The 243,812-nt window shown below is 42.5% G+C and overlaps 3 protein-coding genes and 1 pseudogene across 4 annotated transcripts; 1 reads left to right on the top strand and 3 right to left on the bottom strand.

The window, feature by feature from the left end:
* Positions 1-30,429: 30,429 nt before the first annotated feature.
* Positions 30,430-39,642, top strand: LOC134583018 (CD81 protein-like; annotated as a pseudogene).
* Positions 39,643-45,753: 6,111 nt separating this feature from the next.
* MIPEP (mitochondrial intermediate peptidase) lies at positions 45,754-154,301 on the bottom strand. The gene is made up of 19 exons (XM_063444891.1): positions 154,109-154,301; positions 151,384-151,557; positions 150,854-150,942; positions 150,650-150,736; positions 148,232-148,295; positions 146,839-147,021; positions 145,981-146,137; positions 142,562-142,610; positions 137,687-137,747; positions 134,279-134,331; positions 109,194-109,347; positions 107,329-107,406; positions 103,586-103,790; positions 98,221-98,330; positions 94,661-94,735; positions 93,688-93,807; positions 75,401-75,522; positions 61,799-61,872; positions 45,754-46,157 (listed from the first exon to the last, which is right to left on the bottom strand). Exons 1-19 carry the CDS (start codon positions 154,244-154,246, stop codon positions 46,060-46,062), a joined length of 2,091 nt encoding a protein of 696 aa, XP_063300961.1. The 5' UTR covers positions 154,247-154,301; the 3' UTR covers positions 45,754-46,059.
* A 43,976-nt stretch (positions 154,302-198,277) lies between these two features.
* On the bottom strand, positions 198,278-207,829 carry LOC134582943 (homeodomain-interacting protein kinase 2-like). Its single transcript, XM_063439696.1, has 8 exons — positions 207,795-207,829; positions 205,281-205,829; positions 204,892-205,015; positions 202,279-202,398; positions 201,849-201,935; positions 200,219-200,403; positions 199,443-199,485; positions 198,278-198,691 (listed from the first exon to the last, which is right to left on the bottom strand). The coding sequence occupies exons 1-8, from the start codon at positions 207,827-207,829 to the stop codon at positions 198,305-198,307; spliced, it is 1,530 nt and encodes a 509-aa protein (XP_063295766.1). The 3' UTR covers positions 198,278-198,304.
* Positions 207,830-215,410: 7,581 nt separating this feature from the next.
* Positions 215,411-221,209, bottom strand: LOC134598352 (complement C1q and tumor necrosis factor-related protein 9-like). Of its 2 annotated transcripts, none has more exons than XM_063444889.1 (3): positions 221,133-221,209; positions 217,046-217,244; positions 215,411-216,053 (listed from the first exon to the last, which is right to left on the bottom strand). In XM_063444889.1, the coding sequence occupies exons 2-3, from the start codon at positions 217,242-217,244 to the stop codon at positions 215,566-215,568; spliced, it is 687 nt and encodes a 228-aa protein (XP_063300959.1). In that variant the 5' UTR covers positions 221,133-221,209; the 3' UTR covers positions 215,411-215,565. The 2 variants fall into 2 exon arrangements, with proteins under 2 accessions (XP_063300959.1, XP_063300960.1); XM_063444890.1 differs by having other exon boundaries at positions 221,128-221,203.
* Between the last annotated feature and the right edge of the window lie 22,603 nt (positions 221,210-243,812).

The following is a 243,812-nucleotide window of genomic DNA, read 5'->3' as shown; positions in this document are numbered from 1 at the left end:
AGAAAATAAGCAACACAGGTTAGCTACGCCAATTCCTTTACCTTACTAAAACTCTTTCCTTCTTACCAGCAATCTCACGTTGCAGAAAAATCAACGCTTTTGTCAATAAAGTTCTGCAGTTAGGAGATCCAACAGCAGCATCTTTGTAAATTTTGAAATAAAAATTTGGTGGTGAAGAGCTCTCCAAGAAAAGGAGACCAAGTGTCTTTCATATATAAAATAATTAGCTTTTCTTGTTTATTGCTGGTAAAACTGTAAACTGAGAATTTTTCCTAAAACACAATGATTATTTTTTTCCCCTCAAAATGATATGCCATCGAGATACTGCCTATAAAATTTTATACCACTTAGTTCGGACTTTGTCATGACCAAAAAAAAAAATTAACTTGTGTTACATCACGGGTAACTTGAGACAGATGCCTTATCAGCTTTTGCCCTTCGGATTGTATTAGTGTGATTTTTATGTAGACAAATACTACTATTTACTGTGCAGGGAGCCGGTGTTTAAGACAAGATGCCTAGCGTGTCCGAACAAAATTGTCAATGGATAAAACTACTGTACATGATATTTTTTTTGTCTTGTGCATACAATGTTTCATATCTTCTGTTACAAAGGGCAATACGACATATTTATTTTTATTTGTTTAAGTTTTGAAAAAAACAAGTATTTTACAATCTTGCTCATTTCCAACGTTTACAGCTATTTGGGTTTAGTCTCGTATATCTTAAGTGGTATAGGCTATTACAGAACTATACAATGCATTTCAAACTGCCTATTTGGGTAAAAGTCATAGTGTTCAAATACTGAGAATTTTTATTTTATTTTTTTTGTCCCTCGTGACGAGTTTACAGTTTCTCCATGAATTAACTAAAGTTAACCTCTTAATTGGACAACTAAGGACATACTTGAGTTAATCTACAAGAATTTGTGCTGCAGGTTACTCGAGACATGATTTATGTTGCTTTTGAAAAAAATAAATAAAATTAAATTCTTTAATTATGGATATGGAGATACTACATCCTGTATGTAATTTACAAAGTGCCTTTTGTCAGCTTAGTTTTTTCGAGAAATATATGGATGTCCTATGGAAAAAAAAAACACAGCTCAAAAAGAAATGTAATTGAATAATTTTTTTTTCCTCCCATTTATATTCTACGTCTGTTATAGAAATTGTTGCGTTGAAATAATGCAAAAAGAAACTAAACTTCAATAAAGCACAATCCATTCAATAGCAGTTTTCTAGCAAAGCAAATGGTCTGTATGATATTAAATGATTAATGTCCTCTAGAAGCTAATGTGTTATTCTAGTGGCTGACAGGATGATGGTAGTTCTACCGGTAGTCCTAGTTGCATTTAGGACTAAGTCACCGTTTGGTTTGGATTTTGTAACCAGATCTTGAGATATTCAATCTTGACTTCAATGATGTCTTAAGTGATGGTTATTTTCTGACATATACATAATAACATACAGAGTCCTATGCAATTTCTTTATATAGAATTTTATGTGTTCTGTAAATTCATGTAAAGTGCTAACAAATATTGGCCTGCATGCATTGTAAATAAAAACACTTTTCATTTTTTTTTTATACATTTCAGTGTATATGTAAATAAATTTTTAAATAACCATATTCATGTGTTGTGCATGCTTTTTTCCCCTTTAATATATTTTGTTGAAACCTGCTACATAAAATAGCCGAATAATGTGGAAATATAATATTTCTGTACGACACAGTAGATTTAAACTGGGTAATGGAAATGAAGTAATCCATTGTGGGTTTTGTTTTGAGGCCATCTAATAGGATTCACGTTATCTCAGAGAAGAAGTACACATGATTTTTGTAATAGTCCGCTCTAGTCACCATTTACCTAGAAGTCAGAATATGCATTTCTATGAGAAAAAAAATGCTGTAATGCAACCTCTCTTTCCTCGGAATTATATCTTTCCTCTGAAGAACCTTGAGGCCATCAGGCTATTTGTCAACAATGCATGAGTTTGGATATGTCTCTATAGAGCAATATGTCTGTATACTCCTAGGTACTCTTATACTAGAATAGCTGATTATAACATGACTGCTGTACGTGGAATTAGTGAACTCTAAGGGCTAACAAGTGAGTCTTGGCAGGCATCTAGAGGAGGAACATGCTTATGTATTGAGGGGTAGGTTAATTGGAGAGTAGTTATTTTAAGGGTTTTTTTTTGGCGGGGGTGGGGGGGTTGAGTTGTGTTACAATTCCAAACCTTGCCACCAAACGATCCAGAATTACCCCATTCTATCCTATTTTCTTTATGGATAATATGTGCACCATTTGTGAATCTCGGTGGACTACCTTACTAACTCCGTATACATGACCTCAAAAATTGCCAGTCACAAACAACGTGCTAAAAAAAATCTAAATCCTTCTAATCCACAAAGTGCTCTACGAAAAAGGATTCATAAATCTTTTCTATTTAATTATTTGTTTTATTAGTAGGTCATTCAAGAAGCAAATTCATTAAATAGCGCACTGGTTACTATTTTATTAGATTAAAATAATATTACTGCAAAAGCTTGTTAAATTAAGTCACAAACCCATTTATGCTGTTTCTCAACTCTTATTGAAAACTTTAGGATTTTTAATAGAATTGGTTATGTTTTGTTTTTTTGTTGTTTTTTGAGTCATTGCAGAAATAACATGTGAGGTGCATATGAACTAAAATAGCTTAACATACATCACATAGCAGAACAGACTCAATTTAATATTTTTGTTAGCTAAGGGACGCAGGCTCTCCTACAGTATCTTGTATCTGGGGAGTCGTGGGCATCATGCTTTATGCACCTTGTGGCTGATTAGCTAGTCGCCATTAAACTTAGGCTCAAGTACCTATATAAGCTGTGCGGTCTTCAAAACCTTTGAAGTAGTGTTGGTAAGGACAAGTTCATACGGCCTTTGTCATGGGCCGAACATGCGTTAGCTGGCTGACAATTAAGAGTGGTGCTTATGTGGGGATACAGGTATATGCCTAACTAGGGCTTCATCGTAAGCCTCCGGAGCCAGGTCACGTGCGTTAATAGTATGTTAATGCAACAAATCGAACTAAAATTGTTTAACATATAATAAAGTTGAGGACATATGTAGCCGCAGAATTCAGATAAGTTGGGTGGGTGTCTAGCCCTCCAAATCTGGGTACAAATGGGGTGATTACCGCAACAGTCCAGGCTGGACGATCCGGCAGCACGGCCTTCTATGCAGGGATGCCTAGTGACTGCAGGAAAGTTGGTGCTTCTGTGAGGTGCAACATTGTACATGCCTTGCCTGCTTTGTCGGCTATTTTTCGTTGGGGGCCCCATTTATAGAGGATGACATTGTACCAAAGAAGTTTGGTAACTGGCTTGAGGGACCTCCGCCACATCAGGGTGTGCCTAGAAATGTCCCGGTAAAAGTCCAGCTGTGCCCCTTCGAAAGAAATCGTGGGAGAGCCCCTGACTGCCCCCATAATTACCCCACGGTCAGAGTCTCATACAAGTTTCAGCAGGATGTCTCTTGGGCTGAGTTAGTAGCTTTAGTGAGCCTGTAGCAGGAGTCCACTACTAGTTGTTTCACCTGCTAAGGCATTAGTAGAGTGACAAGTAATCTCCGGTAGTAGTAGGGTAGTTCGGTTCCCGAGGAAGTCTCCGGCACTCCCCATATTCTCAAATTATTTGCCCTGGTCCGGTCTTCCATGCTAGCTATCTGTGCTTGTTGGTCAGCGCTTTGTTTCTGCAGTGCTCCTATAGCAGCATCAGTAGCGGACTGTGCGAGATTCAAGCCCTCCATGCGCTCCTCCACAGCCTGCATGCGGGTCGTGAGCGTGGAAAATGCTTTGCGGACTGGGGCCATGTCCACATTGAACATGCCCTTGATCTTTCATTAGAGCCTTGATGTCGGCTTTTGTGGAGGGAGCAGTGTCCCCTGACTGATCGTGTTTGGGACACTGTACGCCGCCTGGTGAGAGGTATTCTGTAATGCTGTCTTCGTCCTAGGACAGTGAGGTATAGGCCTCAATGGGCGCCAACTTAGCTGGTTCAGGCCGCGGGGCAGAAAAGTCCCAACATCTCCGGAACCCGAGCCCGGGTCTGGTCGCTGTTTTTTATTTTTCTTCTTCATTACAACGGGAATCCGGCTGCTGCTTTCCGGGCCCACTGGTGGGGCCGGTGTCTGTAAATAAGCCAGTTTATCGGGTCTGGCGTGCAGAGCTGCCTCGCTATGCATCTAACTTGAGCAGGCGCTGGCTCTGCCCCCCTTGTTACGTATTTTAACCCTCCTAGTGCCAAATTAGGATAAATCTAGTGACTTGTAAATGTACAAGGAAAGACATCCAAGCTGAATAGTGTAATACATTTAATGCATGTTTTATAGGCCGTTAGGTGCTGTAAATTTTGTTCTGTATTCAATCGACCTGTGCTGCTATGTAATGTTTCATTTTATGAGGTTAACTGCTCTTTGCACTTCACCAATTTATAAACATTGTTAAAGATGGAGATCACATCCTTTCAATTGCTTAAGAAAACAGTGGATTACTCAAGGTATTTGTAACATAACAGAGCAACAAGCACTTGAAATATATCCTAAACACTTGATCCCATCCAGAGTGATTTATAAAATGTTAGGCTTTCGTTTAGCTTGGTTTGCCTTAAAAGGAAAAATCCAGCGGCTGAGCCAGCATTAGGAAGATGGGATAAAGACGATGCTTATATATAATCCTCGTGACTTTATATACAACACTGATGGCTTATCCACTAAACCAGGACTTGTGGAGAATTGACAAAGGGACTTGTACATTTTAAAGTAAAATTGGACAAATTCCCCAAGTCTGTGCTTTTTGGTGTAAAATTTGCAATCACCTTTTCTATTCATCGTGGATCCTGTTAGCGAATAAACCCTAATGGCTTTAATATTGTAGATCCCTGCAGAATATGTTGATGCTAGCATAACTCTTTTTGTAGAGAATTAATACCTAACATTTGCGATTCCACATGATGCTACCGCACAATTCCTTTTTTTTTTTTTTTAGTAAATAAGCCCCTATATTTTAAAGGGAAAATGTAGGGACCATAACCACTTTAATTCATCAATGGTATGTGGTTTGCTCACCGTTTAGCATCCAGGGAGGGCACGCTAAGATGACAAAGATGGAGGTATGCTGCCCCAAACATCATGCCAATTCATACCAGGGATTGGGCCAGTGGTGCTCTATCACTGCCCACCGATCCTGACCTGGCATGAGGCAGGGAGTAACTCCATAATCCTCATCTGGGGCTGAATTGTAGGCTGCGGGCTGCTGGGGACTAAGCATCTCTGCTAAACACTCAGCAAACTGTTTAACACTGATGCAGAACCCACTGACCACAGATTCTTAGGCACCATCACTATTTCAGTGCATTGAAGTTGTTATGGTACTTACAGATTAATAACCTCTTCGTTATCCTTTGCAGAGCCCCTTATTATTTGTTTCCCTACCACACTGCAGGCAATATGGTTGCTATCTATTTTGAAATCAAATAATGCATTTTTACAATTACTCTACGTTTCATTCCAGAATAGTTCGTTAATCGTAGCTCAAGGGAAAAGCACAAAAATCTCATCGTTCCATTTTTACTTAAAAGATAAAAGAAAAAGGGATTCATGAAAACCCATGTACGAACTTCACAGGTGCGCGGTCTGCGCTGGGCCTTGCTTCCAGCAGTTCTCTGTGTCAGTTGAAGAAGCGATACATTTTATCTTTGTTGTGGTCTCTTTGAGACAAATTTAGTTTTGAATTCCTAAGAAGTACCTCCGAGCAACAACCTCTATGCATTAAATTAAAGGTCTTCTTCATCTCCCCCTCCGTCAGCCCTTGTGACTGAAGTCTAGATTAATACCTGCAGCACATTCCTGTTCATACACTGGCTCATTTTTTAGACAAAGGGCATAGTGTCTGCTTCTTTCTTTACTGATTGAGAGCACGGCTTGTGTGCTCCACAACAAAAGATTACAAAGCATTCTTTGTGCTGGCAGGGTACAATCTAATCCATATTTGGTTTAAGCATGAGTGTTGGCAAAACCCACTTGGCCTTCGTACTGAATCGGATCCATTTTGATCATGTCCCATGATGCACTGCATTTATGGGGACAAAAACAACGGCAAGTGGATTTGCCAGCAGTCATGCTGGTTTTCACATAAGGGAGTGAATGAAGGATTAGAGGAAACGTTTTCTGATTGAGCGAGAGTGTTTTATTGGGCCTCTTCAAGGATCAAAATAAACGACGCGTGAGAAACCATTTCATTTCTCATCAGTTGCTGAATAAATCTGAATTTAGGTTCAAACGTATCAGTGTGATTTCTTAGATTTCTTAGAGGATAAAGACATAAAAAAAAAATATATTACATATCCCAATGTTATTTAAACACAAGACTCCTATATGTCTTTTTTAAGATGGCTGCATATAAACATTACTTACTAACTCATCATTATTACACTCAAAAATAAATCCTTGCTTATGTTACCAGCTATAATGAATTACTAGCAATAATGAATTACTTAGCAATCTGCCGTTGCTAAGGCCAGTAAGGTTTTGTCATGTATAAATAGGGGCATAAATTCTCGAGATGATAATATAATTTTGCCTCTTTATAAATCGCTGGTAAGACCACACCTTGAATATGCTGTGCAATTTTGGGCGCCTGTTCTAAAGAAGGATATCATGGCACTAGAAAAAGTGCAGAGACGAGCTACAAAATTTATAAAAGGAATGGAGCATTTTAGTTATGAAGAAAGGTTAAAAAATTTAAATCTCTTCAGTTTGGAAAAACGGCGCTTTTCTAGAGGGGATATGATAACATTATACAAATATATTCGGGGGCAGTATAAACCATTATCTGGAAATCTATTCATAAACAGGGCTATACATAGGACACGAGGTCACACATTTAGGCTTGAAGAAAGGAGATTTCATCTAAGGCAAAGAAAAGGTTTTTTTACAGTAAGAGCAATAAGGATATGGAATTCATTGCCGGAAGAGGGTTTTGTCAGAGTCTATACAGATGTTTAAGTTGCAATTGGATAAATACTTGCAAAAACATAACATACAGGGATTCAATTTCTAATTAGTGGGGTAATAGCTGCTTGATCCAAGGAGACATCTGACTGCTATTTTGGGGTCAAAAAGGAATTTTTTCCTAGTTTGTTGCAAAATTGGAAGCGCTTCAGACTGGGTTTTTTGCCTTCTTTTGGATCAACAGCAAAAGCATATGTGAGGAAGGCTGAACTTGATGGACGCAACTCTCTTTTCAGCTATGTAACTATGTAACTATGTAACTAGCAAAACAAAATTAATCAAACATATATATTATATTTTTTCATTTCTTTTTTCTGTCAGAAGATTGTTTTTAGTAAACAGATAAAAGAATCTCTGATTTTATGTATGTTTATTTTACTTATGTGGCATTCTTTCCCAAAGTTAAATCTAATTTTAACTCTCAAGAGAAGCTGTATACCACATTATCTGTCTGTATGGGTAAAAAGAACAAAATAATTTGTGTCTTACTATAGGACCTCTGAGTTTTTATCTTCTTTTCAACTTACATTGTATATCTCTTGACAGGTCAGATAGATAAGATTATCTATGTCTATCTATCGCATATTTTACCATACACTTTCATAAAAAAAAAAAAACCTCTTACTATAAATATACTTTACATGTGTACACGTGCTTCCCAGCTCTAACTTGGCTCACACTTGGCCGTTTTTCCAGTGGGTGCTTTTTTTTTTTTTTTCCCCTCACTCTGTTGATACACTTATTGTATCTCTCCACTTCAAAAGGTTTCCCATGCGGAGATCAAAAACCCCATGTTTACTCTATTGTTTTACGCTCATTGTACTTCCATAGATAATCCCATCAATGGATCTGAGGACAGTGTCCATGATATCAAAGAAGAAAACAGTTCACCCAAGCTATTCAACAAAACAAATCCGACTCAAGTGGATCTACTTTGTTGAACTCAACAAAGAGAGATAAACAGATGATTTCCTAGGACAGGGAACAGGTGCTTGTGGAATAAGTAACCCAAACATATGGAGTTATGGAGTTTCTAAAACCTCTTCCAACCAACTACCAGATTTATTAATACAACAACATCAGAGGGGATATGATAGTCCTACACAAATATATACAGCTCTCTGCTAACCTGTTCAATGAGAGGACTGTACACAGGACAAGAGGTCATCCATTGAGACTTCAAGAAAGGAGATTTTGCCTAAAGCCTTTACTACCATGTAATAACACATTAACTGCCAAAATATTACACAGTGCTATACAACGTGAGTAAGAAATAGTTTGCAAATACAATAAAACACATGTAAACTTACTGATCACGTAATAGTTGGAGTGGGAATCATTTTTTAAACTTTTACTCGAAAGTCTCTTTTGGACTATTTAGATTTCAGCCACCCCCCCCCCCCCCCCCCTTATCAGTTAAAAAAAATATATATTAAATTAACCTTTTACTGCAATCCATCACTGAGACAGCCTCTTCTCTGTAACATGTTTCACCTCCAGTGAAGTCATCAAGACTGATGATCACTTTGTCCAATCAAATGCGTGAGGATGTCAAAAGTCAAGAACGGAGTCAGACTCTGTTATGGAAGCACCACCTAGTGGCTGTAAGGGTGACAGCAACTGGAGGTGTGTTTAGCCCCGCAATGAAAATAGCAATATTTTAGATAGCTGGAGTGAAAAGGCAGGTCCACTGCACCAAGACTACTTCATTGAGATGAAGTGGTCTGAGTGCTTATAGTGCCCTTTGATAAAGAGATTTTAAATCTTTAAAAATAATAGTAAAAATGGGTTTTACAATGAAAAATCATTACTGATCGAAAAATGAAGGTTTGTGGCAGGGCCTTTTTTGCCCCTATAACCAAACTAATGTTTTTTTTCCCTCAATCCCTCAATCGTTCCCCTAGTTTTAACTTTTCTCCCAGTAATTTGTTAGTGCATAAATCTCCTATGTGACAGTTTTGCTATATAAGGACAGTTTCAGCTCCAAACTCACTTCATCTTATTAAAGTGATTTTAGGGGACACGAGGCCCCTCCAGCCTTTGAAATGAAAACAGCACATTTTCTGAGAAATGCATTGTTTAAACGTTTCACTTTCCACGACTACTTGATGACTGCTGTTTAGAGAGCCACTAGAGACTCCAGACCATAAAAGGTTTGATTGAACCTAATGACATTCAGTGTCTACGCCTTCACTCACTGCTTCTGATTGGATACACACAGACTGTTAATCTAGGTTGTTGTTTTTTGTCAATCAAGTTTTTATTGAGGTGATAGCATACCAGTGTATGACAAAGAATTTTGGCAAATAATACATATTATACGGTATAGCTCAAGCTGATAGATGAAAACATCTAATTTTATAATAGGTAATATGTTGACATATTAAAAGCAAACATAAAGACCTGTGCAGAGGCACAAGGTGTGAGAATATAAAAATAAAAACAAATAGGCAGCCATAGTATGGGCCCAAAAGCCCTTCCATGGAAAGAGTCACCCTATGCCAAGACTGGGTAATGTTGGGGAGAAGGCACACATATTACTACCAATCCTTGGATGCAGAAAGAGGGCCTGTTGTGGCACACAAGGATAAAGGTTGCGTTCAATTCTGTGCAAGACTAGCGAGGGTACTCAAACAGCATTCTGCAAGTTCTTGCACTGGTATCAGAGCCCCAAAACTACACCATGCCAGCCCCAGGAGCATAGAGAGAACCACCACATATTATTATTCGCCACAGACCTGACCATACTTAATGTCCAAGTCATTTTTCCAAAAGAGCGAAGCCCTCTCTAGGAAGGCATAGCCGTGAAGGAATAATGGCAGGTCTGGCAGCTTTGCCTGGCATGTCACCCCAAGTCTGCTAAGTATGAGATGCTGTCATAGATGCAATCGGGCCAATAATCTCTCACCCAGACGGTCATATTGGAGTAAGACATCCTCCGATTGCGAACATGATTCCATGCCACGTACCCTCTCGGCCATCTTGTGATATACGGCTGGCATTTAAATGTGAGGAAACAGTCCACAACTGAAATTAGCAGCAGCCTCTGCAATGGGGACCAGGAAAGCCAGAGACTCAAAGAGAAACTCCGCATACGGGTAAGTTAAGCATGAAGTGAGGGATCGGCAACTCACCACCAAGGGAACAGATGACAACACCAGTTGTAGACTCAATATGAACCAACTCATCTAGCCTCTACGCTGTAATAAATTATTTCAAGCTTGTCACAGTAGATTGGCATAGATAGTTGTCCGAAATGTAGAAGGATTCCATCACATCTCTGTAAATCTTGGAGGAGCTCACAATCTGTGAGACAGTCTCACGAGACAGTCAATCTCAGCCCTCTCAAGTAAGGTTTTTATTTAAAAAAAAAAGAAGAGGGGACCAGTAAACTATCTATCTATCTATCGATCTATCTATCTTTTTCATTATAGTGTTCCTTTAAGTATGTGTTATTCTTTGAATTGCCATTGGATTAATTGACAGCAAGTGATCAGATCTGGAATAAAATTAAACTAGTTACCGAGAGCTACTTTAGGAGTTCACCGAAAGGTCTCTGAAGAGAAAGCCACATAGAAAACGCTCTACACCACAAAGTATTCTTCCTTTTTAAGGTCCATAGAGATCTTTGCCAGGGTCAGAGATGTTTTTGGAACCTGAAGACAGTGGAAAGCTCGGAATTTTACATTCAGAGGTTAAACCATCCCTTTATTTGCAAGTACCTCGTCCTCAACCCATGAACTCAATCACCCCAGGAAAGACTGCAGTCTGTATTTTATCCCTATTGCTATGTTCTTGGTTCACTGCAATGATAGTTTGAATACAATTATTACAGTGTAAGGGCAGAGTCTAACGATATCATTAAACCTGTTTCCTACAAGTTTTAATATTATAAACTGTTTTAATATGATTCATATATATACACATAGAGAGAGAGAGAGAGAGAGAGAGCAACTGTTTTCTATCAACAAAAAACTAATTTGACCAATCAGAACTGAATATTTTTTAAATTGTCACTAAATACTATAAACTATTTCCTTTTGCTTTGCTAGAAACATCAAAAGTATGATTTCAAGGCGCCAAAGAAGACATATTGGTCTAGTTCTTCCTATAATTTAGGTCTGGGTACACCCCTGTCTTAACCACACAAACCTCTCTCAAAGTTCCTTATAATTATGATTCCTGCAAGAAACTGGCCGCTCTTCATACACTCTATGACAACTTGATTAGAGCTGATTAAGTGAAAGGCAAACTGTGTTATTTAGTTATGAGATCACAGCTGAGCATTTAACCGATCGATAGTCATCAGCAATCTATTCTCGGAACTCTCGAACACTTTATCTCTGAAACAACATATCATTTAACACATTTAAAAGAAATGCAATGAACCTTGAATGAATATTACTTGCCCTTTTTCATCTTTATACAAAACTGTTTAAAGGCAGTAAAGTATTTCATAAATGAACAGAGAACATAATATACAAATATTCTATATGCAAGATTGATTAATCTCGTCTCACTCTACCCTCTGTATACACAAGCTAAGTTTGCATTATAAAGCAATTTAAAAAAATATCCCATTAACCCCTTAAGGACCAAACTTCTGGAATAAAAGGGAATCATGACGTGTCACACACGTCATGTGTCCTTAAGGGGTTAAATTCCAACTAAGCTCCTCTTTGCTCCTGTACTTGTCTTCAGCTGGCAGAGAAAAAAAAAAACAGACTGGCGCAAAGGGACTGGAAGTTGAAAGTGCTCCAATTTATTAAACTGTAAATTGTCAAATTATAGCAATCATAACATAACATCATTAAATTTTGGTCTAAGATTTGAAATGATCTGGTCTCTTCCTAGTTTAGTGAATAAACCAGTACATCTTTATCTATAGTTTGTCAGAGTTAGTCGGTAATGTGTGATTCTTTTCTGAGCAAGCATCTGTGAATTAGACACTTTTACTATGTTTGTTCCATTGTAATTTGTCTCTTTGCCATTGGGTGCTTCCATATATATTATTTTTACTTCTTATGCCCTATTTAAAAATAGAAGAGTATTAAATGTGAATAAAATATGAGAAAATTGGAAACAAGGGAAGAAACAAAACAAAAACATTTATTGGGACTGTAAGTGTAATAGTTGTAACTAAATCCATAATACCGTACAAAAATATATTGAAAGAAATTGGATCCCTAAAAGTATTTAACTACGAGCATTTTTTATTTAACCATTTTATCTGTCAAAACGGCTGGTTATATTGAATTCTTTGGCCAGTCATTTTAGAAGCCAGTCATTTTAGAAGCCATATTAAGCAATGATTATATCGCCTACATATATATTTAATGGCAAATTTTAAAAGCCTTGTAGGTCCTACTACTTCAAGTACACTGGGTTTATATTCGTCTCTAACTCCCAAATAAAGCAGTACCCCACATGTACGCCTTTGCCAGGTTTTTGGGCAACTTGCAGAGTAAAACTAGAGACATGCCAGGGATGCTATCTGTATCACCATACTAACTAGCCATTGCTACCATCAGAAATTTTTGAGCCCTTACCATACCATCCAACATTATGTCCTGAGAAGTGGCACACTCTGTGTGTGGTAGGGGGTGAGGGGTGCCAATGGCTATGGCCAAAGGGGGTGGATCTGACAGAAAGGGGATAGGTAAGTCCAGATTACTGACAGGTCAGTCTGGTGTGAATGTCCACTGAGAACAGGACATGCATGGGACATGATTTCAGTAGAGTAGCATAAGAGTATCAAATGAAGCGCTCGTACTATGTTTTTTGAGTTTGCAGTCAGTTAATACATGTCATCCCTGAAATTGGCTTTCAAGGCAATCAGTCTGAGAGCCAATCAATCCTTATGACTGGGCTGCTTCACTTGTGATATTATTATTATTATTTTATTGTTTATATAGCGCCATCACATTCCGTAGCGCTGCACAATGGGTGGACTAACAGACATGTAATTTTATGGCTTGTGATAGCCCATACTGATCGTGGTGTATACCTGTATCAGAGACTGCTACGTGGGCTGAGGCAATGGAACACTTTGATAAATATGTTAATGCTATTTTTGATATAGAATTTGCATGTGAGAACTATGGATTATAAAGCAGACACTGAATGAGATGTCATAATCTGAAAGCAAATTTTATTGGAATTTTGGCGAGATTTGCTGTAAGGAGATATAGCAGGTGTATGGTCAGTTATAACTTGGTTATTTTAACCACATTTTCCTGATCCAGACCAAATTTGGTCCTTCGTGAATTACCCTAAAGGGACATGCAACACTTGGAAATGTGATTTTTAAACCAGCAAGCAAATACTTTTAAACAAATATACAATCCAAAAAAAGCAATAAAACCTTTGAAAAGTATGTAATAAACATTTATAACTTACTATAAACTTGGTCAGATTGCATTATTGTGCACGCCTTTCGGTTGGTGACGTTTCTTCAGCCTACCCTTTTACTCACCCATCTCATTTTCAGACGAGTCCACTATTGACAGAAACAGGGCATCATTGTGCAGCAACAGGAGAGAGAAACCCGACACCGGAGCCTGCTCTGCATGATCACACTGAGCAGACTCCCTCTCTTCTCCCCCTGTCAAGATGTTGCAAAGTGAACTGCGTAAATCTTTCCAAATGTGTAAATCTGTTAGGCATGTCCAAAGCACATTTTCAGCATTCTTCGGGATAGGACACTGATTGGTTAGAAAAGAAGAAGCAGATAAATATGCAAAAACAAATCCACAAAGGCTACAGTTATCTCAAAGTGATACATAATGCCCGCGGCCCACAGTGCTCGGCTATTGGCAGGCGGCTTCTACTCGGTCTCCGGGGCCTCTCACCTCGCAGGTCTACGGGCCATATAGTCTATCCAGGGTGTCCACAATCTGTCGCAGTTTACTGCAGTGTCCTTTAGGTCCGCTGTTAGGTTTTCCATGCCATATATTTCTTCTACTTTCTCTATCCAGTCTGACATGGTTGGGGCTGATTGTGACTTCCACCTAGTAGGGATCAGGCTCTTAGCGGCGTTCAGGAGGTGTTTCGTTAGGGAGCTCTTATACCTCCCGATGGGCATCTTGGTGTGGTGGAGCTGCATTGGGAGGGGTCTCAGAGGTATATCTGAGTCCAGGATCTCTTTCAGTTTCCCATGTATTTCCCAGAAGTTTGCGATAACTGGGCACGACCACCAGATGTGCAGGTCTGTACCCTCGGCCGCGTCGCATCTCTAGCAGCAGGCCATGGGGGAGAGACCCATGCGGAACAGTCACGCCGGCGTCCTGTACCAGCATGTCATAAGTTTATAGTTGAGTTCCTGGATTTTGGAGCTGATCGTCCCTTGGTGCGTTAGGATATGGATCTTCTCCCACTCGGCGTCTGATAGTTCGATGCCTGTGGCAAGTGAGTATCATTGCATAGAGCATCGAGATTCCCCGCGGTAGATGAAAAAAAAAAAAAATTAACTGATTCATGGATGACGTTAATTTCATCTTCAGAGCCTCTGAGCTTTTAGCATTTATAAGAGGATTACAGAAAGTTAAGAACAGAGTTACAAGGTAAAAGCACGTAACAATATTGAAGCACTAAGTACTAAAACGTATACTCCTTTACAAATTAGCTTCTTTTATTTTTTCAATTAAACATTATTGGTTAACACATTTATGTTAAGGTCCAGTAACAGTATAAGTGTGATCCCTCTGTTCAAAGTATTAAAATAGAATAAAAAATATTAAAAAAAAAGAGAGAGAGAAACAGCTTCCTAAACTTTGTGTGCACTGGTTGCAATAAGAAAAAAAAAAAGATAATAAGGCATAATAAAAGTAAAAACATGCTGGAACAAACATGCTGAGATCTAGAGCACTAGGTGATTTTCAAGTTAGTTATAAACCATTGGATCTAAATATTTAAACATCTATAGAATTGCAAGTAGGGTGCTGTGTGTAGCCATGTGAGCAGGTAAGTTACTCTTTGTAGACATATCTGTAACGTAGAGTGTCTTGGAACAAAACAGTTCATTTTAAAATGAAAATTAAAACCTGGCTTGGGTTTGGGTCAAATTGGTACCTGATAAGCCTCTTATAATCGCCATCCACTGCTCAAAGGACCTATGGTGGGTTCAGTCTTTGAGGCCTATGTTGCTCCATCTCCGCTCCAGACCCCTGCTTCTGGTCCGGGGACATGCCAGCACCTGTCAGGGCTATGTCCCTGCCCGACGCAATGGGCCGTGCAAGTGGTAGCTGCAGGGCTGCCAAAAATGTTGCTGGGAACTCTGCCGCATAGTGAGCACCGAGTCTCCGCAGAGTACTACCAGGGTCCCCAAGGCACCCCATCTATATTGGATGCCCTTGTCTCTCAGCTGCTTAGTGACCGGCTGGAGGCCTCGTCTCTCCAATAGGACCGAGAATGGTAGGTCATCGAAGACTCAGATCTGGTAACTTTAGGTTGATTTCTGGAGCGGGCCAGAATAACCATCTTCATCAAGATGTCTTGAGTAACAGCAATGATGTCCCTGGGAGCATCCTGAATGCACATGTAATAGGTAAGGCTCCACTATCTCCCTTCACCTCTGACACCACAGACCTTCACCACTTTAATTGCAAAATTCAGTAGGGCCTCTGAGACCACAGACTCAGAAGCACCATGGATCCTTACATTTATCCTGCGGTGCTGCGACTCAAGAGTAACCACTGAGCGGGTAAGTCGTTGCACTTGTTAGGATAGAGACTCTACTTGGGAATCGGGTTTCAGTGAACTGGCCATCCGTTACCTCCTCTCGGGTCTCGACCTCCCCGATGAGCTTGGAGAGGCCTCCCATCTCAGCTTGCACTCGGGCCAAGTCAGTCTTCCAGACCTCCCTTAGATCAAGCAGTAGTTTTGTAATGTCACCTTTAGTGGAGGGTGAGGCATCGGTATCAGAATCGACCTGTAGGTACACCTCACCCAGGGCCTGCGGCACCATGGGCCTCTCCTCTGACTCACTTGATCCACGTGGCTTCCCAAGCACCATCTTAAGTTGGGCCTGTTGTTGCTGCCTGTCAAAGGACTTGCGTATGTCAGGTAGTTGGGTGCCCTCTAAGTGCAGGATTTTTTGATGTTTGTGCCCCATCTCTCTGTTGGAGGGGGTTCAGAGACGTAGTGAGGAGCTTTGTGTGAAAAAAATTGCCTATTGCATGGCAATTTAGTAGTTTTAAAGTGTTGTGAAGTCGGAGTTCTTCACCAACACGTCTAGGCAGTTGAACATCTAGCCCCCCTCCCCCCGTCCCCGCAGCTTCCTCTGTTAAACTGTTTTACTGTTTACAAAAAAGCAGCAAAAACTGAATGAACCCATATTATTCCTTGTGTACATGTCTTGAAAATGCTTAATATGCATCTATTCCAAAAATGGTCATTTGAGTTCAAATAACTTTGAAAATAACTTTTTTTCCCCACACTTGTTTTCTCCAAAGTCAAGCCCCAACCTCATTTTTTTGAGCAATGTTCCGCAATAACAAATGATACCAGGTTTCACCACTCAATTTTGGCAAATGCAAGGTACATTTTAGGCATTGATAGTGTCTCCGTGACTAATAACGCAGTTAAATAAAATTATCAAGCAAGTCATTTGCAAGAAAAATATTATGTGAAAACATTAACTATTAATTAAATCTTTCTTTAATTTTCCAAGTATAATGTAAATATGATCCACTTTGTACTCTGATATATTGTTCCTGTAATTGTCTGATTTATTATTAAATTTCCTTCTTTATAATACTGGCAAGTGCTGCCAAATAAGTTGGCGCAATATAAATCCCAATAATAATAATGTTTAAATTGAGTCCCTGACAAAAGAACATACATGAAACATTTTTCATAATTCTGGAAATGTTTCTGGTATTGCTAAATCCCTGCCAGCATTAGATGACCCAAACGTCTCAACACCTATTTTGAGTATCTTGTCTTTCCGTTCCCTTTTGAGCTCATTGGTAAGTACTCAAAATGTAAGATTTTATTTAAATGTTATTTTTTTTAAAAATTCTTTATTTTTGTACTCGTCAGCGAAGGCAAGGTTAACATAGTCATAGGGCTTGCGCAGAAGCCAGATTCAATAGAAATCAGATTAAGAAATACCAGCAATAAACATTGGTCTGAATAATACATCTGCTCTCAGCTTTGTAAGGAATCTACCCGAAATCGATGATCCCGGGCTATCAATTGTCAGATGTGTACATCGCGCAGTGTATATGTATCCTGGCCAATGTTGCATATGCAAGGATTATCTCAATGCATGCGGTCATTGTATATTTGAAACTTAGGCTAATCTGGCATAATGGCAAACCCCTCCTCTACCCGATCCCGGGTCTCTCATGGGTCGCCCCGCTATCGAGGAAGATTTTCTTTTTATATAAGCCCAATATCAGGGTCGTCAGAGCCCCTTGACAGCTAATTTAAGTTAGCCAAATGGCTCCGCTGCACCTTCCGGCCCGTCAATCAGACTAGGGAGGAAAAGGGAAAAAGACGATACAGAAGGATAATAGAAATTGAGAAAAAGGGAGAGAGAGAGAGGAGAGTAAGTGGGAAGGGGGGGGGGAGAACCCCTCACCCGGGCAGAAAAAAGAGAAGGACGGATCGAGTTCTAGCTACTAGGAATGCATAGAGGGAGTAAAAAGGGGATGGAGGGGAGGAGGAGGAGGGAAAGAAAAGGGGGAGCCCACCGTACAACAAGCCATACTCCGTCTCCATCTCCGCCCGCACCGGGCTACAGGTCAGGGGCCTATCCATCCCCATCTCTATTTGAACCTAGGACGCAATTGTCCCAGGGTTCCCAGAGTTTCGTGAACTTCTCCACAGAGCCTTTCACCCTGGCCGTCAGGTCATCCATCAATCTGCAGTCTTTTATTTTCGGGATCACTGTTTGTATATCTGGGCCCTCTGGTATCAACCATGCTGTAGCAATTGCTCTGCGAGCACTTAGGGTCACTTTGTGTATTAACGTCTGTTCTCTTCTGGTCCATCCCTCAGCAGATCGGTTAAGTAAATATGTCCAAGGATCTAGGGGCAACGGTCTGCCGAAGACCTGTAGCAGTATGTCTTTGACTGCTGTCCAAAGGGTTTGGACCTTCGGGCATTCCCACCACATATGTAGATATGTGCCACGCTCACCACAGCCTCTCCAGCAGTCGTCTGTTTCCGTTTTGTGCATGTGGTAAAGTTGTATGGGCGTAGTGTACCAGCGCAGCATGGTCTTCCACGACTGTTCCTGAAAAGTGGTGCAAATGGAGGCTTTGTGTTTGCTTCCCAGATTTCTTGCCACTCGTCCCCTTCTAGAACCTCACTCAGATCAGATTCCCATTTATCCGTATACGGCAAGTTTCCCCATTCCTTGTTCTTCTCGCTTAAGTTGGCGTATAACAGCGTGATCGATCCTTTGGGAGTTACTCCGTTCAGGCACATCGTCTCGTAGAACGTCATCCGTTTCATAGCTGCAGCTTTGACGTGAGCCCGTCTGGCATAATCCCGAATTTGAAGGTATCGAAAGTAATCAGCGGGGGTCAAGTGGACTCCTTGCTGAAGGTCTGCGAACTGAATTATGTTTCCATTCGGATACAACTGGTGGATCCTTTGTAGTCCTGCCCTCTCTATGTGTTTAAAATCCCTCGGCGCCATTCCTGGGGGAAAATCACGGTTCCGCAATATTGGAGTGAGAGGGGACGGCGTGGATGCGAGATCATATCTGGATCTACTACGGTCCCAGATGTGGATGGAGTTCAGAACAGCCGGGGACGTCGTCCGTATTATGGGTCTGCAGTCAGCGGAGGCCCACATAGTGAATTGGGGGACATCTGAACCAACCATCAGAGATTCAATGTCCACCCACCTCCTCTCAGTGGGTGGTGAGTGCCACATTGCAATCTGCGTCAGCTGTGCAGCCAGGTAATAAAAGTATAGATTCGGGAGGCCGAGTCCGCCTCTATCTTTGCGCCTGTAAAGCACCTGTCTGGATATTCTGTGCCTCTTATTATGCCAGATGAAATCTCCAATTGATTTTTGTAAGGGAGCTAGCTGAGATTTAGCAACCTGGATTGGTAGGGCCTGGAATAGGAAAAGGATACGCGGAAGGATGTTCATTTTTACCGCGTTTATTCTGCCTATCCAAGATATTGGTTTGTCGTCCCACCTCTCCAGGTCGCCGATCAATGATCGGATCAAGGGGGTATAATTGGCAGTGTATAGCCGTCCAACGTCCGCTGTCAGATGGATCCCTAAGTAGGTCAGTGACCCATTTTCGATCCGGATTTCATGAGTGTCCCGTATCCTTTTCACCGTGTCCTCTTATATACCTATTGGTAAGGCACTAGACTTCTGCATATTGGCCTTATAGCCCGAATAATTCCCATAATCCGACAACACGTTCCTTAAGGTTGATATCGAGTCCTCCGAGTTCGTTAGCGTCAAGAGGATATCGTCTGCATATGCTGAGACGGTGAATTCCTCGCCGCCTACTTTCACCCCTTGGATCCCCGGATTGCGGCGAATGGCCTGCAGCAGAGGCTCCAGAGCTAGCGTAAACAGTAGGGGAGATAAAGGACACCCCTGCCTCGTCCCGTTGAATAATCGGAACGGAGACAGTGGGGCTCCTGATATCTGTATCTGGGCTCTCACGTTGTGATACATCGCTTTCGTCATTGCTGTATACTCGTTAGGGATTCCCAAGTGTTTCATAACCGTAAATAAGAATTGCCATCGAACTCTATCAAAGGCTTTCTCCGCGTCAATAGATACTACTAACGTCGGGGTAGTTACAGCGGCCTGTTTCCATATTAAGTCGATGTTCCTCCTGGTGTTTTCAAACAGCTGCCTGCCCCGTATGAAGCCTACCTGGTCTGCATGTATAAGTGAGGTTAGGAGTGGGTGTAACCTGTCAGCTTGAACTCTAGCTAAAATTTTCAGGTCGTGGTTGATCAGTGATATGGGTCTAAAATTTTCAGGACAGATGGGGTCTTTGTTCGGTTTGGGCAATAGAACTATCGTGGCCAAGGTCATGTCAGAGGTTATGTGTCCCCCGTCCCGCAGATCTGCGAATAGGCGAACCAAATATGGGGTCAATTCCTCCCGAAAGGCTTTGTAGTAGGTCCCATCAAAGCCATCCGGTCCCGGTGCCTTGTTGATTTTCAGGCTGGAAATGGCCTTGTTTACCTCTTCCTCTGTAATCTCTGCGGCTAGTCCACACGTCGCTTCCCTGCTCAGCCTGGTCATCCCCAAGCCGTTAAGGTAAGTAAGGATGTTCCGTTCCTCCTCAGCCTCTGACGAGTCATTCTCAGGTGTGTGGTTGTAAAGTCGTTTGTAGAAGTCCTCGAAGACTCTGGCTATTTCGCTGGGTTTAGATGTTGTCTCCCCATCTGGACGTCTAATTTTCGCTATATGTGGCCTGTGGGTCCTAGGCCGTAGCGTTCTGGCCAGGAACGTGTCCATCTTGTTCGCGCTTTCAAAATATGTGCGTCTGGTCCAGGTCATGGATTTGGCCATATCGTCCAGCAATAACGTTCGGATAGATCTTCGTACCGAGGTGAGCCGTGCGAGTGAGTCTCCGTCAGGTGCGGACTGGGGTCTCAGTTCTAACGTGCGTAGTCGGTTCAACAGGGTTTCCAACTGTTGGTGTTTTAGCCGTTTCTTCCTTGTGGCCAGTTTGATAAGGATACCTCGTATCACCGCTTTATGTGCAGCCCATACTGTGCTGGGACTCACTCCTGGGGTGTCGTTTGTGACAAAATATGCCTTAAGCTCATTCCTTATCTGTTCCGCGATTAGGGGGTCTTGCAGGAGGGATGCGTTCAGTTTCCACATCCACGGCGAGGCTATACACAGGTTCCCCAGACTTATAGATACGTCGGCGTGGTCAGACCACGAAATATCCCCCACTGTTGACCCAATGACGCGTGCCATTCCGTTCCCATTGGTCAGAAAGAGATCTATCCGGGAATAAGTACCATGAGGAGCGGAGTAAAACGAGTAGCCCTGAGTATCTGGGTGGTGGGCACGCCATACATCTATCAGGCTGGTATCATCCATGAATTGTTTAAGAAGGCGGTCCTGCCCGCCGCTTCCTTGTGAACGTGGTCCTCCGGCTCTCGAGCTCCTGTCAGCAGCTGGGCAAGGAGTAGCGTTAAAGTCACCCCCCACGTAAATCATGCCATGCGGCAAACCCAGTATCTTATCTCGTAGTACTGTACAACATATCGGCCCTCCGGATCGACGTCATGGGCTGTAACGTGATAGGGGCAGCTGCGTCTGATCAATATGGCAACACCATTAAGTTTTCTTTGGGTTCGGGCTTCATATATGCCAAAGTACGTTTGGTCCCGCAGTTGAAATCGCGCCTGTTTGGGAAGGTGGGTCTCTTGGATGAAAGCAATGTCCGCTTTCATCCTTTTCAATTCCTTAAACAGGAGGCGGCGTTTCTTAGGGGCGTTAAGGCCATTGGCATTTAGAGAAATTATCTTAATTCCCATCGCGAAAGGTAATAGCTATGCGTGTTCCGAAAATGGAGACAGAGATGGAATTTGGGAGATGCGTCCGGTACCCCTTCCTCCGCACTCCCAAAGCCGCAGTGGGACCCCTATTCCATCCCCCCGTCCCCTCAGAGTGAGGTAAAGAAAAAGAGAAGTACAGGGGAAGAGAAGTAGAAGAAAAAGAGTGGGAATGAAAATTAGTAAAAAGTGGCATCTGGACATAGTCCATTGCCATAGGATTCTGGACTTACCGCCTGCCAGAACATGGTGGGGGCTACGAGCCCACTTCCCAGCCACGGTCAACGTCGGAAGGTACAGTGGGACCCAGGCTCCTACACCCAAATGCCCAAAGAACTATCTATTGGACCATATATCTTCGGGTTAGATCACAGTGCTAAGTCGGTAATACCGGAGGCTATCTGGCCTCTTATCAATATCGAAGAACTAAAAAGTGTAGACCCAATAACGGAACTTAAATAACGGGATGCGAATAACGGAACCTCCCTCATGAGTTAGAAACATAATAGGGGATCTCACCCTCTGTTGCGCATACTTAATATTAGAATGTACTTTTTGGCAAGAGAGAGCTGTTGTTGTGTTTTTTTTTTTTTGTTTTTTTTTCCGTTGTTTTTCGGGGGGGGGAGGCTGCAGGGAGGCCCCCGAGGGCCATCCTCAGCTCCGAGCACAGGCCTCTGTAATCTGATGACCCCTCTCTGAACCCCCGGCAGCCCAGATCCCCCCCTCCCCAACCCCCCATGTATGCATGGGACCAAGATATATATATCAAACATTGCAATCTGAGATATTTAACCTAATGTATTAATACTCCGTGTTACAGTGAACTACGCTTATACTATGTCAGTGCTACTGAGTCATCAATCAACATGGCCCATATCTGGTTGCATGAGTTAGGTTCAGTAGCTGTGAGTGTCAAGTTTGGGGAGGAGGAGTGGGCAATCCCCAAAATCAGGCAGTACTCTGACAGCTCTATAAAACCAAAAAGCCGCAGTGGCCATTCATAAAGTAGGGATGTGCCATCCCTCCTCCCCCCCCCCTCAGGGAAACTTAGTGAGGCGGTGAAGGTCCCTATCAATGTGGATACCACCCCAACTTCGCGCTAAGTGAATCCCCTTAACCCTGGTCTAGTCTGGTGGGGGGTGATCCGTGGGGCACGAGATCCCCCTTCCCCGGGGGCCAGAGTGGTGATATCTAGGAGTGAATGGCATCGAGGGAATGAAGGGTATCACAATGGCTTCAGTATCTTAATTACAGTCATTCCAAGCTGTATTTATTTAAATTTTAGATGAGTTATGAATGACATCGTGCACTAAATAGCAGCTTGAATCAACAGAACTCTAAAATCCATTGCCAGGTCTGTATAAATTGCCCCAAATCGCTAGCTCGGCCAGTATTATGTAAACATGGAAGACAAACATACGTTACAGCATTTATCTAGCTCAATGAAGTGCTAAATCACAAACGGCAGAAGGTCTCTTGCAGTAAACATAAAAATGCTCCGACTGCGACCTCCGAGCCCTACCGTGGATCACCCCAGAAGCGAGCCGACGCACCACGCACGCGAACCCATTTGTGAAAGCCACCCTCCGCATTTGGCACCAAAACGGCCCCAAATACTACCTCACAACACACCCGAGCCCTCTACTCCCACTCAGGAGAAACCCAGAGTTCCCAGCGGGAGACATGGGGCCCACCCTGAGACCGCGGACCGACACCACAATACCCCGAATGATGGACGTACTCACGCCCCCTTGCTCTATAAAACCACTTGCGGACCTGTTCCCGGACCAAAGGCATACCTTCCTCCACACTATAGCAAGGGAACAACTGCAGAGATATGCACGCTCGATCCCCCAACGACCGAGCCTCACGCGGGATTGTACAGAGTTTGAGTCCATGTGCCTGTTGGAGGCACCCCCCCTGAGAGCGATCTCCCAGATCTACACCACACTGACGACTGGACGATACCTACTGGCGCCACCGTGCATTAGGCGTTGGGAAGAAGACCTAGACGTAACGCTCACGGACGCAGACTGGGATAAGATCATAACACTCACCCAGAAGACCCCAGGGTCAGCGAGGCTCCAAGAAAATTCGTATAAAGTCTTCACGAGATGGTACATCACCCCAACGAATCTACATGCTAGAGACAGCACGAAACCAAACACATGCTGGCGATGCGGAAAGGAGCCGGGATCGTTCCTCCACCTATGGTGGGACTGCTCCCTCATCCGTCCGTTCTGGGAAGCGGTGGGCCGAGTACTTCACGAAACCACAGACGAAAACATCCCAGTGGCACCGGCACCATTTCTACTACACCATACCACAACACCCACACCGGCATACAAACGATCAGTGATACCAAGGCTCCTCAATGCAGCGAAAGCAACAGTCCCAATCTTCTGGAGACAACCATGCACCCCCTCACTCAAGCGCTGGGTGGAGGAGGTGGAAGACACCCGGAGATTCGAGGACCTAAAGGCAACAACTACAAACGCCAAAGAAAAATACCGTACAAGATGGTTCTACTGGCTAAGACACATCGCCTCGGATGACTTTGTGACGCTCTTGAATACATCTGAACACTGAGAGGAACACATGGGCAACAGGTGGGGGGTGGCCATCTGGGGCACCGGCGGAGTGGAGATGCCCAGAACAGAGATGGGAGACACACAGAGACCGGCTGACTAAGATACCCGCTTGCCGCCAAGCCGCCCCTCCCCCCCCCCCTTTTTTTTTTTTTTTTTTTTTTTTTTCTCTTCTTCTTCTTCTTCCTCTCTCCTCCTCTTCCCCTCGTCCTCTTCCCCACCCTCCCGTCCTCCCCACACACATACCGGACTCACACCAAACACGACCACAACCCCTAGAGGGAGGCACACAGACATACAAACATAAACCAGATCCCAACTAACAACATAACCTACAATTTTAACCAAAGCACAACCCCATGCACTGCCTACGAGCATACCAAGACTCAGAACAGACGCTACGGACTGAGCCACAAACACGCCCCCACTATCCCAAGCTATATAGAACGGTTGAAACCGCTAACACCGGAACAACAGTCAGCATAGACCGCCTAGACACAAGAAACGATATACTAACATACTGGCCGCACCTGCTGACTAGCCGGGTACAATTTCAAACCAGATACACAACGTGCGATACCTCTGGCAGGCGCCAAACCACTGAAGGCGACATATAGGCCGGGACCACGTAGGGGACAAGCACACATAATCACAACAAACTAACCAACCCAAGATTACTACAAGTATCGTCTAGCACTAAGCCGCTCCGCTAGCTAGCTACCACAAGGCACCCACCCAAACCAGCTAACATGAGGCGATTATCCAAACCAGAGGACAAAAAAAAAAAAAAAAACGATATACACAAACCAGTTAACACAAGACAACTGCGCAAACCAACTAACACAAAACAACTACGCAAACCAATTAAAACAGGACAACCACACAGACAAATATTACTTTGGGCTATACCCACCTAGTTAATGTATCTTGAAGTGCGCACCTACTTAATTAAACTAAATACGCATGTTCAATATTCTTGTTTCAAAGTTACCGCCTCTGCGTAGGCGACCGTATGCTTTTACAATACTGCGTTTGAATTCCACAAACAGAATGTGATGACAATAAAACCGATTTAAAACAAAGCCACGTACCGTGAACGAAAATGTTAAGCTAAACTGTCCTCTGCGCAGGCAACCAAATGTCTACACTGTTTTAAACCAATGCTTAAGCCCCTGCGTGGGCAATCACTTGCTTCTCTATTTTAAAAGTCAGTTTGATACATGCATTTATATCGTGAAAACAATAAAAACATTTAAAACAAAAAAAAAAACAAAAAAAAAAAAACAAAAAAAAAAAAAAAAAAAAAATGTTATAATTTTGGCAAAAACACTAGCCGCTTGATGAATTAGTCCCATTCATTTGCATGTTGCGGTCCCCTTGATCTACAGCATAACTAAATTTAAACTCGAAAGGGCCACAGAGGCAGTTTGCAAAACTGTCTGTAATTTCAACCACTCTGATGAGAGCGACCACAGTGACATGATCCTTGCTTTTCTCACAACAACCTCGTACGGGATGATTCACGGGGAAAATAAAACAGGGCTTTAAAAAGTAAAACCACAGAAATCCGAGGTCAATGAAAGTTTAAAGATCCAATTTGGACACTGAAATCACTAGTTACCAGCAAAGAAAAGATGGGATGATCATTAGTAAAGATTACAGATCTTGTTCAAACACGATATCTAACAGGGCACTAAAAATACAATAAAAAACATCCTGCTGAATTCTATAACGAGAGTTCTGGTGGGTTGTGGTTGGGATATTAAAGATTTACGCAGTTCAAATACGATCCCTCCTTCAAACCTGGGTCAAATCTCTTGCTCTAGATACGAGATTCAAAGACACTTCATATTCATTTCACATCGCTTTTATAACTATCTTGTGCCATTTAAAAGCTGAATCACAGGTAATGAAACAACTATATGGTTACTACTTTTTACATATTTGACTAGTTTTATTAAAAACACCTAATCTAGGCAAAATATAATGGGGGTTTAGTTACATTATATGATCATACATTGCATAAGCCTGCCACAACGTCAATGTACCCCATCTTTGGCAGGTCCTACTCTGTCTGCTAAATGAGCTACTCACTTGGGGAAATCCTTCCATCTCGAGTTCTCTGCAGTACAAGGCTTAAATAGGGTCCTGAGATGAGGCACCTGTGACAGGGGGCGGTGCAAAACCAAGGAGCTGGCTAGACTCCTAAATATATATGGGAAAACATGGGGCTGGCTGCACTCACCTAAACATGCTTAAATGGGGTGCTGCTGGGGGCCAAATGGTACAGTAAAAATAGTAATCCAGCACACTCCCTTATCTACTAAACAGCTACTTTGATGCTGACAGATTTGACTAGTTTTATTAAAAACACCTAATCTAGGCAAAAAATAATGGGGGTTTAGTAGATAAGGGAGTGCGCTGGATTTCTATTTTTACTGTACCATTTGGCCCCCAGCAGCACCCCATTTAAGCATGTTTAGGTGAGTGCAGCCAGCCACTTGTTTTTACTACTTTTTACATGACATATTGTTCAAGGCAAAATAGAATATGACATTATATGAGCAATGATTCTAGGAAACAAGTGAATATTTTTTTGCCTAGCTAAATATGAACCATTGGTTTTATCCACTAAAAGTTGTGTTTTTATTCGAAAACTTAGTTTTCCTGGCTAATCGTGGCAGCATCACTTATGGGTAGATCCACCCCCAGCCGGATCAGGACAGGAAACAATTATACAGTTTACTAGACTATAGGCATAAAAGGGTCCCTCCTTCTTCTATACCTCAGTCTTTTTTCTGTCCTCATTTGGACAACAGGAGTTTTTTGTTCTATTATTTACATTTTTTTGGCCACCCCCCATGTCTACCATGGGTATACCAGATGAAGTTCAGCCTATCTTCATCTGAAGAGCTCAGTAATCAGCCAGCGCGGGCAGGACTAACTGGGTTTTGGGGTTTAGTTTATATACTGTACCACCTAAAGAGGAAATCTTATTATATATATATATATATATATATATATATATATATATATATATATATATATAAAGTTGGCAAGTATGGAAGGGGTTAAAGTTCCTTATACATTCCCCATTATTAAATGCCACTTATAAAGATTAATATGGATATGGGGTTGGTTATCCTTAAAAACACCTTTATATGGTTCACCATGGAAGATTTGACTTTTGGCTAAGTTTTTCAAAAATAAGGCAGTGTATTTTGGAGAAGCCTTCTTATCTTGTTCAATCTTGTTCATTTTGTAGGAGAGTTGTGTTCTCTCTAGATTTACTGACTTAATTGTATTTTGGTGTCTAATGAGTGAGTAGAGTAAGGGTTGTCCTACCTGTAGCTGTTGGCCTTCTTGAATTGTGGACAACTTCTGTGCTGCAGGAGGACTGTTTTGTCCTAATCTCTGTGCTCTTCCAGTGTTTTGCGCTTTCCGATATAAAGGACAACACCCAAGTTGCGGAGTAGTGACACGCTATTACTGCATGTGCAGTAAGGTAAAATTGGTACTTCAAGTTTTTTATCGGATCAGCTTTAGCAGGCACGTTCTTTATTGGCTGGTAAGAAAAAAATTAAAGTGCAAGAGCGCAGATTTTTTAGATGCCACTGTTTAGTTGTCGTTTGTCTCTGCTGAATGAATAAAAAAAGTCTTAATTTGGAGTATGCTGCCCTAAGAGGTCTATCTTTGTCATTAAGGTAAGAAAAATAGTATTTTATGTTTTGGTACAAGTTTTTCAAAGTGTTTATAGTTTAAGAAAGCTTCTCTGGATACATAATAGAATTAAACTATTCCGTTTTTAGTATGGCTTCTCCCTCTGCCTCCAGACATTCAGAAAATAGAAGACATAGGTGAGCCAAAAATTCTTTATGGGGGAACTAAAAGAGTGCCAAATGGGCCAGTAATATATTTATATGTGGCCTAAATATTTTGCAGCCACAGCAGAAATTGTGACTCATCTCCAAGAAAACATAAAGTAAAATCAAATAGATGCATGAACTGCGATGTGACCGCTATGGAAGGCAGAAAATTGTGTAGAAACTGTTTATTGGAAGTTGCTGGAGAAAGTAGTAAAAGAAGTTCTCGTCAGGAAGATTCAAAGAAATGGATCACAGAGGCGATTGCAGACGGATTCAAATATTCTACAGAGAAATTTAATCTGATTGAACGTCTCAGACATGAATCTCTGGCTTCTGAAGCCGAAGATAATTTGGATGTTTTTCTTGTTTCCGAAGAAGAGGATGATGAATTAGACCACTCTTCTACATCGTTGGATTCTAGATCTATTGACATGTTAATTTCCCTGATAAGAGATATGCTGAATATTCCAGAAGAAAAGTCAGATGTTCAAGAATCAGATATTTTGAAGACCTAAAATCTGCTATAAAAGAGGTTATTGCTCAAGAGTGGAGTAGACCAGAATAGAGTTTACCCATATTCTCCGGTTGACTCAAAATCATGGATGTCCATACCTAAAATAGATGCTGCAGTCATCGGTATGGCAATGAAAACTACGCTTCCAGTGGATTCAATGGCATATCTGAGGGAACCCATGAAAAATGTCTGGATGCTGATTTAATTAAGTCATACCTAGCTCTGGGGTCAGCTCTTCGCCCAGCAGTTGCCTTGACTACCCTTTCAATGGCATTTAAAGTTTGGCTGGAGAATTTTGAAGAGGGTATTGCTGCTGGGGTTTGCAGAGAGCATCTGATTGATAGTCGCAAAGAATTTAATTTAGCTACTAAATTTAGTTCCGAAGCTTCTCTGGATATAACAAGAATGGTAGCCAAAAATATTGCCCTTTCAGTAGCCTCCAGACGTGCTTTATGGCTTCATTCTCGGGGTGCGGATTACGCATCAAAGTCCTTTTTTTTTTTTTGTGCTCTTTCGTTTCAAGGAGATTTGCTTTTTTTATAGAGTTTTAGATAAAGCGATCCAAAAGGCTGCTGATGGCAAAAGAGCATTTCTTCCTCAAGACAAAGGAGACCCTTTTCTAACCAATGGAAAAACAAAAAATTCAGACATTGTTAATTAATTTCGAGACAGTAGAATATTTCAGAAATACTACTTGGAGATCAAATCAGCCCTCCAATTCTTCCAAGACCTTCTAAAGGTGTGTAGGTCCAGCCAGGAGTGATTGAGGGGTGACTTCACAGATTCTATTCGGTCTGGACCAAAAACGTTACAGACTCCTGGGTCTTGTCAATAATAAGAGAGGGATACAGAATAGAAGTCTTGCATTTCCCTTCACAACCCGCGTTCAAGCGTTCAAGAGCCGCAAGAGGCGTAAAAGAAACCGCCACGAGGAATTGTATCTCGATTCTCGAATCTAGTTAAAAAAAACTAGGAGTAATCAAAGAAGTTCCAATAGAGGAAAGGTTCAGAGGTTTCTATTCCACAGTGTTTTTGGCTCCAAAACGTGAAGAAAAATGGAGACTTATTCTAGATCTGAAAGTGTTAAACAACAATCTGAAGATTATTCAAGATGGAATCCATTTTGAACATAAAGGAAGGAGATTGGATGACTTCCATAGACCTAAAGGATGCACATTATCAGATCCCCAGGCACCAAAACCATGTAAAGTTTCTGCGGTTTTGAATTTGGGGAAAATATTTTTAGTTTATGGGTTTTCCTTTTGGGTTATGCCTGGCTCTGAGAACCTTCTCGAAGATCCTTGTTTCCCTGGTTGCCTTCCTAAGAACAAAAAAAGATCAAAATAGTCCATTATTTAGACGGCATCTTAATAGTGGGATCCTCTCAACAAGAAGTGACTCTTCATACCTGAGTGACTATAGATTGCCTTCAAGAACATAGATGGGTCCTGAACATGTAAAAGAGTTTTCTGATACCTTCACAATAGATACAATTTCTAGGTGCAGTTATAGACACTCTTCTCTCAATAGTGACTCTGTCACCAGACAGATTGGTCAAGATTTGGTAGAAAATTTGGAAGGTTCAGGTAAAGAAATTCATATCTGCAAAAAAATATATATGAGCCTCTTGGGATCCCTTACACCTACAATAGGGCTTGTAAGATGGGTCCATTGGAAAACTCGACCAATTCAGATGGAATTTCTGAGACAGTTCGTCAAGGACAGATCCAACTAGGATCAAAAGATTTATCTTCTCCAGGATACGAAAGATCGTCTAATATGGTGGACAATACGGAGGAACCTTTGCTATGGTTACCCTTTAGAAGATACGAACTGGCTAGTAGTCACAACAGACATGAGTTTGCAAGGATGGGGGAGCCCATTTTGGTTCGATATGGAAGCAGGGGAAGTGGTCCGCCAGAGAAAGAAAATTACACTCCAACCTGAAAGAACTGAGAGCAATCTTCAAGGCCCTTCAAGCATTGCTCCTTTATCTAAAAGATTCTTGGATTATAATTCAAATGCACAACAGAGCCGTGGCTTCTTATGTGAATCACCAAGAGGGTATCAGAAGCAGACTTCTCCTGAAAGAATTGGCTCCCCTGATGTAGTTTGCTCAGAAGCAGCTTCAAGGTCTGAAGGCGGTGTATCTACCAGGTCCTCAGAATGTACTGCCCGATTACCTAAGGAGATCAGAGATTTTGCCAGGAGAGGGGAAACTTCACTCGGAGATCTTCAGAGAGAACTCTTCGGTGGGGCATTCCCCAGATCAATTTGATGGTATCGACTTAAAATTCACAAATTACTTTTTTTTTTTTCTCTTCACCAAGACCACCGGTCAGTGGGACAGGATGTGCTGTCGCAGATATGGGAATTCGATCTGGGGTACGTGTTCCCTCCCCTACCCATCATTCACCGCCTGTTGAAGAAAATTTTGAAAGAAGGAAAATGTGTAATAGCCATCATTCTGGTATGGCCAAGGAGACCCTGGTTTTCTATGCTCTGCAAGATGAGTCTGGAACCTCACTGGATGCTACCAAACAGAATAGACCTGCCCTGTGTTCCATCTCAATCCCGAACAACTGAGATTGGGGGCCCTTTTGAAAGGGAAAGGCTCCTGCAATTAGGATTATCTGAGGCAGTAACTGATACTCTTCTGCAGTCAAGAAAACTATCTATTTTTAATTGCTATCACCGTATATGGGAGGCATTCAAGACCTGGGCGAAGGTCATGGGAATGAACTTCTTATATCCTGATCAGAACCATATACTAGAATTTTTACAAGTTGGCATGGAAGAATTGTTGAGTCTGAGTACACTAAAAGTACAATGTTTGGCTCTGTCTGCCCTCTGCAATGTTTATTGGGCCTCTAATCCCTTAATTGTGAGGTTTTTAAGGCTACTCTAGGATCAGGCCTCCAAAAGGCAACTTTACGCCTCTTTGGGATCTTCCCCTAGTCCTGGATGTCCTGTCTGAAGCATCTTTCTCTCCTCTAGAAGAGATGGATTTCTCCTCCTTGATATATAAGACTCTCTTCTTAGTGGCCATTACTTTGGCTAGAAGATTATCAGAGATTAGAGCCTTTTCCTTGTGATGAGACCTATACTCAAGTTTTTCATGACAGTGATTTTACGACGTAAACTGGACTTTCTACCTAAGGTGGTCACCACTTTTATCTCATACAGGATGTTGTTCTACCTTCCTTTTTCCGGCTCCTTCTTCTGATTTGGATGTTAAACTTCATCGTTTAGATGTGAGGGACTGTCTGCTTAGATACCTGGAGGTTTCAGGATTTTGTCAGAAGACTGATCATCTATTCATTATTCCTTCAGGCTCCAGGATATGTGAAGCTGCATCCACTTTAAGAAGATGGATTTCTAATGTCAATTAAATCTTATTAATTGAAGGGTATACCTCCACCACTTAATGGGCTAATTGGGCAGAGGTTTCTACTGATGACATCTGCAGGGCAGCTACATGGTCTTCTCCAATGACCTTCATCAAACATTACAAATTGGATGTGACCTCTTCTTCCACTAAGTTTGGCAGAAGCATTTTGACTTTAGTTACTTCTGTGTAATAAATGTTGTGTGTTTTGCAGTAATTTGAGTGGAATATAACCCCCCCCCCCTTTTTCTTATTAGCTTGGGTATTATCCATAAGTGATGCTGCTATGATTAGCCAGGAATACTGCAATTGTATTTCATACTTACCAGTAAATTTATTTTCCTGGCTATCTATCATGGCAGCATCAGGTTTCCGCCCTGGATTTTAACTGAGCTTTTCAATTGAACTGAGGTATGGAAGGAGGAGGGACCTTTTATGCCTATAGTCTAGTTAATTGTTTAATTTATTCCTGTCCTGATCTGGCTGGGGGTGGAGCTACCCATAAGTGATGCTGCCATGATAAATAGCCAGGAAAATAAATTTACTGGTAAGTATGAAATAAAAGTTTGGTATTATTCTAAAATCCTTAAATGGTTACTCCATCCATCATGACCACAGTAGAAGGCAGGTTTACGACATCTGGCTTATGTAGAGCTGCAGAAGTCAAATGCCGATCGTGCTGCTCATTCGGCTGACCGCATCAGCTTACCACTCTCAGCCAATGAATGACTGTCGCATAGAAATATGCACACAATTTCCATTAGTCAGCTCGGAACTCTTGGTACGCAGTCGGAGGTAGGGTTACACTTCTAGCAGCAAAGCGGTTAAACGGCGTATGTGCAACGTTTCATATTAAAACGCAGCACATTCGAATTCCAGGCACGATGACCACTCAAATCACTGAAGTTGTCATGGTGCTTGGACTAATCCTTTAATGAAAATTCATAATTCATACTACTTATTTTAACATAAAAATACACAGGTTTATTTTTTTCCACTAAACAGTGAATTGTGAATTTCTAAGGCCGAATTACAAAATTCAGGCCCATATAGATGGAAAGTTGTTATAATTACAGCATTACTAATGTAGCTTTCATTTTACAATTTGGATTTTTATTCTGCTCAAAAAATAAACCATAAGATGAAGATAAATTGGCTGTCCTATTGGAACCTGTGGAAGGGGGAGGACGGCAAAGGCACATCCAAGGGTGGAAGCCTTGGCATCTGTGTGGCACCGAATGGGCACAAGGTTCTTTTAATAAACACTTCCAGTCCTCTACTTACCCTATTGGATAATAATCCCACATTCCCTGCAGGCACTAGGGGTTTGATAAAACTGCATTTTCCAGAGACGGCTCGACCCTGAGTAAGACATATGGTCTCGTAGGATGGGAGCATGTCCCAATACCCTGTCTCGAACCCACATTGCTACAATGTCTGACAATTCACCCGGTGTCTCACTATATCTCCTCCATCCGACAGAGACTGAGCTCACGGTAGACCTCACCAACGTTGTGGGACTATGCTATGAACAAGTTCCCCCACCCAGAGTGGTGTCCCTGTTAAATAGCTCACTAATTCAAAATAGATATTGCCTCCCCCCTCCTTTATTGTGAAATGGAAGGAGGCCCTTGGAAAGCAGTTCATTGAGAGGGAATGGGACTTTCGTACAAACTCCTGATGCACTGGTACTAATTTGCAAAAACAGTTCCCTTTTGGCTACCTGTTGGGGATGCATTCATAAGGGGGCTAGTCTGGTCCACGCATAGTAGCTTTGCTTTGTTTAGTTATACTGATTTTCTGGTGAGCGATTTATGATGTGTTGATACTTATTGCCAATCACCTTCCCCGGTTCAAAACAGAATTTCTTCCCCTAAGGAGCTGTCCATACAAGCTTACAAAATGTCCATTCTCTCTTGCCCTTTGAGCTCAGTAAAAGCACTGATACCACTTCTTTAGAAGCAACAGCCTATCCTCCTTTGTGGTTGATGAGGCAAGACAAATGGACATATTGAGTGCAGACAGCCCTATGGTGGTTTAATTGGCTGGAGTTTCTATCCTCGACAGACTTCACTAATGGTGCACAGATGGAGGCTACTGGAGTTAACAGTGTGGGTTGAGACAAGGCTGATGGATGTAGGGGGAGTTTCTGGGCAGGCACCCTTTGGGTGTTGGATGAAGTAGAGACCCGCTCCCCCTTTCCATCCATTTTATGGCTTTACGACTTTAAATTGAGAGGAGTTTTCTGGATATTGAACATTGCGGTATAGGCTGCATCTATAGTTTAGACCCATATGGGTAGGTTTGGGACTTTGTGGAGGGGTGAGACATGGGACAGTTCCTGTAGATAGCTATGTGATGGTTCATATTTTGGCCATACTTACCATCTAACTTGCCAGTATTGTATGATGCCTATAATTCTTTTTCTTGTATTGCTATTGTATCTTTTTTTTTTTTGCTATTGTATCCAATTATTTTCTGCATTTGATATTCTTCTGATATAATAATTTAATAAACTAAAGTGAGAATTTCATGAGTTCATATTATGACCAAATTGGCATAACTGGCTATGCCCTTGTGAGTATCTCTCATTAATATTGAACTGGTTAGGACATGCAAGACCTCGCATCACGTGTCAATCAAACCACACGTTATGCAGTATTTGGACTAAACGAGCATTGAGCCTAGCTCTACCCCTAGCCAAAATGTAAAAAAATAAATACATTTAATATAAAAGAAAAATAATGCAGAGACATGTATTTGTGGGAAATAGTGCCAGTTTTGGTGTCCAGAATACATTAATAAATAGTTCATGTGGTTTATTATGATTTCTCCAAAACCCATCAATGGATTTATATTCCCACAATACACACTTGACGTATCCTCTGTCTCCCTCTCTCTAAATATTTACACACACAGACTTATAAAGAGATTCACACAGTCTTTTATATTTATTTTGGTTTTAAGTAAACTGGGAGATTCAGGCCATAGCATATTTATAGTTTTTTTATTTTTTTATTTAGCGCATACATTTAGTGTATGTCAATATGTTTTGCATACATTTTGCACTAGAAAATGCAGTTTTCCTCGATAGCTAGAATTAATCTTATGTTATTGCAAGCTATATTGTTTATTAGCCTGTTTAATGACCTATTGAACAAAGCCTGCTTAAAATATAAAAATGTGCCTGTTAAACATATGTCCCGCATGTTACGCGAGGAAAAGCCTGAGGTGCTTTTGTGGCACATCAGACATGCTTGTATCATTCACTATGCACCGCAAAAATAAAAAATATATATAAAAAAAGAAAATGCAGTTTTCAAAGGAACGGGTTAACGTGCTGCTTAACTTCATATAATCTGGTGACACTTGTCTGAATTGTCACTTGAAAGGTGCACTGTGATCTGTTTCTTGTTTTTCTTTTCATTTACATAAGCCCCTTACTGTCTCATTATGCGTCGTAAATGTCCGGAAAGATTTATTGAGGAAGACTGTATAAATAAATACAGTAAACACAACACCCCACACATGATTTCCACTTGATTCTAAGGCAAACAAACCATTCTAAACAAACTAGCTCCCACATTAAATGATTCTAAATCCAAACATGCACAAACCGCTGCGTGGTAAGTACAATGAAATTCCTTTTATATATTGAAGTTTCACCAAAGAAAAAAAAAAAATACCTCCGATGAAAAACGCATAATCAAATGCACGCATGTTTTAATTAGAGTATATTTTTTATTTTAAAGGGACACTCCAGGCACCCAGACCACTTCTGCCCATTGGAGTGGTCTGGGTGCCAACTCCCACTACCCTTAACCCTGCAATGTAATTATTGCAGTTTTCATAAACTGCAATATTTACATTGCAGGGTTAACTCCTCCTCGAGTGGCTGTCTACTAGACAGCCACTAGAGGCAGGGCCGGTGCAAGGATTTTTGGGTACATAGGCGAAGATGAATTTTTCCGCCCCCCCCCTCTAAAATTAACATCTTCACCTATGTGCCTCCTAACCAGCCCCTCCCTCTTCCCCGTCCCTTAGTGTTCCTCTCCCCTCCCCCCTCCTTTCCCTGTCCCTTGGTTTTTCTCTCCCCTCCCCTCTCTGTCCCTTGGTGCACCCCCCACCCTCTTAGCGGTCACACTCCCCTTCCTGGTGTGCCTCCTACCTCTCTTGTAGCGTTGCGGAGCAGACCCTCTACAGGAGCTTCAGTTTTCTGTACCTGGCTGGACTGACAGGAAGTGCTCTCTCAGTGAGCACCTCCTCTCAGTCTGGCCGGGTACAGGAAACAGAAGCTCCTGTACTGCGCTCCGCTCAGCCACGCTACACTCAGTGGTGTATACACACTAACAGCCACACACACTCAATGACAAACACACAGACGTCACTGACAGACACAGACTCACTGATCTTACACACACTCATTCATTGACAGACACACACTCAATCACAAACATAATCTCACTGATTTGACAGACACTCACAAACACACACTCATACACTGACAGACACACACATTCATACAATCATTCACAGACACACACAGACACATACACACAGACACACACATACACACTCACAGACAAACACATACACACACACAGACAAACACATACACACACACTCACAGACAAACACATATAGACACACAAAGACAAACACATACACACACACTGACAAACACACACACACTGACAAACACATACACACACACTGACAGACATACACACACACACTCACAGACACACACTCACACTCACAGACAAACACATACACACAGACAAACACACACTCACACATACACTTTCAGACACACACTCACAGACACATACACACACACTTACACTCACAGACAAACACATACACAGACACACACTCACAAACACACACTCACAAACACACACTCACACATACACTTTCAGACACACACTCACAGACACACACACTCACAGACACACACACTCACAGACAAACACAGACACACACAGTCACAGACACACACACTCACAGACAAACACACACTCACACATACACTTTCAGACACACACACACACACACACACACTCACACATACACTTTCAGACACACACACTTTCAGACACACACAAATTAATAATAATAATATCCACCCAGCCTCCCTACCTGGAGAGCTGGTGTGGATGTGTCCCTGGGGTCCAGTGGGGCTTCAGTGCGGCGGGCGGCAGCGTTCTAATGAGAGGCGGCGAGGGAGCTCTAACCTGTCTGCTCTGCTCCCTCGCGGGCTGTCTGCTGATGCCGGGAGCCGGAATATGACGTCATATTCCGGCTCCCGCAGAATCAGCACACGGCGCGCGAGGGAGCAGAGCAGACAGGTTAGAGCTCTCTCGCCGCCTCTCATTAGAACGCTGCCGCAGGCGCTTCCCTCCTGCCGGTCACTGAAATCTGGCGCCCCCAGAGCCGGTGCGCCCTAAGGCGGCCGCCTGTGCCGCCTTATGGACGCGCCGGCCCTGACTAGAGGGCACTTCCGGGATCATAGCACAGATTATGGACGTCCTCACGCTGTGTGAGGACCTCCAGCGTCGCTAAAATCCCCATAGGAAAGCATTGAAAAGTATTAGGTCTCCCCCGCCGGCTGACATAATGAAGGGGAGGAGCGGCGGCGGAGGAAGGTCACTCTGGTAAGTGACTGAAGGGGTTTTCACCCCTTCAGCAACCGGGGATGGGAGGTGGAAGGTGGGAGGGGACCTGCAGTGCCAGGAAAACAGATTGTTTTCCTGGCACTGGAGAGTCCCTTTAATCTACAGCTCAAACATTTATTTTCTGACTCTCCATCCAACACATTTCTCATGTGTTTACGCACTGGATTATTGAGCAAACCTTTATCTGTAAAATGTATGGTTTATTTACTAAATCAAAACTTGTGGAGATTTAACAAGGGGATTGTAGACTTTAAGCCCAATTGGCCAAAGAGTATAAACTATTGAAGCAGCTATTTTTCAAGCTAAGCAATTTGGTCTAACATTTCTCACCATTTTCTCAATAGTTTATAAATCCATGTATGTACCAGTAATTCTCGTTTTAGGCATCCAAGCTCTCAAACTGCAAAGTCTGTCTTTATATTAATACATACATTTATTAATGTTTGAAACCTCCTAAGCTGAAAACTATGCATATGTTATTAGTAGTATCATAAATAAAGAGATGGTCCAGAACTCCTTCCTGTAATGTTGAAACGGCTTTGTCACCTTACCAACAATTGAGTATTTCATAAAGATATTTTTAAAATTTCTACATGATATATTTTACTTGTCCAACTGCCCACCCACTAAGGTTCTATGCTTAGATTCTTTAATTATCCTTCTGTTTTGAGTTGCTGTGGACCTTTCTCACTTGAGGCCTCACGTGTAGCGCATGTTACCTACCTTATGGATGAGTTGTACGCAAGTCCAAAACACTTAGGGCACATTCCAAAACCCATGGGAACCTTGGTACAGGAGTAAGTAGAGGGAAGGACGAAGGTGTTCTGGGAGACGATGGAGCATGTAGTCCCCTCCACTCACTTATTTTACCTTGTTATTCTAATTATTTTAAATACATGTGAACATTTTGTAGAACGGCAGTATCGAAAGACAACACTACCCATCACTGTCACTAATGGAGGGGTATGCCCCGCATGCCAACATGGAGTTAAAAGAACACTATATGTTTTATTAACGTCTATTATGACACCGTACTGCCATCAGAAATGTACAGATTCAAGCAAAAAACAGGTTACAGCGACTTGCTGCTTTGTATATTGTAATGTATACTGCTGAGCTACTTGTTATTCTAACACTGTACTGCTGGTCAATAAATAAAGAAAAAAAGATCATTGCAGTCCTGTTATTTCAAACTCTCTCTGATTTAAATATTTGAATGCGTTAGTTGGAAAAAATACGGCAGTCCAATATTTGCATGGCCAAGGCAGTAGCAGAAATATAATTTGTTTCTTGTATGCTGCAATGAATGTCCTTGAATATAAGGTGGTGAATCTCTTCTATATGAGAATGGGCTACAAATGAGCACCCACCTGTGAATTAATTAAGAATTAAGAACATGCTCTTTGCAGATTGAATAGTGGAACATCTTCCAGCCGCTGGGAGTAGAAGGTGTTTAATACATGCTCTTTGTCTTCAATATCATATTCTGGCTGGGGGAGTCATCCTTGGAGTTGCCATGTGGTTTCGACATGAACCCAAACCATCCAATCGTTTGATTCAGCAGATCTGAGACAAACAAGCTCCTGGGACATTTTACATTGGTATTTACATAGTGATAGCTGCCACCATGATGTTTGTTGGCTTCCTTGATTGTAACGTGGCTATTCAAGAATCACAGTGTATCATTGGAACGTTCTTTGCCTGCCTGGTAATCCTGTTTCCCTGTGAAGTGGCCCCTGGGATCTGAGGCTTTGTGAACAGGTGTCTAAAAAGATAAAGCAGTTTTACCATGAGACCTATTCTCAGACACAGACTGGGTCCAAGGAAATTAGAGAAATAGCTCCAGACATATTTGCAGAATACAGCAATATGCAAAGATACAACTGAGCAGTTTTCAAAGAACAGTCACCAAAAGATTGACAAACTCTACAGAGCTTTACTTGGTTGGTATGGCTGCCGTCATAGTAGCTGTGATCCTGAATTTAACATGATATTCCGCATTGTTCTTTGCTGTAGAATCCGCATCTACTCCATGCAATGAAGACCCAAGCTCTTTCCTGTGTAAATAACTCCGAACATTGTTTCTCTCCTTCCAACCCTGTACAAGGTAATTCGACACAAAGTTCCCGCTCTCTACTTTCCCAAGTGGATCTAATTTTCTCACTAACAAGGTGCCAATAATACAGCAAGGCACTCAGGAGTATAACTTACATAATGAAAATGTAACCCAATTTCATGTGTTTAGACAACTGACTCCTAACTAGCTCTTTATAAAGAATATTATATCACCATGATGCTGTCCTTTAATGGGGCAGGTGTCCAATAGTTACCCTCCCACTGTTGTTAAACTTCAACTTTCTCAGTTCACTGCCAGCCCCTGTTGGATTCCAACTCTTCCAATTTGTGACTCATCAACAGCTGGAAGAACAGGGTTGGACACCCAGGCAGTAGGTTAAAATGTTTAAATAGAGATCGACTTATCTTCTGGGTGGAAATTTTCGACTAATCTGTAAAATGTTTAACATTGTTGGTTCTACACATGTGGCATCAATAGCACCTAATGAAGATTTCACCACTTCTTTTAATGTCTGCCTGAGCTGTATGGATAACCCCTCCCTTCTTTTTTTTAATAATGCTTTGCCTTCATTGGTGAATTGTGTAGTATTATTTCCTTCCAATGTCCAACTGCATGCTTCATGTCCAATCAAATTCATAGTGCAATAGGTGCCTCAAAGGAACACAAGAGTGTCTCAGGAACAGAAACATGTATTCCTTGCCTCCCTAAATATAGTAATGTTTTACTTGTATTTAAGTCTGCAGCTGCTGTATATGCCCCTGTCTATGGACATCATCAAAAGTATTGGTCTGAGCCAATCACAATGCTTTCCCATAGGATGGGCTGAGGCAAAAAGCCTGAAGGGAATGATTATATTCACCAGAACAAATGCAATAAGCTGTAGTTGTTCTGGTGACTAGACTGGTGTCAGGATCCCGAAACATGTATTCGTCGCACTATAATGATAAACCCACTATTTAGGTCCTTGACCCTCCTGTAAAAGCAGTGAAAAGGAGTTTAAATGCACCTTTTCTCCCATGCTATGCCAGTGTTGCCGCGACTGGCTCCGCCTCCATGCTTGATGATCTCATCCAATCTAATGCTTTCCCATAGGAAAACATTGGGAGGTTATTGTGCATGCGTGGCATAATGCTGCACTGCGCCATTCAGCATCTACTCATAGAGATGCATTGATTCAATGCGTCTCTATGGGGAACGTTCAGTGCCTCCATGCAGATTTTGGGTGGAATCCTCCATTCCATATATTACATACATTTCAATCAGCAGTTGCTAAGGCCAGTGATGTATTGTCATGTATAAAAAGGGTATTAATTATCGGGGTAAAAATATGTTACCGCATTATAAATCACTGGTAAGACCACACCTTGAATACGCTGTGAAATTTTGGGCACCTGTTCTAAAGAAGGATATTATGACACTAGAGAACACTAGAGTGCAGAGGTGGGCTATAAAATTAATACAAGAAATTGAACATATTAGTTATGATGAAAGTCATGAAGAAAGGTTAACAGTTTCAAATTTGGAAAAACAACACGTCAGAGGGGATATGATAGCATTAAACAATGCTCGGGGCCAATATAAACCATTTCAGGGTTATACACAGGCCAATACAAACCATCACATAAAAATCTATTCATAAACAGGACTATACACCCTGTTCCAAATTATTATGCAAATTCGATTTTTCTCATTTACCTAAATAATTGATGTAAATAACAGTCAGCATAATTCTCATGTTATCAACTATTAAGGGTACAATTCACATTTTATTTTTACTGAAATCAAAGGCTATTTCAATCGGGGACGGGGCCTGGCAGCCAAGATGGGCGGACGCACTTCACACGAGCTCCCACAAAGATGAGCAAAATTAAGCGAATACCGTGTGACCTACCAGAGCTGGCAGCACACAGGGGTCGGGGACCGACTCAGTAGACCGTTAGCAACAAATCGACACCGGTCCGGCACCTGTGCGCGGCGGAAAACTGCCGGCCACGCGGCGGCCTAAAATCGAGCGAGGCCTGAGGGCAGAAGGAAGTGTCCGACAGCCCGACACGGTACATGCCCACAAACGTGATACCACAGCAGCCCTGCTACCCCCCTCCCCCCCCGGACCGTCGGGGGATATCCAGGTCCTCGCGGGGGACGAATACCCCTGCACCACAGTTTAACCAAACATAAGGCAACTCGGACCCGCCAACGCCAGATCAAGATGGCGCGCCAGGCAAAACTCACAACACAGAGCACACTCATCAAACCTCCCAAACACACAAGGAAGTTCTATGATCAGCTCTGCGACAACCTATGGACAAAGATGAAAGTCCGGGGGAAGCTCTACAGGCTGGCAGTGAGAAAGATAACGGCATGGATCCGCCCGGTAACTCGGTGCCAACTAGATGGGAACCCCCCTGTACATCCAATATGGCCCCCAATCGGAACCGGAGGCGAAACGCAGCACAGCTGGAACACGAACCGCGCTTCGCAGGAGCCAGAATTTACGCTCCCACACTGCAGAGCAAGACCAACAGGAGCTCCCGACCCACTTGTCTCTCAGCAACCCCAACATTCCTCACCCAGCAAAGCACAAGAACCCACGGGGCCAGCCGCGACGCCAGCGAAGAGGCAGCGGATCGGCTTGCCGGAGGAAGCAGCGGACAGGGTACCCCTCTGCGGCACACAGGCGGGGAAACCTCCACCCTCCACCAACATCCACCCGGCTCTTTCGCCACGCCACACAGATAAGAGACATACACCTGCCAGTGGCATAGGTTGAAGGACTTACTACCCTCTCAGTGCACCTACTATATAATGTGGCACACTAACTCTCAGAAATATGTTGTTTCTATATATGTCATGTTTTGCTTCCTATTGTATATGCAGTATGTTCCACACTAATTAACTGTTAAACGCTTAGCAGGCACAGATGCATTAACCAAGTGGCGTTACTAGCGTGTTAAAAATGCATTATTTTTAAGCTGGTTATATGAGCCTACTATTAGATAACTGATTAGTTACTCTCCCAACTCATACTACAGCTAAGTTTATATGTACTAATTTTCATAAAAGGTACGATAATTTAGCATGTATTACCGAAACGACTGATAATTTAGCATGTATTAGCGAGGCGACTCATAATTTAGCATGTATTACCAAAGCAACCGATAAATCAGCATGTATTACCGAAACGACTGATAATTTAGCATGGTTTACAGTGAACACACATAGATCTATATGTACCTAACGTTAGAAGCTACCAAAAAAAACACCTCAAGCTAGCCACCCTACTTTAGCTTAAACCAAACTGTTCATAGCTAGTATACGTTATCGTTACCAATTTAATTTAAAAATGTATGCATACCCAACATGCCACACTTCTCTACTAATATGACAATGAAAACCGAGCCTGCCAACGCTATTGTGGCGATATAGGCACTGTTGTAACTACCTGTGTACCAAAAATAAAGAATTAAAAAAAAAAAGTCCAGTCCAACAGCTGGCAGGTTAAAGTGTAACAGACAAAACAAAAACAAAAAAACAAACAAAAAAAAACGCTATTTCAATCAAACTTACATAACAACATTTTAACTTTTTAAACATTTTAACAGGTCACGTTACATTTTAACATAGGACCCCTTATTTGATAGCAGCTTCACAAGTCTTGCATCCATTGAACTTGTGAGTTTTTGGACAGTTTCTGCTTGAATTTTTTGCAAGATGTCAGAATAGCCTCCTAGAGCTGCTGTTTGGATGTAAACTGCCTCCCACCCTCATAGATCTTTTGCTTGAGGATGCTCCAAAGGTTCTCAATAGGATTGAAGTCAGGGGAGGATGGAGGCCACACCATGACTTTCTCTCCTTGTATTCCCATAGCAGCCATTGATGCAGAGGTATTCTTTGCAGCATGAGATGGTGCATTGTCATGCATGAAAATTATTTTATTACGGAAATCATAGTTCTTCCTTCTGTACCAGGAAAGAAAGTGGTCAGTCAGAAACTCCACATAGTTTGCAGAGGTCATCTTTACACCTTCGGGGACCCAAAAGGGGCCGACCAGCTCTCTTCCCATGATTCTGGCCCAAAACATGACTCCACCACCGCCTTGTTGGAACAGGGTGGCCGTCCACCAACCATCCACTACTCCATCTGGACCATCCAGGGTTGCATGGCACTCCTCAGTGAACAGGACTGTTTAAAAATTAGTCTTCATGTATTTTTCTGCCCAATGCAGCTGTTTCTGCTTGTGAGTGGCCAAATAGAAGGTTTATGCACAGTTGCAAGAGTCTGGAGGACTCTACACCTTGATGTCAGTGGGACTCCAGAGGCACCAGCAGCTTCAAATATCTGTTTGCTGCTATGTAATGGTATTTTAGCAGCTGCTCTCTTGATCCCATGCATGGTTCTGGCAGAAATCTTCCTCAATGTGCCTTTATCTGCACGAACCCATGTGTGCTCTGAATCAGCCTCAAATCTCTTAATAGAGCGATGATCACGCTTAAGTTTTCGTGAAATATCTAATGCTTTCATACCTCGTCCAAGGCATTGAACCATTTCACTCTTTTCGGCAGCAGAGAGATCCTTTTTCTTCCCCATATTGCCTGAAAATGGTGCTCTGCTTAATAACGTGGAACACCCTCTTTTAATAGTTTTTCCTTAAATTGGGTTCACCTGGCAATCTAATTATCACAGGTGTCCGAGATTGTTTTCACTGATCAAAAGAGCCCTGAGACACAATGCCACCCATGAGTTAAACTGAAAAACAAAATATTTAATCTTTGTGACACTTAAATAGAATTTGCATAATAATTTGGAACAGGGTGTACATAGAACATGAGGTCACGCATTTAGACGCGAAGAAAGGAAATTTAGTCTAAGGTAAAGGAAAGGGTTTTTTACCATAAGAAAAGTAAGAATGTGGAATTCTCTGCAAGAGGTGGTTTCATCAGAGTCTGTGCATATGTTTAAACAGCAATTGGATGAATACTTTCAAAAACATTACAAGGGATATAATTTGTAATTTGTGGGGTGATAGCAACTTGATCCAAGGAGAGATACGATTCCATTTTGGGGTTCAGAATGAATTTTCTTTGTGGAAAAACTAGAAACTAGGAAGAGCAAAAACAGATGTGAGAAAGGCTAAACTTGATGGATGACAGCCTCTTTTCAGCTATGTAACAGGCATATACACACACGAACTATACATATATATTTAGATATTATTATTAAGATCCTTGGATGGGACCTTTTTTTCTAAATATTGCTAGATTGATCGCTGCTGGATTTATGAACACCCTGGTCCTTGGTGGGGACAAATAACCACCTACACCTATTAAATGGAGCAATCTGTATTTGCTCCATCAAATGTGAGTACGTTCTCATCATATTATTTGTATTTTAGCCCCACAGTTATACACTATTGGGATTTTTTCCTTTTTCTTCTATGTCCATATATGGAGAGGCCCAAGCAACACACATATCCTAGAGTGGGGATCATACCACTCCAAGCCATATCCAGGGAGCCGATGTTCCGGCTCCATACTATGTGAGCGCAATATTTTACTTTATTTTTATCCCTTCTTTGGTTTGACATACTACACTATATTGTTTTTTTGTATACTTCTTTTATATGTGAACACTGCTGTAGAGGAAGACCACCTGCTGACCTGTAAACCACAGTATATACCTAGGCGGGCGCTCCCACAAAGTGTAAGTGGTTTACCAATTTTTTTTTAAATTATTTTTACCTCTATAACCTGCATACTACACAATAAAATGTCTTCTTTTGTTTCTTCCACATATATTTAAAGACATTGTTGGCGCTACACCACCCCACTGCGTCTTCAAATAAAATAAAAATTGAGAACATTGGGAAGCCATTTAAAAACCCATGAGCATTGAGGAACACTGTGGTTTAACATTTCAGTTGAAGTGTAAAAAAAAAAAAAAAAAAAAAAAAGGCAATTACTGTAGATATTTAATTGTTTTAATAATTTTAAACCTGCTATGTTTTATACAATTCTGAATCACACAAAAATATACATTATGAGAAACAAAAAATACTTTTCAGGGCATGTAAAAAGTTCCAGGTAAGGAAAAATGCTAAAAAACAAACAAAAAAACACAAATACACATCCACTCAATTAAAGTGCTAACAATCCTCAGGACTAAGACAGTATGAATAAATGTTTATTTTTCAAATTAAGTTTAAGGATGCTGGATACGTATCTGTGGCATATCCAAACACTAGGAAAATATAGATTTTAAAAACATTTGAACAGGTTTTAATACTTTTTTTTATTTATTTATTTTTAAACTAAGGCACAAATTAAAGTACAGGTTGTCAAGTGTTTGTGCCAAAAGTAATTAATTCTGTACGGATTGATCCAGCTACTCAGAGTCCATCAGGAATGTTTCAAAATCCGGATCCAAATCTGAAACAAGTGCGTCCACAAAATCGTCCACCGAGGGGCACTTCTGAAGCATGCCTGGGGTAAAGATAAACATATTAGCAAATTATAAACTTAGAGAGAGAAAAGCATGTTAAGCAATTTAGAGAGATTTTTGGAAGTTATAGATATACCACTGAACTGAACCGTCCAGTGCATATGGAATAATAAAAGAATGAGAAAAAACATCTCACGGAAATAGCGGCCGTAAGCCAGCATTTGATAAGCTATAACGTATAATTTGAAGTCCGATACTACTAGCCAGGTATAACAATGACAAATTATTAGTAAATTGTAAAGATTTGATATAATCAAAACACTTCGTAATAAGACTGTTATATGTATTTTCCCTAAAGGATGCGTTTACCTGTCAAGATAGCGACACAAGCTGAGGAAACACTGAAAAATATAGTATGCAAAATGCGGACAACTGGCTGACAAATGTGGAGGTTCTAATAACAATTTGGAAGCACTCAAGTTCAGCTATAGAATCCTAGAGAGTTCTAAATGAGATGTCGGACGAAACCTTTAGAGCTGGTGACAGCATATAACAAAAGAGTTGCTTTGTGTTCACATAACACCTTGGGGTAGGGTTGGGGATTTCTCTTCAAAAGTCAGAGAAAACCAAAAAACAGCCAACTGTAGAAATAATCGCACTCTCCTGATTTAATGGCATTCGCTACAGTGGTACTGTTAAAGGGACACTCCAGATCCCTAAAGCATTTTCGCTTGCTGAAAAGCTGTGTGTGTGAAGAGTACATTCTCATTTATTTTTTTTATTCTACAAAAAGTGCAGATTTCAATAGAAACTGACACTTTCCCAAATTAACCTGGTTACACCCCCTGGCTTTCAAGAAGACAACAGGTCCTGTTACTTCCTGGTTTGTTTAGCTCAGTGGAGCGAAACTTAAGAGGCAGCAATTGCTCAGAGCACCCGACTTGTAAAGACTTCTCATTGAGCTGCATTGGGATGTCTATGATTGGACAGCCACAGAAAGGATAGGGTTTCCAAAGGCAAGAGATCTGCTGCTTTTGCAAGCTGGCTTTGGCTATATCCCCAATGAAAATAATTAAATGCATGCAAGTTTTCATTTGCTATATATATATACTAAACTGTGCTTTTTATTTATTTTTTATTTGGCCAGCAGAAGGTCCCTTTAAATAAAGTTCATGGTCCATTTCATGTACACTTGTCATAAATAAAAAAAAATGTTGGTTTGTTTTTTCACACTAAGGATATCACAAACACAACCTAAACAACATACATCACTAGACAACATATTTGAGATATAAGCATTACAATGAATAAGCACATACAATTAAATTACGTTGCCATAGCTAATTATAGGCGACCCTAAATGAACCTCTGTGCCAACACAAAATCCCATCCATTTTGGGTAGTTACCAGCTAATCACTAGTTACTCAACTCCACTTGCTCGGTTTAAAAATAAATAATTAAATAAGCTATAAATAAAATATAAAAATGTAAGTGCATGTGTTTAAATGTTTCAGGAAGATCCTTAATGGTCTGTCTTCGTCCTATAACAAATGTACCTGCACCACACTGCCTTTCCCCTCCTATATACTATATATTTTATTTTGTTCTGGTCCTTAGCCTTGTGTTGAAGTTCGTGCAAACAAAAACACAGGCAAGATCTGTGAAACTACGATTCTATACCACATTTTAATAAAAAAAACTAAAAAAATAAAAAAACAATACATTTGCCTATAGGTGATCTGTGTATGTTTTAAGACAGGCAACATGCGTACAAGCAGGACTATTTGGCGCATGCATTAGTCGGGCAGCCATAACCTGCAAAAAATAAAATTAAAAATACATATCGTTTGTCCAGGTTTACATTCACACACTAAACATATTGTAAGATTATTAGCAACATGGTGTTCAATGCTTTGGTAGAAAGAAGAAGATTAAAACAATTCTCCTCCCTCCAGCCTGGCATTAACGTACTAAGCACTGTACGTAGGGCCATGCTACTGCTTTGAAGTGGGTTTGTATAAAAAGGTTCACTTGCCAAGATAAATATGACCTTTTTTTCTGACACACCTTGGGTACATCTTGCAAAATAAACTGCTTTCAACAATTCCGCGTCTTTCTGCATAATTACAGGCTGCATATATTAAAAATACAAACTTTAGCCTATATCCTTGAACAAACACAGTCAGAGCTTTTTGTCTTTGGTAAGGGTTGTCTCCTGAATACAACATCTGACAACAGCAACAGTTACTTATAATGAGGGCCTCTGGCCAAATAGAGAAGATACAGAAATGGTTTCTTTAGGATGCATACTCCATACAAGTGTGAACATGAAAATAACAATATGCTGTTGAATGCCAGTATTAAAATATTGCTCGAGACTGAACAGACATGTAAATATCCATATAAATCTCAGGACAGTTAATTACATTTAGTTTCTTTGGATTAGTCCGTGCGAGTAAAATCTCCCCTTTCTGGCCTGCACTTGGATCCATACCTGATTGAGTGTCACAGAGGTGGCCCGTCACTGTACATCCATGTGACAAGAATTCATAGGTAACTAACTAGAAAATGTGCTGTATTCCACAACAGCTGGAATGTCGGGGCCCAGATCACGTTTGGTATTACAACTGCTGCGGAACTAAACTTCAATAAATTTCTTTAAAAATTTACTTTTCATTAAGGTTTTACAAAACCGTTACAGAAAGGATAAGCATGATTTGTAAACTATAAAATAAACATGAATAGAGTGCCAAAAGCTTAGAATGGCAATGCTGAACGATGGGTAGAACATTAAAATTAAAAAGGATCACTTTTGTGTTTTCTTTACTTCTCATTAGGAATTACTTATCTGCCATTAACCAAAGGGTTGGGAGTCCATTAAAAGTACTACAAATGGGTGGTTAAGAAAAAAAAAACAAAAACCAGAAGCAGTTGAGTGAGAGTGCGCAGACAATTCAGACTGCTCGGCAATACAGACGCATAGTGCAAATTTCACCTTTTATGGAAACCTGGTCAGTTTATAGAATACAGAATAGCCGTTTAGCAACGTAATATAACGACCAGAGTTCAGCTGGTATCAGACTAACAGAATTATTAACTAAAGTGAGAATTGCTGGAAACTTACTGTGAATTTCAAATTTAAGGCCAAAAAGAGGAAAACTATAATTCTAATTCAGCTATTTTGGCCTAAATTTTGAAATGCACCTTGAATTCACAGCAATTTTAATTTTAGGGAATAACCCTGAGACTGTTAAGAAGGTTGAATGCTGCTCTCCAGAAGGGAACAATCTCGCTGCACTGCCTTCACATATGGAAACGGGAGCGGAGGCATCTACAGCAAGGAAAACAAACATGTTTCAGGAGAATGTGAGGAGATGAAGTGTAGATGCATGGTGTCTAAATAAAACGGTTTCAAGACCTTGGCTAGATGGAAATTAATGTATACAGAGCTTCTAATTTCGGCAGTATATACACTAATTGTATCCCATTCCCAATGGAGGAGAAGAGAGTGTGATATTCCTCATCACCATGGGAATATAGGTAGGTGATGTCTTAGACATCTATAAGAACAGGATTATTATCTCTATGCATTGCCCCAAAAGAACGAATGAGATCTTGTACTCCACTGCCACTTACATCATGGGTCCAATTACTGAACCCAGTCAATTTGAGAGAAACCTATCAAAGATAAACGCGGCATTTCAGTAGCAGTAAAGACACGCTTTTAAGTTCGGGCAGGTGTCCCATTTTCAAATTAAAGTGCAGATTTACCCTTGTCATACACAGTGGGCATGACTGGCAGCATTGCTAGGGTTTTCCAGGGTTAACTTGCATTGCTTTTTTTTTTTTTTGAGTTTAGAATCTTTGTTTGTCGTGGCAGGATTCTGCAATAAAATTACTAAAAGATGACGATCGTACAGGAACTCCATCTTTGAATCAAAGGAGATGGGTCCACATTAGCAATCTATATGAACCAGTTATCATAAACTGGGCGTGTGTTTAGGGGGTAACTGAGATATGTTACTGAGCACAAGGCTACAACAAATGTAACTTCTTTTGGACTCTATTTGATAAACATCAGACTCACCTAGAAACTCCTCCACTGACCTACTCTTAGATTCTCAGCTATATTTGCACTAGTGTACGTTCTGGGTTTCAAGTCCTATTGTATTTCAAGAACCTCAATAACCTATTTTTGCATTTGTTTAGTATTTCATTTTGCTTTCTGTAATTCTGGCACTGTGTAACATGTCTTTTTGTTATTGAAATATGAATAATCTAATTCTGTCTTAGGGCTCTAATATCTGGTTTTAAGAAAACCTGTAAAGACAAGGTTTTAATCCACGTTACCAGACTGGTTATTGTGTAAGAAATTGATTTATAGTACTGCGTTTAAGTATAACTGGAACATAAATGTGGTACCCCAGGATTCCCTTATCAAAAGTCCTTGGGAAGTGGCAGCCGAGTTAATCCTGTGTGGTATAGGTAGGAATTGGGAGGTCATTTTGTGTCACTTTATGTAATTGAAGAGGCAGATGGATAAGGTAACCACAAGTTCGGTGCTATCAACCCCTTCGCAGACACCCTCCCCTCTGTCACAGCTTGGCAGATAGCCCCCCTCGTTATAACCCTAACTCTCAGCGTGCACCCGCAAAGTAGGAATTGTTGGATGGCAATCATGTCACTTATAGGTGGATCTGTTGTCAGGTGGAAGAAGAACATGAACAACGACAAATCTTCTAAAAGACATAAGACCTGTTTATTTTAACCCTAGAAATGAAGAGAAAACAGCCTACATGGTACACTGGAATAAGGGGGGTAACCCCCAGTGAAAACAGAATTAGGGCTAGAGTTAGTGTACCAAAAGTAGTTACTAGGATGAAAAACGAATCCAAGTTATTAGAACTCAAATATAAAAGACCTTCCAGTCAAAAAATAACAAATATCTATTGATTGTAATAGGATAAAAAAAAAAATGCTGCTAGCAATAACCCAATGTGCTAAACATACATAAGAAAGTGGAGATCAAAATAATAAAAATAAATCTATATATACGTGAATAGATAGACTCTGGTGTCAGATATGTAAAATCAACAAATGCACACGTCTGTGCCAAGTGAAAAAAAAAAAAAAGAGGGGGGTGGGAACGGCAGCTTTATGGGGTATGATGTATATTAGAGTGATACAGTAAGTATATAAATATTACAGAGCTTGCCCAATGCTTTATTAATATGGAGATACAGTATCCGTGGTAGGATATGGATATATTGTAGCTCTACCTCAAATGTGGCAGAAGGCCAGATAGTGAAGACACATGTATCATTTCAATCATAAAATGATACAAAGTGTGCTAATTGCAGAGCGCACTCACATATGGAGTTCTAATAGACTCAATAGTGGCCAGCAATTACCCATCAGCTGAAATACCGCTGGTGAATACTGTCCAGTTTGATCGAATATATATAGCGAATAGCCTCGCTATAAATTGGTTTAACACAACAGTGGCAGCGTATGAATAACGGATATCCTATGTTGTAGTGCGCTGTCCACCGATGGAAGAGCTGTCAGTATACTATATGGTACTGCTGGGGATCTGGTCAAGGATTTATTCACTATATATATTCGATCAAACTGGACAGTATTCACCAGCGGTATTTCAGCTGATAGGTAATTGCTGGCCACTATTGAGTCTGTTAGAACTCCATATGTGAGTGCTTTCTGCAATTAGCACACTTTGTATCATCTTATGATTGAGATGGTACATGTGTCTTCACTATCTGGCCTTCTGCCACATTTGAGGTAGAGCTACAATATTGGTTTACTCCTACCACGGATACTGTATCTCCATATTAATAAAGCCTTGGGCAAGCGCTGTGATATTTATATACTTACTGTATCACTCTAATATACATCATACCCCATAAAGCTGCCGCCCCCCCCCCTCTTTTTTTCACTTAGCACAGATGTGTGCTTTTGTCGATTTAAATATCTCTGACACCAGAGTCTATCTATTCACGTATATATATATATATATTTTTTTTTTTATTATTATTATTTTGGTACACAAACTCTAGCCTTAAGTCTGTTTATTTTAACCCACATATATCTTTAACACACAGCAATTAGACTGCAGCCAAATAATCTGGACATACAGTTATGTCCCGTAATGATGACATATACCAGTATAATTGGTCCGGTCCATCTACTCCGTTTATAACCACAGTCAATATAAAGATCATGTTAGAGGGTGTACTGCTAGACATTCCTTTCATAAATGGCCTGTCGAAGAGATTCATGCATAAAATGAATTCACAGAGGTTAAAGACAATCATGTTAGCATCTTCCAACCCAAAATCTTTAGCTGCAGGGTAAGTATTGTGAACTGGAGACATACAGATCTTATGACGGTTTTCAGGGATGTGTTGCTATTTTCTACATCTACCACATGCTAATGACTACTCTGGGGGTACGGAGTTACCTTCTCACTGACTAGAACTTATATTCTACATGCATCATTTATCCGTAACATTTTAACAATAAAGCAGTAAAGAGGAATTCTGAATAGCCCAAAAGTGCACCACTGCTATATAGATATTTATATAAATAAAATAAAAATAAAAAAACACAAACAGAATTACATACGTTGATTTCAGATGTCATCATATACAAAAAAAGACCCCTCCCCCACCCAAAAAATAAATCCGGTGCATACTGTATGCACATTTTTAGAGACTTTTGTTGTAGTAAAAATGGCCACTCTTTCCAGGGGAAATAATTCCTCAAATTATTCAGAGTAATAGGAGCAGTAATTTTCTAAACGTATAATGTCACCCAGGGATTATCCTAAAGCTATGAGACCTGTTATCAATTCAGGACAAAGTGTTTCATTCATGGGGCAGAGGTCTCACCAGCAGACATTGACGCACCTATCTATATCCATCTCAGAGCGCCAGAGGGAAGAGAGCGATGTATCACTTTTGTTTTGTAACACGTTGCACACTCCTTAGGCATTAAACTATAATTAACAATTGACTACAAAGAACAGTGGCTGAACTTTACCATGCTTTAAAGAATATTTATGTGCTAAAAGTCATGGCAGATGGGTCTCTCCCAACCCCAGGGCGATGGTGAGACTCACCTTCCCTGCTTTGATGTTTTTGCCCTGGTGAAAGGAAATAATTGATGTAATTATGTCACTGACAATAACCGTTTCTTTCCCAGTTTTCATAGTAACGAGGAACGAGGAAGCGATGCGTGAGACTCCGTGTGTGATTTGGTAAATATTGATTGTCATGGTGTATGATACACTGCCAGAACTCTCCAGGACAATATTTATACACTGAAGGGAACATCTGGCAGACAACACACTGGACTAGAGAAAAGATAAGGACATCTACTGAATACATCAAATACTGATAAAAGTGATACAATGGCAATATAAAGATATAGATTGCACACACTAAAACTGCTATGAATCCACTGTTTGATAGCATCTTAAAGTGGACTCAATGTTTTTCACTTTTGATTACTATATAAACTACAATATCGGGGGGCGGAGCTTACCAACCGATCGAGCAAGACGCACATGGTGGGAGCTCCCACATCCGAGGCCCTGATTCTGGGCATTACGCCCGACCACCGCTTCGTGCCCGCAGCGGACGACTACCCTCACACCCAGGAGGTGATGCGGAGTCCGGCGATACCCGATTCGGGGCTACCCGCCACAAAGTTGCCCGCTTTTCAATCCGCGGCCTGCACGGGTGGGAGCCGCGGAGAGACGGCCGCTCTCCCGGTTCTCGGGCTGAAGAGGGGATGCTCACACATCGCTCCCCCCCCCCCTGGACCGGTGGGGGATATCCCGGTCCCCACCAGCATGGGACACAATACACGGAGGCATCATGGCAGATGAACCTCCAAGCAGAATGGAAGCAGCAGTGCCCAAGATGGCGGACAAGCGCGCCACTACATGTGGCCTGATGCAGCCACAATGCAGCAAAGAAAGGCACACAGCGAAGGAATTAAAGAAGGCAAAGCATGGAACAAGCAACACCCTTGCCACTCCACCCAGGCACACCCGGGAGTTCTTTGACCGACTCTGCTCTTACCTCTGGTCAAAACTCCGTTACAGGGTCCGGGCCTTCAAACAAGCAGTTCGAGAGGCGGCAGCATGGATCCGACCAGCTAGCCGGCGGCACCTGAGTGAGTACCCACAACAAGCCCCCAGAAGGGGACGAAGACAGAAATCAAAGCAGCGAGTAGCGACGACTCGCCCCTCAGGCACCAGCTATCACCCTCTTAAGAATCCACATCCAGCAGTGAAAGTCCCCGGACGACCGACTGCCCACACCCAGCAATGCCCCGACGCTAGCAGACAAGCTGGGGGACCAGCTCATGAGACTGCTCGCTGCCGAAACTGTACAGCCGCGGCACAAGAGATGACCCCCACGTCGAAAGCCCCGGACTGCTCTCAAACCTATGCTAACAGCCTGCCGACCACTGGTATAGGGTAAAAGGGGACATTTGTATCGAGGTGGCATACTGTAATGACAATATACGCGACTAATAGACTACCTAGCTCTTAGTATATTACATGCTATTTTATCGAATGTTGCAAAGTCACAGTTAATCACTATTGCTTTTAGACGTGATTACACAGCATGTTATATTTAACATTTCCTTAATAAGCAAGCTAATGTACCTACAGCTTAAACTCTTATATTGTGACTCAAGCCGCAGTCCAAAAACTGTGTGCAAAGCTTGTCATCCTTACTTATCACTATTAAGTTTAACACGAGCTCGGCAAATCACATTATAAGCATTAATGTACTTTTTTGCGTAGTGTTGGGTTAAACACTATAAGTTCCCTGTCTTACTACGTATTCTAATTACGATCTCTGAGCCTGTCGCTCTGCTGCCCCCCTGGTGGATAAATTTATGCATACAGAAATCTATAATTAACTGAGACCTTAAATCGCGTCTTCACGACAAAACGCAGTTCTCTATTATATTACTCACAACAAATGCACAGTGAGACCGCCAACCCGGTTAAGCAACAGTTACCCTGACGCATATCTAATAGTCTACTCGACTAATTATACATCTGCCCAGCTTAGCATGTTCATTCTATTACTGTTATATAGCTTGATATCTCTATGTTTTCCATAAAATATATATTGATGTTATAACGTTACTTTAACTAAGCTGGATAACCAAGACGTATATTATCACTCACCTGTTTGAATAATTCCATGTTCTAAGCTTGTTTTAAAAAATATAAAATGAGGCGGATATCTTTAGGAGATTTTGTAAACTGTTATGACGATATTAACCTGTATAACCCCTGCAAGTCTCCCTCTCTTTATTCTGTACCACCATAACCATATGCCTCAATAAAAGAAAGATTGACAAAAAAAAAAATGAAACATGAAACTACAATATCACATTATAATACGACTTGTGAATAAAGCGTCCGCATTAACATAATTTCAATGTAACACATACACTCCATACTAAATCAGTTATAAAACTAAGTTTACAAAAAATCTCCCAGGATTATAATAGGAATAGCCACTGCTTACAAAACACCCCATTTTTGACAGATCCTAAACGACCTACTCTAGTGCTCATTTGAGATTTATCCGCTCGGTGCGATATCCAATTCCTGGGACGGAAGCTCTGTAAATGAAATGCCAATGCTCACCGATGGCGTAACAAAGCATCTATGAAGGGGAGTTGTGCTTTTAAAATGCTGATTATTTAACTTAAAAGGACACCAGTGTCACCAAAACAACTTTAGTTGAATGAAGCAGTTTTGGTGTACAGATCATGCCGCTGCAGTCTCGCTGCTCAGTTCTCTGCATACATTTTGTTTCTATTTATGCAGCCCTAGCCACACCTCGCCTGGCTGTGACTCACACAGTTGCATGAAAAAAATTGGTTTCACTTTCAATCAGATGTAGCTTGCTTTAAAAAGTTTGTATCTCCTGCTCTGTAAATTGAACTTTTATTACATACAGAAGGCTCCTGTGGGGCCTAGCAAGCTATTAACAGAGCAGGAGATAAGAAATTCTAAATTAAACAGAATGCACAATAAATGTAATGTAAACATTGCATGACCCTTTACAGAAAGTGCTCAGGAAGGCTGTGTAAGTCACATGCAGGGAGGTGTGACTAGGGCTGCATAAACAAAGTGATTTAACTCCTAAAGGGCAGAGAATTGAACAACAAAAATAAACATGATTTATACAACAAAACTGCTTAATTGAGCTAAAGTTGTTTTGGTGACTATAGGGTCCCTTTAAGGTCATTTTGAAAACACTTGACACTTTGAAGATGGTTTTGAATGGAATGTATCATATTTCCTCAATAGCGTCAGTTTGTCCACCTGCACCCTTATAATGTATTCAAATTAATGCGAGTGCAGTCTGTATTATTTGATATAAATTTTGACCCTGATGTGGCAAATAATTGGCCACCCCTCCTGCATTACAGCTCACCGCCGAGTAAAAGCAGCCATGCAAACAGGTAGATGTATCGTAATTTTTGCAATACTATGTAAAATGATTGATGGCTTGCAATTTACCGTCAACAATATCCCTGCTGTTCAAGTTCCATGTCTAGGTCATGTCTAGGGAACTATATTCAGGGCTTAGAATTCAAAGTCTTTGGCTACTAGCCAGGCATTGAACGTTACTTGCCACTGCATGCCTGGAGGATCCATGGTGCACCCACCAGGAGTGAATTGTTAAGTGCCAATGGCCTGAAGAAATTTTGAGTCCTGATATGTTAATAAAATGTCAACATTTGTTCCTTATTCCACTGGTGCAAAAAGGGATAAATTAAAAATTCACATCTATGTTTTTTGTTCCACTGGGATGATGCTGCCTGCTTCCAACAACTACATTTCCTTTTATGGATCTCACCACAGAAGTAAAGAATAATAAATGTTAGAGAGCATATCATTTAATTAAGCTTGTAAACAAAAAAACACAGACTTCCTTTGTGAACCGGTAAAAGAAAGGTGACGTTTTTGTTTGACACTATATAATAAGCCTTTTGTAAAGTTGTTATAGGGGCAAAAAAGACAACCTAAAATATAAGATTTAGAAAAAGATGTTAAATTTACTGAAAAGCTACAGGCAACAAGAAGAACTGAAGTTGGAATTCGTTCTCAGAACTTCGTCCTAGAGAGTATATACCCAAAAGTAAATAATCCCCAAAACAATACGGTAAAGGAAGCAAAATTCAAAACATTAAGACATTTGAAAGGAAATATGCAACATTCTAAGGCAACGCTCACCTTTAAGATAAAGCATCAAGGTGAACAAGCAGCTGGAGGGTAGTAGTCACTTCTCAGCAATATTTTTATTGATATCAAAAGCCAGCCGTTCAAATAGCTTTCACCGTCTTATCCTGTATCTTATCTCTCTGCAGGAATTGATTTTTCTTATAATCTTATAAGGATTATATTTATCAAATGAGGGAGGGCTACTAGATCATTATATCAAAAGCGGTTGGAATCAAAAGTACAGAGCACGATAACCGAGTCAGGGAAAAAAAGTTATACAGTATAATTGTCAAACCTGTCAATTTGGAGGATTTTTGAAAAAAAAGAAAAGTGTACATATAGATCTTCAAAACATAAGAATAATCAAAGGCTATTTTGTTAGATGTACATCAGTGAAACACAGAGTGAAAAAGACTTCTCATGTAGGGTTTGATCCAATTTGTTCCACCGCTACCGCCAGTATATTTGAAATTAATCCGGCCTGGAATTCACATAGAAATCCTGGGGTATTCAATACGATTCATCTCACACAGGGAGGATAGCTGGAGGGGAAGAGGAGGCTTGACCCCAAAAAACATGCTGTTTCTTGCCTAATGTCCTACTGTGTGTAAAAGGTGACAGTAATGAATGTTGCAATTGTTTGGCCACAGATTTGCCCCGGCGTGATTTATTTGCATGCTTTTAACACTTAATTTGGTAAGATCATTTTGTGGGTTTTAGTAAAACAAGGTAATATATGCCTTGCAATCTTGAAAGGACAAACAAATAAAAAATATTGAGCCCACAGTTAACAACCAAATAAAGTTCAACTAAGGTTCCAAATGCATAATTAAAATACAATCTGGATTACCTACAATTTGTAAAGCATATCAGTCTAGAATAGTCATACAACGTCCTCCCTAAGGTGCCGCTAAACCACCCAAATCTATACCACACTCATGCAGAGCCATACTATCTATTGCATAACACTTGGGTCAGTAGTGAATCTTGCAACGAGGGGCTCTCCAAGAGCAAGGTATGATGGTTTACTTCTAAAAAGAACGACAAAAAGCACCTGGATAAACCTCAAAGGTCCATGACTCTCTATACATTGTTTTTCTCCCAATTCTCAGTCAAATCTTTGGCTTGTGTGTCAGTCAAATAGACTATTTGACTGACACACCTCCCTCATAGGAGGTCCCTCTTCTCTCCCATGCAGAGCAACTACTGCGCATGCAATAAGGTTGCTATGGAAACTCCATTGCTGGTGCTGCTAGAGCTGGGTAGGGAGTTTAGGAACAAAGTGACTAACGTCACCTTATTCAGACGCCGGCAACAAGGCCATCGTGTCAGCGGAGGTCAGAGGAGATTTGTCCTGCTTGGGGTAGTGTTTCCAAGCAGGACAAATCAAAGAAGAGCAGAGAAAGAGCCAAGGACAGACCAGAGGTGGGTGTCACACAAAGAGTGAGGAAATCTCTGTATTTTACATGAAATATATTAAATTGTTCACATCGCCAAATACTTTTATAAATGTCACAATTTTGATTATGCTATGCCTAAAAGAACACTCTGCAGTAGGCTTTACCGCTATCAATTGTTTTAATGTAATATGTTATTACCAGTCATGGGTAGAAACGTCCTGTTATTACTTTGTGCAATAGTTCTTTAACAGCAAGAAGGTTTTATGCTTTAATAGAGTTTGCATTGACATCAGGACTCTTGGCCTATTTGGTGATGCTAAAGGAGTAAGCGATTTTAATAATTTGCACAAGTGCTAACATAGCGTCCCCCATGAAGCCACCAAGTCCATGTTGGGATTTTACCTCTGACATTTTATATTTCTGGAAAACTATATTTGCAGGAAAAAAATTGTAGGAGTGTTGCAGAATTAAGACGCTGGGGCAAAGGGACGAGAGAGTCCCTTTTAAAACACAAAATAAAAAATATCCAAATACAACTTTAGTAAATGATATACCAGCATCACAAAGAGGAAAACCAAAACCAAAACAAAAAATTTAACAGAACAAGACAAAGACTTAAAAAGTGTTTATGGTCTATAATAACAACTGGCGCCTTTTATGTTTTGGAGTAAAAGCCAGCTTTCATTGTCTGGTAAGGTCTCTGCCTTGAGAATTAGGTTTCATGCTGTGAGGATATTGTATGTGACATGCTCAGTCTGAAACTGAACAGTCAAAGCAGTCTATTTATTGTTAATTCCTGTTATTATTAAGATTAGGGAAAAGCACCAGGCTATTTTAAATTTGCTATTCAGAAAACAATCATTGAACTGGTCAAAAAGGTCATTCTTTCTCCCTTCAATCCCACCACAGCAATAGATCTAATATGGGATAAAACGGTTCTCATACATGGTGTGTTTAAAAAACATTTTGAAGGGTCTTAATGCAAAACGAAAAAAATAAAAAATAAATATTCACTTCGAACAGAGGTAGACAATTAAATCAAGACAGTTATCCATACATTTAATGGAAGAAAAACATTAAAACCACACACCAGACGGGAGCAGACATTTTTATGACATATGTAGATTTAGAATTTAAAACCACAAAAACAAAATATATTAAAAACAAGCAAGAAATCTCAAAGTCGGTGTCTGTTAATGTTTAACCAGCATTGCTCTATGTTTTCAACTTGAAAATGAGGTTGTAAAATTAGTAAGTTATCTACAACTAAACATAGTATTTTTAGGTTCCATGTATTTATGACTGACAATGGTACGTTTTTGACATGTTAGGTCTGCCATCATTTCAAACTCTCTCATGTAGTGTGCAAAAACACTATCAATAAAAATCAGTGAGAGTGAAAATCAACAAGAAATGTGTTCTTTCTATTTTCCCGATTAGAATTATTATTTCTTGTAATTCTACACAATGAATGTATCTAAAAATAGAGATAGAATTAAATACATTTTTGGAAATTATAGGGCAAATGGTACAAGGAGTACAATTTTAAAGTTTAAAAATCTAAAACATTTTCATTTCTTACAGGTTGATTTGATGGACATCGCTCCCTTTTGTAACGGAGTAGTATACACCAATGCATGTCATCGGCAAATTAGGCCGTTATATTATGGGACTTTGGGGGAATTTTACATGATCTAATGTTTCTGCAGGTTTCACATGAATTGGATCCTTGCAGTGTATTTATCAGATCTGATGTGTCCAACTGCTGGAAAGAGCTCTCTGTAAGCTCATTTGAGCAGTGTCCTTTTCACCTCTAGGCTCTTTCAACATTACTCTGTATGTCAACACTTGTAGTTTCTATGTCCAATATATCATTTCAAGTGCTGCAGAATATGTTTGAGTTAATAATATTAAAGATCCTAGACATGTTTTCTGCTATTTTATTTCCACTGACAATGATGCCTTTTTTGGGTTTGCCACACTTCCCCAAAAGTAACAGCCCTGTAAATTCAACACTTATAGCCATGATTTATTTTTTTGTGATAAACTTTTCAAATAACACCCCCCCCCCCAAAAAAAAAAAAAAAAAAAAAAAATTATATATATATATATATATATATATATCCTATACAACATTTTTTTTTTAAACTCAATTTATAAAAAAAATGTATAAAAAAATAAATAAATGTGTAAATATTAAATCCTTTAAAAGGCTTGTCCAAAAATATATATATATATAAAAATATATATATATATATCGAGGCCTTCATTGTGGTATTTACAAAGGGTGTTTTGAGTCTCTCTATTTTTGCTAAAGTTATTTTTCTGTTTTGTGAACTTCAAAGACTTGATGTATCCTGCAACATCTCCAAAGAATAAATTCCCTTTGTCTGTTTACGTTTTGGGTTTTTTCAGTCCTCCCACCTGTTAATTTAATCTACAAATCATGGTTATGCTTACACTGTATAAATAAAACCTGTATTACAACCCAAGGTCTTGAACTTTGTCTTACTTGTTTCACTCCTTTAATGCCAATGTGTGGCTTATATTCCTTAATCATGAAACTTCTAACACTTTGCTACTCTGATGGCCCATAGACTATTTTAAAATATGCTTACAATGTTATTACATTGAGACTACATGAACTGAACACTTGGCAAATTTAGCATGCGTTAGTTTGGGCAATGAGTAGCGCAAGGCTTCTCTACGGAACTAGAGTATTTGGGTTTTGGTGTCCTTGTAAAACATGCTGTATTCCGATACACTTCATGAGCCTACAACACATAGAAAGCCCAAATGCTTGTGCTTTCCAAAAAATGGAGATCTGCTACAAAGCCTTTGTGCATATGAAGAAAGAAAAGGTCAACAATAGAAACGGAGTGAAACGATTGAAACCATCAAAACACAACAGATGTTGTTTGTCAAACATAGGTTCTGCTCAACTGAACAGACAATGAGATCTGATGATCAAACATTCCTTTGCTTTCTTCTTACCTTGAACCATGAGCAGGGGCTCTTTTCCACCACCATGTGCCAGCATCTCCTGGCGATAACGCTCTCCCATCGCCCTAAAGGAAAATATGGGTCTGGTTACCATCACCTGCATTCTCTCCTTTCATTAACAGATGTTAGGATGAGCTCATATTTCTTTACTGCACAGACAAGGATGCAGACTAAAGCAGACCTGCCACTATGACACAAAGAATGCCTTCATTCCACAAAGACTAAAGAAATGTACCCAGCCTTTCAAATTACACAATGCTGAATGATGCTCGATACATTTGATATCAAAATCTTTGCAGATGCTTAAGCTACATTTTATTTGAAAAGGGATAGCTGGTATATTCCCCAATGAGTTCACGCAATTTGATAGGATAATCATTAACACTACGAGTGCCGATGGGTCAAGAAAATCGAACATACCTCCTTGATTTAGAGGGTGAGACAGCAAAACATACACAACTTAGCGCTCAGTGGATGGTATTCAGAGTTCATTATAAATAAGAAACTCATCAAGGATCAGAGTGAACCTATGCAATTGTACAGCGCTGTGGAAATTGCTGGCTCTTTATAAAGAATAATAATTTGCTAAGTCTGGTCCTTAAAGGTACACTCCAGACCCCTAATGCATTTTAGCTTGCTGAAAATCTTTGTGTGTTATGAGTGTGTCCTCTATTTCATTTTGCAAAAAGTGCAGATTTCAATAGAAATTGAAACTTTTATAAATTTACCTAATTACACCCCGCTGACATTCAAGCAGATAATAGGGAGGGAGGGGGCACTGTATTAATTTGGAGGGAGGGGGCACTGTATTAATTTGGGGGTAGGGAGGGGGCACTGTATTAATTTGGGGGTAGGGAGGGGGCACTGTATTAATTTGGAGGGAGGGGGCACTGTATTAATTTGGGGTAGGGAGGGGACACTTAATTTGAAGGAGGGGCACTGTATTAATTTGGAGGGAGGGGGCACTGTATTAATTTGGGGTAGGGAGGGGGCACTGTATTAATTTGGGGTAGGGAGGGGACACTTAATTTGAAGGAGGGGCAGTGTATTAATTTGGGGGAGTGACGGGGCAAGTGTATTAATTTGATGGAGGGGGCCAGTGTGTTAAATTGGCGGGAGGGCAGTGCAGAGTGGTGCTGGTGGGGGGGGGGGCAGTATGTTAAATTGGGGGGAGGGCAGTGTATTAATTTAAGAGAGGCAAGGGGCAGTGTATAAACCTGGGGGAGGGAGGGGGCCAGTGTATTAAATTGGGAAGTGGTGGCAGTGTGTTAATGGGAGGGAGGATGCAGCGTATTAATGGGAGGGAGGATGCAGCGTATTAATGGGAGGGAGGATGCAGCGTATTAATGGGAGGGAGGATGCAGTGTATTAATGGGAGGGAGGATGCAGCGTATTAATGGGAGGGAGGATGCAGCGTATTAATGGGAGGGAGGATGCAGTGTATTAATGGGAGGGAGGATGCAGTGTATTAATGGGAGGGAGGATGCAGTGTATTAATGGGAGGGAGGATGCAGCGTATTAATGGGAGGGAGGATGCAGCGTATTAATGGGAGGGAGGATGCAGCGTATTAATGGGAGGGAGGATGCAGCGTATTAATGGGAGGGAGGATGCAGCGTATTAATGGGAGGGAGGATGCAGCGTATTAATGGGAGGGAGGATGCGGCGTATTAATGGGAGGGAGGATGCGGCGTATTAATGGGAGGGAGGATGCGGCGTATTAATGGGAGGGAGGATGCGGCGTATTAATGGGAGGGAGGATGCGGCGTATTAATGGGAGGGAGGATGCGGCGTATTAATGGGCGGGAGGATGCGGCGTATTAATGGGCGGGAGGATGCGGCGTATTAATGGGAGGGAGGATGCGGCGTATTAATGGGAGGGAGGATGCGGCGTATTAATGGGAGGGAGGATGCGGCGTATTAATGGGAGGGAGGATGCGGCGTATTAATGGGAGGGAGGATGCGGCGTATTAATGGGAGGGAGGATGCGGCGTATTAATGGGAGGGAGGATGCGGCGTATTAATGGGAGGGAGGATGCGGCGTATTAATGGGAGGGAGGATGCGGCGTATTAATGGGAGGGAGGATGCGGCGTATTAATGGGAGGGAGGATGCGGCGTATTAATGGGAGGGAGGATGCGGCGTATTAATGGGAGGGAGGATGCGGCGTATTAATGGGAGGGAGGATGCGGCGTATTAATGGGAGGGAGGATGCGGCGCATTAATGGGAGGGAGGATGCGGCGCATTAATGGGAGGGAGGATGCGGCGCATTAATGGGAGGGAGGATGCAGCGCATTAATGGGAGGGAGGATGCAGCGCATTAATGGGAGGGAGGATGCAGCGCATTAATGGGAGGGAGGATGCAGCGCATTAATGGGAGGGAGGATGCAGCGTATTAATGGGAGGGAGGATGCGGCGTATTAATGGGAGGGAGGATGCGGCGTATTAATGGGAGGGAGGATGCGGCGTATTAATGGGAGGGAGGATGCGGCGTATTAATGGGAGGGAGGATGCGGCGTATTAATGGGAGGGAGGATGCGGCGTATTAATGGGAGGGAGGATGCGGCGTATTAATGGGAGGGAGGATGCGGCGTATTAATGGGAGGGAGGATGCGGCGTATTAATGGGAGGGAGGATGCGGCGTATTAATGGGAGGGAGGATGCGGCGTATTAATGGGAGGGAGGATGCGGCGTATTAATGGGAGGGAGGATGCGGCGTATTAATGGGAGGGAGGATGCGGCGTATTAATGGGAGGGAGGATGCGGCGTATTAATGGGAGGGAGGATGCGGCGTATTAATGGGAGGGAGGATGCGGCGTATTAATGGGAGGGAGGATGCGGCGTATTAATGGGAGGGAGGATGCGGCGTATTAATGGGAGGGAGGATGCGGCGTATTAATGGGAGGGAGGATGCGGCGTATTAATGGGAGGGAGGATGCGGCGCATTAATGGGAGGGAGGATGCGGCGCATTAATGGGAGGGAGGATGCAGCGCATTAATGGGAGGGAGGATGCAGCGCATTAATGGGAGGGAGGATGCAGCGCATTAATGGGAGGGAGGATGCAGCGCATTAATGGGAGGGAGGATGCAGCGCATTAATGGGAGGGAGGATGCAGCGCATTAATGGGAGGGAGGATGCAGCGTATTAATGGGAGGGAGGATGCAGCGTATTAATGGGAGGGAGGATGCAGCGTATTAATGGGAGGGAGGATGCAGCGTATTAATGGGAGGGAGGATGCAGCGTATTAATGGGAGGGAGGATGCAGCGTATTAATGGGAGGGAGGATGCAGCGTATTAATGGGAGGGAGGATGCAGTGTATTAATGGGAGGGAGGATGCAGTGTATTAATGGGAGGGAGGATGCAGTGTATTAATGGGAGGGAGGATGCAGTGTATTAATGGGAGGGAGGATGCAGTGTATTAATGGGAGGGAGGATGCAGCGTATTAATGGGAGGGAGGATGCAGCGTATTAATGGGAGGGAGGATGCAGTGTATTAATGGGAGGGAGGATGCAGTGTATTAATGGGAGGGAGGATGCAGTGTATTAATGGGAGGGAGGATGCAGTGTATTAATGGGAGGGAGGATGCAGTGTATTATTTGGGGAAATGAGGGGACCATTGTATTAAATTGGGAAAGGGGGGGGTCAGTGTATTTATTTGAGGAAGGGAGGGGGCAGTGTATTTATTTGAGGAAGGGAGGGGGCAGTGTATTTATTTGAGGAAGGGAGGGGGGCAGTGTATTCGAGTGGTCGGGGGCAGTGTGTTAAATTGGGAGGAGGGAGGGCAGTAAATTAAAGTAGAGTGGTGGGAGTGGAGGCAGTCTATACAATTAGAGTGGAGGGAGAAGGGGCAGTGTGTTGGATTTGTGGGCAATGTATGAGATTGGGTGAAGGGGCAGTGTATGGTGGAGTGGATGAGTGGAGGGAGAAGGGGCAGTGTGTTGGATTTGTGGGCAGTGTATTAGAGTGGGAGGAGGGGCAGTGTGTTAGATTGGGTCTGCAAGGAGGCCCTGAATGCTCCCCATGGAGATGCTGATTGGCTGCGCAGATTTTTGCCCACACATGCACAATAGCCTCCCAATGCTTACCTGTGGGAAAGCATTGGATTGGCTGAGATAAAGTTTGATGATCTCAGCCAAAGTGAAGAACACACTCATAGAACTTCAAAATAAACAAGATAATGTCATTTGTTTTTTTTACAGCTGTGCAACAGCCGCCATCAGGGGTGACAACAATGAAGGCCGCCCGGGCCCCACGTAGAGCGGCGAAACTGCCACCGGTGCATCTGCACTGGGGCCCATCAGGTGGCCCAAGCATTTAGGGCCACCCGTTGAGCCCTATATCTTCAGGGGCCCGGTCAGCGCTGCAGCCGTGTAACAGCACAACCGGTCCCCTTTTAAAAAAAAAAAAAATTGCGGCTGCTCCGCATGTGCTGCTGGGAGGAAGTGACAGCTGGTCACTTCCTCCCAGCTAACTCCACACGGGGGGAGAGACAGCCGAGGAGAGGAGAAGCATCCGCTCCCATCATCCCCAGCCACCCTCCTGCAACAAAAAGGTAAGGAAGAGGAGGGTGGCTGAAAAATGAGGTTTGTGTATATATGTATGTATGTCTGTTTGTCAGCATGTATGTGTGTATCTATCGGTATGTATTTGTGTATATATCTATCAGTAAGACTGTTTGTATGTATGTGTGTATCTATATATGTATGTATATATGTCAGTATGTTTATATGTCTGTGTGTATGCCTGTATATATTTATATATTTATCAGTATGTATGTGTGTATGTATGTCAGTATGCATGTGTATATCTATCTGTATGTGTGTGTATGTCAGTATGTGTGTCTGTATGTATATCAGTATGTGTATGTATGCCATTATGTATGTATTTATGTGTGTGTATGTCTGTATGTCAGTTTGTATGTCTGTGTGTGTCAGTATGTATGTACGTTAGTGTGTGTGTGTGTGTCTGTATGTCAGTATGTATGTGTGTGTGTGTCTGTATGTCAGTATGTATGTGTGTGTGTAACTGTATGTCCTTATGCATGTGTGTGTCTGTATATGTGTGTGTGTCTGTTTCAGTATGCCTGTATGTCTGTTTCAGTATTTGTGTCTGTTAGTATGTGTGTGTATCTTTCTGTGTGTATCTTTCTGTGTGTGTGTGGGCGGGATTTGGAGGCAGGCACCCGGATGCCCAGACCTTGAGCTGTGTTAGGGGTCCCAAAATTTCTGATGGCGGCCATGACATACATTCACCATTTCAGTCCCATTACCAAACATTTCTTAATTTGTCAAGGTAGTTGGACTGAAACGTCGTTTATATGCAAATGCATTTCTTAAAATAAATTTGCTCTTTTGTTTACTTTGAAGCCCTATGAGCGCGAAGACGTCCAATGTCAGTTAGGCAACTTTTTTTATACTGTATTTTTCTAAATAAACTTACGTTTCTATGGATACTGAAGTATTTAGGTTTTTTTTTGCGGCCCACATACAGATGATACTCAAAAAAAGTTAATTTATTTCAGTAATGCAACGTTAAAGGGGAAACTAATATACGAGATAGACGCATTACATGCAAAGCAAGATAGTTCAAGCCGTGATTTGTCATAAGTGCGATGATTATGGCTTACAGCTCATGAAAACTCAAAATCCACAATCTCAGTAAATTAGAATATTCCATGCAATCAATAAGACAAGGAGTGTACATAGAACAATATCGGACCTCTGAAAAGTATAAGCATGCATATGGACTCAGTACTTGGTTTGGGACTCTTTTGCAGCAATTACTGCCTCAATGTGGCATGGCATGGAAGCTATCAGCCTGTGGCACTGCTGAGGTGTTATGGAAGACAAGGATGCTTCAGCTCTTCTGCATTGTTCAGTCTCATGTCTCATCTTTCTCTTGGCAATGTTTGCTGGCCAATCAAGCACAGTAATCCCACGGTCATTGAACCAGGCTTTGGTGCTTTTGTCAGTGTGGGCAGGTGCCAAGTCCTGCTGGAAAATTAAGTCAGCATCCCTATAAAGCTAGTCTGTGGAAGAAAGCTCCAAAAACTCCTGGTAGAGGGCCTCGTTGACCCTGGACTTAATGAAGCACAGTGGACCAACACCAGCAGATAACATGGCTCCCCAATTCAACACAGACTGTGGAAACTTCACACTGGACTTCAAGCATCTTGCAGTGTGTGCCTCTCCAAGCTTCCTCCAGACTCTGGGTCCTTGGTTTCCAAATGAGATGCAAAAGTTGCTCTCATCAGAAAAGAGGACTTTGGACCACTGAGTATCAGATCAGGTCGGTTTTTCTTTAGCCAAGGTCGGACGCTTCTGACGTGGTTTGTTGTTCAGGAGCGGCTTGACAAGAGGAATACGACATCTGAAGCCCATGTCCAGGATCCGTCTGTGTGTGGTGGCTCTTGATGCACTGACTCCAGCCTCAGTCCACTCCTTGAGAAAGTCCCCAACACATTTGAATGGCCTTTTCCAGACCATCCTCTCCAGGCTGCGGTCATCCTTGCTGCTTGTGCACCTTTTTCTTCCACACTTTTCCCTTCCACATAACTTTCTATTAATGTGCTTTGATACAGCACTTTGGGAACATCCAACGTCCTTCGCAATTACCTTTTGAGGCTTTCCCTCCTTATGGTTAGTGTCAATGATTTTCTGCACAACTGTCAGGTCAGCAGTCTTCCCCATTATTGTGATTCCTACTGAACCAGACTGAGATACCATTTAAAGGCTCAGAAACCCTTTGCAGGTGTTATGGCTTACTTAGCTGATTAGAGTGGAACACTGTGAGCCTAGAATATTGCACCTTTTCACAATATTCTAATTTACTGAGATTGTGGATTTGGGGTTTTCATGAGCTGTAAGCCATAATCATCGCACTTATGACAAATCACAGCTTGAACGATCGTGCTTTGCATGTAATTCGTCTATCTCATATTAGTTTCCCCTTTACGTTGCATTACTGAAATAAATTAAATAAACTTTTGCATGATATTCTAATTTTTTGAGTATCACCTGTAAACGTAAACCTTGTTTATTTGTCCCGTCTTAGCCTTTGAGTTTGACATGCTTGATGTAGAACATTCCATGGAAAAAAAAAAAAAAAAAGGAGTTTTTAAAAGCCAGGCTGCCAGACAAATTTTTACTGGTCCTTAATAGGTTAAAGCTGGTGATAACATAAAGTACACCTCATAAAATATTTATAGTTTGTTCTTCATAAAAAGCCTATTGTGCCCATTGTAGCGTTCACATAAGGTCCTTTTATATGTAAATGCATACAATCTGCAAAGGAGCTGCTTAAAATACAGTAGGTTGTCATTGTGCGATCATTTTTACCTAAAATTGATAGGCAAAAGTTAAAATATACATGCTAAACATCAGGTAACAGTGAAATTTAAACCGCTATGGCCATAATATGGAAACATGATGCTGTTTAATAGAGGATCCGCAGCTAAAGGGCCCATTAAGTTGGCTGAGAGACATTGTGTAGGGACAGTCACCCTCTACCCAAAGTGGGCACTTAATGTTATTGTCCTGATAGAGCCATTGCAGGGTTTTCTTGTCTTGGACTCTCATGCTTTCCTGGGCCTCCAACCTTGAGGGGGTACTTCTCCGGTTCCAGACCATGGTGCACTGCTGGTTTGTGTCTCAGCAGGACCTGCTCCGGGCGAGTGGCATTCTGCATCCTGAGACAGTTAGCAGTGAGCCTGCATAGGACGTCCCCTGGGTTTCTTGTACTCCATGGCCGCCGTCTGGAGCAGTCTTGTAGGAAGATTTCCCCGGATACAGGGTAAAAGCCCGACTTCGAACGCCACATGCTTTACTCCGAACACCTCATGAACAGGAGTGAGGGTATGCTCCGCATCAGCCAGCATCTGCTTTTGAGGGGGACATTCCATCCATCTGGTCATGCTTGGAACAGTGCGGAGACCTTGTGCTCGTGTTCCTTCTGGTAAGTTGCTTCTCAGCCTTGCCTGTGGTTTGTAGGGGTAGCCGTTTTTCTTGATGCCTTGCCGCTTAAAGGGACCAGAAACTCTCAAAGATGTGGTCCAGCCTGGCTAGTGATGCTGCCACTCACAAGGCTGTGTTTCTGGTGCCGCTCTCTGCCATCTTGGTGGCCACGTGGTCTGACTGAGTGGTTACTGGAGGATACAACTGCGAGCGGTAAGTGGACTCCTGGGACCGGGATGACCTCCGCCGGTCCAAAGGGGGAGGGAGGGGTGTAGATCGGTCAGATGCAATTCGCAATTAGGCCACGGAGTTTACAGCTCGGGCATTCCAAGTGAGGGAAGCCCCAAGTTTTGGGTTGCTCGATTGACCAGTGCACCCAATCATCAATAAGAGCAGTTTTGCCGATTAATCTGCTGCCTGCCTGTAATAAATTCGATTAATAGCTCTGCCAAGATCAGGAGCTCACGCAGCCCACGTCCAGTCTGCTTGGCAGTCAGGCTCTGCCCCAATTCTTGTTTTTTATACTATACTTATTAAAGGTTATTTTTTCATTATTTATGGGTTGCCCTTCCATTTATAAAGGTTAGGTTCGTGAGGTATGAGACAGTCTCCACCTCCGATCCTTCCTTTCTTTCTTTTCGCTTTCATATTCATAGTTAGGTGTTACCCCCCAAATTCCATTAGCAACCTGACACATCCTCTCTGCTTATATCTACTTAATAATAAGCTGTTGGAATTTACATTTTAGGCCAAGATAGCCAACTTGATGATTTTTTCCCCCAGTATAAACACACTGAAAATTAAAACTCACTTACATTTCACTTAGGATTCTTCACAAATTACAATTTAGGGAATAACTAAATATGCAGTGTGGGTATCACAGCGCTTTACAGCAAGAAATCTCAGTCATTGAACACTTTTAGCTTATTAAAGCAGTTTCTGTGTATAGATCATGCCCCTGCAGTCTTACTTCTCAATTCTCTCCCAATTAGGCATGAAATCCCTTTTATTTATGAAGCCCAAGTCACACCTCCCTACATGTGACTTGTACAACTTTCCTAAACACTTCCTGTAAATTGAGATTTCATGTTTACACTTCCTTTATTGCACAGCATGTATCCTGCACTGTTAATAGTTTGTTAGACCTTGCAGGAGATAAAATTTAAGAACAAGTAAGTTACGTCTGATTGAAAAATGTAACTATTTTTTTTCCTGCAAGCTGTGTGAGTCACAGCCTGAGGAGGTGTGGCTAGGACTGCATAAACAGAAACAACAGTGATTTAACTCCTAAGTGGCAGAGAATTAAGCAGACTTCAGGGGCATAATCTGTACACCGAAACTGCTTTCGAAAACTAAAGTTATTTTGGTGACTACAGTGTCCCATTAAGCGAGAATCACACTAACATTTAACACAGTAAAGGAGTTTAAGCATGCGTGGGATAGGCATAAGGCTATCCTAACTATAAAATAAGGCCAGGGACTAATTAAAGTATTTAGAAAATTGTGCAGACTGGATGGGCCGAAAGGTTCTTATTTGCCGTCACATTCTAGGTTTCTATTTCAGCGCCAGACACTGAACCTGGTTGTGACGAAAGTAACGTCACCACTGGCTTTTGGAGGGGGCTGTTTGCCAGCCTTCTGCCCTGTGACTATGGCCCTGTGGTAGACTTTGTCTAAAAACACTGTTTGTGCCTCTGGGACTTCTTACAGGAACCATTCGAACTTTCGAAGCAGCACTTCGAATTCCTGAAGTGGTATTTGAACACGTGGCGACGGCCATCTTGTTTAGTCGAACGCTTCCAGCGGTGTTTGGTCTTCGAGTGCATGGAACTCAAATAAGACGGCACGAACACTGATAAACTTATACCTTTCATGGAAGACATACACTGACTTTATCCACAGTATTTTGAACATTATTTCGAATCCTCGAAGTAGACTGGCTGCACAGCCTGATTCTCTGGAACTCTTTTGGGCTTGGGGCCATGCGTGCGGTCTGTCAAACTTTGACTTCCAGGAAATTCCTGAACCCCTGAACTGATCTGGGTGATTTTTGGATATGTTGTTCACCCAGATCGGGGCTATCAGGGGATGTGTGTTTTAAAGGTACTTTTCGGGGTTTCATAAAATTGTATGTTTTTTTTCTGTGCTTGGAGATAATTAGGTTAGATTAGTACAGTTAGTACTAGGAAGCAGTGATTGACTGAGGTACCCAGTCGGGGTGCCAGGTGGTCTGTCACGCTGGTAAAATAGAAGATAAGAGTTTCCAAAGGAAATTATTGTACAATAAATGTAGATGCCCTTGATATAATATGTAGATAGCCTACAATTATTGATTTTGTCTTGATAAATGCTTCATACCTCAATATGTAGACAGACTACAATTATGAATTATTTCTGGGAAAATCCTCTATTTTCTTCTCACAAATTCCACCTGTGACGGAGCTCCCTGTACCCATGGCTGGGTATCCCTGCCAAGTACCGCTTCTTAGCTGGAACAGGGGACAACCCCGGCTGGGTACCTCCGCCAAGGACCACTTCCTAGCTGGAGCAGGGGACAAACCGCAGCACTCTTGCCCACAGTCGCCGTGGCTTGACTGGGGCCCTGGAACCGCTCCTTCCTGGAGCCGAATGGGGAATTAGCTCTAGACACCCCTAGGCACTGGACGACACTCAGACCTGGTAGCTCTAGTCTTTACAAGGACTTTACCTGTTGAATCTCCTGCAAGCTGGAACAGCAGACACAGGAGTAAATCATCTTTCCCTCCAATAACAGGACGACACACAGTTTTGGAGTACAGGCTGGAATAGATTTTAATGGTGCCACACTGGCCTTTTGTGCAAGTCCCCATGCCAGGGTGACACCCACATGGACCTTGTTGGGGACAGGGACACAAACTTCCAAACTAATAACACATTTACAATGTAATGCACTCCCACACAAGATAATTGGGAGATAATTGGGTCACCAACATAACCAAAAATCACCCAGATCAGTTCAGGGGTCAGGAATTTTATGGAAGTCATTTATTTGACCGTCCGCAGGCATGGTCCCATGCCCAAAACAGTTCCAGAAAATCAGGGTTTGCGATCTTTCTAGTTTGGTAGTTTGAAAACAAACAAACTACCGAACAGAGTCAATAGTCTTACTCTGGAGCTTGTTTCCCTTCATCCAGATGAATGATCTCACCGAACAGTGCCCTTCTAAGTTGAATAGAATCGAACGCAGGCGATGATGGAAGTCCAGCAGTGTTCGGGAGTTTCCTTATCCGATTTTAGTTCCAGTTGATTCATGCCCTAACACTGCTGCCTGCGTTCATGCAAACAAGATGGCCGCCACCTCGTGGTTGTCTACAGGAATTGTGGCCACCAAGATGAACAAGTAGAACACTGTGGTGAGAAATGTTCCAAGTTGTTAAAGGAACACTATAGTCACCTGAACAACTTCAGCTTAATGAGGTTGTTCAGGTGAGATCTATAGCTCCCTGCAGCCTCTCTCTTGTAAACACTGTATTTTCTAAGAAAATACAGTGTTTACATTGAAAGCTAGGAACACCTCCAGTTGCAGTCACTCAGAATGCCACCAGAGGGACTTCCGAGTTGATTGAGGCATAAAAAAACACCTCAATCCACTCAGATCTGCTGTCAGCAGAGCACAGGGCAGCACTGTGTCTCCTCCCTCTGCATGCAGACACTGAACTTTCCTCATAGAGATTCATTGATTCAATTAATCTCTATGAGGAGATGCTGATTGGCCAGGGCTATGTTTGAATCATGCTGGCTCTGCCCCTGATCTGCCTCTTTGTTAGTCTCAGCCAATCCTATGGGGAAGCACTGTGATTGGATCAGGATGCCACTTCTGATGATGTCAGCAGACTGCTTGTTTTTCTGAGTCTAACAGCATGCAGAGTTACAGCTTCTGGCTTGAATACAGTAAGAATTTTACTATATTTATGGAGGCATGAGGGGCTCAGGGGGGCTAGATGGTGGGGTTAATCTAAAAAAAATATGTGAGAATTAAATGGTAGATTTATAGCACAATGTACAATTATTTGAAAGAAGCAAAATGAAAGCCTTGTTGTGACAAACTCTCCTTTTCAAGTGAGTTTGCCACGAGTTCTTGGAGGAGCCTGCTTGTTTTGTGTGTTTTAAAAGGTACTTTTTGGGGTTTCATAAAATTGTATGTTTTTCTGTGCTTGGAGATAATTAGGTTAGATTAGTACAGTTCCTGATTCAATTATCTCCCAAGAACAGAGGAGGGATTCTATTGTTTGTGTATGGGAGTGTCTCACTGTATGACTGTTTTATTGGTTGTTCCCTGTGCACAACAAGGCCCACCTGGGTGTTACCCTTGTTGGGAAACTTGCATAAAAAAGGCCAGTGTGCCTCCATTAAACCCTATTCCAGCTTAAACTCCAAAACTGTGTGTCGTCCTGTTATTGGAGGGAAAGAAGATTTACTCCTGTGTCTGCTGTTCCAGCTTGCAGGAAATTCAACGGAGAAAGTCCTTGTAAGGACAAGAGCTAATTCCCCATTCGGCTCCAGGAAGGAGCGGTTCCAGGGCCCCAGTCAAGCCACGGCGACTGTGGGCAGAAGTGCTGCGGTTTGTCCCCTGCTCCAGCTTGGAAGTGGTCCTTGGCGGAGGTACCCAGCCGGGGTACAGGTAGCTCCGTTACACTTAGGATCTCTTTTCTGCTAATAGGGAAGTTACCTTAAAAATGTAAGATTGTCGGCACAGGGTCAATCAACATCTATTATTCCTGTAAGTCTAGCTAATATTGTTTAATTTACCTGTATGTTTCATATGTTTAGTCTACCGCAAAACAAAAAGAAAGCTGCTCGATCCTCTTTCCTACAGAGCACCGCAATTATGGAACGACCTCTCGCACGCTTTCAAATCTTCGGCAGGCCAAACAATTCTTTAAGAGATCCCTCTCTACATATCTCAAAACCAGAATGTACCTGTCATGGTTGATTATATGTTTCTTACCTGTTCTATGTTAAATTTTGTATATATTGTGCATAAATATTGTTTTTGTATTTTATTGTTCCCTATTGTATCAATGCAATGTTTTGTGAACTCAGGACATACCGGTATTTGAAAACGAGAGAAATCTCAATGAATCCTTCCTGGTAAAAATTTTTTTAAATAAATAAATAAATGTTGATGCTTTACAAATAATAATTACCAGGGATATATTGAATTACAAAATTCAGGTTACTGAAGGGCAAAGTGCTATATCATTTTTTGCCAGTTAGATGAACACTTTTCTGTAAGGTAAACAGACAAAATCAATTTTTTTAATAGCAAGATTCCTCTGTGATAGGGGTTTATGATAAGGTCTTTGAGAACAAACAATGTTAGAAGTATGCTTTATTTACAGAGGTTCACAGAGGAATGAGCTCTGGCTTATCTCTCCGGTACAGCTTGTAACAATAGCAGGGCTATATAAACACCAAGTGTCAGCACTGACATTTTTACATGTACTTGTGCTGGCAGAGGGCCCAAAACACACAAAAGGGGTCATGCTGATCAGGGTCCCAAGGGAGGTTCTTCCAATCCTATAGATCTGCTCAGATAAATAAGTGCTTAGTGTAAGTTTAAGGGTTGAGATTTCCAATAAAGTTCCTCCTTTAACTTACCTGTCGAATGGATTTTTCATGAAGCATTGCTTCCATACCATGGAGGCAACTGCTCTTGACATCAGATAAGAGTAATATTTGGCACCATATCCTGCAAGATGGCTAAATCGCAAGTGCCAAGCCTGCAACAGAGAAATAAACAAACAATTAGAACATAACTTGTTCAGATGGAAACATAAAAAAGGGATATAACTAACTGCCCCTTAAACACGTGCCAAAATCAGATAACATAAGTGCCTAGTACCAGCCTGGTTTTGGTCAGTCTCAGCAAAGCCACAATATCAGCAACATGTGCGTATAAGAACATAAAAAAGGGGTTTGAAGACCGTATTGGTTTATTTTTTGGCATTCAAGTTTGCAGTGTTAGCCAGACACATGGAGTCACTAATGGTCCTCATATTTACTGCAATGCCATCTGAGGTCACTAAATTAAATATACAAACATTTTCACATAGATACATTTTTCAATCTTAGAAAAGAGGCCTTAAGTAATTTTCCCCATGACAGATGCACTTAAAAAAAATATAAAGTAAACTCATTGACTTAATTCATACCACAATTGCCATCATACCTGTTGAGTAAAATGCCCCCAAGCTATCTCCCAACATATTGGATCTAAAACTCCACAAATTTGCTCAAACACTTTATGCCATAAATTTATGGAAAAATATCAAATGTAATATGCATTCATGTTCTCATTCGTAATAACGATCAGCCTGATTTAGAGTCTGTAGCAAAAAGAACGGGTCTTGCAAAGGGTGTGTGTGCGACCTCCGTTGCTTCCACGCACTTCTTATGGTTTTGTACCTACACTGTGTAGTCTTGATCTTTACTGATGCTTGTGCCAGCCAGTGTACCCTAGCAAGCAAGTCTAACAACAAACAACTCTCCGGGTTTGGAATATAAATGTGGCAAACTTAACTTGCTTTTAATAGTTTTGATGCAAAAACTGCAACTACCAGTTCTAAAACACATCTGCGCATTTTCTAACACACATGGAAGACGTAAATTGCATGATTTTTGCGACAGCAGCACAGTGAACTTTCTGCCGTACCGTAATAAGTCACAAATCATGCCCCGTGCACACTCTGCACTTGTTATCGCTGTTGAGCATGGGGATGAACTCATTCACAGCTATGTATTTGGAGATCCTCATAAAAGATGGACATAGTGGCACACAAGAGGGATAAGGGATTTGAATCAGAAAAAGGGACAGTCCATCCTGAAGTGTGACATTTGGTGGGGCATGAAGTCAGCCAAATAGGTGGGTTTATATATTTTTTTTTATCATTGCAATTCAGGCTTTGATGGTGCATCATGTATTTCTAAAGTGTGTATGTATTTTAAATGGATAGTTAATACATTGCGAAACACAAATACACACACCAGTCAAGCCATTTAACTTGTTTTCCCCACAGAAATCTCACTCTAACAATGCTCTCACTACTGCAAGGGATTGTGGGTAGGCATATGCCCAGAATCCCTTGCAGTAGTGAGAGCACTGTTAAAAGTGAGATTTCTGAGGAAAATGCAAGTCTTATGGCTTGACTGGTGTGTGTATTTGTGTTTAGCAATGTATTACCTATCCACTTACTTCAGGTGGAAGGGGTTTTCATCCACACTTATTTCCCCACCACAACTCTATTGGTATGTATTTTATACATACACACACACACATATATTATATATATATATATATATATATATATATATACACATATACATACACACACACACATATATAATATATATATATATACACATATATAATATATATATATACATATATATATACACATACACACACACACATATATAATATATATATATATACATATATATACACATACATAATATATATATACACACATACACACACACACACATATAATATATATACACACATACACACACACACACACACACACACATATATAATATATATATACACACATACACACATATATATATTTATTTATTTTTATTATTATTTTTATTTGATTTTTGCACCCCTCCTGGGTGGTATATTTATTCCTCCTTCTCGGGTCCTCTACCAGAGGCCTGGGAGTTTAAGGGTCTTAGCGGTTCCTAGAACTGCACTCTTCTGGACAGCGAACTCAGATGTCCCACCTGGTGCTTTGTCAATCTAAAGGCATACAACGCACCATGGGAGTTGTAGTTCTAAAACATCTAGGTATCTACCTTTGGAGCATCCCTAATCTAGGGGGGCGCTGTGATAATTGCATAAGGAGTAGCTTACCCCACATTATCCTGATGAAACCGTAAACATAAGGTACATAAAATAGAAAAGAAAAAAAAAATAGTACCATATAGTGCAGATGGTAATGGAATTTGAATGATACCAGTGGCGTACATACCGGGGTCGCGGCTGCGACCAGGCCCGGCCCACCTGCGACCCGCTATGTACCCACTGTGGCCGGCCTCTTCTCCTGGGGGGCCCAGGAGCCGGCCTCCTCAGGGCTCCCCGAGGCTGGCCCTGGTGACACCCGGTGGGCAGGCTGGCGCGCGCGCGAGGGAGCACTCTCCCCTGAGCGCTCTCTGCCCAGCTCCCACGCACTGATGCCGGAAGAGGACGTCATCTTCCGGTTCCGATATCAGTACGCTGCGCGCGAGGGAGCTGAACAGGGAGCACCCAGGAGAGAGTGCTCCCTCACGCACGCGCCAGCCTGCCCGCTGGGTTACACCACTGAACCCCAGGGAATCCACTCAGCACTCCCAAAGGTAGAAGGCTGGGGGATTAAATAAAAAAAAAAAATAACCGTGTGGGTGTGTTAGTGTGTTAGAGAGTGTGTTAGCGTTAGAGTGTGTTAGTATTAGTGTGTGTGTGTGTTAGTATTAGAGTGTGTGTGTGTGTTACTGTGTGTGTGTTTTGTAAGTGAGTATGTGTCTGTCAGTGAGTGTGTGTTTTGTAAGTGAGTGTTTATGTGTCACTGAGTGTGTGTCTGTCAGTAAATGTGTGCGTCTGTTAGCTAGTGTGTATGCGTCTGTTTCTGAGAGTGTGTGTGTGTGTGTCTGTTAACTAGTGTGTATGCGTTTGTTCGTGAGAGTGTGTGTCTTCAGCACTTACCTTTCTCCAGCGCCGGACTCCCTTGGCGCTGGGGATCTCTCCGCCCGATCCGCCTCTCAGCTCCGAATGCGCACGCATTCAAACTCCCCATAGGAAAGCATTACTCAATGCTTTCCTATGGACGTTCAGTGTCTTCTCACTGTGATTTTCACAGTGAGAATCGCGGAAGCTCCTCTAGCGGCTGTCACTAGAGACAGCCACTAGAGGCTGGATTAACCCTCAGTGAAACAGTTTCTCTGAAACTGCTATGTTTTCAGCTGCAGGGTTAAAACTAGAGGGACCTGGCACCCAGAACACTTCACGAGCTGATGTGATCTGAGTATCTATAGTGGTCATTTAAGTGTATGTGTATCAGCATGCACTGGCGTACATGCGACCAGGTGCCCGCTGCCATGAGTAGAGTAAGCGCAGGGGGTTGGGGGGGGGCCCACGGATCAGTTTTCGCACCGGGGCCCCATTGGTTGTGTGTACGCCACTGAATGATTAATTTTAAACTCACATTTAAAAAAAGCCTATAAAATATTGGCTCCGTAAACTGGCTTGTCTGCTCTTAGGGCACCATCACACCACTCCACTTAATATTCGCTCTGAGAAAGAAAATGGAGAGAGGCATCCAATGTGTAGTAAAAGATAAATGGGGAGAGCACTCCAAATAAAGTTGCACGTTACTCTTATTTGCACACTTTTGATCAATCACTAAGTAAACACTTTGACCAATCCGGTAGATCAAAATACAAACAGGAAAAACACAACATAGGATGGTAACGTAAGAATTCTGTGTAACTTAAAGAATAAATGGTCACACTCACATGGTCATTTGGAGTGCTCTCAACATTTATCTTTTATTATATTTCTCACTTGAATGTGAAAAAGTGACTCACATAGGTGATTGCAGCACCTCTTTTCTATCTTTTAACCTTATCTTTTTTAACTTTATCCAATGTGTAGTATATCAAATAAAAACAATTAAATTATATAATCTGTATTAAACTCACCTTCTTCAGAACCTTAAAGTCCTTATTCTGAGGGTAACAAGTATTGTGCCAATATAAAGGGGAGGGCACCACCCCAGTGACGATTCTGAAAGCTCCAATCGACTACTACAAAAATGTTTTATACAAAAAAAAATGTAAAACATAAAAAGAACAAATGTAAAGTATACACCTGTATAAAGAAAAAAATATATAGGCATTATACTGGTTACGCTGATAGTCAGCGCTTAGAAGATAATCCCCTTGAAAAGTAACAAGGGTGCACACATTTAAAAATGTATCTGAAAGACTAACAAAAAAACTGTAACAATAAAACAATGTAAATGTCTCTAAAAAGTCCAAAATTTATTGAATTATATAGATATAGATTTTGGACTTTTTAGAGACATTTACATTGTTTTATTGTTACAGTTTTTTGTTACAGTCTTTCAGATACATTTTTAAATGTGTGCACCCTTGTTACTTTTCAAGGGGATTATCTTCTAAGCGGTGACAATATCTATTAGCATTTCAATATAAGAATTGGGAAAATTCTCTTTTTTGTTTCAGCTGCTGTCACCTAGAGGGTACCTTGGGTACTATTTCTATTGATTTAGTTAAATCATATACAGGGAGTGCAGAATTATTAGGCAAGTTGTATTTTTGAGGATTAATTTTATTATTGAACAACAACCATGTTCTCAATGAACCCAAAAAAATCATTAATATCAAAGCTGAATATATTTGGAAGTAGTTTTTAGTTTGTTTTTAGTTTTAGCTATTTTAGGGGGATATCTGTGTGTGCAGGTGACTATTACTGTGCATAATTATTAGGCAACTTAACAAAAAACAAATATATACCCATTTCAATTATTTATTTTTACCAGTGAAACCAATATAACATCTCAACATTCACAAATATACATTTCTGACATTCAAAAACAAAACAAAAACAAATCAGTGACCAATATAGCCACCTTTCTTTGCAAGGACACTCAAAAGTCTGCCATCCATGGATTCTGTCAGTGTTTTGATCTGTTCACCATCAACATTGCGTGCAGCAGCAACCACAGCCTCCCAGACACTGTTCAGAGAGGTGTACTGTTTTCCCTCCTTGTAAATCCCACATTTGATGATGGACCACAGGTTCTCAATGGGGTTCAGATCAGGTGAACAAGGAGGCCATGTCATTAGATTTTCTTCTTTTATACCCTTTCTTGCCAGCCACGCTGTGGAGTACTTGGAAGCGTGTGATGGAGCATTGTCCTGCATGAAAATCATGTTTTTCTTGAAGGATGCAGACTTCTTCCTGTACCACTGCTTGAAGAAGGTGACTTCCAGAAACTGGCAGTAGGACTGGGAGTTGAGCTTGACTCCATCCTCAACCCGAAAAGGCCCCACAAGCTCATCTTTGATGATACCAGCCCAAACCAGTACTCCACCTCCACCTTGCTGGCGCCTGAGTCGGACTGGAGCTCTCTGCCCTTTACCAATCCAGCCACGGGCCCATCCATCTGGCCCATCAAGACTCACTCTCATTTCATCAGTCCATAAAACCTTAGAAAAATCAGTCTTGAGATATTTCTTGGCCCAGTCTTGACGTTTCAGCTTGTGTGTCTTGTTCAGTGGGGGTCGTCTTTCAGCCTTTCTTACCTTGGCCATGTCTCTGAGTATTGCACACCTTGTGCTTTTGGGCACTCCACTGATGTTGCAGCTCTGAAATATGGCCAAACTGGTGGCAAGTGGTATCTTGGCAGCTGCACGCTTGACTTTTCTCAGTTCATGGGCAGTTATTTTGCGCCTTGGTTTTTCCACACGCTTCTTGCGACCCTGTTGACTATTTTGAATGAAACGCTTGATTGTTCGATGATCACGCTTCAGAAGCTTTGCAATTTTAAGAGTGCTGCATCCCTTTGCAAGATATCTCACTATTTTTGACTTTTCTGAGCCTGTCAAGTCCTTCTTTTGACCCATTTTGCCAAAGGAAAGGAAGTTGCCTAATAATTATGCACACCTGATATAGGGTGTTGATGTCATTAGACCACACCCCTTCTCATTACAGAGATGCACATCACCTAATATGCTTAATTGGTAGTAGGCTTTCAAGCCTATACAGCTTGGAGTAAGACAACATGCATAAAGAGGATGATGTGGTCAAAATACTCAGTTGCCTAATAATTATGCACTCCCTGTATTAGTGACCACGTAGGTTTTTTTGTACGTTATATGCGCTCTCTTTCATATCTTATCTATTATACTGGTTACCCTTAGAGCCAGGACTTTAAGGCTCTGAAGAAGGTGAGCTTAATACCGATTTTATAATTTATGGAGTTTTTAATTGATATACTACACATTGAATGCCTCTCTCCCTTTTATCTTTCTCTGAGTGAATATTAAGTGGAGTGGTGTGATGCTGCCCTAAGAGCATACAAGCCAGTTTACAGAGCCAATATTTATAGGCTCTTTTAAATGTGAGTGTTCCAATAATTAAAACTTATTCAAATTTCATTACCATCTGCACCATATTGTACTTGTTTTTTTCTTTTATGTACCTTATGTTTATGGTTTCATCAAGATAACTTGGGGTAAGCTACCCCTTATACAATTATGACAACGCTCCACTTATGGTGTAGATTTTAATACCACTTGAGGTTTGTTGTGTTTATAGAAGAGTGTGGAGAAGAGGGTATTCCACACAAGTGTATAGAGCTGCTGTTTTTAGATTTTCACTAAAGCACTTTTGTGAACACACTTCCCCTTGATAGGAGGTGTTTTTTTTTTTTTTACCCCTAATCTAGTGCCTGCAATTGTGTTGGGCAGACACAAACTTATTTTTGCCATTCTGCTGGAATTTTGGGAATCTCCTTTCCCAGTGCTCATTATGCTCCTGAAAAATATTTATATTTATATTTATAAAAATATAATATGCATACGGTGCATATTTGTCCATATTGCACTTTTACACCTATGTATTATATACAGAATATACCATATAATCACTGTGGCGGACCGCCAGAATATCTCCGCCACGGATTCCCTTTTCCCCCAAATAAAAGCAGCACCAATAATCCTGAGTGAAATATTGCCAGTATCGCATATCCCCCCACACGAGCCAATGCTTAATGCTGGGAGTAGAACTGTTTAATGAGAGTACAGTCATCAAATTTATAGTCAGTAAACTCCTCCCCTGTGCCTGGAACTGTACAAACTATCTCCAAGTACAGAAAAGTATAACAATTTTGTAACACCCCAAAAGTACCCCCAAAATACATGGAAACCCTGCAAAAATCCCATCCCTAGATAGCCCTGATATGAGTGACCATCATATCTAAAAATCACTCAGATCGGTACAGTAGTTATTAATCTCCATCGCGGGGAAGTTTTGACTGGCCTGCCACGAGGTCTAAACCCAAAATAGTCCATCCGCCAAGCCCAAGCCACCCAGTGGAGAATTCTATTAATTGTTTCATTTGTGGTTTTCGTACAGAATACTTAATGTTCCAAGTTCTAATGAGGTTCTCGGATGGTCCTTGTTCGGGAATCAAACCAAGTGGCAACAAACCAAATAAAACTAATATAAATCCACAAAATCAGTCGAAACAAGTGATGGGGCTGTTCCTTCACAATCACCAAATAATCACCAATACTCCACATACAAACTATGCATCCCATGTTTTAAATGGAAAAAAATAACACATTTACTATTCTTTCTTCTTAACGGCTTAAGTGGAATATGTGAAATATAAATATGTGAAGTGCCTGCCATACTGTGCAACCTAATAAGGCAGGAAAAATATATTCAGACAAAGGAAAATCAACTTGGAACGGTATCACTACAGGATCCCTTTGTGCTCAAATGATGTTCAGTGTTTTGCACACATAGATTTTTCTTTTTAAAACAGGTTATTGACATATGTTTGCTATAGAGTTTGATTTTACACGACTTCTCTATTTAACTGGATGACTTTATCAAGAAATGTCTGCTTTACATCTGTTCCTTAAATCAGGGGCATTCACGTCATATCCCGAGTTATTTAACAAGCACCATGAACGTAAGACTTATTAAAAGGTTATGCAGTTCAAACAAAAATAAAAATATCAGTAAAATTAAATATACAATGTGAATGGTAGTTAATGGATAAAAGGAGAATGTGCTTATATCACTTTGACATGTTTGTTTAATGACTCCTACATCCAAGATTCTGTCCACATTACTTTGCTGTTTTACACGTTGCATAATATAGTTTAGAGATAAAAGCTGAAGTCAATCAAATTCAGCCTTTAACCCCTTAAGAACACATGACATGTGTGACATGTCATGATTCCCTTTTATTCCAGAAGTTTGGCCCTTAAGGGGTTAAAGGGACACTGTAGTCACCATACAATTTTTAGCTTAATGAAGCAGTGTTATTATGCCCCTGCAGTCTCAATGCTCTGCCAATTAGGAGTTAAATATTTTTTTTAACGCAGCCTTAGTCACACCTGCCTGCAAGTAACATGCACAGCATGCCTAAACCCACCTTGTAAAGAGAAATCTAATGTTTATACTTCCTTTATCGCAAATTCTGTTTAATTTAGAACTTTTTATCTTTTGCTCTATTAACGGCCTTCTAGACCCTGCAGGAGCCTCCTGTGTGTGAAAAAGTTCAAATAACAGAGCAGAAGATATTTTTTCTAAAGTAAGTTAACATCTGATTGAAAATAAAACCATTTTTAAAACGCAGGCTGTGAGAGTCACTGCCAGGGGAGGTATGGCTATGGCTGCATAAACAGAAACAAAAGTGATTTAACTCCTAAATGACAAAGAATTGAGCAGTGAGACTGCAGGGGTATGATCTATATACAAAAACTGCTTCATTAAGCTAAAGTTGTTTTAGTGCCTATAGTATCCCTTTAAGTTTAAATATAAGTTTCTGAAATAATACTAAATATGTATAGCACAGTACTTCAATCCAATGTACTTAATGTTATAAGATCCACAAATATGTTCTCATAGTAATTGTTTCAGGGTCATTGGTAACACAATGAAAGTACTGTTATGTAATGCATAACGAGTGCACAATGATATTTTCTTTATTTATACCATACACACAAGTTTTAATATTTTATCTCATCAACCCAATCCCTCTCGTTTTCAAGTATGCACTGTAGGGTGGATACTGTCATACTGCTGGAGCTATCTTTCCCATCATGGATTTTTCAAAAAGTTTAGAAAGTAGCAGCAAAAATAAATCTGCCCACTAAAATAGAGGTTTAAAGTGTAAGCTCACCTACCAACATCAAGGAAAACCTCTTAAAGCTTAAAGATAAAACCTCTAAGAAAATCGGGCATTCTTAACCTCAATTAACCATAAACAGGACACACAGCAAATAAAAACACAACAATTTACTATTTTGTGTAAGAAGCAGTAACAGTTTGAATCTTTGACAAATCAAATACAGGAGTTCATATTGACTATCCGTTAGCACGTCATAAAAACAGCAGCTCATTTGAGCAGGGTCCTCAACCGCCTCTGTTCCTGTGTGTCCAACTCATCCGGTTACAAATACTTATCTGTTAGTTCACCAATTGTACAGAGCTGCGGGATTTCTTGCACTTTACAAATAATAATAAATTAGCAATAAATTCTTTGCAATAATTGCTGCAATTATAATAAGGCTGCCCCTTATCACTCAGTCGTCAGTAGTGTTATTCTTTTTAAATTTTTTGGTACCTACTGACTGCCTGTTTGTTATGTAGGTCTATGGGAGTTACATTTCCCCCCTCCCCCCCCATTTTTGCTTCATTTGCAATGCTGTATGCTTCTACTGAGCTCTCCTATATAACCCTCTCCGGGTGGGCTATAAGGCACAGTATCAGGTGATCTGCGTTTCAAGTTGCTGCCTGTCTTTGGTATTAAGTAGCTAACAGGTAACCAAGAAGCATGACTGATCACTCCTGTAACTATTAAAAATGGCTCCTTTCTCTCATCATAACATCAATCCTGGTCTGATTACCTTGTCTCAAGAAATTCCATTTAACACCTTTCATTGACATTATAGAAGAAATTTACAGACTGCCGCCTGAGGTGTGGAAGTGGGTTATTGTTAACAACAAGACGAACGCTAGGAGCTATAATTTGTAGTAGGGGAAACGATGGTATTCTCTTCAACGCACAGTAAAAACGGATCCGACAAGAAACGGAACACGGGGAAAGTTCGAATTTCTGTGAAAGTTATGGAACTTTACCATTTTGCTTTTTGCTACTGTATGCAGCCAAAATTAAAGCACCTGTGTTTTCAAAGGATCCAAGAGAACATATGACAAAAATCTGATGTTACCAGGTGGAACTTGGAAAGGGGATGGTACTTTTCCACCTTAGGTCATGTTCAATGACATTTATATTCCATAGAAAATGTTCTACTGTTAAAGAGGATGCAATAAAGAATACTAACATGTTAAACTAATTCTAGTGCGGTGTAAAATGCGTTTACTGGAAGTTCGTCTCCCATAGTGCAGCTGAGGTTCAGTTTGTTTGTAGTGGATAATAGCCCATCAAAGTCACAATATATTTTAAAGCAGATATACATTTAAGTTATAAATTGTGCATATGTTTAAATTAATAGAAATTGCATAGCGATCCTGTATGATGTGCACAACATCCCACAATGCCAAGTGCATGGATATATATGCTTTTAAAAATAAATGTAATAAAATGTATGTAATAATGCAGATTTGCTAGTACTGCATATATAAAATGGTATTTTGTTCTCTGATGGGTTACCCGCATTCATTATTTCATGACAGATGCCCTTTAACCCTTACTATGGGAACAAGGCGAAAGCTTGAAAGATAAGATAATCATATGAAAACACTATGTTGTAAACTTTGCTATAAAAGTTGTACATATACGTTTAGAAAAGGTAACAAGTACAATACATTCCACACTTGGCAATATAATCCGGGCTGTCATCACCCTGGTAAAACTGACACTCTCAGCTCAAAAACACTAAAAGTAAAGCACTTTTGGATCGAAATAACAGTTATTTCCATGCTATGGCCAGAGGCTGTTTTTATAAGCAAGATCCTAAGATTAAACCTTTATGCACACAAGCCTCATTAGCAGTTATTAGTTTCTTTTCTGCATTTAATACAATGTGTAAATAGAAAGGTGCTTCTTACTAGCTGCTATTACTGCTAGTAACTCACACTGATAATAGAATATACTTAATAAAAGTAAAAAAATTTGATTTGTAGGACAGGTCACAAACATAACATTGGCCTGTCACAGTGACATTTAATGGGGTCCTATAGGTTACCAGAACCACTACAGCTCAATGTACTGGTCCTGGGGCAAATATTCTGAGAAAAGGAAATGTTTACACTGCTCCCCAAGCCCACCTCTAGCGGCTGTCACTCGGACAGCCCCTAGTGGGACTTCCTGGACAAGGTCTTGCAATCTTTGCAGGATCCACACTCTCCATGGAGCCGCTGAATGCTCCCTACAGTTATGCTCTGACTCAATGCATCCTGTGTATTCCTAAAGTTATGGTGTTCTTTGAATCTTTGGCATCTGAGTAGTACTGCAAGGGCTCAGAGTTTCCCTTTTTCTTTTTTTTTTTTGTTAATTCTTTATTTTTGGAGCGCTTAAGAGTTACAAGTAATCTTGCTTTGCCACAACAGCTAAAGTAAGACAGGTGTTGACAATATATGGTACAGTGGTGGTATATAGTTAAAACTGCGCACATTTTTTGTAGGTATCAAGAAAGGTACATGTAGAAAACTTAGAGGTATTGTTACATATGAAAACAATAGTTCAATTAGGAAACATTAAGCTCTGACATTTGTCGATTAGTTTGGTAAGAGTGAGCTGTGTATTGCTACTGGTTCACAAGATGCTGTCATTATTTATTCTTAACATAAATACCTTAACATAAACTAGATAACTTTGCTAACCGGAAACATCCCTGTTAGCCTTAGGTTTATATGGGAAGAGGTCTGCTTCGTAATCACTAACAGCAGGATTGATTAAGAAGGAACAGCAACGCTTTGAGTATATTTGTGAGGTTCATCGTATGTGTGCATAGTCTCGTTGCGAGACATGCGTCTATTAGTAAATTGAGATGCATTTGTTTGTGTGGTAAAAGCCTGCCCGAGTGTCGTGTGAGTGGTGGTGCCGCATAATTGTTATTCCGGAGTGCAGTATAGGCGGTATGTATATTCGCGGCTGAAGTGGATGTCCTTCCCTCTGGAGTAGGTGTCGAGATCAGTGCAGCAGATAGAAGTGTGGAAGGGGTGGGGGAGAGAGATAGTCTAAAATGCTGTCAATGAGTGCCTGGATGGTGTTATTATGTAGTCTGTGCCGTGTGAGTATGGGTTGGAGGCACGGCAAGAGAGTGACTTAATACAAGCATAACAATAAGAGTATATAACCATATAAAAATTAAAAATGTAAGTCCAACATATGATCATGCGGTCGTCAGAATCGGTAATGTGAAACAACTTGTACAGTTCCTGGCTGTGTAGAGGAACTTGAATAAGCGCTCAGCCGCCGCTGAGACCTTTCCACCTCTCAGTCAAGTCCCGTATCCTGTGGATGAGATGGGCCCCGCCGCCCTAGGTACGAACTCCCGGATCGTAGTTAAGTCCACTTGTGACAGGTTTCTGCTTTCAGGGGTAGCATTAAGGGGGAGTCCCAGCGATCGCAGGTGGTCCTCTAACTCCTGATATGTTTCTGCGCGGAGAGTAGTGTCCCGGGCTGTTATCAGCACCGTGCGGGAGGGACCCCAGCGGTATGGCACCTCTTTGGTGCGTAGCTGCTGAAGAAGTGGTCGTAGGAATTGGCGCCACAGGAGTGTGTTCCTGGATAGGTCCGGGAAAAGGAGCAGCGAGGCGCCCTCGAAGGCAATGGGCGTTTTACCCCTCACCGCAGCTTGTAAGAGGGCCTTGTCTTGTAGAGAGCTGAAGCGGAGGATGAGGTCCGGAGAAGTAGAGGCTGGTGCGTTGGGCGGCTTGGGGAGACGGACCATACAGCTGAGTCTTATAGATTTGGCCTGTTTTGGAGGCAGATGGGGCTGCAAGGAATCTCCTGACGAAGTGAGGTAGGTCCGATAGTCCCACATGTTCCGGCACTCCCCTGAGTTTTAAGTTGTGCCTTCGCCTCTGGTCCTCCATGCTGTCGAGTCTGCGGTCGGTCTTTAGCCGGTGTTGGTCTAAAGTAGCTAGCCCCTTCTCCACCGCAGTGAGCCGGTTATCGTGCTTGCTCTGGGTTGTGTCGAGTTGGGCCAGTTTGGCAGTTGTGTGTTCCACTGCCTTTTTGAGGGGGGCTAGGTCGTCCGCCAAGTTCGTGCGGAGTTCCGCCAGCATCGCCTTAATTTGTGCGGCGGTGACCGGGTCTCGGCCTGTGGTGGCCTCCAGTGGGGCCTGGCACTGCTTCGTAGCCGGAGTGGTCTGCACCATCGGGGCGATGGCCATGTCTTCCGATGAGTAAGAGGAGCAGTCGTCCGCTAGCGCCATTTTGTCCCATGAGGCCCTCTGTGAGCTCCGGAATAGGTCTCTGATGTCTCGGCCCGGTGGGCTCTTGTCTGGCTTAGATTTTTTTTTTTGCAGCCCATTCTCGTTCCTGCAGTCAGGGTGTCGTTTTTTATGAGGTTATCAGGTCTTTTTTTTAGAAAATGCAGCCGTTTTTGGTCAGTTTTGAGCGGAGCTCAGAGAGTTTGCTGCTATCCAGGTTCGCTGCTAGGCTCCGCCCGAGTTTCCCTTTTTTACAGTGATTGTGCATGCGTAGTACAAGAAAGACTAACATCCACTATAGTATGTTCAGATGTACTACTCATTTGAAAGAGATTACTAGTTGATTTTCTGGGAAAAGCATACATAGCAATTCTCTATTTGAAGCAACAGAACAAACAGGACTCTTTAATGAACATTTTTTTTTGTTTTTTTTAAACATCTTTTTTTTTCACTTTAGTGAATAACCCTCCAAAATGAATTTCTGCTTTCCATAGTTTTCGCAGATGCTTTAACAGGGTTCCTCGGGCACCTGTGAGAGCTTCGGCAGCTTCTTTGTCCATTTCCAGACAATATCCTGAAGGTTGATGAGGCAATCGCCAGGTTAAACGTATCTGAAGAAGCATTACATTTGCTGACAATTTCACCAATACAAAATATACCTCAGATTGTCAAGTTGTCATCCATACATTTTGGACTATTTTTGTGTGCCTGCCCTAAATTGGCATTCTCTTCAATAAGGACTCATTTCATGGTTTAGTTCAGGAAGCCCATGAGATGCAATTAGAATCAAATGACTGGTAAACTGTTTTTTCAGGAGGCAGTAGTAAAGTAAGATTAAAATCATATCTAAATATTAAAATAGTAACGGTTCTCTAAAGCGAGAGGTCCACTTCCATATTCCACGCAGTACTCCATTGCCTACACAACTCATATGTGGAAGGTTTTTAAAATCTGTTTATTAAACTATTTTCTGTGATTGCTACACTGGAAAAGTAATTTACATTAGACAATATTTTGTTAAATGAATTTTTTGTAATTAAAAAGGCAATTTTGCTGAGTTTGTAAGCTTTGTAGTGTAAATAAATCCAGCATTTTGCCATGGACGGAAAGAAAACTGAAAAAATTATTTTAAAAATAAGTGCGATCTATTATTATTTAAAAAGGGCCACCATATTCCACAGGGCTGTAAAGTGCATAATGGGCTACTTAAAACAGGCAGTGCTGTCCAGAATATTAAGGGAGGAAGGCTGTATTACACTATAGAAATAACTGAAGTAAAACATTACAATCATAGTGTGTTTCAAATGGTGCAGAGGTAAATATAAAAAAAAACCTTGTTGGTTGTAAATCGTTTGTGGGTTACATTTTAGGAACCCCAAAATATACCAAAAAGACCTAGCAACGGGTATATGAGGAGAGCAGATACATCTTGCATTGAAAAAAGCGCTGCAGAATTAGTTGGCGCTATAAAATACCAATCTTAATAAAAAAGAACTGGCCCTGCCCCACAAAAATAAGTAATGGTGGCACCCCATAGCCGGGTTAAGCCAATTTATAAATTATTTTAATTGATTGGTGATGTATGAGTGACATACTGACGCAGTATAGAAGTTGCATGATAAGCTGTGCACGTGATGTATGGGAGCAGCATGGTGGTAACAAATATACAATGAGGCCTACGTGGCTGATTAAAGAATAGCGGTTTAATATGTTTATAAAGCAAGTTTATTTTTATCTTTTATTTTTTTTAGAACACTGAAAATATGAGAAATATCCTGCTTTACTAGATTCTATATTGCAGAGGCTAGGATTTTGATGGCTTCAAATGTTTAGCAGACATAAAAAAAAAAAAAAAAAAAAAAAAAAGAATTCCAACACAGTAATCTGAGAATCTATAAGCCAAATAAGTGGTTCAGAGGACTCAGACTAAAAATGAGTTCGTTTGAGACAGTAAAATAAACCAACTAAGAGACAATTTACATTTTGTTAAGAGTGTTAAACAAAAGATTAAAGGTTCAATTCACAACATGTCAATGTTTTCTTTATAATGTCATCAATATATTTAGCATGGCAGGTAATGTAAATATTTAGAATGTATTTCGTTTGGGGGAAGAGAATAGGAATTTAGCAGCCAATTAACCACTTACGTGATTTTAGACATGAGCCATATGTTATTGCAATAACTACATGTGCTTTATACATGGTACGTTCAATATAGGCTAGTGAAGGGGCATTCAAAGCATTGTAACTACTAATGCGTAGAGTTATGACAAAAGGAGGCCCCCGTCCCAATCTACTTCCATATTGTTACTTAGAACTACAAAGTTTGCACCTTCCCCTCTGGCTTAGAGTTTAAAGGGAGCCTATAGGCACTAGGACCATTTCAGCTCATTGAAGTGGTCTGGGTGCAGTGTTCTTTTTGAGAATCAGCAATGTTTACATTGCGGCACTAAGACAGCCTCTACTGGATATCTACCAGGCAGATTTCTATTCCTAACACTACAGAATCCCTTTAAGAAGAGATTCCTGTAGATCACAACCAGAGGCTCCTAAATGCATTTTCTGATACTCGCCTGTGAAAATACAGCAGGAGAAGTGAAGAAAGCATGATTTACATAAGTAAGGCATGCAGGCTTCCATGAATCTAATAAACTATACATCATTAAACAGATGAAAATAAAGAAAAGGTGAAAAATAACACAATTCAGTTATTTTTGCCTTTCAGCTTCATTACCTGAACAACAAAATCTTAAAATACAGACTTACATTTCTTTGCTTAGTATTTATTATCCACAAAGAATACAACGAGCATAGCTATAATAAGGATAAGGATAACTCTGGAGCTTTCTATAGTTACAATACATAGCTTGCTGTAGTGCTTTAAGGATAAAAGTAGCATGGTTTACCCCAGTTTATAAAAGTGCTGATTTCTATGAGAAATCTGTATTTTTATAAATTTGATAGGGAACACCCCCCTGGCTGTCAATCAAACACCCAGGGAGGTTTGCTGCCTCCTTTCGTTAGCGTGGGGATAAACAATTTAAATAGGTTTCACTGAAGTTTAGGTTTGTAACAATATAGTGTTCCCTTAACAATGATCTCTCTCAGCCAACAAGCTAATGCTTAGCAGCTTCTGGCTATCAAGTGCTAGTAGTGGCCCGGTAAGAAGTCATATGGTTTGACTACTTAGAAGGGCACTCCTGGTACCATAACCACTACAGTCATCTGTACTGCTGCATATAGTGCTTGGAGTGTTCTATTAAAGAGACACTTTAGTGACCAGAACAACTACAGCTTAATGTCTGGGGTCTCCAGTCAGTTTTCTAGAGAAAAGGTAGCATCTACATTGCTGCTTAGTAACGCCTCCAGTGGCAGTCACTCAGATGATCACTAGAGGTGCGGCACGGACGTTCAGCATCTCAACGCTCTGCATTTAGGTTATGAACATTCCTCATAAAGATGCATTGATTCAGTGCATCACTATGAGGAGATGCCAATTGATCAGCGCAGCGTTTAGCTCAAGCCCCTACCCTGCCTCCTTGACTGAGATAATAAGAATGAACAATCTCAGCCAATCCAATGCTTACACATTGTAATGCATTGGATTGGCTGAGACAGTCAATTCTGATAATCTCAGCCATGGAAGGGGACAGGTGGTGGAGTAAGCATCAACGTACTTAACCCTATTTAAGAGGGGCTGGCCACCTAAATAGTGTTTTTAACACAATAGGGTCAGGAATACATGTTTGTATTTCTAACCTTATAGTGTTCCTTTAAGTTTCAGTCACAAAGTAATGTAACACAAACAGTAAGGTTCTTCCACATAGTAGCACAAACAGTAAGGTTCATCCATATAGTAATGTGGATAACATGCAACACCTAGATTAACTCATTTATACAAGATTAGTATTATAGATGACAACCATATGTAGCACCAACTAAAATGTGAGCATTCATGTCAATGTGACTGAACATTCTCAGGAAATGTGGCAGGCATATTCTGTCTGTATAAATCTTCTGAGCATAACATTGGGGGCCGATAACAGAGAAAGTGAGATGAGATCAAATCAACATCAGCTTTTCAATGCATTATCTATACTATGTTTCAGTGTATCTACAGAATGTTTTTTTTTCAGGAGGTACCTTTGGTTCTGAGCAAATTACTCCAAATGATAAACAGTAAGTCAGGACACACACTGTGGTGTTTAGCACCTGCTCACCATAACAAAGGAGGACAAATAAATAGAAACATAAAGCTATGAGATGTATTCAACAAACAGAAAAGTGTGATACATCTGGAATTCCTAAATGTAAGAAAATTTCAAACATGAAAAAAACATAAGACATAAAATTGAGATTTCCAAATAATGATACAACTTCTCGATAATAAGAATATCTACAGAACCTGTGCCAAAGTATTTCAGTATTTTAACCTACTACATCACCACCTAAAGGCGCTAATATGGCATGAATAGGGCAAGGCATATTGCATTTTTCGTTATCAAAGATACAAAGCTAGGGTGACCATAATAATCTGTATGAAATGCGGCAGGGTAGTTATACAAAGCAATAACTGACCCAGTTACTGTAATTTATTTTGTTACCATGGTTTGTAAATTATTTTAACCAGTGGATTTAGCTTCTATATCTGACCCTTATAAAGCCATGTTAATTTGTGTATATTACAACTCAATATTATCTAAACCCTTAAAATGATACACAAAGCTATACTTACTGTTTGCGGTACATATGGTAAGCCATAAAACTCTTCCTGGGTTTCCTTTAAAATATCTGTTGTTGAACCTTTGAGTGGATGTTTTCCGTGGTAGATCTGATCCAAAATGGAGTAAAAAACCTGCAAAAAAAAAAAAAAAGACAAAATGTTAAGCTACCAAATGTACCTCCAATGCAAATCAAATATGTTTGTAGAGCAGAAAATATTACTCCACTAAGGGAATATTTTATTTTATTTATTTTTTTTAATAAAAATTGTCATTTCAAACAAAAAACCTCAAAGCACAGAAGCACCTAGTAAGAACATTAAACCAGCCCAATGACTCCTCTCTTGTCAGTTGCACTATGCCCTCTTACATTCCTTAACCAGACAACTGCCCTAACAGAATGGCAAGAGGTGCTCTTTCCGTTCATATCTCTGGGGAAAACAAAACAGTTGTGCTCGTTAATAAAATGTTGTAAGGCACATGTCTAATGTACATAACACATGGGAGCTTATTAAACACCAAGTAAAAAGGCACATATATAAAAAAAAAAATAAAGAACAGAAAGATACAGTAAATCATAGAGCACACATTCTGTAGTTACATATGTGAACCTATCTATACACCGGCTTGGTGACTGTGTCAGCAATACATAGATTTACATATTACCTCCTTATCCAATGCAGGAGTTTTTTTACAGCCCAGTCTGCATATGACGCATGCACAAACCACAATGCTTATGTGAGCATGCCCAATGGTGGTGTGAAGAGTCGGAAAGGTGATGTGGATTGGTGGCATCCATTCCATACCTTGTGATGTAATCGCATGGGAGTCAATAGTGAGTGTTGAGCAATACAAGATATTGGTGTATTTCCCAAGAGACCAGACTATGGTAATGTAATAAAACTACAAGTGCTTCCAACTAGGCATATATAATTTGGATCATTAAAGAGGTGTTACAGTGTCGAGTAGACATTAAGGGACTCTCACCTGAAGCTGCAGGTCGGATGCTGCTGCAACCTTTTTAGATTCACATAGTCGGGAAACCATAGGTTTTGACAAAGTCTAAATGACGGAAGGGAAAGCAGAAAAGGAAAGTTACAGTCTCTCCATAAAATGCACAATTGTTCTACAAAGAATACCAGACCCCAGTAAAACCAATAACGACTGGGTTCATTGTGACCATTTGGGAGGGTGAAAGAGGGGCGATATGTCTGAGTGTTCACTAAACGAGGATTTCAACTGGCTGTATGTATAACTATTAGAAAATCACTAGAGTGTACCTGTCAAATACTGACCAATATTAATTTGTGTGACAATTTAAAATGTATAAAATATGGCAGAATGAAAATAGTTAAAGGGACAGTCTAAGTTTCACAACCACATCTTATTGTAGTGGTTACAGTGCAAGATCTTTGAGTGCCATCCGGCAGTTTTCTGTTGAGCAGTTTAACAAAAACCTAAACTCTCTCTCTGGAACCAAAAACCCAGACTGCTGGTAGTGTAGAACCGGTATTACTTATCACACATTACTACACGAATCGCTGTAATGCCGGTCCTCGGGTCTTTCAGGGCGCTATTTTATACTCCGATCAAATCCAGAGTGACTGGTCATTTAGAGAGGCATTTTCTATGCCCAGATACAGATAAAACAGGGTCTGTTAAAGAAATCTTCAAAGAGAAGGGCAGTCTGGCATTCGTAGACAGAGGTCCTCTGATAAAAGACTGAACAGTTCCTTTCAATCGAGTTATGATAAAGCAAACACTTTTATTCAATCAGAAGCCCATTATTAGATTGTCTTGCACAAAGGGACAGGATCAAAGCTTCTCTCTGTAATACTTGGCAAGGCTACACCATCGACAGGAAGTGAATTCAAAGAGACTAACTCTATCCAGTGCCATGCTCGGAACAGATAATAAAAGTGCTTTAATATTAGGTAAAGGAAAATGGATTGTCTCCTCAGATGCGGGTACACTGCTGGCTTTGATATTTGGTATGACCACGTACGATGCCTTTGTTCATGGAATTCTGATGTTATAAAGAATATAAATAGTACATATAGTGAACAAAGCGCAAGCAAATCCATTTCCAAACTGCTTGTTTTTAATCAAGTTTTAGGTGTGCAAAGATAAAGTTTAGGATCGGTTTGCATTTCTGTTATGAATGTTCTCTTTTATACCAGCCCATAGACAGAAAAATAATTTAATTAAATTTAACTCATCTAATCATCGATTTCCCAGTCTGTGCATGACATCAGATGCAAATTCTAGGAAGGATCTGGAAGTACAGTTGCCTATTGTGCTCGTGTTGGACAAGCTTTCAAAACATCTTTGTTTTTATCTGTGAACCATGTTGCTTTTGGCAGACGCGTGTCAAGCCATGTTTTGTAACACTTTGATTACTAAAACTAGGACTATTTTATCACAAAACATTTGTTAGAAGATGGCCTTTTACAAGAAAACATGAAAGACTAAAATGTTTAATTTTTTTTTTATTTATTTTTTTAAATTTTACAATACATTTTCAAAAGTGAAAACTTGATAAATAAATGCAGAAATCCTCAGAAAACCAAAAAGTTGTGTATGGCTTCTGATATTAAATTTTTTAAAATAAAAACAGAATGCAAATTACCTTGGATAAATGCATACTTTCTGGTTAAACATATTTTAGTTTAAATGGTTTTTATTTAGTATGTTATAAAGGCAGAAAGATAGCAAAATTACTAATGCAGTTTCACATGTGCCGGATAAATATATTTTGACATTATAATGGTTGTATAAATAATATTAAAAAATTGGTATTCACATCAGCTAGCCAAGATAAAGCAGGATTTGTTCTGTGATAATCACATGAAGATCAAACAGTGTTTCCTGTGCAGGTGGCCATCTTGGAATGGCATGGCAAATTTAAAACACTAAAACAGCGACCTATTAAATACAGGGCTGCCGAAAACAACCAGTCAGCAGCCAATCAGAATCTGACTTGCAGGGTGCCACATCACTTTGCTACTCTGCAAACTCCCCGGTAATGTTATGTGCCTAATATCCCCAATGCAACCAAGAAATGGTTAGCTAGGAATGGTTTTAAATAATTCATATAAAACAGGCAGTTTTTAAAATGATTTTATGATAGCACATGCACAATACCTGATGACTGCTCTACTTTATTAAAAAAAAAAAAAAACAACAACAATTATTTGGTTTTGTAACAGAAACTTTAAGTTCTGATACCTTGCCTGAATGGAGCAGGATGGTGGGGCACCTTTGTCAGTCTCTAAAATAAATCTAATGATTGAAGATTATGCCAGTATTCCAAATTGTACCTGTCATGGTACACAACTTAATGCATTAAATTTCATCTCTGGATTTTACATTTATTCCTCTTAAAACCTTTGGCCCCTTCCCACCTTTAAGCATCAAAGTCTAAGCCAGGTTTGAAGGACAACAGAGATCAGGAGAAGTCTCTTACAGGAGACTTTCCTGATCTCTGCCACAAATATTTCCCCAGCAAGTGCTTCTCTCTAGTTAGCCAGTGAATATTTGACATTCTGATATTATGTGCTGGCAGTAAGGACTGCCTTGCTTGCAATGTATATCCCTTGAAAAATCAGGATTCATACATTACAGACAGGCCTCAGACAATATCCAACATTTTAGAAATCTAGCAGGCATGGGCAACTCCCATAATACTTCTCTTCTTCAACCAGTGTTGGATAACGAAAAGGCATTAGACTGACTGAACTGTAACGTTGGCCACACTACTTAAATTTGACTTACACTAAAAATGTGCTACCATCTCCACATTATATACATCTCAATTCAGCATGTACACCTTACTAAGGATTATTATTTTTTCAATATATTTTAAAATCAGACGCCTTCACTATTACCAATGGAAATAAGACACGGATGTCCCCCATCCCCTCTTATTTTTAACTTTGCACAAGAACCACTACTATATAAGCTATGCAAATCTACAGATATAACAGGGATTACAATCAAGTCTACTTAAAGAGACACTATAGTCACCAAAACAACTTTAGCTTAATGAAACAGTTTGTGTGTATATATCATGACTCTGAAGTTTCACTGTCATTTAGGAGTTAAACCACTTTTGTTTCTGTTTATACAGTCCTAGTCGCTCCTCCCCTGGCTGTGAATGACACAACATTGGTTTCATAGTCAATCAGATGTTAACTTACTTTAAAAGCTTTTATGGTGGCTATAGTATCGATTTAAGTGCAAGCAGCTGATGAAGTAAAATATTGAACGTTAATGTATGATTAATAATTTCCAAAAAATGCATCACCAACAAAATAAATAAGAGTAGTATTAGGACAAATCACAAAACAAACAATGCTTTTCGAACCTTGAAAGGTACTCCATTATAAATATTTTTTTCTTTATTTTGTGATTTGTCCTAATTTCACTATGGCTTTTTTTGTTGGTGATGCACTTTATAGAAAGAAAAACATCTCTTTCCTTGTATTCTGCAAATCTCAAGAATTCTAGATGTAAAAAAAGCACAAAGAGCTAGAATGTAGGCTCACCTGCCCAGTCTGGTAATGCCGTGCAAATTGGTTTACTACTCGGTAGTCACTTGCAAAGTATTCCATAAGGATAGATGGAACTTCAGCAAAATCCGTAGAACATCGGGTACCTAGGAAAAAAAATAAAAAATCAGGCAAAAGAGGGGAGATTAACTCGGAGATTTTTCAGCTAGAACCAATTCATAACAGAATCATTTTATACAATGCCATGTGTGTACCTTCTGTCACATTTTTCATTACATTCAGTCTGTAAGGGGCAGTGCAAGTAAGACAAAATAAAAGCTACTGTTCTGGATGCTGTTTACATTACATAAGATTCTTGATACAATGTCCAAATAAATATATCTATCAGAATATTGTTGAGGAAACCGTGGTGGTGTGAATTGCGTTTAGCAGTTCGAGATGTTAGCCTCATCATCTGTTGGTAGCCTAATATCTCTTTTTAAAAACAATATTGTGATTATAATAAAGATTTTAAAACTGTTTTAGAACTACAGCTTTCAGAATGCAACAAAGTAACTAATCAGTAGGCAATCACTGGTCTGGATGGTGTACACCAGTGCTCCCCAACCTTTTTATCGCCGCGGACCGGTAAACGTTTGATAATTTTTCCGTGGCCCGCTTGTTTTGATTTAGTAAGACAAAAAAAAAAAAAACAGTCACATATATTAAAAAAAACACGCAGACACATACATAGTCAGAAAATCACAAACACAGTCACATAAAGACATAGACTCAAAATTGTGTGTATGTGTGTGTGAGCGGTGCAGTGTGTATGTGAGGGTGGCAGTGTGTGTGAGAGTTGCAGTGTGTGTGTGGGGGGCAGTGTTTGTGGGGCAGTGTGTGTAGTGTGTGTAAGGGGGAAATGTTTGTGGGGCAGTGTGTGCAGTGTGTGTATGGGGGCAATGTTTGTGGGGCAGTGTTTGTGGGGCAGTGTGTGTATGGGGGCAGTGTTTGTGGGGCAGTGTGTGTAGTTTGTGTATGGGGCAGTGTGTGTAGTGTGTGTATGGGGCAGTGTGTGTATGGGGCAGTGTGTGTATGGGGCAATGTGTGTAGTGTGTTTATGGGGCAGTGTTTGTGGGGCAGTGTGTGCAGTCTGTGTATGGGGCAGTGTTTGTGGGGCAGTGTTTGTAGTGTGTGTATGGGGCAATGTGTGTAGTGTGTGTATGGGGCAGTGTTTGTGGGGCAGTGTGTGTATGGGGACAGTGTTTGTGGGGCAGTGTGTGTAGTGTGTGTATGGGGCAATGTGTGTAGTGTGTGTATGGGGCAGTGTTTGTGGGGCAGTGTGTGTAGTGTGTGCATGGGGGCAGTGTTTGTGGGGCAGTGTGTGTAGTGTGTGTATGGGGCAATGTGTGTAGTGTGTATGGGGCAGTGTTTGTGGGGCAATGTGTGTAGTGTGTGTATGGGGCAGTGTGTGTAGTGTGTATGGGGCAGTGTGTGTAGTGTGTGCATGGGGGAAGTGTTTGTGGGGCAGTGTGTGTAGTGTGTGCATGGGGGCAGTGTTTGTGGGGCAGTGTGTGTAGTGTGTGCATGGGGGCAGTGTTTGTGGGGCAGTGTGTGCATGGGGGCAGTGTTTGTGGGGCAATGTGTGTAGTGTGTGTATGGGGCAGTGTGTAGTGTGTGCATGGGGCAGTGTTTGTAGTGTGTGTGTAGTGTGTTTATGGGGCAATGTGTGTAGTATGTGTGTGTGGGGGCAGTGTGTGTAGTGTGTGTATGGGGCAGTGTGTGTATGGGGGGTAAGGAGGCTTTTTTAAAATGTATTTAATTAAAATTAATATATTCATGTCCCCCCTCCCTTCTTACCTTTACTGGGAGGAGGGGGGACATTTCTTAGTCCCTGGTGGTCCGGTGGGGAATCCCTGGTGGTCCCAGCGGTGGTGAGGTGAACTCTTGCCCAGTTACAGGGCTAGAGTTCACTCTCGCGAGATTTGGAGCGTTGCCGTGGTTACCGCGGCAACGCTCCAAATCTCGCGAGAGGAGGACCCGGAGGAGCTGCAGGTAAGAGCTCCCGGGTCCTCTCTCACTCCCTCCCCTGCCGGCTGTCAGCAATGTGCCTGCAGACCATGGAGGGAGATCTCTGATCTCCCCTCCGGTCCGCAGGCACATTGCAGGGCTGGCACTTGGGCAATGCCAGCCCTGCATTAGCCGGCAGGCTCGCACACCCCACACCCCTGGGCGGCCCGGTACCGTTTGATCCACGGACCGGTACCGGTCCGCGGCCCGGGGGTTGGGGAACACTGGTGTACACAATAAGATTTGTGGCAATCTGCTTTCAAATACTAGAAGAGAATTTAATGGTCAATGAACACCACCACCTGGATATACAACAGCAAGTAATTGACAGAATAAAATATGACAGAGGTGAAGAGTGCCCTGCTCAAACAATTTAAAGGAACACTATAGGGTCAGCAACACAAACATTTATTCCTGACAGTATTGTATTAAAAACATCATCTAAGGGAACGGATTAGATCATGCCTTGACACCTTTCAAGGATAGGTTGTGTAAAAACCCTCAGACTTCAGTAACTTGCTGCAAAACAATTCCAAAATGGCGGCCGTCTTATTTCTGGGTTAGCAGTCCTTGCCAAGTTTCGTTATGACATAGGTGAAAAGTATGCACACAAACATGGGGCAAAGGTCAATTTAGTTAATAACCCTGTCAGTCGCTTGAATTGAGACAGTAATTAATAACTCAGAAAAAAAAGAGGTAGTTAGTTAGCAGATATTTTTGGGTGAAAGTGGGAAGCTTTGCCAAGTAAATGTGAGATATTGGAAACACAAGAGATGGTAGGTAGAGAGTGGAGAGGGCTCTGTTTTGGAGAAGTCGATTATGGTGCATACAAACAAGTATTTTAATGTTGGCTTGTTAGAGCCGTATTCACTGCCTTACAATACAGTATTGAATCCCGGCCAGACCACCTCATCAGCAAGTGTCCCTGGTGGTATGTTGCAATGCCACTGTACATACTAAGGCACTATTGATCATTAAAGGCTGCAAAATAAAGAATGTCACCACATTTTGGTAAACATAAATTCATGTTTCAATCATAACAGAGGGAAACTGTAGTGGCAGGAAAACAGTTGCTTTCCTTGTACAATAGCTCCCTATAGTGCCCCCCTTATCTGATGGCCACAACCCGTGGTGCAGAAGGGGTTAAACACTCCTTCTGACACTTACCTGAGTGCAGTGCCGAGGTCCCTGGGTGCTGGCTTTGTCTCTGTCTTCTCTCCTCCACCTGCCCACGGGGGAGACCTATTGTCCAGCGTCAGGTGACCCCAAAAGTCGCCTAGCAACCCGAAAGACCCTCTAGTGGCTAACTGGTAGACAGACACTAGAGGTGGAGTTAACACTAGCAGGTAATTATTGCAGTTTCCTGGGACAATGCGCTGAAGTGGTCTGATTTGGAAGAACACAAATCACAGGCTTTTGTCAGATAATGAAATGTTGCCGGTTTCTGGAGGTCTAGCTGATGTTCCTCCCACCAGTAATGTGCAATATAGGAGTTGGGAAGCCCTAACCTCATGTCTCTCGTTGGGAATGCCAGAGAAATCCCAGTCTGTAGCTCTATAAGGATTCAAAACATCAACTGATATTTTACCTGCATCACAATTAATACAATATGTTACATGCAATATTGAATTTATAAATATTATTTACGCAAAAAAGTGAAATAAAAAAGGGATTTCTGATTTATTTTATACTACTCACTAGATCAACTTTAGGGGTCAGACAGGTTACAAGAGTTTCTAAGTAAAAAAATAATCAAGATTAAATGATGCAATTTGTGAATACACATTTGGTTTAGATCATACTGTTCTCTGTAGTGTTTACCAAGTTTTTGGCACTTTTTATAGTTCGGATCAGACCTCCAGTGATACATTCTCTAAGTTATTCAGATATGTTTGTAAGCTGCATTCTTGTGTGCAAACCACAAAACATTTTGTCGGCCTGAGGTTTGATGATTGCAAGAACCAGGGGGATTATTATTTTAACTTCATTTAAAGGGACACTCTCGAGTTGACATAACATAGATAATACATTTGCAAAACCAATAAACAAACGTACACCTGTCAAGTTGATGTATTGGATTAACTTTTCAAAAAGTAATAAGTTACTTGGCCAGTAGTGGTGCTCACGTACAGTTTACAGACTTGCTGGGTTTATCACATAGCAGCACTGTATGGTAATAGCAAGTTTTCCGGGAGATGTTGCTTAAATGGATAGTTGAGGCACCAAAACAACTTTGGCTTAATCAAGCAGTTGTGGTATATTGACCATGCCCAGGCAATCTAAATGCTCAATTCTCTGCCATTCTGGAGTTAAATGACTGTTTATTCAGCCCTAGACACACCTCTGTGCATGTGACTTGTACAGCCTTCCTAAACACTTTTTGAAAAGGAACCTAGATATTCTAGGTTCATCTAGTGCACAGTCTGTTTAATCTAGAATTTATTATATCCTGCTCTGTTGATTGCATTCTAGAGCCTGCAGGAGCCTCCTGTGTATGATTAAAGTTCAATTACAGATCAGTAGATAAAAGTTTCTAAAGTAATTTAACATCAGATTGAAAAAATAAAAAACATTTTTTTCCATGCAGCCTGAGAGAGTCACAGTCAGGGGATGTGTGGTTAAGGTTGCATAAAAAGAAACAAAAACGTGCTTTCTAAATGGCAGAGAATTGGACAGTGAGATTGCAGGGACATGATCTATACACCAAAACTGCTTCATGAAGATGTTTTAGTTGTCTACAGTGTCCCTGTGTTTATCATCTGTTCATGACATGAAGTATACCAGGTAAAAGGCAAACATTGCAGGTTGGTACAGATAGATAGGGAAGAAAACGCAATATAAGTGTAATTAATTTTCCTCATGTAACAAACATACAGATTGCTAGATTGTGACACTTTTTATATGAACTTGGTAACTTTTTCGTTTAATTTAATGACTACATTTTAATTTGTCATGACTGGTATGATAAAAAAACTTTAATTAGTTAATCTTGGGGGATAATGATGGACATTTAGAATCCATGGAGTACTCATTTGGTTCAAAAAGATATGCCACCACTGGGTCTCTAAATGGTACTTCGTTCTTTGATTTAAAATTCCAGCTGAGCTTGCATACATCCAAAACCCACAAAGTTACAGAAACCTTACAATGACTCTGATTACAATCGGAGTACCAGCAATCCGAGAACAGTTTTGTTTCTTCTCATTCCACTTTTATTATAAATTCAATTTGTCTGTGACGCCAGTGAGACGGAGGAAGCCAGCCATGATGCACACTGACAAAGATGAATGACAGCACTACACCTATAAAGTCATCATATTTGCTTAGCAGCATGACAAGGATAAACCCTTACCCGTGACATGCTGATAGCGTGTCCGCCCCAGCATGGAATGCATCGCATGGCCCATTTCATGGAACAGGTTTTCCATCATGCCTGGAGTTAGCAGCGTAGGAGAACCTTTTGTTGACGGAGGAAAATTCAGCATTAGAACAACAACAGGAAGTTGATATTCTCCATTTTCTTTAAGTCGGCCTCCACGTATAGTAAAGTGACAGTCCTGTGGATGGCGAAACACAAAATTAGAAAATAAAACTAATATACGAGAAGGTTTTAAAATTCACATCTAGAATCATATATTAACATCTTGACAATAAAGATTGTTGGGGTGCAGTTCTGCCTTGCACCTCATGTGACCCCATTTTCACTAGTGGGAAGCAAGAGAACTGGAGCCCTGGATGATCACATCTTTCGCCGTTCCTTCTCGCGAGCTACATATTAAAGACAGTATCACGCACAGAGACTTCTGTTTGTATTAGATCTGATTAGATGAAAAACAACATAGAAGTCAATATGCGGCTGGTATAAGAAGGGTAAAAGCCTTTGCTTTTGCAGTGTGGATCCCAATCTTGTGAGGACTTCTCTACGGATAGTCCAATAGAAAAAAATGTTGCAACAAGTAGCTACTTTGTCCTCTTGGCCAAGTTAGCCACGAGGAGCAGTACAGGATATTTAGAAAACAAACATAAAACAGATTGCTTTAAATAAGAAAATCATTGCGGTGCATAAAACAAGTAAGATATAAGCAGTTTTTTAGCATTACTTCCCCATGGTAAAGGGACACTACAGGTACTGTAACCACGTTATCTGAAGTGGTTCTAGTGACTGAGTCACCTGGCACCAACCCTGCATTCAGAGTTAAAAGGCTTTTGAATAGCTTTATGCTAAATAAGTGTTCCCACAGCCTGTCTCCTAGTCTAAGGAAGATGCATAAGACTAGGCAGCAATGGATGGCAGTGATTGGCTGAAGAATGTCAGCTGATTGCTCTCAGCCTATAACAAATGCCCACTGGTGGTATGAATTGGTATCAGAAAGATAGAGTAGCACTATAATTTATTAAACATATTAAACACCCTGTGGGTGACTATACTGAATATAGGTTTAATATACATGTAATTATTATTTATAGAACTACTGTCTTTTTCATATTCATTTAGCTACTTCAATGGCCATTTGAGGGAATGCCCGCCTGCCAACGTCAAGGCAGACCCCCCCTAAGTGGGTCCTACACTGACCCTTCACCTTGCTTCCTTAAGCTTCTGGCAAAGATATCTCCAATGAGGCCATTGGAGTAACTAAATGACCTCCATTTGTCTAAATATACATAGGGATTAAGGAAAGAGCGCAGGTAACTTTATTTTTTCTCTTCATAGGTTTTTACTATATATTGGGGTTGATGTGTACTGTGGTCGTTGCTGCCGCCCAGGAGTGATGGGAGTGAGTGCAGTAATTATCTTTTTGTATTTGTTTTTCATATTCATGTTTGAATTTTTTGTCACCGCATTTTTCTTTTTCAGATTTGGTATGAATTGGTATGGCTAAGAAAGTGTCCAATCTTTGTCCTACCCATACCTCTAGTGGGGGCTAGGCTATAGGTAGCCAGGGACCCTCATTTACTGTTAAACTGTTAAAAAATGAATTACACTGAATTACACAGAATGGAGAGACAGCGTAATAGGATTCCAGGCAATTCAATGACATGAATTTGTTATAGTGTTTAGAGTATCCCTTTAAGAAATATGAAGACAATTCTCCGTGCATGTCCCTATAGGTAATTTTACAAAAGTGCCAGCTGTTTCATAAATACCCTTTAGAGTAGCAGTGTCAAGCAGGCAGACAGCAGCTTTTTTTCTTCCTCACTCACTTTGAACTGTATGTTAAAGATGTAGTAAGTGCTTTCATTTTTTTTAACACTTCTTTGTGACAAGGACAGCTTGTGTGTCCCAATGCTTCTCTATGAAAAGCATCTGACTGGACATAAGTCACCAATAATGACGTCTTCACAGGAAGCAAATCAGAGCAGCAGAGAGGACACTAGCTGTGCTGGAATAAGTTAATCTGAGCATTCCTTCACATGTAGACCATCTAGGTCACCAGGATTGCTGCTGTTATGATGGCATTCCCAAACTCTTACACATTATCAGGATGATTCAATTTCCTTCAACCCTAGTGGCTCCTCAAAACAACTCGGTTCTTAAACTTTCTTGGAAAATAAAGAACCCCAGACTGACAGAGCACACATTGCAGTCACCATGAAGATAGGGTGGATTTTGTGTAACAAGACATGCCATAGCATACACCTTTGGACTGAAATTAAAGTCCTCAACAATGTCCTTTCTAATTCACCATTTTCATTTTTCCATTTTCCTTTCTGGAACCCCATATTCTGGGACTGATGCAATCACTCTGGTGCTAGAGAGACTTATGTAGAATTGCATTTTGTAGGAGACCTCAAGACTTCCAAACCAAATATGCTTTGTCTGGCTTACACCAATGCAAAAATGTACAGGTGTTCTCATACTTAACATTGCTTAGTGCTCTAATGTTCTGCCATACAAGGACATCCATCTCAATAAAACTTCTACCAGATATGTTCCTGCCTCTCTTAAGCATTTCATCCTGATGTGAGATTTTGGGATTACAGATTAAATGACGCCCCAGCCTCTATTAATTCAGCTGGTTCAAGCTTTCTCCTTTTAAAAAAGAATATCAAAACACACAGCTCGTATACAGTTGGTTAGACTTTGGCCGATTGGTTAGACTTTGGCCGATGTCCGACCAGTTGCTACAGGAGCGTCTCTCACAGGGGTACTTTCTACATGACAAGAAATGTTTGAGACCCGAGTGGGGACTTACCAAAGGGACAAACTACTGAGTTTTTGCTCATTCTCAACCCTGTCATAAATCACGATTTTAGTCCTGTTCTCTTTATTGTGCATACTAAATTATACAACTGAATAAAAATTGAGACAGAATAACATTTTTTTTGACAAGCCACTGGGATTTTCTCCTCCTTCATATATTATATTTTTGCAGTCTATGTAGACCAATCTAAAGTGTGTTGATTAAATGTATTCTTAAAGGAGCACTATATAGGGTCAGGAACACAAACATGTATTCCTATAGTGTTTAATCCAAAATTTAGGTGGCTTCCCCCCCCCACCACCCTTAGAAAAGATTAAAACCCACCTTATTTCCAACCCTGTGCGGGTCTGCCGACGCTGGCCTTGCCCCAGATCCGCCTCCTTGGTGACATCAGAATTGACGATCTTTAGATAATGCAAAGCTTTACTGAATTAATGCATCTCTATGAGGAAAATTCAGAGCCTCTAGGAAGAGCGTAGAGACCCTAAATGGCAGTGCTGCCTACTGTTCAGTACTGCCCTGGGAAGAATCCCCAGTGGCCATCTGAGGAGTGGACACTGGAGGAGTCCCTAGGGGGAAATGTAAATGCTGTCTTTTCTCTGAAAAGACAGTGTTTGCATGAAAATGCCTGAAGGCAATGATCATACTCACCAAAACAACTACATTAAGCTGTAGTTTTTCTGGTGATTATAGTGTCCCTTTAACAGACAGTGAACCTGGAGTACAATGCAATCTATGTCTTTACTAGTTATTTAGCTGGCATAAAGTGTAGAAGGATTTTGTTCTCTGTACAATAACACCATGTCATTTCCTCAGGAGAGGTGCATTTTAAAATGCTATATTTCATAAAAATGAATAATTTATGTGAGCGTCGCTGCTTTATAGTGCTTACCTGAGGAGGTTTCTCGGCTCTATGGAAGAAGTCACAATAAATATATCCCAACAAGCCTTCGTTTTCATGCACTACAGCCTTGTAATAAAAAGAAATAGTACATTAATATTCACCTAATGAAATGGAGGCTGTCTTCACATGAACTGGGAAAAAAAAAAAAGAACCAATGGTTGAGTCAAGTACAGCACGCTGTAGTGGTTATGGTGCTTGGAGCTCTCAATAATTGGGGAAGACAGCCATGGCATTTTACAATACTATTTAACTTAATGAACAATATCACGATTTTACAATGATTTAAAGCTGTCATACACATGTGATAGTCCACACACAGACACAACCTCACACAATACATACAGCTTACTCAAACAATACATGGAGAAGGTGCCAATAAATTATATATGTTCCACAAATAACAAATCATTATTATTTTTAAAGAAAGTGAGTCCACATCAGTAACCCTCACAGACTGCATACACACACACACACACACACTACAACCCTTCAAAGTAGTCACAGCACCCATACATAACACAAACCGAATATGGCAAAGATTGCACACAAAAAGAAAAGAAAAAAGTACCGGCACTCCAAGAGCCCTTAAAGCGGCACTGTCATGCCGAACTTACCTTTCCCCAATCGATTCCTCTTCTCTCCCTCTCTCAGGATCTGTTATTCATTTCTTCCTGTCCGCTCTAGTTTTCTTTAAAACTTAAGAAAAAGTAGGGACTATTTCTCTTATGGAGGTTTCCTACGCAGTGACTAGCGGAGGAGCAAAGTGTGCTTCGTTTCCGGTGGTCACAGCAATTTTCCCATGATCCTTAGCTTTCCTCCCTCTTCCCACAATGCCTCCTGTCAGTATTGCCGAACGTCCTGTCACTTAGACAGGACGCCGGCAAAACTGCCGAATTGCGTTCTAACAGTTTCTCCATTCGTGTTAGAACGCAATTCGGGACTTTGTTCGTTTCGGAATTTCATTAGAATGAATGAAACTCCTATCCTATTCATTGCCGCGGCTGCATCTTGCAGCCGCTTAGTAGATAACTCCCTAATTCCCACGGTATCAGGGAGCTATCTACTAAAAGGCTGAAAGATCTAAATTGGTCTAAATTGGTAAAAATTACTTATTATTAGTAAATAATCTGCCCCTACTTGCTATACCGCGAGTAGGGGCATGTCTAGTAAGCAGTGAGCAGCCTGTGGCGGGTGTGGGCCATAAAGATAATGGGGGGGGGCAACTGTCCTCCCCCCACCCCTGCGTGGTGGGTGGGGGCCATAAATTACAATGGGGGGGGAAACCTACTGTCCTCCCCCCGGCCCCTACCCCTGCGCAGTGGGTGGAGCCATAAATTACCATGGGGGGGGCCTGAGAGAGGGAGAGAAGAGGAATCGATTGGGGAAAGGTAAGTGACAGTGCCGCTTTAAAGTCCTATTTTGGCAATGTGGCTAAAAAGATACCCTACTCCTGATATAGGAGGGATCCGCAAACTTAATTGTAAAAATCCTTAGTCAATATTTAACATTACTTTATCTACGGTTGTTTAAGGATCATTCAAGAAATTATGGTGCAATTAGGCGGTGGGCGCCATCACTGCTCAGCCAATGAATGGCTTTAAAATATGGATGAAACAAACATATCTTATGTGGAAATTTAACGTTCACAACAGACCACTGGGGAACAGTTTCATATGCCTCGGGGATCCTTACATTTTGGTCACATTGCTTGATAATGGTTTGATCAAGAACCATTATATGGTGCTCACAGCCTAATGGTACCATAACCAGCATAGGGTGGTCTTGGTGTCTAAACAGCCTCTTTAGAGAGAGAAGCACAAGACAACTACCCATAAAAGCCCCCTCATACACACCAGCTTGCGAACGTCTTCATGCCAAACCTCTCCTTTCTCCGGTTCTTCAGAATACAGCGTGATGCCAAGAAGCTGATTAAAAAGGAAGGTTAACCCCTCCATGCAGGCACCAAGAGAGAAGAATGGTGAATACAGGCTGGGTTCTATATTATACCTGTGGGTGCGAACAAAGCAAACATTTAGAAACAACACAATTACGGTATTACATTTATTTATTTTTAACATTTTATTTCTAAGTCTGTATTTTTGTTTTAGGTTATCACTATTACTTCACAGATACTCTCCTACTAACAAACGGATAGGAAATATTTCCAGTACTCTGCCCTGCATATAAATGAAAGGAAGTCATATTGTAAAGAACATTTCTGGAATTGCCATGGATTTAAACCTCTTTGTCAATGAGACGAGCATTCTTAACACAGCAGGAGTCACTTCATAGCCTTAAAGCACCTGCTGCCTCTTTTTAGTGCCAGATCCCCTTAAATACTGTTGGATAAGGCTATACAAATGAGTCCAACCAGATTATCTGCCGCAACAATGTTAGGCAGGAAAGTCTGAAGGAAAAAAAAAAACTGTTTCAGAAGTGGCTTTTATGAAAAATGTTAACATTAAAAAATAAAAATAGATTTATTTTTAAGGTTGTGCGGTTTTAATTTTTATTTTTATTTAGATTCAGCCTTTCCCCTTTATTAAACCTTCACAAGCAAGTGTTCAGCAAAAAGACACCATCTGAATAAGACTATTTTTGATGTATTTTAGCTGTTTCAGTATTCATAGATGGCACATTATCTAACGGAAACACAGTGCTGCATTAAAGGAACATGTGTGAGTATGTAATAGACATTTACCCAACATATTCACACACACACACACACACAAACAGAGACAGATAAATACAGACACACAGTCACAGGGTGTGTCTGGCAGTGAATAGTTTTGTATGGGTGTGTGACTGGAATGTATATCTGTATGTGTGTCTGAACATGTGTATTTCTGTGTCTGTGAGCTATATGTGGTCTTGTGGGTCTGTGCTGTGTTATGAGCAAGGCTGTGACTGTGTATATGTAGCAGTGTGGCCAAAAATAAAATATGCCTGCTTGTCACCCAGAACTGCATGTCCCAGGAATCAGGCAATACAAGAACCATATCCCTGTGTGTATAAGGGTGATTGACTGTAAGGGCGAAAGTGTGTGTGAGGTGTCTGTGCTTCTCTGTCCAGTCTCCCCAGACAATGTAAAAGTGGTTAAAATAAAAAACCTAGAGCTTTATTCCAATGCTGGAACAGTCTCCCCTCTACAGCCACCCGGCCTCTAATAAAGTAATCAATTCTGACTTTTGCCCAATCCGGTGCTTCTGATAAAGAAGCATTGGGGGCAAGGGGTGCATACACAGCAACCGCTACACTCCGCCAATCCGATCCTTCTCATACAGAAACACTGAACCCATGAAAAGGTACTAGATGCAATCAGTGTAATCAGTAGCCTCTAGCGACGGTCCGTGTCCTCCCATTGAGAGATCGGATCTACTATTTCTCTCAATGAGTAATGAGTGGTTGGTTGAGATCATCAGCTGATGTTTTCAACATCATCGGCCACTCCACAAAAATCCAACTTACACTGCCGTGACAGAGAGGAAGGAAGCCGGGAAGCAGTGGTGTCCGGTGCTGGTAGGCCAAATTTGGGGTTAAACCATAAAAAAAATGGCTTGACCACAGAAGGAAAAATGGTGCTTGGACACTCCTGCCCCCATAACAACGCCAATAAGCTGAAGTTGTTACGGAGGTTGGAGTTTATCTTTACTCTACACACAATGAAGAAATGCTGAATGTTTAAACTAAAACACTTTATTTTGTTACATGTGAATTTAATTAGCTTGGTCAGTGAAGGCTGATTTTCGGAGCTAGCTCTAGAAATATAATGTCAAAATAATTAGCAAGTCTGTTGCCCAAGCTTCTGAGGCTTCTGGTTGGCAGATCACAAATACAAGATGTATGACATCTGTGCTATTTTTATTTTTTTTATTTTTGCAAAGCCTGTCCTTTTTAGCCGTTGCCAGGAAAATATACATATTTGCCCTGCCTATCATTGTTAATGTCAACTAAGCAATCACAAAAGGTCAAGCAAACTTAAAAGGCAACCACATGAAGTTACTCAATGGACTGCTGGATCTATTTAACAGACGCGAACAAGGAGAGGGGGAGTGAGAGTTTTAAACCAAAACTCATTTGAAAATTCCCAGGCAGCTGCCACAAACATGCAGTCAGATTAACAAACTAAAGTTTATAAACTGGAATTCTATGGTAGATATTCAGCGTCTGCAATTCCAGCAGTTATCAGGTGGTTCCTATTAACATTTTTAGAACCATAGAGAAAGCAAAAGGTATGTGTCAATTGTTTTTAGGGGAAACAATCGTCAGGTATTTAACCGCCATTTTTAATGGTTTAAAGCGGATAATGCATAAAATATCTTATGCAAAAACAGTAACCAAAAAAAAAAAACACTTATGGAATAAGTGAACCTTTCTCCCTGTGATGTATCAGTTCAATTGGGAAGGCTTATGATTCAGAAATGACCAGGTTTCAACAAAAACACCTAGTGCCAAAGTAGCACTACGCTGAAATGAAGTGTGCGATACTCTGTGTAGTTGATCATCACATATGCATCAAACCACCTATTCACAAAATGTTGTCCGTTGCTACCTACATTTTAATTAGATTTGTAGATATGACAAGAGACCAGTATACCGTAGTCTTGCTATTTGAAGAGCAAGGTATAAATGGTTGATATTCTTTATTATTTAAAATGTTTAGCAATTCCTGTGTGGAGCCTTAACGGAGGATGCGGAGTGCATTTACATGTATACTATGGGAAAGCATTGGATTGGCTGAAATCATACATTCTGATGTCAGCAGGGAGACGGATTGGGGCGGTGCAGGAAATAAGGCAAGTTTTATAACATTTGAAAGGGGCTATGGAGGGGGAAGGGGGGAGAAAAGCCACTTTAATGGTGGTTATAACACTATAGGTATAACACTATAGGTATACATGTTTGTGTTCCTGACCCTATAGTGTTCCTTTAAACAATTATATAAAGCAGAAAGAAGATGGTTTTTTGAGGCTGAAACACTCTCTCCAATGGGACTTAACCCCTGAAGGACCAAACTTCTGGAATAAAAGGGAATCATGACATGTCACACATGTCATGTGTCCTTAAGGGGTTAATATAGATTTTTAAATTAATAGTATGATATTATTGCAATTTTTACATTTTAACTACCTACCTTTAACTTCCTTTTTGATGAGTATTTATATATTTTTAAGCAAAAAAAATGAATATGAGAACGGACAAAAGCTTCGAGAAACTCAGTAGCTTGGCCTTCGGTAAATCCCTGCTCAGGTCTCAAAATATTTTTTTCTCACTTGTGCCATTACAGAGAGAACATATCTGAAGCATATCCGACTGGTCCCACCCATACGGGCAGTCCAGAACCGAAATGCCAGCAAGTTCCTTCTGCACGAGAGATACAGCAACCCCAGACTATCGTTTCAGCCTTCTTTGGGCCTCGTCAGCGAGTTGTAGCTGATACCTCTCTAGGCACAGTAAGCACGAGGTCCATGTCTGGATTATCCTTTTAACTTGGAGAGAGCAAAAACAAGAATATACACACACACACACACACAATAGACTCCAAATAATGTGAATTGATTATATCCGACATGAACGTGCACCGGATGGGACATTTAGCGAAGCCTGAAAACGTTGCGAATAAAGAGCTAAATTCTGGAAATAATAAATTATGGATGCCGGACACAATAGAAGTGACACTTGAGTTTGGAACGATCCCGGAAGTGCACTGAATGGCGCGGAAATTAATTGAATAGAAGTGTATATGTATGGATTAGTAGGCAATTTTCCACAGAGCCCCGGAAGAATACTAAAGGTCGAAACACGTTGTGCAGCATCAAGTATCTATGTTGCTATGTTCCCATCCTGTTTGCTGTTGAAGATTTTTATTCACTTATATGTAAATAATTGCTACTTTATGGTAATAAATATTTTTGGACCTGGTCGGAATTTTGGTGTGTTCTACTCTCAAGGACCTGAGGAATCCTGCTTCTCCAGTTTGTTGGAGATCCTTAGACCATTGCTATATTGTGAGTTTCCATTTGCTGAAGTAATTAACTTCCATACATTCATCTATACAGATATACCATGCAATATATATATTTTTTTTCTCTATTTATTTGCTGCATAGAGCCGACAGCTGTACTACAACCTTTGGTGCCTGGAGTGCGAAATGTCTGTTGTACTTAAAAATTGTGTGGAATCTGGAAGGATAGATTTTTTTTTTTTTTTTTTTTTAAACCAGATCTCATTTTCCTTGCATGACGTAATAGAAGGTGGGAAAATGGAGAGACCATTTTTGAGACCACAAGATGAAAGCAAAATCAATTTAAAATTAAAGAAAAGCAGGTAAAGAACAACAGTAGAAAGACAAAAGGTGTTTTTTTTTGGAATATAGATCATGGAGAAAAGGAAGAGGGTGGGAAACCTTTAAAAGAGAGAAAAGGGGAAACGATGTAACAAAACCTGTGGATGAACGAATAGGAAGATTTGCAGAAAGTTTTGGCAAATCGTGGAGAAAAGAGGATATTGTGAAGACAAATAAGCAACATAATACAAGACTGTCACTTTTAGTTTCGTTAAGGCCATATAAGTCAATATTTTCAGGTACAGGTGAGTAAAGTTTCTCATTAAATGTCACCACTTGAGGATTAAGACATTTAAAGATCAGGGCGGTCTGATACATTAAGTGCTTTTACTGTTGTGAAACACTGCGTTACACGATAATCAAAGAAGATACGGTATTCAAAATTAAAAAAAAAAAAAAAGAATTATGGGGGGAGTACATTGCTCATTGAGGATTTGAGATTATACTTACTGGAATGCAAATGATAGTTTTCATCAATCATAAGATTTTGCTGTCAGCAGTCCTGAGGCCCCACAATTACTGTATCTTTCAGATGACACTGGTATCAGCAGAGCTGAATGTCTGCCTCCAGATTATGTCAAACATGCACTTACAGGATTAGACGATTGCAGCTAGAATAAGTTGCTAAAAATGACAAGGAAAATAAGCAGAGCTACAGAACTCATTAAAGAATCGTTCTCTCCTTTTTCACTACATGATCTCTTTTGAACTTTTGGTTTTCTCTCTGCCTGTCAGTGTTCCTTCAGAAGCAGTTTTTTAAGGTTATATATTATTGGACATTTTTTGCATTAAAAAAAATAAAAGAAAAAGAAAAAATGTGTTTTCTCGCTTCACCATGAAAAAAATATAATCACAGCAAGCCAATTTTAATCATGTATAGCCAACCATGGCACCCTTAATGGTTCGTAAAAAACATTCCCTATGATACTCCTGTCTTCCGAGTATTTGAGAAGTGGTAAGATATCACAACCAATCTAGATATCTTTCATTCACATGATGTGTGGTACGATTTCATAACTGCTATAGATTGCTTTCATTAGCATGATCTCACCATGGCTCTAGATAGCATTCATTCACATGGTATGTGGCAAGAACCCATCATGGCTCTAGATATCTTTCATTCACATGGTATGTGGCGAAATCCCAACATGGCTCTAGATCGCGTTCATTCACATGGTATGTGGTAAGATCCCATCATGGCTCTAGATAGCGTTCATTCACATGCTATGTGGTAAGATCCCATCATGGCTCTAGATAGCGTTCATTCACATGGTATGTGGTAAGATCCCATCATGGCTCTAGATAGCATTCATTCACATGGTATGTGGTAAGATCTCACCATGGCTCTAGATCGCGTTCATTCACATGGTATGTGGCAAGATCCCATCATGGCTCTAGATAGCATTCATTCACATGGTATGTGGCGAAATCCCAACATGGCTCTAGATCGCGTTCATTCACATGGTATGTGGTAAGATCCCATCATGGCTCTAGATAGCGTTCATTCACATGCTATGTGGTAAGATCCCATCATGGCTCTAGATAGCGTTCATTCACATGGTATGTGGTAAGATCCCATCATGGCTCTAGATAGCATTCATTCACATGGTATGTGGTAAGATCTCACCATGGCTCTAGATCGCGTTCATTCACATGGTATGTGGCAAGATCCCATCATGGCTCTAGATAGCATTCATTCACATGGTATGTGGCGAAATCCCAACATGGCTCTAGATCGCGTTCATTCACATGGTATGTGGTAAGATCCCATCATGGCTCTAGATAGCATTCATTCACATGGTATGTGGCAAGATCCCATCATGGCTCTAGATCGCGTTCATTCACATGGTATGTGGCAAGATCCCATCATGGCTCTAGATCGCGTTCATTCACATGGTATGTGGTAAGATCCCATCATGGCTCTAGATAGCATTCATTCACATGGTATGTGGTAAGATCTCACCATGGCTCTAGATCGCGTTCATTCACATGGTATGTGGCAAGATCCCATCATGGCTCTAGATAGCATTCATTCACATGGTATGTGGCGAAATCCCAACATGGCTCTAGATCGCGTTCATTCACATGGTATGTGGTAAGATCCCATCATGGCTCTAGATAGCATTCATTCACATGGTATGTGGCAAGATCCCATCATGGCTCTAGATCGCGTTCATTCACATGGTATGTGGCAAGATCCCATCATGGCTCTAGATCGCGTTCATTCACATGGTATGTGGCAAAATCCCATCATGGCTCTAGATAGCATTCATTCACATGGTATGTGGTAAGATCTTACCATGGCTCTAGATCGCGTTCATTCACATGGTATGTGGCAAGATCAAATCATGTGTTTAACCCCTTAAGAACCAAACTTCTGGAATAAAAGGGAATCATGACAAGTCAGACATGTCATGTGTCCTTAAGGGGTTAAAATAGTGACCGTTGAGGATTATGGTGGGACACATCTTGTAGACACTCATCCAGTTGGATCAGCTTGTTCAGGACGAAGGTGCTTTCCCGTTTACACACTTTTGGTTTAATACAATCAAGGGGTCAATAGTTCAAAACCAATATATCATGAGCAGCCATTTTTGCAAATGAATGCACAATAAAAATCAAGTATTATTCAGTGCTTGTAATAACTTGTCAGTGGACTAACAAAATGTTTCTATGACAAGGTTTCAAAAATCGTTGCTCCAGAAAGGAATTGTGATATTAAGGGATCTTTGGAAATATTTTTTCTATACAAATCTCTATCTATCTATCTATATCTATATCTATATATATATATGTGTGCAATATCGTTGCACTTGATGTGGAATTATTAAAAATTACTATTGTACTTGTATTGAATTATTGTACTAACTCCATTTTAACCTTATACTGTGACTTCCTCCTCCATTTTGTTCCCCTAACCTGACTCTTTCAATCCTCCATTTTGTCCTCATGACTTAACTTGTTCATTTTAAAACTACATTACGTGACTGAACTTCTCAACCCAATTAGTACAGTAGACAAAGACTGTGTTTTCCTACAAGGACAAATACCAGGAGGTGCTGGTTACTCCTTAAGACTTGCCGGCTACTCCTTAGAATTTGTAAGATAGTATAGTTTGAAGGCCACGAGAACACAGTAGTAATGAAATGTTCTATTCATAAGAGACCTTGCACCTGGACATGAAGCCTGATATCATTGACCGTGTAAAATGACGTTTAGGACCCCCTTATCCCCACCCGTGTCCAGAATAATCCCACCTCTGATGGGTGGGCACGGGACTAACCTTTTTATTTTTGAACCAATAGGTAAGACACTAACACCGACACTTAACAATTAATCCAATTGATGGTGTTTATTTGCTGATATTCTAATAATCAATGATGACGCAAAATGCCTCTTAAAAGGGCCTGCGCGCCCGCTTTTTCTTCACTTGCCAATAAACTTTCTCGAAGTTATTTTAACCTGAACCTTGTGTGTCAGACTTAATTACTTCAGCGTATATACGCAATTTAATTTTACTGATTTGGACAGGAACAGATAGACATTTGAACATTTTGGTTTACTTTCAAAAAGTACCATAACAACTTGGCGCCCAACGTGGGGCATCGGGCTATGTCCGGCCGGTGAGCCGTCCTAAGGAAGACAAGGGTGGACGGAGGAATCCGGGGGGAAGGAAAGGAGACTGATCACCTCCAGGTACACGGTAGAGACTTCTGCAGAGCCACCGGTATGTTCCGGCCCCTTTGATTGACCCGTCCACGTGTCTGTGACTGCTTCCCGGGAGGACATCAAAGACAGGTAATATCTTGCCCGGTGCCTCGTTACTCACTTGTTTACCTGCATTTTAGTCTATCTGTTGCCTGGGTGTGTTTGAATCGTTTGCCTGTTTCCCCATTTTGAGATAAAGGGGGGGTGGACCTGCAGGGGATTTGCCTGGGGTTCTGTCTTGCTTGTTTTCCCTTTTTTGGGATAAAGGGGGGTGGACCTGAGGGGACTTGCCTGGGTCTTCAGAGTGTGTGTCTATCTGTTTGTATTTTACCTCTTTTGGGATAAAGGGGGGTGGACCTGCGGATTCGTTCCTGGGGGTCTTCTGTTGCCTGTTTTACCTCTTTTAGGAACCACGGTGTTGTGGTTGTAAGGAAAAAGGGGGGTTGACCTGCGGATGCGTTCCTGGGGGTCTTCTTTGCCTGTTTACCTCTTTTAGGAGCCTCGTGGCTGTGGCTGTAAGGAAAAAGGGGGGTGACCTGCGGATGCGTTCCTGGGGGTCTCTGTTGCCTGTTTACCTCTTTTAGGAACCACGGTGTTGTGGTTGTAAGGAAAAGGAGGGGTTGACCTGCGGATGCGTTCCTGGGGGTCTTCTTTACCTGTTTACCTCTTTTAGGAGCCTCGTGGCTGTGGCTGTAAGGAAAAAGGGGGGTGTTGGAACTGTGGATTTTGTGTAGACTCATAATTTCCTGTGATCCTTCTTGTGTCACTTTGAGAGCCTAGCTAGCTTCTTTGTGCACATGGTATTTCTGTTTATTTGTGAGGGGGCTTAGTCTTGTGGCAGAGGACTTTGTTTCCTGGGGGGATTCAAGTAGGCATTGCTTGTTTTCCGCATCACGTGGTAGTGAGACTTATAAGTGGGTTTTATAGGGGCACTACGGGAGTGAGGATAGAGGTGGCCACATTCTTGTGGACTGCTGTGTAGAGGGAGGCTGACGGAACTCGGACCGGTGTCAGTTGTTTTCCGTGGCCGCTGGTAGTGAGACTTACGAAAGTCGTTCTCCGAGCAGAGACACTACGGGGTTGAGGGAGGTGACTTTGGAGTAAGCACACGAGTAAAGGAAAGGGATTATTGTTGATTTCATTTGAACTGTGATGCATGCACTGTATTTCAATTGTATTGTTGTCTTGTTTGTCTAATTAGGAGTCTTATGAACTCCTGTGTCTGTCTCTAAGGATTTTCCTTGCCTTTCATCTTTTCTATACTTCCTATATTATTATACTATCCACTCCCATTCCTCTTAAAAGAGAAGTGATTGGTCACACACTTCTCACCTCGCTCCAATCCGTGTCTACCACCCCGGGTAGGCGGATTCAGTGACTAGTCTACGTTTTGGGAAGACGCACCTGAGAAAGTCCCACGGTTCTCGGGTGGCAGTCGAGCATTGTAGACGTTCTTGTTCAGTCTTCTCTCTCTCTCTCTATATCCAGGACGCTGGTATAGGGGTAAAGGGATTATGGGACAGGATTTAAACAAGCCCAGTAAGGGCTGGTTAGCATGTGATTTGGTAGAAAACAGAGAAGGTGAGGAGATGGTTAAAGGTGTTGAAAAGATTGCAAAAGTATGTAAAATTATTATACCAACGGGTGGAAGATTGCAACCAGAAAGTTGGCGCAAGTTACTGGCAGAAATGAAAGGCAAGCTTACAGATAATGGCTTATTAAAGACTGCTGAAGCATGGTACAGAGTAGCGAAGGCTATTCAGCTAGAAGGTTGGGTTGAGGAAGAGATAAATCACAAAGGTGTGAAATTGTTTGTGTATCATAATAACTGTGTTGCTGGGGTTTACCCTCAGCCAGCGCCCCAAAGTGGCGCCCAGGGGACGTCTATCCCCAAGGTTCAGTCAGCAGTAGGTGATAGCCAGCTGACTATGTTCCCCACTCCCAATCCTCCTAACACCCATCCCGTCACCTCCCCTGTCTGCCCGGTCCTGAATTCTGATGGATCTTTCTTTTCCCCCTCCCCGTCTCTAACATTCCCATCATCCTCATCCATCCCTACGCTACCTGCTGTACCTCCCCCTAAAATTTCACCTGCCATTCCTTCCCTACACTCTCTCTCCGTTAATGATCCCCTCCCCTCTTCCTCCGCCCAACTAACCACCTCCTCCACCCTTGCCCCGGCTCCTCCCTCTACACCCACCCCTACCAATCCCTCTACGTTCCCTCCCATCTCCACCCCAGTTCAATACCCCACCTCCTTCCCCTCCCCAGCCTGGCCCTACCCCTTCCCATATCCCATGGCCCTGCCCTATCCCGGATATCCACTACCCATTCCCCAAGCCACTCCCCAGGTTCCGGTCATGCCCAGTCCGGCACAGTCTGCCCCGGATGTGCCCACATCCAACATGGCCGCCACTTCTTCCCTTAACCCTATTACAGTACCCTTTCCAGCCACCAGTATGGCGGCCCCCAGTACAGCCCTGATGCCGGTAATTCCCGGTGACTACCTATCCCCCGGTTATGACTCGCTAGCCACCCCCGCATCTGGGACCCCCGCTCATCCTCCGGTCCTGTCACCTTACCCAGGCCCTGCACGAAAGAAAGCTCAGATCATAGAATTAGATGAGAGAGATGAGGATAGTTCATCCCAGGACTCGTCGGAGGCTGCAGGAGCCGCTGCAGGAGCCTCAACTCATCGTTCCATCGATGATCCCTTTGGACACAAGGGCCGGGGTGAACGGACCCCTCCCAAATATGTTGCCTTTAACCCCACTCAAGCTAGCGCATTAATGAAATCACTCCCTGACCCAGAAAAACAGCCTATGCCTTTTTACCAAGGGATAGTTCAAATTCAAAAGACTTATTCCGCCGCATGGCGTGACTTACTGAGCATTTGTGCTATTAAAGCGGGGGATGCATATTGGCCGAGCATGGCCCGTCACCTCAGTACAGATCTGCTTTCCAGTGATGTTGATTACCCTTCCGGGGTAACCTTTTGCACCCAATTAAGAGAATGGGCTAAGGATAAACTTGCAGATCAGGCTGCTGGCCTTACTGATGTTATTCAAGATAAAGGAGAATCAGTGGAAAGGTTTCATGCAAGACTGTATCAAATGTTCACAGACTTGGGATTTGATCTTACTGACAAAATTCATTCACAAATGCTGTCAGGTGCGTTTGTCCAAGGCGTTAAAGACTCTATACGCAAGGGAATCATTGCCGCACGCCCTGAATATAAGGTTGTTCCCCTGGATACCCTGCTTTTAGTTGCTAGAGGTTTGGAATCTGTTCAGACCCCAAGAAGACCTACTTCAGCTCCTCTCATGGTATCCCGCTCCGCTCCAGCCCCAAGAGGTCCCAGACCGGAGGAGGGGGGACATTGCTTTAATTGTGGAGCAAAGGGACACTTTAGAAATGACTGTCCAGAACCTAAAAGGGAGCAAAGGGAACCCAGAAAACCACCCAAGCCTGCCCCGGCTCCCAAAGCCACCAAACAGGTTCCAATAGTTGAGGAGCCCGATGAATAGGAAACTGGCAAGCCTGTGTCTGTAACCCCTGTAATGGCAGTGTCTACAGGGGATAAAGGGGGGCCACTTGCCACAGTGACTTTGCCCATTGAAGGCCACCCCACCACATTTCTTGTTGACACAGGTGCAGCCCGTAGTGTTCTGCGAGAACAAGACTTGCCAGATCCATCTTTTCTGTCAAATATTGATGTCTCTTGTGTTGGAGTGGATGGCCAACCGAGACATAGCCCTCTAACAACTCCACTACGAGTTGGTTCTAGCCTGCTCGCTCGCTTTGTAGTATCCTCCACATGCCCAATTAACCTGTTAGGTGCTGATGTTCTCTCACGCCTGCAAGCATCCATCACTTTTACCCCAGATGGGCAGGTAGAAATGTTTACACCTCTATCTGTATCAGACACTTCAGCCCTGTGCTCCTTGCCTCTGATGCTGCATTTAGAAAAGCCCCGTGAGGAAGCAGCAGAATTAAGGTCCAATTTCCCAGAAGAATTAAAAACACAGGTGCCCGCCAAGTTGTGGTCCTCAGGCCCAGAGGACATAGGTCACCTAAATGTTCCCCCTGTGGTGGTAAAGCTTATTCCAGGGGCTAAGTTACCAAGAAAACCACAATATCCATTAAAACCAGCACAGTCTGCTGCAATTTCTGTCCACATCAAGGCACTCTTGGAGAAGGGTGCCCTGGTAAAATGTAAATCTGAATGCAACACCCCGTTATTTCCTGTGAAAAAGAAAACTCCAAAGGGTGAGCCAGAGAAGTACAGGATGGTTCAGGATCTCCGTGCTGTCAATGAAGCTACCGTCCTGGACACCCCTCTTGTACCAAATCCCCATACTCTGCTCTCTGGAGTCCCACCATCTGCGAAATTCTTCACAGTCATTGACCTGGCCAATGCCTTTTTCAGTGTCCCACTGGACCCGTCCTGTCAATACCTGTTTGCTTTCACTCATGAGATGCAACAGTATACCTGGACTGTCATGCCCCAAGGGGCACAAAATTCTCCAAGTCAATTTGCAAAGGCCATGGGCACCATCCTTGACCCATGGCAAGCTGAGCACCCAGAAGTTGTCTTGCTCCAGTATGTGGATGATTTACTGCTCTGTGGAGATGATATACCCACTACTGAAAGGTGTTCAATTAGTCTTCTTTCCTATTTGGCAGAACAAGGGTGCAAAGCTTCACTCACCAAGTTGCAATTCTGCCAATCTTCAGTGATTTTTCTTGGACATTGCCTATCTCAAGGTACCAGACATCTTACTCGGGACCGGGTAAGAGCTGTTCTGGACATTCCACCTCCGAGGACTTCAAAGTCTCTTCATGCCTTCCTAGGCCTCATTTCCTACTGCAGAGCATGGATCCCAGAAGCCTCTCTGCTTATGCAACCTCTCTATGATGCTCTTAAGTCTGACCCGTTCTGTCTGACCAATGAAGCTCTGGACAATTTCGGTGCTTTAAAACGGGCCATTGCTTCTGCTCCTGCCTTGGGCCTACCTGACTACTCCAAACCCTTCAAATTATTTGTCTCTGAAAGACAAGGCCACGCAACAGGAGTTCTCACCCAAACAAATGACTTAAGAGGCCGCCAGAGGCCTATTGGATATTTCTCATGTCAACTAGACATTGTGGCCAGAGGGACTCCTTCCTGTCTCAGGGCTGTTTTTGCCGCAAGAGAGCTCATTGAAAGAACCTCGGACCTGGTCCTTGGCCACCCTCTGGTTGTTTTGGCCCCTCATGACATTTCTGCTATTATCAACCAAGTCCAGCTCAAGCACGTGTCTCCAGCCAGACACCTGCGCCTACAGTGTCACCTTCTTTTGCCTGACAACATTTCCATCCAAAGATGTCAAGTGCTTAATCCGTCCACTCTTCTTCCACTCCCTGAGGGGGGTATCTATTATGGATTTATCACAGATGAAACCTACATCTACCTGCTCTGTGGATGTATCAAGAAAGTCATGCATCCACATTTGTCATTTTATGAAGATGAGACACCTCTTTGTGAAGGCCCGGATTACGCCTTCTGTACCATGTGGTACAAGCCAAACATTACTCCCGAACCTTGCTATGAAGATGAGCTTTACCACCGGACCGATGTAAAGCTCACTGCACAAGACTTCTATTGTGACTCTGAAGGTAATAGCATGGTCTTGGTCCAGCTACCTCAACAACTTAACTACCTCTACCGCCATTGGGATACCGCTATCCCACATATTCCTGTTACCAAGTTGAAGACAAGGTCATGGAATGATCTTGGGCCCATGGCAAAACTATGGGCCACCATGAATGAAGAACAGCTACAGGAAAATGGTATTGCCAAATACCCAACAACTGACCTTCTGGAAGCATGGCCACGCCATTTCCTGGAAAAGGAATTTCAAGACCTGGTCATAAAGAATGATTATGACCCAGAAACACCTCATGACTGTTTTGAACAGATGAAAATGGAAACAGTGCACTTACCAACTGTGCATGAGAATCCATTACCAGATCCGGATTTTACCCTGTTTGTGGATGGATCAAGATATGCCGATGAAGGAGGAACATATCACACAGGATATGCCGTAACCACAACAGACGAAGTCATCAAATCATCATCCTTACCGCCAGCAATGTCTGCGCAAGAAGCTGAATTACAGGCTCTGACTTCAGCATGCAAAATTTCCGAAGGAAAACGTGCCAACATCTATACAGATTCAAGATATGCTCTGGGTGTGGCACATGACTTCGGCCTAATTTGGAAGACAAGAGGATTTCTTACCACCGCCGGTACACCAGTCAAACACAGCACTGCAATCAAGGAGCTAATGGATGCCCTCCTACTTCCCGAAGAAGTGGCCGTTTTGAAAGTCAAGGCCCATGGGAAATTGGATACAGATGAAGCAAAGGGCAACCATTTGGCTGATCAGGCTGCTAAGTTAGCGGCCAGGGATCTGCAGGAAGTGGATGAAGAAGTGTCCGGACAAGAAGAAGAAGAAGTCCCTATTTTTGCTCTGCAAACTCTTCCTACTGATTTGCGAATTTTACAAGAACAGCAAGCTGCAGTCACTCCTGAAGAAATCCAGAAATGGAAAAAGAAAGGAGCTGTCCAAAAGGACGGAATATATTACAACAACTTCAAATTTTGTCTTCCCAGAAATTTGTATCCAGCAGTTGTCCAATGGGCACATGGGCCTGCACACCTGTCAAAAGAATTGATGGCCGCCCTCATACAGAAGTATTATGAAGCACCTGGAATCACAACATTGATCAATAGCTTCTGCAAGGCCTGTGTCATTTGTGCAAAATGCAATCCAGGAAGACCAGTTAAAGTACCTGCGAAACACCTGGCAAAGCCCATGTACCCCTTCCAGCGGATTCAAATTGACCACATCCAAATGCCCAAGAGTGGGCCCCATGAATATGCACTAGTAATAGTGGACATGTTCTCAGGCTGGCCAGAAGCCTACCCAGTGGCCAATATCACTGCAAAAACAACCGCAAGGCGCCTACTTACAGATATTGTATGTAGGTTCGGACTCCCAGAAGTCATTGAGAGTGATCAAGGCCCAGCCTTTACAGCAACTGTGACTAAAGAAATTTGGACTGCCCTAGGGGTGACTCTAGCCTTCCATACCCCTTACCACCCACAAAGTAGTGGTAAAGTGGAGCGCATGAATGGCACCCTAAAAACCAGAATGTTAAAAATGTCACAAGAAACAAAGATGCCCTGGCCAGAAAGCCTACCAATAGCTTTATTTAGTGTTAGGCACACACCTAGAGGGAAGCATTCACTGTCCCCATATGAGGTTCTATTTGGGACAGCACCCAGGCTAGGTTGTTATTATCCGCAGCAGTTACAACTCCAATTAGATGTTTTAGTAGACTATGTAACTGAACTTGCAAGTGTCCTAAACAAAATACATGCCCAAGTTTTCTCTTCAATTCCAGATCCCGAATTGGATACAGGTTCCCATAACCTACTTCCCGGAGATTGGGTCCTGGTCAAGAAGTTTGTGCGGAAAAATACCCTAGAACCAAGATTTGACGGTCCATTCCAAGTTCTCCTGATTACCGCAACCTCCGTCAAATTGGCCGGTAGGCCAAATTGGGTCCACGCTTCCCACTGCAAGAAATCTCCCGCTCCAGAGGAAGCGAATATCGCACAAACATGTATCTCTGGTACATCTTCTCCTTAATTAGCCTTATGAAGGCCCAGCAAGTAGCCATTACCAAAGACACTAGTGGGTACACTTTCTGGTATAATTCATCGTGCACCCAGGTGGCTACTTATACCCTTGACTACTGTGATATTGTAGAATGCCCATTTCCCACACCACAAATCCAGAGCATCTATAGAGATATCCCTCATTCGAAAGACCCATATGTTTGTGTAGTTGACAGGCAATGGGGGCACAATTGTGACCATTGGGGGGCGGCGGGATGGAATGCCGGGCCTGCCTGGGGTTACAAACCAAAAAGTGCCGTATCTAAAGTAGATGATCATGGTAGATCCCTCCTCCAGAGGATGACTTTGAGAAAGCCTGGGGGGAGTACACCAATGAAATTAATTCTTAACATTGAGCATCCAAGCCCAACAGATGCAGACCAGTATGTGATGGGAATGTATTGGAAAAAGGGTTCCTATAAAAAGCTAGGGCATTTCTACCTCAAAGATATGTGCAACTCTTCTGAGTGGCAAGGGGCCACCCATATGGTCCCTAACCCATTAAAACCTCATATCCAGACCTTTCAAGACATGATGGCCATTGCTAACCCCACTTTTGAAGATACCATGGCCGCTGAAACAGGTTTTAATGATGTAAATTTATGGTTAGAATGGATGAAATATAATGCTAATAAGCATAATAGAACTGCATGTTATGTGTGTGGCGGTGCCCGGCCTCACCTGGGTACCGTGCCTTTAATCCTACCAGTAGATATAGAAGAATGTGTTTTAAGCCTTTTTGCCTATCACTATAATTTTAACAGGTCCATATGTATTGCATGGACAAAGGAGTATCCTCTCCTAACCCAGGATGTCAAACCCCCAGATGGTATTACCGTGTATAAAGGTAATTACACTTGTTATGCTAATTACGATGGAATAGGTAAATTCTTGGGTAACTTTTCCAAGGGGTATTGTGCTACCTACAGAAATGTCTCTATGGACTTGTTGCAGTTTCACACCAGGTCATTAGGGGATATTTATTGGTTGTGTGGGGATTTACAGCTAAGATCCAGAATGGACAAACAGTGGTGGGGGGAGTGTACTTTGGCTAAAGCTATTATGCCTATACATATCATCTCTGACACACACCTCGTCACCCATGGGTCCAAACACACTAAGGTTAAGCGTGACGCCCCAGTGAAAGGAAGTTTTGATCCTCATGTGTATATTGATGCCATTGGAGTGCCTAGGGGGGTGCCCAATGAGTTTAAAGCAAGGGATGAAGTTGCCGCAGGATTTGAATCAATTTTTACCATAGTTACCGCAAACAAGAATTTAAATTGGATAAATTACATTTATTATAATCAACAGCGTTTTGTTAATTACACCAGAGACGCCCTCCAGGGGTTGGCCGAACAGCTGCAGGCCACATCCCAAATGGCTTTCCAGAATAGAATGGCCCTAGATATGATCTTAGCCGAAAAAGGAGGGGTTTGTAAAATTTTGCCCGACACCATGACATGTTGTACATATATCCCAGAAAACACAGGCCCTAATGGTAAAGTTACATTAGCCATAGAAAAATTAAATGACCTGTCTGAAGAGTTAAAAAGGAATTCTGGGATAAAAGATCCCTGGGAAAGATGGTTTGGTTGGATGACAGGATGGCAAAAGGCTTTAATGCAGATTGGTATGGCTATACTAATTTTTCTTTTTATCTTTGCTCTTCTCTTTTGTTGTATCCTCCCATGTCTGAGAAAATCCCTCATGAAGACTGTTGACCAAGCGGCACCCACTTTCACCCATCTCGAAGTTGATGACCAAGAATCCCAAGACATCAATTCACCCTGTCTGCCGCTGCAAACATTCCCTTTTGTTGATAAAGTGCAGGAATTCTAGGAAGGGACTAGCTTAGGGACAGCATCTGTCAGTGAATGGTAAAGGCCCCGTGTTGGAGAAGTGGTGGATTAGCTGCCATGGGATACCCATGGGTGTAAAGTGTTCGAGAGCCATACTGATGGATGAGTTAGCCTATTAGGGTCAGCTCTAGGGACAGACTTGCACTTTGCATTAACACCTAGCTAGCGGCCACGGGGTTTCTGTGCCTTTGGGTTAACACGTCTTCTCATACTAACATAATAAAGTTTTTATCTCTTAGAATCTAACATTTCATAGGGGGGACTGATGTGGAATTATTAAAAATTACTATTGTACTTGTATTGAATTATTGTACTAACTCCATTTTAACCTTATACTGTGACTTCCTCCTCCATTTTGTTCCCCTAACCTGACTCTTTCAATCCTCCATTTTGTCCTCATGACTTAACTTGTTCATTTTAAAACTACATTACGTGACTGAACTTCTCAACCCAATTAGTACAGTAGACAAAGACTGTGTTTTCCTACAAGGACAAATACCAGGAGGTGCTGGTTACTCCTTAAGACTTGCCGGCTACTCCTTAGAATTTGTAAGATAGTATAGTTTGAAGGCCACGAGAACACAGTAGTAATGAAATGTTCTATTCATAAGAGACCTTGCACCTGGACATGAAGCCTGATATCATTGACCGTGTAAAATGACGTTTAGGACCCCCTTATCCCCACCCGTGTCCAGAATAATCCCACCTCTGATGGGTGGGCACGGGACTAACCTTTTTATTTTTGAACCAATAGGTAAGACACTAACACCGACACTTAACAATTAATCCAATTGATGGTGTTTATTTGCTGATATTCTAATAATCAATGATGACGCAAAATGCCTCTTAAAAGGGCCTGCGCGCCCGCTTTTTCTTCACTTGCCAATAAACTTTCTCGAAGTTATTTTAACCTGAACCTTGTGTGTCAGACTTAATTACTTCAGCGTATATACGCAATTTAATTTTACTGATTTGGACAGGAACAGATAGACATTTGAACATTTTGGTTTACTTTCAAAAAGTACCATAACACACTCACGCTTTTAAAGTCTTGCACTAAAGTTTAAACACTGCAGTTGCCGGGTGCCAGTCCCTTTAGGGATTAAATAGTGTATACAAAAATAGAAAAGTAGGAGCTGCACTCACTGTCTTAGTATCAAAGTAGAAAAATAAGGGGGCGGGGCCTGACCGGGGAGCTGAGCAGACACGCTTTCTGTGAGCTCCCGAGCCTGGGCCCGATTTTCGGCGACAAACGGAGGGAACCTTACCCGAATCGGTCCTTCTAACACAGCAACCGGCACTATGCTAACTGGGGTACAGAAGGACACCTTACAAGCCTGTAAACACGCTGAGTATCCGGGCCGGGAACTTGGGGCCTATAACGCATGGTGGAAGGGAGAGACGGCCGCTCTCCCGACCCGCCAAAACAAGCGGCACCTGCAGCATCGGGCCTTCCAACCCCCCCCCCCAGGACCAGAGGGGGTTATCCTGGTCCACACAAGAGTGTACCCGAAGCCTAGATTGAGTGCAACGGGTGAGAACAGCCGAGAGCGCGAAACGCGAAATCAAGCAACCGCACCTAAAATGGCGACATCAGGCCCAACTATGGAGCAAGCCTTCACCCAGCCTCTACACGAGCGGCTAGACACACTGCTCAAACGGTTCTGGAAGATGTTGGATGAGCGGATGACACACCAAACCTCTAAACGTATGGAAGAGGTGAGGCAGCCCCAAACTACAAGGCAGAGTGGGCAGACCCCAGGAACAACCGCCACGCACCGACTGACGGTACACCCATCCGGGCAGAGGAATGTTAGGAGATTCCCTCCTATATACCGACCACATCGCCGGAGAGCCGCCCGCCGCAGGCGGCGGATGACCACCAGGACCCTCCACAGCGCCCACCATGGGAAAGACCCGGCCCCGAGAGGCAACCGAGTCTGTGGACACAAGGTGCCAACCCCACACTATGCCCGGAAGAAAGGAGAAACCCCCTGCAGCAACCACTTCCACTCCTCGCTGACCCACCTGCAGACGCTGCCGGCAATCCTATCCAGAGGGAGCTGGTGCGACTCACGCTTACCCGGTCACGCATGCAGAGCCGCTAGAACGGGCATCGGATGAGGTAACCCAGAATCCAGCAGGCCGTGGCCCACAGCCAACAATCCAGCCCGCAACGCAGAAACTACAGTTTGACCAACCGAACTATGAACTCTAAAGCATCTATTAACACAAACTAGCATGATATAGTATGTAACCTAGTTATGTCATAGCAAACATAGTGGCTATACAACATGGCATAGAGCAAACGTGAGCTTTATTCGTTTTTTAAGTGTGATAAAATCTGCTGCGGAACTAACGAGACGCACTAAAAGACTATCCAAACCAAATGCACAACAGTAAGGTTATGCTACCGTTACTCTATATATATTTGCATGGCTATAACTCAAATGTAACCTTATAGTTTTAACTTTACCCTGTCTCCTGCTACCTAGCATGTACAGCTCCTACTTAGTGGCAGCTCAGAGAGCAAAATATCAGCTAATTGCATATTGTCATATCTCTACTCAGCCGATGCTGATGTAGACAAGCTAGTTTAGCCTATTGGCATCTTCTTTAATTACAGTCTGCAAGGAACTCACACAGCACGATGTTTTACCCGTTCTTTATCCTATGCAAACTAGACTAACTGAGCTTGCTATTCTATAATAAGTGCTTATTGTATTACCATTAACGTTACCACTTTGCATGCCGCTCTGCTGTCTCTTACTCTGTAACACTCTTGGGCTCGGACAGCTATCCTCATGATGATCCTCGAGATATTCCTGTTATTGAGCCTGGCGCAAATTCCCAGCGTGTTTTTACCCAGGTTTTACTATAACAATTATTCGTCTGTTACTGCTAAGAATCTGCGCTATTAAGCCATGTATATCATCCATACTGTCCATCACCTTGACTTCTTTACTTTATTTTGTACCCTCTAAGTTAAGCTTGTTTACATAATATAAAATTAGGCTGTTAATCCTAGGAGATATTGCAATTTGTTATGATGTCCCTAACCTGTATAACCCCTGCAAGTCTCCCTTTCTTTATTCTGTACCACCATAACCACATGCCTCAATAAAAGAAAGATTGACAAAATAAATAAATAAATAAATAAATAAATAAAGTAGAAAAATAAGTTTTATTCCATGTGTCACAAACAACGTTTCGGTCCACACAGGGACCTTCCTCAGCATAAAGTGAACAACTTTATCCTGAGGAAGGTCCCTGTGCGGACCGAAACGTTGTTTGTGACACATGGAATAAAACGTATTTTTCTACTTTGATACTAAGACCATGAGTGCAGCTCCTACTTTTATATATATATATATATATATATATATATATATATATATATATATATATATATATTTAAAAGGTTAGGGAATAATTCCTTGTAACAAAGGTAAAGTTTTGCATACAACACTTCTTTACCAAAACTCCCCAGGGGGATGCAGGGAGACCCTGTCAGGTTCTGACAGTCAGAGAATCACCATGGCCAAATCACAGTGATGTAAAGGGCTCTATACAGAGATCACTTTTCATGCAGTTCATTTGTCAGTCTGTGGTCACTAAGTATTATCCGTGCTGACAGAGGAGAGCCCCAGGTATCGATTGATACTTGGGTCTCCTGGCGTAAGCATCTATTTAAACCTGCACATACCTAAAAGTTGCTGCTGGTATGCTGTCCCTGCGATCACATTGTTATTGATGTTGGGCAGCTGACAAAGACCAACACTCAACACAGACAGCAGGGGTTTATGCAATGAGACCCCATCAGTTTCTTTTCAGATCCTGGGGATCTCTTGGAGAGCTTTCATCTAGAGAATCACAATTAAAGCTGACAGAGGGGGGCCCTGGGTATCGACAGAGTGTCCCTGGTGTGACCAGACATAAAACCCTGCTCACACCAAAACGCTGTCTGCAGGATAACATGAAACATGCCAACTCAACTTTTTTTTAAATTATTTATAATAATGGCTTTATTTTATGCAGATTGTTTCTTGAATAATCATGAATATTGCTGTGTGTGGTCATACTACAATGAATGGAGTTGTGTAACAGGGTGTAAAGTAGATGGCAGGGGAAAAAAAAAAAAAAGGTTCATCTATTATCTTTAACAAGAGAAAGGAAATTTTAGGATTCCATATGTGATGTGGAGCAAAATTGTGATAAATAACCAAGGCCAGTTTTTCTTACAATTCACTTGTGGCTAGCGGTTATCAGCTAAAATTTAACAAGATCTCCAAACCGGCGCAGACCAGAGGAGCATAGAAATCCATGGAGCCATACCACTGTAAATGCAGTGCTCAGGAGTGCTTGCAGGACTGAGCCTTTTCCGGTACAGACCTGCTTTCACTCCTGTGCGCTGTTTCCCGCATGAGTGGAGAGCGGGAATGATCTCTCCAAGCTTTGCATGTTGGGGAGTGCTGTAAAGGTGGGCTCGGGTGTTGAAGGGTGAGAGTAAGGAGTCCTGCAAGTTGGGGCTTCCCATTTGTTTAGATTTACGGAGGCATTTAGCTCTGGAGTCTCTGTCTCATTACTCTTAGTCAGGGAGTTACTCTGCCAGAGAGTAATGAGACAGACTCCAAAAACTTACAGGTGTCTTTCTGCGCCTCACCACTAACTCTTCTGCTACCCATGGTCTCTGTCATAAATGTGTCTGCTTTTAGACTGGCCCCTCAGTGGCCCTTGGCTTTCCTGGCAGTTGGAAGCAGGATGCAGACCCCAGCCATGTTCGGAAAAAAAGGGCAGGAAAAAAAGGAATTAAAAAAAAGATATGAAACACTGCCAGAGATTGAGAAATAGGTAGATAGTGGACATGAAGGGTTTAGACAATTGGGAAAAGAAGGGGGGAGAAGGAATCACAGAAAATTATTAGTGTTGAGACTGGCTATGAGTGTGTGTGTGTGTGTAAGAGCGCGCACGCGCGTGTGAGTGTGACACAAATGGGTTAAGAGATCAGAAAATTGGGATAAAGACACAAATCATTAAAAGAATGACAAACAGGGGATACAATATGCAAAAAGGAAAAAAGAGAAAGAAAAAGGTACCAAGATGCACAAAAGGATGGCTAAACGGGTCAAAAGGGGGATATTAGGCAGACCGGTGAAGACGAAATTTGTGGTCAGCAAAAGGCGTCTTCGTCTGTGTAGACAAAAATCCTTGCAGCCGCTCTGCACCCACCCCTGCCACCCCATGTTCCCCTCACACATACTGCCACATTATGTCCCTCTCACAAACACCTTACTGCCCCATATCTCCCTTACACATAATCTGCTGCCCCAATTTCCCCTCACACAGACAAATTTACTATCATGATATTCAGGATTTATGTATTTACTCCTCAATGTCATGATATACCTAGTTTATGTACTTATTGCTTCATTGGCATGATATACCAAGTTTCTGCATTTACTTTTCATTGGTATGATATATCAAAGTTGATATATTTATTGCTAATCGTCATGGTATACCTCATTTTTGTATTTACTGATCATTGGCATGGTATACAAGGTTTATGCGTTTACTGCACACTCACTTGAAATACAAGGTTTATGCATTTAATACATTAATAGCATTCTCTTGATCCCCCATGGTATATATGTGTGACTGTATCAATGTGCTTGTGAGTGAGTGAGTGTGTGTGCATGACTGGAGGTGGGTCAGGTGGAGTTGGAAACATATGAAAAGTCATAACTGGTTACTAAAATTTCTGAAACCCACTACTTGTTATCAGTATACCATAATAAATGTAAAAAATGAATAAAATTTAGCAGTTTAGCAGCCCAGCATTTTTGCCACTTATTTTCTACACTTGAGCGCCCTCTGCAGTCAGATAAAACTCTGAATGTTTATTATTCATGTATTATATTGCACTATTATGCAAGGTGCATTACATAGATTAACAATAGCAATACAATAAGGGACAGATTAATAAAAATCAGTAAGTGGTAAACATGCCAATTCTACATTATTAGGAATATTCTAAACAAACATTAGCACGCAGAAGGGTAATTGGATTACATGGACAGAGTCAAAACTGTATGTCGGCACCCACCTGAAATATCAAATACCCCTCGAAGAATGAGTATTTCACAACAATTTCAGTCAAATTCCAAGACAGTCAAGAGACATACAGAAACAAGGTATGGAGTACTTTGTCTTTATTTCTCCTCTGCTGGACTTTCCTAGATTGAAGGCAGAGTAAGAGCCAACCCCAACAGCTGTCACCAATGCCGGCTGCAGGGAATTGGATGGGTCTATGGATGATCCCCATAAGATTTCAATGCTGTACCCCCACTCATACTTTTCTGTATTGAGGTTACAGGGTACACGGTAGAGGAGCTTTATTATCCTCCACTTAGATCAAGAGTAGCTTCCTTAGACCTGATAGAAGATAATGGAGATCCTTCACACAGAGTGACAGGCAAGGCTCTGTGTACCCCCAGCCCACCTGTTACCCATTTGTTAGAATGTAAATATGTAAACAAGAACCATACCAACTACAGCTCATTGTAGTGATTATAATGGAAAGTTTCTGGCGCTATCACACTATGTCAAACAACTCAAATACTGCTTTCCTGCCACCCATCATTGTGGGCTTTTGTAGAAGTAGTCTTCTGCATTAGCTCCACTTTTGGTCAGATGACTTAAAGCACCAGAACCATTACTGGACACTGATGAAGTTATGCTACTTACAGTGCCCCTTTAAAATGGTGTGAATCAGAGGAGCTCGGAAGCTATGACCTGAAAAATTCTGTATTCATATTTCACAATAACATATCAAAATGATTAATATTCATATCAAAACAATCCGCTACCAAATAAAGAACAGATGTATACATCAAAGTGAAATCGTTTGGATGACAAAGTTCCTGTTCGGGACAAACACATACACTGCTTAGGAACTTCTTGCTCCCCACCATAGTGGCGCCAGGGGCTGATGGGGGCAGGGGAGAGGGTGGCCAATAGGACACTACTATGAGGGTTACACAAAACAAAAAATATTTATTCAACAATTTATTGCACAAATAATGTTTGTTTTATGAATGTTAACATGACTTGATGTCACTTTATAAATAGAGAAATTTCATTAAACATATAGTACAACCCTTTGGTACATGGAGAAATGCTTGCAATTGAGAAATTTGTAAAATATAAAAAAACTAATGTAGAAATCTTTTCTAACATTCTAAGTCACTGATCATTCTAATCCTTTGCATACATGGAATGTAGAACACTACTTACTTCTCGGCACGCACAATGCCAGCATAAAACGGGGGATCCCAAGGCATCAAATTCTGGGGGGTGGAGAAAAAGTGATAAATACATTTCCAGTGCTTTAATCAGTAACCAGGTGTTCATGATGAATATTGCTGAAGCGTGGAGATCTATGTCTAAAGGAATCCACTGATATGTTGTTTACATGTATGTGCGAACCCAGCCCTAATTACAGTACAGTCTTTTCTCATCAAGAAGACGCAAATTGCAGCAATTCTATTTTGTTTCAGTTCCATTCTTGACATTCTTGATTCTATGTGAGGCTGAGCATCCAATTCTAATCATTACTACTTCCATACTGAATGTGTAAAACCTGCACTAGCAAAACGTCTGATACAGTTGAGATTATTAGGATTATTTATAAAGCGCCGCCGCCAACAAATTCTGCAGCGTGGTACAATAGTGGACTAACACACAATTAGTTGCAACAAGACAATTTGGATATAAAGCGCTGAGGACCCTACTTAAATGAGCAAATGTCCCATAAGGTTTTTCCAGGCAAAAATCAGATATGATACATGGGCATATGTTAAACCCTATGGGCCACAGAGCCTCACTGTCTAACATTTACATTTCAGTAATAAATAGTTCAACACCATTGGAAAAATACAAGTTAAAAACTAAGCAGCAAAATCCTTTCATCTTAATAAGGTGACTATGAGGCAGAGATGCCACTGCATTAGCCTTGCTGTTTAAACAATGCTGTTGCTAAGGACCCAATTGCTTACATTTTGCAGTCTCCACATATACTAGTGGCAGTCTGACAGACAGCTACTAGGAACTCCAGATTGAAAAAGATTCAGTAATACGTCTTTACTACGTATATCTGATATGAAGTGTTTTTCTATTCGATCCTTTACTCGGTAATGCTAAATAAACTCATTTGATTCATTATTGTTTATATTTGATAGTTATTTAAACAAACCTAGATAATAATCTCATGTAAACAAGTTATATAGAATTAAAGGGACACTCATATCAACATAACCACTACAGCACAATTGTAAGTATTATAACCATTTTTGAACAGTGTAGCTTCTTACACGGGGTAAAATCTGTCAGGCTTTGTTCAGAGAGCTTCCAGTCCTCTGACTGATGAAGTAAAGGAGAGGAGGACCCCAGGAAAAAAGTCAAAATGCTCTAAAAACACTGAAGTGGTTATAGTACTTCATTTAAAGGGACACTGTAGGCACCCAGACCACTTCAGCTAATTTAAGTAGTCTGGGTGCTGTCACCGTTTTGCACTTAGTGCTGCAATGTAAAACACTGCAGTTCCAGAGAACTGAAATTTTACATTGTAGCTCTAAGTCTGCCCTCTATGGCTGTCTACCAGACAGCCACTAGAGGGCTTCCAGAATCTAAACTGACTTTTGGTCCTTTATCTGATGCTTGACTTCCTCACAAACCTCCAGTGTCAGATTTTCCCCATAGGAAAGCATTGGATAATGATTTCCTACGGGGAGGTTTAATGCACGCACACAGCTATTGCCGTGCATGCGCATTAGGCCTCCCCTGCCGGCTGACATCAGCAGGGGGGGGGGGGGGGGGGGGGAGAAGGAGGAAGCGTGGGTGGAGCCTGACCCAGCGCCGAGGGAAATCAGCGCTGGATTCAGGTAAGAGGCTGAAGGGGTTTTAACCCTTTCAGCACCGCGGGAGGGGGGCACTTCAGGAGCCTATAATGCCAGGAAAACTGGTTTGTTTTCCTGGCACTATAGGATCCCTTTAAGGGAGACAGTTTCTCTGTTTCGATTTTAATAACATTTAAAAAAATAGATTGTTAATCTCAAGTGAAGAATATTTCCGCCTTGATATAAGCCACTAGATGAAGAAGATTAATTATATTTTGCAAATTGTATAATTATTATTTCTATAAAAGCTGTTCAATTCTAAGAGTTATATTTTACAAAATAATGGAATTTAATGTTTTAGATACATGAGTTGATAGTTTGCATGCAATTTAGATAGTATATTTGCATGTAATAAAAGTTTTAGTAACTTTTGATTTAATTTAAATATTAAGTGTATAGCTCCTCCAATACCCACCAACCTGACTAGCAGAATCACAAGAATCTAATAAAAACAAAAAAGGCTGGTCTCCTCTCCTTCTCATGATGCCCAGTACATACTACATTAAGGAGACCATTAAGACAACGGCTGGCTATTAATAATTGGGGGTGGACTTGACAGATTAGTAGCACCTAATAAAGGAAGGATTACTACAGGTCTCTGTGACACTAAGTTAGGCAGCACAGTGAGACAGGTCTTCACTCCCAGATAGGGAGCAGTCATCCTTTTTACCATAACAATTAAGGGCAAGTGGAGGGATTTCCCTTCTCTCGTGGGTATATAGACTGCTCATCTGACACTCTGGCCCCATATATGTTAGGAATTACAAAGTCCACGATTCTCTGGTCATACTGTTTGAGCAGGGGAGCAGCACTCACCAGTTACCCCAAAAGGTAACTGCTTTCATCACCATCACCGATAAGTGACAATGACTGACTTTTACAAGATTTTGAGAAACTTCTTTGCAGGGGAAATGTTGTACCCAAGATTGTATCTTCAAAACAGCCTCAGACGTCTGTGTGTGTATATATGGGGGAGGTCAATATCACACGAGTGTTCACTAAAGTCAGAACGGACAAGAATTCAAAGTGACTTTTAAATTTAAAGGGCCACTATGGGCAGCCAGACCACTTCAGCTCAATAAAGTGGTCTGGGTGCCAGGTCCATCTAGGGTTAACCCTGCCTGTTGTAAACATAGCAGTTTCAGAGAAACTGACAGCCGCTAGAGGCGCTTCCGTGATTTTCACAGTGAGAAGACGCTGCCGTCCATAGGAAAGCATTGAAAAATGCTTTCCTATGGACTGATTGAAAGCGCGCGCGGCTCTTGCTGCGCATGCGCATTCAGTGCTGACGTTGGAAGAGGGAGGAGATTTCCCTAGCACTGAGGGAGCCTGGCGCTAGAGAAAGGTAAGAGTTTAACCCCTTAACCCCTCTTGAGCCTGGCGGGAGGGGGACCCTAAGGGTGGAGGGGACACAAAGACCCTATAGTGCCAGGAAAACAAGTTTGTTTTCCTGGCACTATAGTGGTCCTTTAACCCCTTAAGGACCAAACTTCTGAAATGAAAGGGAATCATGACATGTCACACATGTCATGTGTCCTTAAGTGGTTAAGGCCAAAGTAGCCAAACTAAAAGCATGGGCAACTTGGAGAATGTTTCCCGTTTAGCTATTTTGCCCTTTAGTTCGATATTCAATTTCAATTCCTGACAATTTTTGCTTTAGTAAAACCTTGTCTGTACATTCCAATCAATTGTTCCTTGATCAAAAACCACGTTTGAAATAAATAGGAGTTAATAATAAATATCTTACCGCATTCAGAGGGTTTAACTTCATCTTCATTGCAGACATCATTTCGAAGTCTTTCACTGTACTGGAGAGAACCCACTGATTACTATTAAAGTTTGCTGTATATGGTGTCTGCTACTCAGCTATAAAGGCAGAATGTGTGATTTCCAGAATGTAGAGAATACCAATCTAGGACTATTGCTTTCAATATATTAAGAAGACAGAACTTTAAAAATCAAGATATCAACAGGATGAAAATCTTTGTATTTTAGCTTGTTTCAGCAGAGAGCTGCCAATAGGTTTGGCACTATATAAACTGCTCAAAAAAATAAAGGGAACTCAAAAATAACATCCTAGATCTGAATGAATTAAATATTCTTCTGAAATACTTTGTTCTTTACATAGTTGAATGTGCTGACAACAAAATCACACAAAAATTTAAAAATGGAAATCAAATTTTTTAACCCATGGAGGTCTGGATTTGGAGTAACAATCAAAATTAAAGTGGAAAAACACACTACAGGCTAATCCAACTTTGATGTAATGTCCTTAGAAGTCAAACTGAGGCTCAGTAGTGCATGCTCCTGATGAGGTGGCGGATGGTCTCCTGAGGGATCTCCTCCCAGACCTGGACTAAAGCATTTGCCAACTCCTGGACAGTCTGTGGTGCAACGTGACATTGGTGGATGGAGCGAGACATGATGTCCCAGATGTGCTCAATTGGATTCAGGTCTGAGGAGCGGGTGGGCCAGTCCATAGCATCAATGCCTTTGTCTTGCAGGAACTGCTGACACACTCCAGCCACGAGGTCTAGCATTGTCTTGCATTAGGAGGAACCCAGGGCCAAACGCACCAGCATATGGTCTCACAAGGGGTCTGAGGATCTCATTTCGGTACCTAATGGCAGTCAGGCTACCTCTGGCGAGCACATGGAGGGCTGTGCGGCCCCCCAAAGAAATGCCACCCCACACCATTACTGACTCACTGCCAAACCAGTCATGCTGGAGGATGTTGCAGGCAGCAGAACGTTCTCTACGGCGTCTCCAGACCCTGACGTCTGTCACATGTGCTCAGTGTGAACCTGCTTTCATCTGTGAAGAGCACAGGGCGCCAGTGGCGAATTTGCCAATCTTGCTGTTCTCTGGCAAATGCCAAACGTCCTGCAAGGTGTTGAGCTGTAAGCACAACCCCCACCTGTGGACATCGGGCCCTCATGGAGTCTGTTTCTGACCGTTTGAGCAGACACATACACATTTGTGGCCTGCTGGAGGTAATTTTGAAGGGCTCTGGCAGTGCTCCGCCTGTTCATCCTTGCACAAAGGCGGAGGTAGCGGTCCTGCTGCTGGGTTGTTGTCCTCCTACGGCCTCCTCCACGTCTCCTGATGTACTGGCCTGTCTCCTGCTTGTGCATCAATGCTCTGGACACTACGCTGACAGACACCGCAAACCTTCTTGCCACAGCTCGCATTGAGGTGCCCTCTTGGATGACCTGCACTACCTGAGCCACTTGTGTGAGTTGTAGACTCCGTCTCATGCTACCACTAGAGTGAAAGCACCGCTAGCATTCAAAAGTGACCAAAACATCAGCCAGGAAGCATAGGAACTGAGAAGTGGTCACCACTTGCAGAACCACTCCTTTATTGGGGGGTGTCTTGCTAATTGTCTATTATTTCCACCTGTTGTCTATCCCATTTGCACAACAGCATGTGAAATTGATTGTCACTAAGTGTTGCTTCCTAAGTGGACAGTTTGATTTCACAGAAGTGTGATTGACTTGGAGTTACATTGTGTTGTTTAACCCCTTAAGGACAGAGCTTCAGAAGCTTGACTTACGCTTAATGACAAGCAATTTTTGCATTTTCTTGCTGTTTGCGTTCAACTGCAATTTGCATCTCTCTCATTTATTGCACCAACACATATTATATACTGTTTTTTAAAGGACAGAAAGGGCTTTAATTTGATATAACATATATATATATATATATATATATATATATATATATATATATAAATGCTTACTTATTATAAAAAAAATACAGAAAAATGCAAAAAAAATGAAAATTATTGATTTTTTTTACAGTTTTTGCAATCATAATGTGTGCATAATTAGTGCAGGTTAAGGAAAGTAATTAAAAATAAATTAATTTATTTGTTCTGATTTACAGAATATATAATGTGTCTGGGATTTTAAGTTTTTTTTTTTGTAGTTACAGGTCACAAAGCACAAGGAGTAAAATAAAATTTTAATGTGGAGCGATTTTAGAATTTGGTATGTTTGTCTTGTAAGCCTAATAGCCATAAAATAAAACAAAATTGCCACACAAAAGTATATATTTATATAAAGTAGACATCACAGGCTATTTACCTAAGGTTGTTTTGACACTTTCTACGTAGCCATTTTACCGCCAACCTCTGCTAAATATTGGAGTAAAATTGTGTTTTTTGGGGGTTTTCGCACACAAACGTATAACAAAGAACTTCTCATGTGTATTTTGTAAAGTTGGTGTGTGCTATTCCTGTACAAAGTTTTATTATGTGTTCAGTTACTTCTGCTGAGTACAACGGTACCCCCATTGTATGTCTTTGGCACTATTTCGTGAAGCTACAGTGCCATATAGGAGACCTGTCCTTTTCAATATTCACAGTAGAATTTTGAGAGACGGATTTAATGAGCCTATGCTTCCATTTGGGGTATTATAACAGTTTGACTGTTCAAAAAACCCCACAAAGGCCTACCATTTGTAAAAGTAGACACTCCAGGGTATCTCATAAGGTGCATATTGTGCCTTAACATGCCCCCATTTTTTTACCATTACATGCCAAAGTATGTGGTAAAAAATAATTTTGTGCATTTTTTACATACGGATTACATTTTTGCTGGCCATTTTGTATATTTCATATGTGCCACTAAGTTCAAAACCTCCAAATTATGCTCAGCTAAGTCTTCTGAGTAAAAAGACATCCCCAATGAATGTCTTTGGCACTATTTTGTGAAGCTACAGTGGCATATTGGAGACCAAGCCATATCAGTTTTTACAGAACTTTGAATTTTGACGCTGGGCCTATGTGCAATTTCCAAGCATCTTCGTAAGTTTTAAATTCAAACTACCCCACAAAGGCCTACCATTTCTTAAAGTAGACACCCCAGGGTATTTCAAAAGGCATATTTTGAACCTTAGCGTGGGATAATTTTTCCGCTAGCTTGTACCAGATGTAGTGGTAATAAGCGTTTTTTCTGCCTTTTTGACACACAAAGTGAGTTTGCACAATATATTTTGCAAACCTTGTGTGTGCTACGACTGTATAATACTTCATATGTTGGTCAGCTGAGTACAAAAATACCCCCGTATGTACCTTTGCCAGGTATATGTGGACATCAGAGGGGCACATTTGGGACATAGTCATTCCATTTTTTTTCAAACTTTAAATTTTTACGCTGTGCCCATGTCCCATTTTAGAGTATTTTACCAGGCTATATAATCCAAATACCCCATAAAGCCATACCATTTCTTAAAGAAGACATCCCAGGGTATTTCAAAAGGCATATTTTGAACCTTAGCGTGGGATCATTTTTCCGCTAGCTTGTACCAGGTGTAGTGGTAATCAGCGTTATAAAATGTATTTTTTAACTTTTTAAAACTATTTTTTAAACTTTTGTTTTGCTTATTCATTTTTTGAAAGTTTCCTAAACTTTCGTAAAACTTTTTTTTACAGATTTAACATTTTTCTAAGCTTTTTCTTTTACCGTTAACCCCTAACTAGCAGTAAGCAGCACTAACAGTAAATTCCCCATTTTCCCATAACTCCCACCCACCCCAGCTAGCAAAATATTTAATTATACAATATTTAAATTAGTTAAATTAATTTAACCCCTGAGGGTTAAAAAATAAATAAAAGTTAATCGTCAGGGGTTAAAAAAAAAATTAGATCACAGTATAATACTGTGATCTGTATTTTGATCACTGTAGGCAGTGATAGACTGGCAGGGAAGGGGTTAATTTTTATTTGGACTGGGTAAAGGGTTTATTTTTTTTTTAATTTTTTACTTAAACGTTATTAAAACTTTTTTTTAACTTAATTTTTTAACTTTTTAAAGCTTATTTTAAAACTTTTTTTAACGTTAACCCCTAGTTAGCCTAACACTAAATCCCCCAATTCCCCACTAACTTCCACCCTCCCCAGCTAACTAAATTTATAATTTTAAAATATTTAAATTAATTAATAAAATAAATGTAACCCCTGAGGGTTAAAAAAAAAAAAAGAATTAACCCTCAGGGGTTAAAAAAAAATCAGATCATATTAAAATGTAATCCCTGCCAATTGATCACTGTAGTCAGTGATCAATTGGCAGGGAAGGGGTTAATTTTTTATTAATATGGGTAAAGGGGGGTGGGATTTTAATTTAACTTTTTTTTTTTACACACCAGGGGGCAGGATCACTGAAGATCCGTCTCCCTGCACTTCAGACCCGGAAGTGCAGGGAGGCGGAGGTGAGTATGCAGAGCACATGTGCCCGCTCAGACATGCTGTCAGAGCGGGCACATGTACTGGGACAGCCCGATCCGGTGCTCCCGGTCTGCCTCTAATAAAGAGGCAGACCGGAGCACCATTAACCCCCACGATCGCGGCGATCTGGGGTTAATTTTACCGCGTGACGGACGAGGTCCGTCATCCGTCGTTAAGGGTATCCCCTGGATGACGGACCTCGTCCGTCACCCGTCGTGAAGGGGTTTAAGTGTTCCCTTTATTTTTGTGAGCAGTGTAAATATGCAAATGATAATGATGATGAAAATTCTAAAGAATGAGACTTGGTGAGATGACTTGTAACATTTAGTCCAAGATAAGCCAGATCATCCCGTATTTCTACAAAAAAATTTTTTTGAAAAATCCACAACTCACCGTTCACGCAATTTACTGGATAACTTTTCAAGGAACATCATCACATTTTCTGAAAGCAAAAAAAAAAAATATAAAAAAAAGTATGCATAAGGAAAAATTGCATGGACATTTTATATATCTATATACACACACACACAAAACATATTATACACATTTACATATCAACATCATTTCTTTCTTTAGAATACAGAATGGAGAGGAGGACTAGAAATTTCATATATGCACTATATCTGACCTAAAATTTATTCAACAGGAAACGTAGCTGCCCCTCTCCCAGGATGTGTCACAGCACCAACTTTCCAGGATGTGGATGCACACATGCAAGGTTATTCAGAGAAGTGATAATTGTCAGGAATCCAAAGTGATTTTCAAAGTTAAGTCCAAAGGAGCTGAACTGGAAAAGTTCTCCAAACCACTTATGGTTCCACCGTTACTATTTTGGCCTGAAATTCAAAAATTAACTTTGAGCTCCTGGCAACTGACGTTTTAGAGAATAATCCTGTAGTTGTAATGGGATGCTTTGTGCAGCTGCCAGTAGACTTCAAATTCATACAACCCGGTGACAAACTAGCAATGGCTAAGGAGGCCATAAAAAGTTAAAAATAAAAATGGAAAAAAAAAAAAAAAAAAAACTTTTAAACTATACATTTGGAAACCATTTGGCTAGCACATGTATCACATGGTGATGCTGATCAGAGCATCTCCGTTCCTGCTTATAGGCGGTCACTGGCAGCATGCAAGGAGTACCTCAAGTAATAATTCTGCAGAGCTTTATATAGCCAGAGCCAATCTACTACACTGAATTACAGTTTAACCATCATAGTACCAGGGACTTGTGCAGCCACTGTATGATCCCAGAAGGAACAACAAAAATATATTGTGGGAGAAGAAATGTGTGACTCGAAGATCCGGAACAGCTTTCAGAGTCAGAAAGCATGCAGCTGCAGTCGCTAAATTGAAAACGTTCTGGAATTCACAGGGAATATTACATTCATGGCCAAAATAGACAAGAGTGAAATATTCTCCAAGTCTTGCACTTTGGCCTAAAATTAGGAATTCACTTTAAATTCCTGACAATTCTCACTTTAATGAATAATAAAGTAAGGTTAATCAGCAGTAATGTTAGGTATTCTTACAAAGTAACAGGCGCAGTAAGTGTGTTATGAGATTCTCTTTCTCCTATATATGAATAATCCAGATTCTGGTATTCGGTCATGAGACTTATAGGAATTTGCACATCCAGCCATAATAGAAAGTTAGAAACCTGGGATCTAACTGTCAAACCACTTGGTGTACACAAAACGTATCAAATTACAAGAATCATCATCTCACTGATCCCAGTAAAAGTGTTGTGAGATCAAAAATCAGAACTAATTGAATTTTGACGGGTGTGTGTATATATTTATAAAATAAATCTAACAAGTCGAAACATCTTCTCTATCTCTGTTGACAGCATCACTACCAGCATAATCCACCTTACCCATCGTTCTGTATCTGCTGCACCCCCTCTGAAGATCCCTTCACTGACTTCCCATTCACAGCAGAATTAATTCCAAAACGCTCACCCTGGCCTACAAAGCTCTTACCAACACCGCTCCCCACTACCTGTCCTCCGTAATTAACAAACTTCAGCCCACCGCCTAAGTTCTAACAATGCCGTGCTCCTTGCATCTTCTATTATCATAGTTGACACAGAGACCAGGGGAAAAAAGAAGCCCCTCTACTAGCTATCTAAAATCAATTCGACCTGTGAGTAAAATAACAACTAAAAATTTGGAAACCTAGAGCCGCAAACAGAGGTCCCGAAGATATAGAATAGTAAACAATATATATATATATATATATATATATATATATATATATATAAAATAAAATAGACAATCCAGCGCACTCGCTTATTAACTAAACAATGATTTCAAATCCTAAATAGTTTGATTTAAAAACACCTCACCTAGGTAAAAAACCTGCATGCATGCATGTTCAGGTGAGTGCAGTCCTCCTGGTTTTGTTTATAATTATGGGAGTCTAGGCCAACTCCTGGGTTTTGCACCCCTCCCTGTCACAGGTGCCTCATTCCAGGACCCTATTTAGCCTTGACTTGCAGAGAGTGCCAGTAAGGAAGTATTTCACAAGTAAGTGGATTAATCTCATAAGAGCAAGCTGCTAGAGTAGGACCTGCCAAGAATGGGGTACATGGACGTTGTGGCAGGCTCATGCACTGTATGATCATATAATGTAACTAAACCCCCATTATTTGTTACCTAGGTGAGTTGTTTTTAAATCAAACTATTTAGGATTTGAAATCACTGTTTAGTTAATAAGCGAGTGCGCTGGATTGTGTATTTTGGTCCCAGTGGCACCCTAAGTACAATTACAAAAAACTTACAGGAATGATAGGTTGAAGAGGACCCTGCTCAAACGAGCTTACAGTCTATAGGAGGTGGGGTATAAAACACGTTAGGACAGGAAATATCAATCAAATAAGGTGGGAGTGAAGCAGAGCTGGAGGAGAGAGTAGAGTGCTGCCCTTTAGGAGAGAGCAAGAGACAGGTATGTGAGGTAGAGGTTACTCTGGGAGGCCATAAGCTTTCCTGAAGAGATGGGTTTTAAGGCTCTTCTTAAATGATTGAAGACTAGAGGAGATATATATATATATATATATATATATACATACACACACACATACAGATGATACAAACACAAAATAACCATTTCAATATTGCAAAAAAATATAAAATTAGAAATGAAAAGCGGGACTATATACAAAGGGATATTACTCCATTTAGCTACATTTCGCTCTGGTATTCAGATGCCACCTACAGGCTAGGCTAGACTTCTACACTTTGAGCTTTATTAAATTTGGACCATCACCTCACCTGGGATTAATTAGATTCTGCACTTGGGTTTTCAGTACAGCATTTAGTTAAGGTTCCACTAATTTTACTCAAAGCATCATTAGCTGAAGCTCACAAGTTAGTATCGCTAATTTGTTTCACTTTATATCCCTCTGGCATATATAATATTTGGCATTATTACACGGCCAATAAATGCCCTCATCTCACTCTGTATAAACACATTCTCATTTTTACCGTACTCCACCTCCTATCCATCTAGATTGTAAGTTTCCACAGGAATAGGACCTTTAACTTCCCCAGTATTGGTCAAATTTTATATAGTCTCAAATGTACTGTACGCTTCTCTTTTAATTTTACCAATTGTACAGCGCTGCACAATGTGTTGGCGCTTCATAAAGTATTGTAATAATTATGAAATTCGAGAAAGGAGCTGTCAGCAGATGCAATATATTTCTTCCCATATAGATTCCTCCACTTTATGAAAACTGCTCTAAAACGTTATAGTTAAAAAATCCAGAATAGACACGGACATAGAGATTTATTTTTTATGCCCATAATCCTTACCTGGGGTTTTAGCCATGGTCCCCAATAAAGCTCTGTGTGCAAAGGTTGGGTAACCAACAAGCTGAGCTAAAAGATTTCTATTTGCAAGCAATTCGTCCAAGCATTTTAACTGTCTTGCACTGGGATAAAGGAAAATCTTGTAGGCTGCTTCACGTACCTAAAAACAAGAGAGATCCATTCAACAATCAAAAAGATTGTTTTTTTACTATTGTCATGAGTCAAAATAAAGAGCAAAGAAATTAAACTCCAAATGACATTATTACTTTTACAACATTGAATTCTTCCTGATGCTCCACACTTTATTTTTAACTTTACAGATCACAAGCCAATTCCTACCCCCCAGCTAGTTAGCCTAGGTGCAGACAGTATGAGATCTTTGTTAGGGAGTAGATACTGGAGTGAAGATCTTAAAGTATTGTTGTTTTATAATGCCCGGTTATCTTGTATCTTGGCAAAGCAGGCGGTACAGACGAGAGTGAGGTTGGGACACATGCGGTTTGTATTCAAACAGCGCTTTCTAACATTGGTGTGTGTATTTATTGTGTATATATATATATATATATATATATAAATTTTTAAACTGAAATGTTGACATACATATATGTGGGTGAGCTATATAAAATAAAAAAAATCTTAAAATTATATAACAATAGCTGCTTAGCACGGTGCTTATATACACCGAAGATACGCAAAGTTATCTAACAAAAACGGAAAACACTTTTCAATACTTAAAAGGTACTTGGGTGCTTCCCATTTTTCTTTTTTTTTTATATTTAAAGATTTCACAACAAGGAATTCCTATTTCTATGAAGTGTTGTTTTCAAAATTAACAAACAAGTCTAGTCATGAATAACTTACCAGGTCATCTGGCGAATCTGCATGTAGACCACTGATTTGTATGTATTTCCCATCCCACATAAACTGCGATCGGATGTGATCAGGTAGAACGTGTCTTTCAACTCTGTTAGGGATGTTGGAACCCAATAGGAAGTCACTGCTTAAGTCTGAAATGGCTACATTTAGGTTCACTGCTTTTTGGCGCTGAAATTGAAGAATTACACTTTTATAAATTGATTTACAAATTTTAACTCCTCATTGACAGTTGCAGATAAAAAAAAACTAAATTGCAAAGAACACGTGATATCTGCAGACAATCAGACACTCATTTGCGAACACACAACACTACAGCTGATCAAATTTTTAAAATGACCAGTAAAAAACATAGCTAGTCTATAATAAAGATGTACAATAGCGATACATTATGGATACCACAAACACATTTACAAGTGACATGCATGCATATAACAGAAAGCTAAGAGCAAACCCCATTAACAAGACTGTACACACTACTTCTGAAGATAATGACAAAACAAAAAAAGGCTACATCCCTTTGTAAACCTTCTACAACAGATTTTCTTTCAAGTTCTGTATAAGGACCAACATTTGGCAGACCTATTTATTTTGGTTATAGATTACTGCCACCTAGTGGACCTAAGTTAAACAGCACATAAGTGTAATAATTATTCCAAACAGGGAATAAAAAAATAAATAAAAAAAACGTCAGCACCTTTTACACAGTCTATGGGAGAGAATGGGCATTAAACTCACCACTGTTCCCATAAATCTCTGCCATGCTGGAATGCTTGCTAATCACTACAGGACTTGTAAAACCAAAAACAAAAAAAACAACAGCTGGAGTACCTAAACCATTTTTTCCCCCCCATGTACTCTTGTAATCTTGAGAAAATGATCAGGACCTGCCCCTTTCCTTGGCATTTGAATACCTAAGCAGGAGATACTGTTAGCTCATTGGCTGAGAGATAATAGCTCTTAGCCAATACACTAAATCCTGTTGCTGTTGAAGAGGTTACAACATTAACACATCCATCAGGGGGGATTGTACCACTGTATGCTGTTAAATCCAGATCTGCTTGCGACCCCCGCTTATTTCTGATGTGTGTCCTACCAATACCACAGACATACCTCACCCTTGGTTCTCTTTGTCTCATTACATGTACCTATGAAAAATCAAAGTATGAAGTACAACTATCTAGTGGACAGTGAAGATTCTGGACTGTGTCCCTTGGACTTTTTTTCATAATTTCCCTACTCTATAAAACACAATTGTTAGATGCAACCTGTATTTGCTATATTTCAGAATGTGAGGTTTATGTGTTTACAGTAGACATGGAATAATGACATGTTACAACATTAGCAAAGGACACAACGTTTTGCGTTAATATGAGCTTACCTTATCCTCATCCAAGTGGATTCCACTTATTTCAAAGTCAAATAAAAACAGCTCAGCCACCCGTCTTCATACATAAAGAGAAAGCAAATCATGTTTTTTTTTAAGCATACCGTAAAAGCGTATACATGGCTTTTTAAAAACACTACTCAAGACAGGAGTTAAGCCCTAATTAAATGATTAATTTATCCTGCCAGGCGAAGAAGTAGAGGACACTTATTAGCCAATACAGCCATGTCATTATTCAAAGAGAGTCCAAGCTTCTAGCAAACGGTAATGTAGTACCATTCATTTCACCATACAACCATCTAAGAGAGGCCCTCAGAGGAGGTGATAACAAATTTGGTATGTCTTACCAGTGGATGGGTTTAAGGAGATTTTGTGAAAATGTATTGTCATTTTAGCTGAAAGAAGGAAGGTGGCCTGATAGCACAGAACTCACCTGAGAGGTTTGCCTTGACATTGGCAGATAAGCATACACTTTCAGGGACCACTAAGAGAACCCAGACCATGTCATCTCAATGAAGTGGTCTGGGTGGTCCTTTAGCTTTAACCCAGTAATTTAAAGTATTTACATTTAGTAGATATGATGATGCCTACGTTGCAAGGGTAAATACACCTCTAGAGGCGCTCTGAAACTTGGTTCTCACAGCCATCATCCAATCATCGTGCAGCGCTACATCGCATGCGCCTTTATTGTTGAATGATCCTTTGAGGAGCATTGGGTTGACGTTTAGAAGTCTTGGCGTGACATCATGTCAGAGCTTGAACTTGGCGTGAGAAAAACAAAAGATAATTAACATGCACTTTGCCAGTTATTTATATTAAGTGGGCCCTTAAATCTATATAAAGAAGGAACACTAAACACTATAGCATTATGAATACAGGTTTGTATTCCTAATGTTCTAGTGTTCTTTTATTGGATCTAAAGACGGCTTTTATTTGTACGGACATTGGATTTTGGGCGAGCGGGTATGCGGATATGAAAGGCAAAGAATTGGTGGAAAAGGGAAGAACACACATATATATATAGAAAGTTCTTAGACCAATAATCTAAAAAATACAGAATTTTAAGAAGTCTTATTTGAATCATAAAACATCAAATAAATTATATACAATATTATTGATATCCACATATTTACTCCATTAGATTCTAAGCTCATTTTTATTCTTCTACACTTAATATATTTTTTTCTCATCATATTTTTTCCATTTTCACATTTTGGTTTTGTATTTTCATTTTTATTTTACTTTTATCTTTATTCGTTTTTTCTTTTCCACTCCTATTTTTAATAAATTATATATATATATATACACACACACAATTATATTTTTTTTTTACCATTAGCTATTATGCATTGTTTTTATTCCATATCTATATTTTTTTATATATATTTTCCCTATATTTTTTATTTTCTATCCTATTTTTGCACATATATTTTCATAAATATCCATCTACACATTCTATATTCCCATATCTTCTAATTCTAATCCATCATTCCCTGAAGTAGTAAGCGCAAGACTTACGAAACGCGTAGGATGTTGGCGAATACCGCTCAGTATCTACAATGGGAAAATCCAGAGAGCCACCGCATTTTCATTCCAGCAGTTCTGGTGCGCCATACTGGAGAGACGTGAAGGTGGAGAAAGGTGTTTCCTCGAAGCTCGTGGACCCGATACTCTTATTTTCTACCAACATCCGATTGTCTATTCCATCAGAGTCTACACACACACACCATCAAGGCATCTCTATTTTAATAGACTGACGGGCTCACCTGGCATCTAGCCCACATCCAGGTCAGACTTTTACTTTTATTTTTACTTGTATATTTTTTTTTTTCCATTTTTACTCTCATATTTTTTTCACCTTTTGTCTAGTTTCAGAAGCGTTTGGACTTTTAGTTTTTTTGATTATTTGGGTTGGGTCAGTATTTTCCCCCACTTTTAACCCTCTCCCTCTCTGTTTTAGGAGCCCAAGAGTGTGCACACTTGCGATTTAAAACAGTGGTACCAGTTGCTTGTTTTTACCAAATATATGTTTTAAAACCGTATTTAATGCAATATCAATAATATTGTAAATACTTTATTCGATGTTCTACGATTCATACAAGGAGGGATAAGGATACTGTCTGATAAGAGAGCAGCACTGTGTAAGACACATATACTTCATTCTAGTTGTACATCTAGCAACGTATTACACTCAAATATATTATTAATTTCAAAGTACATCAAATTGCCATTTTTGAGTACCATATTTGTTGCGCAGTTTCCTATTTACTGTGGAGTCCAGTACTCCACAGCCACTTCACTATAAAGAATGTGTTGACATTTCTGTAGGCTTTTTAATAATTGTATCCACATTAACACAACTCACCAACTAATCAAGTTAATCGATAATAAAAAAGAGGAAGGAGAATGTACCTTGTTTCCGGATCTAATGAATCCATTACAGATTTATTTTCTAAAAGGTTCTTCAAACTTTGGCATAGCTCGATGTTCGTATTTAACCTGAAACACACAAAATAATAACTGCATTACACACAAAGTTAACAGAAACATCACAGAGGCTATAACAACTTGGAATTTATTTTGTGCATATCACATAAATACAATACAAAAACATACTTCTCTACCATGGTGCCAATGGTTCTGCAGGCTTCCTCAGCTGCTTCTCTGAATGAAGAGTCAGGATGAGCTACTCTCACAAAATCAGCCTGTGAGCAGTATAGGTAAAACAAAAAAAGGAGATCATGGATTACCATTTCTACAACGAAATGCACTACCAAGCAAATACTCTAAACTGGTGGAGTACAAATGGCCAATAGAAGAACTTTGTTTAGTGTTGGACTACTACAAGGACTTAGAAGCATGTATCTATCCAAATGGCATGCGAAAATACAATAGTGTCATGACTGCAGATAAAGATCTGGATGATGAAGAGTATGGTAGCACCGGGTGCATTTCACCTGCACCTCTCTTTTCCCACCTAAGCAATGCATTATCAATACACTCTGGCCTGGAGTATCCCTTTAATAACATAGGCACCAGGGTCTACAGCAAGGTCACAAAGAATACAGTATGCTTTAAATGGACAGAAAATAGATTAAATAAATAAATAAATAAATCAAGCATCCTATGTGTGAATTGTCACTTACCAGATCTGCAACTCTGCAAAGTTCATCAGACAGCTGATCAAATATCCTCACAGTCTCAGCCCCTGGTGGAGTAGAACACACTTTTTCCAGCAGGCTCTCAGTTGTCTTTAATGCAGTATCTTGAACACTCTGAAATCCTTCCGGAGAGCTTAATTCGGGAACCCCAAAAAGACCCTGCAACATACAGAATAAACATGAAATGCATACACTGCTGGAGGATACTTACCCATAATATCTGCCAAACTTAACCCCTTAAGGACATATGACGTGTGTGACATGTCATGATTCCATTTTATTCCAGATGTTTGGTCCTTAAGGGGTTAAAGGACCACTATAGGCACCCAGACCACTTCAGCTCAATGAAGTGGTCTGGGTGCCAGGTCCATCTAGAGTTAACCCTGCCTGCTGGGAGAGAAACTGCTATGTTTACACTAGGGTTAATCCAGCCTCTAGTGGCTGTCTCATTGACAGCCGCTAGAGGCGCTTCCGCGCTTCTCACAGTGAGAAGAAGACGTCAGCGTCCATAGGAAAGCATTGAGAATGCTTTCCTATGGACTGACTGAATGCCAGCGCGGCTCTTGCAGCGCATGCGCATTCAGCCGATGACGTCCAAAGGAGGAGGAGAGAGCCCGGCGCTGGAGAAAGGTAAGTGTTTAACCCCTTCCTCCCCCATCAGCCCGTCGGGAGGGGGGACCTATTAAAACTATAGTGCCAGGAAAACGAGTTTGTTTTCCTGGCACTATAGTGGTCCTTTAACAATCATAACATTTAAATACCGTATATTGGTAACATTTTTGTCTTAAAAAAATATTTTTCTTGAAAATATATATTTTTAAAAACTTCTTTCCCATAAGTATGGCATTGTTAAAGTTATGAACACAAATATCAAGATTATTTTATCTTCACGAAGTGTGTGGACATCTTGTAATTGTACAATGAACTGTTTGTTACTTTTGGAGTACAAATTATGACCCTGCAGTCTCAGTGCTCAATTATCTGCCATTTAGAAGTTAAATCACTTTGATTTATGAATGAATTTAAAGGGGTCAATGCAGCACTGACTTACATTAAACGATGGCCCAGGTATCCACTGATTCCTGTGTCTAGTAGTGTGAGCCGGGATTTGACCCTGCTTACACTGTAATCTATTTATAGGCATTTAAACGCATATGGGGTAGGCAACCTTTGGCACTCCAGATGTTGAGGACTAAATCTCCTATAATGCTCTTACAACCATGGCAACCAGGCAAAGCATTGTGGAAGATGTAGTTCAAAACATCTGAAGTCTCCAAGGTTGCCTACCCCTGGAAGAGCTAGGGCCACTATAAATGGCCCCAGCAGACAGAGGGTAGCCCCAGGTATCCATTAATTCCTGGGACTCCTTGGTGTGAGCAGGGATTTAACACCAAATCTGCAAGGTGTTCAATGCCGCTCTACAGGCATTTAAGCTCACTCTACGTAGGATGGAATGCCCCAATGTCATTAAAGGGTTAACATAACCCTCATGTTTTGTTTCTAACTATTTGCACGATGGCTACTATTGCTGCTAGTGGACAAGTGGTTCAAATTTTTAAAACTTCTATTTCACGTTTTACCAATATGGTCTTTTTTGGATTTTCAGCATTTCAAGATCTCAACCATTAGGTTGCATCCATGCAGGCTGAAATCCGGGGGACCTACATGTCTACTAGGGTGCTGCTTTGTAAAATCCCAACATTGATAATTCATGTGAACAATGTCCGGATTTGGCAGTCTGAATGGGTCCTGATGGATCTGGATGATAGTTTTACCCAAGTGTAATAAACCCCATAGTGCATTCAGCAACGTATTTTGGGAGCTCATTGGCCCATAAATAGTATAAAGTGACCATCCACTTCACTCCATCTTGTTATTGAGAGAAGGAACCTGGTGAAGATAGGAGAAGAACCAATGACATAGTCCCCTCTGGATTACAGGGGTCCTGGGGGACAACAGTTTTTTTGTGTGTGTGGACCCGCCATGCATGCTCCTTGGTAATAAGCTTTGTGCATGCTTTATTAGGGACATGGGAGAAATTTGGTTTGAGAAGGGAGTTGCAGAGCCAATTCTACATCAGCAGTAGATATATATAAACCCATCGCAAGCAAACGGGGATTACCAGATTGAGTTCAACTATTGGCAGGGCAGGACAACGTGTCTGCCACTTTCTGATAAAGAGAGCTATGACGTAACCCAACGTATTATCATTTATGGCATTTATATAGCACCAACTTGTTCCGCGGTGACGTGCACTGCTAGGCTAGCAGCTTTCAAGTCAGGGATACTGCAAACACAATATGACTTTAGGTGAATTTCTGACCCATCTGGGGGTTCAGGGTCAATCTAGAGATCATCATTATTATTATTATTTTATGATTTATATAGCGCCATCAGATTCCATAGCGCTGTACAATGGGATGACCACACCCTAACTATGGAGGGGATATATATATATATATATATATATATATATATATATATATATATATATATATATATATTTAAAAACAAGTATTGAATAGGCTACTCTGGAAGGTTTATTGGTTTATTGTTGGGTCAGCATGAACTTTGTTTTGGGAAAAGACAAGTTATTTTGACTTTTAATCTGAATCCTTTCAGTGCCAGGTGTGCTTGGTGCTCCCCCAGCCAGCACTGGGTCAGGAGCCCATGGATTTCATTAGACACATGGAGTCCATGTCCCTCTCACCGTTTTCTTGCTGAGCACATCCAGCCTGCGGTGCTGCTTGACATTGAAGGCGGCTCCCACCGGGGCCCAGCCGGTGCTGACGGTACGTCCGCCGACATGGTAACAGACAGAGCGCAGCGCCCGCCGCAAGGACAACATAGCGACACCTGACACGGAGTCCGGCGCCGGTGGCTACTGGAGGAAGCGTGTTGCAGTTACGTCACGACGACCAAGCAGCTGATTGGTGAAGCCATGTGGATAGGCGGGGACTTTGAGGCAATGTCATTTTTTAGACGTGCTGGGAACGTCAAAGATGCACTAAAGGGAGCTGGAGTGTTCATTGGCCACAAACTCCCTTCTAGGCTAAATAAAAGGATTATTTTATAGTATTGAAAGGTCTACACATCACTGGGGGTTCATTGAGCATGGAATTTACCCTATCGCACTTGTTTTGGGGGGGAGGAGTAAAATATTCTAAAATAATAAATTGTCTGAATAAATATTGCATTCACATGCTGGGTGGTCTTTCTGGTGCTTTTCCTGTTTGTGCCTTTTGATGCCCTTTATTGGTGTCATTTTATTTTGCTGTTCTGGATCCTTTTCTCTTTGACCTGTATATTAAAGGGAAACTATAGTACCAGGAAAACAAACTTGTTTTCCTGTTACTATAGCTTCCCCCTATGTCAAGGTCCCCCCGCCGTGGTGCAGAAGGGGTTAAAATCCCCATTCTGTCACTTACCTGGGTCCAGCGCAGATGTCCATCGGCGCTGGCTTGGGTCCACCTTCTCTGTGGACACTGGAAGTCCTCTTGCATAGTGTAGACAGCCACTAGAGGTGGAGTTAACCGTAGCAGCTAATTATTGCGGTTTCTTAAAATCTGCAAAAAATACCTGCTTAGGGTTAAGTGGCCTGGGACACTGTACCTAGACCACTTCAATGAGCTGAAATGAACAGGGTGCCTATAGTGTCCCTTTAATGATCTAGCAATAGGCATTGAAAGTCTTCGGGTCAGTGTTTGCAGATTAAGTTGCGACTAAATCCACAGCTACATACTAATCCTTCTAGATCTCTCTGCTGCTTTAGGCATTTTTAAAGGACCACTCTAGGCACCCAGACCACTTCAGCTTAATGAAGAGGTCTGGGTGCCAGGTCCAGCTAGGGTTAACTAATTGTTTTATAAACATAGCAGTTTCAGAGAAACTGCTATGTTTATCAATTAGTTAAGCCTTCCCCTATTTCCTCTAGTGGCTGTCTCACTGACAGCCGCTAGAGGCGCTTGCGTGATTCTCACTGTGAAAATCACAGTGAGAGCACGCAAGCGTCCATAGGAAAGCATTATGAATGCTTTCCTATGTGACCGGCTGAATGCGCGCGCAGCTCTTGCCGCGCGTGCGCATTCAGCCGACGGGGAGGAACGGAGGCGGAGAGGAGGAGGAGAGCTCCCCGCCCAGCGCTGGAAAAAGGTAAGTTTTACCCCTTTTCCCCTTTCCAGAGCCGGGCGGGAGGGGGTCCCTGAGGGTGGGGGCACCCTCAGGGCACTCTAGTGCCAGGAAAACGAGTATGCTTTCCTGGCACTAGAGTGGTCCTTTAATCACGCTCTACTTCTTCAAACTGCTGCCTTCACAATACTGTCCTCTCATGGTTTTCTTCTTATAATTGGGTTCCTAAATCTCATACTGTCACTTGCATCAGTGAACAGGAGACTAACTAATAGCATTACAGAATGTTATATGAAAAATTATACTTTTAGTTCTGAGACTCCCATGATTGGTTATTGTTGCCATTGATGTATACACACCTAGACAAACTGTGTTTTATATATACGATGTACTACGCATTAAAACCTTTGGATGCTTATTGATAATCCATCTGAGTGGTGTGACTTCATTGCGTATTCCCAGCAGCTGGTTATAGAGATAAAGGAAAGCAGAACCTTCTTTGTTGGTGCATAAGTCCATGGCAGCATAAGAGTTTTCAGACATTGTGGTGATTTCCAGTCTAACACTCTCCCAATCATCATTCAGTGTCTCCTTTTTTGGTAACACCTGCTCCCCTCATTCTGCCTCAGGTGGAGCCCCCAGTGTTCTGTTGTTGGTCCCCATGCCTTGGTCCCCATGCCTCTCTTTTTATACTGTCTCTCGACAAATTCCACTCAAAGCCAGCCGATGTGGCCATGGCACCAGGTGGCACATTGACAGTAGTGGCATTTTGCCGCCCTTGGTCTCTGTGCTGCCTCATTTCTCCCTAGCGTGGTGCCAATCATGTTATTTGCTATGACTCTGGACCATCTGCAATACACCGTGTCTGCCGGTTGCCGCTGGTGGTATCCGTGGCGGTGAAGATGCAGGAAATTTGCCTGTGTACACTGCTCTTCCCATGCAGTCATTTTCTGAGGAGCGGAGCCTGTAGTGGGCATGTGACATTACTTCCCTTTCCATCAGGCCCTGCTAGAGGATTACCGAGCAGTGAGAGGCAAGAACATCAAATATTTTCAGCCACTTTTACCGCCAACGGTGAGCAGCAATGTTTTAATTATTTTTTTATTATTAAATAATTGTATATCTAGCACAGAGCTTAATCATATATTTTATGTGGAGCTCTGCATTTTATTGATGTCACAGTGCCACCTCATTTATATTCCCCTTATGCCTTCCTCTCTCTACCTATCACTAGCAGCCATCCTTCTCCCTCCCCATATTACTAGCAGCCATCTCCCCCTCTCTCCCTATGACTTGCAGCCATCCCTCTCCCTCCCCCTATCACTAGCAGCCATCTCCCCCTCTCTCCCTATCACAAGCAGCCATCTCCCTCTCTCCCCTATCACTAGCAGCCATATCTCTCCCTTTCCCTATAACTAGCAGCCATCCCTCTCCCTCCCCATTTCACTAGCAGCCATCTCCCTCTCTCTCCCTATCACTAGCAGCCATCTCCCTCTCTTTCCCTATAACTGGCAGCCATCCTTCTCCCTCCCCCTATCACTAGCAGCCCCCTCTCTCCCTATCACTGGCAGTCATCTCCCTCTCTTTCCCTATAACTAGCAGCCATCCTTCTCCCGCCCCATATTACTAGCAGCCATCTCCCTCTCTCTCCCTATCACTAGTGTGGTGGAATCTCGGTAAAAATAAATTTAGTAGGCCGAGATTACCACGTGGCATGTGTACGTGCATATGCTGACGTATCGATCAGTTGGTTGCACGTGGCAAGATACGATCAGTAGTGTACGGAGCATGTGCAAGAATACAGGATATAGTATTCCCCCTCCTCCATTGTGCTGGACAAGCCATGCGGTCAAACAGGAAGTTAATTCTTATTTGTGTTGATTGGTCAAGGGAATGTGCGGGTGGAGCTTAATATGGGAGGAGTTATATGCCTATATAAGGAGCCTGCACTATTGTCCGGGGCTCAGACTTTGCTGTATTTTGGTGACGCTAGTCCCTCTGAGTCCCGATCGGTGATCCAATAAAGAATCTCTTCCTTCCTGAAGAAACCTGTGTCCATCTCTCTGTGCTTGGCTTCCGTCAGTTTCTCCGGTATCATTTGGTGCATTGGCCGGGAAGCTCATCGTTCAACGGTAGCTGAGAGGCAGAGGCGTGAGACGGTCTATCTTTGCCCACGTTCTCTACGGCTGCACCCCTGAACTTCTGCGTGGACCTCCCTTCGTCTCGGCGCCACTGGTCTGTTGTCCAGGAGATCATCGGCCTCTACGTGAGAAGTGCTGGGGTGTCCCCGTCGATGAGTGTGAACTCAGGTTCAGGAACGAGGAGGTAAGATAACTGCTGTTTTAGACGGCAGGACCCGCTAGGGGTATACCGATTGTGCGGTAGGCCCAAAGGGGTTTTTGAATCTGTATCTGCCCCCTCTGTCGGAGGGAAGGAGCGAAGGCGCACCGCTCGATCGAACGCTCTTTAGTCAGACCGTTTGATTTGGTTAGTCAGGCGGGGCGCTCTGGTGTAAAATAGCCCTAGCCGGACACCGGTGTCTTGTCTAGACTAGCGTTCTAGGGTGTATATTTTGTTCGCTAGGTCGGAGGGACCGGGAGACTAAGCGGCGTCTGTGTAAATTCGGTTCGCTAGTTCTCATCCTATCTGGGCTAAGTGGGAAGGCGTGTAAATTTGGAACCCACTAGACTTTTGATAGTACGACTAAGAGGCGTCTGTGTAAATTCGGTCCTCTAGCTCGTTGTATAGTGCGACTAAGAGGCGTCTGTGTAAATTCGGTTCTCTAGCTCGCTATATATGTGGTGATTGGGCAGTGTGGCTAACCAAAACGTATGTAGATTGTTTTTAGGTAGTCCATTCAAGGTACTGGCCAATAGTTTAGTTGGGAATTGTAAATGTGTTAACGATTGTTTTAGTAAAGTGTATATCTTGTTAGATAGCGCGAGCTCAGCCGTCTAGCGAGAGTGTTAATAGTGTGTTGCTGTATTATAGTGCACGGTACCATAACCCTGTATATTTACTGACATTGTATAATAAGTACTAATCATTGTCGTCAATTGCATGTTTTAACACCATAACCACTAATAATTGTATTGTGACCTTAACTTGTACTTTGACCTATGCTAACCGTACTGTAACCGCTATTTGTAAAAGACGATGTTACTGGGGTGTGTTATAGACGGGTAATTCGTATATAGAGAATTATAGCGTGGGTGACTGTATAGTTACGCCAAAGGGCATAATATTGATTATATAGTGACTGGTGTAGCAGCTGTGTGTGTACGGGAATTCCCTGAGTGTTTATTGTGTTATTGTGTACGTTTCACTTGGTAACCGTACCACGTGGTGCTGTTGCCAGAGGAAACGGGTGTGACTGTTGAATAAGTACGCGTGTATAGTATTCGTTGTCGACGACGTTCCATTGTTAAGTATGGGTGCGTCGCAGTCAACGATTCCGGATCCCTTAGGATGTATGGTTAAGAATTTTAAAAAGGGATTCAAAGTTTGTGATTTTGGGGTAAAGATGTCTCCTGTACGTTTGGTCACTTTGTGCACTAGGGAGTGGCCTACTTTGGTTGCGGCATGGCCGCCACGTGGCAGTTTGGATCCAACTCTGGTACAGCGCTTACACGTGGCTGTATCAGGTAGGCCTGAACTTTACGGCCAGTTTCCTTATATTGACTGTTGGAGACAGGCCGTAAATGACTCGCCAAAATGGCTCCAGACATGCCACGAGGAGCAGTGTCGCCTCATGGTAGCTAGGACTTGTTCGTCCACTAGGACTGGTGTTAGGCCCATTTTGGACACGCCCCCTGAGTCCGAGATCCCTTTGCCGCCCCCTTACTTTCCGTTAAGAGGAAGTGACGCAAACGCAGGAAGTCCTGCACCCCTCCCCTCATTACCCTCATCCACTTCCGCTTCCTCCTCCAGTACAGGATCCACCCCCCCTCGTACTAAATCTCCCCTTCCGGAACCAGAACCCACCCCCATTAGAAACGAATATCCTGATTTGGCGCCACTTCAGACTTCCGGTCAAGCTTCATCTAGCTCGGCCCGAAGTGTTCTATTCACTACCTTTTCCCAAAACCAACCTCCCACATCCCCATACCCTATCTCTCCCCGACCGGAACCCATGACTGACGCTTCCCTACGTAGCCCCATCCAAACCCGACAGTTGACTGGTGCCCAACAATTAAAGCATTATCAGATGCCTCTTCGCCTAAATCCCGGGTCAGCTTATATCGATGCCGCAGGTCAAATGGCACACGCTGACCCAGTCTTCGTATATGTCCCATTTACCACTACCGACCTTTTAAACTGGAAGACCCATAATTCCTCGTATACTGAGAAACCACAAGCCATGACTGATCTGTTCACCTCAATAGTACAGACGCATAATCCGACATGGGCTGATTGCCAGCAGTTACTAATGACTTTATTTAACAATGAGGAAAGGACAAGAATAAATCAAGCAGCCATTAAAGCATTAGAAGATAGAGCCCGTGCTTTGAACCAAGCTAATCCAGCAGCATGGGCCGCAACACACTATCCCAACACTGATCCCGATTGGAACGTAAATGGTGCTGATATGGTTCAACTCAGAGCCTATAGAGACGCTATAATTGCTGGCATGAAAGCCGGAGGAAAGAAAGCCATTAACATGTCGAAGACAGTTGAGGTGATTCAGAAAAGCGATGAAGCGCCTAGTGTCTTTTATGACCGATTATTGGAGGCGTACCGCTTGTACACCCCCTTTAATCCGGAAGACGCAGACAATTCCCGAATGGTTAACTCCGCCTTTGTCAGCCAAGCTTACGGAGATATTAAGCGCAAGCTACAAAAGTTAGAAGGGTTTGCAGGTATGTCCATCACCCAACTAATGGAGGTAGCTAATAAGGTTTATATGAACAGGGATACAGAAAGCAAGAAAGAGGAAGAGCGCAAGATGCGTAAAAAGGCTGATATGCTAGCGGTAGCGATCGCAGGCGTAGATAGACGGGGCCCAGATAGAGGCGATAGTAGATGGAATGAGGAACCTCTAGGTAAAAATCAGTGCGCTTACTGTAGGGAAGAAGGGCATTGGAGAAATGAGTGTCCGCGAAGAGAACAGTCTGAGAGAGACAGACCTAGGTCAGGTTACGGAAACTTTAGAGGCAGAGCGAGAGGTAGAGGAGGCCCCGGAGGGAGTAATGGTTATAGAGGGAGTAATGGGAACAGAGGAAGTGTTAGGGAAGATAGGTATATTCCAGCAGCGCAAAGGTCCCGCGATAGAGAAGGTAGGGACTTCGTAGGATTGGCTGACACGGTCATGGAGGACTATTGATACCGACCGGGCTCCATCCCCCTTGGTCGAGCGGAGCCTATGGTCGATGTATCAATAGGGGGGAAAAGGAGTGCGTTCATGATCGACACTGGTGCTGAACATTCAGTGGTGACTAATCTGGTTGCTCCTCCATCTGGAAGGACTATTACTGTGATAGGAGCAACTGGAAGAAGTGCTGAAAGACCGGTTCTTAAAAGTCGACTCTGTACATTGGGAGGCCACGTAGTAAAACACCAATTCCTTTATATGCCTGAATGTCCAGTCCAATTGCTGGGACGTGATATGCTATCCAAATTACAAGCGCAGATTACGTTCCTACCGAATGGAACAACATCCTTAAAGTTTAATGGACCTTCAGGTATTATGACTTTATCCGTACCAAAGGAAGAAGAGTGGCGACTTTATACAGTGTTGACTAGCCAAAACCCTAGGAGTGATGAGACATTGTTTAACATACCAGGAGTTTGGGCAGAGAACAACCCACCAGGACTGGCCCGCAATATTCCACCTATAAAAATTGAACTGAAACTTGGGGTTTATCCAGTGAGCCTAAGACAATACCACATCCCACAGAAGGCTAAGAAGAACATCCAATCCTATCTGGATAAGTTCATACGGTATGGTATCCTAAAATTCTGTACTTCCCCCTGGAACACCCCATTGCTGCCTGTTCAAAAGCCCGGTACAGATGAGTATCGACCTGTACAGGACTTAAGAGCAGTCAATGATGCGGTTGTTAGCATACATCCAGTTGTACCCAATCCATATAACCTGCTTGCTTTAATTCCGGGCGGGGCTACTTACTTCACAGTCTTAGATCTCAAAGATGCCTTCTTTTGCCTCCGAATTGCCGCAGAAAGTCAATGTATTTTCGCTTTCCAATGGGAGAACGCTGTAACGGGCTCAAAACGCCAAATGACTTGGACAAGACTGCCCCAAGGGTTTAAAAATTCACCTACCCTATTTGGTTCAGCCCTAAGTCAAGATCTACTAGATTTCGAGTCTATCCCAGGAGAATGTGTATTGTTACAATATGTAGATGACTTGTTGATAGCAGCAGTTACAAAAGAAATCTGTCAGCAAGCAACGCACGATCTACTACATATTCTCTGGAAGGCAGGATACAAGGTGTCTAGAAAGAAGGCTCAGTTGTGTTTGCCAACTGTCAAGTATCTGGGATTCCATATCTCTGAAGGTCAAAGAATTATGGGGCCAGAGAGAAAAGAAGCTGTCTGCCAAATACCAATACCCAAGAATAGAAGACAAGTGCGAGAATTCTTGGGGGCAGCAGGCTTCTGTAGGATATGGATTCCCAGCTATGCGATACTAGCAAAACCTCTGTACGCAGCCATCAAAGGTACAGAGCACGACCCCTTCTTATGGACCCAAGAACAGCAAACGGCATTTGAAGATGTGAAGAAGGCTTTGATGAGTGCCCCAGCATTAGGTCTACCTGATCACACACGACCATTCTACTTATATGTACACGAGCAAAGAAGAATGGCTGTGGGAGTATTGACACAGTACTTGGGATCATGGCAAAGACCTGTTGCCTACATGTCTAAGCAACTGGATGCAGTGGCCAGCGGACTTCCACCTTGTCTAAGAGCCGTAGCTGCAGCCGCCCTGCTAGTAGCTGAAGCCGATAAACTCACTCTGGGTCAAGAACTTTATGTACGAGTCCCACATGCAGTACAGACGTTGTTGGATTACAAAGGAAATCATTGGTTTAGTAATAGCCGTATGACCAAGTATCAAGCAATGTTGTGTGAAAACCCAAGAGTGCATTTAGAGACTGTAAACACCTTAAATCCAGCTACCCTTTTGCCACAACCTACTGAAAGTCAACATGATTGTTTGGAAGTAATGGATGAAGTATTTTCAAGTAGACCAGATCTTCGTGATTTTCCCATCCAGAACCCCGATGTTCAATATTATACCGACGGCAGTAGTTATGTAAAAGAAGGGATCCGCTATGCAGGATATGCAGTGACAACAATAGACAAGGTGATAGAAGCTCGGCCACTGGCGAAAGGAACATCAGCACAAAAGGCAGAATTAATAGCACTAACACGAGCGTTACAATTGGCTGAAGGTTTAAGAGTGAATATCTATACGGACTCTAAGTATGCGTTTTTAACCACTCATGCCCACGGAGCTTTGTATAAAGAAAGAGGACTACTGAATTCAGAAGGCAAAGAAATCAAGTACGCAGCTGAAATCCTACAACTATTGGAAGCAGTGTGGGAGCCGAAAGAAGTCGGTATCATACATTGTCGAGCGCATCTGAGAGGAGATGGTGATGTAACCAAGGGAAATCGGATGGCAGATAGTGCAGCTAAGCGTGCCGCTGAATCAGGAAGACAGGAGTATGTGGGGCATATAGCTGCTTTAATACCAACTCCACTGTCCCAATGGACTCCAGTTTATACAGCTCAAGAAGAGGAGTGGTTAAAGACTGAACCGGGAAAGTATCTGGAGAACAAGTGGTATCAGCTAGAAGATGGAAGAATAGTCATACCAGCATCGCTAGCGGTAGAAATTGTCCAAAATTATCATAACGGGACACATTCTGGGAGAGACAGTACTGAAGAATCTCTCAGGAAACATTTCTACATACCAAGATTGTCCAACTTGACTCAGGCCATTGTACGTAGATGTGTAACGTGTGCTAAGAATAATGCAAGACAAGGACCAGTAAAGCCACCAGGAGTCCAGTTTATGGGGGGACTCCCCATGTCCGATCTACAAATAGACTTTACAGTGATGCCTAAATCGGGTGGACATCGTTACCTGCTGGTAATTGTGTGCACCTATTCAGGCTGGGTAGAAGCATGTCCTACTCGTACAGAGAAAGCAGGAGAAGTTGTGAGATTCCTGCTACGAGAAATAATACCCCGATATGGACTACCCTGTTCTATAGGATCGGACAATGGTCCAGCTTTTGTTCATCAATGCCTACAACAACTGACTCATATGCTTGGTATAAAGTGGAGGCTTCATACTGCATATAGACCCCAGAGTTCTGGTAAGGTAGAGAGAATGAATAGAACTATAAAGAACCAGTTGGCTAAAATGTGTCAGGAAACCCAACTTAAGTGGAACGTTCTCTTACCTATAGCTCTATTGCGAATCCGCAGTACCCCTACCAGAAGGATGGGCCTCTCTCCTTTTGAAATTATGTATGGGCGACCACCTCCCGTACTTGGTAACTTAAGGGGGGACTTGAGTCAGTTGGGAGAAGGAATTACCCGGCAGCAGGTTGTAGAGTTGGGTAAGACTATGGAGGAGGTACAGAAATGGGTACAAGATAGATTACCTGTGAATATTTATCCCCCTGTTCATAGCTATCATCCAGGAGATCAAGTGTGGATTAAAGAGTGGAATAATGTACCGTTAGGGCCCAAGTGGAGAGGTCCTTATGTTGTTCTTTTGTCTACCCCTACAGCAATAAAAGTAGCAGAAGTGACTCCGTGGATACATCACTCCAGGGTTAAACCAGCAGCAGTCGATTCTTGGCAAGTTACAGCAGATCCAGAGAATCCCTGCAAGATCCGGTTGAAACGCACTACTCAGTCGGAGTAACGAGGAATTATTGTGGATTACAAATTTTATTGTTACAGGTGTGAGTGAGAAGGCCATAATAAAGCCTGTCCGCTTACCATCACATAGTGTATAAGCCAGGAAAGTCTCGAAGGGACACCTGTGAAGACGAGCAGAACTCCATTCCCTGCAGCCCTCACATCCTGGAAGCTGAGGTTCCATCGCACGGACGAAGACTGAGGATGACGGCGAAAGATGTGCTTTTGATTGTGTTTATTTACATGTGTTTTTATATTCAGGAAGGTAGAGGTACCGACACTCCTAGCTGTGAGGTATGCATTAAGACTACGAGAACAGGTAACCATATTTCCCAAACCCTAATTTGGCATTCACAATACGAGTGTAAAGGAGAGGTATCAAGATGTAGATACCTAAATATAGATTATAGTGTGTGCCATTTAGGAGTAGGAGAACCTAAGTGCTTCAGTCCGGAGTATCAGCCTCGTACAATTTGGTTGACTCTCAGGAATGGAGATCCTCAGGGGACCCTAATTAATAAGACGGTGTTAGAATCCGTATATTCTTCGGGTGTTCTGCTATTTGATGCGTGTAAAGCGATATCGAGTGGTAGAAAGCCGTGGAATGTATGTGGGGATCTTAGATGGGAGAGGACGTATGGGTCTAACGATAAATACATTTGTCCCAGTAGCAAAAATAAATATGTGAGTCCTAGATGCCCAAATAAAGACTATAACTTTTGCCCATATTGGTCTTGTGTGGGGTGGGCGACTTGGGGACAGACAGTAGACAAAGACATGATAGTGACTAAGTTGCCGACTAGCCCATATTGTAAGTCTATGGAATGTAACCCAGTCCATATACTTATTAATAACCCCGACAAGTTTTTAGATAAGTATGGCAATTTATTTGGGTTTCAGATATACGGGACGGGTTTAGATCCTGGGACATTATTGTTTATAGGGATAGAGACTGATACGGTATCCTCCCAGACTCATCAAGTATATCATTCCTTTTATGAAGAGATGAGCATAGATAATAAGATCCCCCATAGCGCTAAGAACCTGTTCATCGACCTAGCTGAAAGTATTGCCGGTAGTCTTAATGTTACCAACTGCTATGTGTGTGGAGGTACTAACATGGGAGACCAATGGCCTTGGGAAGCAAAGGAGGTAATGTCCGGTTCTGAGGCAGTTGACCAACTAATATCTGCACCAGCCGATTATCATTTGAGTGTTAGAGGTAAATCTGAGTGGAGATTAAAGACCTCCATCATAGGTTATGTTTGCATAGCAAGGAAAGGAATAATGTATAATACTTCTGTAGGAGAATTAACTTGTCTAGGGCAAAAAGCTTATGATGATGATACAAAGAATACAACTTGGTGGTCGGCTTCAAATGTCTCAGAACCATCAAACCCGTTTGCTAGATACGCCAATTTAAAGGACGTGTGGTTTGATCTATCCATCACATCTACCTGGAGAGCCCCAGCAAATTTGTACTGGATCTGTGGTAAGAAAGCCTATTCGGAGCTGCCACAGGACTGGGAAGGGGCATGTGTGTTGGGTATGCTCAAACCATCCTTCTTCTTGTTACCGATTGAAACAGGTGAGACTTTAGGTGTTAAAGTGTATGATGTGAATCATAGGAAGAAAAGGGGACCCATAGAGATAGGTACCTGGGAAGATAATGAATGGCCTCCCCAGCGTATCATAGATTATTATGGGCCAGCCACGTGGGCTGAGGATGGTACCTTTGGTTACAGAACCCCTATTTATATGCTCAACCGTATTATAAGATTACAGGCGGTGGTTGAGATTATCACAAATGAGACATCACAAGCGCTCAATCTTCTAGTGAAACATAATACCAGGATGAGGACAGCAGTATACCAGAATAGATTAGCCCTGGATTACCTTTTGGCAGTAGAGGGAGGTGTATGTGGGAAGTTTAACCTAAGCAATTGCTGTCTTCAAATAGATGACGAAGGGCAAGCAATAGCTGAGCTTACTAGCCATATGGTTAAACTAGCGCATGTGCCTACTCAGGTATGGAAAGGGTACAATCCAAGTAGTTGGTTTGGTAGCTGGTATGAATGGTTTGGAGGGCTTAAGGCAGTGGTAGGTGGAGTCCTACTGATTTTACTGTTGTGTCTACTCCTACCGTGTCTTATACCCTTAGTAGTTAGATCTGTGCAAAGCCTGATAGGAAGTATAGCAGAGAGAAAGGCTGCTGCACAGATAATGGCGATATATAAGTATAAGGCTCTAGATCAGGGAGAACCAATGCAGGAAGATGAATGTTGAAGATTCACATCATAAGATAAGTCTGGTCTGGTTCAAGGTAACTTGCGGTGTAAGCAAAACTAAGGTTATGTGATGCCTCAAGTAATTGTAAAATATCAAGAGGCATCAAAGGGGGGAATGTGGTGGAATCTCGGTAAAAATAAATTTAGTAGGCCGAGATTACCACGTGGCATGTGTACGTGCATATGCTGACGTATCGATCAGTTGGTTGCACGTGGCAAGATACGATCAGTAGTGTACGGAGCATGTGCAAGAATACAGGATATAGTATTCCCCCTCCTCCATTGTGCTGGACAAGCCATGCGGTCAAACAGGAAGTTAATTCTTATTTGTGTTGATTGGTCAAGGGAATGTGCGGGTGGAGCTTAATATGGGAGGAGTTATATGCCTATATAAGGAGCCTGCACTATTGTCCGGGGCTCAGACTTTGCTGTATTTTGGTGACGCTAGTCCCTCTGAGTCCCGATCGGTGATCCAATAAAGAATCTCTTCCTTCCTGAAGAAACCTGTGTCCATCTCTCTGTGCTTGGCTTCCGTCAGTTTCTCCGGTATCACTAGCAGCCATCTCCCTCTCTCTCCCTATCACTTGCAGCCATCCCTCTCCCTCCCCCTATCACTGGCAGCCATCTCCCTCTCTCTCCCTATCACTTACAGGCAGCCATCCCCTACTTGTCTCCATTCTCCTATCACTCACTCAAGTCCCTTCCTCTGTAACTATTTTGCCCCTCTTAACCATCCAGTTTCACTCTCACCCATGCCTCATCCGTATTCTCCTATCACTCCCACCCATCCCTTCCCGGTGCCTGCTCTGTTGCTGTAGTAATTGGCTGCAGAGCAGGCAATTTTAATTATCATTATAAAACACAATGGATGGGAGCATGGTTTTGATGAAGGGCAGGCAGCATTTCATCATTGGACCCAGGCAGGGCTGCCATCAGAAATTTTGGGGCCCCTGACAAAGCACAAGGTCTGGGCCCCCCCTCCCCCGCCCCCTCCCTCCCGGGCCCGCCCACGCCCTACCTAGTCTGCTGACAATGATGCGGGACTGAATGTGGTGTGTATAGTGGAAGTGAATTAGAATGTGTGTAATGGATGTAGTGTTTGTGTGTATTAGATACTGTTTGTGCAGTGAATGCAGAGTGTGTGTTTGTGTAGCGGATGCAGTGTGTATAGTGAACGCAGAGTGTGTTTGAGTAGTGGATGTAGTGTGTGTACAGTGATGTAGTGTGTGTTTGTGTAGTGGATGTAGTGTTGTATGTACTAGATGAAATGTGTTTAGTGGATGCAGTGTCTGTAGTGGATGTAGTGTGTGTATTAGACGCAGTGTCTGTGTATAGTGAATGCAGAGTGTTTCAATTTGTGGTGGATGTAGTGTGTGTACTGTGAATACAGGATGTTTGTGTAGTGGATGCTGTGTGTACAGTTAATGCAGAGTGTGTGTCAGTATAGTGAATCCAGAGTGTGTGCATAGTTTAGTGAATGCAGAGTGTGTGTTAGTGTGTAATGAATGCAGAGTGTGTGTTAGTGTGTAGTGAATGCAGTGTGTCAGTGTAATGAATGTAGTGTGTGTGTTAGTGCAGTGAATGCAGAGTGTGTGTAAATGTGTAGTGAATGCAGAGTGTGTGTTAATGTGTAGTGAATGCAGAGTGTGTGTTAATGTGTAGGGAATGCAGAGTGTGTGTTAATGTGTAGGGAATGCAGAGTGTGTGTTAATGTGTAGGGAATGCAGAGTGTGTGTTAATGTGTAGGGAATGCAGAGTGTGTGTTAATGTGTAGGGAATGCAGAGTGTGTGTTAATGTGTAGTGAATGCAGAGAATGTGTTAGTGTGTAGCGGATGCAGAGTGTGTGTTAGTGTAGTAAATGCAGAGTGTTAATGTGTAGTGAATGCAGAGTGTTAATGTGTAGTGAATGCAGAGAGTGTTTGAGTAGTGGATGTAGTGTGTGTACAGTGATGTAGTGTGTGTTTGTGTAGTGAATGTAGTGTTTGTATGTACTAGATGAAATGTGTTTAGTGGATGTAGTGGATGTAGTGTGTGTATTAGACACAGTGTCTGTGTATAGTGAATGCAGAGTGTTTCAATTTGTGGTGGATGTAGTGTGTGTACTGTGAATACAGGATGTTTGTGTAGTGGATGCTGTGTGCACAGTTGATGCAGAGTGTATGTTAGTGTAGTGAATGCAGAGTGTGTGCATAGTTTAGTGAATGCAGAGTGTGTGTTAGTGTGTAATAAATGCAGAGTGTGTGTTAGGGTGTAGTGAATGCAGAGTGTGTCATTGTAATGAATGTAGTGTGTGTGTAAATTTGTAGTGAATGCAGAGTGTGTGTTAATGTGTAGTGAATGCAGAGAGTGTGTTAATGTGTAGTGAATGCAGAGAGTGTGTTAATGTGTAGTGAATGCAGAGAGTGTGTTAGTGTAGTGAATGCAGAAAGTGTGTTAGTGTAGTGAATGCAGAGAGTGTGTTAATGTGTAGTGAATACAGAGAGTGTGTTAGTGTGTAGCGGATGCAGAGTGTTAATGTGTAGTGAATGCAGAGAGTGTGTTAGTGTGTAGCGGATGCAGAGTGTGTGTTAGTGTAGTGAATGCAGAGTGTGTTAATGTGTAGCGAATGCAGAGAGTGTGTTAGTGTAGTGAATGCAGAAAGTGTGTTAGTGTAGTGAATGCAGAGAGTGTGTTAATGTGTAGTGAATGCAGAGAGTGTGTTAGTGTGTAGCGGATGCAGAGTATGTGTTAGTGTAGTGAATGCAGAGTGTGTTAATGTGTAGCGAATGCAGAGAGTGTGTTAGTGTAGTGAATGCAGAAAGTGTGTTAGTGTAGTGAATGCAGATAGTGTGTTAATGTGTAGTGAATGCAGAGAGTGTGTTAGTGTGTAGCGGATGCAGAGTGTGTGTGTTAGTGTAGTGAATGCAGAGAGTGTGTTAGTGTGTAGCGGATGCAGAGTGTGTGTTAGTGTAGTGAATGCAGAGTGTTAATGTGTAGTGAATGCAGAGAGTGTGTTAGTGTGTAGCGGATGCAGAGTGTGTGTTAGTGTAGTGAATGCAGAGTGTGTTAATGTGTAGCGAATGCAGAGTGTGTGTCAGTATAGTGGATGCAGTGAGTGTGTTAGTGTGTAGTGTATGCAGAGTGCATGTTGTATTAGTGAATGCAGTGTGTGTATTGTATTAGTGTATGCAGTGTGTTTGTTGTGTTAGTGTATGCAGTATGTATGTTGTGTTAGTGTATGCAGTATGTATGTTGTGTTAGTGTATGCAGTGTGTGTGTTAGTGTATGCAGTGTGTGTTGTGTCAGTGTATGCAGAGTGTGTTGTGTCAGTGTATGCAGAGTGTGTTGTGTTGGTGTATGCAGAGTGTGTTGGTGTATGCAGAGTGTGTTGTGTTGGTGTATGCATAGTGTGTTGTGTTGGTGTATGCATAGTGTTTTGTGTCAGTGTATGCATAGTGTTTTGTGTCAGTGTATGCAGAGTGTGTGTTGTGTTAGTGTATGCAGTGTGTGTTGTGTTAGTGTATGCAGAATGTGTTGTGTCAGTGTATGCAGAGTGTGTGTGTTGTGTTAGTGTATGTAGTGTGTGTGTGTTGTGTTATTGTATATAGTGTGTGTGTGTGTTGTGTCAGTGTATGCAGTGTGTGTTGTGTCAGTGTATGCAGAGTGTGTTGTGTCAGTGTATGCAGAGTGTGTTGTGTTGGTGTATGCAGAGTGTGTTGGTGTATGCAGAGTGTGTTGTGTTGGTGTATGCATAGTGTGTTGTGTTGGTGTATGCATAGTGTTTTGTGTCAGTGTATGCATAGTGTTTTGTGTCAGTGTATGCAGAGTGTGTGTTGTGTTAGTGTATGCAGTGTGTGTTGTGTTAGTGTATGCAGAATGTGTTGTGTCAGTGTATGCAGAGTGTGTGTGTTGTGTTAGTGTATGTAGTGTGTGTGTGTTGTGTTATTGTATATAGTGTGTGTGTGTGTGTTGTGTCAGTGTATGCAGTGTGTGTGCTGTGTCAGTGTATGTAGTGTGTGTGTGTGTTGTGTCAGTGTATGCAGTGTGTGTGTGTGTTGTGTCAGTGTATGCAATGTGTGTGTGTGTGTGTTGTGTCAGTGTATGCAATGTGTGTGTGTTGTGTCAGTGTATGTAGTGTGTGTGTGCTGTGTCAGTGTATGTAGTGTGTGTGTGTGTGTTGTGTCAGTGTGTGCAGTGTGTGTGCTGTGTCAGTGTATGTAGTGTGTGTGTGTGTGTTGTCAGTGTATGCAGTGTGTGTGTGTGTGTTGTGTCAGTGTATGCAGTGTGTGTGTGTGTGTGTTGTGTCAGTGTATGCAGTGTGTGTGTGTGTGTGTGTTGTGTCAGTGTATGCAGTGTGTGTGTGTTGTGTCAGTGTATGCAGTGTGTGTGTGTGTTGTGTCAGTGTATGCAGTGTGTGTGTGTTGTGTCAGTGTATGCATGTGTGTGTTGTGTCAGTGTGTGCAGTGTGTGTGTGTGTGTGTGTGTTGTGTCAGTGTATGCAGTGTGTGTGTGTTGTGTCAGTGTATGCAGTATGTGTGTGTGTTGTGTCAGTGTATGCAGTGTGTGTGTGTTGTGTCAGTGTATGCAGTGTGTGTGTGTGTGTGTGTTGTGTCAGTGTATGCAGTGTGTGTGTGTGTGTGTGTGTGTGTGTGTTGTGTCAGTGTATGCAGTGTGTGTGTGTGTGTGTGTGTGTGTTGTGTCAGTGTATGCAGTGTGTGTGTGTGTGTGTTGTGTCAGTGTATGCAGTGTGTGTGTGTGTGTGTGTTGTGTCAGTGTATGCAGTGTGTGTGTGTGTGTGTGTTGTGTCAGTGTATGCAGTGTGTGTGTGTAAATGTGCTGGGGTGTGGGGGAGGGGGGGGGCATTTTAACATAATAATAAAAAAAAAATTAAATTGTTTCTCCCCCCTCCCTGCTTACCTGTGTCTAGGGAGGGGGGAGATTCCATCCCTGGTGGTCCGGTGGCATGGTGGGGCCCCCCGGCTTCCCAGTTACCGCAGAGGGGGCCCAGGCAGCACACAGCCTCTTCTCTTCTCTCCTCCAATAACTCTCGCGAGACCCGCGGAGCGTTGCCATGGCAACCGGGTCTCGCGAGAGTTATTAGCAGAAACGAGAAGAAGAGAAGCTGTGTGCTGCCTGGGCCCCCTCTGCGGTAACTGGGAAGCCGGGGGCCCGGGGCTGCACACATAGATAGCGATATTCGCTATCTATGTGTGCAGAGAGGGAAAGTGGGGCCCAGGACTGCCAGAGCAGTCCGGGCCCCCCAGGGCCGCCGGGCCTGTGACAACTGTCACGGTTGTCACCCCCTGATGGCGGCCCTGGACCCAGGTAGCACAATGTCTTGGGTCTGATTCAGCTACAACTTGTAAGCCGATGACACCCAGATATACCTCCCCTCTGGTCCCTCTCTGACTGTCCAAGTAATCATAACCAGTTGCTTGTGTTCTATCTCTAATTGGATGATTTGCTCACTAAAGCTCAATCTGTCTAAAACTGAGATTCTTTTATTCCCTCCTCATAATATACTAATCCTCTAATGCTCTCCATGCATGCTAATAGTACGCAATCCGTTTGTGCTCATATCCAGTCTTTATCCAAATCTTGCCAATTCCATCCGCCCCTTTCTCATCCGGAATGTTACTAAGGAGCTTGTTAATGCCCTTGTAATTTCTTGATTACTGTAATTATCTCCTAATTGGTCTCTACAGATACCATACTGCCTCTTTACAGTACATAATGGATGCTGCTAACAGGGCTATATTTCTCTTCTGTCGCTCCTCACACCTCACCCCTCTGTAAAACATTACATTGGCATCCTGCACCCTATAATCTTCAATTCAAGATATTAACTATTATCTACAGAGCTCTCAACATCTCAATCCCCTACCCCCCATTACATTACTTCACTAATTCATAGGTTTGCTCCGTCAAGGCTGCCCTGCTCTGTTGGTTATCTTTTCTTGTCTGTTACCTGTACTGCTAACTTTCATTTACAGGACTATTCATGGGTGGCTCTATTCGTATGGATCAGCCTTCCTATGCTATCAACCTCTCCCCTAGTCTCCAGTCATTCAATCAAGTCCCTTAAAACCCTTCTGTAACTTTGGAATCCAGACCAGTTTCCCTTTGGGGTTAAGCACCGCGCCCAGCCCCCCAGCTTCAGAGGCCCCTCTTGAGGTCACCACAGGTTAAAGTGGAGGTTATTTGAGGAGGTTTTGAATAGTAATGTCACTTTAATTGTATTTTTTATAGAGTAGATATGATACCGGAGAAACTGACGGAAGCCAAGCACAGAGAGATGGACACAGGTTTCTTCAGGAAGGAAGAGATTCTTTATTGGATCACCGATCGGGACTCAGAGGGACTAGCGTCACCAAAATACCACAAGTTCTGAGCCCCGGACAATAGTGCAGGCTCCTTATATAGGCATATAACTCCTCCCATATTAAGCTCCACCCGCACATTCTCTTAACCAATCAACACAAATAAGAATTAACTTCCTGTTTGACCGCATGGCTTGTCCAGCACAATGGAGGAGGGGAATACTATATCCTGTATTCTTGCACATGCTCCGTACACTACTGATCGTATCTTGCCTCGTGCAACCAACTGATCGATACGTCAGCATATGCACGTACACATGCCACGTGGTAATCTCGGCCTACTAAATTTATTTTTACCGAGATTCCACCACATTCCCCCCTTTGATGCCTCTTGATATTTTACAATTACTTGAGGCATCACATAACCTTAGTTTTGCTTACACCGCAAGTTACCTTGAACCAGACCAGACTTATCTTATGATGTGAATCTTCAACATTCATCTTCCTGCATTGGTTCTCCTTGATCTAGAGCCTTATACTTATATATCGCCATTATCTGTGCAGCAGCCTTCCTCTCTGCTATATTTTCTATCAGGCTTTGCACAGACCTAACTACTAAGGGTATAAGACACGGTAGGAGTAGACACAACAGTAAAATCAGTAGGACTCCACCTACCACTGCCTTAAGCCCTCCAAACCACTCATACCAGCTACCAAACCAACTACTTGGATTGTACCCTTTCCATACCTGAGTAGGCACATGCGCTAGTTTAACCATATGGCTAGTAAGCTCAGCTATTGCTTGCCCTTCGTCATCTATTTGAAGACAGCAATTGCTTAGGTTAAACTTCCCACATACACCTCCCTCTACTGCCAAAAGGTAATCCAAGGCTAATCTATTCTGATATACTGCTGTCCTCATCCTGGTATTATGTTTCGCTAGGAGATTGAGCGCTTGTGATGTTTCGTTAGTGATAATCTCAACCACCGCCTGTAATCTTATAATGCGGTTGAGCATATAAATAGGGGTTCTATAACCAAAGGTACCATCTTCTGCCCACGTGGCTGGCCCATAATAATCTATGATACGCTGGGGAGGCCATTCATTATCTTCCCAGGTGCCTATCTCTAAGGGTCCCCTTTTCTTCCTATGATTCACATCATACACTTTAACACCTAAAGTCTCACCTGTTTCAATCGGTAACAAGAAGAAGGATGGTTTGAGCATACCCAACACACATGCCCCTTCCCAGTCCTGTGGCAGCTCCGAATAGGCTTTCTTACCACAGATCCAGTACAAATTTGCTGGGGCTCTCCAAGTAGATATGATGGATAAATCAAACCACACATCCTTTAAATTGGCGTATCTAGCAAACGGGTTAGATGGTTCTGAGACATTTGAAGCCGACCACCAAGTTGTATTTTTAGTATCATCATCATAAGCTTTTTGCCCTAGACAAGTTAATTCTCCTACAGAAGTATTATACATTATTCCTTTCCTTGCTATGCAAACATAACCTATGATGGAGGTCTTTAATCTCCACTCAGATTTACCTCTAACACTCAAATGATAATCGGCTTGTGTAGATATTAGTTGGTCAACTGCCTCAGAACCGGACATTACCTCCTTTGCTTCCCAAGGCCATTGGTCTCCCATGTTAGTACCTCCACACAAATAGCAGTTGGTAACATTAAGACTACCGGCAATACTCTCGGCTAAATCTATGAACAGGTTTTTAGCGTTATGGGGGATCTTATTATCTATACTCATCTCTTCATAAAAGGAATGGTATACTTGATGAGTCTGGGAGGATACCGTATCAGTCTCTATTCCTATAAACAATAATGTCCCAGGATCTAAACCCGTCCCGTATATTTGAAACCCAAATAAATTGCAATACTTATCTAAGAACTTGTCGGGGTTATTTATAAGTATATGGATGGGATTACATTCCATAGACTTACAATATGGGCTAGTCGGCAACTTAGTCACTATCATGTCTTTATCTACTGTCTGTCCCCAAGTCGCCCATCCCACACAAGACCAATATGGGCAAAAGTTATAGTCTTTATTTGGGCATCTAGGACTCACATATTTATTTTTACTACTGGGACAAATATATTTATCGTTAGATCCATACGTCCTCTCCCATCTAAGATCCCCACATACATTCCACTTGATATCGCCTTACATGCATCAAATAGCAGAACACCCGAAGAATATACGGATTCTAACACCGTCTTATTAATTAGGGTCCCCTGAGGATCTCCATTCCTGAGAGTCAACCAAATTGTACGAGGTTGATACTCTGGACTGAAGCACTTAGGTTCTCCTACTCCTAAATGGCACACACTATAGTCTATATTTAGGTATCTACATCTCGATACATCTCCTTTACACTCGTATTGTGAATGCCAAATTAGGGTTTGGGAAATATGATTACCTGTTCTCGTAGTCTTAATGCATACCTCACAGCTAGGAGTGTCGGTACCTCTACCTTCCTGAATATAAAAACACATATAAATAAACACAATCAAAAGCACATCTTTCGCCGTCATCCTCAGTCTTCGTCCGTGCGAAGGCGCCTCAGCTTCCAGGATGTGAGGGCTGCAGGAAATGGAGTTCTGCTCGTCTTCACAGGTGTCCCTTCGAGACTTTCCTGGCTTATAAACTATGTGTTGGTAAGCGGACAGGCTTTATTATGGCCTTCTCACTCACATACCAAATCCCAAAAATAATAAAATTTGTAATCCACAATAATTCCTCGTTACTCCGACTGAGTAGTGCGTTTTAACCGGATCTTGCAGGGATTCTCTGGATCTGCTGTAACTTGCCAAGAATCGACTGCTGCTGGTTTAACCCTGGAGTGATGTATCCACGGAGTCACTTCGGCTACTTTTATCGCTGTAGGGGTAGACAAAAGAACAACATAAGGACCTCTCCACTTGGGCCCTAACGGTACATTATTCCACTCTTTAATCCACACTTGATCTCCTGGATGATAGCTATGAATAGGGGGATAAATATTCACAGGTAATCTATCTTGTACCCATTTCTGTACCTCCTCCATAGTCTTACCCAACTCTACAACCTGCTGCCGGGTAATTCCTTCTCCCAACTGACTCAAATCCCCCCTTAAGTTACCAAGTACGGGAGGTGGTCGCCCATACATGATTTCAAAAGGAGAGAGGCCCATCCTTCTGGTAGGGGTACTGCGGATTCGCAATAGAGCTATGGGTAAGAGAACGTTCCACTTAAGTTGGGTTTCCTGACACATTTTAGCCAACTGGTTCTTAATAGTTCTATTCATTCTCTCTACCTTACCAGAACTCTGGGGTCTATATGCAGTATGAAGCCTCCACTTTATACCTAGCATATGAGTCAGTTGTTGTAGGCACTGATGAACAAAAGCTGGACCATTGTCCGATCCTATAGAACAGGGTAGTCCATATCGGGGTATTATTTCTCGTAGCAGGAATCTTACAACTTCTCCTGCTTTCTCTGTACGAGTAGGACATGCTTCTACCCAGCCTGAATAGGTGCACACAATTACCAACAGGTAACGATGTCCACCCGATTTAGGCATCACTGTAAAGTCTATTTGTAGATCGGACATGGGGAGTGTAGCGGTACTTACCCTCTCCAGGGGCCGGCCGGGGTCCTCCCTTCTCGCCGCGCGCGGTCCTGCTCCTGCACGAGCCGCGCGCGGCTCAGCCAACGATGGGATCAGTCAGGCGGGCAGTGACCGCGAGAAGCGGTCACATGTCCCGCCCGACACTAAGAGCGCGCCGCGCGTCTCGGGCGCGCTCTTAAAGGGACAGTGGGAGACTAAATTAGAATCAGTCTCCCATTGGCCCCTGTCAGGCCACATTCCCCATACACTCACGTTTTGGGGGCGTGGATATGACAGGGGCCAATCAAAGTGAACCTTAAGGGTATTTATACTCACCTGTTTCCCTTGCTCTTTGCCCTATCGTGGTTTCTGTCCAGTTCCCTTTAGTGCTTGTATCGTTCAGTTGGTTTTTTGGTGCTTGACCTTGGCTTTGTTCCTGACTCCGCTCTCTCCTTATCCTTGCTTGCTTATCCGCTGTTTTGTTCTCTGTGTACCAGTCCTCGGCTTGTTCTACGTTTGTCAGGGTACCTGAAGCCTCTACCTCTAAGAGAGGTAGAGACTTAGAAGTTTATCCGTCCGGACGGCATGTCTCCTCGGTTCCTCGCGGTTCACCCGGTCTTGCAAACGCCGGCCGCGAGGGAGCCACTTCCTTTTATAGCAGGAAGCCCAGAGGCCGACGTCATGACGCCAACCCGGAACGCCCTGTCACTCAAATCTGTGGAGACGAATCAGGACTCGCCGGAGGCGTGTCTTCTCTCCCTAACCAGCATACTTAACAGTGGCTATCTCATTTACTCATTGCCCTGTCGTGGTTCTAGTCTGCCTAGTCATACAGTGCTCTGATATTCTCTTGCCTTTTGGTTCTGACCCGGTTTTGGTATTTACTCTCCTGTCCTCTGTTATCCTTGACCCGGCTTGTCTCTCGCTTACCTGTCTTCTCGTTCCCTCGACCTCGGCTTGTCTCTGACCATTCTATTGTAGTTTTACGTTAAGTCCGGCCATTCTAAGGACCGGTATACGTATCTGCTACTCTTTGTACTCTGCGTGTTGGATCCCTGACCCGATCCTGACATTACGACAGGGCCATGGATCCTGCAGGTACAAATTGTCAGCTTGGTTCTCCTGATCCTAGGTTTGACGCCATGGATCATAGGATGGATCAGATGGCGCTAGCACTACAGGCGCTACTATCACGTCCTATTAATCCACCTGAGGAGATGCGTAATACGTCTGCTTCTTCTGTGGGTCCAGGACTAGAGGTAGCTAATGTAGGTGCTTCTTCCCGAGTTACCCCACCTGTACGTTATGCTGGTTCTCCTGAGAGGTGTCGGGGGTTTTTGAACCAGATCAGTATCCATTTCGAGCTACAGCCCCGCTCCTACCCTACGGATAGGGCAAAAGTGGGATTTATTATTACATTACTCATTGAGAAAGCTCTGAGATGGGCTAATCCGTTGTGGGAGAATGATAATCCATTAGTCTATAACTATAATGCCTTTGTAGCTGCTTTTAAAAGAACTTTTGATCCCCCTGGCAGGAGGGTCAATGCAGCCAGATTACTGTTGCGCCTTAGACAAGACAACCAAACACTTGTGGATTACGCACTAGAGTTCAGGTCTTTGGCGGCAGAGGTAAAATGGAATGAACAGGCTTATATAGACGTATTTTTAAATGGATTATCCGATGTAATACTTGATGAGGTAGCGACAAGAGAGCTTCCCGAGAACCTGGAAGACTTAATTTCCTTTATCTCTCGTATTGACGAACGTCTAAGGGAGAGGCAGAATACTCGAGATAGAACCGGTAAATCTTCCTTTAGACTAGCACCATCATTTCAAATTTCTGAAACCCAGACTCCACAGGTTTCAGAACCTATGCAGTTAGGCCTTACTCGTCTGTCAGAGGAGGAGAGACAGTACAGGAGAAGGGAGGGACTATGTATGTATTGTGGAGTCAGAGGTCATGTACGTTTGAGCTGTCCCAGTCGTCCGGGAAACGCTCGCACCTAAGTTTCTCTAGAGGACAGACCTTGGGTGTTTCGATTTTGTCCTCTACTCATAACTACAAAGAACATAGACTCCTATTACCGGTCTCTTTAACTTGGGAGAAGGGAACCTTAGAGACTATGGCATTGATAGATTCCGGCGCTGCTGAGAATTTTATCGACCAAAAGTTTCTCACCAAACACGCTATCCCATCCCAGTTAAGGAGGACACCCTTGGCTGTTGAGGCCATTGATGGTAGACCTTTAGTTGAGCCTGTGATCTTCCGGGAGACCACACCTCTTAACTTAACTACTGGTATTCTACACAAGGAGGAAATATCCCTACTACTCATTTCATCTCCTTCTGTTCCCATAGTCCTGGGATACTCCTGGCTTAAGAGACATAACCCCTTTATAGATTGGAGATCAGGGGAAATAGTTTCGTGGGGTCAGGATTGTCAAGAGAATTGTTTAAAGAAAGTGTCACCTCTCTGTAGTGTCAACGCACTTAATAATGCTACCGACTCTACCAAAGTACAGATACCGTCCTTGTATCAAGATTTAAAGGCAGTATTTGACAAAGGAAAGGCTGATACCTTACCGCCACATAGGCCTTTTGATTGCAAAATTAATTTACTTTCTGGTACTATGCCCCCCAGGGGTCATGTATACCCTTTGTCTATGAATGAGAACTTAGTTCTAGAGGAGTATATTCGTGAAAACCTAGACAAGGGCTTCATTAGAAGATCCTCCTCTCCTGCTGGGGCTGGATTTTTTTTGTTAAAAAGAAGGATGGTTCTTTAAGACCTTGCATTGACTACCGAGGGCTTAACAAGATAACCATTAGAAACGTATATCCCATTCCCTTGATCACCGAGCTTTTTGATCGATTAAAAAATTCTAAGATTTTCACTAAGTTAGACCTTAGAGGTGCTTATAATTTGGTGAGAATTCACGACGGAGACGAGTGGAAAACTGCATTCAATACTCGATATGGGCACTATGAGTATACTGTAATGCCTTTTGGTCTCTGCAATGCCCCGGCGGTATTTCAGGACCTTATTAATGAGGTTCTTAGGGAGTTTCAAGATGACTGTGTGATTGTATACCTTGATGATATACTTATACATTCCAGGGATATTGAAACTCACCACGGACAAGTCAGAAGGGTTTTACACAAACTTCTTCAGCATGGCTTGTACTGCAAATTAGAGAAATGCAGCTTTGACCAATCCCAAACTACCTTTCTTGGTTACGTGATTTCTGGAGAGGGGTTTGAAATGGATCCGGAGAAGCTCCAATCCATATTAGATTGGCCTTTACCCAAGGGTCTCAAGGCTATCCAGAGATTTATTGGTTTCTCCAATTACTACAGACGTTTTATTAAGGGATACTCCTCTATCATTGCTCCCATCACCAATATGACCAAACAAGGGGCTGATACTAAGAATTGGTCTACTGAAGCACTTCTGGCTTTTAAGACGCTCAAGGAGCTGTTTGCTTCCGCACCAATTTTAGTTCACCCTGATACTACACTACCTTTCCTACTCGAAGTTGACGCTTCTGAGACAGGTATAGGTGCCGTCCTGTCCCAAAGGTTGGGTGTAGATAAACCATTACACCCTTGTGGATACTTTTCCAAAAAATTGTCGGGTACTGAAAGCAGATATGACATTGGTGACAGGGAACTACTAGCGGTTATAATGGCCTTAAAGGAGTGGAGACATTTATTGGAGGGTACTTTGCATCCTGTTACTATTTTGACAGATCATAAAAACTTATCCTATATTGGAGAGGCTAAACGACTATCATCTAGACAGGCGCGTTGGTCCATATTCCTCACTCACTTCAACTACGTACTCACATATAGGCCAGGTTCTAAGAATTCTAAAGCCGATGCCTTGTCTCGCCAATATGAACCTGCTGCCGTGTCTGAGCCGGTTTTGTCCTCTATAGTACCTAAGTGTAACATTATCGCTAACACTACTCTCAAAGTCCATTCTCCGCTACTTGATCAGATAAGGAGCTTGCAGCATCTGGCACCTAGACTGACTCCGGCTTCCAAACATTTCGTTCCTCCTGAACTCCAATTGGAGCTCTTACAATGTCTTCACGAGAGTAAGGTGGCTGGTCATCCGGGGGTTCGCAAGACGTATTCTTTGATCTCCAAGGATTTCTGGTGGCCTTCGTTACGGAAGGATATTAAGGATTTTATCGGAGTTTGTGAGGTCTGTACTAGAACTAAACTACCGCATTCGCTTCCTTGTGGTCTTCTACAACCTCTGGAAATTCCTGACAAACCTTGGTCCTGTGTGGCAATGGACTTTATTGTGGATTTGCCTGTTTCTAAAAGGCACACTGTTATCCTCACCGTAGTCGATAGGTTTACCAAGATGGCACATTTCGTACCTTTGCCTAAACTCCCGACTTCTCCTGAATTGGCGGAGATCTTTGCTAAGGAGATTTTTCGTTTGCATGGGATTCCTTCGGAGATCACTTCTGATAGAGGCTCCCAATTTGTTTCACGTTTTTGGAGATCATTCTGTTCTCAATTAGGCATCAAATTGAATTTTTCGTCCGCCTATCATCCTCAGTCTAACGGAGCTGCCGAGCGTACCAACCAGAAGATTGAGCAATACCTACGTTGTTTTGTTTCCGAACACCAGGACGATTGGGTCGGTTTGATTCCTTGGGCGGAGTTTGCGCACAACAATCTCGTTTGTGACTCTACGCATTCAAGCCCCTTCTTCATGAACTATGGCTTTCATCCATCTATTCTTCCCTCGGTTTCTTCTTCCCAAGGAGTGCCGTCGGTTGATGTCCATGTGGCCAATTTGAGGAAGTTGTGGGATCAGACTCGACAGATTCTTCTACACAATTCTATGCTGGTTAAGAAACATGCTGACAAACGTAGAAGGGCGGCTCCGAATTTTGTTCCAGGCGATAGAGTTTGGTTGAGTACTAGGAATATTCGCCTTAAAGTTCCTTCCATGAAATTCGCTCCTCGTTATATTGGTCCCTACAGGATCTTGACTCGAATTAATCCAGTGGCGTATCGTCTAGCTCTCCCAGCCGCTTTACGCATCCCGAACTCCTTTCACGTGTCATTGCTGAAACCTCTAATCTGTAACAGATTCTCCTCCACAATCGCCCCTCCGCGCCCTGTTCAGGTGGAGGGTCAGGAGGAGTATGAGGTTAACTCCATTATTGATTCTCGTGTCTCCCGGGGGAGAGTACAATATTTGGTTAACTGGAAGGGTTATGGTCCTGAGGAGAGGAGTTGGGTACCACAAGAGGATGTTCATGCTCCTCACCTTCGCAGGGCATTTCACTCCCGCTTTCCATCTCGCCCCGGCTCCTTCCGCCCGGTGGGCGTATCTGAGAGGGGGGGTACTGTCAGGGTACCTGAAGCCTCTACCTCTAAGAGAGGTAGAGACTTAGAAGTTTATCCGTCCGGACGGCATGTCTCCTCGGTTCCTCGCGGTTCACCCGGTCTTGCAAACGCCGGCCGCGAGGGAGCCACTTCCTTTTATAGCAGGAAGCCCAGAGGCCGACGTCATGACGCCAACCCGGAACGCCCTGTCACTCAAATCTGTGGAGACGAATCAGGACTCGCCGGAGGCGTGTCTTCTCTCCCTAACCAGCATACTTAACAGTGGCTATCTCATTTACTCATTGCCCTGTCGTGGTTCTAGTCTGCCTAGTCATACAGTGCTCTGATATTCTCTTGCCTTTTGGTTCTGACCCGGTTTTGGTATTTACTCTCCTGTCCTCTGTTATCCTTGACCCGGCTTGTCTCTCGCTTACCTGTCTTCTCGTTCCCTCGACCTCGGCTTGTCTCTGACCATTCTATTGTAGTTTTACGTTAAGTCCGGCCATTCTAAGGACCGGTATACGTATCTGCTACTCTTTGTACTCTGCGTGTTGGATCCCTGACCCGATCCTGACAACGTTACGCTGTCTCTCAGTTCCCTTGACCTCGGCTTGTTCTGACTCTGTCTTTCTCTCGTCCTAGTCCGGCCATTCTAAGGTCCGGTAAGACGAACTCTGTTTCTTGTCTCTTGACTGTGAACTATTCCTGCGTGTTGGGGTATATTACCGTGACATTACGATAGGGCCATGGACCCCGCAGGTTTAGGTCAACAGATGGCCACTCATGAGGCTAGATTCGCAGAACAGGATCACCGTATGGATCAAATGGCTCAAGCCATCCAGACACTGTTATCCAGATCTGTTCCGGTACCTGTACCTACGCCTCCTGTAAACCCTATACCGGACACAGCTAATATGTCTAATGCTTCTGCACATCTAACCCCGCCACCTAGGTATGGAGGGGACGCTAAGACATGTAGGGGATTCCTTAATCAAGTGGAATTCCACTTCGAAATGTACCCACGTTCTTTTCCCACTGACAGATCTAAGGTGGGTTTTCTTATGCACCAGCTTACGGATAAGGCACTAGAATGGGCAAATCCTATTTGGGAGGCTAATGGGCCTATGGTACACGACTTCAATAGCTTCCTCACAGCGTTCCGTAGAACATTTGACACGACTAAAAGGTCAAAAAATGCCGCCAGGGCATTAATGAGAATAAAGCAAGGATCTAAATCTGTAGCCGATTATGCTATTCAGTTCCGGACCCTTGCCTCACAGGTAGATTGGACTAATAATGGCCTTACTACTGCCTTTATGGAAGGTCTGTCTGATACTATCTTAGATGAGGTAGCAGCTAAGGACCTCCCTGTACCCCTGGAGGACCTGATTGACTATCTTATCGATATAGATAACAGGATCCGTGACAGGTTATATACCAGGTCCAGAAATAGACATTTTGTTCCCTTTAACTCCCCTAGAGCTGAGATTCCCGAGGGATCTAAAGGTTCTGAGGAGGAACCTATGCAGTTAGGGGTTGCTAAACTTACCGACGCTGAAAAGCTTTATAGGAGAAAGGAGGGACTTTGTCTTTATTGTGGTAGGAGGGGTCATATGAGACAAGAATGTCCCGTGCGTCCGGGAAACTATCGCACCTAAGACCGTATAGAGGACTGGCCTTGGGTGTGACATCACAGTCCTCACATTTGCCTCTTAATAAGTTACTTCTTCCTGTTTCCCTGCACCTTGATAGTGACTGCATAGCAGGGAATATACTAGCCCTGGTTGATTCCGGAGCGGCCGAAAACTTTATTGATTCCAGTTTTGTCAAGGAGAATAACATACCCACCAGAGAGAAGGAGACACCCTTGGCCGTTGAGGCCATAGATGGTAGACCATTATGCTCTCCAATTATCACACATGAGACTGTTCCCCTACATATGTCTACAGGGGTGTTACACTCTGAGATCATTCGGTTTCAGATCATTACTTCTCCTTCCTCTCACCTCGTGTTAGGGTATCCTTGGTTACGTACTCATAATCCCACCATTGATTGGGAGTCAGGACAAATAGTTTCTTGGAGTGATTCTTGCCAAGAGTTTTGTGTTGTTAAAGTCACCCCTTTGAATTCTACTCATATTCCTCCCGTGCCTACGGTCATACCCTCTCAGTACCTGTCTCTTAAATCTGTTTTTGATAAAAGGGAGGCTGAAAGATTGCCACCTCACAGGCCTTACGATTGTGCAATTAATTTATTACCTGGTACGATGCCTCCCAAAGGGAGAATATATCCTTTATCTCCTCAGGAGAATCTGGTTATGGAGGAATATATCAAGGAATCTCTAGAGAAGGGATTTATAAGAAGATCCTCTTCCCCGGCAGGGGCTGGGTTCTTCTTTGTGTCTAAGAAAGATGGCGAATTAAGGCCTTGTATTGACTATAGGGGCCTTAATAAAATCACCGTCAAAAATGCGTACCCCATACCTTTGATCACAGAACTTTTTGATAGGCTTAAACAGGCCACAGTTTTTACTAAATTGGACCTTAGGGGTGCTTACAACCTCATACGTATCAAAAAGGATCACGAGTGGAAGACTGCTTTCAATACCAGGAGTGGCCACTACGAGTACACTGTGATGCCCTTTGGTCTTTTTTAACGCCCCAGCAGTTTTTCAAGAATGTATTAATGATGTCCTACGTCAATTTATACATACATTCGTTATAGTATACTTGGACGACATATTAATTTATTCTAATGATTTACAGACTCATCACATGCATGTTAAATTAGTGTTGAGAACTCTTCTGGTTAACGGTCTCTATTGCAAACTCGAAAAATGTTCATTTGATCAATCTGAAGTCCAATTCTTGGGTTATATAATCTCTGCCAAGGGTTTTCGTATGGATCCCAAGAAACTGTCTGCCATTATGGAATGGCCTCTGCCCCAGGGTTTGAAAGCCATTCAGCGTTTTCTGGGGTTCTCTAATTATTATAGGCGTTTTATTAAAGGATTTTCTGCCATTGTAGCGCCTATAACCAGAATGACCAAGAAGGATGGTAATACTCATGTCTGGAAACCAGAAGCACTCGAGGCCTTTGAATTCTTGAAAGCTACATTTGCCTCTGCTCCTGTTTTACAGCATCCTGTCCCTTCACTGCCCTTTATTCTTGAGGTTGATGCTTCTGAGATAGGGGTAGGTGCTATCTTGTCTCAAAGAGATTCACCTGAAAAGCCGTTACACCCTTGTGGCTTCTTTTCCAGACAGATGTCCAAAGCAGAGAGGAATTATGATGTAGGCAATCGTGAACTCCTTGCTATCATTTTGGCGCTCAAGGAATGGAGACATCTGCTAGAGGGTACCAGGGATCCTATCCTCATTTTAACGGATCACAAAAACCTCTCATACCTTAGTGAAGCAAAAAGATTGTCTTCTAGGCAGGCCAGGTGGTCTCTCTTTTTGTCTCGTTTTAATTACATAATCACTTACAGACCGGGTGATCGTAATACTAAAGCTGACGCTCTGTCCAGACAATTCGAAACTACTGACAAACTCGAGGTCGATGTTACCCCTGTCATTCCGCCTGACAGAATAATAGCGACTACTGTTCTTTCTATTTCGTCTTCTCTCTTACAAACTATTCAGGCTAAACAAAACTTGGCTCCTGAGGAGAGGCCTGCTGATAAGCTATTCGTTGATATACCAGAGAGACGAGACATCTTGTCATTATATCATGACACTAGAACTGCTGGACACCCTGGTATTTCTAAGACAGTCTCAGCAGTTTCTAGATATTTCTGGTGGGCTTCCTTGCGCAAGGACGTCACCGATTACGTTAATGCCTGTAGCACTTGTGCCAGTATGAAGTCCTCCCACAGAGTTCCTTGTGGGTTGTTGCATCCGTTGCCCATACCCGAGAGGCCATGGTCCAATATATCCATGGATTTTATTGTTGAATTACCTCCCTCTAATGGTAAAACTGTCATCCTGATGATTGTGGATCGTTTTTCTAAGATGGCTCATTTTGTGTCTCTTCTCAAATTGCCATCATCCAAGGAACTTGCCTCTATCTTTGCCGGGGAGGTGTTTCGGTTGCATGGTATTCCCACTTCGATCGTGTCCGATAGGGGTAGCCAGTTTATTTCCAGATTCTGGAGAGCGTTTTGTGCAGAGATGGGTATCTCCCTCTCGTTTTCTTCAGCCTACCACCCCCAGTCTAATGGAGCTGCTGAACGTGCCAACCAATCTCTGGAGCAGTATCTTCGCTGTTTCGTGTCCCACCATCAGAACAATTGGGCTGACCTGCTTCCTTGGGCTGAGTTTGCTCGTAATAATGCTGCTCATGAATCCTCCGGTAACAGCCCTTTTTACGTTGTTTATGGCCGGCATCCCGTGGTTCTTCCAGCTGCATTCTCCTTACAGGGCATGCCAGCTCTGGACGAACATTTGGCTAGTCTACGTAATACTTGGGAGCAGGTTCAGTGTTCTTTGGTGGCCTCAGCTGCTCGCCAGAAGGTTCACGCTGACAAGCATCGCAGGGCGGCTCCATCCTATGCTGTGGGAGACCGGGTTTGGCTTTCTACTCGCAATATTCGTCTTCGTGTGCCTTCTATGAAGTTGGCCCCTCGTTTTATTGGTCCTTTTCGTATCTTGCATGTGGTTAATCCTGTCTCGTATGCATTGGATCTTCCAAAAAATTTACGCATTCCTAACGTGTTTCATACCTCCTTGTTAAAACCCCTCCTGTGCAACCGTTTTACTCGGCATGTCCCCCCTCCTCCTCCGGTTTCGGTGGAGGGCCATGAGGAGTTTGAAGTGGCGGCTGTAATTGACTCTCGCTTGCTTCGGGGTCGCCTCCAATATCTGGTACATTGGAAGGGCTATGGGCCTGAGGAACGCAGTTGGATTTCCGCTGACGCTGTTCACGCTCCTCGCCTTGTGCGTTCTTTCCACGCTCGTTTTCCTGCCAGGCCTGCTCCTCCCCGCCCGGTGGGCGTGTCTTCAGGGGGGGGGTACTGTAGCGGTACTTACCCTCTCCAGGGGCCGGCCGGGGTCCTCCCTTCTCGCCGCGCGCGGTCCTGCTCCTGCACGAGCCGCGCGCGGCTCAGCCAACGATGGGATCAGTCAGGCGGGCAGTGACCGCGAGAAGCGGTCACATGTCCCGCCCGACACTAAGAGCGCGCCGCGCGTCTCGGGCGCGCTCTTAAAGGGACAGTGGGAGACTAAATTAGAATCAGTCTCCCATTGGCCCCTGTCAGGCCACATTCCCCATACACTCACATTTTGGGGGCGTGGATATGACAGGGGCCAATCAAAGTGAACCTTAAGGGTATTTATACTCACCTGTTTCCCTTGCTCTTTGCCCTATCGTGGTTTCTGTCCAGTTCCCTTTAGTGCTTGTATCGTTCAGTTGGTTTTTTGGTGCTTGACCTTGGCTTTGTTCCTGACTCCGCTCTCTCCTTATCCTTGCTTGCTTATCCGCTGTTTTGTTCTCTGTGTACCAGTCCTCGGCTTGTTCTACGTTACGCTGTCTCTCAGTTCCCTTGACCTCGGCTTGTTCTGACTCTGTCTTTCTCTCGTCCTAGTCCGGCCATTCTAAGGTCCGGTAAGACGAACTCTGTTTCTTGTCTCTTGACTGTGAACTATTCCTGCGTGTTGGGGTATATTACCGTGACAGGGAGTCCCCCCATAAACTGGACTCCTGGTGGCTTTACTGGTCCTTGTCTTGCATTATTTTTAGCACACGTTACACATCTGCGTACAATGGCCTGAGTCAAGTTGGACAATCTTGGTATGTAGAAATGTTTTCTGAGAGATTCTTCTGTACTATCTCTCCCAGAATGTGTCCCGTTATGATAGTTCTGGAAATTTCTACTGCTAGTGATGCTGGTATGACTATTCTTCCATCTTCTAGCTGATACCACTTGTTCTCCAAAGACTTTCCCGGTTCAGTCTTTAACCACTCCTCTTCTTGAGCTGTATAAACTGGAGTCCATTGGGACAGTGGAGTTGGTATAAGAGCAGCTATATGCCCCACATACTCCTGTCTTCCTGATTCAGCAGCACGCTTAGCTGCACTATCTGCCATCCGATTTCCTTTGGTTACATCACCATCTCCTCTCAGATGCGCTCGACAATGTATAATACCGACTTCTTTCGGCTCCCACACTGCTTCCAATAGTTGTAGGATTTCAGCTGCGTACTTGATTTCTTTGCCTTCTGAATTCAGTAGTCCTCTTTCTTTATACAAAGCTCCGTGGGCATGAGTGGTTAAAAACGCATACTTAGAGTCCGTATAGATATTTACTCTTAAACCTTCAGCCAATTGTAACGCTCGTGTTAGTGCTATCAATTCTGCCTTTTGTGCTGATGTTCCTTTTGCCAGTGGCCGAGCTTCTATCACCTTGTCTATTGTTGTTACTGCATATCCTGCATAGCGGATCCCTTCTTTCACATAACTACTGCCGTCGGTGTAATATTGAACATCGGGGTTCTGGATGGGAAAATCACGAAGATCTGGTCTACTTGAAAATACTTCATCCATTACTTCCAAACAATCATGTTGACTTTCAGTAGGTTGTGGCAAAAGGGTAGCTGGATTTAAGGTGTTTACAGTCTCTAAATGCACTCTTGGGTTTTCACACAACATTGCTTGATACTTGGTCATACGGCTGTTACTAAACCAATGATTTCCTTTGTAATCCAACAACGTCTGTACTGCATGTGGGACTCGTACATAAAGTTCTTGACCCAGAGTGAGTTTATCGGCTTCAGCTACTAGCAGGGCGGCTGCAGCTACGGCTCTTAGACAAGGTGGAAGTCCGCTGGCCACTGCATCCAGTTGCTTAGACATGTAGGCAACAGGTCTTTGCCATGATCCCAAGTACTGTGTCAATACTCCCACAGCCATTCTTCTTTGCTCATGTACATATAGGTAGAATGGTCGTGTGTGATCAGGTAGACCTAATGCTGGGGCACTCATCAAAGCCTTCTTCACATCTTCAAATGCCGTTTGCTGTTCTTGAGTCCATAAGAAGGGGTCGTGCTCTGTACCTTTGATGGCTGCGTACAGAGGTTTTGCCAGTATCGCGTAACTGGGAATCCATATCCTACAGAAGCCTGCTGCCCCCAAGAATTCTCGCACTTGTCTTCTATTCTTGGGTATTGGTATTTGGCAGACAGCTTCTTTTCTCTCTGGCCCCATAATCCTTTGACCTTCAGAGATATGGAATCCCAGATACTTGACAGTTGGCAAACACAACTGAGCCTTCTTCCTGGACACCTTGTATCCTGCCTTCCAGAGAATGTGTAGTAGATCGTGCGTTGCTTGCTGACATTTTTCTTTTGTAACTGCTGCTATCAACAAGTCATCTACATACTGTAACAATACACACTCTCCTGGGATAGACTCGAAATCCAGTAGATCTTGACTTAGAGCTGAACCAAATAGGGTAGGTGAATTTTTAAACCCTTGGGGCAGTCTTGTCCAAGTCATTTGGCGTTTTGAGCCCGTTACAGCGTTCTCCCATTGGAAAGCGAAAATACATTGACTTTCTGCGGCAATTCGGAGGCAAAAGAAGGCATCTTTGAGGTCTAAGACTGTAAAGTAGGTAGCCCCGCCCGGAATTAAAGCAAGCAGGTTATATGGATTGGGTACAACTGGATGTATACTAACAACCGCATCATTGACTGCTCTCAAGTCCTGCACAGGTCGATACTCATCTGTACCGGGCTTTTGAACAGGCAGCAATGGGGTGTTCCAGGGGGAAGTACAGAATTTTAGGATACCATACCGTATGAACTTATCCAGATAAGATTGAATGTTCTTCTTAGCCTTCTGCGGGATGTGGTATTGTCTTAGGCTCACTGGATAAACCCCAAGTTTCAGTTCAATTTTTATAGGTGGAATATTGCGGGCCAGTCCTGGTGGGTTGTTCTCTGCCCAAACTCCTGGTATGTTAAATAATGTCTCATCACTCCTAGGGTTTTGGCTAGTCAACGCTGTATAAAGTCGCCACTCTTCTTCCTTTGGTACGGATAAAGTCATAATACCTGAAGGTCCATTAAACTTTAAGGATGTTGTTCCATTTGGTAGGAACGTAATCTGCGCTTGTAACTTTGATAGCATATCACGTCCCAGCAATTGGACTGGACATTCAGGCATATAAAGGAATTGATGTTTTACTACGTGGCCTCCCAATGTACAGAGTCGACTTTTAAGAACCGGTTTTTCAGCACTTCTTCCAGTTGCTCCTATCACAGTAATAGTCCTTCCAGATGGAGGAGCAACTAGATTAGTCACCACTGAATGTTCAGCACCAGTGTCGATCATGAACGCACTCCTTTTTCCCCCTATTGATACATCGACCATAGGCTCCGCTCGACCAAGGGGGATGGAGCCCGGTCGGTATCAATAGTCCTCCATGACCGTGTCAGCCAATCCTACAAAGTCCCTACCTTCTCTATCGCGGGACCTTTGCGCTGCTGGAATATACCTGTCTTCCCTAACACTTCCTCTGTTCCCATTACTCCCTCTATAACCATTACTCCCTCCGGGGCCTCCTCTACCTCTCGCTCTGCCTCTAAAGTTTCCGTAACCTGACCTAGGTCTGTCTCTCTCAGACTGTTCTCTTCGCGGACACTCATTTCTCCAATGCCCTTCTTCCTTACAGTAAGCGCACTGATTTCTACTTAGAGGTTCCTCATTCCATCTACTATCGCCTCTATCCGGGCCCCGTCTATCTACGCCTGCGATCGCTACCGCTAGCATATCAGCCTTTTTACGCATCTTGCGCTCTTCCTCTTTCTTACTTTCTGTATCCCTGTTCATATAAACCTTATTTGCTACCTCCATTAGTTGGGTGATGGACATACCTGCAAACCCTTCTAACTTTTGTAGCTTGCGCTTAATATCTCCGTAAGCTTGGCTGACAAAGGCGGAGTTAACCATTCGGGAATTATCTGCGTCTTCCGGATTAAAGGGGGTATACAAGCGGTATGCCTCCAATAATCGGTCATAAAAGACACTGGGCGCTTCATCGCTTTTCTGGATCACCTCAACTGTCTTCGACATGTTAATAGCTTTCTTTCCTCCGGCTTTCATGCCAGCAATTATAGCGTCTCTATAGGCTCTGAGTGGAACCATATCAGCACCATTTACGTTCCAATCGGGATCAGTGTTGGGATAATGTGTTGCGGCCCATGCTGCTGGATTAGCTTGGTTCAAAGCACGGGCTTTATCTTCTAATGCTTTAATGGCTGCTTGATTTATTCTTGTCCTTTCCTCATTGTTAAATAAAGTCATTAGTAACTGCTGGCAATCAGCCCATGTCGGATTATGCGTCTGTACTATTGAGGTGAACAGATCAGTCATAGCTTGTGGTTTCTCAGTATACGAGGAATTATGGGTCTTCCAGTTTAAAAGATCGGTTGTGGTGAATGGGACATATACGAAGACTGGGTCAGCGTGTGCCATTTGACCTGCGGCATCGATATAAGCTGACCCGGGATTCAGACGAAGAGGCATCTGATAGTGCTTTAATTGTTGGGCACCAGTCAACTGTCGGGTTTGGATGGGGCTACGTAGAGAGGCGTCAGTCATGGGTTCCGGTCGGGGAGAGATAGGGTATGGGGATGTGGGAGGTTGGCTTTGGGAAAAGGTTGTAAATAAAACACTTCGAGCCGAGCTAGATGAAGCTTGACCGGAAGTCTGAAGTGGCGCCAAATCAGGATATTCGTTTCTAATGGGGGTGGGTTCTGGTTCCGGAAGGGGAGATTTAGTACGAGGGGGGGTGGATCCTGTACTGGAGGAGGAAGCGGAAGTGGATGAGGGTAATGAGGGGAGGGGTGCAGGACTTCCTGCGTTTGCGTCACTTCCTCTTAACGGAAAGTAAGGGGGCGGCAAAGGGATCTCGGACTCAGGGGGCGTGTCCAAAATGGGCCTAACACCAGTCCTAGTGGACGAACAAGTCCTAGCTACCATGAGGCGACACTGCTCCTCGTGGCATGTCTGGAGCCATTTTGGCGAGTCATTTACGGCCTGTCTCCAACAGTCAATATAAGGAAACTGGCCGTAAAGTTCAGGCCTACCTGATACAGCCACGTGTAAGCGCTGTACCAGAGTTGGATCCAAACTGCCACGTGGCGGCCATGCCGCAACCAAAGTAGGCCACTCCCTAGTGCACAAAGTAACTAAACGTACAGGAGACATCTTAACCCCAAAATCACAAGTTTTGAATCCCTTTTTAAAATTCTTCACCATACAACCTAAGGGATCCGGAATCGTTGACTGCGACGCACCCATACTTAACAATGGAACGTCGTCGACAACGAATACTATACACGCGTACTATTCAACAGTCACACCCGTTTCCTCTGGCAACAGCACCACGTGGTACAGTTACCAAGTGAAACGTACACAATAACAATAAACACTCAGGGAATTCCCGTACACACACAGCTGTTACACCAGTCACTATATAATCAATATTATGCCCTTTGGCGTAACTATACAGTCACCCACGCTATAATTCTCTATATACGAATTACCCGTCTATAACACACCCCAGTAACATCGTCTTTTACAAATAGCGGTTACAGTACGGTTAGCATAGGTCAAAGCACAAGTTAAGGTCACAATACAATTATTAGTGGTTATGGTGTTAAAACATGCAATTGATGACAATGATTAGTACTTATATACAGTGTCAGTAAATATACAGGGTTATGGTACCGTGCACTATAATACAGCAACACACTATTAACACTCTCGCTAGACGGCTGAGCTCGCGCTATCTAACAAGATATACACTTTACTAAAACAATCGTTAACACATTTACAATTCCCAACTAAACTATTGGCCAGTACCTTAAATGGACTACCTAAAAACAATCTACATACGTTTTGGTTAGCCACACTGCCCAATCACCACATATATAGCGAGCTAGAGGACCGAATTTACACAGACGCCTCTTAGTCGCACTATCAAAAGTCTAGTGGGTTCCAAATTTACACGCCTTCCCACTTAGCCCAGATAGGATGAGAACTAGCGAACCGAATTTACACAGACGCCGCTTAGTCTCCCGGTCCCTCCGACCTAGCGAACAAAATGTACACCCTAGAACGCTAGTCTAGACAAGACACCGGTGTCCGGCTAGGGCTATTTACACCAGAGCCCCGCCTGACTAACAGAATCAAACGGTCTGACTAAAGAGCGTTCGATCGAGCGGTGCGCCTTCGCTCCTTCCCTCCGACAGAGGGGGCAGATACACAGATTCAAAACCCCTTTGGGCCTACCGCACAATCGGTATACCCCTAGTGGGTCCTGCCGTCTAAAACAGCAGTTGTCTTACCTCCTCGTTCCTGAACCTGAGTTCACACTCATCGACGGGGACACCCCAGCACTTCTCACGTAGAGGCCGATGATCTCCTGGACAACGGCCCAGTGGCGCCGAGACGAAGGGAGGTCCACGCAGAAGTTCAGGGGTGCAGCCGTAGAGAACGTGGGCAAAGATAGACCGTCTCACGCCTCTGCCTCTCAGCTACCGTTGAACGATGAGCTTCCCGGCCAATGCACCAAATGATACCGGAGAAACTGACGGAAGCCAAGCACAGAGAGATGGACACAGGTTTCTTCAGGAAGGAAGAGATTCTTTATTGGATCACCGATCGGGACTCAGAGGGACTAGCGTCACCAAAATACCACAAGTTCTGAGCCCCGGACAATAGTGCAGGCTCCTTATATAGGCATATAACTCCTCCCATATTAAGCTCCACCCGCACATTCTCTTAACCAATCAACACAAATAAGAATTAACTTCCTGTTTGACCGCATGGCTTGTCCAGCACAATGGAGGAGGGGAATACTATATCCTGTATTCTTGCACATGCTCCGTACACTACTGATCGTATCTTGCCTCGTGCAACCAACTGATCGATACGTCAGCATATGCACGTACACATGCCACGTGGTAATCTCGGCCTACTAAATTTATTTTTACAGAGATTCCACCACAGATATATTGTATGCACTTTAATTGTTTAGTTTTGACACTGCATTTTTAAAATTGTGTTTATCACATTAATTTAGAAACTTATATACATTCACAACAGCTTATTTAAATATACTTCAGCTCAGCGGTTCCCAAACTGTGTGCTGCAGCTCCCTGGGGCACCGCGACATGCAAACAGGGGTGCCGCAGAATGTTTCCCCGGTGCTATGATTATAGCACCAGGGAAACATTACTGCTGAACAGAAGCTCGGTCGGGTGCCATAGTCCTTTAAGACCACGACCAGGCCCCTGTTACGTCGGTCGACTGGGAGGAAGTGACAGCCTGTCACTTCCTCCCAGCGTCATGCAGGGAGACAGCACGGGAAGGAGAAGAAGCAGCCGCAGCATGAGGGGAGAGGAGCGCTGCAGGAGATGATCCAGACCCCTCACTCCCACCAGCAGCAGCAGGACCCCAAGCCACCCTCCTGGACACACAAGATAAGCTAACAGGAGGGTGGCTGGAGATATAAAAATATCACTTTTGTGAGTGAGTGAGTGAGTGAGTGTGTGTATGAGTGAGTGTGTGTATGTATGATTGTGTGTGTCAGGTTGTGCTTCTGTGTCAGTGTGTGTCTGTGTGTGCACACACATCTGTGTGTCAGGATATACGTCTGTGTATGTGCATCTGTGTGTCATTGTGTGTGTGTGTGTGTTTTTATGTCAGTGTGTGTATCTGTATCATGGTGAGTGCATGTATCAATGTTTGTGTGTGTCAGGGTGCGTGTGTGTGTATATGGCGGTGTATGCATGTGTTAAGGTGTGTGTATGTGTCGGTGTGTATCTATCTATGTGCGAGTGTACGTGTCAGTGTCTATATGAATTTGTGTGTATGTATATCTGTGTAAGTATGTGTGTATGTGATAGTATATGTGCATACATCCAAGCAGTAATACACCAGCACAACATACAAACACACTTCTGCATTCAAACTCCAAAAGGATTTACAAACACACCCCTTCACTCAAACACAAATACTTCACACAAATGTACATCCGCATTTAAAAGTGAACATAACATTCAAACAAACCCCTGCAATCAAACGCAAACACATACAACACTAAAACTATATACAAATACCTCTTCCAACACCAACACTATACATTACACTATAGCGCCAGTAAATTACCGCAGCACTGTACAGATATACAACCTTGAAATTTCGACTTGGGGTGCCTTGGAAAAAATACTGAAATATTAAGGATGCCTTGAACCTAAAATGTTTGGGAACCATCGCTTAAGCTTATTTAGCACTAGCACTATTTAATTTGTCTCCCATGTTGAAATTAGTGTAGGACCCATCGATTTTGAGATACTGTGAAGTAGTGGTGGGCTTAACACAATATGGCCATATAGTGGAACTGAATTAATGTATTTGCTTTGTGGGGATATTTATGGGATAATAATAGTAAACAGTTGAGAATTACCCACTATTTTAATTCTCAGATCCCAAAGAACGTTATCGGGTAAGTGGAATGTATTCCATATAAATAAATCACAATTTGTTATAAAAATAGATACAATTTATTTTTATATTCAAATAATAATAATAAGTAACATGCGTGATAATAATCAATGGCAATTCAGTATAACATGAGTATGCAATACAATATGGTAATGTAAGAACATCTCCCAATGACTAAGACAAGATTTACGACTTTCACAGAGAAAGAATGTGAAAGTTTCACAGAGAGAGCAGAATTGCTTAGAGTGCAGCGTGAAGTCGTAAAAACTTTAGCTGACAGTTAGAATAACCCTTTCAATGCTGGCTAGACCTCTTCTAGGCATTTAAGGTCTATTCTTATGTAATTTTAAATAAAATAACATTTAACCAGTTCATTAGTCATTTCCTGGATCCATCAAATAAAAAGAAATCTAACATGTTTTATAAGCAGAATTTTAATTTGCCTAAACAGATATTTAATCTTATTTTAGAGCAAATCAATACAGCTGGATAAATATCATGATATGCTAACATGTGATATGTCACATAAATACATAATTATCGTTTTTACCTGCAGAATAAAAAGTTTAATAATTTATTTCTTATTAACTAAGATTTCTAAATATCGAAATCTGATCGTGATTTATCCAGTCATATATCATGTTATTATATACAATTTAAATTAATTAAATGAAGCCAGTATATTTACCAGTTAAATAGATATTCTCACCAGATGTTTTCAGGTAGCTAAGTATCAATGTTTCTTTGTCTTTTCTTTCTTAGCCTGCTTCCGACTCTTTTGATTTCTGCATACCTCCTTGCATCTGCCTTGATTTTTGATTGCTTGATCACCTCTCTCTTCCCTTTGTCTTAACTTTTTAAAGGGACAGATTCTCTGTTCGTCAGTGGCTAATAACCCAACAGGAACACTGGGGGTGTGGTCCCCTTCTAGATAACCATTTTAGTATTTGGACTATAGATGGCAGTCTCGTCCCACTAAACATACCTATCCAGGAAAGAGTTAACTTTTCCTGGTGGCTATTTTGACGTCATTTACGTTATCTATATGGTTGCTATAACTCAAGTTTACTCGTCAGATCAAACGGTTTCTTTAAGTTTTGTCCAGACTATGTGTCTCCAAATTCTGCTGTAATTTCTAATATGACAGTTCTTAATACTAAAAATGACCCCTTCAATACAATGGGAATCTGTTAGATATAGAAAGTAAAATTACATTATTTAATCTTCTCTGTCACCTATGTCTGGGTTTAGAATTTATTCTATTCAATTAGCATTTTAGACAGTCTCTTATCACTTGGTTTGTTTACACTATACATTCCTTAGCTCTGGCAAAGCGGTCAGTTTTGCAGAAAGGATTGAAATCTTGTGTCTTTTGTTAACTTGAAAATAACAAAATGGATTCTGGTCTGTTCAAAGTGACTAAGAATATACACTTTTAATTTCTATCATAGCACAAAATTTCTGCCGATATAAATACCCTGACAGCTTGCTGAGATAGGTGATTTTAAGTAGCCCTATAACATTTAAAAATATTATGTGTGCGCTGTTCCTTAATCTGTATTAGACATACAGTAGGAGTAGTCCAGGGTCCTACATAAAGTATTTGTCTGAATTTCCTGGTGACAGTGAGTCCCATCACACTTTGTACTTCCTCACTTTTTACTCTGAAAAGCTATCTTTCTGGTTGGAACTTTTTACTAACTAGCATCAAGGCCGTTTTTCACACTTAGGAAACCGTATCGCATTGGGCTCATACAAATTCAAGTTCGGTTTCACTTCCAAACACCAAAGAATTGTACTATTGCTTTGTTTGCATTGTTGTGTTTTCTTTGTATTATAAAAAACAAAACAAAACAGGGTTGTTCACTTAAATGTGAATTCAAAGTGAATTTCAAATTTAAGGTAAAAATACCTGGACTGGTAAAATCTGCTATGCTTTTTGTTGAGCTACTCTGACCTTAAATTTGGAATTCACTTTAATTTCTCACTTTTGTAAATAACCCTAAACATGTTTTTATTTCCACTAGAACTTTTATAATATTCAATTTCTGTAGGATTGGCCCCACGATTTCATTAAGTGGTCTTTTTTATCATGACATCATTAGTGTTAATGACATCATGCTCTCCCAATTGCAGACCATCTCAGCACAGTCACTTCTCACTCGGAAGCTGTTCTTTGATAGTAGGCTTTATCGCGGAGCTTGGTGATATCACATTGATATGGATCTTGAGAATATTAAGCGAACCATTGGGGATCTGCCAAGGGTAACAGGGGCAAGCAATTTGTACTTTCCTAAAGCAGAAAATTAAATACTGCTGCTCCAGAAAAGTTTATGAATCAATTTGTTTTTGGGCCTGAGAAAGAAAGAGAGATGGTGTAAAGATTACTGTAGCAAATTAATGTTATATTCATGGTTTTCAAACAATGTGTCATGGTATATTGCTGTGCTGGGAAGTACTTCCAAGTATGCCACTGCCATAGCAGTCCAATGTGGGCCGATTTGGCCAATCACAGAAAGTCCATTGATTGCCGACTACACACGGACCATACTTTTTCCATGGCTGGAAGAAGAAGCTGACACATGGATGTACTGACTAGCTTTTGGCTCAGTACTGAGATAGTCATAGCTCCTGCTTTACTGCCAATGGCTGGCAACCTCGGGATGAGAATCTCAGATCTAGGACAGGATTAAAGTGTTTTCAATAAATCTTAAATCACCACAATGTGATAAGAATCTCATTTTTTATATGTAACTAAAGGGACCTTTGACAGATGATGATATAGTCAATATTTTATTGAAATTTATGGTAATGGATGGACAGTTGCGGTTCTTTGTTTCCACTTCCTTCTTATTTTAGACAGGCCGCTGACACAGCTCTGCAGCAATCCTGCCCTGCGCTCCGATGGCCGCGAGGAGTGGATGGAAGCTGCTGCTTCTCTCTCTGTGCTGCGGTCAGTGTTGGAGAAGCGGCAGCGCAGAGCTCGTAACGTCTGTCTCAGACGGGATCCCCTCTGTCTCTGTTTGTTTCCCTCATTCTCAACTTTGTCGCTGTCGTTTAAGTCACTCAGGTGTTCTACTATGTTCTCATTGGATGCTTCCTTCTCACTCTGAGCTGGAGTGTCAGGTTCTATATCCTCCATATTATCCTCATAGGTTTCTTCAACTTTGATTGTTTCATCTTGAGCCGGCTACCCGTGAAACAAAAACAAAGTGTCAGAATGTATTCATTTAAAGGGAAACGATAGTGTTAGTGTTACATTGTATATATAATGATATCTCTATATACAGAGGAATATAAAATAGAAAGCTGCTAAGAATGTATTTAGTAAAATAGAATATTATACCTTTTCCTGCTTTATGTCTATGTTTATGTTATAACTATGATTATGAATAGTGATCCCCATCCTATATGCTGGAGGGGAACATATAATGCTTAGCCAGAATAATCTTCACGCCAATGACATGTCTCTAGCACCCAGGGATCTGCATTTTTGGCCACCCATGATAATTGTATTAAAGAAATCCCCCTACACGCAAATGCTTTTATTGGCCCATCAATAATAATTGGCCAGAGTCTATTTATTGAACATATTAAAATAAAAAGCCTTAGTACTTACACAGGTATGCACAAAGTTACAGAGTTAAGGTCATGCTAAAATTAAAGATTGTTTTTGAGCCAAATGTTTAAAGGGACACTATAGGCACCCAGAACACTTCATCTCTGAGGGACATTGGTGCTGGATTCAGGTAAATGGGATGGGATGGGGGATGGGGGGTGGGGGGGGGGGGGGGGAGTAATGCACATTTTAAACCTATAGTGCCAGGGAAACAGGGAAACAAGTTTGTTTTCCTGACACTATAGGATCCCTTTAAAAGTATAAAAGTATTTTTTTGTTTGTTTTATTTTTTACTATGATTCACAATGCAATATACACTCACCTGACATTTGCAGACCTCCATGTCCTGAAGGCAGGATTCTACACTGTAAAAAGCGAGAAGGACAGAGAGATGTAATTATATGGAAAGGAAAAATGTAATGTAGAAAAAAGGAAATGAAATACATTCAATGAAATGAAAAAGTGGAAAGTTGTCGTTGGATGGGAACAATCGACAAGGAAAAGAAATAAAACAGTTTTAGAGTTGATTTGACATCTTACCTGGGTTCCCTTTAGCACTTCTCCCTACCTCCACTACAGCTCTCTGTCAAACTGTCTCCTGCAACTGTCACAAATTACCTACTAAGCCCTCAATTAATACTTTTCTAACAACCTACTTCGTACCCCTACTTTTACCCTTTGTGTCACTATAACCCACTCCCTCTAGAACGTAAGCTCATGGAGCAGGGCCCTCCACCCCTCTGTTCCTGTACATCCAGTTGTCTGGTTACAATTACATGTCTGTTAGTCCACCCATTGTACAGCGCTACGGAATCTGATGGCGCTATATAAATACAAAATTAAAAATAGAATGCTACCATTGATACTATGTATTTTATGTCTATGTCTTTTAACTATAGTAAATTTGGCCACCTCTAGTCCACTCCCGGTCCATTCCAGGTTTGTTTCTCTCTCCTTTGAAGTATCAACGCTCACAAGAGGCAGAAAAAAACTTTCTATACTATTTATGAATTTAATTAATCCTCCTACTCCCACATTGATACCAACTTTCCCACCATTTCCAAGCAAGCTTTCCAGTGAACGAAGAAAATTACTTACTATGGACTCTGTGAGAAGTGCTTGAGATGAACCATGGTGATGAAAGGATGGCTGAGAAGGTTTATGGGAGTTATCCTCTTCTCTGGTTCTAGGGTAAGCATCTCCTTTATGAGATCAACACACTGCCACATGTCTCCCATCTCCACCATTATCCCACCTATCTCTGGCTCTGACTGTATATTTTTCTAAAGAGAAAGAAGACATGTATTAGAAGATCATTTTTTGTGAGGTTTATAATCATAACAATATCTAAAATTACAATTGTTATCAGTGATTGATTCTCATTGCTCTCTACCTCCTAACTTCTATAGTGTTCGGTAAATTACCATCAAGCCAACGGCAACACTGCTTGGGATTCTAGACAGATCATTAAATTGAACAAAGAAAAGAGTTACTTGCACACTATCCCAAATCCCTATGCACATTTAAATAACTGGAGGTTTTTATTATCTCTGGTGGCCACTTGAGTGTAAGCTCACCTGCCATGTCAAGGCAAACCTAACACGTGAGTCCCACACTAACAGTTCACCTTGCTTCTTTCAGCTTTAAAAAGGTAAATTAGCTTCTTTCCAAATTAAAAAGGTACATTTAAAAAATCAGAATCAAAAAGGAAAAGGGTAACTTCATTAAATTGCTGCAAAACTGTAGTACATATAAGCAGAGGTGATTAAAGTTTTAAAATGTGTTTATCTCAAGGTGCACAATGTTTTAAGGCCCAGAGGAGGCGGGCTGAAAGCTAGCCGGATAGGAGGCATGTGTGGGTGTGGTGGGTGTAACAAATGGGGGTGTCATTTAGGTAAAGGAGTTGGGTGGGGTCATATAAATAACGGCCATTTTGTCCCCTTACCTCAGCCATCTTAAAACTAACGGCGAGGTAACAATTTCCCTCCCTCCCTCCCCTTTTCTCTTGTGTTGTTATCTTTTGTGTGTTATTAATTTCTTTTCTTGTCACAGCCGGCGGGTATGGTCCTTGCCGAACCAATGGGGAAAAGGAGTACAGTGGAAGAAGGAATGCTGGGTCGGGTCCCTCCCCTAACCTCGGAAAATGTTTGGGTATTTGGGCGTGCCCTCTGTGCCAGGAAAGGTGGCCAGGGGTTGGCATGTGGAATTGGAAGACCAAGGTGAAGGCCAGGTATCTTAGACAAGGGGGGAGGGCAGATGCCCCGGTGGGGGGTGTACCCTAGAGGGATTATGGTACGGTTGGCAAGGACGAGTTTGAGTTAAACCAGGATCATATCTAAAAAATTATTTATGGTTGGTTCAAATAAATATGCTTGTTAATTTATAAATAAAAGCTGTGGCCTGTTTATACCACATATATGTTTCTTAGTTTTGATTGGGGGGAAGGGAATGGGTTGGGGGATATAATGGGTAGCACCACACAATAACCACTACCTACACACATGGACTCCCCGTATAAACCATGCACATACACTTTTTGCCATCACTCTTGTTGCTCCTCACAACTAACATTAAGCACAAAGAGATTGCTCTGCTGTCTTGTCTGTGCTTGACCAACCAAGCAGTTTTAAAGTATCCAAAATATTGTAGAGAATATTACATGGGTGAAGGAAAGATGCCGTGTAACATTCTATTTTAGATTAGTAGGAGAGCCCCAGGAATACAGTACCTTTGCCAAGTCATCAAGACAACTGAAGATATTTGTCCTTCTTTCTATCGGTTTAATACCAGTCTCCCATTCGTATCGGTCTTTAATCTAGAGAAGAGGACAAAAAGGATTTTTGATTAGTTTCTGGAAGGAGAAAATCATTCACTGTGGCATTCTCCAGTGTCCCAATGAGATTCCTGATAATGTAGGTACGGAACCATTAAATGTCCTGCCATTTACTTACTAAGTAGCTTTCCTCAGAGTCACACAGTTATTATTTTTTTTATTACCATGTTGTAGTTAAATAAATAAAATAAATTAAATAGGAATATTGCTTTAACTGCATCATGGTAGATCATGAGCTGGGACATATTGTAGGATTTATTTATTCCCTTGTCTTGAATTTTATTTTATATAAATGAGGTTAAGCATGGTAAGGTTAAGGTGTCACCTTCAATCTCCATAAAGAATGCTGGTAATATCTGTGTCTTCTAAAGAAAAGATGGGTCTTTGTTGCCCTGTTGAGCATGTTTTCATCAGGTAAACCCTGGGTCTCTGTGATGTAGCGTATCTGCAGGAAGGAAGCAAGAGGTTCATGTACCGTAAGATACCCATAATCACCAGCTTCTATGCTGTCTGAATAACTGGATTTTCATAACTGATCGATACCTAACATTATCCTTTTCTTTGCCAGAGGGATACTCATTTGGCATTTTTTTCCAGCTCTGTTAAAATACAAATATTATCAACTTTAAAATCTGGAGTATAATTAATAACCATATCCCAACATACAGGCTGACCTCAGTTGGGTTGGAGAACTCTTCTAAATTTGCACTTTTGCCTAAATTTAGCAATTTTGTATCTTTAAAGGGACTCTCGAGTGCTAGCAAAACAAACCATTTTCCTGGCACTGCAGGTCCCCTCTCCCTCCCACCCCCTATCCCAGGTTGCTGAAGGGGTTAAAACCGATGTCCCTCGGCACTGGTTCAGGGTCTGCCCACACTCCTCCCCCGCCGACGTCATCCGGCAGGGGAGAACTGTTGCACATGCGCGGCCGGCAATGGTTTCCTATGGGTATTTCAGCGAAAAATCTGTGCTGTAAACCCGGAAGTGCCCTCTAGTGGCTGTCTAGTAGACAGCCACTAGAGGAGGGTTTAACCCTGCAAGGTAAATATTGCAGTTTATGAAAACTGCAATATTTACAGTTGCAGGGTTAAGGGTAGTGGGAGTTGGCACCCAGACCACTCCAATGGGCAGAAGTGGTCTGGGTGCCTGGAGTGTCCCTTTAATTCACTACAATTCCCTGTTTAGTGAATAAACCTATTTAAGTTTAATTGAAAATTGACCATTTTGTTTAGGGATGCACCGAAATAAAAATTCTGGTCCGAAACCGAAAATTAAGGATGCCCTTGGCCGAAAACCGAAACCAAAAAATGACTTTTTTCTTTAGTGAATAACCATGTATATTTCAACAGGATATGCAACTAGTAAATATGAGATTTATTATTTTATTTTTTGATAACCTGACTGCATTTGGTCCTTAGTAAATAGCAAACTGAGAAGTGAATGACAAGAATGACACTAAATTTGCCAAGCTTACTTTTGCTTACTAGGATATATATTTATTATCCCTTTATCTAATGATTTATTTGTGCTATTTAGATCCCAAATCACTTTAAATTGCATTAAATGGTGATGATTTTCTATTAAATTTATTTAATCCCTGTTAATCTGTGTACATGACAGATACCATATCATACATTCAGTACACACTGTGAGAAGGAGCACACTGTCCGGCCAGCTGATGGGGGATTGAAGGGGAATACTGATACTGATTAATAATAAACCCCCAGGAAGTGGCAGAATATAATAAGTTTAGTTATGAGCTGTCTAGCCAGCAGTTCACATATCCGGATTAGCCCCAGACCAGGCTGCGGGTGTGGTATGGCTCCCGGTGACTTCCTGTCATAGTAACTCACCTGTACAGTGCCCAGCTCCACCAGCACCACCTACAGCCACAGGCTGTCCCACTGCTCACACGTCACTTATTGGTAGAAAGTAGCAGAGCGACGGTGCGCGGCCCTGTCACAGACATGTGACCCGGCTGCAAAATGGCAGTGCCCACTAGCAGAGCGCAGGACTCAGATAGCGGCAGTGATGATTTCCAGCAGTTCTGGGAGGCGGCTTGGGAGCCACCGATTGTGGGAATTGACATGGTTTTAATCTAGGTGTGCGGTGGTTTAAATGTTACGGCACAGTCTGCAGCTCACACCCTGCAGAGCTGCAGACTGTACTGACTCTCTCCCCGGGCAGACAGGAGGGGCCTTGCACCCGGCGGCACACAGGGCAAGCAGCAGGGTCCCCTCCCAATGTGGGGTACTGAGGACCTGAACCTGACAAGACACACTGCCCACATTTTTGGCAGCTTTGACCCATTTTCTATCGAAAATTTTGGCAGCCGAAATTTCGGTGCATCCCTAATTCCGTTTAACATTGCACATCTGTCTGTACATGTCACAAACTTACCAGTGCCTAGCACCCACAACCGCTCTCCTCTTCGAGCCACGCGGGCAGAAGGCACCGCATAGCCGCATTACTGTAGTTCCTCAGGCCGGACGGCCCGAATAGAAATGACTCACCTCCCTGCAGCCCCTATAAATAAAACTATTTGCCATGACGTCACGCCCTTAAAGGGACCAGTATTTCTGTATTCCTGACCTTGGTTTACTTTGACCTTGTTTCTTGCTGTACTACTACGTTAAGTCTGGCCATTCTAAGGCTCGGTAATATGTCATTTGGATTCACCTTTTGTGTGTTTCCACTCTCCTGCGTGTTGGGGTAAGACTTCCATGACAGTACAATGAAATAAAACAGCTACACAATAACTTTCTATCGGAATTCATTGTGGATTCCTGATTGAGACCTTAACATACAATAAGACTCCCATGACAGTACAATGAAATAAAACAGCTACACAGTAACTTTCTATCTGAATTCATTGTGGATTCCTGATTGAGACCTTAACATACAATTAGACATAAATATATTTTGGCTTTGCACTCACCTGATCATACTCAGATGCTCCAGGATATAAAGTGCATCCTGTGAAGAGCTCCGCCACAATGCACCCCAAAGACCACATGTCAATAGCCTCACAGAATGGATATCCCAATATAATTTCTGGAGACCTGCAATTTACAATAGAGGGAGATATAAGAAGGATAGGCCTTGGGAAAGCTGTATAAAACATGCCCACTGTAAGTGCACTGAGTGACTGTGTAGAGATAAACTCCTCCAGAATCCATAAACTGGTTCACTAATGTTGCTAAATATAACGTAAAAACTGTTGGACAGAAAAATGAACCCGATCTGATTAACATTATTCTTTAAACTAATTTAATAAACTGACTAGCTTAATTGAAATGTAAATTATACGTAATGAATGTCTCTTACCTATAATATCTTGCTTGTATATAACGCGAACACCGAGCCTCGGACACATGTAATGCACACCCAAAGTCTATCACCTTGACTTTTAATGGGTGCGTGAAATTGTCCACCAGCATGATGTTGTCTGGCTTTAAGTCTGAATGGATTATTCCCATTCTCTTGAGCTTTGCCAGTGCAGTGCCCACCTGTGCCACGACAGGGCGGATCATTTTCACAGGAAACGAGCCACCAATTGATACCATGTAGTCAAAGAGACTCATATCTAGCATCTCAAACACAAGGCAGATGATATTGTTGTACAGGAAAAACTCAAAGGTTTTGACGACATTGAATTCGTCTGGGCGTTCTTTGTTCAGCTGGGTCAGGATGTTTATCTCAGCTTGTGCATCTTTAGCGACATACTGGCGTCTCTTTAACATTTTGATGGCCACTTTCTCGCTGGTTCCTTTTTTCACACATTTTACAACCTGCCCAAAGGTGCCACTGCCCAAGAGTTCTTGTACTTCATAATCGTTAGTCTCGGAATACAGGACTTCATGTTCCTCTAATTTACTGCGGAAAAAACAGGAAACAGGTTAATTTGAACCCAATGCTACAGTCACAGTTTCAGTCACAGTATAAAACCATCTAAATCAAGCTTGGCAGGCTAATAATGTGATGATTTGTTCTTAAAGCTCAATATTTAAATTTGTGCAACACCTTGCATTTCTGAAATTTCATTAGTTCTGTCTGTTAATTTCAATATCCTCTCAGTCCCTAAAGGGGTCCGTATGCAAATTCCCTCCTATTTAAACGTTAATGTGGTCCTTTCACTTTCATACCTTTTAGTGTAATTAAAAGCGTTTATTAAAGTTGGCAATTGTTTTAGAGAAATAAGGGATATGAAGTAGAGACTATTTCACATCAGCGGTGTTGAGATCGTAATCTGTGGGGTAAAACCATAATGATTAACTACAATCTATTGTAGTTATGCCAATCAAATTCCACCAGTGGAGGTGCAACTGAATGGAGAGTAGTTTTTCAGTTAGTAAATTAGCATTAATATACAGAAGAAAGTTCTGATAGCAACCAACAAGTGCCCCAAGGTTATAATGTCAAGGGTCATAATATAAGTAGTGGACATTGAATTGAAAATAAACTTTGCGAAGTATCACTCAGTAATATTAACCTGTAGAACTGGATGCACGTGTAAACAAGCACACATTCATGAGCTGTCATTTTGTTATTGTCTGTCCTTTAAATTAATTGTATCTAGTTGTGACGAAGTGCCCTTCGCCACTTTGTCCTGGAGAGGCCTGGTTGCCTGCCTCCTCCCCTGCGAGTATGGCCCTGGACTGTATTGCCCTGTAAAACTTACATTTGGGTGTGGCGAAACCGACCTCGCCAAGTGTCCTTGGAGGGGGCTGATTGCCCGCCTCTTGCCTTTGGACTATGGACCAGACTTTATGGGAATGTGTTAACGCAGATAGCTATGCCATGGAGCCCATTCGTGTAGTTAAAGACTTCGGCTCCATGGCGGTTGAGCTGTGTGGGTGGGATCTGCACGCTATTCGGTAGTTTTGTGCGCTCAGATCCCAGCTATCTGGGGATATGTGAAATGTCTGTGTGTTATGTGTAAAAGGGGACTTTATGTATTTTAAAGTGTTTTATGTCTTTTTGCAACCATGTGCTCAATGGAGTCTGTCTCTGTACTGGGAGGTAATTGGATTACTTCTCCATTGTGTCTCCAGGAGAGAAGACTCTGTAAAACCGGTCTAAACTGGAAAGCCATGCTGACAGGGGTTTTAAAAGATACTTTACTAACTTTTGTACCCCTGGTCTGATTCATGCCATTTTTTAATATGTTGTTCCCCTGAATGGATTGATTGTGGATATGTATTTTTATGTGAATGTGATGTATGGTTTTAAAGTTACAGAGTATGTGTGGAAACTGTATTTTTACTGTATGTAATAATTATGTTAATTGCTTATCTGAGGGGAGGGGATGTGTGGGTTGTACTGTTACTTGATTGGTTGTTTTATGCCTCCCCCTGGGTGTGTCCTGTATGTGCACAACTGTAATAAAAAGCAGGCTGGGTGTTCCAGACCAGAGACCTCTTCTGACCCTCAATACGTAGCCTTGTCTCGTTATTGGAGGGAACTGCTATATCACACTGGGGATTGCTATGCTCTGCATATTCCCCTGAGCTTAATCACTTAGCTCTTTTAAGAGCCTGTTCCGGATACGCTCTCCTGGAGGAGAGGTCTTCTCCACACGGTCCTGGAGGACAGAATGCGATCCAGGGTGGAAGGAAGACGGCGAGGCTCTAGTTAAGCTACGGCGGTTGTGGAGCCTGCAGTGGTTGTGGTGTCGTCTGCAGTGCTTGGAGTCCTCTGTAAGCGCTAGGAGCATCCATCAACGGAGGGTACTCGGTCGGAGTACACGGAGCTCCGTTACACTAGTTTTTAAGAACTTGCTTTCTAACAATATTACTACATTAGCTATATATAAAATAAACTATTTTAATATAAACCTACTGCAAGTCACTGTGTTGCTCCTCGGGTTCAGACATTTTGGAGTGTTCCTCCATTTTAAATACTGCTTGTTTTTTAAATTGATCCAATCACTGGAATAACTGTTAATCACTGCTTACTCAGCTCTGGATATAACAGATAATGAACCCCAGATACATCATAACTTTACATCATAATCCCACTTTGCAATTGTTTGTCTGCTCTATTGCTAGGTAACATCAGCTGTGAGGTAGATTTGAATGTTCATGCATGGTTTGCTGGTTTCAAGCATTGAGAGGTTCTGATGAGCCAATAATACCCCGATATGAACATGTATTATATAACATAGTGCACAGAGATATATTTGTGCATATACTGAGACATTACGTGCACCGGCTATACATTTGACTTCTTAAATTTGCAATGACAAATATAGGGAGAAACATGAAACACACAAGTACAAATAAAAAATAAATATCTTTGAAATCAAAGCTGTCTTCTGAGTGGCTGCTCCTTTGAAAGTAAAAAGTACAGCTAGAAGTGAAATTATTGTCAGTGAACACAATATAGATAAATGATGTTAAACCAGGCCCGGACTGGCCATAGTGCATACTGGGCAAATGCCCGGTGCGCCGCGATGGCCGTGGGGCCGAGGCCGGCAGGGGAGATTACAAGATCTCCCCAGCCGGGCGCTGCAGGGCCAGCGCTACCCGAGGGCCAGCCCTGCTGTGTGCCTCCATGGGCCGGTGGGGATCTCCCTCACCGGCCCAGAGGCAGTTACAGGCGGCCGCTTGCTGGGGTGTGAGGGAGGGAGGCAGGAGAGAGGACCAGCGGATCTCTAGCCAGCAGGTCCGCCGGGTCCTCTCGCGGGATTCTGAGCGTTGCCGTGGTTACCGCGGCAACGCTCAGATCTCGCGAGAGTGAACTCTCACCACTGGACCACCAGGGAAGGATGGCAGAACGGCACCCCCCCCAGGCAGAACGGCTCCCCCCCTCCCCTGGGTATAACCTTTTTTTTTATTATTAATAAAAAAATATTTAAATAAAAAATACATTCACACACACACACACAGCACCCCCAGACACACACAGCACCCTCAGACACACTCAGCACCCAAACACACACAGCCCCCCCAGACAGACACAGCACCCCCAGACACACACACAGCACCCCCAGACACACACAGCACCCAGACACACACAGCGCACCCACACACACAGCACCCCCAGACACACACAGCACCCAAACACACACAGCACCCCCAGACACACACAGCACCCCCAGACACACACAGCACCCAGACACACACAGCACCCCAAACACACACAGCACCCAGACACACACAGCACCCCCAGACACACACAGCACCCAGACACACACAGCACCCTCAGACACACATCACCCCCAGACACACACAGCACCCTCACTCACACACAGCACCCTCAGACAGACAGCACCCTCGCTCACACACACAGCACACTCCCACACATATACAGCACACACACACACATATATATATATATATATATATATATAATATATAAAATAACCCTCAGTGAGTTAACAGACAAAGAAAATTAGAAACCTAGAATGTGACGGCAGATAAAAACACCCTCACACACAGCACCCCTCTTATATACACACACACTGCGCCCCTCACACATACAAAACATCCAAATAAATAAATATCTATCTATATATATATATATATGTACACACACACTACAGCACCCCTCACACTGCACCACTAAACACATTACGCTCCAGATACACGCTAGATCCCTTACCCTATATGTACTCTTAATCCTCTACACACACACACACACACACACAAAATCTCCTATACACACTCTGGGTCCTTTACACAGTAGATCTCCCACACACACACACTGCACCACCTACACACACACTACGTTCCTTGTCAGCCAACACATACAACATTCTCTAAACACACCCTCTCTACAACCCCTACACACAGTACGTCACCTACACACACACACTACAGCCCGTATGCACACACTCGCTACATCCCCTATAACACTATGCCCCCTATACACACACTCTCTTCAGCCCCTAGCCACACATATTCCACCACAAACACAAATGAAATCGACCTATTTACACAATACCACACCACACTCTACACACATGCAATCCCTCAAGCAGGCTCCGAACATATGCACCATACACTTTCCTGGCCATTTTGTCCACTGGTATCCCACTTGTGGAGACACCAGAGACAATTTAAAAGCAAACACAGCGCAAGCATGTTATTAAATTTGCTTGCGCTGCGCAGAACAAATTCAGGGCCTTTTTCTAATGCCAGAGCTCTTCACGGGGCTCTGCGCATTGAACCAACATGCTCACTTTGAGAGGGGGCGTGCTTGTCATTAGTGATGACAAAACACACCCTCTCTGGCCCCGCCCCCTTCTTAGGGGGCCGCTCTGATTGAAAAATGCCCAGACCTAATTTTTTTCCCTGCCCTGTATTGAACCATTGATTGTCTGTACCCTGTCTCTGTAAAATGCTCACTTCCTGGAGCAGTATAGTTATAAGAAGGCATGGTTCTAATTTACATATAATCTTCATATTTTAATGAAATTAAAGCGTTTCCTCCAAACTCACCTTTAATCAATTCTGTTTCCAAAAGTCGCCTAACTGATGCTGGACGTCTTTATGCTGTGCATGAGAACATCACCGTCTGCTAAATCCCCATAGGAAAGAATTGATACAATGTTTTCCTATGGGGAAGCCTAATGCAAGCGCCAAGGGATTCAAGTAAGTGCTGAGTGGGTGTAGGGGAGGGGGTGGGGGCACTAATGGGAACTATAGTGCAAGTATAACAGCTATTTTTTAGATTTTATTAATATTACATTAGCTTAGCAGCTGAACCAGACGGAGGCTCTATTGATGGGCTCCTTATCTAATTACATAATATACAGTTTTTTTACACTGTTACAGCACCCAAAACAGGGAATTCTGCCCTGCAACCTATCATGGGTTGCAATACAAAGAAGCAGAAATTAGACAAGCCCAGACCGGGCATAAATATTGAAGATCTTCTCCAGCAGGTGCATGGTGTGCATGGGCCCAAGATGGCAGCCAACCTTGATGACTTCTCAGACTCCTCAGAGGAGTTGTTGCTGGGTAAGGGGAACGCTGACTTACCACCTCCTCCACAGAGACAGACAGTCCCACAGAGTGTGGATTCTATGCCTATGACAGCTGCGACTCTGAAGGAGCTGCTTAGTGACCTCTACAAGACTATTAAGACAGATGTGGCATCACTCTGCATAGACTTAACAGGCCTTGCAAGTCGCTTGGGATCGGTAAAGGTCACATTATTATTATTATTATTATGATATTTATATAGCGCCATCAAATTCCGAAGCACTTTACAATGGGTGGACGAACAGACATGTAGTTGTAACCAGACAAGTTGGACACACAGGAACAGAGGGGTTGAGGGCCCTGCTCAATGAGCTTACATGCTAGAGGGAGTGGGGTAAAATGACACAAAAAGGTAAGGATAGTATTAGACTAGTGACAGTTGCAGAAGAGGAATCAGTCAGGAGCTATTAACAGTTTAATTGATAGGCTTTTATGAAGAAGTGGGTTTTTAAGGAGTGGAGACTGGGTGAGCATCTAACGGAGGAGGGAAGCGAGTTCCACAGGAACGGTGCAGCCCTCGAGAAATCTTGAAGGCGAGCATCAGAGGTGGGAGTACAGACAGAAGTCTTCAGCAGATCGTAAGGGCCTAGATGGGACATACTTGTGTATAAGGGAGGATAGATAGGTGGGAGCAGCATTATGTAGAGATTTGAAAGCAAGAACCAGAATTTTAAATTGAGCTCTATATTTTATAGGAAGCCCACATCAGAGAAATACACTCAGAAAATTGTAACGCTTAACCAAGAGGCGCCATAATAACCTCAAGATAAGAGGCATATTGGAAGAAATTCCAATGACTGAGCTCCTACACATACTGATGGGGTCCTTGCTGGCAGTTAAACAAGCCAAAAGCACCACTTTTGATTGGCTCGTCAGGTTCCCGAAACCCCAGAGGGCACTGGATGTCGCACCCAGAGATCTAGTGGTGCGTTTTCACAACAGTAGAGATAAGGCGGAAGTCAGGGCTGAGTCTAAAGGTGGGGGGTGCTTAGGGGAGCCCTGTCACACGTGGCCAACTGTCCAGCTTAGGGTGCCCCCAAAGTGGCGCTAATTCAGGAAGGCAGAGCAGGCACGAGCTTACCTGAATGGTAGGTGCCTATTCTGCCGATATTTGCCTGGGGGGGTTGGAGGAGAAGAGGGAGGCAGCTTGCCGCAGTGAGGGAGTGTCGATCAGTGAGTGTGTGTATGTCAGTGAGTGTGTGTGTGTGTGTGTCTGTCAGTGTGTGTGTGTGTCTGTCTGTCAGTGAATGTGTATCAGGGAGTGTGTGTGTCTGTCTATCAGTAAGTGTGTGTGTCTGTCAGTGTGTGTGTGTGCTGGTTTGTGTGTCTGTCAGTGAATGTGTGTGTGTGCTGTAGTATTGTGTGTCTGTCATTGACTGTGTGTGTCAATGAGTATGCATGTCAGTGAATATGTATGTGTGTCTGTCTGTCAGTGAGTATGTGTGCCTGTCTGTCAGTAAGTGTGTGTGCCTGTCAGTGTGTGTGTGTGCTGGTTTGTGTGTCTGTCAGTGACTGTGTGTGTGCTGTAGTATTGTGTGTCTGTCAGTGACTGTGTGTGTCAATGAGTATGCATGTCAGTGAATATGTATGTGTGTCTGTCTGTCAGTGAGTATGTGTGCCTGTCTGTCAGTAAGTGTGTGTGCCTGTCAGTGTGTGTGTGTGCTGGTTTGTGTGTCTGTCAGTGACTGTGTGTGTGCTGTAGTATTGTGTGTCTGTCAGTGACTGTGTGTGTCAATGAGTATGCATGTCAGTGAATATGTATGTGTCTGTCTGTCAGTAAGTGTGTGTGTATCTGTCAGTGTATGTGTGTCTGTCACTGAGTATGTGTGTGTCTGTCAGTGTGACTCTCTCAGTGAGAGTGTGTGACTGTCAGTGATTGTATCAAAAAACAGAATACCCTGCACTTAGGTCCTGCACATATGCTCCGGCCTTCCACCAAGGGGGCGCTCTGTGTGTAGCACTTATTTTGGTGAGGTGGTGAACCCACGAGTAAATTCTGCTTCTATATCCTGGAGTGCTGCCTGTGTTTTCCTTCTTTGTCAGTGAGTGTATGTCTGATTAGAAAATCGGTGGGGCTTATAGATAGAGAGGTGAAGTTGTTGCCGTATAAACATGCATGTCTAGACATTTGCAAAGGGGAGGGGTAAGATTACCATGCCCACATGGAGGTGCCAAAAAATGTTTGCACCTAGGCATCTGTGACCCTAGGATTGACACTGGCAGCAGTGCCGGCAGCTTTCAAAGGACTTCTCCATACTCATTTGAAGACCTCTTCGGAAACACCCTGCAATGGAGTAGATCCCTACAATCATTCATAATGCTGCGCATGGACTGCAAGTTCTGCTAGGGGATTCCACCCACCCTGTTCACGATCTGCAGGGAGCAGCTGCTCTTTTGGAGACCCTAAGCCTCCCACATGACTCATTGTCAAGGCTTGGGCCATGAGGGGCCTCCACTGAGACACTCAAATGGGATCTGGCGAAGGTTACCCCGTTTATAGCTCAGAAATCGTTCTCGGATGTTGTGGCCACCACCTGAATATTCTATTATGAATGACCTGAGTTACATATAGTTATAAGTTCATTTGATTTTACTCCCAGAAGAATAATATTTTATTTTGTATGTGTACTGTATGATATTTAGCTTTATGGCTATCTGCCTGATGTGCGGAGTTACTTCATTTTCATGCATAGATTCCAGAAGGATGACAGGCATACATATACGCTCATTACATTGTATTTTAGTTTATTTACCATTGGCCTAAGTAAGCTAGCAATCACACCGTTGTAGAGCTTGGAGATCCCAATAGTAAAGTCTTAGCGCACCAGAGATAGCCTTTTATTTCACTTTCATCAGGCCAGCCACTGATATGATCTTCTAGTTATTGTTTATTCATTTATATAAAAAATCTTCAGCTCACTGGTTAAAGGGAAACTATAGTGCCAGGAGAACAAACTCGTTTTTCTGACACTCAAACTTCCCCCTTTGCCAATGCCCACCCCTGTGGTGCAGAAGGGGTTAATAACCCCCTTCAGTCACTAACCAGAATCCAACGCCGCTCCATTCATTCTCCGTCAGACGTCGGCGGGGGGAGACCTAATGTGCATGCGCTCGCATTAGGATTTGCCGATAGGAAAGCATTATTCAATGCTTTCTTATGGGCATTCCGGTGACGCAGGAAATCCTCATGAATAGTGTAAGGACGTTCAGTGTCGTTTAGACAGCCACTAGAGGATGAGTTAACCCTAGCAGGCAATTATTGCAATTTATAAAAACTGCAATAATGACATGCTCAAGGTTAAGGGTGATGGGAGTTTGCACCCAGACCACTTCAATGAGCTGAAGTGGTCTTGGTGCCTACAGTATCCCTTTAATTTACTGCTGTACATTGTGTCTCAATGTCTGCTCATGCATTTATATCCTTTTTCACATGTCAGTATTTGTACTATATGATGTTGTTTTCTCACACCAGTTGAGTATAAATAAAGAATTTTAAAAAAAAAGTTGTGTTCCATATATAATTATTTGATGTGAATTAAAAGCCCTATTTCTCCTGAATCTTATATAATAAGCATGGGTGCAGTTAATATGAAAGAGGTAAACTATGGTTGAACAGACATGTAGCTCAACTTCTCAGCTCAGGACTCTGACAATTGCCTCCATCCTTAAGTGGTTAACAATTTTTATTATGATGTTAACAAGAAACTGGTTACAGAATCATTTTACAATCATTCTTTTAGTATATGTTTTAATTCTGAGTTCTGTGTTTTATCATGAAATTGTTGTGCTTTTTTTTAATTCTCAACATTTGTAATTCTAAGATCATATAATTATTTTTTAGTGCATAAGAATTTGTAATGATTTTAATAAAGTAAAAAAGTAACAAAAACGTAAATTGTCAAGACATTGCACAGATTTATAGTTGGGTGGTTTCACATCAATGTATCAATGACATCTTTAAAAAAAACATTATCAATGTTAAATGTTACATTCCAAGTACCATAACCACTACACTGCACTGTTTACTAACGGTTTGACTTTTTATTGGAGTCTACCGGGTGCATCTCCCTGCCTCCTCTCTAGCCAGAGCTGCAGTAATGAACTGAACCCAGAATTGCAGGTCTTAGCACATTGGATGAGAGCAATCAGTTGGCACTTTCAGCCAACGAACTGGCTCTGCACTGTATGGATTAGCGCAAGAGAGCTAACGGAAAATCGAGCTCTTGGAAACTAACGGAAATAGGGCTTCTGGCTCTCCTGACGAGGCAAGGAGCAGTGCCGAGTGGGTCCGTGGGAAGAAGTCAAACTGTGGCTGGGGCAGGGTTTCCTGGCACCATAACTACTACAACATGCTGGTTATGTAGGAGCGTTCCTTTAAACATAAATATTGGTGAGGCTAGGGAGATATTGATAGGGAGGTGATGAGATCTGTGCGTTTGATTTGAGCAATCAGTAAGATCATACCTCTTCTAAATTATTCTGATGTTGTGAATAGCTAGTGTTCTCAGATACTTATATACGCCTTTTTTCTATCGCTAACACTATGTACTTTTTATTTCCTAGTTTTTCATAATGTATTTTAATTTAAAGACAAATTGTGCTATAAACATTTGTGAATCAGATCACTGAATCAGGAATCCAGAAAATGTTGAGTCATCATTAGAATCTGCATAAAGACCATTATTACCATCAACATCCTGGAGCCAAACTTCATCCTGCTTTTTAAGGTTCAAGATGGAAGATCCAGATGCTTGGTGAGTAGTAGAACCATATACGTGATACATGTACTGCACTATGTTACCATTGCGTCTCAGTGTAATGTGAACATTTTTAGAATATACCGTGATTTGGTAGGTAAAAAAATAAAGACCATCTACAGGAGCAATGAATTTACCAGTTTCTACTTTGTATAATTTTTCATCATTGTAAAAGACCTTTGTAAATGTAATGGGAGTGCCACTTGGTGGTGCAGAAGTTGTAAGTCCAACATGAAAGGCATATACTTTCTTCTTCACAAGTTCCCCAGTTTCTGGTTTAGCTGGAAAACCAGGAGAGCCTGGTGGACCTACTTTACCCGGAGGTCCAGTTGCACCTGGTCGGCCAATTTCTCCTTAAATATATTTTAGAAAAAGAGTAAAAACAAAATTAAGGTATGAAATGTATATGTCAGCTTAAATACATCTTTATAATTACAATTATACCTAGTAAATGTAACTCCTTGACAATGCTTGTGCTTTTCTTTATTTAAGACTTGTGAGATCCTCTCTGTAGTTCACAGAGCAACCCACCACAGCAGAACACGCTATCTTCAAGAGATGTTCATATTGTATGCTCCCATTGCAAAGAGGCTTGCTTTGTTTATGTGTAATGTGTATTGTAGACTTTCAGTGTAGAAAACCGTGACCTTTATTTAGCAATCCTTACAATTTGCCTTTATCCAGAAAGTTTTACTTAGCATGGCAAGCAAAAAATAAACTTGATACAGTAGATTATAGAGCGTTGTCATACAGATAATCATTCAACCCAGACCTAATTTCAAGACCATGCCCTGTTCAACCCTGCTACACAAATGGGGCGCAGGGGATATTGGTAAGGGATCAGATCAGCCATGCAGAGAGGAGCCAGTGTGTTATGAAGTATTAGGGAAGGCTTGTGGGAAGAGAATCTTCAGGAGTTTATGAATGGATGATAGAGAGGTGTCCTATGAGATGTGAGGAGGGAGCTTTCTCTAGTAGTAGGGAGCTACGAGTCTAAATAAAAAGAATTGGGAAAGAGAACATGTGTATAGGAGTGGTGGGCTAAGTCAGAGGAGAGATAAGGAAGAGGAGGTTTGTGCAGTGATTTGTGTATAATTATGAGGCGTTTGAAAATAGAGCATTATCTAATCAGAAGGGGTATGGCATAAACAGAGCTTGTTAAGGAGGATGCAGACAGCTGCATTTTGAGAGTTAAGTGGTGGGGGGCTGAGGAGGCCAAGCAGGAGAAGTTGCGGTTAAGTCTTTTAAAGATAAAGGCATCAATCAGTAATCTTGCAGTAGTGAACATAAGAAATTAAGAAGTCTTGTTTTGTGACCAAGTAAAACATGTCCAGCTTACACATACCTTTCTCTCCTCTCTCCCCTGGTAGACCATCTTTCCCGTCTTTTCCAGGAGGTCCATGCAAGCCGTTCGTTCCTGGAGTTCCAGGGATCCCAGGAACTCCAGCCACACATTCGTTATTTCTTGTGGTTAATGGCTCACATTCCCCAGAGTGCCACTCACTTATCAAGAGAATGAAGACAAGGAAAATGTTCCGGCTCATCTAGAATAAAATGATCGCAATAAATATTCACGTGACATGTTTTCATTATGACACACCATGGGCTTTTTTTTAAACTTGGTTTGATAATTACTGGAGTACTAACTAGAACCTCTTTTTTATTAGCTGTTTATTAGTGATGCTCTTATTAATAATATTGGAGTCTTGTAAAGAGCATATATTTATTACTTTACATGGCTTTCAGAAAATATTCAGGCCCCTTATTTTGTGCACATTTTTATGTTGTAGCCTTATGCAACAACTGTACCCCTTAATGATAAAGCAAAAAACTGATTTTTTTTTTTACACAATTTCAAATATTTTAAATAGAAAGAACAAATCTCGCATAAGTATTCAGACTCTTAAATCAGTACTTAATTGAAGCACCATCTGCAGTTATCATGGCCTCAACTCTTTGGGCATGATCTCTGACAGATTTCCATCATCAATGCCTGAAGGCACAGAATTCTCAACCACCCCCTCCCTCCAATCCCCCTTCCAAACTAATAAACAAAACATTACCTGGGGAGTCCCCTGGGGTAGTTGTACATTAAAAAGACATGTTTTTTTTTTTTAATTTCTGACAACAAACACTTTATGGTGAGTGCGGGGGATATATATATATATAATACAGGTAGTCGTCACTTTGTGACCTACTTGTTTTGCAACGGCTTGCACTTACGACCAGCTCTCTAGCTTGGGGATTCAATGGATTCCCTGTGTTAGAGAGCTGGTCTATGTTCAGGGAATTTTCCCCGAACATAGATTAGAGGGATTCCCTGCTCTGGTGCGTACGTCTAGGTTTGGGGAAAATTCCCCGAATATAGACAAGTGCACCAGAGCAGGGAATCCCTCTAATCTATGTTCGGGGAAATTTCCCCAAACATAGACCTGCACTGGTGCGCATGCATCTCACTTACCGACCAATTCGTTTTACAAGCAGTTCGTAAGAACGGAACCCAGTCGGTAATGAGGAGCGTCTGTAAACAAACTACTTCACTAGACATGTGCAATTCCTTTTGTTCTAAATGTTAATTCGGACGAATTTCAGGCAATTCGGACATTCGAATGCTTCCGAATGTCCGAATAGCTGAAGTGCTGAAGTGCCGAAATGGCTGAAGTGCCGAAGTTCCGAAGCACACGAAGTTGCCGAAGTACTTATATACCCAGTGGAAGAATGAAAAATGCTACACTGTATACCAGTTTAAATAAAAAGTATACAGACATAGCCAGGATTCAGCTGTAAGCATTTGCAACACTTACAACAATCAAGTAGCACATTCATATAAAATGTAAGTTACTTAGCCAGTCAATGAATGGGAATGAATAAGTAGATAACTCCCTAATTCCCACGGTATTAGGGAGCTATCTACCAAAAGGCTGAAAGGCCTAAATTGGTCTTTCAGAAAATTTACTAATACCAAGTAAAAATGACTTAGTATTAGTAAATTATGCCCCTACTCGCTATACCGCGAGTAGGGGCATGTCTATTAAACAGTGAGCAGCCTCCAAGTCAACCAATCAGAGTGCTGTGACAGGTAAATGTAGAGACTTACCTGTCAGTCTCTTCATTTACCTGTCAGAGCACTCTGATAAACCACCCCTGCGGAGCTCAGTCTGCGCGGTGCCCTCCATGGGTGAAGATGGACTATTTTTTCAGTGTCTGGTTTTTTATTTTCGTAATTTTTTTTTTCAAAGTGCGACGGTTATTATGGTTTTTTTATTTGGCCTTTTTTGGGGCTAAAAAAAGATTTTAGAAAAAAGAAGACATCAAATGGTAAGTTTTATTTATTTATTTACAGTTACTTAGTTATTGGGCCCCCCTCACTATGTTTAGGGTGAGGATGATAGATAGGGGTTAATTAATTTTGTTTTGGAGGGGGGTGACTAGGGCATTGGGGACCAGTAGTCACCTGGGGGGGGGGGGGGGGGGTTACATTTTTACACAATACCCTTATTCTAATTTATGACCCCCCCCCCCCCCCGCCACTCGGGGGGAGGACAATAGGTTCCCCCCCTTATTTTAATTTAGGGCCCCCACCCGCCGCTCAGGGGTGGGGGCCAGGGGAGAGCAGAATAGGCCCCCCCTTATTTTACTTTAGGGCCCCCACCCGCCGCTTAGGGGTGGGGGCCAGGGGGGAGGACAATAAGTCCCCCTCCCTTATTCTAATATAGGGGCCCCCACCCGCCATCTAGGGGTGGGGGCCACGGGGGAGGACAATAGGTCCCCCCCTTATTTTACTTTAGGGCCCCCACCCGCCCTTCAGTTTAAAAACTCCCACTCGTGCGGCTCGGGAGGGGGGACATTTTTTTTTTTTTAACAGTGAGCAGGGGCAGAATTTACTAATACTAAGTCATTTTTACTTAGGATTAGTAAGTTTGGCTGAAAGACCAATTTAGGTGTTTCAGCCTTTTGGTAGATAGCGCCCTAATACCGTGGGAATTAGGGAGTTATCTACTAAGCAGCTGCAAGAGAACTTCTGAAGTGACGAAATTCCGAAGTCCCAAAGTGCTGAAGTCCTGCATTTCGGAATGCCGAACCGAAACAAATATTTTCCCCATGCACATCCCTATAATTCACAGTTTTAATATCATAGAAAGTGTTGTATATACACATAAAGAGTCAGTGTGTATACATTTGTGTCTGGTGTGTGCCTGTGTAGATAAGATTGGAGCAAATAACTGAGAAAACTTTATTCTGATTGATTTCGATGGTAGACATGGTCTATTTTAGTACATTCTAAGAGTTGTCATAATTAATAGCGTGGCACTTAAGATATCTTCTTATTCCTTATATATTGTGTTGTTCCTATTCCCCTCCTCATAATTTTCCTTTTTGTTTAATTGTTGGATGATTAGTAGCGGTGTGTGCATAGCCGTATCTCCCGTATGTATAGTTAGCAGTATGTCTGGGTAGCAATGTGAGTAGCAGTATGTGTGGGAGGTGCCTACTCTGCCTAATTATAAATAAACACCATAGACAACTGCACAGTGGCAGGTCACAATCGCAACGGGTTGCATAATGGTGTCACCAATGAGGGGCTTTAAACTTTCTGGACCCCCTTTGTTTCCTCTCATATATCTGATTTGATTTTCTATATTGCTGATATGTGACAATATATTAGATTAAGATGAATCCCTGGTGGTCCACTTTTTTTTAATTATCAAAGTATTTTGAAGAAAAATAGAACTATTACGACATTAGCTGAACAATCACCCAATAAAAAACAATATTCTGCTAGTAGACATAGCCTATATGCTTGCACTGTCCTGTAACTAACTAACTATGCTAACGCTGCTGTAGCCCACCAGTTGGCTGGCTAATCGCATTCATTTGGAATTCACTTTTAATTCACGTTGAATTCTTACTTTAGTGCAAGTATTATGTGTCGTGACAATACATAAAAAATGATATGTGAAAAATAATGTTGTTAGATGACATTGACTTATATCAGAATATATACTATTCAATTAATAGAGATAAGCTTATTCTATCTAATAGAATCTAGTCCATAGTATGGATGGTGAGAACTTCTGTCTGTCTTAGAAGAGTTAACAAAAGCATTGTTTCATACTGTGGATTAAGCAAACATATTCAGGTACATATGAAGGGTTAATCACTAAAGCTTGACTTGTTGGGAATTCCTAAGCGAACTGCAAATTTTAGATCAGAATGTGGTGGCATGCGTTTCAGTCAGAAATAAGAAGTTGCAGTGAAAGATATGAAATATATAGCTCATCTACATTTACTTTAGCGGTATCTTGTTGTAACCAAGTTTGTTACAATAACATACCTGAATTAACACATAGCATTATAAAAAGAATAGATTATAAAAAGAATAGACTACAAAACATATAGAAAACAATCAAAAGTGCCATTACTTACATTACCCTCGTATTTTTACACTGGCGACTGCTATTCCTAGGATGTCCCAAAATATGGTTTACATTGTGTTTTATTGTCAGAAAATAGCATGAACTTCGCTAATGATAAAACCGAGGTTAATGGAAAACTGTCAATCTCCGTAAGTTTGGTTAATAAATGCTTTCTAAAACTGTTTACCACGAACAATGATATAACACGGTGAACTTGTGCTAGACGGAAAGCTATCAGCATGAAGTACAGGAAACAGTTAATATTTCTCTACTCCTACAGCATCTACAGCTACTGACTCCACTGCAGCACCACCTGCCAAACCCACCACAGTGGCACCACAAGCTACACACACCACTGCAACATGACACCACCAGCTACATCATCCACCGCATCAAAACCAGATACTTCAGTCACTGCAGCACCACCTGCTACACCCATCACAATGGTACCACAACTGCATCGACCACAGCATCATGACACCACAAGCTACAACATCCACCACATCAAAACCAGATACTTCAGTCACTGCAGCACCAACACCTATACTCACCACCATAAAACCACCAGACCAGAGAAAACTATTACTGCAACACCATCAGCTACATTCACCAGTGCAGCACAACCAACTACACTCACCACTACAGCATCACCCATTACTGCTTCAGCTGCAGTACCACCAACTACAGCCTTATCTACAGCACCAGCAACAACACTTACTACTACAACAAAACCAACTACACCCACTTCTACAGTACTGCCAGCACAATCCTCCACCACCACCAGCTACATCTCTCAATGAGTCACCACTAACAACACTCCCTGCTGCCACACCACCAGCTACATCTTCCACTCCAAAATCACCAGCTTTAGTCTTCACTGCAATGTCACTGCCAGTTTTAGTCTCTACTACAATAGGTCAACTTCAGACTCCACTGCTACAGCTGGATACTCTAGTCCATCACCATGAGCTCTATCAACAACTCCAGTGTTATTTGCCCCACCAGTTGCCAATGATAGTGCCTGAGCTTGTGAGCGGTGCAGAAAAGAAGGTCTCTACCCCTCCCCCCGCAGATCAACGATATCCCTAAATAAAATCAGTACCCTAATATGGGACTGACATATTGGAGAATATACCAAACCAGGGAGCTGTTTGTAGAGCTATTTTGGTATCCTTAAATGTGGCAGTCTTTCATAAGGATACCAAATTAGGGTAATGAGGTACCCTTATGTGGGTTTGCCATATTTAAAGATACCAAATTAGGGTAATAAGGTAGCCTTATGTGGGTTTGCCATATTTAAGGATACCAAATTATGGAACTATCAACTAAAATGACTCTCTAATTAGGTTGTGGCATTCTTAAATATGGTAATCCCACATAAGGGTACCAATTTTAAATACTATTTTCATTAGAATGAATCAAACTAAAAATGTCTTCTCATGTGATTCGTTCATTAGTTCATTCTTCTATTGCGCCAATCTGAATTCGGATGAATGGTACGAAAATAAATGCCCGAGTCTACTGTACATTATTTTTGTCTACTGGGGGATAAGAATTCCCAGCTGGGTTGTTTTATGCTGCCTACTGCATCATAACCAGTTAGAAGTTAAGCACTTGACCTTTATCCCTTTTCTTTAAAATCTTTGACCATTACATGTTAATCCATAAACACAAATCTTTTGGCTTAAGTGATCATTCACAGAAACTGGTTTAGTTATTAGTTATCTAAATTGCACATTGAAGGATCTGCAAATACAAGAAAATACTCTTTGAAATCTTGCAAAGCTACTTAACCCCATAGCAACTTTTCCGAGATTCCATTGGTTTGTGATCGAGGCTGTTTGTCACTTCTGCTTTGTGTTTGTTTCACAGTAATTTAACAGCTTCTGTTTAGGTGTACTCATACAAATTATATATAATTCTCAAAAGGAATGACGGGGCTCTCTTCTAATACCATACATGGATACACTGCTCAGAGAAAACATTACAACCATTTACAGGTGATGTGGATAACATAGAGCATATCATTACAATGCACTTGTCAAAGGTGGGATTATAATACAGCAAGTGAACAGTCAGTTCTTGAATTTCATGTGTTGGAAGCAGGAAAAATGGGCAATTGAAACAATCTGAGTGACTTTGACAAGGGCCAAATAGTCATGGCTAGATGAATGGATCAGAGCATCTCCAAAATGGCAAGACTTAAGGGGTGTTCTTAGTATGCAGTGGTTAGTATGTATCGAAGATAGTGCATGGAAGGACTGGCAAAACTGTCACAATGATCTTTGGAACAGTACCTAAATTACACAAATTACACAATTCCCATCTATCCATCAAAACAAACTCAAATGGCACACTGACCGCAGTCCACTCTTTCATATACTTGGGTATGTTGTTAGACCCCAATCTATTTTTTGGCCTCCACATAGAAAAGCTTTCATCTAAACATTATCCAAAACTAGGTGCCTTGTACAGAAACAAATCCTGCCTCAGCCCTACAGTAAAGGAAAACATTGTACAGCAAATGCTGATGCCAATCATTGATTATGGGGATGTAGTATATGCACCTGCACCGCAAACCCACCTTAATAAACTTTACATATTGTATAACTCGTTCTGCCACTTCGTGCTACAATGTAATTACAGGACCCACCATTGTGACATGCTAAAAGAACTAAACTGTCTGTCGCTGGAATTCAGACGCACCCATCATCTTTCCAGCCTTGTGTTTAAGAGCTTTTCTGGGAACCTCCCACTCTACCTCCTATAACCTCCGATCCAGTACCAACACTTTATTTAGTCTAACTCAATAAAAAAAGAAAGCGGCCCGATCCTCCTTTTTCTACAGAGCACCGCAATTATGGAACGACCTCCCTCACACTTTCAAATCTTCCCCAAGCCTAAAGTCCTTTAAGAGATCCCTCTCTACATATCTCAAAACAGAATGTACCTGTCATGGTTGATTATATATTTCCTACCTGTTCTAAGTTAAATTTTGTATATATTGTGTATTAATATTGTTTTTGTATTTTATTGTACCATAATGTATCAATGCAATGTTTTATGGACCCAGGACATACTTGAAAACTAGAGAAATCTCAATGTATCCTTCCTGGTAAAATATTTTATAAATAAATAAATAAATGGTGTGATATGTGTGATGCGGTCACACAGAAGAGCTACTGCAGCTTAAATTGCTGAAAACACAATGCTGGCCATTGTAGAAAGGTACAAACAGTTTACTGCGTATGGGGCTGTGTAGCTGTAAACGGGTTAGATTGCCCACTATGACCCCTGTCTACCACCGAAAGTGACTTCAACAGGGACATGAGCATCAAAACTAGATGATGGAGCAGTGGAAGCAGGTTGTCTGGTCTCATAAACCACATTTTCTTTTGGATCAGGTGGATAGCTGGGTGCATGTGCGTTCCTTCATGGCAATGTTGATCCCTGATGGCCGTGGCCTTTTTCATCGAGATAATGCACCCTTCCACACTTATAAAACTGCTTGAGAAACATGACAAAGAGTTCAAAGTGTTGCCTTGGTCTCTAAATTCCCGAGATCTCAATCCGATTGAGCAAGTGTGGGATGTGCTGGAACAACAAATCTGATCAATGGAGGCTCCTCCTCACAAGTTAAAGGATCTGCTGCTGATGCCTTGATGCTAGACACCACCGGATATCCTCAGAGGTCTTATGGAGTCCATGACTTGACGCATCTGAGCTATTTTGGCAGCATGAGGGCGAACTACTCAATATGAGGCAGGTGGTTTTAATGTTGTGGCTGATCATTGCATGTAGCTCATCATTACATAAAAATAAAATGTTTAAAAAATATTTTAAAAAATACTTTTTGCATACTTTTGCTTATAACAATTTCTAAAGATTTAAAAAAAAATGCCAATTAGATTTACTTATTATTCCTGATTGTTAACCTGCCTTGTATGCCCAGGATTTAAATTTATTATATTTCATTATATTTTTGAAATTTATAGACTATATAGTGATATTTTTCATGTACTCATTTTATAACTAACTTCATTCTGGTTATATTTTTTTACACTCACATATGCAAAACCTTGCTAGGTACAGGGGTGTTTTTTTTCCATGGTAGAGGTTAACACATTGAGAGAAATTAAGCATGCATGGGATAGGCATAAGGCTATCTTGAATATAAGATAAGGCCAGGGACTTATGAAAGTATTTAGAAAATAAGACAGACTCGATGAGCCGATTGGTTCTTTCCTGCTGTCACATTCTATGTTTCTATGTTTCCCTGTTAATATTGTACACCTAATGTGAAAATTAAACTATATTCAGCCACACCCCTCCAGAACAACAATACCACCGGTTAAATTGGGCACTGTTTTTGTGACTTTACACATTCAAATGTGGAATCTGCTCATTAAATTAGTATGGGGGAAACCGGACAACAAATATTCCTTCAAGGAAATATTCCTACGCAAGGAAAGGATACAAGATGTGGGTTAATTCCACTAACGTGGATGCAGCGGCCATTAGGTTGACAAAAAGATCCACACTGCCTATTGATAGTGTCACAACATAGAGAGATCCAATGAAGAAGAGACTTGATTCAAACCTTCACAAAGCTTTTACCACCATGGAAGCATCATCCGGCAGTAGCTCTAACTTCTTTTTCAAGGGCTATGAAAGTTTGGGCCAGAAACATGGAAGATGACATCCATAGTTGAGTACGTAGAGAATACTTATTAGAACAGGCTAAAGAATCCCATATAGCATCTGATTTTCAACAGGGAAGTTTTTACCATTTATTCCAGACATGTTTTATGGCTTCATTAGGGGTGCAAAAATGTGTCAAAATCATGTCTATATTCTCTACTCTTTCAGGGAGATTTGCTTTTTGGTAAACCTCTGGACAATTCAATCCAAAAAGCCGCAGAGGGAAAAAAAAAGGCATTTATGCCCCAGGATAGGAAAGTTCTCTCGCGACAATCATGGACAGAAAGAAGAAGAGACTTACGTTGCTTTTGAGACAGCAGATCATATCGACCAGAACAAGAATACAACAGAACGTCAAGCTGGAGATATGACCAAGCCTCTCAAAACAAACCCAATAAGAGCAAAGGAACAGGGGATACTCAGAAAACATTCTGAAGGTGTGCAGGTCGAGTCGGAAATGTCGAGATATGGGCTCAAAAATTGCAGAAGGATTGGTCCTATGAATCTTAAATCTAGGATACAGAATATAATTTGCCCAATGTCCACCAAGGAATCTATTGCTTATATCAAGAATATCAAAAGTAAAAGAGAGAGCTATGATAGAAAACATAGAAAAAATAACAAGAGAGGATGTCATTATGAAAGCCCCAAAGGCTTTACTCTACATTGTTCCTAGCACCAAAACCAACCAAGTGGCATCTACGTTTGGGCCTAAAACAGATAAACAAGTACCTGAAAGTAAAGTAATTAAAAATGGAATCAATCAAGACTATTCTTTCTTCTATACACAGAGGAAATTGGATTTCATCCATAGACCTCCGGGATGCTAATTATCACACTCCAATCCACTCTGCAGATCAAAAATTCCTGAGATTTTGGTGGTGGGAAAACACTATCAAATTATAGGCATGCCATTTGGTCTCAGCTCTGCTCCAAAAACTTTCTCAAAGATCATTATTGCTCTAATAGATCTATTAAGATTGGAAGGAATAATGTTTTTTCATTACTTAGACAACATCCTTGTGGCAACAGCAAAGAAACAAGCAGCGAGTCCAACCAAGAGGACTCTAAAATCATTACAAGAATTTGATTGGATTGTAATTTTTCAAAAGAGCCAACTTACTCCAGCAAGGAAAGTAATATTCCTCGGAGCTGACATAGACACAACAAAAGGTTGGATTTCTCTTTCAAAAGAAAAAAAAAGACAGAATTGTGAAGAAAGCTTGAGAATTAGGCCAAAAGAAATCTCCTAGATTCCCTCTAAACCTCTAAAACTGCACTGATCAGATGGGCACACTGAAATCTGAGGAAGCCGTCGTCCTTCAACAATTTTCCCTAGAGAAACCATGTCAAAAGATACGTATTTCACAGTATCTGAAGATTCAATTGTCATGGTTCCAATGGAAAACACAGAATGGATACAGATAACAACAAATGCAAGCAAGGAAGGATCATTTAGGGAGAACATTTGTACAAGGTGTTTGGTCAACGAAGGAAAGAAGTTTACCGTCCAATGTACTGGAACTGATTGCAGTAGTCAGAGCACTTCTTCATTTCAAATATCAGATAATCAAGCAATGGGTACTGATTCAGATGGGCAACAAAGCAGTAGTATCAAGGTAGCAAGGAAGAATAAAAAGTCATCTGTTATAACAGAAAATGACACAACTCATGTTACGGGCACAGGAGAATTTAGAAGGAATAAAAGCAGTATACAGATTCGATTGTGCCGCACCCTCGAGCTCGGTGAGCAATAATTCAGACAAACACCGAGGTATGCTGAATCACTACTTCAATTTATTATGTGTACGTCTTTATAAACCTTCAACTTGTGCTTGCAACAGAATGTGAAAACAAGCTTCTTAACCATGAAAGAATACACACAGAAATAAAGGAGTAACAACATGTGTTCAAAATTGTTAGATGCAAAAAGTGCTGTTAGACAGAATGTTCATTTAGGTTAGTCTTAACTGTGTCCATTGAAACAAGGCATAGGCATTTGTTCCATCAGGATAGAGAAATAACTTATTCTACATGTTTACATGATAATCTTTATGTTAATCCTTAATAGAAATAGGTCAAAGTGGATTAGAAAAATTAATTTTTAAAAATGAAATTCTTGTTCCGAGCCCTTCAGAAATAGACGAGTGAAAGCAGGACAGAAATGTGAGGTTTATAATTAAGTAACAACAACCTAGAGAAAAGCAAAGTACTAAAAAATATTAATTCAGCAGAAGATTCATTCATACTTGTCCTTATAGCACGATATATTTGTATATAAACTTTCAAATGCAAACACTAAAACAATCTGGATTATCTGAGACAGTCACTGATACTTCACTGAAAGCAAGAAAATCACACACACAGATAGATGCATACACTCACTGAGAGACACACACTCTCATATACACTGACAAACAATGACATATACACACACTCACTGATTTTACACACTGATAGACAGACACACACTATTACTCGGACACGTACTGACAGACTCACACTCACTGACAGACGCACGCACTCACTGACCGACACATATACACATTCACTGACCGACGCACACTCTCACTGACAGATGCACACACTGACAGACGCACGCACTCACTGACCGACACATACACACTCACTCACAGACACACACACATTCGCTCACAGACACACATTCACTTAGACACACACACACATTCACTCACAGACACACAAACATTCACTTAGTCACACACACTTACAGACACACACATTCACTTAGACACATACACTTACAGACACACACACATACACACTTACAGACACACACACATTCACTCACAGACACACACACACACATTCACTTAGTCACACACACTTACAGACACACACATTCACTTAGACACACACACTTACAGACACACACACACTTCCACCAACACTCACAAATTGTAATTTAATTTTTTTTATTTTAAATCCACCCAGCCTCCCTGGGAGAGCTGGAGTGGATTGCTTACCTGTGGTCCAGTGGGGCTGCTGGTTAGGCAGGCAGAGGGCGGACAGGCTGAGTAGGCAGCGAGTGAGCTTTAATCTTCCTGCTCAGATCCCTTGAGCACCGCTTAGTGAAGCCGGAGTAACGTCATATTCCGGCTTTATTAAATGGCGCGTGAGGGAGTTGAGCAGGAAGAGCTCAGGTGAGCATGCTCCCTCGCTGCCCGCCGCCCGCCTCAGGGGGGCTCAAAATTGGCCAGCCGGCCAGCTCTTGAGCCCCCCAGGACACGAGGCAAACAAGGGATCTGCCTGGGCGTTTGGGGGTGGCTTTTTTGCTGCCCCCTGCAAAATGCCGCCCAAGGCAGATGCCTTGTTTGCCTCATGCAAGATACGTCCCTGAGTGTGCTGTCTTTTAGCATATTTGGACAGAAGAAAAGCCAGTTTGTTTTACCAGTAGAACAAAAGAGAGGTATGGAGGCTTCTTTGAGTGCTTTAAGAAGATGGACTTGTGAAATAATCTCTGAAGTCTATTCCATATGTTAGAAACGTCCTCCCTGTTAGTGATGATTACATCCGACTGACTTGCTATTCTTGTTAGCTTATTATTCTTTATGCCCAGATAGGAAAACCATCTTTCTGGAGATAGTTTGCAAAATCATTGAAATAAACATATCCTTCCAATTCCACTTAATTAAGGCAATAATAGTCCTTTTTTCCCTCAACAGCTTTATATTCACACTGGCTTAGATATTACAGCAGTGAAACACATTAGTAAACATTTTCTTTTCCAATTGGACTGGTAAGCAATAAATCCATATACTGGACCAGCACAATGGCGGTGGTGTGAGTACATAGTGCTAAGTCCTTGCTCAATTGCCCAACAAAAATAGATACAGTCTCTGTGTATCCCTGAGGCAGTCTGGGCCAGGTAAACTGATGATTCCGTGTCTGTTCTGTATCTTCTCATGCAAAGCAAATAACAATTGGCTTTCCTTGGCCACCAGGATACAAAAGAAAGTGTTGTAAAGTCCATCGTAGTAAAAAAATAGACCTGGTCTTCTTCTGTGTAAAGGTGTACGTCATTTGAAAAATAGACATCATGCTGTTAGAAACCTGTATCACAGGCTGTAAGTTTTGAGCACATCTGTAGTGAGCATGTATGTGTGTGTCAGTGAGCACGTCTGTAGTAAGCATGTATGTGTGTGTCAGTGAGCACGTCTGTAGTGAACATGTATGTGTGTCAGTGAGCATGTCTGTAGTGAGCATGTGTGTGTGTGTCAGTGAGCATGTCTGTAGTGAGCATGTATGTGTGCATCAGTGAGCATGTCTGCAGTGAGCATGTGTGTGTGTCAGTGAGCATGTCTGCAGTGAGCATGTATGTGTGTGTCAGTGATCATGTCTGCAGTGAGCATGTATGTGTGTGTCAGTGAGCACGTCTGTAGTAAGCATGTATTTGTGTGTCAGTGAGCATGTCTGTAGTGAACATGTATGTGTGACAGTGAGCACGTCTGTAGTAAGCATGTATGTGTGTGTGTCAGTGAGCACGTCTGTAGTAAGCATGTACAGGGCTGCCATCAGAAATTTTGGGGCTCCTGACAAAGCACAAGGTCTGGGCCCCCCCTCCCCCGCCCCCTCCCTCCCGGGCCCGCCCACGCCCTACCTAGTCTGCTGACAATGATGCGGGACTGAATGTGGTGTGTATAGTGGAAGTGAATTAGAATGTGTGTAATGGATGTAGTGTTTGTGTGTATTAGATACTGTTTGTGCAGTGAATGCAGAGTGTGTGTTTGTGTAGCGGATGCAGTGTGTATAGTGAACGCAGTGTGTTTGAGTAGTGGATGTAGTGTGTGTACAGTGATGTAGTGTGTGTTTGTGTAGTGAATGTAGTGTTTGTATGTACTAGATGAAATGTGTTTAGTGGATGCAGTGTCTGTAGTGGATGTAGTGTGTGTATTAGACACAGTGTCTGTGTATAGTGAATGCAGAGTGTTTCAATTTGTGGTGGATGTAGTGTGTGTACTGTGAATACAGGATGTTTGTGTAGTGGATGCTGTGTGCACAGTTGATGCAGAGTGTATGTTAGTGTAGTGAATGCAGAGTGTGTGCATAGTTTCGTGAATGCAGAGTGTGTGTTAGTGTGTAATAAATGCAGAGTGTGTGTTAGGGTGTAGTGAATGCAGAGTGTGTCATTGTAATGAATGTAGTGTGTGTGTAAATTTGTAGTGAATGCAGAGTGTGTGTTAATGTGTAGTGAATGCAGAGAGTGTGTTAATGTGTAGTGAATGCAGAGAGTGTGTTAATGTGTAGTGAATGCAGAGAGTGTGTTAATGCGTAGTGAATGCAGAGAGTGTGTTAATGCGTAGTGAATGCAGAGAGTGTGTTAGTGTAGTGAATGCAGAGAGTGTGTTAGTGTAGTGAATGCAGAAAGTGTGTTAGTGTAGTGAATGCAGAGAGTGTGTTAATGTGTAGTGAATGCAGAGAGTGTGTTAATGTGTAGTGAATGCAGAGAGTGTGTTAATGCGTAGTGAATGCAGAGAGTGTGTTAATGCGTAGTGAATGCAGAGAGTGTGTTAGTGTAGTGAATGCAGAGAGTGTGTTAGTGTAGTGAATGCAGAAAGTGTGTTAGTGTAGTGAATGCAGAGAGTGTGTTAATGTGTAGTGAATACAGAGAGTATGTTAGTGTGTAGCGGATGCAGAGTGTTAATGTGTAGTGAATGCAGAGAGTGTGTTAGTGTGTAGCGGATGCAGTGTGTGTTAGTGTAGTGAATGCAGAGTGTGTTAATGTGTAGCGAATGCAGAGAGTGTGTTAGTGTAGTGAATGCAGAAAGTGTGTTAGTGTAGTGAATGCAGAGAGTGTGTTAATGTGTAGTGAATGCAGAGAGTGTGTTAGTGTGTAGCGGATGCAGAGTTTGTGTTAGTGTAGTGAATGCAGAGAGTGTGTTAGTGTGTAGCGGATGCAGAGTGTGTGTTAGTGTAGTGAATGCAGAGTGTTAATGTGTAGTGAATGCAGAGAGTGTGTTAGTGTGTAGCGGATGCAGAGTGTGTGTTAGTGTAGTGAATACAGAGTGTGTTAATGTGTAGCGAATGCAGAGTGTGTGTCAGTATAGTGGATGCAGTGAGTGTGTTAGTGTGTAGTGTATGCAGAGTGCATGTTGTATTAGTGAATGCAGTGTGTGTATTGTATTAGTGTATGCAGTGTGTTTGTTGTGTTAGTGTATGCAGTATGTATGTATGTTGTGTTAGTGTATGCCGTATGTATGTTGTGTTAGTGTATGCAGTGTGTGTGTTAGTGTATGCAGTGTGTGTTGTATTAGTGTATGCAGTGTGTGTTGTATTAGTGTATGCAGTGTGTGTTGTATTAGTGTATGCAGTGTGTGTTGTGTCAGTGTATGCAGTGTGTGTTGTGTCAGTGTATGCAGAGTGTGTTGTGTTGGTGTATGCAGAGTGTGTTGGTGTATGCATAGTGTGTTGTGTTGGTGTATGCATAGTGTTTTGTGTCAGTGTATGCAGAGTGTGTGTTGTGTTAGTGCATGCAGTGTGTGTTGTGTTAGTCTATGCAGAATGTGTTGTGTCAGTGTATGCAGAGTGTGTGTGTGTTGTGTTAGTGTATGTAGTGTGTGTGTGTTGTGTTATTGTATATAGTGTGTGTGTGTGTGTGTGTTGTGTCAGTGTATGCAGTGTGTGTGCTGTGTCAGTGTATGTAGTGTGTGTGTGTGTGTGTTGTGTCAGTGTATGCAGTGTGTGTGTGTGTGTGTGTTGTGTCAGTGTATACAATGTGTGTGTGTGTGTTGTGTCAGTGTATGCAAGGTGTGTGTGTGTGTGTGTTGTGTCAGTGTATGCAAGGTGTGTGTGTTGTGTCAGTGTATGTAGTGTGTGTGTGCTGTGTCAGTGTATGTAGTGTGTGTGTGTGTGTTGTGTCAGTGTATGCAGTGTGTGTGTGTGTTGTGTCAGTGTATGCAATGTGTGTGTGTGTGTGTGTTGTGTCAGTGTATGCAATGTGTGTGTGTTGTGTCAGTGTATGTAGTGTGTGTGTGCTGTGTCAGTGTATGTAGTGTGTGTGTGTGTGTTGTGTCAGTGTATGCAGTGTGTGTGCTGTGTCAGTGTATGTAGTGTGTGTGTGTTGTCAGTGTATGCAGTGTGTGTGTGTGTTGTGTCAGTGTATGCAGTGTGTGTGTGTGTGTGTTGTGTCAGTGTATGCAGTGTGTGTGTGTTGTGTCAGTGTATGCAGTGTGTGTGTGTGTTGTGTCAGTGTATGCAGTGTGTGTGTGTGTTGTGTCAGTGTATGCAGTGTGTGTATGTGTGTGTTGTGTCAGTGTATGCAGTGTGTGTGTGTTGTGTCAGTGTATGCAGTGTGTGTGTGTGTGTGTGTGTTGTGTCAGTGTATGCAGTGTGTGTGTGTTGTGTCAGTGTATGCAGTATGTGTGTGTGTTGTGTCAGTGTGTGTGTGTGTGTTGTGTCAGTGTATGCAGTGTGTGTGTGTGTGTGTTGTGTCAGTGTATGCAGTGTGTGTGTGTGTGTGTGTGTGTTGTGTCAGTGTATGCAGTGTGTGTGTGTGTGTGTGTGTGTTGTGTCAGTGTATGCAGTGTGTGTTGTGTCAGTGTATGCAGTGTATGTGTGTGTGTGTGTTGTGTCAGTGTATGCAGTGTGTGTGTGTAAATGTGCTGGGGTGTGGGGGAGGGGGGGGGGCATTTTAACATAATTTAAAAAAAAAATCAAATTGTTTCTCCCCCCTCCCTGCTTACCTGTGTCTAGGGAGGGGGGAGATTCCATCCCTGGTGGTCCGGTGGCATGGTGGGGCCCCCCGGCTTCCCAGTTACCGCAGAGGGGGCCCAGGCAGCACACAGCCTCCTCTCTCCTCCAATAACTCTCGCGAGACCCGCGGAGCGTTGCCATGGCAACCGGGTCTCGCGAGAGTTATTAGCAGAAACGAGAAGAAGAGAAGCTGTGTGCAGCCTGGGCCCCCTCTGCGGTAACTGGGAAGCCGGGGGCCCGGGGCTGCACACATAGATAGCGATATTCGCTATCTATGTGTGCAGAGAGGGAAAGTGGGGCCCAGGACTGCCAGAGCAGTCCGGGCCCCCCAGGGCCGCCGGGCCCGTGACAACTGTAACGGTTGTCACCCCCTGATGGCGGCCCTGAGCATGTATGTGTATCAGTGAGCACGTCTGTAGTGAGCATGTATGTGTGTCAGTGAGCACATCTGTAGTAAGCATGTATGTGTATCAGTGAGCACGTCTGTAGTGAGCATGTATGTGTGTCAGTGAGCACACATGTAGTGAGCATGTATGTGTGTCAGTGAACATGTCTATAGTAAGCATGTATGTGTATGTCAGTGAGCATGTCTGCAGTGAGCATGTATGTGTGTGTCAGTGAGCATGTCTGCAGTGAGCATGTATGCGTGAGTCAGTGAGCATGTCTGCAGTGAGCATGTATGTGTGTATCAGTGAGCATGTCTGTAGTGAGCATGTATGTGTGTGTCAGTGAGCATGTCTGTAGTAAGCATGTATGTGTGTGTCAGTGAGCACGTCTGTAGTGAACATGTACGTGTGTCAGTGAGCATGTCTGTAGTGAGCATGTATGTGTGTGTCAGTGACCATGTCTGCAGTGAGCATGTATGTGTGTGTCAGTGAGCATGTCTGCAGTGAGCATGTATGTGTGTGTCAGTGATCATGTCTGCAGTGAGCATGTATGTGTGTGTCAGTGAGCATGTCTGCAGTGAGCATGTATTTGTGTGTCAGTGAGCACGTCTGTAGTAAGCATGTATGTGTGTGTCAGTGAGCACGTCTGTAGTGAACATGTACGTGTGTCAGTGAGCATGTCTGCAGTGAGCATGTATGTGTGTGTCAGTGATCATGTCTGCAGTGAGCATGTATGTGTGTGTCAGTGAGCATGTCTGCAGTGAGCATGTATGTGTGTGTCAGTGATCATGTCTGCAGTGACCATGTATGTGTGTGTCAGTGAGCATGTCTGTAGTGAGCATGAATGTGTGTGTCAGTGAGCACGTCTGTAGTAAGCATGTATTTGTGTGTCAGTGAGCATGTCTGTAGTGAGCATGTATGTGTGTGTCAGTAAGCATGTCTGTAGTAAGCATGTATTTGTGTGTCAGTGAGCATGTCTGTAGTGAACCTGTATGTGTGACAGTGAGCACGTCCTCAGTGGTCTTACGTGCTCCCAACTTGCCCCATTGCAGTGTATAATGCGACGGCGAAGCTCATCTTCCTGTCTGCCCATGCCTCCCACGCCTCACCCTTCTGTCAGTCCCTGCACTGGCTTCCTGTAAGATATAGAGCTCAATTTAAAATTCTGGTTCTTGCTTTCAAATCTCTACATAATGCTGCTCCCACCTATCTATCCTCCCTAATACACAAGTGTGTCCCATCTAGGCCCCTACGCTCTGCCGAAGACCTATGTCTATACTCTGTTTGTACTCCCACCTCTGATGCTCGCATTCAAGACATCTCTAGGGCTGCACGGTTACTGTGAAACTCCCTTCCTTTTTCCGTTAGACTTTCACCCAGTCTCCATTCCTTCAAAAAAATCATTAAAAACTCACTTTTTCACAAAAGCGTATCAATTAAACTGTTAATGGCTCCCAACTGATTCATCTCTTGTCTTCAGTAAATACTATTCTACCAATCTACTTTCCTATACTTCACTTACCTTTTGTGTAACTTTACCCCACTCCCTATAGCATGTAAGCCCATTGAGCAGGACCCTCAACCTCTCTGTTCCTGGGCGACAAACTTATCTGGTTACAATTACATATTTGTTAGTCCACCCATTGTAAAGCGCTGCGGAATTTGTTCTCGCTATATAAATAAAATAATAATAATGAGAACACCTCCCTGATAAGGAGGCAGGGGGCACCACCCCCAGCTGCAGATCCAGAGAGCAACCCGCTCTGCCAAGAACACCAGAAACATTGGTATCGCAAGGGGAGCACCCTCAACAGTTTCCAACTGACCATCTGTTGAAAATCCTGGGGTACCGAGCTGGGGTGGATCCAGATGAGCCCCCATTATTGTTAGAAAAGTATTTCCTGTTAGCGATAGATCGTATCCCTCCACTGACTTCCTATAGACTTATTCTTTCTGGCCAGACAGGAAAACCACTTTTCCAAGAATGCTTGGAGAACAAATCACTGATACATCAGGCAGTTCAGAGCTTACTTCGCCCTCCCAATAGAAAGACACCTCCCTGGACTGACAAGGAAGGGGGGACATGACTGATGCTAGGCTAAGGAGTCTTGAAGGAGTAGCAGAGGGGATGGGTATAAATGGATACATGGTGGCCAAGATGGAAGGACAGTTATAAGACAGTTAGGGGAGGGGACTTACCAGTCAGCTCTTGGAAGTGCAGGGATCCTGACTTTCTTTGACCCATTTGCTGACCCCTGATACAAAAAAAAATATATACATTAATCAACATAATTCATATCTTACCTGTTTTCCTGAGATTTTGAGTGAGATGGAAGTTTCCCAGGAGTCTTTGGTGGCCCTGTTGCAGGCTTACCGGGCTGCACATGGAGCAGGCTCACTAGCAGCGGTGCTGGCCAGCATGGACGGTGTCCCCAGCGAAGAGGCAAGGCCAGAGGATGGAGGGCGGCGGGCCAGGCGTTCCAGGCCGCCGTCGCGGCTGTTTCCCAGTCCGGTGAGGGGAGGAAGAGAGGGAAGAAGCCGGCGAAGCAGGTGCTCTGAGGTGGCTGGGGCTGTTGGGCCGAGCCTTCCGTCCTCCCCCCGAGTGGTCCGGTCCCAGGTGAGGGCTGCGGCTGTGTCGGGCAGCCATTTTCAAGATGGCGGAGTGGCGCGGCCGGAAGTGACGTCACGACGCCGGTTGCGCACGGACGGCGCACCGGAAGTGACATCAGCAGACAGCAACGGGCTAAACCCGGAAGTGGGTGCCCGCGCCGGAAACAGGTTGCCGGGAACCCGGGCGGAAGAGGAGCCTGCAGGAGCCAGTAGTTACAGGGGTGCCGCGGATCAGGCGGCAGCCCCAAGGCTGGGGGAGTACACAGGACCGGCCACTTCGCGGGGTGCCACAGAGCGGGCGACAGCCCCAATGCTCATATACTGCCAGGATGCCGGTGGTCGGGAGGCCGTGTCAGCTGCAGCCCCCCTGGGAGCTGGGAGGGTCCAGGGTGATTCGGGAGATGATGAGGCGTCAGAAGAGGAGAGGGACGGTGCTGGAGGACGACCCCTGCGCCTGCCCCCATTCGGTGAGTTGGCAAGCGCTGGCGCCTGGGGTTCTGCAGGGGGATCAGGGCAGGATAGTGAGGTGCTGTGCCTGCTAAGGCTTTTAGTGGAGGGACAAGCCAGGGGTAGTGGTCAAGGGGCTCAAGGTCAAGTTTGTGTGGATAGTTTAAGGGGTCAGGGGGTAGGGGTTGGTTCTTTTCTCCCTGGGTGTGAACTGGCTCCGCTAGGTTTACATGTGCCACCCGAGGTGCAGGAGAAGATTATTCGGGGTGAGTATGTGGATCTCCTTTCGCTCGTTCCGCCGGACAAGGAGTCAGTGGACAGACCGCGGCGTGGTGAACAATTGGAAGGCGAGAAAGGTAAGGCTATCCCGTGCACGTTCGGGAATTGGCTTCAGGGATTTAATATCTTTGCTAGTGTTCTAGTGCGTCGCTTCCCAGAGAGGGCCCCTTCGCTATTTGGCTATCTGGACTTAATTTGGGGAGCTTATAAGGTTTATGGGGGGCAATGCTGGTTCAAATACGACCAGCAATTCCGCCAGGAGATGGCGGAGTGTCCGGGCATGGGTTTTGGGGTACAAGATAGCAGCCTGTGGCTGCTACTGATGACCCCGTGTCGTCCCTCTCCCTTTCCAGGGGCTGCCGGCGTGCCTACGGGTACGTCGGCGGGTCAGAGAAAGGGAGTATGTTGGCTCTTCAATGAGAGCCATTGTAAGTGGTTTAGTTCCTGTAGATTCCGGCACGAGTGTGCCCACTGCGGGGGAGCCCACCCGGCAGGGGCGGGCTGGGCCGGGGGGCAGGGAGGCAATTGCCCCCCAGGCCGCCCGAAATTATTTTAGGACCGGCCGCGGCGGGCCGGCCCTTTAAATGCTGCAGCCGCCGAGCGCTCTGTAAAGAGCGCTCAGACGGCTGCAGCAGCTTCTCCCCTCCCTCCCCTCCCCTCCCCTGTAGGTGGCCGAGCCGGTCTCCGGTCCGCGGTCCCGGCCGGAGTGATGGGAAGGTGCACACTGAGTGTGCACTTCCTGTCAGTCCGGCCGGGTACAGGAAACAGAAACTCCTGTTCCGCGCGGAACAGGAGTTTCTGTTTCCTGTACCCGGCCGGACTGACAGGAAGGTGCACACTGAGCACCTTCCTATCACTCCGGCCGGGACCGCGGACAGGAGTGCAGCTCGGCCACCTACAGGGGAGGTGGTAAGAAGAAGGGGGGCGGAGGGGAGGAGAGTAAAAAGAGGGGAGGGGGGGAGGAGAGTAAAAAGAGGGGAGGGGGGGGGAGAGTAAAAAGAGGGGAGGGGGGAGAGTAAAAAGAGGGGAGGGGGGAGAGTAAGAAGAGGGGAGGGGGGGAGAGTAAAAAGAGGGGAGGGGGGAGAGTAAAAAGAGGGGAGGGGGGAGAGTAAAAAGAGGGGAGGGGGGGAGAGTAAAAAGAGGGGAGGGGAGAGTAAGAAAAGGGGAGGGGGGAGAGTAAAAAGAGGGGAGGGGGAGAGTAAAAAGAGGGGAGGGGGGGAGAGTAAAAAGAGGGGAGGGGGAGAGTAAAAAGAGGGGAGGGGGAGAGTAAAAAGAGGGGAGGGGGAGAGTAAAAAGAGGGGAGGGGGGGAGAGTAAGAAGAGGGGAGGGGGGAGAGTAAGAAGAGGGGAGGGGGGGAGAGTAAAAAGAGGGGAGGGGGAGAGTAAAAAGAGGGGAGGGGGGAGAGTAAAAAGAGGGGAGGGGGGGAGAGTAAAAAGAGGGGAGGGGAGAGTAAGAAAAGGGGAGGGGGGAGAGTAAAAAGAGGGGAGGGGGAGAGTAAAAAGAGGGGAGGGGGGGAGAGTAAAAAGAGGGGAGGGGGGAGAGTAAAAAGAGGGGAGGGGGAGAGTAAAAAGAGGGGAGGGGGAGAGTAAAAAAAGGGGAGGGGGAGAGTAAAAAGAGGGGAGGGGGGAGAGTAAGAAGAGGGGAGGGGGGAGAGTAAGAAGAGGGGAGGGGGGGAGAGTAAAAAGAGGGGAGGGGGGAGAGTAAAAAGAGGGGGGGAGAGTAAGAAGAGGGGGGAGAGTAAGAAGAGGGGGGGAGAGTAAGAAGAGGGGAGGGGGGAGAGTAAGAAGAGGGGAGGGGGGAGAGTAAGAAGAGGGGAGGGGGGAGAGTAAAAAGAGGGGAGGGGGGAGAGTAAGAGAAGGGGGAAGTAAGAAGGAGGGGAGATAAGAAAAAGAGGGGGGTAAGAAGAAGAAGGGGGTAAGAAGAAGAGGGGGAGTAAGAAGAAGAAGAGGGTAAGAAGAAGAAGGGGGGTGAGAAGAAGGACGGGGTAAGAAGAAGAAGAAGGAGGGGGTAAGAAGAAGTAGGAGGGTTAAGAAGAAGGGGGGTAAGAAGAAGGGGGGAGTAATAAGAAGAACAAGGGGGGGAGTAAGAAGAAAACACAGGGAGGAGGGGGGGTAAGAAGAACACAGGGGGGGTGAGAACACACAGAGGGAGGAGTGAGAAGAACACAGGGAGGGTGGAGGGGGGATGAGAAGAGCACAGGGAGGGTGGGTGAGTGTGAGAAGAGACCGCTAGGGGAGGGTGGGGGAGAGGAGAGACCACTAAGGGGCAGGGGAGAGCTCTAAGGGACAGAAGGGACAGCTCTATAGGACAGGGGGCAAGACAGGGAGCTCTTTAACACTACGCGCACACACACACACAATGCATCCCTATACATACACAGAAACACAATGCACCCCTATACATACACAGAAACACACAATGCATCCCTATACATACACAGAAACAGAACATGCTTCACTTACACACAGAGAAACACACAATGCATCCATTACACACACACACAATGCAACCCTTACACACAAAGACAATGCATCATTTGCACACATACACAGAAACATACAATGCAAACCCTTACACACACATGCAAACACACACACTGTTTTTCTTACATACACACAGAAACACAATGCATCTCTTACACTCAATGCACACACATACAGACACACACCTTGCATCCCTTATGCATACAAACACAGATTCACACAATGCATCCCTCACATACAACCAGAAACACATAATACATCCCTTATAAACAAATACACACTGCTTCCACTACACACAAACACACTGCATCACCTGCACAAACTGGTATCCCTATACACTACATACCATAAGCACACATATTAGATAACACATAACACATCCCCTACACACTCCACTCCCTGTGAGCGAGCTCATGGGTGGGTGGAACATATAAGTGGATTTATGAGTGGGCCTTATGGGCATACTCACCATCAGGCACTGGGGCCCAGACCTTGAGCTGTGTAAGAGGCCCCCAAAAAATGGAGCTGCTTCCAATTCTCCCAGAACGTTGAATGTTGTGACCACAGTTGCAAACAGCCTCCAGAGGTCCTGTTCTACACCAGACCAGTGGAGCCAAACTGCAGCCCATCATCATCCTCATCTAATTGTAAGTAGGCAATCTAGTATATTATTAGTGACACTAATCTATAATTTACCTCACATTAAAGGGACACTATAGCTTAATGAAGTGGTTCTGGTGTCTATAGCTGGTCCCTGCAGGCTTTTTAATGTAAACACACACTGTGTGCAGCACTGGCGTTAGTTCATATGGCAGATCATATGGGTGGGGCATTGTGATGTCACATGGGGGGGCGGCAAATTTATATTTTGTCTAGGGTGGCAAAAATACTTGCACCGGCTCTGATCCTGGGCAGGTGCACCAGTCTACTGGTGACCCACAGGAGGGGAGTGCACTGATTGCACTGCACTCTCCTCCTGCCCAGACCCGTCTTGACCGCAGTGCAAGTGCCCTCTGCCCTCTGCCCCTAATTTACAGTGGCTCACACTCACAACAAGCAGTGCCTGGAGCCCTTTGCAGAGACGGGAACAAAGAGGTTCTGCGGCAGCTGGCCGTCCTGCAAGCATTACATTAAACAGCTGTTCCCCATGCAGCCACAGGTGGCGTTGTGCTGGGAGACTGTGATTACTCTTCACTTCCTCCCAGCCTACAGAGAGGAGGAGGCATGATTTAATCTTGAATAAATCCTCTAAGCAAACCTTTATAAATTTGGGGGGATTAGCTCTGTTTCCACAGTTTATTGGTGCTTACTCTCATCTCTGTATTAATATTGAGGGATGTCTAAGTAGTAACATCAGTGTGTGTCAGCAGGGCCAGCCGTTAGGGTGGGCAAGCTGTGCGGTCACGCAGGGTGCCATGACAACAGAGGCGCCCGGCGGCCAACACAGCTCACAAGTTGGGTACACCAGCATATTTAATTTAAACGATTCGCTGGTGGTCCACTGGTGCGCACCAGCAGTAGGTGCAGTCAGATCAAATCCTCTCCCTCGTGGTTCCGGCGCTCAGTTAGTGAGTCAGAGCACAGGCTCAGAGATTCTCAGCCTGTGCTCTGACAACATTGAAAGTCAGAGCCGTGAAGGAGCGGGTATGGCAAAGAGCTACTGATTAGCATAACATCAATAACATCCGTTATAAAACCAGAAAAAGGTGGGCATGGATGGTGAACTGATTTGGTGGCGCAATGGGCCACTTGACTGGTTTTGCCCCCCAGGCCTAAGGCTGCCAGCCCTCCCCTGCCACCCGGCCCTTCGCTGTTTCAGGAAGGGTAGACCATCCGCCGCCAAGGGCTCTGGTGGGGACGACGTTTCTCGCGGTGAGGACTCCGGTGAGCGTGGAAAAGATGCGACCGTGGTTAGACAGGTATCCTAAGCGGGACGCCGCGGGCCTTTTGTTCGACAGATTCACGACGGGTGAAGGGTCGGTTTGCCGACAACCTTCGGTCCACTCGGGGAAAAGAGGGCTTATTAGGGAAAAGGTGGAGATTCAACGGGGGCGCATGGCCGGCCCCTTTGATTCCCCCCCATTCCACAATCTGAGAGTGTCTCCGTTGGGTTTGGTGCCCAAAAAGAATCCGGGAGCGTTTAGGTTAATTCACCATCTCTCGTACCCTGCGGGGGCGTCGGTCAACGATGACATCGACAGGGATGTGTGCAGCGTGCGCTATGCGTCCTTCGACTCGGCAATGCTCCTCCTTCGGCAGGCCGGTCGTGGGGCGTTATTAGCGAAATCGGACATTGAGTCCGCCTTTCGTTTGTTGCCAGTTCATCCGGATTGTTTCCATTTATTAGGGTGTTTTGCTAACGGTTCCTACTATTATATGTGCATGCCCATGGGCTGCGCTATCTCTTGTTCTTATTTCCAACAGTTTTCTTCCTTTTTGGAGTGGGTCACAGCAAGAGTGTCGGGTTTGGGTTCCTTGACCCATTACCTGGACGACTTCTTGTTTGTCGGTCCGTCGGGTTCTCAGGATTGCTTTTCTTTGCTCCAGGCCTTCCGGCGTGTGGCATCGGATTTCGGAGTTCCAGTTTCGGAACAGAAAACGGTCGGCCCGCTGTTGGTTCTTTCGTTTCTGGGTATCGAGATTGATACCGAGAGCAGGGTTTTTCGGCTCCCAGAGGAGAAGTTGGAGGTGTTACTTCGTCTGGTTGACTTGGTCAAGGGTTCTAAGAAGGTTCAGTTGCGTCAAATGCAGGGCATTTTGGGGCACTTGGTTTTCGCATGTCGGGTTTTACCGATGGGTCGGGAATTTTGTCGCAGATTGTCCTTGTCCACGGTGGGTGTGAGGGAACCCTTCCATTACATTCGGATCACCAGGCGCCCTCGGGCGGATCTGGCAATGTGGAGCTCCTTCCTACGCCGGTACAACGGGCACTCTTGCTGGTTGAGGGAGGCCACCTCCAATGCTGCGTTAGAGCTCTTTACGGATGCCTCAGGGTCCGTTGGTTTTGGGGCATATTTTCGGGGCCACTGGTGCGCGGGGGAGTGGCCTGAGGAGTGGTGGTCTTCCCCGTTTCGACGGAATTTAACTTTTTTGGAGCTGTTTCCGATAGTGGTCGCGCTGGAACTGTGGGGTGAGGATCTTCGAAATCACACGGTGGTCTTTCACACGGACAACATGAGTGTGGTCCATGTGATTGCCCGGTCGTCTTCCTCGTCCCCACCAGTTTTGTCTCTTCTCCGTCAACTTTTGCTCCTTAGTCTGCAGTTTAACGTTTGGGTGCGGGCGTGTCATGTCCCGGGTTTGCAAAATGTGGTGGCTGATGCATTGTCTCGATTGCAGTGGGAGCGTTTCGCGAGGTAGCGCCGGAGGCGCGGCGGATCGGTCTGAAGTGTCCAGACTCCTTATGGAAGCTCGATTTCGAGGCCTGATGGGCTTGGTATCGGACTCCTTGGCGGAGTCTTCCTGGAAGGCATATCGGGCAGTGTGGAGACAGCACGGGACGGGGATGTATCCACGGAAACAGGGTGTCTGGAAGCGACTCTAGTGCTGTTGGAGGACATGGTCACGAGAGGTAGGTCTTGCACGGCAGCGGAAAAGGCGCTGGCTGCTCTGTCCTTTCTGTTCCGTTTCATGGGTTGGCGGGATATCACCAAGGAATTTGGGATTCAGAGAGTGATAAAGGGGTGGCGGCTGCGGCGGTGCCCGGATCGTCGTTGCCCGATTTCGGCGGAGATGTTGCGACGGTTTCTTTCAGTGTTGCCGACGGTCTGTAGTTCAGAGTATGGTTTCAAGTTAATTTTTTTGGCCTTCTCGTTCTGCTTCTTTGGGGCTTTTTGCATCGGCGAGTTGGTTGCCCCTAGTAAGGGGAAGACCTCACCGTTGGCGTTATCTGATGTGCGGTGGTCTCCTTCCTCCGTTGACATTCTGGTGCGGTGATCTAAGACTGACCAGGTGGCCCGGGGTGCCTGGGTTCATTTAGGGGCCACTGGGGATGAAGTATGTCCGGTTGGGGCCTTTCACGAATTTCTGAAGGTGCGTCCGGAGCGGGGGGGCCCTTTGTTAGCTCACTCGGATGG

The sequence above is a fragment of the Pelobates fuscus genome, chromosome 1 (genome assembly GCF_036172605.1).
Source record: "Pelobates fuscus isolate aPelFus1 chromosome 1, aPelFus1.pri, whole genome shotgun sequence".
Classification (NCBI taxonomy): domain Eukaryota; kingdom Metazoa; phylum Chordata; class Amphibia; order Anura; family Pelobatidae; genus Pelobates; species Pelobates fuscus.
Note: the sequence above shows the minus strand (reverse complement) of the source record. Positions and strands in the feature narration are given on the sequence as shown.

Bases quoted from the DNA above. Each gene is read 5' to 3' on its own strand.
- MIPEP (XM_063444891.1), bottom strand. From the start codon at position 154,246: ATGTTGTCCTTGCGGCGGGCGCTGCGCTCTGTCTGTTACCATGTCGGC. The intron at 146,138-146,838 runs GTAAGTTATTCA...TCTTGTTTTTAG, and splicing joins CAGATTCGCCAGATGACCTG to GTACGTGAAGCAGCCTACAA. The intron at 103,791-107,328 runs GTAAGCACTATA...CGCCATCCACAG, and splicing joins GAGCCGAGAAACCTCCTCAG to GACTGTCACTTTACTATACG.
- LOC134582943 (XM_063439696.1), bottom strand. From the start codon at position 207,829: ATGTCTGAACCCGAGGAGCAACACAGTGACTTGCA. The intron at 202,399-204,891 runs GTGAGTGCAAAG...TCCTTCCTGCAG, and splicing joins GAGCATCTGAGTATGATCAG to ATACGCTACATCACAGAGAC. The intron at 198,692-199,442 runs GTGAGTGTATAT...TTTCACGGGTAG, and splicing joins TGGAGGTCTGCAAATGTCAG to CCGGCTCAAGATGAAACAAT.
- LOC134598352 (XM_063444889.1), bottom strand. From the start codon at position 217,244: ATGAGCCGGAACATTTTCCTTGTCTTCATTCTCTTGATAAGTGAGTGG. The intron at 216,054-217,045 runs GTATGTGTAAGC...AATATATTTAAG, and splicing joins AGGGGAGAGAGGAGAGAAAG to GAGAAATTGGCCGACCAGGT.